Source organism: Typopeltis vanoorti, chromosome 6, assembly GCF_054136105.1.
Source record: "Typopeltis vanoorti isolate ZY-2024b chromosome 6, IOZ_Tvanoo_1.0, whole genome shotgun sequence".
In the NCBI taxonomy this organism is placed as follows: Eukaryota; Metazoa; Arthropoda; class Arachnida; order Uropygi; family Thelyphonidae; genus Typopeltis; species Typopeltis vanoorti.
Window position 1 is genome coordinate 45041319 of NC_143554.1, and position 288358 is coordinate 45329676.

The 288358-nt window shown below is 36.5% G+C and overlaps 3 protein-coding genes across 6 annotated transcripts; 1 reads left to right on the forward strand and 2 right to left on the reverse strand.

Moving 5' to 3' along the window:
• Window positions 1–325: 325 nt before the first annotated feature.
• LOC150105417 (sugar transporter SWEET1-like) lies at window positions 326–161586 on the forward strand. Of its 4 annotated transcripts, none has more exons than XM_090394790.1 (7): window positions 326–601; window positions 21069–21146; window positions 43121–43244; window positions 59546–59707; window positions 93406–93525; window positions 125840–125926; window positions 159726–161586. In XM_090394790.1, exons 1-7 carry the CDS (start codon window positions 534–536, stop codon window positions 159759–159761), a joined length of 675 nt encoding a protein of 224 aa, XP_090250916.1. In that variant the 5' UTR covers window positions 326–533; the 3' UTR covers window positions 159762–161586. The 4 variants fall into 4 exon arrangements, with proteins under 4 accessions (XP_090250916.1, XP_090250918.1, XP_090250919.1 ...); XM_090394792.1 differs by lacking the exon at window positions 159726–161586 and adding an exon at window positions 152210–152377 and having other exon boundaries at window positions 125840–125911; XM_090394793.1 differs by lacking the exon at window positions 159726–161586 and adding an exon at window positions 134029–134210 and having other exon boundaries at window positions 125840–125911.
• A 21131-nt stretch (window positions 161587–182717) lies between these two features.
• Window positions 182718–191671, reverse strand: LOC150105418 (uncharacterized protein F36G3.2-like). Its single transcript, XM_090394794.1, has 2 exons — window positions 191460–191671; window positions 182718–184138 (listed from the first exon to the last, which is right to left on the reverse strand). The coding sequence occupies exons 1-2, from the start codon at window positions 191629–191631 to the stop codon at window positions 183399–183401; spliced, it is 912 nt and encodes a 303-aa protein (XP_090250920.1). The 5' UTR covers window positions 191632–191671; the 3' UTR covers window positions 182718–183398.
• A 27795-nt stretch (window positions 191672–219466) lies between these two features.
• Window positions 219467–262061, reverse strand: LOC150105419 (BMP and activin membrane-bound inhibitor homolog). The gene is made up of 3 exons (XM_090394795.1): window positions 261654–262061; window positions 223705–224007; window positions 219467–223580 (listed from the first exon to the last, which is right to left on the reverse strand). The coding sequence occupies exons 1-3, from the start codon at window positions 261763–261765 to the stop codon at window positions 223120–223122; spliced, it is 876 nt and encodes a 291-aa protein (XP_090250921.1). The 5' UTR covers window positions 261766–262061; the 3' UTR covers window positions 219467–223119.
• Between the last annotated feature and the right edge of the window lie 26297 nt (window positions 262062–288358).

Here is a 288358-nt window from a genome sequence, read left to right on the forward strand (position 1 = left end):
GTGTTGTTTCTGACAATTACATGCCGTTTCAAACTTTCAGTAAATATAGGTATTATTTCTGGGAAATTCCCATGTTACTCCTCTTAAAAACTATTATCATTACGGCTATTTTTTTTTTTTTTTTTTTTTTTTTTTTTGCCTGTCTTCATTTAGGAGTGTCCCTTTTTCAGTAAATAGTTTTTCTTCGTTTGTAGATGCTTGTAAATGTCCTGATCTTTAACGTAATCGAACTCCTCTACACATGCGTAAGCTAAGAACATCATTCATGGGTTACTGCAAATCAAAATATTTATTTTATGTGTTGGTTGTGCGGGTTTTTGCTGATTGTGGGAGGTATTAAAAAACCCTGCTTTCTAATTTGCACGTCTGTTTGTTTCCGGGGAAATACTGAAGTATTATAAATGATGGATGGCAAACTTGCACACGTGGCTAAAATTTTAAAATAAAATAAAATAAAATAAAAAAGTGCAACATCAGTTCCTTTAGTGCCTTTTTTCTTGGGTGCAGCTTGAGTTTATTGTTTTGATTTGGATATGGAATTAAAAACCGTTGTTAGCAATGCAGCAGTATTCTTTACTGTGGGATTATTTTTAACTGGAATGTAAGTTTATGTTAATTTATTATAACAACCCTGAGGTATCTCGTAATAATAAATAATAATAACTTCCATGGAGTTATCGGACTCGTGGGAAGTCTAAGAATAAAAATTCAGTGACACTTTGTCATGCTCTAAGGTAGTCACGAAGATGTGTGTGCTTATTCACCATACAATAATATTTCTTTCGTGTGTATGTACTTGTCGCATTCTTGGAGAATTCGAGTAAGTGTGACACTGACATAGAAACGATATAGCTGGAAAAATATCACTTCACAAAACTGAAGTATTTTCTTCGAATGTTTTATATTAACACAGGAAATAGTCTACATCGATGTCGATAATTGAAAAATTCACCTGTCACAAAAGAAATAACATCCTGAAATACTGGTTCCTATTTTAAGCTTCTTAACCAATCTCGCCAAACTCCATGTCAATGTCAATAATCATCACCTCTTGTTTATCAAGTTCTGTAGTTCAAGTTTTTGCAGTGCAGCCTGACATTTTTTTGAAATTACTAATCGGGCATTTTTCATAATACTCTATGCAGACATTAACCTTAAACTCACCATTCATTCATGCAGATGTTATTCTTATATCTTTGTTACTAGTTCATGAGCAGTTTAACTGCTATTAAACAATTAACTTGTTAATAATAGCAAATGTATAATCAGCCGTAAATTAAAGATGCGAAGAAATTATATTCTTGGCATCTTAATTTATAGTATAACCAATTGGATAAAACTTTCGACATCTCTATTCCAGAGTATTTTAATAATGAGGTGTGACACCTTTTGACTAGTTATATATGGAAATATGACTTCTGCATTACTTCAACCTTTGGTATCACTCCCTGGTCGCTCCCACTGATGAGACCTCAATAAAGGTTGAAACTAGTCTGGGTAGTAGGCCCGATGTCCTTATGTGCATTGCATTGTGGGATACTAAGGCAATTGAAGAGAAGTCATCAGTTTGTGTATACAAGTAGCCCAGTTGTGAAGTTACTTCACATGCAAACTTTATTTGTTTGCACTTGAATAAAGGATGAAACCAAGACTATAATTTCTTGGCATCTTTAATTTATAGTATAACCAAGTGGAAAAAACTTTCAACAACAACAGTATTTTTTGTATGTAACATATTATACAGATGTCTTCATTGAGTCAGCAGAAAGACTCATTATGGGAGACCACACTAATCATTATTCGCACAATATGTCTTCATTGAGTCAGCAGAAAGACTCATTATGGGAGACCACACTAATCATTATTCGCACAATATGTCTTCATTGAGACAGCAGAAAGACTCATTATGGGAGACCACACTAATCATTATTCGCACAATATATCTTCATGGAGTCAGAAGAAAGACTCATTATGGAAGACCACACTAATCATTATTCGCACAATACCCACCTTACCTCTTTTTAAACTCATTCACTGTCAGAGCATGCACCTCTAGCAATCCATTCTGCTCATTCACTACTCTTCAATAAAAAAAAAAAATAAATAAAAAAAATTAGCCTGCACACCTTACAAAACTTGCTAGGATCATCCCTACTTCTTGTCACATATTGAAAATTTTTTTTGTGTGTGTCAATCTTATATAACCCTTTAAAGACAGAGCAGTTACAAGTGCCTCAAAAGATGTAAGATATAAGCAAGTCTGAGACAACAAATAATTGACCAGTTTCAAAGTTGTTGATTAGGAACTAGCCAAAAATTATGATCATCTTATAGATTATCATAATATCTCATATCCCTTTGAAGGTATATACCAAAAAATATCTTTAATCTTTCGACTGCTTTTCATAATAGGAATTCTGAGCATGGAGCATATATATGTTAGAAAATATATAAATGTGTGTGGGCATGTGTGGTAAATATTCATCAATCCATTCTTACACCCATATACTAACTGACCGCTCTCTAATCCATTGAACACCAGTCCTCATTTGCTGATTGATATTTCAACATCATTATTGTTATTATTATGCATATTTCCATGGAGTCAGAAGACTCATTTGTAGGAGACCTGCATCAACCATTATTCACACAATACCTGTCTTACTTCTTAAACTCATTCACTGTCAGGACATTCGTAACTACCTTTGGCCATCTATTTCACTCATTCACCACTCTCCAAGCAGAAAAATTGGGTTGCACCTTACTAACCACACTCTTACACAACTTCCAGGGATGACTCCTTGCTCTCTCCCTGCTTATCATGTATTGAAAAATTTCTTTTGAATCAATCCTATAAAACCACTTTATAACTAGATTCTATTCAATCATCTAATTTGCAACCCACATGCTTTACATCTGTACTCATGAAGAGCATTCCAGAACCATCTCATCATCTTGGTCACTTGTCTCTGGATTCTCTCCACCACAACCTCATCCTCCAAAAAACCCAGATGATCAAATTTCCATGGTAGTCATTTTTTTTTTTTTGTCTCCATTCCATGGTAGTCAAGGTGCAGCCATATCGCTGCCTTATTAAGAGGAATATTAATTCTTCTGTGTGTGTGTGTGTGCGTGCACGCACTTCAACATCAAAGTAATCCTTTGAGTTGTTTAAAGAACTTTTTGCAGTATGTTCTCTGTCTACCATCACAAATTCCTAGTGTCATCAGTTTCCTGCAATTCATTTCCATCAATGTAATACACAGTATATAATAATGTCATCTCAAAGTGCATAACCTTACTCTTTGCTACATTGAACTGATATCTTGGAGAATTTGCAACCCACATGCTTTACATTGAACTGATATCCATTACCTCACCCACACTGCCAGTTAATATAGATCATCCTCCAGAATCTCTGTATCACCGTTATCTATTTGCACCTCCCATAATTTTGCATCATTGACAAATAGCTGAATACATCTGAACTGAAATCATGCCCTGATCATTAATATACAAATTAAACAGTAGTTGCTGTAGTATAAAGCTTTAAGACAGTCCATTAGTCACCCTCATTCTCTGGGATTCCACTCCATCATATACTACTCTCTGGTGTGTCTGCCTGTCATCCTGCCACTACCATGTATGCCAACAGCTTCATATGTTTCCATTTGCTCCAATTTATGTGATAATTTTTTTCAGGGTATTTTGTTAAATGTCCAGCATCATCATCGTATCCACTTCCCTTATCCAATTCAGCTTTTATTCTGTTAGAAGGATAATGAGTAGAAGTGTTAGAAGTGAATAAAGAGGATGAATACTGAGTACACAAAATGTCAATAAGGCAGGGGGACTAGATGGAATTTCACCATGTGTTTTAAGGAAATGTGCCTAAACTTGACTGTTTAATTAAAGTCTTGTAATGACCAGGTTCCTGGAGAGTGGATGGAGGGTAAGATAGTACCATTGATGGAAGTTTTTTCACTTGGTTATACTATAAATTAGATACCAAGGAATTATACTTGGTTTAATCCTTTATCCAAGTGTAAGCAAACAAAGTTTGTGCCTGAAGTATTTTCAGGACAGGGGAAGCTCGTATAAGGAAGTTATTCACATCACTTGCCTTAGTATCCCATAATGCAAAGCACATCTCCTTGCGGAATGTATAATGCTGTGCATTATTGGAAAGGATCCAGACCGTTTCAACCTTTATTATTATTATTAATGTTTATTATTCACATCACATTTACAAATTATACATATTATACTATTCAACTTGTATAATTATGACAATATTTCACAATACAATTCAATGCACAGTACAAATGTTACATAATAAAATTCAAGTATTACTATCATATTCTGTGGGTACTAACACTTATTATGGCTATTATTTTATTATGGTTAATAAAAAGTTTTTATTGAGGTCTCTTCAGTGGAAGCCAGACCCAGAGGGATACTAAGGTTGAAGTAATGCAGCAGTCATATTTTCATAGACCTAAAAATATTTCAGGCACATACTTTGTTTGCTTACACTTGGATAAAGGATTAAACCAAGTATATAATTTCTTGGTATCTTTTATTTATAGTACCATTGCATAAGAGTAGTGGTAGAATGGAGATATCAAACTATAGGCCTGTTTTTATTTCTTCTGTAGTTATGATTTTGGAGAAATTTATAAGAACACATATACAGACTTGGGCAGATGAGGGTAATATTTTTTGTGCAGGCCAGCATGGATTTGTTAAAGGATAGTCTTGTTTTAGTAATTGGTTACCTTTTACAATAAAGTAACAAGAGCATTGGATGAAGGTAAGGCATACACTGTCATTTTTTGGATTTTTTCAAGGCATTTGACAGGGTGCTACATGACAAGTTGAGTTTTTAAGTTGCATCGTATGGATTTGGATATCAGGTCAGTGGATCAGATTGGTGATTGTCTCTCTGATAGACATTAGAGTTGTATATGGGAGGAGCAATATCAGAGAGTAGGAAGGTTACAAGTGGAGTTCCACAGGGTTCAGTCCTGGGACCAGTGCTGTTCAACTTTTATGTCAGTGATATTGTTGCAGGACTACAAGATGTTCAGTTGTTTGCAGATGACGATCTGAAGCTTGGGAGAGTTATTAGTAATAGTCCTGATGTTTTGGTTCTTCAAGAGGATTTGAATAAGCTGGAAGGGTGGGCAAAGGCATAGGATTCAGTTTAATGCAACTAAAAGTATGGTTTTAAAATTTGGGATCCACTGAAGGAATGCTTCATACTCACTTATTGGAGTTATACTGGAAGAAGTGCAGGAAGCAAGGGATCCTGGGATGATTTGGGGTGATTGTGAATAGAGATTTAAAGCTTTTGGGGACATATTGCAAAGGTTGTGGAGACATTTCAGAGAATTGTAGCAATGTCAAGGAAAACATTGACCATGAGAGATAAAATTTTGCTGGTCCCATTGTATAAAGCTTTGATCAGACCACATCTGGATTTCTGTGCTCAGATCTGGGATTTGAAGGGGGTGGAGTAATCTTGGAGAGGGTGCAGAGATGGATAACAAAAATTATGTCAGGACTGTACAACGTTGATTGTTAAAATAGACTGAGGACATGCAGAGTTTGGTGGATAGAAGGCAAACGGGGGGGAAGGGAATATGATTGGACATTTAAGCTGTTGAAGAGTTATCATATTAACACTGAGGGAAAGGAATAATGACAAGAGGAAAGGAATAATGAAAAGAGGCCATCCCTGGAAGTTGCAAAAAGAAATGGTGAGTAAAAGGGTAAGAAGTAAGTTTTTTGCATGGAGAGTAGTATGAGTATGGAATGCATTGCCTGAGAAGGTGATGAATGTGCAAACTGTGGATGATTTTAAGGAGTGGTATGATAGACTTTGTGTTGACTTCCTGTGATGAGTCTTGTGACTCCATGGGGGTCAGGAAAATAATAATAATAAAATATGAATAAATTATTAAGACAGGAGGTAAATTATTAAGGTGGATATAAGGTGAGCTTATATCTCATAAGATATAAGGTTCACTCATAAGGTGAGCAGCACCACTTAGAAAGTGGTGCTACTCACTTTATATCCACCTATTCCTGAAATCTATTGTTAAGCAACTTTTGCAATGCCTTAGTGACTACTTGTGAGATAGTAATTGGTCTGTAAATTGTTACTTGCATCTTGGAGCCTGTTTTAGGCAATGAAACTATCTTGTCTCTTTTCATGCTCTTCAAGCCTTGTCAGAGATTTAAATTAAAAACAGCTTTTGTCATTGGCACTAGTTCTCTTGTACATTCTCATAATACACAGACTGACATGCCAACAAAACCCACTACTATATTCATATTGATATTTCTCAATGTGTTGAGTACCTCTAGTTCATCTACCTTAGTTCTCATATCAGTCTGTCACATCAACTGTGTTATCTCACCTGGATGATACATCCTTGCAAAATGATCACTCACACAGTAACTCAACTGTTTCTTCTGTTTTGAGCACTATCCTGTCACTGGTAATTATTAAAGTTATCCTTCCATAATTATTCTTCCCTTTCTTGTTACATTGTGAAAAATGCCTTAAGATTTCCTTTGGTCTGCCAAACTAATGGATCAAACTCTCTTCACTGCTTGTCTTAGTATCTCCCATAATGCAAAAGACATCTCCTTGCAGACATGTATAATGCTATGCATTAAGGGAAGGGCCAATACCCAGACTGGTTTCGACCTTTATTGAATGTTCATGTACAGATCAAACTCCAAAAAGTCAGTGTTGTTCCCCTCAGTAACAGGCTAGCTCTGCCACTGAGAAGAATTCTCAGAACCGGTTGACTCTACACTGTGGCAGGCTCACCCCACCACCGAGCAGAGCCACTCATATCTCATATCTCATAACTCCTGGCATTATTATAAAGCATAAAAATGCCACTATTTCTATACCCAGCATTATCCCCTCTAGACCCCCACTGGGCTCAACGCTACCTGATGTTGTCTCTCTTCTCCCAAGTACCCTTTCCCACAAGAGTCCACCCTTGCTACCATCCACATTGGGCATTCTAGTTTCCCTGCATTGACACACTGACTCGTTCAGAACAGCAATCTCTCCAGATGCCTATGTCCTTCCTCATTCAAATGCAAGTGGCCTCTCGCATACAATTCCTCTCTGTCCTCAAATGCTATCCAAGCATCCACATATTCCAATCCTCTCTTCTGACACATTCTAGCTATTATGTTATTCAGTATGACTGCTCTTCTGCTCAGCTCGTCACAATCATACCTAGGCAACACGCATACCATCTTTCCTCTCTGCATCTTCTTTCGTACTACCTCAAGCAAGAATTTCATATCTCTCGCTGCCCAATTTACATTACCTCTCAAATCATTTGTTCCTACCATCATAATCATCTCATCTGCCCTTTCACCCCTCTTAATTGCCATCCACACTTTCTATTGCTCCTCCAGGCAAACACTCCTCATGCATCCACAGATCATTGAATCACCGTACATTACACCTCTTACCATTCCCTCTCTCCTACTGTTTTCCATTCTCTCCTCTTCTATCATTTCCATAACTGTCTCTCATTCTCTCTCTCTCTTCCACTTATCCTATTCTCTTCTCTTCCATCATTTCCATAACTCTCTTTCTCATTTCCTCTCTTCTACTGTTCCCATTCGCTCTTCTTCCCATACCTCTCTCTCATCCCCTGTCGTCTGCTGTTTCTATACTCTCCTATTCTATCATTCCCGAACCCCTCTCTCATTCTCTCTCTCCTACTGCTTCTCTACTCTCCTCTTCTATCATTCCCAAACCTCTCTCTCTCATTCCCTCTCTCCTACTTCTTCTATTCTCTCCTCTTCTATCATTCTCAAAACTTTCTCTCACTCCTACTTTGTTTGCCTTGCATACATCTCTTCCATTTCCTAATCTCATCTTTCATACTTCTCATATCGTTCACAAGATATTCCACCTCCTCTTTCAGCTCATCTATCCCTTTCTGCAAGTTAGTAGAAAGCTCTTACTCACCATTCTTTTACCCAATCAAAACCATCTCCGTAAGCTTCACAGTGATTCAAGCCCTCCACACTCTTGACTCTTATTTTCTCATTCATACTTCGCTCATCATTCTCTCCTATCACACTACTTGTCTCCTGTTTGTCATTCTCTCCTATCACACTATTCATCTCCCATTCGTCATTCTCTCCTATCACACTACTCATCTCCCGACATTCATTTCGCATCCCTGAAGCAACTAGGTCGGTTATCGACATATTCAATTCATTAATTTCCTCCCACTGTCTACATTTTGCACATATATATGCACTCCCCCTTCTCTCACCCACCACATATCCAACTCCCGGGAAGCATGCACAAAGTCCTTTATATTATCAAATCATTCAGACTTGAAACCTTGTAAAATGTACTTGGTATTCCATGATCATTTCTGCACTCATTTATCTTAGCAAATGCTTAGCTAGACATTATGCTTGACTGCATTCCTCTGACATTCCTAGTTTCTCTACTTCTGCTACTCAAACTTCTTACTGAACTTTCTCCAAATATCCAACTCTAAAACCATCCAAATACAATGTCAGGCATATACAAGTCATGTCCATCATATTCCCTCCATACAGATATAAACTGCATACACCATTTCTCCTATACAATCTTTTCATTGATGCATTCACAATCATAGCCTTTTCTCAATTCAGTTCTCTGAATTGGCTCTTATGGCTCACAAAAACTTTTCATGGATGGGAGCCACATTAAAAAAGTTACTGTAATATTTTTTGTATTCTTTATTTATTTATTTTGTGTTTGCAGAATTCTTTAATTTTGTGGAATGCATTAATTTTATTTCAGGCTCAACTGTGCCTTGTTAATCTTATATGTGCGACTACTCCTTATGCCTTACTTAACTTAGTTCTGTTTTATTCTTAATACAACCCTAATCTATTTAACAAATATCTCTCTCAGATAATCCTTCATAATCTTATCCTTTGTTCCTACTGCAAAGTAAACAGACCTTGGCTTTTAGTCAATCTACGAAAACAGGTCATCTAATTTCTTACACTTCTCAATCAGAAAAATTTATTTAATTTTACGTCTAATTGATTTTTATATAGTCTGAGAATTTAGGGAAGGAACACAGGCAAGTTGATATACATGAAGTTAATTGCGGCAGATCTGTATCTAATTGTCACATAGGTTTTGCTAAATTTTCCTTTTTTTTTTTTTTCTTTCTTTTTTTTTTTTTTTGAGATAGTGCATTGGCAATTGATCAGGCAAGGTTCACCACAGTGCTAAACTATCTACAGTAAACGGGCAGCTGTCCCTTGAGTTACAACTAAGTACCTCAGTTATATATACAATTATACAATCAATTCACCTATTGCATAACCATATCATGAGGTCTAACATTTCACTAACACTTTTCCGAAAGCACTTTCATTACACATACTAATTCTGATTGTACTTTTCTTAAACATTAACAAAATGAGCTCACTTACGTACTCTTTTACATTGTCAGTCCAGTCAATTGAATAAGCTTCAATATGGATGGTTTGACTCTTCATCTTCATCCTTAGTTACAAATGTCGCTTGGACATATGGTGGTTCCTGCTATGGAGACTGTCCGTTACAGTCCGGGTAATTTCCCGTTGACACTGCCGCTACAATTCCTCATCAGGTTACTGGGAAAGATCTGCCAAAATCTCCGTTATGTCTGCGGGTAGTTGCATTCTCCTGGCACATCCATACATCCTAGCAGGAGCTCCCCTGATTACATCCTTGTTTCTGCACACCTGGAACTGGGTCCTCAAAAGTAGGGAAAAACTAAGAGCCAAAAGTGCTGTTGTCCCGTCTTTGTCCTTTTAAGTATCTTTTCCCATCCTTTGTTCCAATGCTACAGTATCCAGGATTATCCGTCGGCAAGATGACATCACTTCGCCCCCTCTCCCTTCGGGATCTTGGACGCTTATTTACTATTCGCAAGACTTTGCGAACATTTGTTTTTGCTTACTCATCATACTAATCTCGGTTAATCCCCCTCTCTTTTGGTTTACATATACTTTCAATGGGACTTAATTAATGTATTTTACAATAAAATAAAATATTTATCCAATTACTACATAATTTCTATTATAAAATATCTGAAAACCTCTGTAGAATTTTACACTACCGTATAGGATTATATTGCTGTTTTTTCCCACCACATTGCATTTCTATCTCCAATTTTAATAACTTACAAGATTGTGTGTGATTAATAAATACATTTCATGGTTATCACAAAAGATTAGCCAGATAAAATTCAATATCTGCAAAATAGTGGTGTCAGTCACCATCTGATTTTAGTTTATATGAATCCCATGCACACACAAGTTTACAAAATCTCTAGCACATCAGTGCCATGTGTGGACAGGTGGTCAAGAAGGAATGCTTTCTGAACAACTGAAGTTTGTTCTTCAGAATGATGAGATGAAAAGAAGATGATGATGAGAAGCCGATTTTGTAAATTAAAGATACCAAGAAATTATGTACTTGGTTTAATCCTTTATCCAAGTGTAAGCAAACAAAGTTTGCACCTGAAGTATTTCCAGGACTGGGGCAACTCGTATAAGGAAGCTAAGACTTCACATCACTTGCCTTAGTATCCCATAATGCAAAGCATATCTCCTTGTGGATATGTATAATGCTATGCATTATGGGAAGGGTCACTACCCAGACCACTTTCGACATTTATTGAGGTCTCTTCAGTGGGAGCCAGACCCAAAGGGTGATACTAAGGTTGAAGTGATGCAGAAGTCATATTTTCATATATGAGTTGCCAAAAATTTAATAATAAGGTGTCACACCTTATTATTAAATTACTCTGGATTAGAGAAAGTTGTATATGCCAGAAAAGGTTGGTCGATTGGTAGAGCCTCTGCTACTAATGGCTCGCAAAAAGTTAAGGAAGTTTGAGCGTGGTTAATAGTTGGAAGGGGTTCGATGCTGTTGGCACACTCTCCCTCGATGAGTCTTTGGACTTGGAGGTGTCTAATAATAATAATAAAGGTCGAAACCAGTCTGGATAGTGATCCTTCCCATAATGCATAGCATTATAGATGTCTGCAAGGATATGTGCTTTGCATTATGGGATACTAAGGCAAGTGATGTGAAGTCTAATCTTCCTTATACGAGTTGCATCAGTCCTGAATATACTTCAGGTGCAAACTTTGTTTGCTTACATTTGGATTAATGATTAAACCAAGTATATAATTTCTTGGTATCTTTAATTTATAGTATAACCAAGTGAAAAAACTTCCAACAAGCTGATTTTGTATTTGAAGCTGGACAGTGAATGGATGTTGATCAGCAGCTGCTCATGTGTTTATGGACTTGAGGGATAGTGAAAGAATGGTGTCAATGAATTCAGTAAAACATCATCCACGAAATGCCTATGGAAGAAGTATAAGTGTAACAAAAGCAATATGTTACAACATTGAAACAATAAGAAGGAAACCAAGAACAACGTGAACATTGAGAAATAGAAAATCACTCATTCTAATCAAACCTTTAAATTTCTTTAAACCTTTGTGTAATAAACAAACAGAAAGTTGAAATTAATTAAGAGAAACCAGTTCATGGTAAATTTTATTTTTACATCATCCTCAGATGATAGTGCAAAACCTATAATGTTTGCACTGTTTGGATAATTAAACTATATGATTGAATTTCAGAGATAGTCAAATAGGTAGTGAAGTTGGAGGAGCTAGGAGAAGAGGCAGTAAATGAAGGCAAAAAAGTTGGGTAATGAGATCCTGGAAGGGGATTCAAGGGCTAGTAACCTTCAGCATGGGATATCAGACAAATGCAAGTCTTGCCCATCATACAAAAGGTATCATGGATGATGTAATGAGGAAAGTTGAGTTGAGGCTTTGCAGTGGACTCCAGTTGCAGTTCAGTTATGAATAAGATATCAGGTTTAAATGTCTGTAGGTTGTGGTATACATCATTGATATTAGTGTCAAGACCTCTAATGTTAGTAACTTGCATATATAGGAATAGGCGAGGCTTGTCATGAAAGAGCCTACAGATTGGCAGGAAGGTGAGAGTTATCTAGTATTCTGGTGGGTAGATGGACAGTTGGATTGTTGCTAATGGTATCAGACACTTTGGCATCACTGTCCTCTTGATCAGGAGAAGGGAATTTGGTTTGATTTATAGATGTTGAAGTTGTCAAGGATGACCTGATGACCTTGCTAGTTGGTTATTTTGGCTGTAGAAAATAGAGCTTAGAGAGAGAGAGCGAGACAGTCAGACAGGTCCAAATTTCAGAATGGTTTTCAGAATTTGGAGAGCAATAGAGACAGAAGCAAATGAATGCAACATAATTTGGTGAGGAAGTTTTGAGTCAACGCATTTCAAACAGCGGGGAATTCAGGGTTTGCATTCTTTGATGTGGGATGTCAATCAATGCACAAAGTGCTAACCTTATGGTGGACTGAATGCTAATGGTATCAGACACTTTGGCATCACTGTCCTCTTGATCAGGAGAAGGGAATTTGGTTTGATTTATAGATGTTGAAGTTGTCAAGGATGACCTGATGACCTTGCTAGTTGGTTATTTTGGCTGTAGAAAATAGAGCTTAGAGAGAGAGAGCGAGACAGTCAGACAGGTCCAAATTTCAGAATGGTTTTCAGAATTTGGAGAGCAATAGAGACAGAAGCAAATGAATGCAACATAATTTGGTGAGGAAGTTTTGAGTCAACGCATTTCAAACAGCGGGGAATTCAGGGTTTGCATTCTTTGATGTGGGATGTCAATCAATGCACAAAGTGCTAACCTTATGGTGGACTGAATGACTGGGTGCTAGTGGTGCATATTATTTATTGTTAAGCACAGACGGCTCGTGCATAGGCACTACGAAACTGCAGCCTTCCCAATTTTTCTTGATATATAAATATATTTATTAATTTATTTATATTTGCTTGTAATATTTAATTTTATCATCAACAATCCTATACAATTCTCTTATTTTGTATAAAAAATAATAAAAATCCATCTTGTGGCACTTAGGAGGGCAAAGGATACTAGCACCACAGTGTCATATTGCTATGTGTGCAAGCATGTGCACGTCATAGTGAGATGCGAGCTATTAGCATAATGTGGCACTGTCCGTTGTGCAGTTCCACTGTTGCTTATATGCAGTTTGCACCAGTCATGTTTACTCCATCTCTTTAAATATTTGGACATTACAATTAAAGGATTAAATTGTAATGTCAAAAAATTGTAAATCCATTCTTTAATTACAATCTAAGGAATGGATTTTATTCTTAACTAATTTTGAATTATACCAAACATTATAATTTTATCAGTAATCAGCAATATTTTTTCATGTTTAATTTTTTAAAAAAATTTTACCATAATTTTGATATTTTATCCAAACACGTATACACTGTTCTTAAGTGGGTATGTATATTTCGAAGGTTGCAGCCCCCCCCCCCCCCCATGATTTCAAGCCATGAGCCGCCACTGTTGTTAAGGTCATGAATGGTGGAACAGTGGATAGATACCTTTTTTATACGAGTTGCCAAAGTCCTGAAAATAGTTCAGGTGCAAACTTTTTTGCTTACACTTGAATAAAGGATTAAACCAAGTATATAATTTTTTGGTATCTTTAATTTACTTTTTTCTGGTCTCTTTCAACTGCAAATGAGTTTTAAATTAAAGGTACCAAGAAATTATATGCTTGGTTTAATCCTTTATCCAAGTGTATATTCCAAGTGTATATCCAAAATAATTCAACTTCTATATACAAGTTTGCCCCAGTCCTGAACTATTTTCAGGACTGGGGCAACTTGTATATAGAAGCTTATAACTTCACATTACTTACCTCAATATCCCATAATGCAAAGCCCATATCCTTATGGGTATATATAATGCTATGCATTATGCAAAGGGTCACTTCCCAGACTAGTTTATTGAGGTCTCGTCACTGGGAGCCAGACCCAGAGGTAATTGACATTTATGTCTTTAGGGGTGAGGCAAGATACTTTTCATATTCCACGCTATCTGTTGTGGTTACAGTGAGGGTAAAATTTATGAGCAGTTTGCTCGCCCTGATTGGGCATGGAGATTATGCATCGCTACAGGAAGTTAAAGTGACTTTTGGTATTTTATATTTGAATATGTCCGTTGCCTCGTATGCTGCAGCTTGCTAAACTAAATCGTTGGGGGTGTATAGACGTCTTTAGGAAGAACTTAGATGCTAAAGATTGTAGGAAAGAGAAAATATAGGGAATATTTGTATGTCTATGAAGTTGATTGTTTCTAACATACCATGGGGCGTTCAGAATCATTCTTGAGCACTTATTCTGTACTCGTATTTTGATAATGTTAGTATTAGAGGTGTGGCTCCAAGCTGTAGAGGCGTAGGTGATGATAGGACGAATCGTCATCTGGTATAGCTACAATTTAATTCTGTTACTTAGCTTGCTATTTCTATTAATTAGCGGATAGATCTGAGCGATGGATTTAGATGCCTTTGCGCACGCAGATTTATTGTGTTGGTTGAAAGTTAGCTTTTTTTGTCGAGAATTACACTCAGGTATTTTGTTTCTGTCTGCCAGGGAATTTTAGTATTGAATAATAATACATCTCCTGCAGGAGATATTAGCCTTTTCGAGAAAAGAATGGCTGAGCTTTTTGGGGGGTTGACTTCCAATCTCTATTTGGAGAACCAACCCTCCAACTTTATAAAGTTTTTCTTGAAACTTTCTGGTAATGAAATGTGGTCGGAGAGATCTGGTTAGTATTGCTGTATTGTCCACATACATGATGGAGGACATTTGATTGTACGGAATGTCAGACATGTATATAGAAAACAGATGGAGCTAGTAGGGATCCCTGTGGCACTCCAGTGAAGATATGGTACTGGGATGAGGTAGAACCAGTGGCGTAGCTAGAGGGGGGGGGGGCGGTCCGTCCCGGGCGGCACTTTGAATCTTTTTGAACTTTTGCAGTTAATTCTAAAATACAGTCTCGAAAACTCAGTTTCAAATATTGTAATAGTGCTGCAAATTTTCCTCATAATTGCAGTGTTGCTAGTTGAGAGGAGTTTTTCTAAATCAAATTAATTAAGAATTACCTACATTACTATGAAATAGACGTTGCCAATGTCATCGATGATTTTGCTACCAGCAAGCAAGAAATATAACATTTTAGAATGTGGAAATTAAAGTTTTACTTCAGAAATAAACATAGCGTTTTAATTTATTTCCCTATGCGTCGTTTTGACTTTTTTTAGTATTGTAGTATTTTTGGTGTGTATTGCGAGAGGCGGCAAACTCATGGACCGCCCCAGATGACAGTAGCTCTGGCTACACCACTGGGTAGAACCATTGATTTTGACTTGTATTGATCTATTCTGAAGATATGAACTGATTAGATGAACTATTTTTAGTGAGATACCGGCTGAGATAAGTTTATGTAGGAGTCCGAAATACCAAATTTTGTCAAATGCTTTGGATAGGTCTAGAACAGTGGTCTCCAAACTTTTCGCCATGAGGGCCACATTGGGTACTTCAGCACTGTTCAGCGGGCCGTAGTAATAAAAAACTCTAGAACTAGATATATGAGTTTTATTGAAAGCAGATAAAAACTGATTACAGAGTATGTGAGATTAAATTATCGTATATTAATGACAACGAACACTATCAGCAAATTCTCATATTTTTATCACAAATTATAATAAAATCATTAATGTGAATGATGTAACCGTGTTTGTATTTTTAAAATCTTATTAAACTCAGGTTCAAATTTTTAAGTGCTAATTACAAGTAGCGATTTCAAATGTTCATCAGATAAATTTACCCTGTATTTTGACTTGATATATTTCATTCGGGGAAAAAGTTTGTTCGCAAAGATACGTTGTCCCAAAAAATAGAGATAAATTTACAAGCAAATTTCTTCAAATTTGGGAACTGCTCAGAGTTCAAAAATTTATAAAAATCGATCAAGATTTCTTCCTTGTATTTATCTTTAATATGTTCATTTGCCTGAAGTTCAATAATTTCCATTTGAAGTTGACTTGGGACATCAGTAACAAGTCAACGGATTTTGAAACAATCTTATTTCCCTAGCATTGGCGTCCAAATCAGCAAATCGCTTCTGAAATTGTTGTTTAAGATCTGAAATAACTAAATTTGCGAACGAGAAAGGAAATTCTGCTTCACCCTTTTTATGCAATTCTGTACAGTATGGCATATGAGCAAAGTTACAATTTTTCACCTGGCCTCCCAGAAGTATCAACTTTGCTCTGAGTGCCTTGATATGAGATAATAAATCACAAATTAAGTTATTTTCACCCTGCAACTTTAAATTCAAATTGTTCATGTGGTTCACCAGATCTGCAAAAAATGCCAATTTCCAAACTCACTCGGTATCTGATAAAAGTGGTTCGTAACGGTATTTCTCGGTAAGAAATATATCAATTTCATTCCTGAGATGAAAGAAGCGTGAAAGAACCTTTCCACAGCGAACTGCAGTATAATATGTCAATTCAACATACTCAGAATCACATTCCTCGAGAAAAGACCTAAACTGGCGATGATTAAGTGCATGAGAGCGAATGAAATTTACCATAGAAATAACAGGTTTCAAGACACAGCTCATATCAACGTATTTTCCACAAAGTGATTGTTGGTGGATAACACAGTGAAGAAACATTGGTTTTGATATTTCTGCATCCTCACACGCTTTTGTGATTTGCCCAACCAATCCCATTTTTATACCAGACATGTTTTTTCCTCCATCAACTGTCACGCACTGCAGACGATTCCAGTCCAAATTATATTGTGTTAGTGTTTTTTGAATTTCTTTGAAGATATCTTCTCCTGTTGTAGTACCATGCATGCTGCGAAGTGACGCTAATTCCGGTGTGATATTAAGTTCATCGTCAATGCCACGTAAAAATACTTCGAGTTGCGAGGTATTACAAACATCATTTGATTCATCCAGCGCGAGAGAATACCGACTAAAACATTGTGCTTTGCCTACAGTTTGCTGGATAATGTTATTTCCCATATTTTCGACCCGACGAGCAATAGTATTTGGCGAAAGAGTTATTATTTTAAAAATAACTTTTTCTGGGCATAACTCGGCCACTGCTTCCATGATACATTCTTTGATGATATTGCCATCGATGAATGGTTTTCCTTTTTTAGCCAACACATAAGCAACTTTGTAGCTTACCAAGGTTAAGGCTTCCTTTTCTGAGTTTTCTTTCGTAAATAAGCCTTGCTGAGAACCAAAACAACGACATAATGATTGAAATTTATCTGAACGCTCATTTTCTCTAAATTGCGAAAATGTTGAAACGTGTTTTGTTTCATAGTGGCGGCGTGTATTGTATTCTTTCAACACAGCAACAGTGTTTTTACAAATGAGACATACAGCATTATCCTTTGAGTTCGATTGCACGAAGAAGTATTTTACGCCCCATTCTTCATTAAACACGCAACATTCATGATCAACTTTTCTTTCTTTTCTTTTTCCCATCCATGTTAACCCTATAAAAGAGAATAAGTTTATAAATAATTATAACTTTTTATTTATTTCAAAAAAACTCTTATCACGACAATTTCAACGCGCGAACTGATACTTTTTTTTTTTTTTTTGAAATAGCCGAAATCGTTTTTTTCCGTTCCGGAAACAATTTGTTTAAATTTTTGCTAGTCGTTAGTTTTTCAACCGAATATACACTGACAATTTACATGTAACTTTTTTTTAAATTTCGTATAACTTGGAGTTTTTTGTCAATGAATACAGATCGGAAATTTTGTTTTTATTTCATTTTTTGCTCGTTAATTCATTTTAACCGTGTTTTTACCGACTTTTTTAAGTGTTCTTATTTCGTGCGACATAAATTTTTTTTGTTGATAAAAAAGTTTATTCGGATGTAACTTTTTTTATTTCGTTTTGAATTCTTTAAAATTTTTTTTTTCTTCGTTAGTCCATTTTAACCGACCTTTTACAGTCAGAAAGACCTTAACTTGGATTACGGTTACTTTTTGCTATTCGGGAATATATTTTGAACACAATTTTAATGAATGCATTTGAAATCAATCAACACCCCGTTTTTTTTTTTTTTTTTGTGGATTCTTATTGAAAAATTAGTCCAATTGGCGGGCCAGATAAAATCATATCGCGGGCCGTATCTAACCCATGGGCCATAGTTTGGAGACCCCTGGTCTAGAAAAACAGCTCCTGTGCACTGGCGCCAGTTATAGCTGGTGGTGATGTATTCCACAATTCTGTGGATTTGCTGGGTAGTACTATGGCATTGCCAAAAACCAAACTGTTCTTTAGGGAGGATGTTCAGGTCATTTACTGAGATTTGGAGTCGTGAGAGGATGACCTTCTCTGCAACCTTGCCCAGGTTGGAGATAAGACTGATTGAACGAAAATTTTGCGGTAGGTGTGGGCCTTTGCCTGGCTTATGTATAGGGATTACATCAGCCAGTTTCTAGTTGGAAGGAAAATAGTGAAATCTTAAGATTGCATTTATTATAATGGTCAGGTGCACTACAGCTTTTCGAGGCAACAGCTTGATACCCTGTTTGAAATGCCATCTGGTCCAGGAGCTTTTTTTGTTCTTTAAATTTTTAATAATATTATATATTTCACCAGGTGATGTGGGTGCAATGTGGTCAGTACTGGTATCAGGAAGTTTGAGTGAGTGTCTGACCTGTCTGTGAATTTTGTATATGTGATTGAAGTCTAGATTTCCATATGCAGGTTTGCACTGCTCTTCTAAATTTCTTGCCATGGTCTCCGCCTTGTCCACATCAGTGTGTACAAGGCCCTGGCCAGAGAGTATTGGGGGAAGAGATTTGCCTTTGTTTTTGATATTTCTTAGTAATCCCCAGACATAGTGATCAGTAGGTGAGATAGAGGCTAACTTTTCTTCCCATAGATGGTCTCTGTGAGCCTTGAGTGCATCTCTCACAGTCCCAGTAAGTCTGTTTAGATTTATCTTGTGGCACACGAGTGTTACGAAATCTTTTCCTGGCTCTGTTTTTTCCCCTGATCAAGTTCATAATGTCTTCAGGCAAATGACCAGGCTTGTGGACAGATTTGTAGAAGGTGGCTACCATTATGGCAGAGTTAATTAGTTGGGAGAGGCTTGTAACTGCAAATTCTATGTCTTCTTTTGTGCGTATGTGAGGAACAGGGCCTATACTATCCCTGAGCACTTCCGACAATCTTTCCCATGATATATAGGAATGAGGGGGAGGATACAGGTATTCTTGTCTTCCCATCTGAAGTAGTATTGGGTTGTGATCAGATGACAACTCATTTAATGATCTTAGGCTGTATTGAAGATTAATATCCTGCAGGATAGCTATATCAGTGAATCACATCTAAGATCGCAGTCTTAGATGTGATCTGTCTGCAGTTCCAAACGTACTAAGATGAATTGGTTTGGTGGGGCCTGCCACAACAGCATTGTGTGATCCTATGAAGTTGGAAAGGATGCAACCATTCTTGTTGGTGGATCTGCAATTCTATGCAGGATGCTTGGAGTTCAGATCCCCTGCTATAATGGTGGGTTCTCTGGCGCATAAGATGGCATTCAGGTCAGAGTGTAATAGAGTTTTTAGGGGTGGATTGTAAGCAGAGTAAATTTTCAGTCTGCCAGCCGAGCTGGTGAACACCTCCACGCCCGTGATCTCAAGATTAGTGGTTGGAGGGTTGTTCACAGAATTGTGCTTGATGTAATTTTTAATGAAGATGGCAGTGCTGCCACCTCTGTAGACCAATCTGCCATTTCTGTATAACCGGTAACCCCTTATTTTAGGGTTATCTGAGGGGCTTAGATGTGATTCACCAGATTAATATAACATCTGGTTGATATCTGTTAGTGAAGTCTTGAAGCTCCAGAATTTTGTTTCTTAGGCCATTTGCATTCCATGCAATGATCTGCAAAGAGGCTGGAACGAGTTTGTTTCTACTCATCAATTAGCACTGTGAGGATGGCCTGTGTTTCACGGAGAAATCTTTTGGTGGAGGTTGCTGAAGGGTTTGACAAGCGTGTTGGCTGGAGAGGCTGTAATAACAGCTGTTAGGTTTGTAGGTGCTGATTTGTTTGTATGGGCCACGTCAGCATAACTTCTTGTTTGCTTTTGGTTCACTCTATCTTTGAAGGTCTCTGACTGTGGATGCTGAGCCTCTGGCTGTAGTGCAGGGGCCTCTAAGTGTTCTTGTACTAGAGGAAGAGGAAGAGGACTGGTTGGCTGATTCCATCCGTCTATTTTTTGGGTGCCGAATGCATCCCTTGTAGTTGGCAGGATGGGGGCCACCGCAGTTGGCACATTTAGCCGGGGTTGTTTTCGGCTTTGTGCAGATATTGGTTGGGTGGCTGTCCTTGCATTTCAAACATTTAAATTCAGGGCATGACCAAACTTTTGACATCTATGGGCACTGCCCAGAAGATGCTCTTTTTCGGAGTGGCTCTGGTGTGACAATGAGCCTGCAGATTGTTTTCAAGTTGTAGATACTTTTATATATGTTATGGATCTCTACGAGTACTAACAGCATGGGAGATTTATTGGATCTGTACATTCTGCTGACCTTAACTGGAGTTAGATCCTGTAAATTAAGATCAGCAACTATATCTTCTGTATCAATGTCTTCACAGATGCCACAGAGGACCACTTTTTAATTTTTCTCCGAGCTGAGCAAAAAGGTGTGATATTGTCCATTTCTTTTGTTAGTCGCCTGTAGTCTATCACCATTGTAGTATATATCTTTATTCCTTCATCCACATTTTTGGCCTTTACATAGCCAATGTTGTAGGTTGGACATTGTTGATCTTAAAGTTGCCCATCTCTGCTTCTTTTTAATAAAAGACAAAACATGAATTCTATTAATGTTCAGTATATTATGAATTTTGCAAAAAAAAAAAAAAAAAAGTATGTGCAATAGTTGCTCACATTGATGTACTTTAATGATGTATGTTCTGTAATTCATCAAAGGAAAATATATGTACAATTTAATTACAAGAAATTATATAATTTTTCCCTCTTTTTATAGACATACTTGTAGAAAGATATGGCAGAAGAAATCGACTGCTGATATACCACCTTTTCCTTTTATTTCTGGCTTTGTGAGGTAACTTAAATAGTATACAAATGGTTTTATTCATGTATATTTTATCATTTTAATTAGTATTATCATTCATATTTAAAAATATGATTTATAGCTAAAGCACAGGTCATTTAGATTAAAATTGTATGGTTGTTGATTACAATGGATATATATAATAGTAACTGTTTATGATAAACTTCAATTCCATTTAGATAAGAGGAGGTGATTTTAACATAATTGTATGTGTTGTACCAGTAGCATTCATATTGTTCCATCACCCTCAGTTTGCATAAAAAAATGTCTTATTCCTCAGAAGTCAGTGGCATCGAGTCACATCAAGTTAGTTTGATGTCAGTACACATTTCTGGGCATGTATGTGCACATGTGATTAGACAATTGCAAAGAGTGAGAGAGCAGTCAGATGCTGTGCTGATTTTGAATTTTTTATGTATATAATGAACCCCACACATGAAAGGTCACAGATCTACAACACAACAGTGCCATATGTGGGTAAGGGGGCTAGGGAGAAAGAAGTAATTTTTTGATGTTTTTTAAAGGAAAAAACAGTATGGAAGGGAGCGGAGATTTGTTCCAACGAAAAGAGGTGGATGGAATGTAGAAAGATGATAAGGTTGTTCATTATGTTTAAAGTCAACAGTATATGGGTAGGTGCTCTTTGGCTGTTCTAATTCTTACCTGATTAGAAAAAAGTAGAGGAATAATAGTGGAATGTGGAGTATGAGGACAGTTTGAGAGAATGTAAGTTGCAGAGCCTCATAAATAGGAGGAAGAGGGGGGGGGGATATGATTGAGACATATAAACTGGTCAAGAGTTGTTATCAGGTAGACATGGAAGAGATTTTTCATAGAGGGGAGTAGAACAAGAGGCCATTGCTGGAAACTGTATAAGGGAGGGTGTGAGCAAAGGAGTGAGAAGCAAGTTCTTTATGGATGGTGGTTGGTGAGTGGAATGCATTGCCTGAGTGTGTTTTGGATGTGGACACATTGAATCAGTTTAAGACATGGTTGGATGAGCATTGTATGCAATAGTGAGTACCTCCCACGATGAGTCACTGACTCCACGGAGGTCGGTTGTGATGATGATAATAATAATAACGTTTTATGACTGTGCTAAAGAACTGAACAACTCCATTGACCTGGCTGTTCAGTGGAAGTCTAGCTACTGGGAAAGTACCTAGTGAATGGAAGGAGAGTAAGATAGTGTCATTGGACAAAGGGTGATGTTAGAATGCTGGCATAAAGCTATAGACCAGTTGTGTTTCTCCTGTGGTTGTTAAGATTTTGGAGAAATTAGTGAGACTGTACACAAAATTGGATAGATGAGGGTAACATTATCTGTGAAGGTCAGCATGGATTTGTCAAAGCACACTCTTTTTTCAATAATTTCCTTCTCTTTTATAATAAGTTACAAGAGCAGTTGATGAGGGGAAAGATAAATACTGCCTTTTTTAGATCTTGCAAAGACATTTGATAGGGTATCACATAAGTTGATATTTAAGTTGCAATGCATGGGTGTAGATCAGGTTAGTGAAATGGGTTGGAAATTGGTTGGCTGATAGATATCAGAGAGTTGTGTGTGGGAAAGTGGTATCAAGTGAGAGGAAAATCACAAATGGGGCTCCAAATGGATCAGTACTGGGACTTTTGCTTTTTTAATCTTTATGTCAATGATATTGTTACTGAGTTGCAGGAGGATGCAATATTCCTTTATGCCCCATTGTATATGCCCAGAATTCACTTACTTCTAATCTTTTCAAATATCTATCATGGTTGCTTGTCTTACATATAGGCAAAACAATCCTATGTGAAAAATTCCTTGTATCTCCTTGAGAAAACAAAGTATTTTAACATTGGCACTATCAGACTTCATGACAGGCCTTGATATTGTTATCTTCATGAATGCTCCCATATAATTTAATATCCTTTATAGGGACTATTCCTTCCTGATAACATCAGACTGTTCAAACTTTGTCTGTATGGGATATTTTATCAATTTGCTGATGAATACCATGAACAAAAGCTGGGTTTAGCTGATGAGGTAGTTTCTTTCCCTACTGACACTTATTTACACAATACTTTAAGGACAAGTTTTATAGAACTGCCAGAAAAGATCAATAATCCTGCTTCAGTATGTTGACAACATTTTTATCATTTGGTCAGGATCTAAGGAACTACTGGAAGAATTTAGAGGCTACTTAATTGCTGGCCTGGTTGGGCCAAGTGGTTAGTGTATCCACTCTCCAACCTACAGGCTGCAGGTTTGAATTCCACTGTGGACATGGATGTTAGCGACTATCTTGAAGTGGCAGATGAATTTCTTTGTCTGGTGCCAGACTGTAAACTTTTGAAAACATTCTTATTATATGTTATATACATGTATATATTTGTAATGTTGCATAGAGCTAAAGTTTTTACCCTTTTTATCATTACTCAGTTGCTCTATATTAATTTCTGATATGTTCACGATCTATCCAATTTCTCACGCTATGCAATCTGGCAAAATTTATATATTTTTTCGACTATGCCAGCCAGACTGCACTTCCAAGAGTGAGGAATTGGAATGTAGATTAATTAAAATGCAGAGATTCAAAACCTTAACCGAAGTTTGCTCTTTATGTTATTGCAACTTGAAGTCAGTTGTGACAACCTATCCCTGGCACACAGGCTCTCAATTTTTTTTTGGAGATAATGCATTGACAGATATCAGATGAGCGTTTTGTTTACAAGTTATTTATTAAAACTGAGAAATGCATATACAGTCTAAACATCAAATAGATATATCTATACCTTCCTAGATTTTCTAAATCTTGACTCTAAGCCTTCATAGGGCTTGAACATTGCATTAATGTAAACTGAAGGCACTCTCAGACAGTATGAGGCTAACCTTCTGACACATTCTACATTACTAAAATAATAGCTCATTACATATATTCATACAGATACTCTATGCCACAAGAGTATTAATTTATCACAGTTACTTACAGATTGTCCTTCACAAACAGTTCTTTATACTCAGTGAAAGTTCTGTTAGGATGTCCTGTCCCTTTCTTCTGTCTTGTTAATAGCATTGTTCCTATTCTTCAGGATGTTGCGGCAAGTGAACTTCATCCCTTGTGGTGGCTCGATGCAGACTGCTGGTGATGTTCCTCTTTCTTTTCCTCGATCGTTAACGACTGGAGGTCTTCAGTCAGGATAATATCCTCGGAGTTATGGGACCACATCGGCGAGGCCTCTCTTTTGGTTTCTGGCTGGAGATGCTTATGGTCACAGGGAAGAGTAAGCGCTGTGAACCTGGAAACCCTCTTCCCACTCACAAGGTTCTTAAATATCCTTCAATCTTTGTCCTTACTTTCGCATGTTTTCTGCTCACCCTCAGGTATGTTGATGTCACTTTTGCATGCATTTTTTGAAGTCTTTGTTCTTGGTGTTCTCTGACCTTTGCAAGTCACTACGACTTTTCGCTTCAGGAATTTCCTTTTGTTCTTCATTAATCCCGACAACTTTTTTTTTTTCTGACTCATTATTTAACAAAGAAAGTTTTCATTATCTATATGGATCACATTATGAAGGAAAGTGGTATTAAACATGATATCAGAATTGCTTTATGCAGACGATGTTATACTTCTAAATAAATCCACTACAAGTTTGCAAGATTCCCTGACTAAATTGAATAACTGTTGTAATAAGGTCAGCATTAAAAAGACAAAGACAATGAAAATAGGTAGAATTGTTGAAAATGTCAACTGTGTTGTGAATGGGGAATCTGTGAAACAAGTAAAACATTTCAGCTACTTAGGCACAATTTTTAGTGAAGATAGTAAATTAAATATGGAAATAGACAACAGAATCAACAAAGCTGGTATGGTGGGAAGTCAATTGAATAAATTCATATGGAATTTGAATTGAATGAATTCAAATTCCATATGAATTTGAATTCATTTGGAATTTGTTTTAACTTATGGATCTGAGAGCTGGGGGCAGAAGTAAAACACTTGACCAAAGACTAGAGACCGCAGATATGAGAGTCCTGAGAAAGATTAGAAGCGTGAACAGATGGCATCAATGGCTATATCATATTAAAAATGAGGATATTAGGAAAGAACTTGACATTGTCGACATCCAGGAATTCGTTAGCAGAGCTAATCTCAGGTGGTATGGTCACTCAAACAGAATGGGCAAGGAAAGATTAGCAAAACAAGTGTTCTCTGCCAGGTTGGCAGGAAAACGACCCAGAGGAAGACCAAGATATAGGTGGATTGATACAGTACAATGTGCCTTAGACGACAGAAATATAAGATCTGATAATGATAATATTGGTGTCTTGACAAGTAATAGACCTGATTTTGAGGAAAATTGTAGATAGGAAGTTAGTAACGGTGTAAATTTTTCATGTAGTACTATCATATCCTGTACACCCCTTGAGGTTATATGTCATGAATTTGATGATGAGAGCTTTCTTTCTTTTGTGCTTGAGGCACAATTGATTACAAGCAATATCAAAACCTTACATATATTATGTATTATAACTTATTAGCACATATACACTGTACATCAATTTTTATATTACATCTTATGTATTATCTTGACTTAAGACTCTTGCAAAACCCTTGATAAGTTATAGAATTACTTTCATGTGAGATTTTGCAAGGCCACCAACCTGCTTATTGTACACTTGAAATGGTTTGAAAAACTTTCATGTTTGGTCTCTAGGGAAGGTTTTCTGGATTTATGCAAAAAAAAAAAATCCTTCATCCTTCCACTGTACAAATCTACCAGACTTTTACAAATAAATCTTTTGTAGTGGAAGCAATATTAAAAAAAAATTTAAAAAAAAAACCTTAAGCAATTTACATCCATGTAAATATTTCACTATAGAATTAAAGACAAGTCCCTTCCATTTCTGGATGTTCTTCTTGGGAGATGGTCCCTGACCAACAATCTTATGCATGCTGGGTGATACTTCCTTATTACATCCATGTCATCAACCTGTGGCATACAATATTCTGATCTATGATAAGAAGCATAATCAAGAGGTAAAGCTCCCCATCATAACCATATAGCAAAATGGCTGTAAATGCAGCACATAAAAATAGTCACTCTGGAAAGCCACAAGCATCCAGGACAACTGTGATTATAGAGAAGCTGTAACTCTTCAACATACGATGGACTGAACAGCAGCAACTGAACTAGCATGAAGTAAAGACAGCCTTCAACCTGTTGTCTATACATGGTCCCCATATTTGTACGTCCACTTCAACTACCATATCCTATCCAGAAAAACTGGCACTTGACAAAATCCACCTCCTTAATAAACTATCCTGTAAAATCCACCTCCTTAATAAACTATTCTGTAAAATCCACGTGGCAGAGCATGCCAGAGATGTGAAAAATCAATGATAACATAAATTAAATCTAGTTTTCTGCACAACAAATGTCACCATCAAATCCTCTGGCAATAAAATGAAATGGTTTATACTGCTTACAATTGTTTCATCTAGTTATTCATGGAGTCTTCAGAAATACATACACTAAAAATGAAGCAAAAAGGATCTAAAAATCAGGTGTAATTATAGCACATCCTTTTAGCTTTGATATATAGTGTCATTATATTGAGAGAAAAAAGATAAGACTTTCTTCTAGCTTAGATTGAATGGAAGACAGTTTATTATTATTATTTTGACACGTCTAGGGAGTCCAAAGACTCATCGAGGCAGGGCACCTGCTCTACAGCTCTGTCTCCACCACTCAATCCACAAACTGACCACAACTACACCAACGCCATCTATCACCAACCACCACCACTAGTATTTCCAGAGACATTCACAAACATCCATGCGCATGGCGGGATTTGAACCTGCAGCTTTTTGTTACTGTATCCACTCTGTGGATATGGTAGCCAATCGGCCAGCCAGGCTGGCTAGATTTAATAGTGAAGTGTGCTTTCAAAATTAATTTTACTTGCAATGTGATGAGGAATACTTTGAAGACCTTTATCATTGTTAAAAAATAAAATTCATTACTGAAACTCTTTTAGGAGAGACAGTATAATCCTGAATAATGCAGAAATCTAATTTGTTAAAGACTAGTTCGAGATGGTAACATTCATAAATGCATACCTGCTGCCATAAAAATGTCTTTCCTAGTTGGAGGAAATGCCAACCAGCTGGTGAATGACTTCAACTGTAACACAACTGCCTTGCTTATTGATGGCCTGAAGTGGCTTTGCTATGTTGGGTTTCCATGGCAAGATTTCTGGTTTCTGTCTACTCCACTTCTTTTTTTCTTGTAGTGTGGGTAATAGCCTCTTGGGACTGTCCCTCTGTAGGTCTTAAATCTCCCCATTCGAGATAACACCAGTAAAATGGTTCTACATTCAATCTTCTAGATAGTACACAGGACTATAAATTTTATGTAAAATGCCTATGTTACTTGCACACCACCTGAATGCAGTCTTCCCCAAGGCAGACAGCCCATGATGTATACGTGTGTCCCTTCCTCAGTTTTGCTTTGTTTATTATTGAACATGGACATGCTGTGTTTATGTATGCATGCACCTGGATAATTTTTAGTGTTTTGTGCTGTGGTAGAGTCCAATCATGATTGGAAAAAAGTGAAAACCCATACATAATTGTACAAAATTGATTTAGAAATGAAAAGAAAATTTATAAAGAAATATGAAAATGGACAAAGATGAGTGGCTGTAAGATGTGATCTTGGTCTCATGCCATCAATTGCAAAATAAAATTTTGCAAAGATCTAATGGTTAAGTGACCAGAAATGTTCATTCAAGACAGAACTGAGAAAAATTTTACCAAGGACAAGTCTGTGATAAAATGTGGAAATAAGAAAATAATTCTATGTAAAGTCTTCTAGGACTAAAGAAGGGCTTTTCAAAGAGAAGGAAGATAAGCTCCTGGTCATGGTGGGAAAAAAAAATGCAGCCTAAACTAGAAGAGAAGAGTAAGGAAGTTGAGTGCTTGATTGAGGAAATGTAAAATTCTTGCAGGCACATTGTAAAATTCCTAATAGATTTAAGTAGATAATCTGATTTGAAGGACCTGTTCAGGCCAAAAGATTTATCTACATACACAGGCTACTGAATTAGAAACCTTTATGCAGGTGTACGTAAACGGCACGCATTGTATATGCAAAATACTTGGTCATGTGCATCACCACTTTTCTTGGACAACTTTTTAAGAATACTGTTGGTAAGTAATCATCAATAGTATTGATCACAGTGGGAAAAACAAAGGATTTTTTGGAGTTCAATAAAGAGTTTATTGTGGGTGCCTGCTGCTGGAGACATGATTTTGAAAACAGCAGATCTGACTGGTTTCTTAAAAGTTGAGATATCCCAGGTATTTAATCAGTGAAAAAAAAAACCCACATTGCTTATTTAAGAGGCCTAACTGTGGCCATAAGACACTCTATCAGGAACAAGATCATGTTGTCTGAGAAGGATTGTACAGACAACAGAACTTCCTGTGTGCAGCAATTGACCGAAGCATTTAATGAAGGCTGTCCCAGATCCATATCTCACCAAACTATGTACTGGAAATTGAAGAGGATCAGCATTGGCAATCATATGCCTATATGGAAAGACTGATTTCTGCTAAAAACTGGAAAGTTTGTTGGCAAGTGGTGTCAGGAACACTGTGACTGGATGCTGGAAGGCTGGAAAAAAGTCATGTGGTTCGACGAGTCACAGTACACCTTATTCCATACCAATAACAGACAGAGAGTTTGACAGAGCCCCATGAAGCTGTAAACTCAGCTTGCCTTGCAAACACAAGTCATGGTCCTGGAGATGGTGTGAGGCATGTTCTGTTGGTATGGAACGGATCCCCTGATATTGTTGGAAGGTTGGATGTACTCCAAGGAATACCTGAACATTGTTGACAATCAAATCCATCCTGCTGTGTTGACTTTTTATCCAGCAGGTGGCAGTTGTTTTATGGATGACAATGCTACTGTCATTCATGCAAGAATTGTTCAGCAGTGGTTCAGCAAGCATGACAGTGACTTCCACCATCTTCCCTGCCAATCACAAAGGATCGATTTAAACCCCCATTGAGAATGTATGGGACATGTTAGAAAAACAGATCTTGAAGCAAAGTACTCTTCCATCAAATCTGAGCAAGGTAAAAGGACTTTTTGGTGAATGCTTGGTATGTTGTAGATGAAATCCAACACCTTGTTGAATCTATTCTAAATCATGTGCTATAATTCAAGCTAAAAGAGTTCAACATGGTGTTAAATAAAAGTTTCTAATTCAATGGCCAGTACGTGTACATACTTGTTTTCCTGAATGAGCCAACATAGCAACAGAAGCTGCAGCAGAGTGCTCAGCACATAACAGTAAACTCCTTGAAGGTCTTAACAGTGGTGAAAGGCTGCGAATACTCTGAACAGATGAATGTTGCAAAGACAGCGGAATCAGGTGCACTAGCATTCTGACAGGTTGTAGCTGATGTAATTTGTGTGACATTAGCTTGATGAGTATCAGTGAGACAGATGTGACAGCCACTACCTGAGTCCAGGGATGGTACAGATGAGAAGGCTCTCCCCTTTGTCATCTTCAGCTGCAGGGTTCCCACATTCCATCATGAGAGGATGCACCTACATTCCACACTCACTTGTTTGGCGCCTCAGACCCATCATGTCATGCAGTGAAGGTTACTAAATTTCAGGAAGAGAGAGTTGGTTACAATCATCAACCTCTCATGGAGTGCCAGGATTTCCTTCTGGAAACTCGGATTTTCATCCTGCAAACTGGCCAGAAGAATGAATAAATACATGCATGCTTGCACATACATACACACTCGCACCATTTTCCCCCACTTGATTGAATTTCTTCACTTTGATGTTAACAGAGCACTTGGCAGAAATCATATTGCATTCAACACCTTCCAATAGCTAATTCATTGCTTTGTTTTAATTATACAACAGAATTCCACTGTTCCCATTCTGAGTCAGCTGCTAGTTGCCAGCAAAAACGTTCACACCAGATGAGACATCTAGCATGCTGTGTAGATGAAACATTCCATGAGCAGGCCCAACACTGATCCAGGTCAACTGTTCCATCACAAGAATAGTTTCCTAGGACCCATTCTCAGTGCAGTGCCATCCTGCTTTTTTGGACTCCAGCCCAACTGCCCCAGTCCTCAGAGAGGCATGTTCTAGCATGAAAATCACTCACTTAGGTTTTCAAGGGCTGATAGAACTTGGTACATTGAAGGAAGTATCATGCTTTTTAGGCAAAATTTAATGATTTTGAAATTCCTATATGACCATATTGTTTTCCATTCCTTTTTCCAAATTTGTGTTCTGTGAGAATCCTGCCTACAATAGGTTCTGAACCTATAGTACTGTAACAAATGTCGATTGCTGCACCCTTGTAAACTAAAGTTATCTTTTCTGTTTAATAAACACCTTTTATTTATTTATATATCATTTAAATATATATATATATCTTTATCTCTTATCATATATATATTTCTTTAACTTAATATTCTTTTTGTATTTTCTTTTCTTATTGTTCTACCTTAAGTATATTTTTTCTTGGCTGGGATCTCCAGATATTTATTTGATTAAAGACTGTGCCTCTGAAATTCCCCTATAGGCAAAATAAAGTTTTTATACCCTAGTAGATCAAATAATCACTAATATCCTATTTTAGCCAAGGTTTTGCAGTCATGGCAAAATTTACTCTTAAACCACTCCTAATCATTTGGGTTTCTGCTATCAGGTCCGAATAGTGTTTTTAGGATCAGTGCATTGCAAAAAAGATTGAATCGGACAACTATTTTTATCAACAATAACAACAAGTTTAATTTCTGGTCATATAATTATACATATCAAATGAAATCACAAGATTCATTTATGAAAGGTAATTCTTAGTCTTTCTCAATCACTCAACTTGGTTTCTAGTATAATATTTCGCACTTTGTTAGACTTTCAAACAGCATACTTTATATTACAACTATCAGGAAGTTATACACATAACATGAATTCGTTAGGTGAGCTTGACATTCCTAATTTAGTCTCTATCAAAATACAACATACATGTATACAAATATATATCTCAGAATCTCATTCCTTTCAAGTACTTAATCATAATCTAGGCAATAATATTTATACAATCCACCTCATTGAGTTTCAAACATTCCAATAGTATGATATCAGGAACATACTCTATCATAAAATTAAATCATAAGTACACATATAATCAATCAAAGAAATTTCAATAGCTCAATATTTTCTTCCAGGGAAATTAACTGCGCTCATGTTTCACTCATTAGCGATTATACACTTTTATGAGAAATGTTAACACTCTAAATACTGTCTCCTTAAACTAGACAATTTAACAGTTCGATAGGGAATTCTTTCTTAAATCACAAACAAATTATGAATAAATAGACTCACATGGGTCTCTTCTTATCTTGCATGTGTCTTCCGTCCTTTTCCTTATTCCGGCGCTTGGGGGGGGGGGGTTCTCTCCTCCATTCGTGTTTTGGAAGTCTTCTCAAAGCGTTACAAGGCGCCAGTGAATAGTCACGGCAACTGGCGGGATATAGGGTAGGCTTTTCCAGCGCCTTGAACTGCCCGGCGAAGGATCTCTGCGTAGGTCAGGTCATGCACTGACTCGATTTCAGGACCAATACGGCAAGATTTCTCCTTAACTTATTGCCTCCGGATATCTTTGGCTGTGACTGGAACGACTATCAGTGGACAGGTCTCTCAGCCTACCCCACTGGAACTTACGGCACCTCGGGTCCTCGATCTCTCGTGGATGGATCACTCAGGATGAAGAAAAGGAAGCCCTTCTCATCTCCAAACCTGTGCGAGTCTTGTGAGTAGTTTTGCGAACCATGGATGATATTTCTTGAATATTCGCCGACAATCATGATTCGCACCATGCCCTTTCAATATTGACCTTGAAGGTCACCTGTGACAAATCTTGCGAACAATTTTCAAAAGACGTGCCGAATTTCGGGTGATGCTCTTGGTTTCAATACTTCTACTTTCCTTTTTAAACAATGAGTGAGTCAATTCCTTTTGGGCTTATTTTGCTCTTTATACAAATAGCTTTACATAGATGGTTAAAATATACATTTTTACAAGGAAATTTTGGTGAATTCCTACTGTAAAAAGTCAATGTTTTTAGATAATTTATTTTAGCAACATCAAATTTTTACAGTACATTGGTATGGTGGGCAGGCTGAATGTTAGATAAGCCAGGAGTCCTCCTCTGAAGAGTAACCATAGTGGTTATTCAAGCCCTTCAGACTGAATGAAGCAAGATGGCGGGCAGTTTCAAACTGGGCAGCAAAAACTGTCTACCATCTATCTAAAATACATAGACATCTTAGGAACTTAAATCAAAAGAGCTAGGCTAGCCTGGTTGACCAAGTGCATAGCAAATAAGTAATTAGTTTGCAAAATATCGGCATTTATGCTGATATTTTTCCGCTTTTCGATCTCTTTGACTGGTTGCCTTTTTAAGTATATTGGGATGTTTTTTTATTATTATTATTTTTTTTTAAATCACAGTATACTAGAACTGAAAAAAAATTAGTCCCAACATAGTTATTGACTTCAAAGCATACAGTCAAAAAATTAATATTCTTTTATGTGAGTGCAATACTTATGCACCAATATTATTGGCAGGAATTCCACCAAAAGACAAACTTAATAAATGCAATAAAATCCTTGATAATGTCACTTCATTTAATCAAAGAACTATTAATAATAATAATAAAAAAAACTCGGGACATGCTTTGCTGGACCACTTAGGATTTGTGGTCTAAGACTACTGATTGCTCTTTAAGACCAGTTGTCGATTCTCTCAGAAGCACTATTTAAAAATAGCCAAGTTTTTTTAATGTTCTTTTTTCTCGCAGATCATTCAGACTTATATCAAAAATGCTGCAGAATTTCTCTTTAAAATTGAAGATATAAAACCCGATGCTTCTGATATCATGGCAAGTTTTAATATCGTCCCCCTGTTCATAAGCGTATCTCTTACCAATACCATGGAATATTTATTTCTTGATTTTATTAGCTGAATTATAGATTTCTTCAAATTTGTTCTAAATTCAGGAAATTTCACCTAAAAAGAGGCTGTAAACAAATAGAAGGAACTTCCATAAGTCCCCCCCCCCTTTATCTCCAATTCTGGCTATCTATTATTTAGATCATTTGAAAGAAAAAGTATAAATTTCTGTAAATTCAAAACCACTGGATGTATTACATTGAGAACATTTTTACTGTTTGGAAATATGCAGAATTACAAGTTTTTCTTAGAAAAATAAATCTGTCGTCTGCATCCTATAATTAAATTTACTTTTGAAAAAGAACCACAAGGAGAATTACTTTTTCTCGACATTTCTTCAAACTTGAAATAGATTGGCTGTCTCAACATCATTATGCCACTAGCCAACTTTCTCTGGGTAGTATATACAGGGCTCCAGAAATAGCAATTAAATCTACTGGTCACAAAAAAAAAAAATTACTCACCCATAGTATGTATTGTGGTAAAAGGTGTGTGTGCACTTGTCCAATTCAATTTTAGCAGCAAAGAGAACATCTAATAACAGAATAAGCATATCACATGCTACTTTAGTTCCACTTGTCTGCTTACTAATTATAGTCTTCATGATACCTCCAAAGAGTCTTTGGACTCTTTGGAGGTATCATGTAATAATAATAATAATGTAACTTGTTCATTTCACTCATCTATCCAAGTACACTGCAGCTGAGTTTGAGAGAATTGTGTAAACAAATGCTTCTTCCAATTGTATGTATGCATCTTATATAATGGATGAGTTACTCCACATTTGAAATATCTGAAGGAACATCTAGAAAAAGACTTGCTACTGAAGTCTTTAATTTCCTTAATTAATTTTTATTTAATGATGTCAATAGTAATCGATGCAAATTCTTTACATTTCATATCATTTTGATGCTGTTCTACTACTTGGCATATAAGTTTTTGAAGTCAGTAAATTGGTTATTGAATTTGGCTTTTAATTTAATTTAACTTTATAAAGAAAAAGTATAATATGAGAGGAGAATGGCCAGTCAGGTCAAATATAATCCAAGGGAATTTTTCTGTTATGTGACAAGCAAGAGGGAAAAAATTATGGCAGGTTGACACTGGTGGATAGTTATGATAGCAGGGTAACCATAGCAAATGATGTAGTGGAATTATTTAATGAACACTACATCAATGTGTATCATAGTGGTGTGAATGATGCTATGCAATATGTAGAATCTAAGGAGGCAAGCTTATTAGGAGAATTAAAGGTGGAAGAATCTAAGATATATCAAGTGTTGTTTGGGTTAGATGTTAATAAGGCTGTGGGAATTTGAAAGAATGTGCAAAAGAGTTTACCATGCTCTTGACCTGGTTATTAAAAGTCTTGCAGTGGGGAAATTCCTAAGGAGTGGAAAGAAGGCAAAATAGTACCGCTCTACAAACATGGTTACTCTGTTCTAGAACTGTGTAACTGGCCTGTATATTGAAGTTGTGATCAGTGTTGAAAAAAGTGGTTAGAAATAGCAAAATACAGGATTCAGTTGATCGACATAAGATTCTCTATGATGGTCAGCATGGGTTTGTGAAGGGCAGGTCTTGTTTTAGCAATCTGCTTACATTTTATAAGGGAGATTCATCAGTGATTTTCTTGGATTTTTCAAAGGCATTTGATAAATTACCACATGACAGATTGGTGTATAAGTTGCTTCACAAGATGGGATTGGATAACAGATTGGTTGGTTGTTAGATTGAATATTGGCTTTCTGAATGATACCAGCAAGTTGTGTATGATGGAGCAGCATTCTCAGAAATGGAAGGTGACTAGTAGCATGCCTCAAGATTCTGTTCTTGGGACCCTGCTGTTTAGCTTATTTGTTAATGATATTTAAGGTGGATTGACTGAGGATCTTCAAATGTTTGCTAATGATGCAAAGTTCCTTACCTTCTCATCTGTTCTTTAGGATGGGTAAAGTCCCTTAATGCGAGGGGGGGGGAGTTACGATGAATTAATGCAACTGGCTCATCACTCCTCTGCTGCATCCCCGGAGGTCAAGTATTCATGACTGTAGATCCATGTCTTCACAGGGCTGGTTTGTCTGTTCTGAGGGATGAAAAACCCGAGTTTCTGGGTGAAAAAAACCTTCTACCACTGTATGAGACCAGCTAATTCACCTTTAGTTGAAAGAGACCAGATCAAGGTTCCTTACATCACAGATGGGAATTGAACCCAGGTCTTTCCAACCAAAGGGCTTTGTTTGTGCCGACTGATCTACAGAGGCTCTTGATGCAAAGTTAGGTAGAATTATCAGGAGTATTACTGATGTTAATTCTCTACAGGATGATTTGAATATACTTTTTTTTGCTCGGACAGATAAGTAGGGGTTGTAGTTTTAAAATTAATAAATGCAAGGTGTTACACTATGAAGTGCAGAGATATAAGGCTACATACTGTATTGGTGGAGCTGTACTTCAGGAAATACAGTGGTATCTCGCTAATCCAAACTAATGAAAACCGCGCTCGTTCAGATTAGCAAAAAGTTCGGGTTAGCGAATTTCCCCACAAGAGGCAACAATAACTAGCGTTTAAGACAAAAATAATCAGATTCTAATGGTACATCAATTTAATTTCGTAAATAAATGAATTAACTGATAGAAAAAATGCTACTGTACTGTAATATAAAACTTAAAAAAATAATACAGTATGCAAGTTTATTTTAGTAAAATATTTAGTTCGTATTTACCTGTATTGTTGAGGATTCTGATTTAATAAAATTGCATAGTTCAGTACATAACTTAATTTGCATAAAAATATCACTTTCTTGTATACAACACACACAAAAAGTTTCACAAAATAACACAAAAAAGTTTTTTTTTATTTCTTTTTAAAAAAGTCACTGATTTTCTTCTGCTTCTTGGAAGCTAAACTTTTTTTGAATGCTTCTTCTCTGGCTGCATTAGCAATAAAATTTTGTAGAATGGTGTATCATTCTGCTTAGCCCATTCTATACACATATTAAAACTGTCAACTGCTTCTTCGTGTTTTACTTTTTTTTTTCCTTCGAATTCTTTATTGTCATCATCGTCTGCTAATTCATTCTGTAGCGTCATATTTATAATTTAAGCATCTGATTTGATTTTGAATTCACTTTCGGTTCTACCCGTAATCCATTCCATAACATCTGTTTGTGAAATTTCAACATTTGGATTTATATTTTTAACCAAATTATGCCCGTTTTGAATATCCGCTTTTTGTGTATCACTGTAGTTATCTTCGTAAATTCTAGAAGGCCACATTTTTTTCCATGACGCTCGACAGCGGTGATTCATGCCGACAATACATTACGTACTGTACAGTGTAAAAAAGCAAATGTGAACACACAATAAATCAAAATAGGCCTGCAGTGTAACCATACAATCGACAGTATGAAAAAAATATATACTGTACTGTAATAATAATAAAATAAATAATAATAGTTAAAATAATAATTATTAAATAAAAATAATAGCACACAAAATAATAATACATAATAAATAAAACTTTTTTTTTTTTTTCAAACCACAGTTCGGATTACTGGAGGGTTCGGATTAGCGAGATTCTACTGTAAATGAGATTCAGGATTTTGGGGTGATGGTAGACTTTTCTCACACCCTATTCTAGCATATTCAGTTAGGTAAGGCAATGTGGCGAATTCATTGACACGTTCCTCCAACCACTCAGTAGTTGTACGAGCCCAATGACAAGGTGCACTATTTTGTTGAACGTTGCACTGTGGTCCAGGTATGGATGGAGATGGTAGGCTACAGGTTATTGAATGTTACAGGTCCCTGTAGCATTCACCAGTCAGTGTTTGTGGAATGATAACCAACAGACCTAAGGTGTATCAGGAAAAAGCTCCCCAGACCATAACACCACCTCCACTGGCCTGTTGAACCCTAACTGTGCAACCAGGGGATAGGACTTCATGCTGTTTATGCCAAATGTGAACCCAGTCATCAGCATAGTGCAATAGGAACAGGACTCATTACTCCAGATGACCTTCTTCCATATGTCGAGGGGTCCATTGCCGACATTCCTTGACCCATGCAAGGCATTTGCTATGCCATCATGGATACCCTCCTTGGGCTCCTGCTGCAGAATCCCAGGTGATGCAAGGTATGGCGCATGGTGCATATGGAAATGGGAATTGCTGAGATACCAGTCGTGACACCTGACACTCACCTCTAGGATCAACGATGAGTGGCTGACCAATGTGTGGTGATGGCATCCAGCAGAAGGGTTCACACCAATGTGAACCCTTCTGCTGGATGTCTGTTCATGGTTAATCCAGTCCTGATACACCCTTGATACAGTAGTATGGAAACAACCAACAAGTGTGGCAGTTTCTGAAATACTGGCACCTGCCCTCTGGGCCCCAACTATCCACCCACAGTCAAATTGGCTTACATCACCACTTTTCCCCATTACTGGCAAATGTTTACTGATTACATACAGAAGGATGAGTGTGCCCATTTATAGTAGCTGCATGTGATGTTGATGTCACGTGGTGCTTCATTATCAAACCAAATATGTAAATTGGTAGGGGAATCCTAAAATGAGTTGCCTCAGTCCTGAAGATACTTCAGGTTGAAACTTTGTTTGCTTACACTTGGATAAAGGATTAAACTAAATTTATTATAGTCTAACAAGTGGAAAAAACTTCCAACATCTTTCTCTAATCCAGAGTAATTTAATAATAAGGTGAGACACCTTTTGGCAACTCGTATAAGTAAATATGACTTCTCCATTACTTCCACCTTAGTATCACCACCTCTGGGTCTGGCTCCCACTGATGAGACCTCAATAAAGGTTAAAACAGGTCTAGTTAGTGGCCCTTCCCTTAATGCATAGCATTATACATGTCTGCATGGAGATGTGCTTTGCATTATGGGAGATACTAAGATGTGATGAGAGAGCTTAGTTCCTCAGTCCTGAAGATACTTCAGGTGCAAACTTTGTTTGCTTACACTTGGATAAAGGATTAAACTAAATTTATTATATTCTTGATTTTTAGTTGACTTATTATACTTGTATAGTGGGTAAAATAAAATCTTAGCCTGGATTAATTTTGAATAAAATACTTTGGCGAAGTGAAGCCTGTTGACTCTTATTTCAGTAACAGAAAGACATGTTAGAGAATAAGTTACTCTTGTCAAGGAATTGGGACAGAAGCTATCACAGAAAAAATAGCTTAAAAAAAAAAAGCATGTAATTGCATTGTCACTAATCAAAACAAATCAGTGCATTTATGGATTAGTTTATAGGAAATACTAATCCAAGCAAGAAAGAAGAGGTTCAACCAGAGAACATGTCAAAAGCCTGTTTTGTGGGTACACTCAAGACCATAATTTTAGCACTTAATTTTCTGGCCCATGTCTTCAAAAAAAGGTAAGCAACTGGATGTGCTATGAACACTTTGTAAAATAATGTCGGTTGCACTATTTTTAAATAACATTGTTATTTGTTATTTTCTTCAATATCTATGTCGGCTGCTGTGCCTTTGTATTATTTTTACTCTTCTTTTGTCGTTATCCTTCCTAAGTCTACTTTAACCTCAAACTCTCTGTTAAGTACTCTTTACCTTATTCTAATCTAATTCGATTAACTTAATCCCCGCTTACAATCCTTTATACTTTCTACAAGTGTTAGCACTGTTAGTGAGAACGCTCTGGAATAGGCAACTCACGGTTACAGTTAACTATCTCCCACACTAACTAAAGAAAAATTTATATTGTTTTTCAACTGCGCCATTCTGAATTAATTTTATAGCACAAGAAGATTAGTTATAACACTTATAGAGTAGATCACTTTCTAAAATAATTACTTAAATACTTAGTCGTAGCAATTTCTCTAATTTAAGCACACAGGTTCAGTTATTTTTATGAGACAGTGTATTGGTCAGAGATCAGGCGATAGTTTTAAGCAAACAAAACATGTTTATTTTATCTTAAGCAACTATATAATCTAATATACAATCGAACAATTTCACTCTGATGTCTATCTTAAGTTCAATTCGTAACCTTACTATACAGACCAGCTATTCACAATGCTTAAACAACTTGCTCTACAAAATATAGGCAATTACTGGCTGTTACAATCTATATTTTTGGCTAACATTCTTCTCAATATATACACTAGCTAATTCTCAGTCTCAATTATTTCTTATAGCGACTTATACAACTAATTTAATAAAATAACGTTCAGCGGACATACAATTCTTAATCACTACTGGGGGCAGCTCATGCATAGGCACTGCAGAGCTGCAGCACCCCCAATTTTTCTCGATACATGAATATATTTATTCAGTTATTTATATTTGCTTGTAATGTTTAATTTTATCATCAACAATCCTATACAATTCTCTTATTTTGTGTAAAAAATAATAAAAATCCATCTTTTAGCACTTAGGAGAGCGAAGGATGCTAACAGCACTGTGTTTACCACAGTGCCATATTGCTACGCATGCAAGCATATGCATGTCATAGTGAGATGCAAGCTTTTAGTGTAATGCGGCACTGTCCACCGTGCAGTTCCACTGTTGTTTATATGCAGTTTGTGCTAGTAGTAGAGTGTTTGTAGTGCTTATCGCGTTTACTCCATCTCTATAAATATTTGGACATTACAATTAAAGAGATAACATTTGTTATAGTTTTTATTTTAGAACATTATTGGGGTTATGATAATGGATTTTATTTTTAAGTAATTTTGAATTATACTAAACTGTATAATTTTATCAATAATAAACAATGTTTTTTCATGTTTAATTTTTTTTAAAATTTTTACCATAATTTTGATATTTTGTCCAAACACGTATATACTGTACTTACAGTGTGTATGCATATTTCAAAAGTTGCAGCACCCCCACGATTTCAAGCCACGAGATGCCACTAATCACTACCTTAACGTTGATACAATAGAATCTACTCACAAATTCGTAGAAACATATACAGTCCTAGTCCTACCAGCTTTGAAGATTTGTGGCGGTCCTGCTGACTGCTATCGTCCTGGTGTAGTCCTCTTCCAAGAATTGTGGCATAGCTCACCGTCGGTTTTGGATCTCCTGTAGGTGGCATGTATCTGGTTGCAAGTGGCATGTTCCGTTACTGAAGTTACATCTCCGTAGAATAATCTGCCTCTCCTGGTTTTCCCCGTGCCTAGGGGTCACATTCAACGAAATCGTGGAAGTCCGAGCAGGCCAATGAACTTTCCGTTTTAGAGGTTCTCAAGACCTCTTTTATATGATTCTGAAGTTCCTTGTTTTAGGGTTGGAGACCCACGAATCTTCTGTAAATAACTGACGTCACTGTTGTTTTGACCTTCAGTTTTGGTAGCAAAATCTCCACATCTGAGAGCTTGACCTTCCCTTTGTTCACTATCAAGTCGCTAACATAATCTTGTCTAATCCTCTTAACTTGAGGCAGAAATACTTTTAACAGTCTTAATATCAAATCAATGTAATGTACAATTTTAACCTTTATAATATTTTATAATTTATGAACAAATTCTGTCATTTATTTTGTTAGTTACCTTTACAAGTTTATAATCAGCATATATCCTTTAAAATACAGTAATGTACAATTTTGTTCTTTCTATATGATTTATGACCTCTGTAAAATCGATGTCGGAAAATTTTTTTTGTAATAAAATTTCACTGTGTCAAATTTTACAAAGGCCCACTCTTTCTCGAAAAAAAAAAAAAAAAAAAAAAAATGTGGATTTTTTTTTTCCCCGTTTCATTTAAATCATTCATCAGTGCTGAATGATTTAATCAAAACAACATTGGCTGTGCAATGTTTGACTTGACATCCGAGCATGGCAAAAGATATGTCTAACTGTGACAAAATTTTGAGTCTATTACCATGCTCTTCCAGGTGGTGGTCTCTTGTTTGCAAATGGCCAGTGAAAAATCATCTGAAACCAAGGTGAGCAAAGAAAGAATAACAGTCCTCATTGCCCTTAAACTGGAAAGAAACATAAGAGAAAACTACTCGTAGCCAATCTAGTATGTCGGCATATGAATATTGTCAGTACCAGTGAAATACACATCCAACTGCTGCAATTGGATGTGTATTTCACTTTTAAAACAGAGGTCATCTAGTTGCTGCACACCTGGATGACCTTTGTTTTAAAAGATCTTTTGTTTAAAGAGTGGCCACTTTGTATGCAATGTCTTTGTGTTGTTGGTATTCCCCCACTTAAGTAAATGAAAGGAATTTAAAATGTGAATAACCTTTTTGATTATTAATTTTCATTTTGTTTTTTTTTTTTGAGGTATTCTAAGGAACATTTAAGAAATTAATCATGGAAAAGTTTACAACCCAACAACGAACCAAAATCATGCAATTTTATTTTGAAAATTAACAACATTTTTGGCAAGTAAATAGTTTAGCGAAGATCTGCAATTAATTTGCCATCATGTTTTCCAGATCTGACAGCTCCTGACCACGGAGTTACTTGAAGGAAAAGGTATATGTGAATAAGCCCCAGACAGTCAAACAACTGAAGGAAAACATTCATGCAGAAATTAGAGCACTTCAGCCAGAAACATTAACAGCTGTCATGGAACATGGCATAGAAAGGGCCCCCTCTTTGGGAAGCCAAAAATGGAAGGCATTAACTTGATGTAGTTTATCATAACTAATTAAAAAAAAAAAAAAAAAAAAAAAAAAAAAAACATGTTCTGTGTTTCATTATAACAAAAAAAAAAATAATTAATTAATAAATAAAATATTTATTAAATGTTTAAATCCCTTTGTGACTTGTGGGCTACCCTGTATATGAATAATTTCTCCATAAATTTATTAATAGTTTTTTTATGTAATGATATATTATGTAAATATAAATGGAAGATATTTGTGCTGCCAATACAATACATACCTTTGATCCTGTATTCTCTCTCCCAACAATTGCTTTTAACAGATAATTTAATATTTTTCTTGGTAAAGATCATTGTGCATTTAAGTGGTGCACTCTGCATTTTCATGCATAAATATACCAAAGAAAATGCCTAACCTCTACCACATCACATGAATCTTAATTTGTAGTGACATCTATTCCCAAAATTTGAAAAATTGTGAATTTGCAACTGTATTAATTTTTTTTCCCCTCAGGTTTCCAGTAACATTATTGTTTTAGTTGTGACTGTATTTAAGAGATGCAGTTGCATGTACATTCTAAATGGTGGCATCTAAAGAGATGCAGCCATTGTTAGAGTATTTGGTTATAATCTGGTGCATTTAAAATTCCTCTGTCTTCTTAAAAGAATTGTGTAAAAATATATCTTCAGTATGTAAACACACCGAAGGTATTTTGGGATATACAAAGCAACTGTGTTTAGTTGAATATTATATCCTCAATTATGATTATAGGTTTTTTTTCTACCAATGTTAATAGCCTTCTTTCTTATCAATATCCTATAGTACTAAGGTGCTGTAGGTTGAACAATCTTCAAGTTTGTGATTACCATAAAGTCGATCATTGTGGGATTAAAAAACAAAACACTATTACCTAACAAACTGTCATTTTTTGCCTGTCACCTAGCTGGGAGATGCTTTTCGTTGCCCACTGTAAACACCACCACCACCACACTGCTTATGGATGCCTAAATTGAATTTAAAAAGTACCATTCTTGGTTTTAGAACAGAACAAAGTTTGAATTATCTAACTCTTGGCCTACCCATGGTAATAAGTGTCAAGTATTATAAGACTTTAGATTTAACCTAATACTTGTAATACAATTATTTCTTGTGTATTTTAATTATTTTATTTTTATCAGCATTATTTATACTTTCAACTCATATACACCTTCTTTGGTGATGTTCAAAAATTGCATGACATGTTTTTCAATTCATATGAACTGCTGGTAAAAACATATTCTGTCTTATATGTTTGGTCTTCTAGTGCAGGCTTTTGGTTACAGTATGGATTACTCGCCCAGGATAAAGCAGTGATCATTGTCAATTCAGTTGGTACTGTCCTACAAATTTCATACTGTATATGGTATTACATCTTTACATTTAATAAAGTAAGTTCTAAATCATCATTAGTGCTAAAATGTCATGTTTCCTTTAAAATTAAAAAAAAAAAAGTCTAATTAATGATTATTTTGCAATTCATTGATATAGTATGTAGTATAGTTTTATATACAATACTATTGTGTTAAATGTTAGTGTGCCATAACCCATCTGGAACATGTCTTTGATTAGTGAAAGGTTTCTTGGTTGAATCTCTTGTGTAACTCAGAAATTTATAAGTCAACTTGTAAGCTTTTCAGCTGGAGGTGATCTGGATCCTCGGGAATTTCATGAATTTTGTGGCAAACTGGCCACAGAATGCAGACTACAGAGAATTAAGCTTACTAAAGCCAAGTTTCTGAACATTCAGCCTGACACACAGAAGTTTCCTATCCTCCCTCTCCTCCTAATATGTGTGAAATGGATGAGATGGATATGTACAGTGTGGGAAAATTATTATTATTTGTTAACCACGCTACCGGCCAAGACATATATATACGTCCAGGTTATCATGGATGCGAAGTGCATATTAAAATTGTAATACCATTGATATTACATTGAAATATATGATGGATACGATGTGTACGAGGATGCGTATTTGATCCATAATGGGCGGTAAGGTGGTTAACCTCCATGTAATCAACAGACTCTTCATGGGAGGCCTACTTAACCAGCAACATGCCTATCGTAATGAGCTTTGAAGTTATTTACACTACGTGCACTAACAGTGCACGCAGGCAATGTATTCCACTCACCAACAACTCTCCACATAAAATATTCACTCCTCACTCCCTTCTTCATATCCCTATACAACTTTCAGTAATGGTCCCTCGTTCTTCCCATCTTAACATCCACTCTTTTTATGATTTCTTCTGTATCGATATGATAGAATTCTGTAACTAACTTGAAGGTCTCTAGCATATCTCCTCTTTTTCTCCTATCCACCAACCTCTGTAATCCACATTCTCTCAAACACTCTTCATAACCAACACTCCAGAGTCCTGATATCACTTTGGTTATTCGTCTCTGGACCCTCTCTAGTGTTTCCACATCATAATGAAAACTAGGTGACCAAACCTGAGCACAATAGTCCATATGTGGTCTGACTAATGCTTTATATAGATGCACCACAACCTCCTTATCCCTACATGTCAATGTACTTTTTATCATAGCAGCAATACAATGTGCAGTTTTTGCAACACATGGGATGTACCCCTAGAATTTCAGTCCACTGTCCACCATCTCTCCAAGATCCTGAAGTACAGCTCCACTAATACAGTATGTAGCATTATGTCTCTGTGTCCCAAAGTGTAACACCTTGCATTTATTAACATTAAAACTGCAACCCCCCCACTCATTTATCCAAGCTAAAAGCCTATTCAAATCTTCCTGTAGAGAATTAACATCAGCACTACTCCTGATAATTCTATCTAACTTTGCATTATTAGCAAACATTTGAAAATTCCCAGTCAATCCACAAGAAATATCATTAACAAACAAGTTAACCAGTAGGAGCCCAAAAACAGAACCCTGAGGCATGCCACTGGTCACCTTCCTTTTCTGAGACACAGCTCCATCATACACGACTTGCTGGTATCATTTAGAAAGCCAATCTACGATCCATCTCCAATATACTATTCATTATCCTCTGCAGCTTGTACATCAACCTATCATGTGGTAATCTATCGAATGCTTTTGCAGAGTTAAAGAATATCACTTGAATTGTATTACATGCTTATCATTTTTTTTTTTTTTTTAAAGACAAACTTTATAAACTCAGGGAGCTATAGAAGCTCATCCATAGCAGACTTGTTTTAGTAATCTTCTTATGTTTTATGATAAGGTGATGAATGTGTTGGATAAGGGGAGAATCATTAGTGAACAAGTCATGAGTTCAGGTCCTAATGTGGGTGGATATGGGTGTTGGTAAAAGCCTGCTATGGATAAACTTCTATAGTTCCTTGAGTTTATAATGACAAACTTTTAAAAAAAATTATAAGCATGTAATACAAATCTTTCCCTTTCATAAAATCTTGTGACAAAATTGATCTAACCTTTCCGAAAACTGTGACCTAAAAAAATTTCCAAAATGACTATTATTTGCATTTTTGCTAGTTAATATTTTCAGACTTTTTCAACCGCATGTTGGAAAAATCTGAAAATCACTGGTTCAGATATCCATTATTGAAAATATCTGTAAAACTGATTTGTTTCAGTGATGCTATTTCTGATTTTTATATGGACATTAGGCATATACCTAACATCAGAAAAGTCCAGAACTAAGAGTATATTGCCATTATATTAATTTGTGGACTTGCTATTATTTGAGATGGAGATAAAAAAATTAATAATGTTAAAATTCTGCATTTTGATCTTTACATTCCTGAAGACGATCTTAACACACATATATATATATATATATATAAAAACAACATTAAAGCAATTAGCACTGTATTATTGTAAGCTACATAATGTCTAAAACTAATTAACCTGCCCCAAGCTGTCTTTTTATGGTAAAAAAAAGTTAAAAAAATAAAAATAATAAACTAAAAAAAAATTGCATTAGCCATTCAGAAAATTCCTGTTTTTGGCATCCAGTTATTAAACTCCTATAGTTAGTCTTGCCACTTTATATTATTCTACTCATTTGCATCTTAGTTCTGTTAATTTTGTGCCTGACCTATTATACTTCTTAGCGCTTCTGTTGACCTTTTTTCATTGAAGTTATTTTGTTTACTTTCAAGTAACTAAGTAATTCACAAACATGTTTTGCAGGAGCTGCAAGTAGGTTAATGTCCCTCCAATTTTCACATTCGGTAAATTCTTTCTTTGGAATTATGGTTATCATTGCTTCTTTTCTGCTCTCTCTCTAGTACTTAAATTAAGAATTGCAATTTTTCAGCAGCAATTTCTTTAGCTGTCTTAAACATTTGTATTATCACTGCCACATTTGCATTCTTCATCTTTTCTGTTACATTTTAATATATCGATTTTAACATATTCAAAATCCATACTTATCAGGGATTCTTCCATTATTGTACTTATCATCAGTCACATTGTTTTTTTACATTTAAAATCTTAAAGTGCTTCCTGTCCATCTTCCACAACCTTAAGTTGTTCAATTAGCACAATAGTTCTTAACCTGGGTGGTAGCACCCCCCACCCTGGGGGGTGCTGTGAACTCTGGGGGGGGGTAAGCAGTTAGAGGATGCTGAGGGGGGGTGGTAAGCATTATAATACTACTAATACAATAAAAGCAAAACATTCTGTATTTAATCTAGCATCCCTATTTATATTGTCTGTCTGCCGATAGCGTTCAAATTTATTCGCTACTTATTTTTTGTAATTTTTACATTAAAAGTTAAATAATTGGGCTACTTTTTGGTCTGAATTTTCTACTTTGAAAATAATTAATTTGGGCTATTTTTAGCCGAATCCACTACTTTTATAAACTTTATCTGTTACTTTTCCTAATGCCCATCTGACAACCCTGGTTTACAGTTTACATCTAGCCCATGGTATCGTGTGGCACACTTCATTGATATTGTGTAGCACTTTGTAACCCATTAAAATGTGTGAAAAAGGTGTAGTCATTATTCAAATGAATATTTAAAATATGGACTCACTCCATCTATAAATAATGAGCAGTTACCAATGTGCTTAATATGTGAAAAAAACTTTCTCCAATGAAGGAATGACGCCTTCAAGAATGATTGATCATTTAAGAACAAAACATCCAAATAAAGCAAAAAAAATGTGGAGTACTTTTGCAAATTAAAAAATTAAAGACTAAATTTAAAAATCATCCTGGACTTAATTGCAAGACGAGATTTTCTGCAGTTCCCAAGTCTAAAATGATGATTTAATATTAGATACAGATTTGGATTGTTATTGTTTCCATCTTCTGACACCGAAAGAAGAACTTGATGATCAGATTCAAAGAGAGACTGAGCTTAAAATACTCGATTGGGTCATAAATCCATTTCTTTCTGATGCCATGTCTGTTCATCTAAATTTATGTGAAGAATTTATTGACTTAAAAAATTATTTTGAAGCTCAAGTACAATTTCAGCAGCATGGGTATGAAAGATTCTGGCCAAACATGCAATGAAATAAAATTACTGCTCTGGCAAGCTTTGGCAAGAAATAAAATTACTGCTCATTGCTTTTCTTTCTTCATACTTGGTCGAGAAAGGATTCAGTGTCATGTTGCAATTGTTATTATTATTATTATTCAGGGCCTCCATGGAGTCAAAAGACTCATCGTGGGAGGTCCTTTCTAAGAAACACAAGTCTATCAAGACTCATCGAGGGAGGTCCCTCCTAGGAAACACAAAGTCTATCATACCACTCCTTAAACGCATTGACTGTTCTCGCTCTCACCACTCTATCAGGCAATGCATTCCATGGTTCAACCACCCTCCATGCAAAGAAACCACTCCTCACCCTCTTTCTCGCAGTTTTTCGTAACTTTTAGGAATAGGCCCCTTGTCATGACTCCTTCCCACTGTTCAACTAAGCAAAAGAACTCCCCAATGTCAACCCTGTAACCACCTCTCAACAGTTTAAAAGTCTCAATCATATCACCTCTCCTTCTTCTATTCACCAAACTCTGCAGTCCACACTCCCTCAGCCGATCCTCATAACTAATATTGTACAGTCCGGACACCATCTTTGTTATCCGCCTTTGTACCCTTTCCACAGTTAATTTATCCCCTTCAAATCCTGGGGACCAGATCTGAGAACAATAGTCTAAGTGTGGTCTGATCAGAGTCTTATACAACAGAATGATAACTCTTTTATCTCTGCCGGTCAGTGTCCTTCTCATTATTGCAGCAATCCTCTGTATTATCTTCACTACCTTTGCAATGTGTCCCCTAAATTGTTAGCAAAGCATCGAAAAAAAACAAGTGAAAAAGGAGACTTGAGACTTCGTTTATCAAACATTGAACCTAATATTGAAAAATCAGCAGGATCTCTTTAATAATAATAATAATAATAATAATAATCTCATCAGGCTCAGAGTAGCCATTAATGATTGGCTTATTAAATACAGTAAGTTTACATCTTTTTTTGGAATAAAAATTAATTTGTATCAAAATCATTCATTTTTAATTAACTATCAGTTCAAATATGTTGATGGTAATTTAGGTTTGCCTAATAATATATTATAATTATCTTATTGAGTCATTAATCTCGTGTAAAATTGAGTAGAGGCCCCAGTCAAAAAAAACAGTTAAGAACCACTGAGTTAGCATGACCATTTTATTCCTTATTGCATTTTTCTTGTTTCTTTCTTACAAGTGTATATTTTCCTTATCATTTTATAAAATTTTCCAATACTTCATTTGGGTTTCTTTTCCCGTACTGTCCACATAATTTCTGTTCTCTTACCAGTCTTTTGCTCTGAATAATTTCTCTGAATTTCTTTAATTCTGATAAAATTTCAAAGATAACTTCAAATTTATGCCTTTCTTGATAATCCAGGTCTTGTTTGATAATCATTCTTTTTTTTTTCTCTTTGTTTCCTTAAATAGTTGATAGCCTGATAAAACTAAAATCCAACATAAGAGGTTTATTATTATTATTATTTATTTATTTTTATTTTATTTTATTTTTTTTGAAGGAAAGTATCTAAGCTCTTTTTGGTCTGCCTCTTGATCATCTTCCTCCAATGATTCCATTCAAGACTGTATTTGGTAATCTCTGAAAGGACATTCTCTGGAGAAGTCTAAACCATCTTAATTACTGTTTAAGAATTGTAGCTATGATATCTTATCTATATATTTAATTCATGTTTGACTTGCTGATTTGTTTTGTGTTCTGACTAGTGAGTCTTGTTTATTTTTCTTAAGCATTTCATTTTGAATGCTGTGATTTTCTGTATCTCGTTCTGATTTAGTCTCCATATCTCAGCTCCACATGTTTCTGTTGGTGTAGTAATGATTTTATAGAGTTTTAGTTGGAGGCTTTTTTGAAATGCTGCTATTTTTCCATATTTTGTTTAATTTATTCATATTAGACCATCCTTTATTAAGTCTGTATTTTACTGTTTCTGTGTTGTTGAGGTTGTGAGTAATGAAACTGCCAAAGTATGTAAATTGCTTTACTTGTTCAAGTATATGATTTTCTGAATTAGTAGTGCACAATACTTGGTGCACCAGTTTAAATTCTTGGTGCACAGTACTTTAAAAAATTCCTTTTATGGGAAACCACCAAGAAAAGGTTTAAACCTATCAGATATTCAGTATTGTGTAGGCTAGTTCTTTTGCTCTAGAGACCAAACATAGCACTTTTACAAGTCACTTTGGGCCCCAAGTTATGGTCTCACCATGAACAATTAAAATCACCTACCACTTAATAAACCTTCATAAATATTCATGCCTATAGTGGCATTTGAATCTATAACCTGTTTGCTGGAAAGTGATAAAACTATTCAACCAGCCTGCCAGATATATGCAATTTGAAAATAAATACCAGGGGAGTCTCTTCAGATTTACTCATAGTCGATAAGGATTTTATGGTATGTGTGGAGAGGTTAATAACACCAATCATTAACACTAATGATTAGTACTCTCAGCAGCCAGTGTTGTACACCTGCAGAAGTGTCAATATTTTTTAGTGTGTGTGTGTGTGTGTGTATTGTCAAATAAAACAATTCATATCATTACATAAGAATTGCTTTGCGGATCATTTCACATCACCTTTGATCATTTTTTTTTATGTTCGAATTTAAGGGGTTCAAATTCTGAATCACTTTTGTTGGCATGTTTAAAATCAGCTTAAAAATCGACATGAAAAAACAGCTTTTGTTACGCTCATACACAATGCAATCTATAGAACAATATTTGAAACAACTGTCTAAGAGGCACTGACTGTTGAAAGTGAATTTCTCTGTGAGGCCTACCTTTCACGGGTGGGCCTCACAGAGAAAGTCACTTTCAACAGTCAGTGTTATATAATCCAAAACGCACAGCCTCGGAGACCAAACTTGTTTCTAGCCATTTCAGGCTTGTAATAGTCACAGTTGTGATTTCACATCATGGGATCACATTTATTTACCACTTATAGGTTTCACAAATGCCCATGCCAGCAGTGGTATTCAAACCCGTGGCCTATTGACTTAACAACCATACTGGCCAATATACATTTACTAATCTACTGATGCCATTTGGGCTGTGGTAACAAAACTAAGACTGATGCTTCACAGCATGATTTGCAGTTAATAATAAACATTAAAGATGATTATTAGTATCTAAATACTTTTAACAGTATACTGTATGCTCTTGCTTTCAGTGTAATTAAATAGCACTCATTATGGAAGATTTATGGATTCAACTCCTACTTACATTTTAAAAAAATTGAATAACATTAATATTCTATGTTTTGACCTTTATATTATTATTATTATTCGGGCAACTCCATGGAATTTGAAGACTCATCACTGGAGGCCCAATCTATCCACACTAAGACTGATGTGACAAAAAATCTAGTCCTCACATCCCCTACTAACCACACCTTTATTCAACTTCCAGGGATGACCCCACATTCTGGTCCCTCTAGCCAAGTGCTGAAACATTTCCCCTGTATCTATCCTATAAAACCCTTTAAGCAACTTAAACGTTTCTATCATATCTCCTCTTTTTCTCCTATCAACAAACTTCTGCAATCCACACACCTTCAATCTATCTTCACAGGGAACATATCTTTGTCATGGGCACTGACCTCTGAATCCTCTCCACTGCTTCCTCATCCCCAAGAAACCTAGTACAGTAATCCAGATGGGCATATCAAAGCCTTATAAAGAGGAATAACAACTTCCTTATATCTATAGGTTAATGTATTCTTCAATAGCCAAGTAATCTTATATGCTACCTTAGCAACTTTAATTGCCCTCTAAACTTTCACTCTCTGTCTACACCACCTCTAAATCTCTTACTTCATCTATTTCCTGTAGTAGTGCCATCAATATGATACATGGATTGTAATCTATTTTTCCCAAAATGCATAACTTTACATTTCTCCACATTGATGTTAAATCGTCCTGCAAGCTCTCCATGAATGTTCCCTTGATTAACTATTACTCTACCTAATTTTGCATGATCAGCAAACAACTGATTTCCTTTCAGGTTATTTCCAATATCGGTTATGTACAAATTAAACAGCAAGGGTCCCAATACTGAACCTTGCAGCACACCACCAGTTATCTGCTTTTGCCTCGATTCTGCTCCTCCATATATACCACTTTCTGATATCTGTCCACTTAACCAGTGAATTATTCCTCCCCATTTGTTCTGATTTTCCTAACAGAGTTCCATGTGGTATTCTATCAAATGCCTTTCCAAAATCCAACAAAATCATCATGTAGCCATTTCCTTTATCCAGCTGAGCTCCTACTCTGTTATAAAAAGTTAGTAAATTACTAAGGCATGACCGACCCTTCACAAAGTCATGTTTGACCCTCATACAGCATCATATTTTTATCTACCCATTCTTCAATTCTCTTTTTTTACAATTTTTCTAGTACTTTTACCACCACACCCGAGCTACTGATTGGTCTATAATTTGCTACTGCAAATAGAATCTCCCTTAAGGTCATCTTCAGGGATGCATACATATCTAGACACACTACATTAAAGCAACTAGCACCATACTATTGGAAGTTACATAATGCCTAAAACTAATTAATCTGTGTAAACTGACCTCTTGTGTAAAAAAAAAAAAAAAAAAAAAAAAAAAAAAGTTGAAAATAAAAAATAAAGAAAAAATTAAATTAAAAAAATTAAAAGACAACATGAGCCAATCAAAAAATTCCTATTTTTGACATCCAATTATTAAACCATAGTCTTGCCATTTTACAGTAATGCATTCATTCACAGCTTACTCCTGTTAATTCTTTGCCTGACCTATAGCCCTTGTATTTAGCCTAGAATCCTTAATTGAATCTTCCTTATCTATTTTGATTAGCTCATAGCTGATATGATCTTCATTATTTCTGTTGGTAGATATTAGTGTTGCTCTGTGCACTTCGCAACCATATGACTGGGGAAGGAGTGTCCCAGGTTCGATTCCCGTCGGAGGCGTGAGGAATTTGAGGATCTTCCTCAGCCACAACCAAGTTAGCCGGTCTTGGGTGTGGGCAGTAGGGTTTTTTCGCCAGTTTATCTGGTGTTTTTCATCCCGCAAGCAGGCAAACTGGCCCTGTGAACACACACGAATCTACAGGCATAAATACTTAACCCCCCCATGAGGGGGGCTCAACTTACCCCAATAGGGATGGGGGAGAAAAAGGGAGGTAACTCCATATGAATTAATAAATAAAGTGTTGCTCTCATTTGGCACTATGGATAACATACCTGGTAACTGTTGAAAGTTTATTTTTCATACAGTTACCAGGTATGTTATCCAAACTTTAGTTTAATAAATTTAGTTTAATCCTTTATCCAAGTGTGAGCAAACAAGGTTTGCACCTGAAAATATCTTCAGGACTGGGGTAAGGTAGTACAACACTGGGCAACTCGTAGCAAAGGTGCGCCAAGCTAACATCATTCTTATCTCAGTATCTCCCATAATGCAAAACACATCTCCTTGCGGATATGTATAATGTTATGCATTAAGGGAAGGGCCACTACCCAGACTAGTTTCGACCTTTATTGAGGTCTCTTCAGTGGGAGCCAAGCCCAGAAGTGGAGATACCAGGCAGAAGCAATGGCAAGGTCATCTTTACCTATAGGAGTTGCCAAAAGGTGTGCCACCTTTTTATTAAATTACTCTGGATTTAGAGAAAGATGTTGAAAGTCCACCTTTGCTGCGAGTTTCCCAGTGTTGTACTACCTTACCCCAGTCCTGTAGATATTTTCAGGTGCAAATTTTGTTTGCTCACACTTGGATAAAGGATTAAACTAAATTTATTATACCTGGTAACTAATATTGGTACTTAAGGTGGAACTGATAGAGGATATAATACAAAGATTGACAAAAGCAATTACTGCTTTCAGAAGATTGAATAATAAATCCCAATTATCCAAATATATTATAATGAAACCAAAATGAAGCCCTTCAGTAGTAATATTGAAGACATTGAATATGGATATGAGACAGAAATTGATGACTGTTTGGCAAAAAAAAAACAGGTAGCCAAATGAAAGTATTTGCATAAAACACTTAAAATATTTTAGCCATGGTGCATAAGAAAGGATGAGTTGTATAAATAAAAAATATAAATTTAAAAAAAGGATTGCCAGTGAAATAGAAAAATGAAGAAGGAAAGGGATTGGTCATGCATTGTGAATGGACAGGGAAGAAATTCCAATGCCAGTAGCATTGGAATTCCTTCTGGGATCCATGCCAGTAGCATTGGCATGGATCCCAGAAGGAAAAAGAAAAAGAGGAAGGCCTAAACTAACATAGCATGATGGGGGGAGGAGCCAGATGGAGGAGAGGAGAAGCAGAATTAATGCAAACGACAGAGTTAAATTGTCAAATTTGCAAAGAAAATGGGTGGACAGGTAGTTATCAGCTCTGTTAGTGATAATTAATATTTGAGATATCTTTGCAATTTGGTAAATTCATCATGATGGCTTCCATATGCCTTACCAGTTAACATGGTGTTTGACTGGAAAGACAAGAGTTTAAATTCTATCTAGAATATGAAGAACCTTTACAGCACTTTTCAACGTGAAGTAGGCTGATCTTATATACAGAGATAGTAGGTTTCCCCTTCCCAAAAACTTTATTCCACAATAAAACCAGCATGAATACACAGTTGAGACATAGTACATTTATACAGATATATTGACCATGCTATTGCATCATTAATGAAGTTTCTGAAAACCAAGTTTGTTGCCTGTGATAGGCCATTGCTGTGTACTCCTTTGTTTTGATATAAAGTTCTTTTTTCAAAATTTTTGTTCAGTAATTACTCCATTAATAAAACTTATTTTCCCCTCTCTTCAAATTTCTCAAGATTAATAGTATACAGTTTTAGCCTTTAAAAGAATGCGGAGAACTGACCAAGGCTTCTGACCTAATGTCCAATCCTCACCTTCTCGTGGTGCACCCTGTTGGGTATCTACTTGGATACTGAACGAACGGGGATGGGCTGGCAATTTGGAATTTAGCCGACCAAATTGTATTCTTATTGGTTAAACCAAAATAAAAAATGATGGTACAACATGACAAATTTCGTGCCGGCTGGGGTATCGCCCTGTTAAACAAGACCCCCGTTGTTTTTGCCAGGGAACCAGGGTGAACAGCGAAAAGTCAGCTACTGGAACAAATCTGAAAACAAACCCCCATTCAACATCACCAGAGTTAAAGATCGGTACTATCAACATAAGAAGCCTGAATGGCAAAGAAATGGAGCTAGCTGAAGAATTAGATAAGTTCCAGATCGACATAATAGGGTAACTGAAACAAAAAAGACAAAAACTGGTGAGATCTTTCTGAGCAGTAAATACAAAATGTTATATTCAGGCAATGGCAATCAAGGAAAAGAAGGAGTAGCCATAGTATTCAACACAAAATATGAGGCTAATCTTCTTGAATGGCAGTCACTCTCAAGTAGAGTAATGTGGGAAAATATGAGAATGGGGAACTGGACAATGAGACTTATTTGTGCCTATGGTCCCACAGAAGGTTCTACTAAGGTAGAAGTGGACGAATTTTTTGAGACTTTAGAAAAAGCAACTGACACAATGAAAAAGGAAAAGTTGGTCCTTGTTGGGGATCTAAATAGCAGAGTAGGAAATGACTGTGAGACATACAAAAATATTTTGGGAAAATTTGGAGAAAAGAGCAAAGCTAATAATAATGGCAAATATCTGTTGGATTTCTGCTCAGGACATGGACTGGTTATTACTAACACTATGTTCCAACATTAAATATGCACAAATTCACATGGAGAGAAAAGGCAAGGAATAAGAAAAGTCTTATTGATTATGTTATTGTAGATAGTGATGTTTTCTCCCTGGTGCAGGACACCAGAGTGTACAGAGGATTTGAAATTGGAAGTGATCACTGTTTAGTCATGAGCAGGATAAAATTGAATTTCGTATTGAAAAGAATAACATGTAAGAAAGTTTTAAAGCGAATAAAAGTTGAGCAGCTCTCAGATGTGAACTGTAGACTGAAATACACAAAGATTATTGAAAAAAAATGAAAGAGTTTGAGAACAGGAATCAAACCTTGGAGATTCATGGCAGACTCTGAAAAAAACATTGATTGATTCTGTCAGAGAGGCATGTGGTGAAGTTGTCTGCAAGGATAAAAAAATCAGAACTCCCTGGTGGACACAGGAAGTTAAAGAGGCAGTGAAGGAAAAGAAGAAAGCATATCAAAAGTTCCTGTCAAATAAGTCAGCTTGTGCTCTTAGAGAATACAGGGACAAATGCAAGAATGCTAAATGCTGTGTAAAACTAGCTAAACAAAAGTCATGGGAGGACTTTGGCAAGAATATAGAAAATAAATATCAAGAAGGTGGCAAAATATTCTGGAGGTTGTTGAAGAAGCTTAGGAATGGAGGAAAGAGTGCTGTAAAAGGAATTAGAGATGATAAAGGTGACATGAAAACAGGAGAAAAGGATATCCTTGAAGTATGGAGTAATTACTTTGAAAAACTGCTAAATGAAATAAGCAGTGATGACCGCACAGTGGTTAAAAATACTGATCATACATGCAGTCGGGAATAAATATCCATACTTGAAGTAGAAAAAGCCATCAAAGGCTTGAAATGTGGAAAGGCAGCAGGAGTAGATGATATTCGACCAGAAATGCTGAAGTATGGTGGTATAAGAGTCTTACAGTGGCTGCACTGCATAGTTCAGAAAGCCTGGACAGAGGGATGAATTCCCGATGATTGGAGTAGAGCTCTCATAGTACCCATATATAAAAAAGGGAAATAAAACTGAATGTGAGAATTACAGAGGTATTTCCCTACTAAGCGTTCCTGGCAAGATCTATGCAAGTATACTTGAGAAACAGTTGAGAAGAATTGTGGAAGAAAAGATTGGTGAAGAACAAGCTGGATTCAGGCCAAATAGAGGCTGTCAGGATCAGATCTTCACTTTACGACAAATAGTCGAGAAAGCATGGGAATATAACAAAGATCTGTATTTAAGTTTTGTCGATTTGGAAAAGGCATATGACAAGGTGCCAAGAGAGAAGCTATTCAATACGCTGCAGTTATATGGTGTCAATGGGGCATTATATCAAGCAATACTTAGTCTTTATTTGAGTTATGAGTCAGCAGTTAGAATTGAAGGAAGTACAGGAAGATGGTTTAATGTTAAATCTGGTGTGAGACAAGGATGTACATTATCCCCTCTGTTATTCATTATCTATATGGATCACATTATGAAGGAATGTGGTATTAAGCCTGATATCAAAATTGGAGATGTTAATGTCAGCTCTTTGCTTTATGCGAATGATGTTATACTTCTAAATAAATCCGCTACAAGTCTGCAAGATTCTCTGACTAAATTGAATAGCTGTTGTAATAGATATGGTATGAAGGTCAGCAATAAAAAGACAAAGACGATGAAAATAGGCAGAATCATTGAAAATGTCAACTGTGTTCTGAATGGAGAACCTGTGTGAACAAGTAAAACATTTCAGCTACTTAGGCACGATTTTTAGTGAAGATGGTAAATTAAATATAGAAATAGACAACAGAATCAGCAAAGTTGGTATGGTGGGAAGTCAATTGAATAAATTCATATGGAATAAGAGAGAAATTAGTCGGAACACTAAATTAGCTGTATACAAGACAGCGTTCAAACCAGTTTTAACTTACGGATCTGAGAGCCGGGTCAGAAGTAAAACACTTGACCAAAGACTAGAGACCGCAGGTATGAGAGTCCTGAGAAAGATTATAGGCGTGAACAGATGGCATCAATGGCAATATCATATAAAAAACGAGGATATTAGGATAGAACTTGACATTGTCGGCATTGAGGAATGTGTTAGCAGAGCTAATCTCAGGTGGTATGGTCATTTAAACAGAATGGGCAAAGTAAGATTAGCAAAACAAGTGTTCTCTGCCAGGTTGGCAGCAAAACGACTCAGAGGAAGACCAAGATATAGGTGGATTGATACGGTACAAAGTGCCTTAGACGATAGCAATATGAGATCTGATAATGTTGGAGTCTTGACAAGTAACAGACTGATTTGGAGGAAAATTGTATATAGGAAGTTAGTAATGATGTAATTTTTTTCATGTAGTACTATCATATCCTCTACACCCCCTTGAGGGTACATGGCAGGAATTTGATGATGACGATGATGAGTTTTTTTTTTAATTTTGTTCCTTCAATTACATTTTGCTTCTGTATGCTTTACTTTCCCCCTTTTATGATTGATCATGCCCTTTTGCTGAAAAAATGTAAGTTTTAAAATCTAAGGTTTGAAGAATCTTTATAAAGGCTTTTCAGTCAAGGTTGAGTTAGCTGGTCTCTTATGGACTTATGGAGTTCTAGTATGTCCATAATATGACAGGTTGCAAGAACAGAGGACATTGTATATACTTGAAACAGAGATGGGAGTGGACCAGTATTCAGGTTTAATGGAATGAAATCAGTACAGTGAAGTCCGCGCGGTTAGCCTAGTGGCTTTGTGCTTCGCAACCATATGCCTGGGGAAGGAGTGTCCTAGGCATATGGTTGCAAAGCATATGCCTGGGGAAGGAGTGTCCTAGGCATATGGTTGCGAAGCATATGCCTGGGGAAGGAATGTCCTAGGTTCGATTCCTGTCAACAACGTGAGGAGCTCAAGGATCTACCTCAGCCATAGCCAAGTTAGCCAGTCTCGGGCGTGGACAGCAGGGTCTTTCCCCACCAGTTTATCTGGTGTTTTTCATCCCACAAGCAGGCATACCGGTCTGAGGACACACACGGATTAGTCAGGAATACTGACCCAGCCATAGGTCTGATTCATCAGCCTATGCCGGTTCCGGAGCCCGGATGAAATTTGGGGGGACTATATGGTACCATGAACTCCCGTACAAAAAAAAAAAAAAAAAAAAAGGGAACACTGTATCATCACACGGAATTTATTTATTTAGTACAGTGAAATAAACACGGGTTTAATATTTCCAGTATTCTTTCCCTTACACAGCAACATCATCTAAGGTCTGCTGCCATTTCAAAAAAATGTTTTAAGTTTATATTTGCTGTGGTGAAGCATAATAGTTTTCCGTTTGATTCAAATCATCAAAGGCATGGTCAGCTAGACCTGACTGATCATAGTTGCAGCAGCAAATATATTTCTTCCGTTCATCATCAGGAATATTGGCAGTTCTAGTACGTCTTTAATATGACAGGTTGCAAGAACAGAGGACATTGTATATACTTGAAACAGAGATATGCATGTGCCAGTATTCCTTTACAAAAAAGATTCCCTATAGGTCAGAGTGCAGAAGTTATAAAATTTGGAAAGATTGACATTGCAGTGATATCAAAGAGCAAGACCTGACTTAGCCTTGCACAAATGCAAGGCTAAGTCAAGTCTTGCTCTTTGTATCTTCTTGGATTAATTGATCATCTTCAATGCCTTATCTTCAAGATAAGGGAATGTCATATACTCACATGGCAGTCTAAACAAGAATTGAGGCCTCATTCATCATATTTGGTAGTCACTATTGCTCATGCATTATTACATCAGTTTTTTTTTTTTTTTTTCTTCCAGTCACCTGAAAGTCATACAGAACAAAATTACATTTAGCAAATGTACCAGGTATGTTATATGTATAACTTTGGTCTCAAATCTAGATTATTTTTTAAATTGACTGTTTTCTGTGAATCATCTGTTTATTTTTACACTGAATTCATAATGTTCTTTATCCTAATGATGCTTTATTTTAAGCTTACCTTTCCTTGTAATGTTATTATAAAAGATTTAATCGATAAAGACATGCTGAGGGGAAAAAAAGAATTAGTGTTTTGCAAAAGTTAGTATTTTTTTTTTCTTCTAGTGAAACCGTAGCATCATCATCATCTAAGCAACATTAAAGTTATGTAATAAACTTTATTCTTTTTGCCTTAACATGTCTTTTATCCATTAAATCATCTGCTGTCAGATAACTGACAGTAAAACATGTTTTTCTTTTTTAAATGCTTTATATGCTATCCTTGTGATCCTTCAAAAGAAGAAAACTATTTAATCATGTAAATACACAATAATCTAGGTATTATACCATGTCCCTTCTTTTTTGTTGTTGTTGAAGTTGCTATATAATTATGGATGATCCTTTCTCCTCATTTTTAATAATTTGTTGTATTTTCTCTTTTAATAAACTTAATTTTTTTAAAATTGGCAGGCACTTCTGCAGAAACAGCTACTAATTACAGGGATTATGCTTGGTTTAATCATCTTCTATGTGAATTATGGAATAAAAGATAAAGCAGAAGCAACCAGTTTATCTGGCTATGTAGCATCAGGAGCAGTTCTAATGTTTCTTGGATCACCATTGATAACTTTGGTAAGATTAATCATTATTACTATCATTATTTCCCAAGCATCTACATGGAGTCAGACTCATTGATGGAGATCCACTCTAACCATAATTCACACAATACTTATCATACTTGCTTGAACTCATTCATTAATGAAGCATTCACATTCATCATATCTGGTGCTCCATTCCACCCATTCAATGCCTTCCAAGCAAAAAATCTACTCCTAATAATCCTGACTGAAAAAAGTCTTCAGTGTTGTAAAACCTCTTTTGTAATTTATAAGCTTCTATCATGTCCCCTCTTTTTATGTCTATCAGCTGGTTTTGCCATGTGCTGGGGTAAAAAAAGTCTTTGATGTCTATCCTATAAAATCCCTTGAATAGCTTATTCCTATCACATCCCCTCTTTTTTGTCTATCAGTAATTTTTAAAGCTCACATAGGGTGCATTTCATACACCAACTACAATCTTAATGTCACTCACCTATGGATCTCTCAATACATCCTCATCCAGGCAACCAGATCTGTGCTACAGTAATTCAGATGTGGCCTTATTAAAGCCTTATAATGAGGAATAATAACATAATAATAACTTCCCTGTCCCTTCTTGTCAGTGTGTTCTTCAGCAACCAAATAATTTGATGTGATGTTTTGGCCATCTTTGTGATATGCCTTCCCTCTGAACTTCAACTTCCTGTCTACACTCACTCCCAGTTTCCTGCAATTCATTTCCATTGATATAATACACTGCTAGTGCATTCCAAAGGGCATGCCCTTACACCTGGCCCCATTAAACTGGCAGCTTTTGCTTTTACTTTTGCCCATACTACTACTCTGTTTAATTCATCCTGCATGATCCCATCATCATTGACACTTACTCTTCCTAACTTTGTATCATCAGAAAACAGCTGAATGTTTCCCATCAAATCATTTCCTATATCATTGATGTACAAATTGAACAGCAGAGGACCAAGTACTGAGCTCCCTGGCACACCATTCCCATTTGTTTCAGGTAATGTAACAGAATTCCATGTTGAATCCTGTCAAATACCTTTTGCAAAGTCCAGACTTTGCAATAGTATCGTTGAGTAGCCATTTCTTTTATCCAAATCAATTGTCATTTTATTTTAAAAAGTAAGCAGATTACAAAGACAAGATTTGCCCTTCATAAAACCATGATGCCCACTATGGAATATCATATTTCTGACCACCCAGTCCTGAATTATTTAGCAACTTCTCAAATACCTCAACCACCACTCCTGAGATGCTAATTAGGTTGTAATAACATCCCATAATAAGTCTGCTGACTCCATAGAAGGTGTGAGATTGATAATATAATAATACTTTTTAACTTCAGTCTTGGATCTTCCTGATATGCCATGGCTATATTCATATTAAGGTTCTCAAGTATTGTGAGCATCTCCAATTTGTCTGCCTCTGTTCACCCATTAGTCAATGTCACATCTCTAGTAGCAAGACTTATACGTTGGTTAGACATAACTGGTAATTAGTTTACGGAATTAACAACGCATATAAAGTATATTAATTAAAGGTAACTTTAATGAATAACATTACATTAAGCAGTGAACAACACACCATCACACAAAAAAACTCAGCCCACTTTAAAGCCAGTATAGAAAACCTCACACTCCAACACACTGACATAATGGTCAGTTTTGACGTCTCCTCCCTATTCACTAATGTCCCACTCAAAGAAACCCTTGAGCTCATCCAAGCCAAGTTTCCTCCCGATATCTCAGCCCTATTTCAGTTCACAATGAACTCAGGCTATTTTGTTTGGCAAGGAAAGTTCTACAAACAGATAGAGGGGACAGCCATGGGTTCACCACTTTCCCCACCCTTGGCCAATTTCTTTATGGAGACATTTGAAGAGAAAGCCTTAAACTCCGCCCCACAAAAACCCACTATCTGGCTTCGTTATGTGGATGATGTGTTTGCTATTTGGCCACATGGCTCAGACACACTCCACTCCTTCCTAACACACTTAAACAACCAACACCCCAGAGTCCAGTTCACCTTAGAAAAAGATGAAAACAACACTCTCCCCTTCCTAGACACTTTAATCACCCGCCAGCTTGACGGATCTTTGGTTTTCTCTGTTTACAGAAAACCCACCCACACTGGCAGATACATTCACCAGCAATCCCCCCCCCTCACAACAATATGGGGTGATAAAAACACTATATAACAGGGCCAAATTAATCTGCTCAGATGACAAGGCCCTGACTATTGAACTAAACCACATTCTCAACACTTTCTTAGCCAATGACTATAACCCCAAAAAAATCCAAAAAATACTAAAGCCTGTAAACCACAACCCCCCTCCCCCCTTCACAATAAAGATTACACCAAGTCTATCACCATCCCCTACATCCAGGTCACCTCTGAGAAAATAACCAATATCCTCAAAAAATATGACCTTACTTCCTGTTACAGACCATATAAAAAGTTGGCATCCCTTATCAGCTCTACCAAAGACCAACCACTTCCCCTAGACCTACCTGGTGTATACCAGGTCCCTTGCAGCTGCAAATTGTCCTACTTTGGCCAAACAGGCAGAACAACAAATATCAGGATTTCAGAACACCAAGACTACATCCGGTTTCACCAGTACAGCCGCTCTGGGCTGTTAGACCATGCCTTAGATACCCACCATAAAATTCGTTGGAAGAAAACAAAAATAATTCATCGCAGCAAGTTTAAATACGAAAGATTATTCAAAGAATCTTCAGCAGGCTCTAAAAAATGTTCCTAACTCCCCCAAATTTGGGAGACTTTCATTATAAGAACTTCAGCCCAACTGCCAAGACTACCAAATTAGCCCGCAAGAGGGCACCATTAGGACTTTAGGAACAATATTAGTTTCTTGCTTTCTTCCTCATTTGCTTTGTGTTAGTTCCTGAGTGCATATACCATATCTTGATGTTCCTGAAGATGGCAATGTGATGTTGCCAAAATATAGAAGTTATTCATTAAAGTTACCTTTAATTAATATACTTTATATGCGTTGTTAATTCCGTAAACTAATTACCAGTAATGTCACATCTATCTTTGAAAATTTCCACCTGGTTGGTAGAGAAATTGAAGTTAGTAAAATCTGTAGAGAGCTGTAAATTAATTTTTAATCTGATGTACTGATAATATTTCATATTATTAAAAATGAACACATACTATAGTATTAAGAATTAAGTACAGATATTCTGCTATAATTTCATATGGCATCATCAATAATATCATATAAACTTACAGTTGAAACTATGAGAGCAAATAATATAGCGATAATATCTACATACTAACAATAGTTATCATTCTTATACTAGTATCTGTATATCAGATTGAAATTCAAATACTATTAGGAATTCTGGGATTAAAAATACATCATAAAATAGTACAGTTCATTATATTTTTCCAAATTTTCAGTATAGAAGGTGTCTGTCATTGTAACTATGATTGGGCTGGTGTAGCAGAGCATCGAACTACTACACTAAGTATCTTCAAAGCCGAAGATACTTTAGTGTATAAATTAAAGATGCCAAGAAATTATATTCTTGGTTTTATCCTTTATCCAGTTGTAAGCAAACAAAGTTTGCACCTGATGTAATTTCATGACTTAGCTACTTGTATATAAAGACTAATGACTTCACATTAATTGCCTTAGTATCCCATAATGCAAAGTACATATCCTTACGGACATGTATAATGCTGTGCATTATGGGAACGGCCACTACTCAGATTAGTCTGACCTTTATGCAGTGTCATCAGTGGAGCTAGATTAAAATCAGTGGGACCCAAAAGTGATACCAAGGTTGAAGTACTTTAGAAGTCATATTTCCTCATACAGTTAGTCAAAAGGTGTCACACCTTATTACTAAAATACTCTGGATTAGAGATAAATGTTGATACTAAGGCAATTGATGTGAAGTCGTTAGCCTCTATATGAAAGTAGCCCAGTCATGAAATTGCTTTATACACAACCTTTGTTTTGTATGAAGGGAGTCCAAAGACTCATCAAGGGAGGGCACCTACTCTACAACTCTCAGTCTCCACCATTCAGTCCACCAACCACAGCTAACTGCAATGACACAAATGCCATCTACCTCCACCACCACTAATAATTCCACAGACAATCACAAACATCCATGCCCATGGTGGGATTCGAACCTGCAGCCTTTTGGCTGGAGAGTAGATATGCTAACCACTCAGCCAACCAGGCTGGAAATATGATGGTTTTATATACAAGAAGACCAGTTGTGAAATTACTTCATGTACAAACTTTGCTTGCTTGCACTTAGATAAAGGATCAAACCATGAATATAATTTCTTGGCATCTTTAATTTATAGTATAACCAAGTGAAAAAACTTTCAACATACTTTAGAGTAATCAATCCAAAGGATCCTGTGGTTAGTGTCAGTTCCTTGCTGAAATGCAACAGACCAGTAGTTTTATATGTGTGATATGGTCTTGATGGAGATCAGATTTGAATCGCCAAGTTGAGTAAAATTGCAGGAGCATGGAATTTGAAAATGTCAGACAGAGAGAAGGGGAGCAAATTTGTCTTTGTGAAATACAGCTAGAAAGTAATCATTAAATTTTGTTGATTGGTACTTCCTGAGTATTTTGACAAATCTATGAACAGTTTGTTGTCACCTATTCTTGGCAATTATTATCCAGAGCATTTAGATGAAGAAATGTTCTACTTATTTCATTTACAACCTTCTTTGTGTGCCATTTCATCTCCTTTTTGCCATCCTAAAATTTCATCTTACGATGGCAAAATTAACTTTTGCCATCCTAAGATGAAATTTACACCTGAAAAAAATCTTAAGTAGCATTATCCTTCTTAGATGCTTGCATCTCGCATGTACACATAATTAAAAGGACACTTTAGCTTATTTGGTATCAGCACTTTGTGTGAATCCTATCTAGGATCTGAAGAACTTTATAAGAACTATTAATTTGAAGGTGAATTTTAAGGCATCATATTGAAGACAAGGGTTTTTATTCCTAGAAACTTCTGTTTTTCATCTTGCAAGATAGACAAAATGGCCAGAGAATACATACAGCTGACAGACCTACTGTGTAGGTAGGATTAACTGCTTTTATTAATAGAATTAATAAGGTTACTTAAATATAAAGAGCCAACAGGCTTCATTTCGGCGATATGAACATTAATTAAATTAAGGGGATATTAGATCCCACATTGTTTTAAAACCGAATAAGAAACTCAAAGATTGGAATCAGAGAGTTTCATGCCGAATATAGTATATAAAAACTATAAAAGTATCGGCAAATACTAGCGTGAGCTGAATGCAACTATTCCTAGAACGTAGTACAAAAGTATAGCAGAGTAAATAAGTTCTTTTCGCTATACCCTTTGGTATTAATAATTTGGTCTAGCTACTCACTGATGAAGCCTCAATAAAGGCGGAAACTGGTCTGGGTAGTGACCTCCCTACCATAATGTAATAACAGCATACATTTCCTAGGAAATGTGTTTTTACAATATGGTAAATACCAAAGAATAGTGATCAGAACTTTCCCCACCTTTGCAATGAGTTGCCCGTGTTTGTACTATGTTCTAGGACTACTTGCATTCAGCTCACGCTAGTATTCGCTGATACTTTTATAGTTTTTATATACTATATTCGGCATGAAACTCTCTGATTCCAATCTTTGAGTTTCTTATTCGGTTTTAAAACAATGTAGGATCTAATATCCCCTTAAATTAATTAATAAGGTTAATTAATTAATTATAGAATTTCTAATTATTTAATTAGAATTAATTAATAAATGCAATAAAAATGCAGTCCATGGTCAAATTGACTTGAATTTTGTAGCACTGGTTGCATAAGCCACACAACAGTACATCCAACCAAAAATAGGCATGCGATGCCACTGCTGTTTGAACCTGACATGTAAGGAGATTATGATGAAGATGATTTAATAATAAGCTGGAGCCATGTGCATTGGAAGTACTTTCTGAAATGGCTAGCTTACCAAAACTTGGAAGATAAAATTCTGTATCTAATCAGTTCTATTGTAGAATTTTGGATTACTGTAATCCTTTCAACCTTTTAGTTTATTAATAGATAAAATATGAAGATAATTCTGTAAATATTAGAAACAAGCATGTATAAGGAAGCAGAAATTCTTTAGTTTTTGTGAGTTATGGTATTTTTTATGGGCAATAAAAAAAAACAATCTCTTCTTGACTTTTTCTTTGAATTGTAATATAAAAATTACAGAAATTCAACATCAAAAGCAGGAATTTGAAATGGAGTTACAAGTAAATAATTTTAGGTAACAGGTTAAGAACTTTTATCTCTAGTAAGGAAAAAATTTTTTGAAGTAAAGACTCATTTTTGAATTATCTCTCTCTTTTACATACATACGTACATAGCTCATCAAACCACACCTTAAACTCATTCACTGTTTCTACACTACATTTCCATGCTGTGCATTCTACTCACCAGCCACTCTCCATGCAAAAAACTACTCCACTCTCCCCTTGCTCACACCTACTTTCTTCCAGAGATAGTCTCTTTCTCTGTCTATCTCTCCATTCCTTTGAAAAAATCTCTTCCACATTAATCTGAAAATGACCCTTTACTAACTTACATGTTTCAGCCATATCCTGCGTCATGTACATAAGATGATGCAAACTGCTGTACATTGCCTGAATCTTTTTTTTTTTTCGTACCCATCATCCCAGAGACCAGAAATCACCTTAGTCAGTCAATACTGGATCTCTTCCAGTACATCGAAATGAGGTAATCAAAAATGTGCACAGTATTTGTATGAAACCTGATCAAAGCTTTGTATAAGGAAACTACACCTTCCTTCTTCTACATGATATCAGTGTCCCTGGCACCATTGCAGAGGACACTGACATATAGATTTCTTCAATTAACATGAAAAAACACAAGGGATAAATAATACTGTTTATTTAAGGCCATATGTTTCTGATTGAGTATTACAGGCCATCATCAGTGGCAACAATAGTTAATTACAAAGAAGAAATGCGAATAAGGTATTGATTTTAAAAAGTAAGAGCCGTGTGATGTTATACATAAAACAATGCAATGGTATAACTGAGGAAAGATTGCAATATTGATATTCATTAGTTATTGAAAAAAAATATTGATGTTCGATTAAAAATAAGACTTTCCCATATCTTAGATAGAGAGGGGCAGTCATGGATGGTGAAGTAAAGCCTCAGCGCTTTTTCTTTGAACAAACATTCAATTTTATACTGACACCAATGAAGTAAACATGTTTCAGACCATATGATGTTGTAGTCTGTATCTGTTCTGTACTGTGCCAAGCCAGATTTACTGTTACTAATGTAAGACTGGTGTGCTTGTATTCTGTTTTCTACAGAGCATCCAATTTGTCCAAAGTAAGAATGATGACAGTCACAAGAAACTTGGTTTAAACCAGGGAGAGCTAGAGGAGACCATTTATCTTTTTAAGGTGGATTTTTTTTTTTTTAATTTGATCTTTGAAAATGGAAACCATGCTAATAATTTGTTGATATGAAGAAAAGTAGCCACCTAAATTGTATTTCTTAAGAATTCTGGAAATGGGTTCTGAGATGCCAGAAATGTAAAGAATTGGAACTTGATTTACTGTTTCTTTATTTGAGCTCGGATTATAGGAAGTAAAAAACTGTTGCATTGTCCTTTCTGAGAAGCCATTGAGTATCATATATCCACGGTAGCCAAACTGCGGCTCGCGAGCCGCATGTGGCTCTTCTTAAGTTTTATTGTGGCTGAACTAACAAATAAAAAAATATTTATAATTTTTCATAATTTTCTAGCAGACATGGGGCAATCACATAATAAAGTTTTTCTGAATGATGATAATAATTTTAAAAAACTCGAGGCAAAGCCAAAAAAAAGGAAAAAAAGCGATATTTTTCTCTAAAAATCATTTATGTTTGTTTACCATCCCTAATAAGTTGTATTTTTCTGCTCAATTGGTCAATGTTTTTGAGTGGCTTGATGAAATTTGCTGTTCGGCAATGTAGTTATATTTATATTCCCTTGTCAGAAAATTTAAAAAGATTCATTACTGAATTTCGTACTTCTTATATTAATAAAAAAAAGTAATAATTTAAATTCCAAATGATTTAAATACTAATATTTTATTTTTAAAATTTTATTATAGAATATTTTGCAGCATGACTTGAGAAAATAAACAGAAGCGGAAGTATATCGACGAACATAGAAATTTTAAGGAAGAATGGGAAGAAGACTATGCTTTTATTGAGAAAAATGCTAAAGCTTTTTGCCTCATCTGTAGTTCAACAGTAAGCAATTTCAGAGTAAGGAATTTAAAACGCCATTATGAAAAATTGCATCGCGAGTTTTCATCTCAATATCCAGAAAAATCTGAAATATGAATTAAAAAGCTTAAATCATTGAAATCTTCAGTTAATAACCAAATTAACTTCATGACAAAATTTACTGAAGAATCTAAAACTGTAATAGAGACTAGTTTTAAAATATCATGGCACATCGCACGTGCAAAACAGCCTTATACCGGAGGGGGATTTATTAAACAAAACGTTCTTGATACATTTGAGTCACTGGACCCTAATAATTCAAAACTTTTAAAGTTAATTACTGACATTCCTACCTCACGACATGCAATTGAACGTCGAATTTCAGAAATAAATGTGGATTTATTATCAAAATTAGAAAACAATATAAAAAATTGTGTAGCATTTAGTTTGGCACTTGACGAATCAACTGACATTACAGACCAACCATAATTACCAATTTTTATTCGTTTCGTTCTTGAGGATAGAGTGACGCAAGAAGAATTATTAGATTTAATAGCATTAAAAGATAGTACTCGTGGCATTGATGTTAAGGAAGCGTTTGATGATGTCCTTAAAAATGTTCCAAAAAGTAAATTAGTAAGTGTGGCTGCTGATGGAGCAGCAGCAATGGTGGGTAAGAATGTAGAATTAATTGGACTTTTAAAAAAAGATGAAAGCATTCCTGATTTCATTCCAATTCATTGTATTTTGCATCAAGAACATCTTGTTGCAAAACACTTTAATTTTGAACATGTGTTTACACCACTCATAAAAATCATAAATTTCATTTGGACCAATGCAAAAAACCACCGTCAGTTTCGAAATTTTATTGATGAACTTGATTTGAATGAACAAATAAATGATTTATCATTGTACTGCATAGTGAGATGGTTATCTACGTACGATATATTGAACAAATTTGTAGCTTTATTGGAACCTATTATCGAATTCCTAGATATAAAAAAAGCAATCATATCTGCAATTAAAAAACAATGAATGGATCCAGGACTTAATGTTTTTTACCAATATAATGGAACATTTACAAAATTTCAATGTGCCGCTGCAAGGCAAGGACAAGAAGATTTCAGAATTGAGTCAGAGCATTTTTATTTTTAAAAAAAAATTACAACTTTTTCAAAAAAATATAAGTGAAAAGACATTCAATCACCTTTCCATGTTTGAAAAAAGCGACTTCAGGATGTGATATTCTTCCTACAGCCATCAGTAACTATCGAACAAAATTAAACAACCTGTCGGACGATTTTGAAGAACAATTTGTAGACTTACAAAAATTAAAACCATCTATCACATTTCTATTAAATCCATTTGAAATTGATGTCATTAACAACGGTTTCCCGCTTTTAAAAAGCTAACTTCCTGGAATGGCATCAGGAGAAATGGAGTTAATAGAAATGCAAGAAGACAAAGGTCTTAAAATATTACATAAATCAGTAAATTCAATCAATGAATTTTGGAAATGTGTACCTACCATAAAGTACAGCCATTTAAAAAAATGCAGCATATCGTTTTTGATCAATTTTTGGATCGACGTATGATGTTGAATCACTGTACTCAACGATGAAATTTGTAAAATCCAAGTATTGTTCTCAATTAACAAACCAACATTTGAAAGAATTAATAAAAAGTTCAATTACTAATTACAAACCAAATTATCAAAAATTAGTTGCTAACATATAAATCCATAAACCTTCTACTAGTAAAGAGTAAATAAAAAATGTAAATACACGTAAAAAAATATGTAATAATAAATATAATGTTTCAAGAACTTTGTTTCCTTATTCCTTATAAATGATATTGTATTTATATGTGTACGTATATGACTGACATAGACCTTTGGGATGTGGCTCTTAACAATTTCTGGTAGGTAACTAAGGCTCTTGCTGCAAAAACTCTGGCCTCCCCTGTCATATATCATTTGATGTTTAAGAGTTCCTGCTGTAATAGTCGTAGAACAAATAGTATGAGCATGCTGCCATAAAGTTTTTATAATTCCCTTCTTCTGTGATGCAATTTTTCATAATGAAGTTTTAAATTCCTTACTTTGAAATCGCTCACTGTTGAGCTAATTGCTATTGAATGTAGCATGCAGTGCAAATAGGCTTTCAATAAGCAGAAGTAATTAATTCACCTGATGGTGAAGGAAGGAGTAGAATATCTAAAAAGGACAATTTTTTTTTTTGCATATTCATAGTAAATGTAATTTGAGGGATGTAAGTTGTTTATATTCATTAAAAAAAAAAAAAAAGTAGGCAATGCATTTTCATTATGGGACCAGATAGAAAAAACGTTGTCTATATAATGAACCCAAAATTAAAGCTGAGGGTGTATGAGGGATGAGAAAAAGATGTCTTCTAAATGCTCTAAAATAAAAGTTAGCAAGTGTGCGGTAGAGTGGACTTCCTATTGAAGTTCCTTCAACTACACTATAAACTTTATGCTGACAAATAAAATATCCAGAGTGCATAATAAAGTCAAATAGTTTCACTGTATCTTGTGGAAATGCTTCTGAAAATAGATATTGTGTATCCTTGAGGAATATTTGCAAAGAGAGGGAGATTCTCTGTCAAAAGCTAACCATTATATCACTTTCTTTGTCTGAATAAATTTAAAGTCAAGTTGAAAGAACTGCAATGAGAAGTCCACTCTCCCTTGCACTTGCTGACTTTTATTTTGAGCATTTAGAAGACATCCTTTTTCTCGTCCTTATCCCCTCAGCCTTCATTTTGGGTTTGGTATATAGACAATGTTTTTGTTATCTGGGCCCCATAATGAAGACACATTGCCTGCTTTTTTTATTGAATATAAACAACCTACATCCACAAATTAAATTTATTATGGAAATGGAACAAAAAAAACAACAAATTGTTCTTTTTTTTTTCTTTTTTTTTAGATATTCTACTCCTTTGTTCACCATCAGGTGAATTTATTACCTCTGTGTATCGAAAGCCTACTTTCACTGGATGCTACATTCAACAGCAATCAGCTGGTTATTATTCTTAGCATTTAATTGAAGAGACATTGGCAAACAGGAACTGAGGGAGTAACTTTATTTTATGGTTAGATTTATTCCTTTTGGCTTTCATATTATTATCCAGGTATCTTTATGGAGTCAGAAGACTTGCAGGAGATCCATTAGTCACACAATACCTATCATTCCTCTCCTTAAATTCATTCACTAATGAAGTATTCACAACCATTTCTACCAACCCAATCCACCCATTCACCACCCTCCAAACAAAAAATCTTCTCCCTACACCCTTGCTAACCACACTTTTACACAATGTCCACTGGTGACCCCTTGTTCACTTCCTTCCTGCCATGTACTGAAAAGTCTTCAGTGTCAATCCTATAAAACCCCTTTAATAACTTATATGCTTTTATCATGTCTTCTCTTTTTTGCCTATCAGCTAATTTTTGAAGCCTATAGACCATCAGTATTCTCACAAGGAGCATTCCACAGACCTGCCACAATCTTTCACTTGCATCTGGATCCTTTCCACAACTTCATCCCCACAGAATCCAGGAGTCCAGATCTTTATGCAGTAGTCCAGATGTAGCCTTATTAAATCTTTATATGGGGGAACAGTGACCTCTCTATTCCTGCTTGTTATTTTGTTCTTCAATGACCATGTAATCTGATGTGCTGTTTTGATTACTTTTCAATATGCCCTCTTAAACTTCAACTCCACAATCACCCAAGTCCCTGGCCTTACCAGTCTCCACCAGTTCAGTTACATCAATATAGTGCACAGCTGCTGATCTCTTCTCAATGTGCACCACCTTACACTTGGCCACATTAAACTGGCAGCCACATTTACCTTTGCCCATACTGCTAGTCTTCCTGTAGAATCATCACCTTCATTTACCATTGCTCTTCCTAATTTAACATCATCAGCAAACAACTGAATATTTCCAGTGTCATTGATATACAAATTAATCAAGAAATGACTAAGTACCGAGCCTTGTGGTACACCACTGGTCACTTGCCTTCTACTAGACTCAACTCTTCCATAGACTACTCTTTGATATCTATTTGTCAGCCACCCTGTAATGCAGTCACCAGTTTGATATCCATTCCCATTTATGCAACAGAGTTCTGTGTGGAATCTTGTCAAAATGCTTTTGTAAAGTCTAGCAATATCATTAAGTAGCCATTTCATTTATCCAACTGAATTGTCACTTTATTATAAAACATAAGCAAATTACTAAGGCAAGATACCCTTCACAAAACCATGTTGTTCCTTATAGAGTATCATATTCCTATCCACCCTGTCCTGAATTCTGTCTTTCACCAGTTTTCCAATACCTTAACCACCACCACTCCTGGGATGCCGACTGGCCACCCTTCTTGGCTGTACCTTGTACTGCTCATGGGCATGCTGATCACCTTTTTCTTTAAATTCCCTCCACAACTTTTTCTGCAACTCTTGCTTAATGATGCTATTATCGGTCTCATTTCTACCTGATTTATCCTTCTGACTCTGGGTATATATTCTTATACTGTTTTCTTCAATTACCCCTTGAGACCATTGTCTCTCTCCTCCAAATTCTTATATCATTCCACAACTGAAAACCGACTGCTCAGCTTATGATATTATTATTTTTACACCCTCCATGGAGTCGACAGACTCATCATGGGAGGTTCATTCAACTGACAACATATTTATCATATAGAATTTTCAAGTCCTAACATTCCTTGCATTAACAACACATTCTGGTAATGTATTCCATTCAGTGACAATTTTCCATGTAAAAAAAATCTACTCCTTACAGCCTTCTTCACCACACTTTTACATAACTTCCAGGAATGACTTCTGGTTCTTGCCCTCTCACCTTCTACTCTTTTTATAATCCCCTCTGGATTAATCACTTAAACGTCTCTATCATATCACCTCTCTTCCTCCTATCCACCAAATTCTGCAATCTACATCTCTTCAACCTCTCTCCATAGCCAGCATTCCAAACTCCTGATATTGTCTTAGTCCATCTGTGGACCCTCTCCAATGTCTCCACATCACATTGTGAAAACTAGGTGACCCATGCCTTATACAGTGGCACAACTACTTCATTGCCCTTGCATGTTAGAGTACTTTATATCATAGCAGCACTATAATGTGCAATCTTTGCAACCCTAGCAATATGTCCTCTAAACTTCAGTCTATTGTCAATTATCACTCCCAAATCTCTAATCTCATCCACTTCCTGCAGTATGGCACCATCAATATAGTAAGCAGCCTTATATTTCTGCACTCCAAAATGCAAGACCTTGCACTTATTGATGTTAAAACTACAACCTCACTCTTTTGTCCAAGTAAAAAGTCCATTTAAATCTTCCTGAAGGGATTCAGCATCAGCAGTGCTACTTATAATTCTTCCCAACTTTGCATCATCAGCAAATAACTGAAGATCCCCAGTCAGTTCACATGATATATTGTTTACAAGCAAGTTAAACAGCAGGGCCCAAGAACAGAACCCCAAGGCTATGGGTGGCCACTGGTCACCTTTTTTTTTTTTGAGACACTGCTCCATCATACACAACTTGCTGGTATCATTCAGAGAGCCAATCTCTGATCCATCTAATATACCAATAATATACAGTAGGCCCCACGTATCCGCGGGGTTTAGGTTTGTCGTCTTCTGCGGATACCTGAAACCGTGGATAGTAGCGAACCACTAGTGAGACCCATATTTTTGCACATATATAGCAAAATTGAAGGAGGAAATTATTAGTAAATTAACTTAGTCTCACGTGCTAGGACTGTAGGGTTCTTTAGTGAATATGTTATGTAGTTAATATATAACTAATACACTAAATTGTGTGGCTAAATAAATAATAATAAAAATAGTTATTTTTTTATTAAATGGGGTAATTTCTAGACTGCCACTTCACCTGTAATATCCAGGGGTGCTATCTACTGCATTTGGGCACACATTCCATTGCTACTCGATAATAATATTACACATTTATTTAAAATTATCATAAAACAATTTTTACATCTTTAGAATCTACGACGACCAATAAATGTGTACCCAAATGCTGTAGAAAGCACCCCTGAGTAGTATGGGTGAAGTGGCAAACTAAAAAAATTGCCTCATTCAATAAAACTTCATCTTTAGACAAAATTTAACCACATAATAATTATGTAGAACGAAATCAGAAAATATGCTAATGAAAATGTAAATAATGAAAAATTTTAATAAAAATGCTAATGAAAAATGTTAATAAAATCTTAAAATTTTTATTCTTATTAGGAGTAATCAACTGAGATCAGAACACCTCATTATGTTCAGCTACATATTTATTCATCTTCCAAATCTTTGGCAGGTGGCTGCTTGCTTGCCTACTGAGCAAATGATGTGGATGGCTGAGGATCATCGATAGTAGAAGCTTTGTCGACTTTTTTAAAAAACATTATTATTGGAATCTGCCATTTTAGTCTCTTCAATTCAGTAAACAGGTTCTGCAAAAAGGTTTCAAAGCTTCTGTTATTGTGTGAGCAATTTTTATGCTGCACTCCATCATTGAATCATAATCCATTATCTGATCCTTTAATGTTTGAGCTGTTTGAAATATCGTGGCAAATTTTTTGAGTGTCCACTCTGGTGGTTCTTGTTCACTTTCATCCTCATCGTCATCTTCTTCCATAGAAGATTTGGCAAGATCTTTCAACTCCTCTTTAGTGAGCACCTCACGATGTCCCTCTATGTAATCATTCAATTCTTCTTCTGTCATATCATCAAATCCCTCTCCGCCTATTTTCCGTGCTGCATTAATTATTATTGTTATCTGCGAGTTAATATCAGGGCGTCTTGAGAATTATGAATGGTATCACTCCACAAATTCTTCCAGCATGCAGTTACCATTTCTGGTTTCAATTCGTCCATTGCTCCCTTGATGAATACAATTGCATCTGCAATTGTGAATGATATTTCCAGCATTCTATGACTCCAACATCAGCAGAATCCTCAATTGCATGAATCATATAAAAAACCTGCTGAGCATATGAGGCTTTGAGGCATCTGATGACACCTTGATCGAGTGGCTGAAGCAATGAGGTCATATTAGGTGTGAAGAAAACCACTTGAACATTTTCATCTTCGGTGACTAGTGACTCAGGGGGTGTCCTGGAGCATTGTCTATTATCAATAAAACTTTAAATGGTAATCCTTCCCTCTCCAAGTATTTTTTCACCTCAGGAATAAAACATCGATGAAACCATTCCATAAATAACATGACCATGACCCACGCTTTCGGATTTGATTGCCAAAAAACAGGCAGACAACTTTTATTTTTAAGGGCATGTGGATTCTGTGCTTGGTAAACAAGGCCAGGTTTAATTATATGACCAGCTGCATTGCTACAAAATACTGGCATCAATCTGTCCTTAAATGCTTTAAAGCCTGGTGCTTGTTTCACACTTTTATGGATGTAGATCCATTGGAGCATTTTATTCCAAATGAGGACGGTTTCATCACAATTAAAAACTTGCTGATGATAATCTTTCTCTGCAATAATTTTTTAAAATTCTGCTGGGAACAATGTAGTAGCTTTCTCATCAGCTGATGCAGATTCTCCTGTAATTTTTATGTTTTTTAGATTAAACCTAGTTTTGAATCTATGCAACCAGCCCTTGCTTGCTGTACATGACTTTTCTTCCTCTTCTGTTTCATCTTGCTGCCGCATGTCTTCATATAGGATCACTGCTTTTTGTCGTAATGTGTTACCGTCAGTAGGAATCCTTTTTCTTGTCATGTCTTCCACCCACAAATTCAAAGCTTTCTCTACCTTGAGTAACGCCTTATCACTCACTGTATCCATAACTTTTGCAGATTTGGACACAATGGAAAGACGAGCACGAATTTTTCTTTGTTCTTCAACACTTCACATATCAAAGATTCGTTTTTATTATAGATCTTGGCAATGGTTGCAATTTACTTTTTTTCTACTTCAATCATATTGATAATCTTTGATTTTTCACTAATACTGAGCACTCCATGTCTTCTCTTCAGTTTGGAAGCCATTTAAAAATTTTTCACCATTTATTTGCTTGAATTTAAACACAATTTTTAATTGCAATGACAGACAATTGACTGCTTTCTTTGACAATTCGAGTAAAACTAAACATGAACAAACACGCACGTTTAAGTCCACTTGCCTAGCAAAACAAGCATGTTTCGACAAGTTTTCAGCCTGTGCGTATGCATGCGTCAACCCGCTCGCACTTGGCCGTTTCGCGCGCTTTTTTTAGAACCGTGGATACAGGGGGGGGTCTACTGTACTGTCTATTCCTCTCCTCTGTATCTTGTACACCAACTTATCATGTGATAATCTATCAAACGCTTTTGCAAAGTCTAAGAATATCACTGTATATGATTCTCCCTTATTTAACACACTCGTCACCTTATCATAAAATGCAAGTAAATTACTGAAACAGGACCTACTCTTTACAAATCCATGTTGAACCTTCATAAAGAATGCCATGTCCATCAACCCAATTCTGTATTCTATTCCTTATCAATCTCTCCAACACCTTCACCACAACTGCAGTTATACAGACTGACCTATAGTTGGAGACTTGTCTTAGAACCATGCTCGTGTAGTGGTATTATTTTGCCCTCTTTCCACTCCTTAGGAACCTTACCCACTGCAAGACTTTCATTAAATAACCAGGTCAAGGGAATAACCAACTGTGGTGCACATTCCTTAAGCATACGTGGTGATATGTCATCCATTTCTACAGCCTTATTCACATCTAACCCAATCAACATCTGATACACCTCTTTTCACTGTCAATTCTCCTAATACTTGCCTCTCTTCTGTATATTGTACCGGTGTTGTATCGCTTCTTCTTATTCACACTTATTTTAAACCTTTGTTGCTTTATCTCTGTAATACACTATCGGGTAGCATGTGGTACCTCTGAGTGACAGTGGAATTTCCTCGAGATAGAGGCTGTACCAGAGTATCAGAGTGTCTAAGATTTACCTCTCGTAAAACGCCAAGAAATTTATTTGTTTCGCTGCGCCACTTAGTGCTATTAGATTATTAAACATTAACAACCAAGAGGTAATCTCTGGACAGTACTTAATGATACCTATCAACTCTGCAGACGTGGCCAAAATTTACTCTTTTCAAATATCCCTTTTAATATCCCGCATAGTTCGCATTAAGATTCCAGAAATCACAGAAAGTCTTTGTTAGAATCAAAAGCAAAGTTTATTAGACTCAAAGGTTGATACACATAATAACACTAAATCAAATCCCATCTTAAGGGAGTTTCAGACAAGGTATATAAAATTCAAACACTACTATTACACTTATAAAATATTATACAGTAGCTTCCTAAAGTAAGAATTATATTAACCTTCGCTAATGCATTAATCATGTACTATTATCACAATCAATTTAAGACTCCGTAGCTCTGTCAGACTACACAAGATAACATTCATATCTTTCACAATCTCTTAATATTATGCCAATTCTTTACTCTAAACATATCCTTGATTTCATTCAATATAATGGCGAACTTTAATACAACGACAGATAATAAACATAAATTCAATATCCTTCTAAAGTCCTAGCAATACAACCTTATCCTATATCATTAATGCTCTTTTTCCATAACATATTAACGTGACACAAATCTTTCATTCCTATTCAGTGAAACACAAACAAAGTCTACTTATCTTCCTTTATGGTTCTTTATGGCATCACAAGTTCACAGGAAACTGGCCTTCTCTGGACAGTCAGACTTTTCTGCGGAGATACTGTCGGCGAAACCCGCGACTGCTGGTACCGGGCACCGACACCCTTCCTCCACTACGAGAGGGGAACACACCAGAGATCCAGGAGAAAAAAGCCTTGCTACAGGGTCGCATGACCCTTATATTACCCTCCTTTTTCTCGGCGTTTCTCGCCCCTTTCGATGTCCAGCGAACTACTACGTCATGGTGTCCATTGTCTCTGCCACTAATCGCACGTACTATGACGTCATTGTTTACTCGGGGCGATCCGCTCTCTCACGTTACAACTCCATAACCTTTGGACTTGACTCCCCCCCCAACTGTTGAATATGTGCTTACATTCAATAATTCTTTTATACATGAACTTTTCTAATGCTCTGTTACTGTTTTATACCTTCAATATTAATTTAATCACATTCGTGAATGGCACAGAATACATACTTATTTAACCTTTTCATAACAGAACACACTTGATTTATATATACATAATACTTATTCTATACTTAGAGGCAATTTATTGTATTTATCTCATTCTCTTGTGTGGAAAAGCATGTTAGACTGTGATAAGATAGGAATACATAAATTTCCACTATATCACAATCTAACACCGGATAATTTATACCAGTATGATATATGCTGATAAAGTGTTCAATAATTGAACACTTTTTCTTGCCATGTAGTGGAAAAATTCCTTCGAGTTAACCTTGGCCTGACCAGCCAATCTCCTCTCATACTGCACCTTTTCTTTCTTTACCATACTCGTCACCTTTCTAGCCTGCACCTTATACTCTTCATGGATCTGATCACCAACTGTCTTGTACTTTCTCCATAACATTTTCTTTTCCAGCACTGCTTGCTTAATTTTGCTATTCATCCATTTAACTCCCACTCTATTTACTCACTTAACCCTTGGTATGCAGTCATACATTGTTTTTGTCAGATACTGCCTTATGAGTTTCCATGCATTTTCAACATCTATTCCGCTCAGCTCATCTACTGAACGTACTGATGCTAACTGACTACAGAGCTTCCTATAATCACCTGCTTTATACTTCCACATGTAGCCATTTTTGGCAGTGACCTTTTCTTGTTTCATCACTTCCCAAACAAGTACCTCATGATCACTCTCACCAACTGGTGACAGTGTCAACACCTCATTAACAACTACATCTTGTGAAGTTATCACCAAATCCAGAACATTCAAGCCTCTACTTGCTTCAATCACGTGCTGCTTAAGATACTTATCTCTCAGAAATTCCACAAACTCGCTCTCCTTGTTCCCATACACTATCTCCTCCTTCTAGTCTATATTCCTGTAATTACAGTCTCCCATCAGGATTACCTTCTTTTTACATGCCCAATTAATTTGCCTAAACATTTCACAATCAGTATTCTCTGCATCCTATCAGATATATTAACCTGTTTATTTCAACTTCGCACCACACAGATTCAAAATCTCTGCATGCACCATGAACTTCCACACTTTGTGGACACAATTCCTCTGCAATCATTAACAGCACCCCACCTCCTCTTTTCGCATCTATCCTTCCATAAAATTATATATCTTTCTAATTCTATTTCCGACATCACATCCTCCTCAAACAACCAAGTTTCACTTATTCCAATTACTTTTTTGGTCATACTGTCTCAATCAATCACAAACTCAGCTCTCTTGTTTCGAATGCCCCTTGTATTTGTGTATAAACATAACAATTGCTGTGTGTTTGAGGTCATCCTATTAGCACCAACATTCTCTATTCTAGCTGCTATACTACACTTCTCTCTTCGGTTTGACCACTCCCATTTACCTGATCCTGATTGTGATTTCCATTCTTACCTGTCTCATCCTCACCTTTATGCATTCCATTACCTTGTACTGCTGCAACCACATCTTCAACCTCAAAGCCATCTTCCTCCTGCTGTACAATCTGTTGATTTGTGCTATCCTGTTCCACAGGTAGACTCTGATCATTTGCTAGATTAACTTCTTGACTCTGTGCCTTCTCAGAAAACAGTAGCCTTTCTAAATGCCCAACACCAAACACATTCATGCTGCCTCAGGTAATTTTCTCTCAACAGCTGTATAAATTCCATTTCCTTCCTGCTTGTGACCATTCCTCCTCCCATTCTACATCCCCATATTTGAAATCCCCCCCCCCATAATAATTACTCGACCTGTACGCATGCTAATTTGCAAGTGCATGTCATCTGTACTGGTGTCCAAACCTAAGGACAAACACTGCTTCTGAAGATTACAACTGCAAATTCAAATGAATCAACTTGTGGCAATTTGTGGAACTGAAGATTTCAAATAGAAAGTGGATACATACATAGTTTATTCACAACATGATACAATGTGAAAAGGGAAAAGAGATTTATATTAAATCCTTTCTTTTAGGCTTGCACGGTGATCCGAATGCGTTTTTGGAAATTATGGAGACAACTACCGTGTTTGAATAAAAACTTTAGTTTAATATTACTAAAATCTTTTACAATTCGACGTTTCGACCTTTATGTCAAGGTCATCTTCTGGAGCGTACAAATATACACAGGACACAAGCTATGCTACAATCATACTGGTTCGTTAAAGACACTGACTAACCGCTACCACAATTGTTGGCCTGACCTCTGGTAAAAAAAAAATTATACATCAACGATAGAGTCCTATTATTTGTGTTGTCTACTATATACATATATTAACATCATTCCATCCAGTTGGAGTGGAATGGTTTCTAATACTAGCGGATTGGCTAGGGTCCTGACTTATGTTGAATCTTTCATATTAGGTTGGCTGAATGTGTGCCATCCAGATCCTTGGAATTTTCATACCATCTTTATTGTTGATATTTGGGTGGTTTATCAGGATTTCGCAGGATTCTTTAAATTTTCTTTCGTACCATGTTTTTGTGCGGTGTAAGGAGCAGGTGCTTTTCCAGTTCATTTGGTGTAAGGTGTTAAGTGCATGGTCTGAGAGGCCTGCTTCACCATAATGGTTATATTTAATGTGTCTGATGTGTTCTTTCTTGCGTATAGGGATTGTCCGTCCTGTTTCACCTTACCGTACATTGGTGAAACAGGACGGACAGTATTAGAAACCATTCCACTCCAACTGGATGGAATGATGTTAATATATGTATATAGTAGACAACACAAATAATAGGACTCTATCGTTGATGTATAATTTTTTTTTTACCAGAGGTCAGGCCAACAATTGTGGTAGCGGTTAGTCAGTGTCTTTAACGAACCAATATGATTGTAGTATAGCTTGTGTCCTGTGTATATTTGTACGCTACAGAAGATGACCTTGACATAAAGGTCGAAACGTCGAATTGTAAAAAATTTTAGTAATATTAAACTAAAGTTTTTATTCAAACACGGTAGTTGTCTCCATAATTTCCAAAAATGCAGATTTATATTAAAAATTAAATATTGCAAATTATGGTCTTCTAAGTCTCTCTATCTTGAGCTAACTGGTAGATGTCAGATGGAGTTTTGCAGTTCAGCCTACTGATAGTTTCACATATGTATTGCCAAAATTGTTTGCATAGTTTTCCTCTACTGCATTTACCATCTTCTGGTTTGTACAGGATGAGGGATTCCAAAAAAGGGTGAGACTTCAGGATGTCTGAGTTGATGTCCAAGCCATCTGAGTTGTAGTTTTTTGACTATACTGACAAGTTGGTTCTTGCTTAGCCAGATTTAGCACAGCAGAGTTAGTGACGCAGTCTGTCCAGTTGTATCCAAGGGTCAGTCTGAGACATGTAGTTCCAAAGGAGTTAATTAGATCTGTAGTTTTTTTGGTGCTTATTGTCCAGGTTTGAGAACCATACAAGAAGATGGATCTACTGGTTGCATGGTATAGTCTTTAATGATATCAATGATGATTTTCAGATGGGGCGTAGTTTGTTATGGAAGACTAGAGCCAGCTGTTTTCATTTTCTGTATTGCTGATGTACGATCCAAGGTATTTGAAGTCCTTTACTCTTTCTAAGGGTTTATTGTTGATATGAAATATAAAGTTTTCACAACCTATTGAGAATACTTTGGATGTTGATCTGCAGACCAATAAATTTAGCCTGTGCCTCTAGTAGACTGAGATGTTTTTGTGCATTTGTTGGTTCTATATCAATAAGTACAACATCGTCAGCAAAGCTAAGATCAGTTATTTGCATGGTGTGGGTGGATGTTTTAATGTTAAAACCAAGATCTTCTGTGTTGATAGTCCAGAAGATGTAGTCCAAGCATATTAAAAACAAATAAGGTTCTAGTATCCCTTGAAGGACTCCTCTTATCACTGGAAATGATTCAGATGTTTCTGTTTTAAAAATTACTGTAGCATTGTAATCTTTATAAGGCACTGAGATTACTTTTATGAGTTTTGAGGGTAGACCATAGAAGCTGAGTATTTTAAACATTGCTTGTCTATTAATGGAGTCAAAGACTTTTTTGAAGTCTATAAAGGTTGAAATGAGTGGTAAGTTTTTATCACGTGAACCTTCTATGATTCTTCTGATTCAATGTATCTGTTCTATTGTACATCATTTTTTTAGAAATCCAGCTTGGTTTTTTTCTTAAACGTGGTGTTAAGTAAGGTTCTATTCTATCGAGTATCATCCTATTGTAGATTTTAACTGTGGTTGATAGCAAAGTAATACCTATGTAGTTATCCATTCTATTAAGACTGCCCTTTTTGGGTATAGGTATTATTCCAGTGTTTAAAGCTTGATTCATTATGGCAAGGAGATTGGAATATGTATTATACCCAGCATTTTTGAAAGCTTCTGCTCTAATTCTGTCAACCCCTGGAGACTGTCCTGCTTTGGTTTAATCTATTGCTATTTTTAGTTCCTTTTCAGTGAAGTCTTCACAATTTATTGGTAGAGTGGTGGTTAGTTGCAGGCTTGAATGTTGGGGATTATCAACATTCAGTAATTCTTGAAAGTAGTTTCCCCATTCTTTCATCATTCCCCATTTTTTTTTGTTTTATGGTGACAGATATAATTTATAAAACACTATATAAAGTGTTTATTTCAAATAAACACTTTTCAAATGATTACATTTGAAACGTGTTTCTAGTATCCCCAGTTTTATTATAATTTTCAAGTTCCTCGTAGTATATTATTTGTTTATTTGATTTTCTTTGTTTCTGGTCACTAGTTCATTGACCTTGTTATTTAAAATGTCTACTTTATTTATTTCATTCCTGTTTAAGCGGTAGAGTTTCCTTGCTTTATTTCTTTCATCTATATATTTTTCAGTTTCAGGGGTGATCCATTTTTTCTTTTTTGTTGCTGTTTCCAAGAATTTTGTTGGATGCTATGTTTATTGCTTCAATGATATCCTTATACTTTTCATTAACTGGATCTTTAAGAATGTTTTCCATATTGTCTTCTAATGTGCTATGGAAAGATGATGCAATTTGTGGGTTATTTAGTTTTTCCCAGTTGTATTGTTTCTTTTTAGGCTTGCTATTTTTAGAGACTTTTAGTGAAAGTTTAATGTGGGCACTGATTATTCTGTGGTCAGTTTAGTTCAACCGTGCTATATGCTCGACAGTTCTATTCTTGATTGATCTGATCCACTTTCCATTGATTAGTATGTGGTCTATTTGGGAATGAGAACCATTTGGACATTCCCAGGTCCATATTCTTCCTTTTGGATAGGGAAATTTGATTTGGATGATTACTGCGTTATGGCTATTGCAGAAGTTCATAAGAGAATGTCCATTGTTATTTGTGGTTTCATGATAAGTGTATTTACCCACGTTTTTAGTAGTATTGGCAATGTCTTTACTAATTTGGGCATTAAAATCACCACCAATGAGTGTGACATTGTGAACTGAGATGTTCATGACAGTTTCAGAAAGATCTTTATAATAGGTGTTTTCTACTGGAGCACATTCTGTAGGAGCATATGTGGATATTATTGTCAGTTTTGGGTTGGTACTTATGGTTATGAGGAGAATTCTTTCAGACACTTTTTCAATTGATGTTACTTTTTCTGCTAGTTCCTTCTTGAGCATTAGTCCAACCCCTCCAGTACCATCATTTTTTGCTGAGTTATAAATAAATTTCCATTTTTTGTCAGCTGATGATGTTTCATGATTGTCAGTTCTCCATCTATGTTCTTGTATACATATAATGTCTATGTTGACGTTTTCTGCTCCTCTAAGTAGCTCAAAAAATTTTCCAGTTTTCTTGAGTGTCCGTATTATATGTTGAGAAGATGAGAGTAGATTTCCATAATTTAATTTGATCACACTTTCTTGTATCTTTATTCAACCAAGAACTTCCTGGAAGGCTTTGATCCTTGGTATGCATAGTAACTATATCAGAAGTTGAGGCACAAGTCTGAGCGGAAGTAGCTGATATTATCTCATTTCCTTTCGTAATCATTTAATATCAACATTGGGTGATTAGCCCTAATATGTTTTACCAGTCACATTAGCCTACTGGGAATTTATCCACGGTCTCCAGGGACACCACAAGGAGGTGTGACTTGGATTTTTATCCCCAGAGCATGATAGGTAAAAGGTTGTGCTAAGCGAATTGTGTCAAGGAAGCTCTTTTTTGTGAAGGGATAAAGTTGCAAACTTGGATGTCTTGTAATGTCTGAAAGACATTATCTAGGTGATTTCATGCAGAGAAGAATTATTGGAAAGCTTGAAAAAGGTAGTAGAATTACTTATATTGCCCGAGAGTTTGGAATCTCACATAGCATCGTATCTAGGCTTTGGACAGCATTTCAAACACAGTGGAATGTGTTCAAGATGTTTGCTAAGAGGTTGCCCTTGCTCTACCAACAAGCATGAAAGCAGAATTTTGATTATAACAGCAAAATGTAATCAATGCACCATGGCAGGTCAGCTTGCAATTTAGCTCCATTCAAGCACAGGTATGCAGATAGATATCTGTGACAAGACGTCTGCAACAAGTAAGCCTGTATACACCTGAAGTGAGATAGAGGCCAGTCTTGGTAAAGGTAGTCTTGCATCCCTTTATCCACAGCTCATCATAGAGCACATTTTAGTCTTTCCTCCAATTCTAAATGACACTTGATCTGGCATGAAAGTGGTACTGCTTACCATCGTAAGAATGTTCTTGAAAGGGAAAAATATGATGGGGCTATGGTCATGATGTATGGGAGGCATTATGATTAATGGCCATAGTTACAAATGTTGGACAAAGGGACTATAACTGGTAAACGATATTGCAACAGAGTTCTTCAATATCATGTTTGAATGTTCCGTGTAGGTGAAGAATTTATTTTTATGGATGATGCCACACCACATCGTACATGAGCAGTGTAGATACTTCCTGGAGATTGCAGATATTAATCAAATAAAGTAACCAGTGCACTCCCTGGATCTCAACCCCAGAACATGTTTGGGATGCAATAAGAAGACACATTACTGCTTGAAATTCCCTTCCAGAAAACAAACAAGGTCTTGTCCTTTTTCTGAAGGAGGAGTGGGTCAGTTCGCCTCAAGAACTCCTGAAGCACTTGGTGCAAAGCATGGTATAATGTCATGAAAGTTGCATTTCAGTTTGAAGTGGACATACATACTGAAATGTTTCTCCACATAGTTTTCTGTAAGCACTGTACATTAATTCCTTAACATCCTTAGGTAATTTTTAACATTACAAAAACATGTTGCGATTTAATTTGTATGAAATTTATAACACATTTTTTGTGTAATATAAATTATTAGTATGCTGGAAATAAATTTATGTCCACATTTGATTGTAGTAATGAAAATTTTTCATATACAGGTAAAAATGTAGCTTATCCTTAGCTTTTGGACACCAGTATACATTCTGACTTATATCTTCTGGATTGTAGCAGCATACAATTACATATTTCATCCTGCTGGCCCCTATCTCAGATCAGATAGCCTCAAGTGAACTGCATTCTGAATCCTTGTCCCTCTGATGTACTTCTACTCTTTTTGGCTTAGATTCCTCTGCTATAATTAGTAGAATTCCCCTCCCCCCCAATCCTGTTCCTTCTCTCCTCTCTGAAGATGCCATATTCCTTGCATTCTATTCCTATGACCACATCATCTTCGATTAACCAAGCCTCACTAATGCCTGTAACAATATTCCTTACGTTATTTTATAAGGAAAAATGCAGAGATTTTTCCTTTTGGGGGATATTCAGAAAGAAACGTATGAATTTGGGATTATTATTTTAATAGTATTTGGATATTGGGTGGGGGTATAGTGTGGTGGTTAGATTTTTCATTATTAATTGTTGTTCTGAGGACAGGTAAGTGAGTAGCTCTTTTTATAGTAGAGGTTGTAACTGGATAGGTGTCTGAGTAATCTAATTAACATTAGATTGCTCAAGAGTTTTGTATACTTCAGAGATCGATTTCTGAAAAAAATTTTTCCCTACTTTTATTGAATTGAGCAGTTCATAATTTGGGGATTTGATGGTATCAGGGGATAAGTTTTTTTTTTGTGGGAAAGGGCTATATGATAAACTAGTGAAGACAAGATTTGTTGGTGAGAGAATAAATTCTATAAAAATAATTTGATTCTAGATATTAGTGTTATATTTTTGTGGTTTTGTTTTACTTAGTTTATATAAAGCAGAACTTTGAAAAGTTCTTTGAAATTAAATTTTATTATGTGAGAAAGACTGATGCCGTCAAATATCGTTTCCATGCAAGAGGGCATGGCATTATGTATAATCTTCTAGTTAGCAGAAGGAGACTTGCTAATTTAAGGAGAAACATGCAACCAAAGTCTTCCTCCCATTTTAATCCATGGTTTGATGAAGCAAAAAAAAAAAGTATCTGAAAATGTAGGCTTGGGCATATTGCAACTGCGTGTGTTCTGAGGCTGGTTTGTTAGTCGAGGGATGAAAAACAAAAAACTTTTCTATGAGATCAGCTGAATCATGTTCAGTTGAAAGCCCTTGTGAATATTCCTCGCTTTCTAAATGGGATTCGAACCCTAGTATACAGTTAGTACCTATGACTGCAACTTATAATAATAAATGCTTAATGCTAAATCCACGTGTCTAAACTTGTCTTTAAAAGAATTGTGAAAGTTGAGCTTATGCGAATTGTCTTGGTATCCACTACTTTAAAGACACGTTCAAAACCTGAATATATACCGTATTTACTCGAATATAACTACCACTTTTTTCCCCAAAATTAAAGTTAAAAAATCATGATGCGAGATATATGCAGGGATTTTTGGAAACTAAAGTTTTTCAGGAAAAAATTAAATTGATGTTTATAATTGAATTCTCAGTATTCATTGGTATTTATAATTGCTCACATTATTTATAAAATGAATGCATTTAAATTTTAATTATCGACGTTATTTACACTATTGGCCACTAACCATCACGCAGCATATTTGAATCTTTAGGGACAATGCTTCTGTAAATAAATTAAAACAAACAGTTTCATTATTGCTTGTCCTTTTATCATTTAGGAATCATAAGATGACTTACCAAGAATCTACTATTCGCTATCACCAGTCTTGCACATGATTGGTGTGGTATTAACAAAAGATCACGTTACTCAACAACAAAGGCAAGCTGATGATTGTTGAAGTGAAATACCGATTCTTTTTCAACCGAATTCCAAAATATCTAAAACTTCTGTAATAACCTTCACTATCTATTTCTTAAAGTTTTAAACTTTTTTCATCTGCGAGGTATATGCAAAACATTTCAATTTCTTTTTTCGTAAAGTAAAATCAAGGGTAGCGAGAGCTATTTTTTGTACACTTTTGCAGTGTGCTCTCTCTCCAATTTTGGGGATAGTTGTGAACTTCAACCTGTTCACCATCATCTCCAAAATCCCTAACTTCAGCAGTTCATTTCCATTAATATGTTACATAGCTGGTAACTAATCTCATCCCAAAGTACATTTTATCACATTGAACTAGTTACCATTATCATTTACCCAAACTGTTTCTTTGTTTAAATCATCTAGTAGGATCTCTACAACTATTAACTCCCTACTTTTGTATCATCAGCTGAACAACTTTTTTTTTCTTCTTCTCTCAGATCATTTTCTACAGCATTAATGAGCAAATTGAATAGTAACAGTCCATGTACAGAACCTTTGCAGCAAACAATTGTTGAAATTATCTTCTTAATTTTATACTATACTACTATATACCTATTCTTGATGTGTCTATTCATCAGGTACCCTTTTATTTTGCCAGATTCATATCCATCCCTGCTGGCTTCGATTTATGTAATATGGTTCTGAGTAATATCCTGTCAAGGGCCTTTGCAAAGTCCAAGAGTGCCATGGTGTTGTTATTTCCTTTATCGATCTCAATTGTCACTTTAGTATGAAGATGAGTTAATTAATAAGACCCTTCACAAAGCTGTATTGTCCTCTATAGTTTCATATTCCTCTCCCTCCATTCTTGTATTCCACTCTTAACCAGCTTTTCCACTACCTTAACAGCCACTCAGGAAATGTTAATGAGATTACAGTTTGCTCCTTCAGTCTTTGAGATTTCTTTTTGTAACAGAACTATTTTGTCCTCTTTCCAGACAGTAAGGAGATGAATCTGCCAAATCAGAAAGACATGCTGATCAGAGGTACAGTTGCTTCTCTTACACTTTCTCATAATACATGGACCAATATCATAATACACAGGCCTATATCCCATCGAAATCCAGTCGAGATTTCATAATATCCTACACACTTCTGCTTAGTCTTATTATGTGAATCTCACACAGAAAGGACTGTTAGCCTATAGTATCTTTATGGTTATTAATGATGTATATGAACTGATGATTAAATCTTGAAATCCTACTCTAAAGACCAAATATGAAATATCGAGCCACCTCAGGCCTTTAGTAAGCAGGATAGAACTCGCAGCCAGTTAGTTGAGGAGCATATATGTTAACCATTCAGCCTTCCCACACTAGCAAATACTGTCTCAAAGTGATTCCCAAGTGAATTCAATTATTTCTTCTACTTCTGTCATGTGTTTAACATCTGTAGTTATAGTTTTGCTTTCATGACCATTCTCCTTTTACTTGCCACATAACCAAAGATGTTTTTGATGATTTCCTTTGGTATTTCCTGATTAGTTAATAACTTCTCATTTTACATTCTAGTTACCCTTCTTTGCTTGTGATTTGCACAGCTCATGAGTTTACTGAATTATCTGCCTCTCTCTTTTTTCTCTCCCTTTATATTTCTTCTGCACTCCCCCCCCCCAGCACCTGTTTAATGATACTACTTATCCTCCATTTAACTCCCTGATTTATATCCTTGATTGAGCGTGCAATTCATATTGCTTTCCCAAGCACATTTTTTGTGGACCTCACTCCATGGCTCCCTCCTTAATGTGTCATAAATAGCCTATCATAATTTTACATATATTCCTTAACTAAAAATTTCATATGCTCAGCCACCTTCAGTTCAAGTTGCATGATTATTTTCTCTCATCAGAGACAAAGTACCTTAGTTAATCCAGCACTATAAAATTCCCAAACTTATAGGAGCTGTATAATTACCATTTCCTTTCTGCCTTTCAGTCTGTCTACATAGTTGGAGCCCCATAATAATTGCTTTCTTTGTGCTTATTGAGCTAATTTTCCAGTGCATGTTATCTGCATCTCCCTATATATTTCCTTAGCCCAGGGTTTCCCAAACTTCTTGTTAAAGTGGAGCCCTAAAGCAAGCACAATTTTTTGCCAAGCCCTTAACTCAATCTTTAAAATAAACATGAAAAAAGGAAAAAATCAATAAATATTTACCATTCTACAATTTAGTGCTCCATAAATTTAAAAAATTTAAGTTTATTTTAATGACTACAGTGCAGTTATTGTTTGAACTGCAGAGTTTTTCAAAAGTCTGGTATAATGGACGTAACTTGTAGCATCATTTTATTGATTCATTAATTAAAAAAAAGAAAAAGAAAATGTGTGTGAACAAGATTCATGGAGCCCTGGAATTTCAGTTGTGGAGCCCGCTTTGGGGAACCCTGCCTTAGCCTCTATCACTAATCATGTTTTGTCCTGTTGATCTCCATCTTTCACTTCATATGCACTGCCTCCTGTGACCTGCTCTCTAGCTAAACTTTTACTTTTGTTGATTACAATTCTTCTACTGTAATCAAGTAAACCCACCCCAATCTTGTTCTCTTTATCCTCCCTGAAAATATGGCAAATGTTACATTGTATCTTTATATCATCCCTTGTTAACAAAATCTCACTAATGCTGATCATTTTTGGCCATTGTACTAACTGATGCCAAAGACTCCACTCTTGATGCTTCTGACATTGGTCTATACGAATTGCAATATTCCACTGGCTCTCAACTATCCTTGCACGTTTTTTTTTATGACTGTCCTATTCAGATTAAAGATCTGAGAAACTACATTCAGTTTTTTTTCTCCCACTTTACATAGCCATGTATAGACTGCTGTACTCAGATATGACTAACTAGGTCCCATGGAGATGGAGAGACTTTCAAAAAAGATCCAGCAGAAACAACAGATTAACCAAGATGATATCTGGTCTACAGAATTATGCATATAAGGACAAATTGAAGAAATATGGTTAATAAGAGGAGAACTTTACATTCCAGTTGGTAAGGATCTTATTGTATAGATGTATGTCAGAGGCTCTCCTCCAGCAGTACGTTAGCTGGAGGAGAGCCTTGGATCATCATCTGTGGAAGCTGAGTAAGGATGTAGCTAGGAAACGTGAGGTCCAAGTTCTCGCGTGCGTGTGTGTGGACTACCATTCAGTATCATAAATGCATCCTCAGTGCATGTGTTCATGGAGAGAAATAATAGGTATGTAGACACTGAGTGACATAAAGGGACCTTCCCACGATGAGTATAAACCCTTGGGAGCAACTTGCATAATAACCATAATTCATTCACCCTGCAAATACACTCATATCTATGTATTCTGACACAGTTTAAGTGGCCCTCCAAGCATGAAAGGCTATAAATGTATAGTGTGCTAGTATTGTGGATTTTTTTTTTCCAGTTTTTTTGCTCCTTTTCTCCATAATGTTTTTCTCCACTCTCTCATTTTGCATGAACCACACTTACTGCACTCTTTCCAACCTTTCTTTTAACTACAAACCTCTCAACCCATGCTAACAACTACAATTCACAAGATCATTGCATTTCACAAAATCCGTGATATTAGTCTCTAAACAGTCATGTCTACCACTGTTATATTACAAAGTTGTGACTTATAGCCCTTTCTGAAGACCCAGTATACCTAATCTAACATAAATTATATCACTAGTTTATAAATAAAATAATATTACTAAGATAAAGATCCAAAAAGGTTTCCTTTTGGCAATGCAAAATTATATAAATCAAGTGGATATTAAATCCAGCATTATTTCAAAGCTGAACGCAGAAACTATGAAAGTTTTGTACGAAATTTGACCAGAGAGCTTATGGGAATGTGCTCACTGGCATTTATGAGTTGCCCTAGCATGGACCTTATAGAAAACATGATCGCTTGCCCAAGCATCCATATATTCACTTTCTATTAGTCCATTTTGATAAGGTTTCGCTGGCCTGACAGCTGTTTCGAACTGGTTGGTTCTCCTCAGAGATTAGGCAGAAACCTTAAGAGAGCAAAAACTCTCATTTAGTACTAAGGAAACTCAAAGTGTCAGAGTGGTGTATTTTTCGTAAGCGAACTCTCAGTCGGTGTGTAAAGTATTTACTAAGATAAAGAGCCAAAAGGCTTCATTTCGGCGATGCAAAATTATCTTATCAAATTACCTTATCAAAATAGGATGCTTGGGCAAGCAATCATGTTTTCTATAAGGTCTGCTCTAGGGCAATTTGTAAATGCTGGTGAGTGTGAAATAATGCTGGATTTAGTATCCACTTGATTTATATAATTTTGCATTGCTGAAATGAAGCCTTTTGGCCTCTTTATCTTAGTAAATACTTTACGCAGTGACCAAGAGTTCATTTACGAAAAATACATAAAAAACTTAGAGTTCCTTAGTATTGAATGAGAGTCTTTGCTCTCTTAAGCTTTTTTCTGCCTGTTCTCTGAGGAGAACCAACCAGTTTGAATCAGCTGTCAGGCCAGTGAAACCTTATCAAAATGGACTAACAGAAGGCGAATATATGGACACTTGAGCAAGCGATCATGTTTTGTATAATGTCTGCACTAGGGCAACTCCTAAATGCTGGCGAGTGTATTTCCATAATCTCTCTGGTCAAATTTTGTACGAAACTTTCATAGTTTCTGCATTCAGCTTTGAAGTAATGCTGGATTGAATATCCACTTGATGCATATACAGTGGTATCTCGCTAATCCGAACTAATAAAAACTGAGCTCGTTTGGATTAGCGAATTTTCCCCCAAGAGGCAACAATAACTGCCATTTAAGACAAAAATAATCAGATTCTAATGATACATCAATTTAATTCAGTAAATAAATGAATTAATTGATAGAAAAAATGCTACTGTCCTGTAATATGAAACTTAAAAAATAATACAGTACACAAGTTTATTTTAATAAAAAATTTAGTTTGTACATAACTTAATTTGCGTAAAAAATATCACTTTCTTGTACATACAACACAAAAAAAAAAGTTTCCAAAATAACACAAAAAAAAATATTTTTTTTTATTTCTTTGTAAAAAAAGTTACTGATTTTCTTTTGCTTCTTGGAAGTTGAACTTTTTTCGAATGCTTCTTCTCGAGAGCTGCATTAGCAATAAAATTTTGTAGAATGGTGTATCATTCTGCTTAGTCCATTCTATACACATATTAAAAATGTCAACTGCTTCTTCATGTTTTACTTTTTTTTTCTTCGAATTCTTTATCGTCATCATTGTCTGCTAATTCATTCTGTAGCTTCATATTTATAATTTCAGCATCTGATTTGATTTCGAATTCACTTTTGGTTCTACCTCTGATCCATTCCATAACATCTGTTTGTGAAATTTCAACATTTGGATTTATAATTCTAACCAAATTATGCACTTTTTGAATTTCCACTTTTTGTGTATCACCGTAGTTATCTTCATAAATTCTAGAAGGCCACAGTTTTTTTCATGACGCTCGACAGCGGTGATTCATGCCGACAATACAGTACATACTGTATACAGTATAAAAAAAGCAAATGTGAACACACAATAAATCAAAATAGGCCTACAGTATGACTGTACAATCGACAGTATGAAAAAAATACTGTACTGTAATAATAATAAAATAAATAATAATAGTTAAAATAATAATTATTAAATAAAAAGAATTGTATACAAAATAATAATACTTAATAAATAAAACTTTTTTTCCCTTTCAAACCATAGTTCGGATTACTGGAGGGTTCGGATTAGCGAGATACTTCTGTAATAAAACAATATTATCTTTTCTACAGATCTCTAGCAATAATCTTCCACATGCCTCATCATATTCCTGAAATTTGATATTATGAGATCGAAATTACCAAAAGACTTTTTTTAAAAATGCATAATAATATATTGTTATGCATTATTCATTAAAATTAAAATTTAAATGAATTAACTCTTAATTAATTTGGAAAAAAAGGACTTATTTTTATATTTAATGTATAGAAGTTAAATATTTTTTTTTTTTTTAATCATACTTTTTTTTCCCTCCAGACTGAGGTCTTTAAATTGAAAAGTGTTGAAAATCTTCCCTTTCCACTTATTCTGTTTTCCTTTATAATGTCATCATTATGGGTTATGTATGGAGTATTGGTGCATGATTCTTTTATACAGGTATGTAGTGTTTGTTAATTTTTAACTCTTCTTGAATAACTTATGTTAAAGATATATTTCAAAAAGGTTCATTTCAATTGAATGATTAACTAGTTAGATCTACTGAGTCTTTGTTTTATGTTAAAATTGTATCTGCTGTAAATCCATCCCCCTATCTTCCAAAAAAAAATAATAAAGTATTAAGAAGAATATAAGTGCCAATCAGGATTTCAAACAATTTCATTAAAATGAAGATTTTTGAGTTTATCCAACTAGAATTTTTTCGATATATAAGGCTCTTCAGAAAAATTAAATTATTGCTGCCAAGCCCTGTAACTCAAAAATCTATACACCCGAAATTTTTCAAAACCCTTACTCGTGTACTTGGCACTTAAATTCATATCACAAACTTTGTGGATAGCTAATATTCTATTTTTTTTTTTATGGTATTATGCAAGTTGGGGGGGGGGTGATACAGTGTTTTATTATATTTGAATTTTGAGTACTATTTGAGATAGTGTTCCTCCAATCTTTTTTTTTTGGTTGAAAAAGAGGATGCTAGTGAATGGATAGCATCTCTTTCAGCCAACTGTCTGTGGATTCGTTTCCTGGTGTGTAACTGCTATCCTACTTATTTGAGGTTTGAAGTAGCTTCATCAAGGCCATGTTTCGTCTCTATAGTAGGATTCCTAATCTGATCATTAACTCATCCATAGCACTAATGTACTATAGGTTTCTAATCTTTCACAGATGGGATTATTATAGAAATAATTTTTGTCCCCCACCTCTCTACCCAAGTGACTGCTCATAAATTTGTTTTTTCCTATAATTTCAATAATTTGCAGCTACCATTAGGATTTGATATCATATTCGGTAATATTGGATATATCAAAGAATATAACCCATAAGGAAGTGCTTCAGGCTATTCCCATGTTCACCATTTTTTAAATGGTAAACATGGGAATAGCCTCACAAGGCACATCCAAATAGTAAAAGAAATTAAAGATCTTATTTCAGTTTTCAAGACTTTGTGAATCATTAAATAGAAGAAGTGAGTAACAGAAACTATCGTGAATTGCTTTAGGGATAAGATGTATATATAGTAACAATACAGAAGAAAGAGAAAAGTTTGATATTTGTAAAACAACAACAAAAAACACATTTCATTTAAAAAAAAATGGCGATGGATCCATTAAATCTAGCAAGCATAGATCTTGTTTACAAATATCCCCAGAAAATAACGTTGAACTGCATCAAAATCTTTTTCCATAGGACACCATTCTACTGTTCGAACATCTATCTCTGCTTCTAGCGAAATTTATTTATGGAGTCATTTGAAAAGAAAGCCTTAGAAAAACTACCATCAAAAACCCAAGTTATGGCTATATTATGTGGATGACATATCATGGCCAGGTTCAACAAAAACAACTAGAATTCAGACTATCTGAACAACTTTACATCCATGCATAACTTTCACTCTTGAACTTGAAAACAGAAATCTACCAGTTCTTAACATATCCTTAGGGTTCTCTGATTAGGAGGAAATGCAACTCATTTATTTGGTGTATAGAAAGCCTAACTATACTGGAAGATAGCTTTGTGCCACACAACCCCCTCACAAAAGATAGAATTAATTAAAATGCTAAGGGACATAGCATACAACATCTATAGTAACATAGACTAAAGGAATTAAGAACTTGTACTCAGTCATATGCTATCTAAAAATGGATATAACTACAAGATAATCAACAATACAAAATTAATAACGGAAAAAACTCACGTACAAAGATTATTTAATAGTATAATTTTCGCCTGTGTGTCACAGGCATCTTCAGTACGTTAAGCTCAAATTAAACAATAACTGACAATTCCAAAAAGCACCACCTAAATAGCTGTTGTAAGATAACTAAAAAGGTCAATAACTTTCCTAAAAATAAAAAATAAAATAAATAAATAAAAATTAAAAAAATCAATACAATAAAAAGTTATGAAAGATTAGCTGATTTGTAAAGTACTATCTCCCATAAAGGGGATAGACGTAAGTCGTCGGATCTGTTTAAGTTAGGAGAATGAAGTAGAATTTCACATGTTTGTTTATAAAGGCATTCCATGAGAAACTGACTTTTGTGAAGAACTCTTGTCTTTCTCCAATGAACTCTGTGTTTAGTGAAGATGGCATGTTCTGCAAGTTTAGACTTTTCAAGTTTAAAGCATTCAATATAAGATTGGTGTTCTTCTAGCCGAATAGAGACTATTCTTCCCGTTTGTCCGAAATAAGATAATCCACAAGAGCACGGAATCTGGTAGACACCTGGATGATTAAGATGTGGAAGCTTGTCCTTAGGAGAAGTGAGAAAGGTGGAGATTTTTCTAAGCGGTCGAAAGGCAACAAAAATATTCAGTGGTTTTAAAACTTTTGCTATACGTTCACTGATGCCTTGTACATAAGGGATAGTAATGCGCATTATTTCTTCTGCGTTTGAAGAGGAATTTACAAATCAGCTAATCTTTCCTAACTTTTTATTGTATTGATTTTTTTAATTTTAATTTTTATTTATTTTATTTATTTTTTTAATTTTATTTATTTTTTATTTTATTTTTTATTTTTAGGAAAGTTATTGACCTTTTTAATTATCTTACAACCGCTACTTAGGTGGCACTTTTTGGAATTGTCAGTTATTGTTTAATTTGAGCTTAATGTACTGAAGATGCCTGTGACACACATGTGAAAATTATACTATTAAATAATCTTTGTACGTGAGTTTTTTCCATTATTTTGTATCGATATGTCTACTCACGGTATACTTCTTTTAAACATAAGATAATCAACAGTGTCATGCAGGGCCGGTTTTATCATTAGGCGAACCTAGGCAATCACTTCGGGGCTCCAGATTTTGCTACATAGTTCAGGTAAAAATTACAACCTTAAAAAAAAAATTAGTAAAACCTTGATTAATAATAAAAAACTGAAATAAGTCAAGCTGTCCTGGTGCTCACTGATGATCCTACATTATTTTCGCCTTTCTCTATTTCTTCCACTTCCCTGCTCTTTGTATATTTAACCTCAAGTGCAGAGATTTTTCCTCCTTCTGGCATCTGTCCCAAGATGAGGGGGAATGATATTATTTTTATAAATATCCACATCTGTTGGTGTATGTGTGCTTGTGTGTGTGTGTGTGTATGACAAAATATATAGAGAGAGACAATGTATAGGGGTGCCTAAATTTTCTTTGCCTAGAGGCATCAGATACTCTCAGACCGGCCCTGGTGTCATGCAGTAACCCTTTGTTATATTCACATGTAACAGAAAAAATTTCTAAATAGGGAGATGGGATGAAGGCTACATAAAAATAGCCTTTACCCCACCCTTTGTTATTCAAGATTTTTACATCCTCCTAAACCACCTCACCCACCCATTAAAATACCACGGGTTTTATAAAATCCACTGTTCATGCAGCTTATGGCTTGTAGGATGAACAGAATGGTCTAGAGAGATCTATATATATATATATATCAGAACATGTGAAAGATGAAAGGAAGAGAAAATGCATATCTGGTATAGCCTGTCATATAGCCAATAAATGTCATTCTGTACTATGTGGAAAAAAAACAAATTCTCTATTTGGAGAATAGCTGCTTTCTCAGTAACTCCAAGGAAGCTACAGAAATGTTGCGCACATACACACCAGCTCAGTGTAATAAAAACCAAAACATCATCCTACATCGTCTTGTTATCAGCTATCCAAAATCTCACAGATAGAAACCTGGGATATGATGCACATCATGTTGTTAAATACAATTAGTTTTTGCCATCATATCATAATTCATTCATTGTTAAACTGCTCTCTCACCTGTTTTTTCCATTCTATCCATTGAGATTTGATATAGTAAAAATCTCTTGTTGTTTTAGCTCATCAGCACTTCACCATGCTTTATGCTTTTATTTTTCAGCAGTGATTAACAAAGTCCATTATTAATCCACCATTTTCCATGCTGATAAATCCCTAAAGACTGAGAGCTAGATAATCCAGAATGCCGCTTTAAATTTCAAATATGGAACTTTTTCAATCCTTGGATGTGGGGGTAGTGGTCTGACACCAAGTACTGGAACTCATCCACCAACCAAAATACTGATTCATTAATAAATAAGTAATACATGAATAAAACATTCTTTAAGACATACTTTATTACAGTAATTCCACCTTATTCATTGAATTTACATTCCTAAGAAATTTCACCGATATGAAAACTGAATAGCAAGATGAGGTTTGGTGCCCATAGTAAAATTAGAGTTGTCCAAAATGTTAAATTTCAGAGGTATAAAGGCCTAAATTGTATATTTTTTATGTATCATCCATTCAGAAATATATGTGTGGTTTTTAATGAAAATGCAAAAATTTTTTAAAATCAAGTGTGATATTTATTTGAATTGCTAAACATAAAATTAATCATTTAAAGTTTCTATTGGTTGTTTGTGTCTGGTATATGAACAACCATCAAGGAACTGTTTTATCTCTTCAGAGCTAAAATATCTCCTAGGTGGTTGTTTCTTTCTCCCCCCCCCAACAGTATCATGCAGGTGGGGAAATTTATTTATAAGATGTAAGCAGGTGCCCAAGTTTGCTTTTAAACTTGGTGATACCCTCAATATTATCATCATAGCACTTACAGAGGCATTTTGAATCACTCATGCCCATCGTCTCTCTCTCTCTCTGAATTTATTAATGTAAGATGCACGTACAATGTCTAATAGTAGCCCATTCAACACACATCACCAGGAGCAGCTGGAATTGCATGCATTGTGACTAACACTTAGTCATCTTCTACAGATAACTCTGGAGTTCTATTCACACCTTCCATAAGCTGCAAAAATGTCATCCATATCTATGTATTCCCCTTATTGACTTGTATATTTCTATTATATTTCTACTCTGAACACCACATTTCTTTGGTTTTTCCTCTTCTGTGCAATTTGATAAGCTAGTTATCGTCACCTGTTGCTGGATTTTTTTTTTTTTTTTTTTCCCCAACACTCTCCCCATTTCCTTGAAACTAAGGTGACCGTTACTATACATAGTGGTCCAGATGTTTTATGGAAGCCTTGTAAAGTGGGGGAAACTAAACTATTGAAGAACACTATTCTAGACCATTACTATAAATAGCAAACAACAATGGCCCAAGTACTGAACCTTACATAAAAAACACTTGGCACTTCTATACTTTCTGATGCTTGTCAGTCAGCCACTCTTCTGTTCATGTCACAGGTCTGTTTTGTATACCCTGTGAGTCTATAACCCTAAATGCGAAATTAATTCTATCAAATTATTATCATCATCACTAGACCTTTGTGAAGTCAAAATACTAATTGTGGGAGATGTACAATGTACAGTCACACACATAGCTCATTAAACTATGCCTTAAACACATTCACTATCTTTGCACTCACCACCTTCTCAGACAAGCGCATCCAATGACCCACTACTCTTCATACAAAGAAACAAACAAAAACTCACCTCCTGCTTACACATCCCTGTACAATTTCCAGAGATGGCCTTTTGTTCTTCATCTCTCTCTCTCTTCCTCCTTTATAATCCCTTCCATAAAAAAACTCTTCCACATTAATTTGGTAATAAACACTAACCAGCTTGTATATCTCAATCATATTCGCCTATTTGCTAGACGCTGCAGATTTGTATTTCCTCAATCTTTCTTTATTCTAGGTATAACAGAGACCAGAAACCACCTTAGTCAATCATCTCTTTACCTTTCCCAGTATCTCTTCATTCTTCTGAAAACCAGGTGGCCAAATTTGTGCAGAGTAATCTATGTGCAGCCTGATGAGGCCTTATACAATGGAGATAACGTACCAAGCCTTATATAAAGGTCTTATACATAGTCTTCTTACACCCATCAATATCGATTAAAGATACCAAGAATTGATATATACCTAAACCTCTTTTTATGCAATAGATACATTCCTAAAAATTACGTGTAAATAGAATTCGCGTAAAAAGAACTACTGACTCCATAGGAAAAGTGAAGATTGGTTCCAAACCTGAAATATAAGCAAAATAACGAAAAAACAAACATTAAATTTACTAGGGTCATAAGATTTTTATTTATATTTCATTAAAACACACATACATATAATGAATTTTAATAACTTTAAAAAAAAACATATTCATTTCAGTTGTTTGCTAAGAATTCTATAAAAAAATTGTTATTCGCTATCAGTTTCTGACAATAAACGCGAAAGCTTTTGTTTTCATGAGACTGTAATATCACTAAAACTACTAGATATGGTATTATCATCATTGATTTCTGCCTCAACTTGTGGAATTCTTCTTGAACAAAAGTACCACCGGTTGTTTCAGTAGTTTTAGGCATGAACTCAGTTATTAATCGCTGTTAGATAAGTCGCGATATAATTCTCTGTATGAAAACATTAACAACTTAAGCTCATGTGAAAACTTCCCAGCACGTTCTTCATTTGGATGATGTTGGGCAAAATAATTGCCTAAATTACTGGCTAGTTTAAGACCTTCTTTAATTATATCAGCAGTAAAAGTAGGATTATCTTGATCATTATCATTAACTTCTTCACTTTCAGGAGTCTCAGAAACAATCTCCACTATTTCATCTTCTTTAAGAGGTTTATCAATTAACAATTCTTCGATATCTGCCGATGCAAGATCATCGAATCCTTCTCTGCCAATTTCATGCCAAACTTATTATATTGGGGAATTCTGCAGTATGATTGAAGGGAACAGGAGCATTCTCTTTAACACATGCGGGCCAAATAGCTTTCCAGCATGCATTCATAGTTTCTGGTCTCAATTCAGATAACGATAATCGAACCTGATCAATACAATCCATAATTGAAAATTTTTTCCACACATCCATAACTGACAGTGTTTCATCATCATTTAACTTGTTCAAAACGTACTGAAATGTTCGTCTGACATAATATGTTTTAAAAGTCGCCATTATACCCTGATCTAGAGGTTGTAGCAATGATGTGGTATTGGGCGGCAGAAAAAAAATTGCACATTTGGGTGTTCTATGGCAGGATGACTGGGTGCATTATCAAGAATCAAAAGCCCTTTAAATTCGAGACCCTTGTCATTCAAATAGCATCTAACTTCTGCCACAAAATGTTTGTGGAACCACTCAGTGAAAATATCAATGGTCACCCAAGCTTTTTTGCTGGCCATCCAATGAACTGACAGTTTTTGAAAATCTACGTCTTTCATTGGCCGTGTTATGAGCAGTGATTTTAGCATCCGATCTCCTAAAGCATTCGAACAAAATAGGAGTGTTATGCAATCCTTTGCTGCTTTGAACCCACCAACAGTTTTTGGCATTTTTGATACGCAAGTTCTGTTTGGCATTTTTTTTCCAGAAAAGACCGATTTCATCCATATTCCAAGCTTGTTCACGAGTGTAACCTCCAACTTCAATTATTTTAGCAAGTTTTTGTGGAAATGCTTTAGCAGCTGTTTCATCAGCAGAAGCCGTTTCACCTTTAATTTTTATATTATGAAGAGCATGTCTTTTAATAAACTTAGCCAGCCAACCATCGCTTGCATGAAATTCATATGTTTTCCTCGATTGAATAAAGTATCTGGCTGCAGTTTTTTAATCTGTTCATAAAATCTCAATGCTGATTGCTTGATGGAATTTCCGTCATCTGGCATTCTTTTTTGTACATTATCTTCTATCCACATTACTAAAGCTTTTTCGGCCTTTTCTAGAACAACCTCTCTTGTGTATGATGATAATTTCGCACTTGATTTTGTACCAGAACATACCACTTTTCTAATAGCCTCTTCATTTTTCTTTATAGATCTGACAGTTGATTCACGGACTCCAAAATGCTTACCCACAGCCGTCGCACCTTCCCCAGTTTGAAGACGATCTAAAATTTGAATTTTTATATCCAAGGAAACGGCTTTCCTTTTTTTTTTTTTTTTTTGGTTATTGGCAACATCATGTGAGGGCTGGATTAAAATCTTCGGTTAATGAAATGAAAGTTGGAAAATTACATATAGCTTACCATTTATTATTTCTTGGCAAAATTATTAATTTTATAACATGATTTTTATTTTGATTTCACTTAAAAAATGTGGTAACTGTGTTGTGTACTCAAACACCAAATTCAAACCGCTAAAAACTGCTTTTTTATTCACAGTCAGTTATGTAATTTGGGGAATTCCCAATAAACGAAATTCGTAAGAATTTAGAATTTTCTTAATTGAAACAAGAATGCAATTCTACAAAATTCTCAGAATTTTCTAGAATTTAGAATTTTCTTAATTGAAACGAGAATGCAATTCTACAAAATTCTCAGAATTTTCTTGAATTACGGATTTTTTCCAAACTTAGACTTTAGGTTGGTCGTGTAAAAGTGAATAAAAATCGTGTTAAAAAAATTATTTTTGATATCCCAGTTCGCATAAAAAGAGGTTTAGGTGTACTTGGTTTAATCCTTTATCCAAGTGTAAGCAAAGAAAGTTTGTGCCTGAAGTATTTTCAGGACTGGGCAACTCGCATATAGAAACTGATGACTTCCCATCACTTGCTTTAGTATCCCGTAATGCAAAGCACTTAATCTTATGGGTATGTATAATGCTATGCATTATGAGAAGGGTCACTACCCAGACCGGTTTCAACTTTTAGTGAGGTCTCATCAGTGGGAGCTAGACCCAGAGGGTGATAATAAGGTTGAAATAATGCAGAAGTCATATTTTCATATATGAGTCGCCAAAAGGTGTCACACCTTATTATTAAAATACTCTGGATTAGAGATAGTTGTTGGAAGTTTTTCCACTTTGTTGTACTATAAAATAAAGATACCAAGAAATTATATACTTGGTTTAATCCTTTATCCAAGTGTAAGCAAACAAAGTTTGTGCCTGAAGGTTTATTTTTCACTTGGTTAGGCTATAATAAATTTAGTTTAATCTTTTATCCAAGTGTGAGCAAACAAAGTTTGCGCCTGAAAATATCTTCAGGAATGGGGTAAGGTAGTACAACACCGGGCAACTTGTAGCAAAGGTGGACAAAGCTAATATCACTGCTATCTCAGTATCTCCCATAATGCAAAACACATCTCCTTGCGGATATGTATAATGTTATGCATTAAGAGAAGGGCCACTACCCAGACTAGTTTCGACCTTTATTGAGGTCTCTTCAGTGGGAGCCAGGCCCAGAGGTGGAGATACCAGGCAGAAGCAATGGCGAGGTCATCTTTACCTATAGGAGTTGCCAAACGGTGTGGCAACCGTTTGGCACCTCATATATAGAATACCTAAACCAAGTATATAATTTCTTAGTAGCTTTAATTTTTCACATCACTTTACTTTTTTCATAATGCATAGCATTATACTTACCCATAAGGATATGTGCTCTGCATTATGGGATACTAAAGCAAGTGATGTGAAGTCATTAGCTTCTATATACGAGTTGCCCCAGTCCTAAAAATACTTCAGGTGCAAACTTTGTTTGCTTACACTTGGATAAAGAATAACCTCCCTACTGGCCGAGGTATAAGAAATTATATCTAACTTGTATAAGAAATTATAATATAACTTGTATAAGAAATTATGACTTCGGTATTACTTCAGCCTTAGTATCATCTGGTTAGGAAGAAGGCTATAGTCGACTGTGAGATGCGGTGATTAATACCCTTGGAGGGTAATACTGTAGCCAATGAAGTTCTAACTGATGCTCTGCTATTGCTGTTACCCTCCTGCCGTGATCAGAGCTTTAATAGCTCAATAACCTTATCCCTATACTGTCCTCTACAGATAATGGGGAAGATGAAAAGCATTCTTGCTTCATCCCTTTAAGCCAGTCCTTATAAGGACTTAGTATCAGCTCTGTGTGTGTCGAGAGTTCAAAAATTAGAAAGGTTGAATGACAGAGAGAATGTGACACGAAATTCACAAATTGAGTTGGGTTGGATGAGGCAAGAGATGAAATGGATGTGGAATGAAATTAAGTGAAAACGATTATAACAAATCATGTTGGTACGAAAGACGAGCAAGTAGCATTGTATGGTGACGCCATTATTAAAGGTGAGCTGGATGAGAGGATGCACAAGGTATGTTTTCCAGGCAGTAAAATGAGCAAAGTGATTGAGGCATTGGATATGAAGAGGAAGAGAGAGCAAAGGGGTTGATGGTTTTAATATTATAGGTATGAATGACTTGACAGAGGACAAAGAGCATGTCAGAATGGATATCAGGAGACTGCTTAGACGGATAAAAGAGAATAGTGTGATAGGAAGGATAGTAAGCATTTGCCTAGGTATGACAGTGGTGTGATGAGGCAGAGACCAAGGATTATGAATAATATGTTAGCTGAAATGTGTGAGGAGAAAGGAGTACAGTTTGTTAATGTGTGAAATGAGTTTCAAGGACGAAGTGAACTATATAAGAGAGATGGACTCCATTTGAGTGGTTATGGTGCGAGTTGCTTTGAGAGATTTCTGCTGAAATGTTGAGAAGTGAGAACAGAGAAGGAATCAGATCAAATGGGAAGTGATGTGGAAGTGTAAGACAGGAAAGATTGAAGAGGTGGTTATGAATGAGGAAGTAAGTGGCATGAGTATGGAAAATGAGAGAATGGGTGTGCGAGAGGAACAGGGAAACAAGGAGGATAGGGATACACAGCGTGAGAAAGGTGGATGCTCCAAGAGGATGTGAAAGCATGTGTAGACAGGAAAGGAATGGGATGACCTGGGATCAAGAGGAAACAGTTGGAATTGAAGAGGCTTTGAAAATGAATAGGCAGAAAGGGAAATGGCCCCAGTTGAGCATGGAGAGATCACATCAAATGAGTGGCAGTGAAACTAGCTGTAGATCCAGGAATGAGCTGTTGTGTTTGTATGGTGGTACTAATTGAGTCTGTTCACCCAAAAGTTGTTGGAATAATTGAGACATGGTTAGATGAGGACGACATCCCGACACGAATAGAGATGGAAGAGTATGATGTGTTTTGTGAGGATAGAAGGGATGAAAAGGGAGGGGGAGAGTGCTATTGATGATAGAAAGATTTTTGTCCATACAAAGTAGAGATGCAAGAGGGAAATAGTGCCAGTGGTTTTGAGGCAGTATGGTGTGAGATAGAAGTGAATGGAATAAAATACTCAGGCTTAGTATTGTTTCTCTTGTTCCCTTTCCTTTCCTGAATCCATATTAGTCTTCCTCTAGTTGTGAATTTATTCTTTTATATATTCAGTTTTGTATTATTTTTAATAGGATTTTGCTGATGTGTGTAATTAGGGCTATGGTTCTGTGTTGGTTACATTGGAGAGTGTTTGCTTTCTTGAAGATTGGTATTATCAGGGATTTTGTGAAGTCTTCTGGGAGATCTCCATTTTCATATATTTTAGCTATTAGTTCAAATATATCATTGTTTGTTTCCTCATCCCGATTTTGAAGGGCTTCACTTGGGATGTTATCGATTCTGGCTTAAGTCTTGAAGTGCTTTTTCAAACTCTTCTTTTATTATTGATGGTCCACTATTGTCTTCAACTTCTGTGTCATTTTCTTCCTGTTCTTCTCCTTGATAGAGGTGTTCAAGATATTTTTTCCATGCTTATAATATTTCTTCAAAATAAATAATTAGTTTACCATTCAGAGACAAAAAAGTTATTGTTCCTTTATATCGAGCCCTGATAAGACCCCATCTGGACTACTGTGCCCAGATATGGGTGCCAGGGTTTCTTCTTGATGGGGAGGAGGTGGAGAGGATCGAGACGAGTGACCGAGATGGTGGCAGGTCTGTGGAATGAACCTTATGAGAACAGATTGAAGATTTGTAGGTTGCAAAAATTGGTTGATAGGTGGAAAAGGGGTGATATGATTGAGACATTCAAATTACTGAAGGGTTTCTATAAGATCAATCCAGAAGATATTTTTTGAGAATAGGACTGGTGGTGGGAGGACTAGGGGCCATACATGGGCTGGGCAAGAATGTGGTTAACAAGGATGTTAGAGCTAGATTTTTTACTTGGAGAGTGGTAAATGAGTGGAATAAGCTGCCAGAGTCTGTTGTGGGTGCTATGACTGTGAATGATTTCAAGGCGAGGTATGATAGATACTGTGTGAATGTCGAATAGTTGTTCTTGACATGATGTTAGGGCCTCCCTCGATGAGTCTGTCAGCTCCTTGGAGTTGCCCGAAGTAATAATAATAATAATAAAATTCCCATCTATTAAGGCATTACTATGTGTGGTCTTTTTCAGTTTGTTGCTGATTTTTGTTATTTGGTTATAAGCTGTTTCTAGATTTCCTTTGTTAAACAGTTCTTCTGTTTTCTTACATTCTTTATGGAGGTATTCTTCTTCTGTTTTCTTACATTCTTCATGGAGGTATTCTTCTTTTGGTTGTTTAAATTTTCTTGTTATCAGATTTTTTCATTGTATTTTTCTTTTTGTTCTACTTTTTCTATATTCTTGTATTTCCTCCTTTCCTCCATTAAATCTAATATTTCTTCAGTTATCCATGGTTTTCTTATATTTTGCTTTTCTCTTCCTAGTATTTTGTTACTAGCTTTTAGGATATTATATTTTATATGATTCCACTTATCATTATTGTTTGTATTTTTCTTTGCATTTTTTGGTGGTTTCTGAAATTGTCTTTTGTTGTTTTCATTTTTTAGTTTAAATATGTTGATCTTTGTGTGTTGTTGTTTTTTGAATTTCAATTGTGTTTTCATTAATACAAGGGGTTGTGATGACTATCAATCAACATCTGCTCCTGAGAAGGCTTTACTAAATTTGACTTGGTTTTTAAATCTTGCTTTAACCATTATATAATCAATTTGATATCTATTTGTGTCTCTGGGCACCTTTCAGGTGTATCTTCTTCTTTTGTGTGTTTGGAATATTGTGTTTGTGATTATTAATTCCTTCTGTTTGCAGAAATCTACTAGATGTTGTCCTCTGTCCTAAGCCAAATTTTCCTACAGTATTATCCTCCTTTCATTCTCCTGTGATTGCATTCCAATCTCCCATGATTATTGTGTTGTCTCTTTGTTTGAATGTGTTCCATATATCTTCAATTTGCTCATACATCTTTGTGTCCAGTTGTAGGCATATAGACCATTATAATGTTCAGGTTTACTGGTTCAGATTGGATGCTAATTGCCATGATCCTGTCACTGTGTTTGATTGTTGTGGTTATTTTTTTGAAGTGTTTCTTGAGTATTATTGCTACCGCCTGCTTTACCTCTCTTTTCCTAAGAATATTATCCTGTAGTCATCGCTCCAGAAATCACCTCGATCTTGCCATCTTGTTTCATATACTCCCAGTATGTCTGTATTAAGCCTCTTCCATTCCTTTTTAATGTTTTCAAGTTTTCCTGTTTCCAATAGGGTTTTCATATTCCATGTTCCTATGTTTGTATAATTTTTCTGCTTCTTTCTGTCTGTATCAGGGTTTCGCTGATTTACGACCTGAGAAGCCTGATTTCTTCCCATGCTGGGCATGACTCCTCTCGTGGAGGCTCCATCGCCGATCTCATTTTGATTGTTTCTAGTTTCCATGCTGCTTTTTCTAGGGATATTAATATAGTAGTTTCCCCTTGCTTTCCACATTGCAGTGTTACAACACTTAGTCCTATAAATTGGTCTGGCTTGTAAGTTTCTGGTTATGAGCCTTTCTAACATCAATTATCTTCAGCCTCAGGCCAATACTGGTAGTTGCTGATGCCCACTACCAGGGTTTGTATCGGAGTTTCCCTCTCCTAGGTATCTCTCTTAGTCTGGCTCCTACCCCAAGAAGACTCTCCAGCTTGGGATGGCTCTTCTGGTAGTTGCACTACTGCTGGCATAGCTCTCGGAGTTGTAGTCCTGTTGTATGCTTTTCTGGAGGCTTCAACTCTCTGAAAATCAGTCACTCCACACACACGCACCATCTCATTGACAGTCTGCTCCTTCCTCTTTTTCCAGGAACTTTACCTTCTATTACTGTTTTGGGAAGTCCTCCTTCTATCCTTTTAATATGTCCAAAGTATTTAAACTTTTTTCTGTCAATATCCTGAAGGAGCCGTAAAGTTCTACTGAGTCTTTCTAGCACCCATCCATTTGTCCACCCTTCAGTATAAGATATCCTCAACAGCCCTCTGTAACACCACATCTCAAAAGCAACTAGCATTTTCCTATCAGACTTCTGTAGGTTCCAAGTCTCATATCCATAAGTCACTGTTGGAAAAACAACTGCATCCAAAATCCTCAGCTTTGTTCCTATGGAGATAGATCCATCCTTCCATATTTTAGATAGGTCTCTGACTGTTGTTTTAGCCATTCCTAATCTTCTTCTGAACAGCAATTCCTCACATTAATAATGGATCCCATGTACTCAAACTTCCTGACTTCCTCAATTGTTTCTCAAGAGCTTCCCTATTTGTATTTCCTTTGAGAATCATAATCTTTGTCTTGCTAGGATCGAGTTGAAGTCCTCTGTTATTACTGATCTTGTTAACTTTATCAAGAATTTGTCCTAGTTCTTTCTTGTCATTACAGAGGAGTACGGTATCATCAGCATACCTCAGATTACTGATCAATCTACCACCTATCCTAATTCCTGTCTTCAGCTCATCCAGTGCTTCACGCATGATGTCCTCAGCATATACGAGGTGTGACGATTTATTTCCCAGAATGCACCTGTAAAAAAACCTACCTTTAGAACTATATATTAGTGGCTACTGTCACGTTCGAAGTAGTACATTTATATGCTGGTTTAGACAGCATTCCCATTTTTGGAAACAGGTCTGGAACTCTTTTTAAATACTCTTAAGTTCCTTTATCATGTTATTCTGGCTATGAGCAATATCAGAAAATCTTTGTTCTTTTAGCGCTGTCTTTAATTTTGGAAACAACGAGAAATCACAGAGAGCTAAGTCAGGTGAATAAGCAGATGACGTAATTCGGTATATCGATTTTTTTGGACAGAACCCGACACTGCTTCTGTTCATCCGTCAAGATCCAAGGCACAAACTTCGCAGAAATCTTTTTGCATACCCAATTCTTCAGCTAAAATTACCCTGACAGTTTCTCAATTCATTTGCAATTCATCAGCCATTAATTGAACACTTAATCATCTGTCAGACCATACCAAATCTTGCATTCTGTTCACATTTGTGTCTGTCATTTTTGTTTTCGTCTACCCACTTCTGGGGTCCTTGTTCACATCTTCTCACCCACCTATGAATCTCTTATGCCACTCGAAGACACTCACCTTTTTCAGAGCATCCATACCATATGCCACTTTCACAGCTTCAATGTTTCAGTAGCAGTTTTTCTGATTTTCACACAAAATTTGATGTTAACATGCTGCTCCAAATTTCGATCACATATTTAATGCCAAAGTTTACATACATCTGTATTATTTTTGCAATAGCTAACTAGCAAATGGCTCTATCAGCTTGAGGTTTATGCGTGCATTAGTTAAAAGATGTACAAACATGATTACTCATGCGACTCCAACCAAATCACCACACTGGCGACACTACGCAGCTGTTCCAGGAATTAAATTGTCACACCTCGTATACTAAACAAGTGAGGAAAAATTAAACATCCTTTCCTAACTCCCTTTTCAACCTGAAGCCAATCAGTTAATCCAATACCTGTTCTTACTTTGGTTTCTCCCTGTACAAGTTGGCTATCAGTGTGAGTGTTGAGGAAAACTGATTCTTTTCATTACTTCCCACAGTTTTACATGCTGAATACACTCAAAAGCTTCAGAGTAGTCTAAGAAACACATTACCAGAGGGAGTCTAAATTATTTATATTTTTCTATGATCTGTCTAAGACAAAGGATCTGATCTCTGGTGACCTTACCTTTTCTAAAATCTTCTTGTTCCTCAAGCATCTCTGCCTCAATCCTATTTAACATGATCTTCAATAAAATCTTGCTTGCATGAGATATTAAACTAATAATTCTATAGTTCTTGCATTGCTTCATATCTCCCTTATGTAGTTGTAGGAAAACAGACTTCTTCCCGTCTCTAGGCCATGATCCTGTCTCCCATATCCTTATAATCAATCTATGAAACACTATCATCCCTCCATTCCCTGTGGCCTTAATTAACTCTGCTGGTATTCCATCTGCACCTGGGGCCTTATTGCTGTTAATCTGCTTAACTGCTCTTTCAACTTCATGTGTAAGTGGAGGAGGTTCCAAATTGGAATTTTCCTGGTGAGAGGGGCTCCTCTAAATTTTATTTATGCACTCTGTTGTCTAGTTCCTCACATTATTCTTTGTATTCTTTCCATCTGTTTTTGATTTCCAATTCTTCTGTTAGTAATGCTCCATTCCTGTCTTTTATGACCTTCAGTTTGGGCTTAAACTTGTGTTTTAGGTCACAAACTAAATAAAACATTCTTTTATAATTGTGCCTCCTCATCTGGAATTCGATCTCTTCACATTTATGTGAAGAAATATGCTTCATGTTATGGAGACTGAAATGTTTTATAAAATTTCCAAACCAACCTTTACTGACTAAAAAACAAAAAAACTTGTGCCATCACCACCTTCATTAGATTTGCTGAAGTGTTGGTAGTTTTTTTGCCTTTTCACTATGATAAATCAAGCTTATTGAAATTTGTTTCTATATATAACCTTCAATCCATGCATTCACTGTCTGTTCCATTATTCAGTTTTTATAATTTGTAAAATGTGACTGCAAATAAGCAAAACCATGAATATAATATTGCAGATAATGATGGATTACATTACTCTATGCTCTATCGTAAGTTTGGTACAGTATCATAAAAGCAATGCAGTACCAGGTTACGCTAATGGATTAGTCCTTAGATATAGAAGCATCATTATACATATGAGCTAGTGAGTGTCTGTATTGGGGAGGGGGGGGGAGGCAGGATCTTAATAAATTTTCTAGTTTTCCACATTGCTTTATGGATCTCACATTCCTAGTTCCTGTTTTGCAGTTATTTTGCTGGATTATCACGTGAGAGGCCCTGCAGTGATCTCCTCTCCCCAGCTCTACAATTCTCAGAAGAGCTGGTTTTCCTATATATAAGTGCTACTACTACTACTAACTTAATGATCCTTCAGTTCAATTTCCATGCTATGTAATCTTGGGAAAATATGGTAGTGTGTTTCTGATTCCTTCCATCTCACAGTGATGTAGCCATTAAAGACCTTCATAGTCCATGCCTTCATTTGGCTGGTCTCGAACCTTAACAAATTATTTTTCTTTGGCCTTAATCCAGTGCTGATAGTGCTGCTGCTCACTACCCAAACACAAATAAACAAATTTTGTATATGAAAATATCTTCATATTGTCATGATTAAAACAAGAAAATAATTTATTTTCTATTAATTCTATTATCATTGACTTCGGGTTCTTTTTATCTCACCTTCATTCACAGACACTTGAATTATATACTTAAAAAAAAAAAAAAAAAAAAAAAAAAGCAAGTTTGTGTGAAGGAACCCATTAGGGGAGTGAGTGCGAGAATAACCAAGTGTGAAATCTAGTCTTTCAAGCAAATATATTGAATAGGGTAGTCTATTCAGGAGTTAACTGCGGTTGAGAGACTAAATGGATGCTGCAGTTTCTAAATACTAATGCCAGAAGTATCAGGAACAAAAGGGAGGAGTTTTGGGCATTTGGTAGTGCAACCTCGCCAAAAGTTATAGCCATTAGTGAGATTTGGCTAACAGCAGATGATGTAGTTACAGGGATTGAATGTGAAGGATTTGGTATTTTCAGGGAAGATAGAGAAGATAGGATGGGGGAAGGAGTACTGATGATCATAGCAGATGAATTGTAGCCAGAAAGAATAGGAGACATGCAGAAGGATAGCTGTTTATTTGAAACAATCTGGTATGAGATTAGGGCCTGTAAGACAAAATATACAGTTGGTAAATGCTACTATAGGCCAGGGAGTTCCATAGATGATATGAAAGACATGCATCACCAAATTAGTACAGTGAGTACAGGTTGAGTGATTATTATAGGGGGACTTCAGCTATGGAGATATAGACTGGAAGGAAGAAAGATAGATCACATGGCAGGAAGGAAATAGAATTTATACACCTGCTAAGAGATAATTACTTAAGGCAACATGTGAGTAGACTAGGGAATGGGAGGATATTGGACCTGGTTCAGAAGAGCTATCCATAACCAAGGTGACCACACTGCCTCCAATTGGTGAAAGTGACCATACAGTCTTGACTTGGGAGATTGTAAAAACACGGGGAATATTCTATCAAGAAGGGGTATATGTGGAACAGTAAGGCAGGTGATTATGACAAGCTTAGGAAGAAGCTTAAATCTGTGCCATGGCATAAAACTCTGAAGTGTAAGGATGTTAGTAGTGCATGGGATATAGTTAAGGGCCATCTAGAGCAAGCAATATTATATTGTGTACCTAGGGTAAGGAGGATTAATCAGGTTGGAGTTAGATGGATGAGTAATATCATTAAGCATGAGCTGCAGAAGAAGAAAATGCTGTGGAGGGTATATAAAGAAAACTGTGACTAGTAAACTAATGAACAGTACAAGGAATGTGACCAGCTCAGGCAAGAAATGTGACCAGCATGGCAAGGAAGGCAAAATCAGATTGTGAGAAGAATCTAGCCAAGCAGGCCAAAGGAAATCCCAAAGATTTCTTAAATTTTTGATTAAATTAAATTAGATAAATGTGTCCAGTAAGAGTAAGAATGACTATATAAGATTAACCTTAATGAGTGATGATGTACACGAGGAGACAGAAGTGGATAAAATAGTTGAGTTACAGAGTGACCACTTTGCATGGGTATATCATCCTAGTGAGGTTACGGCTTTAACTTATATGACAGACACTGATGTGAAAACAGAGGTGGATGAATTGGAGGGTCTTAGGATATTGCAGAATATCAATGTAAACACAGCTGTGGAATTAGATGGGATTTCATTTCAAGTTTTGTGAGAAAATGAAGAGAACTGGCAATGCCTCTGACTAGGTTCTTTAAGTCTCAGCTCTGGTAGAGTCCCAAGGGAGTGGAAGATGGCAAAATAATTCCCTTTCATAAGGAAGGCTCTAAGAGACTGCAGTAGCAAATTATAGACCAATCAGTATCTCAGGAGTAGCAGTAACAGTATTTCAAAAATTTTTAAAAAGAGAATTCAAGAATGGATGGATAAAAATATGATACTGTATTAGGGTCAACATGGTTTTGTGAAGTGTCATCTTGCCTTAGTAATTTACTTAATTTTTATAATAGGCTAACAGCTAAGTTGGATGAAAGAAATGGCTACATGATGATTTTGCAAGGGCATTTGACAGAATACCACTTGGAACTCTTATGCAAATTAGAACAAATGGGAATAGATATGACACTGGTTAAGTGGACAAGAAGGTGGCTGCTGGACAGATATAAAAAAGTGGTATATGGAGGGAGATGAAAACAGGTGACTAGTAGTGTGCTGCAAGGTTTAGTGCTGGGACCATTGCTGTTTAATTTGTACATAAATGATATAGGAAATAACTTGATGATTCTTAATTAGGTAGAATAATAGATAACCAATGCAATGTGGAGCTTGCAAGATGATTTAAATAGGCTGTCAGTATGGGCAAAAGATAATGCATATCAGTTTAATGTTTGGAAATGTAAAGTTTGTATTTTGGATAGATTACAAGCTGTGTATCACATTGATGGCACTGTACTCCAGGAAATAGATGAAGCTATTTAGGATGTTGTTATTACTCTTTATAAGAACTTGATACATCCACATCTGGATTACTGTGTTCAAGTATGGTGCCCTGGGTTTCTTAGGGATGAGGAAACGGTGGAGAGGATTCAGAGGTGAGTGGCCTGTGGAATTTTCCCTATTAGGATAGATTGAGGGTGTGTGAATTGCAGAAGTTGGTAGATAGGAGAAAAAGAGGGGATATGATAGAAACATTTAAGTTGCTTAAAGGATTTTATAGGATAGATGCAGGGGAAATATTTCATGTTAGATTTTTTGCTTTGAGAGTTGTGAATGAGTAGAATGGGTTGCCAGAGTCAGTTGTGAGTACAGGTAAAAATATTAGTTCATTAAGTTTCACATAAAAAATATTTATCGTAATATGTATGCAGTTGAATGATAAAGAATGATATGACAGAATGTTGAATGATAAAGACAGAATGATTAAACATATTAATTTTAACACTTTTGCTGCTACGCCACTTCAGCATAGTGGTTCAATATGGGTAATCTCGTTGTCCGCGGTAAGCGTCATACAAGTATACTCATAGTTGGCTTGTGGGGCTCATATACCAACTAAGAGTATACACAGTTTTGCTGCTAGCTTTACACGCCAAGCTATTTTCACTTCAAGGTCAGTACCGGTAATCTCGTTGCTGGCGGTAAGCATCATACGAGTATACTCGTAGCTGGCTTGTGGGGGGCTCATATACCAATTACGAGTATACTCGTAGTTGGCAGCGAACGTGTTAATACCTTTTAATTTATTTATAATCATTATAATAAAGTATTTATGAAAATGTACAATTGGGTAAAATAAATAAATTCTGAAAAGCTTCCAGAACAAGAAACACTTTATTATCATTATTATAGACACCTCCATGGAGTATAAAGACTTATCGTGGGAGACCCAATCTATCATACCTCTCCTTTGTTTGGTGAGGTTGTGGTCAGTGTCAGAAGCTCCTCCATCTTCTTTCTGATATTTCTGGCATTGGTATATAGAAACTATAATATTCCTTTTCGCCTTCAACCATCTTTATTTCCTAAATTGACTACCCGATTCTGTATTGTTGCTTGAAAGACTAGATCCTGCATTTATTGATCATTCTCACACTCACTTGCCTCATGGGTGCCCTCACACACTCATCTGCATTCACCCTAATTACTTAAGTTTTCCCGACTTTGCGCTTTCACACTTGGTTCACAAACTCTCTCTCTAGCCTAAACCGAGACCATTTAAGTGCATTTTATCAGCATTATTCAAATCTGTCTATCCATCAAACTCAAATGTTCCTTCACAACCACAGCCTGCATATCGATTTGTTCGCTATCAATGTCCTCCTCGGTTCGCCTCTGGCAGGAGACTTACAATCTTCACTCTCTTGCTCTTTTTTTTCCTTCGTTCAACAACTTCACATCTTCCCTCATAGAATACTTCTCACTTCTCAGGTCATCAGTACCAACTAAGACAATTAATTCTTTCACCTTGCCTTTCTCATCCTGATTACATCACTTATATTATTAATTTTGCTCCAGGGAAACAAGATTTCGTTATGCTTTCAGTAAACACTCCTCTGTTCTTAGAATCTCTGTACAATATTTTCTTCTTACCTTGTTTCTCTCATTACATAATATATAATGATATTATTAATACTAATACTAATTAATACTTAATTATATAATAAACTAACTTGTTTCTCTCTTTTCCATGAATTCTTATCTTGAACCTTCTGCTTTTTCTTTTCTCAATCCTGCTAATCTCTTGACATTTCTGCAATTTTTCAGTTTTGCACTTTGTCCTGTGAAGGATACCATGTAATCATGCTATTTTCTTACTGAGGTCCTCTTCGTTCTCCTAAACTTACCACTGCACATTCGACATTAACATTTTCCAGTCTACCATCAATACTGTCTACTCTACTAACACCTGTTTCATTCTTTCCACCAAACTGGCGCACACACACACTCTCGAAACACTTGCTGCATATTCACTCATTAGTTTCACTCTCTCCTTCCACGAATCCTTCAACTTTTGTAACACTCGCTTGCCTCTGACTGACAAATACATCTCTCACACACCACATTGCATTGACACACAGTTCTACCATGCCAACAGTATCGAATTTAACCCAAAATACAAGATTTATTTAAAACTAATTAACTCGCTTTATCACACGCCCATATAAAACCAAAAGAAAACTACTGTGAATTAATTTATTAATTAAATTATGAAAAAATAACTGATCTTACAAGAGCACTAATAACCAACAACTTATACAGGCCACCTTGTAACTGTTTTCCATATCATATTCTTGTCCACTTCTTTCCAAATTCCATCTTTTACCAACTTTTCCAGTGCTTTGACCACCTTCCTGTTATAGCTGTTTAAGCAGTGGAACTATTTTTTCCCTCTTACCGCTTGTCACCTTCCCAGACCTGAAATGTGCAGCTTTGTCATTGTCAGAACTGGCTCATATGAGCCAGTTCCCTTGCACATTCCTGTAACTTATTTATTTAGCATATGGGTAAAAATAGAAGAAATTAATGAGCAAAACTACAATTCAGATTTCTACAAAGAAAATAGATAACCAATTGATGGCATTATCTGGGAGTAAATGCAAGTTCCTGTGGTCTCCAGGTAAGGAGTACATGTTGAACAGTCATCAGTGATATGATGCATAGTCTGCACAGCACCATACACATGCAAAAGAGTGACTATGAAATTCTCCACAGATGTAATAAGTGAGCACACTGGCTTTGACTGGCCCTAAATCTGTTTAGCTGTCTTCAGATTTGTTGAGTTAGATTGAATCCTGGAGATTTAATGGTTGGATCTGTAATCACGCTCTTGTTTGTAGTATGTTGTTCATTCCAGAGTATTCTCCACTAGTCCGGGGAACTTTCATCTGTTATTTTCACAAGGCAGATGGAAGATCTGGAGGTAAGATAGCGAACTGGAGGAGGAGAGATATCTTAATATATGGGAAGTTTCATATTATTTCTTATTTTATTTATTTCTTTAATTGTAGCTTCTTCTCTTCGGAAGATGGAGGAGTGATGAGGGAAAGAACAGTCAACCATGGGAGAGGAGTAGAACTTAAGGTACCAGAGTTCTGTGGTGACTTAGACTCCAAACTGGTGAACAATACTCTATCATGGGGAAGACCAGAGCCAGGACATTACAACCCTAAGTTGTGCCCATGAGCTTGTTTACAATGTTGTTCTTCCCAGATGATATCTTTAACTTAATTTTTTCCAAATATTTTTGGTATGTTAAACTACAATCAGGTGTGGTAGCAAGGCTTAATTTCATGGATTAAAGTCTTGTTGCAGAAGTTTATTATTGGTTTTCTACAAGCCTCGTGGTTATTTAGGTGGAAAGCAGAAACTACAGTTTTTTCCTAGTGTTAGGAGATAACCCCCAGTTTTGCTCAGTGTTTCCTCCAGGCCTTGAAATGGGTGATGACATACCATCAGCATAGATAACTTTTGACTAACTGTTGGAGGGATGTCGCTTGTTTACAAATTGAACAGAACTGGGGTGAGGACAGATCCTTGTGGCAATCCATACTGCAGGATAAATGTTCTGCTTTTTTTTGTGAATTCAGAAGAATCTTTAATTTCCTATTGGAGAGCATTTGATTATTTTGGCTGTTTTATACAGTAAACCTTTCTTTAATATGCTGTCATAAGCTATATAAAGGCAGTACCTCTGTTTTTAAACCCTTTTGGTGTCCAGCTTCTGTGTGGGTTGTAGCAGCTTTTGCCAGATCTAAACCCAGCCTGTGCAGTGGTAAGATGGATTCTATTTTTGGAGAAATCCTAGAGAGGATGATCCTCTTAAGGAGTTTGTAAGGAGTGCAGAGCAATGCTGTAGGGTGGTAGTTGTTAGGGTCATCAGTTGACTTATTGAATTTTGGCAATGGTATGATCTTTGATTCATGCCAAAGTTTTGGGAGTTGTTCATCATTTATTATTGAGAAGAAGAAATTAGATAGCCAGGATTTTGCTCTTAGGCCAAGCAAGTAAAGAAGTCTGGAGGGATACCATCAATGCCAGTAGTTTTACCTGTTTTAGTTAATTTGAGGGCTGCTTCAGTTTCAAGAGTTACTGGATTGGAGATTACTATAGATGTAGGATATGATAAAACTTTTGTAAAGACATTGGATCTCTTTTTTTGGTATATGTGCAAATTTTGGGTTTAGTTTTTTGTGCTGAGATTTTACAATACAGTCTTGTAATACATGAACTGATTTCCCATCTGATGATCCTTTGCCAAAATGTATTTGCATTAAGGTTCGGTGTCATATCTGGTACAGCAGTATTTCCATCTAGATGGGTAAATCCTTTCAAAATGATTACTTAGTAACTCAAATATTTCATTTGCTTCTGTTATTACCTCCTTAGCATTAGCACTCCTTAAAGTTATCTTTCTAGTCCTTTTACTTGCCATATAGTGAAAAAGCTCTATTCCTTGGGCCCTCTTGACTAGCTTCCTCTCATGGAGTTCCCAATCACCTTTATATACCCTCCACAGCGTTTTCTCTATTTTTGCAACTTCTACTTCATGAGGCTGCTCATTCATCTAACCCTTACCTGATCTGGTCTTTCTGAGTATGCACTGTAATATTGCATACCCAGAAAGAAATGTAATATTGCATATCCTTTCTTCAGACGCCTGACTGTCTCCCATACACTGCTAACATCATTCTCCCTCCAGATGGCTCTGGCCTCTCATCTTGTCACACTAGCTGTCATCAAATTGCTGATATGTACACTCATAAAGGATGCTGTGATAATATAGTGATTATACTTTATTATACAAGACAAGAAATTATAATCTTGTTTTAATCCTTTGCCCAAGCAACCAGTCTGTGCCTGAGTTATCTTCATGACTAAGCTACTTGCATATAGAAGCTATTGACCTCACATCAGTTGCCTTAGTATCCCATAATGCACAATATGCTTCCATATCTTTCAGGCATGTATACTGTTATGTAATGTGGGAAGGGTCACTACTCGAGTTTCTTTCCTGGGAATTCCCAGGATGAAATCCTCAGGAAATTTTCTGATCTTTCTTGTCCTGAGTCCTGGTAAAAACAACTTGAGATGTTTCATAAATTTAAATTTATAAACCTGAAACAGAAAAGTGTCTAATTTATTTTAATAAAATGAGTATTGTATCATATAGATTAATGATAATTAAACTTTTATTATGAATGAATGTAACTATTCAGTGACTTGAATAAATATGATGTTATTCATTAATTTTTACATTGATTTGTGTTTCCTGTAATTATACTGAATGCAGATGGTGTCAGAAGCTAATGAAATTGTTCAGTTAATGAGTGCTCACTTTCCTAAGATATATGAACCAGGTGCAGGTAACATGGTGTACAGTGCTACTACTACTACTATATTGTATGAAAAGTTAGAGATATGAGAATGACGTTGAAGAGCTATTGCATAACCTGGTTAAGAATTTGGCAGTAGGCTAAAAAGGCATGTTCAGCCAATTTGGCTAGGCCTTTGATATCTTTGTATAACTTGAGTCTCAGCTCAGGAAAGATTCCACAGGAATGGAAAGGATGTATGATAGTTCCATTGTACAAGGGTGATTCAAAAACAAATATGTCAACTACCGACCTATCGTTATTTTTGGTGCAGTGAGTGGTGAAGATTTTAGAGATTTTAGCTTTGTACATGTCTGCAAGGAGATGTGTTTTGCATTATGGGCGATACTGAGACAAGGAGTGATGAGAGCTTGGTCCACCTTTACTACGAGTTACCCCAGTCCTGAACTACTTCAGGTGCAAACTTTATTTGCCTACACTTGGGTAAAGGATTAAACTAAATTTATTACTGTCTAACCAAGTGGAAAATAAACTTCCAAGATATTAGAGAAGTTTTAAGAATTTTTGTATAGAAATGGGTAGACAGACAATTTATATTCTACAAGGAACAGCATGGGTTTACTAGCGGGAGGTCATGTTTTATTAATTTGCCCATATTTTATAACAATCTTATGTCTAAGTTGGATAAAGGCAGTGGACATACTATAATCTTGTTAAATTTTGCTATGGCATTTAATAGGATACCACATGAGAGGCTATTACGTGAACTGGAGAATATGGTTTTGGAATATAAACTCTAGACCTGGATAAGTGAATGGTTGATAGATAGATATCAAAAAGTGGTATATAGTGGATGGAAATCTGCCAGATTGAACAGTGGTGTACTCCAGGGTTCAGTCCTTGGACCACTGTTGTTCACTCTATACATTAACACGTTCGCTGCCAACTATGAGTATACTCGTAGTTGGTAAACCAGCCACACAAGCCAACTACGAGTATACTCGTATGATGCTTACCGCCGGCAATGAGATTACCGTACTGACCTTGAAGAAGTGAAAATGCTTGGCTTGTGCAGAGCATCTAGCATCAAAACTGTGTATTCTCATAGATGGTATATGCTCTGCATAAGCCAACTACGAGTATACTTGTATGACGCTTACCTCCAGCAACGAGATTACCGTACTGACCTTGAAGAAGTGAAATTGCTCGGCGTACGGGAACAGACTATGCTGAAGTAGCATGGCAGCGAACGTGTTAATGACATGAGGAAGGATCTAATGGGAGATGTTCAGTTCTTTGCATCATCAGCAAACAACTGTACATCTTCGAAATCAATCAGAGATATGTTACTCATATCCAGTTTACAGAATGATGAGGTAGGGATCTTGGCATAATAGTGGATAGGAATTTGAAGTTTAAAGGTCACATATAGCTCAGTTTCAAATTTTCAAATACAGCTCAGTGGATAATTGCGATGTTGAAGTGAACCTTGACATGTAAAGATAAGAAAGTCATTTTGCCTCTTGACAGGGTATTGATAAGATTTCATCTGGACTACTGTGTGTAGATTTAGTCTCCTGGATTCCAAGGGAATAAAGATGCTGTGCAAAGGATGCAAAGATGATTTACAAAGATTATATCAGGATTGTGGAATTTAGAAGATGAAGACAGATTGTGAGTATGTGGACTACAGACCCTAGTTAACAGGAGAAAGCAAGGTGATATGATAGAGGTCTATAAACTTCTGAATGCGTGTTACAGAATATCGTCTGATAAATTTTTCATTATATGGAAGGTGGGGAAAGAACATCGGAGCACCCATGGAAGTGAAGTTTGTTCACAATTAAGAAATAGGTAAGAGCTATATTTTTCTCTCACAGAGAAATGAACAGTGAATGGGTGGAATAGTTTGTTTACCTGTTAAAGTAGTGAGGGCATCTAGTGTGAATGAGTTTAAATTATGGTATGATAGCTTGTTCGAGTGGTTCAGCCTCCTTCAATGAGTCCTTGACTCCCTAGAGGTTTCATATAATAATAATAAGATAATATTGTATGACTAAAAATCAAGTGCAACAAAACAGCCACGTGTAATAGACTTTTGTTGCTTGGAATTGATTCATTCGCATTATTATTCCTGTTACTCCTCTTATCTGGTGGGTCATTAGTAAAATGAGGGGAAACGCTATAATGTATGGTGAAGTAAAATATTTTTCATTTTTATTTTTAAATTTGATAATTTGTTGATAAGATAAAACTTATTTTATAATTTAATTTTTCTTAATTTTATCATTTTAATATGTGAAAATATGGGATATTATTGATCCATGTATATTTTATAGCCAAGCATAAAAAATATAAAAAGAAACTTAGTTAAGATAAAAAGCCAAATGGCTAGTTTTCTGGCACCTTAATATAGAAAATAAGGGGATAAACATCCTTTGTTGTTTCACTAAGCTTTGATATCTTCCAGGTCTACCTACCCACTGATGAGACCTCAAAAAAGGTTGAAACCAGTCTGGGTAGTGACCTCTCCTCATAATGTAATGACAGTATTACATCTCCTAGGAGCTGTGTTTTACATTATGAGAAAATATCAAGAATAGTGAGGGAGCTTGCTCCATCTTTGCTTCAATAGTTTTTCGGCATGAAACTTATAGATCGTAGTTATCGATCTTTAGTTTCGCTTACTGGCTATAAAACAACAAAGGATGTTTATCCCCTTATTTTCTATAAAAAGAAACTTTAAAAATGTTTTGAAGATTTGCCAGAGAGTTATAAGAATATAACCATTGGCATCACTGTTCCCTTGGTTTGTGCTACTTTAAAAAAAATAAAAATAAAGACCACCCAAGAGTCCATGTATTTGCATTTTATTGCTTAATTAAGCTTCACTGACCTGACAGCTGTTTCGAACTGTTGCTTTCTAATCTGAAACTAGGCAAAGGCTAGAGATAGAGAAAGAGAGAGAGAGAGCAAAACTCCTCTCAATATGGTAGCATTTCAATGTTCTAAAGGTTAAATTCATCATAAGTGAACTATTAGTAGATGCATGAATAGTCGAAAAGCTTCGTTTTAATGTTATGACACAGAATTGCTACTGTATTGAGAAGTTTTTTGCTTTTTCTAGGTTTCTACCTAGTCTCTGATGAGAAGCAACAGCTTGAAAGAGCTGCCACGTCAGTGAAACTTAAATTAAGCACTAATAAAAGGAAAACATATGGACTACTGGACAGAACTTGTGTCTTTTAAGTAGTTCAAACCAAGGCAACTCCAGATTCAGGTGTAGCCATTAGCCTCTATATAAAAGTATCCTAATTGTGAAGATACTTCATGCACAAACTTTGCTTACACTTGGATAAAGGATTAAACAACGATGTAATTTCTTGACATTAATTTAGTGTCTTTATTGATATCTAATATTGTTTGATTTTATGTAATGTATCATTCATTACTTTCTTCCTTTATACCATAAATATTAGTAATGAATTTTGATGTTTTCTTATTTATTGCTTGTTACTTTGATGGAATGTATACTGTGTGGGAAAGGTAACCTAGAAGCATTCCCATGTATGTGAATTCAGTGGATACTTCTAAGAGTAAAGGATTCTTTGTATAAATTGTGGAAGTAAAGACATAGAGTTTTTTTTTTTTTTCATGTAAATATTTTGTTTTTATTCATTCATACTTCTGCAGCTCCACAGTGAGAGAAGTTATCTATTTAAATTTTCTTTTTTTTCACTTGGTTATACTATAAATTAAAGATACCAAGAAATTATATACTTGGTTTAATCCTTTATCCAAGTGTAAGAAAACAAAGTTTGCATCTGAAGTATTTTCAGGACTGAGGAAACTCGTGGTAAAGGTGGTATGACTTCACATCACTTGCCTTATTATCCCATAATGCAAAGCACATCTCCTTGCAGACATGTATAATGCTATGCATTATGGGAAGGGTCACTACCCAGACCGGTTTCGACCTTTATTGAGGTCTCTTCAGTGGGAGCCAGACCCAGAAATCTTCCCATAATGCATAGCATTTTACATGTCTGCAAGGAGATGTGTTTTGCATTATGGGATAATAAGGCAAGTGATGTGAAGTCATACCACCTTTACCATGAGTTGCCCCAATCCTGAAAATACTTCAGGTGCAAAGTTTGTTTGCTTACACTTGGATAAAGGATGAAAGCATGTATATAATTTCTTGGTATCTTTAATTTAAATTTTCTCTCTTACCTTGTAGTGTGCAATTTCAATGTGAAATGGTGAAAGTGATGCCCTTTGGTTGGAATCTGGGTTCAAATCCTGTCTAGGATGCAAAAGAACCTTTGTCCTAGCTTTTTCAACTGAAAGTGAGTTCACCAGTTTCATCAAGGTACCAGGATCTTGCAAAATTGGCAAATGAGCTAGAAGAATGCACACAATTTGCAGACAGGATTTAACCACTTTATCATAAGAAGTATCAGGTTTCTAATCAATCATTAGTTGGCCATGATAGGCCAATGAACCTAAGAAATGAGTCTGTTAGGTGCGAGTCTGTTACGGTAACTTTATCTGTATGCATATAACAATATTCATCGCTCATAGTTTTCATCCCTCATTTAGAAAGAGCAATGGACAAAATGAAGGAAAATGCAAAAAGAATATCAGTATATGGGATGAGAATTAACAATCTGAGATTTGCAGGTGACATTGTTATTATTGAAGATGTAAGAGAACAACAAAAAAAAAAATTGAAGGAAGTACAGGAAGATGGTTTAATGTTAAATATGGTGTCAGACAACGAGGTACATTATCTCCTCTGTTATTCGTTCACTGCATATATGCATCACATTATAAAGGAAAGTGGTATTAAACCTGATATCAAAATTGGAGATGTTAATCTCAGCTCTTTATTTTATGCAGATGATGTTATACTTCTAAATAAATCCGCTACAAGTCTGCAAGATTTCCTGATTAAATTGAATAACTCTTGTAATAGATTTGGTATGAAGGTCAGCATTAAAAGACAAAGACAATGAAAATAGGCAGAAACATTGAAAATATTAACAGCATTGTGAATGGAAAACCTATAGAACAAGTAAAACATTTCAGCTACTTAGGCACAATTTTTAGTGAAGATGGTAAATTAAATATGGAAATAGACAACAGAATCTACAAACCTGGTATGGTAGGAAGTAAATTGAATAAATTTATATGGAATAAGAGAGAAATTAGCCAAAACACTAAATTAGCTGTGTACAAGACAGTATTCAAGCCAATTTTAACTTATGGATCTGAGAGCTGGGTCATAAGTAAAACACTTGACGAAAGACTAGGGACTGCAAATATGAGAGTCCTGAGAAAGATTAGAGGCATGAACAGATGGCATCAATGACAATATCATATTAAAAACGAGGATATTAGGAAAGAACTTGACATTGTCAGCATCCAGGAATGCGTTAGCAGAGCTGATCTCAGGTGGTATAGTCATTTAAACAGAATGAGAGAGGAAAGATTAGCAAAACAAGTGTTCTCTGCCAGATTGGTAGGAAAAAGACCTAGAGGAAGACCAAGATATAGGTGGATTGATACAGTAAAAAGTGCCTTAGAAGATAGAAATATAAGATCTGATAATGTTGGAGGCTTGACAGGTAACAGACTGATTTCGAGGAAAATTGAAGATAGGAAGTTAGTAATTATGTAATTTTTCATGTAGTACTATCATATCCTGTACATCCCTTGAGGGTATATATGAGGAATTTGATGATGATGATGTTAAATATGTATGTTACCTAACAAATATTTATGTTACGTTACCAGTTACACCCATGACTAATGCCCTCTTTTGAGACAAAGTTGCATCAGTTTGAGAAGAGAAGATGTGGAATTAGAGTTTTCAAATACTTTTTCTCTTGAATCATTTCTATACTGTCTTGTCATTACAATTTAGTAATCATCCCCATCTCATTTTGCATGTTTCATTGTGAGTTGTATATGATCTAATTATATAGATTTTAATGAAAGTAAGAATTTTGAGTACTTATTGACACAGTTTGACAGAAATTTAAATTGGAAATTTTTTAGCATGTAAACATGTAAATATTTTGTGCAGAGCACAACAGTTGCATGCATACTCCACCTTAACTAGTTCATTTTCTGAAAGAAAGAAAGAAAGCCAATTTTGTAATATTACAAACAAATTTAAAATAGGTTCCTCATATCCAAGCTCATAACTGGTGATTATTATCATCTGTTATTATTCTGAATACTGCTTCTTGGAGCAGCTGACTTCTCACACATAAGCAGAAAATCTTAAACATGAAAATTTGGGAATGCCATAATTTCAAGAAAAAAGAATAATGCATATCCTATCCTTTAGTGTTACACAGTGATCAGCATTCATTTCCTACTAACTCTTCAGTGTTAAACCATGTAACCTACCAACTCCTTGAGATTGTGGAACCAAGATTCACAAGCAGAACATACCGCCCCAGCCAATAGCTGAAGGTATAGACATCCCCAATTATCATCTAGCTAAGAAATTCGCATCAACACTCCTTGAGTGTTGATGCTAGGTAGGACATTCCTCCTTCTATATTAAAAAAACTTTAAAAAAAAAACACTTTGTTAACAAAATTAAAGACATCGCACTGAAAAAAAGTGATTTATTAGTCAGTTTTGACATCTCTGTCCTTTTCACAAATGTCCCTATAATGACACAGTTCTTCTTTTACAGGACAAATTCCCATCTGATATCACAGCGCTCTTTGCACATGTACTACGTTCTGGCTATTCTGGCTTTCTACCTACGAAAAGAAGGTGCAGCCATCTCTGTATAAGACTAATTAACTCATCTTCAGTTGAGCACCTTGGTACAGTCTCTTTGCATCCTAGGTGGTATTAATGAAACCCAAGTCTTTCCAACCAGAGGGCTTTGTCTATAGTGACTGAGTTTGGAGGCCTTTTCAGATCAAATACAACATAGTATGGAAAATAGTATATGATTAAGAGGGATTTAAAATGGTAGAGTGTTTCATAACAGGAATTAAATATAGTGTGAAGTTAAGACATTAGTACAGTAAACTACATGGTATCCAGACACTCTTTAGTAACTAATGATTTGGCTTATACTCCAAAATAAACTTGTTTGGAGTATGAGCTTCAATACTCAGTTGCTAATGAGTATCCAGATGCTATATGTATTGAATTCAGCTAAATGCTGCATACTAATTTTCAATTTTACATTTCTAAAAATATTTTTGTACACATTGTTTTATTTTTTCTTTTAGGTTCCAAATTTTCTTGGTGCACTGATAGCAGGATTTCAATTATCCCTGTTTGCTGTCTATCCTTCAAGAAAAGTAATAGCACATGAGGTGACACGCACTTAATCTAAATATACATTTCATTCAAATTTATATTTCTAGGAATGCTCCGCATTTCTCACACTAAAAATAGATATTTGTATGGGCTTTCAACCAAGGGTATTTGCATTATGGTGCTACTCTATGTTGGTGATATTTGTGATAAGTTTTATGTGAGATGAAAACACTGGAAATCATCTGGGCATTATTCTATGAAACACTGCATAAATCATGACAGGGAAGTGACATTTGTATAATTAGCATCTATATTAATCTTGTGGTGCATTGTGAAATATGGTAAAGTACCAGAGAATATTTTGACATCAGAATTGGTTAAAGGACAGTTACTGTTTGAGTATTGTCAATTATAATTCATCTGAATTTGATTAATTTACAAACTGGACATCTTTATTACTGTATGTGAGGAAATAATACAAAATATATGATTTGTAGAGTTTTGGAATTTGCTCTGACAGTCATCTTTGAATAGGTACCTACAGTTAGCCATGTTATAAGTTATTATTATTTAACTAGTTATTATTATTTATTTAGCATTACATTTAGTTACAGTGAACTTATATCCTCACTTAATTTGATCATGTTGGAATGCATTGCAATGATGTGAACTAAAAGAATTTTTGTGAAACTAGTATAGTCAATGAAATATTCCATCCCATCTGTTTCTTTTATGTGAAAGAATATTGGCAAAAACATTTTTAATATGTCCTCTCTCCACAGAAGCATATGCAATGATTTACAAAGCCATTTCAAAGACTGTAATTTTGCAGGAAGATTTGAATGCTATTTGAGAACATTGTGCAAACACAGAACCTTGTATCATCCTACTTATTACTTTTCTTTCAGACTGCTTTCCTGTACACTAATATTTCATATCTTTTGCTCAGCCAATCTGTTCACTTCACTAATCTACTATTGATACTAATTGATCAATAGTAGATTAGTGAATTAGGCAGAATTTGCAAAATTGCAGTCTTTGAAAATGCCTTTGTAAATCATTGTATATGCTTCTGTGGAGAGAGGACATATTAAAAATGTTTTTGCTAATATTCTTTCACATGAAAGAAACAGATGAGAAGGAATATTTTATTGACTATACTAGTTTCACAAAAATTCTTTTTATTCACATCATCAAGAGAAATATGTCAATGAACTAACAAAACAGGTTATAACAGATAACATATAATGAAATATTTGAAAATGTTTGTTATGAGCATGATAATACCTGATATAGATAAATAGGTCTCAAGGCCTGTTTGGTATAAATGCAGCAACACTATTAAGATACTTAAGTAACATTATATCAGAAAGGACCTGGAATCTTGGTTAGTAAAATTGTGGTTATACGGTTTTTCTACTTCAGGCTTTTTCTACCTCAAGTATCGATATGTTTCCTGAGACAGTCTTCCAGGGATAATAATGCAATATGTCGCTAGGCCTGTACTATAAAGAATTGTTCAGATCATGCTTCTGTGAATAAAGGCATTACCCATCTAATGACCACAAATTCACTAGATCTCAACTCATTTGAACTCCATCAATCCATGGGATGCTTTGCAAACTTCATTGGTGCAGATCCACACTGACATCATCAGATATATAGTGAATCATTGCCATAGCAGATATAGTCCATAATTTATGAAAGAGTCCATCACAATATTAGACAGAAGTTGTCATTTCTATTAGTCTTAGGGGGAATTGGTAATAGCTTCACAGGCCTATGTAAATTTTTGGTCAAAGAAGAATTTGGACTAGCATTAGCTTAGAAGAGTTGACAGCATCACAGGCCTCTTTAAATTTTTGGTTATAGCAGAATATGGACTAACATAGAAATTGCATTTTCTTCCACATTGCCTGGTGACCATTTGTAGGAACATGGTCCAAGGGATCCAGCTACTGATGGTATATATATTTTGTTCACCTAATTTTTCATCGTTTCTAATTAGCATTCTTTAATCTCTTTCACCAGTGTAGGACAAGTTTCTGGAATGTGATTTTGTAGAACCTGGGTGGGCAAGAAGAGGAAGGAGATACTTGGAAGATTCAAACACATGTATGAGCTTTGAAGGGTTTCAAAGTAGTCCTTTCCATAGAATTGTGGAGCACTGTTGAAATTTTGCTGAAATATCTTTTACATATGATTATTTGAACTCATTTTATTTATTGTATCTATTATTTATAGTGTTCATTATAGTTTAAATTCCTACTTATTCACTGGAGCAAATAGTAATATCCCTGTTTTCAGTGTTAATAACATGAGTTTTGGGACACAGTGGTTGTGGTGGGCAAGAAGTAATAGTGTAAATATATATGTATATATAAAAGTAATATATATGTATATATATATTGTCCTATGTGTATAGGGGGATTGCAGTAAAAAAAAAAAAAAAAGAGTAATAACCCAAGAAGAAGATAGATAACTGGTTTACCAAGGAAAGGAAGTGACTGTTTTTGCACTTCAAACATGATGGACTATATTTTGTTGTTTAAATTGACCAAATAAAGAAAATATACTTTTCTTGACAGAAAAGGTTTGGTAGCCATAGGACCAAATTACATACATATCTATGTATCACAGCCAAAATTTAGGTTTTGAAGAGTGGGGGGGGGGGGGACAGTTGGTTTTTATATCAGCCTGCTCAAAAAACAGTTCTATTTAGAAAGTAGTGCGTGGTAAAGAATGATAACTACTGGTTAATACAACAGCCTTAAAAAGTAAAGCACTTTTATAAATTAATGATATCTAGTGATTATTATAAAAAAAACAAAGAAATAACGTATATTAAACACATTCACCTAAAAAATGGTTACAGCATAAAAACTATCAATAGCAGCTTAAATGAACCATCTCATGTTCCAAGACAACAACCATGCGACTACATATTACCTTACCTTACATCAGAAATGTTCGACAATTGTTATAGGATTTTGGATAAAAAAATCCTACAACAATATTATTATTATTACACAGGTATCTCCATGGAGTCCAGAGACTCATCGTGGGAGATCCATTATTCACATGCTAGCCACAATTCACACAATACCTATCATACTTTTCCTTAAACTCATTCACTGATGAAGCACCCACAACCACCTCCAGAAACCCATTCCACCAATTCAACACCCCCTCCTATCAAGAAAGTGTAGTCCTAACACTATTACTAATAACTCTCTTGCAAAACTTCCACTGGCAACCCCTTGTTCTCTCCCCTCTTGTCATATACTGAAAAAAAGCTTTCAGTGTCATTCCTATAAAACCCCTTAAATTCTTCTGTCAAGTCTTTATTGCCTGTCAGCTAATTTTTGAAACCTACAGACGATCAATCTAGTCTCATAGGGAGCATTCCACAGACCTGCCACAATCTTTGTCACCCATCTGTAGATCCTCTCCACCATCTTCATCCCCACCAAATCTGGGAATCCAGATCTGTATGCAATAGTCTGGCCTTATTTAAGCCTCATATATAGGAGAAAAGTAACCTCTCTATTCCTACTTTTAGTGTTCTTCAACAACCACATAATCTGATGTGCTATTTCATTTATCTTTGCAATTTGCCCTCTAAACTTCAACTCTCTGTCCACATTCACTCCCAAATCTCTGGCCTCATCAGTTTCCTATAGTTCATTTCTATCAGTATAGTGCACAGCTTCTGATCTCTTCCCAAAATGCATCACCTTACACTTGGCCACATTAAACTGGCATCCATTTACCTTTGTTCATACTGCTAGTCTAAGTCTTCCTGTAGGATCATCACCTTCATTTACCATTGCTCTTCCCAGTTTTGCATCATCAGCAAACAACTGGATATTTCTGTGTCATTAATATACAAAATAAACAACAGAGGACCAAGTACTGAGCCTTGTGGTACACCACTGGTCACTTGCTTTCTCCTGGACTCAATTTCTCCACAAGCGACTCTGATATATGTCCATCGGCCACCCTATAATCCAAATCACCAGATTCATATTCATCCTAATTTGCTCCAATTTATGCAATAGAGTTCTATGCGAATCTTGTCAAATGTTTTTTACAAAGTCCAGCAATCTTACTGAGTAGCCATTTCCCTTATCCAGTTCCACTGTCACTTTATTATAAAAAGTAAGTAAATTACTAAGGCAAAAACAAAACACAAAACCATGCTGTCTCTTACAGAGTATCATATTCCTATCCACCCAGTTCTGAATTCTGTCTTTCACCAATTTCTCTAATACCTTAACCATCATTCCTGAGATGCTGATTGCCTATAATTTGCTACTTCTGTCTTGGAGCCTCCTTTATGTAATGCGAGTATTTTGTCCTCTTTTCACTCCATTTGCATCTTCCAAGTACTGAGACTTTAAACAGATTGGTCAAAGGAGCTGATAATTCCCTTACACATTCTTGTAATACACAGGCCAACATGCCATCTAATCCCATGGCTGTGTTCGTATTGAGGTTCTGCAATATTTTAAACACCTCCATTTCTTCAATATCATCTCCTATCAGTCAATATCACATATGGCACTGCATTATTCTCACCTAGATAATACACCCCTGCAAAATGCTCATTCAGTGATTCAACTATTTGGTTTGGTTCTGTTACCTCCCCACCATCAACACAGTCATCCTTCCATAGTTATTCTTCCTTTTACTTGCCACATAGCAAAAGAACTCTTTACAGTTTCTTTTGGCCTTATCAGCTCATGAACATGCTGATCACCTTTTTCTTTATAATCCCTCCACAACCTTTTCTTTGTATGTAACTCCTGCTTAATAAACTATTCATCCATCCATCTAACTCATACCTGATTTATCCTTCTGATTCTAGGTATACATTCAAATACTGCTTTCTTCAAACACCCCTTGACCACATCCCATGCACCACCACCATCTTTCAACCTCGATATTCTTATGCCATTGCTCTGCTGAAAACCAACTCCTCAGCTTGTCGTAATCACTTGCTTTGTAGTTCCACATATGTCCCCCTTCTTAATTAATAGAAAATTCTGCATATCTGGCAATCTACTACATGATCACTTTCTCCAAGTGGAGGCAGTATAGTGAGATTGGTTAGTGTTAAGTTCTTTGATGTGATGATCAGATCGAACCTCATGTCCCCTCCATTATATGTTTCCTTGGGTAATTATTTCTTACCAGCTGCATAAATTCCATTTCCTTCCTGCCTGCAACCATTCCTCCTCCCAATCTCTGTCCCTATCATTGAAATTCCCCATGATAATTACTCGACCTATATTCATCATGTTAATTTGTGAGTGCATGTCATCTACATTCTCCCTTATACCATATCCTGTATTATAGCAGCAACCAATTACATATTTAATCTTAATCCTTTTGGCCTCTATCTTACACCAGAAAGTTTCAAATGAATGGTCCTCTGAATCTCTGTCCCCATGATGTACTTTTGCCTATTTTGGTTTTAATTCCTCTATTATCATTAGCAAAATCCCTCCCCACATCCTGAATCCCTGTCCCCATGATGTACTTTTGCTCATTTTGGTTTTAATTCCTCTATTATCATTAGTAAAATCCCTCCCCACATCCTGTTCCTTCTGTCCTCTCTGAAGACACTATATCCCCTGCATTCTATTCCTATGACCATATCATACTCGGTCAACCACATCGCACTAACACCTGTAACTTGGCCAAGTTGTGCTAACCAATTCCAAAAACTCCTCAACCTTATTTTGAATACTTCTGGCATGAGTATACATAAACTGCAATACCCCATTTCATCCCAGAACCTCCCTTAGAGAGTGATCACATGATGCTACGTTTTGCATCATGTGATCACTCTCTCACTTACTAACTTTAGGTTCACCTGCAACCCATCTCCCCTTCCAAACATTTTAGTTTCCCTGACTTTGTACTTCTGAACTTTCACTAAACAACACTTTCTCAAGACTCCTGACACCAAATCCATTTAGATGCAAGCCATCCACCTTATATAAATCCTTCCTTCCATCAAACTCATTCCATAAGTCAACAAACCCCACACCTTGCACAATCTACACACTGACTCATTTGTGATCATTGCTCGCTTTCTCAGCTTGCCTCTATCATATCATGGCAAGAGAATCACAACTTTTACTTTCTCACGCTTCTTTTTCACCTGCGCTAGTAACTCTTTCATCTCTTCTTGCATACCACACTTGTCACCTGCTAAATCATCTGTACCAGCCAAAATAAACATCTCTTTCACCTTAACTCTCTGTATCCTTACGGTATAACTGACGACATCCTTTATCTTATCCCCAAGAAAACATGATTTCATCACACTCTCTTCATATTAATGAATTTTCAGTGTTTATCTTTTTATTGCTGACTTTTATGCCATATTTTTTATAGCAGTTATTCAATTTAGTTAAGGAATCCTGCAAATTTGCAATAGATTGATTTAGTAATATAACATCTGTGTAAAGAGCTGAGAATAATATCTCTAATTTTGGCATCACTTTTGATACCACTTTGCTTCAAAACATGATTCATACAGATGATGAATAAGTGTGCACCCTTGGTTTCGCACCTGATTTTAAATCAAGCCATCCCTTTACCTCTAACCTAAATGTAGATTGAGTATTGTTTGATGTAATATTCCATTTATACCACATAATTGTAATGTTTTGAACAGCTTTTTTCTTCATACCTTGTCATATGCTTTTCCAGATTTACAAAACTTAAATATAGATCCTTGTTATGTTTTTATGATTTCTCAACCATCTGTCATAAAGTAAACATATGATTCTGACAACCACTGTTTGTTCGAGTTCTCTTCTAGAATTTTCTTAGCATCTTCTCAAGAATGCTTGCATAAACCTTACCTGGACCACTCAATAGGAAAATTCCTCCATAATTCTTGCATTCAGTTTTATTTCTCTTTTTTTTTTACAGATGGATACTATGAGAGCTCAACTCCAATCATCTGGAATTCGACCCTTTGACGAAGCCTTCTGAATTATGCAGTGCAGCTGCTGCAAAACTTTTATACATCTGTATTTTTGCATTTCTGTTAAAATATTATCTATTCTGGCTTGCTTCCCTTAATAAAAGTTTTTGATGGTTACAGCAGACATATATCAATACATATTGATACACATTGATATGTACTCCTGATTGCATTCCTCTTGAATTTTTTCTACCACCATTCTGCCACTTTCATTTCTTGTGGGACTTAGCAGTTTTCAAATTACTCTAAACATCTTGGTTATCATTAGTTTTCATGTCACCTTTATCATCTTGATTACTTTTACAGTACTCTTTTCCCATTTCTAAGCTTTTTCAGTACTTTCAATTGTTCTGGAGGCTTTGTCATTAGCCTCCAGCACATTTGCCACCTTTCTGATGTTTATCATCTGTATTCTTACGAGTCTTTCCAGGACTTTTGTTTAGCCACTTGTGTTCTCTTAAATTCCATGCCAACTTACTTGATAAGAACTTTCCATATGCTTTCTTATTTTCATGATTGCATTTTTAATTTCCACATTGGAGTTCTGATTTTTCTTTTCTTCATCACATCTCTCTCTGGCTGAATCAACAATATTTTCTCTTGAATCTGCTAGTAAGCCTCCAAGGTTTCGTTACTGTTTTCAAACTCCATTTTTTTCTCCAATCATCTTGAATCTACAATTCTCCTCTGAAAGGGGAATATATTGATTTTCTCTCCCCTTAGCAGTATTGCATTATCTGTTCCAGTGAGGTATCCTTCACAGCTGAACTTAATCCTACATGCCATACCTTATCTTTGGCTACAATTTCAACAGAATTAACAAAATACTTAATCTTGCCTCTAATAACACTTGACCTTTTCTACATACAGCAGATTATAGTAATGTGATCACTATTCCCTATGTCTGGAGTACCGTAATAAAAAATTAAAAAAAAGCTGGACTTGTGAAAAAATACAATCTCTGCACTGACTTCAAGCTCTGTTTGAAATAGCTACAAATATCTGTTCTCCTAAGGACTCCACTCCATTCTTTCTTAGTTCCTGGTATGTATTTCTTTCATTTCTTGTGGGACTTAGCAGTTTTCAAAGTAATTACTCTAAACATCTTGGTTATCATTAGTTTTCATGTTCTTGCATTCTTTGTTCTTGCAGGTTGGTTTACTGTAGGATGGACTAGATCAGCTAAAGTCTTCTTGGAAGAACATAAAGGATACCTATAATTAATTATTATTGAAGGCATCCTTCCTCTCCTAGGACTTTATTTATTCTACTTAGTTTTGATTTACTTTGCAATGCTTGTGTGTGTGTGTGTTATATTGTATCTCTTGAAGAAGTCTCTGTGATAGATGAAATACTGGAATCATTAAATTGTTACTTAATTCATGCTTGTGCTATTTTCATTCAACATGAGTTCAGAGCACAAGTTTAAACTCGACTTGCAAGGTATTTGTGTGTGTGTGTGTGTGTGTGTGTGTGTGGATGGGGGGGGATACCATCAGAACTTGAAGATGTGTTGGTATCCAAACTTGGAAATTTAATGTAAACGATGAAATGTCTCTTCTAGTCTTTCTGATGAAAGACTAGAAGAGACATAGTAAACAGTTCTCATTTAAGTTGGGGGGGGGGGGGTACTTTGCCTAGATCCTTATTGTAGGAGTTGGTTGAGAAGAATATGATGCCAGGAGGTTCGTCTTGTCTTTGGGTGATGTTAGAGTGGTATCATCTGGATGTGAGAGAAGCAGAAACAGGAATTGACCCAGTCTTGGTGAGGAACTTAGAACGTTCTGTTTTGTTACTTCCACCAATGAAAGATAGTAAATATATTTTAATTTGGTACCATTGGTAGAGGTTAATAAGTTTTCTTATATTTTTTTAAAACATATTTGACCCTTTCAAAGTCAGATTTAGTTTGGCCAGTCTTTTTGCAGTGGTTGCACACTGTAAGCTGAATGGAATATTAGCATTTTGGTTTCAAGCTACTCGGAATATACTAAATTCATTTCTTGGACTACCTTGGCATTTCCATCTTAAACTAAGATTTGAATAATGATCTAGACTTTGGAGTGCAATTGAGGATGGTCTTCATTCCAGTAAAACTTCTTCCATTTATTTGGTTTAATCAGGTGTTTGGATCAAAAGAATGAAAACAGTAGTTAGCCCTAGAAATCATACAGGTTATCCCATTTGCATGATTATAGTGCCAAAGGACATATCAAAAATAGCTAGTAGAAGGGTATTCTGCAGGAAAGGAGACTGGATAGGTTGTCTGATTATCAAGGAGAGAGCTGATATCCACAATATTTATTTAAAGAACTGGTTAAGAATAGATTGTATTTTGAAAGTGTAGAAAATTAGCAGGTATTCTTGTGTACAGATGAACAATTTGTGCAAGATCGTTAATGGGAGCTGATCTCTATCTCTTCCAACTCATTTGATGGAATTAGTGAATGGAAACTGTGAATGTTGCAGGCCCCAAGGAAGATGACTTCATTTTTTGGATAGTTGGACTATATATAATCAGGCTTCAGGGACAAACCGTGGAAAATATCAGGATGGTTATCAGAATTTATAAAGCAGTAGAGACAACAAATCAATGTAGCCAAATGCATGCAAGAAAATTTTGAACCCCACAGATCATAAACAGAGGATTCACAATTTGCCATTCTCTAGCATGTCAAACTTCAAAGTAATACCCTTGTGACAGAGGGAATTGTGCAGAGTATAGTTTAGAAAGTTAAGGTAGACATTAGTGGTTGAGGCCTGCAATTGAGGTGCTGTCAAAAATAGCAGATCAAGTTTAGATGTCTAAGTGATGGTACATGTAATTGGTTCTGAGACTACAAATGAAGAGAATATAGATCTGTTTTTTTTTTTGTTGTTGTTTTGTTTTGTTTTGTTTTTAAGTGTTTTTTTGGGCAAGAGTGTTTATATTTTTGGTATTGGATCAAAAAATTCCACAAAAATATGGGATGTATTTGAACCCTAGTGCTAACAAAATTTTTCTGTTGGCTTTGTGAGAAGTTTGCCCTGTGGGTCTTTCACTCAAAATACATGCTCTTACTTTAACACTAATCAACCCCTGAAAGTTAAGGCCATTGTTTGGCCTTCACTTTCATGGTAGGTTGGTTTCAAATACCTACCAGCGTGTTTATATGTTTAGTGCTGATTTTCATTGTCATTTTTAGTAGTGAAACATGCATTTCTATGCATAATAAGAAATTGCAAAGAGGTGTACTAAAAAAACTTAGTCTAGGTGCTGTTAGATATGGTAGTTGCCATCATGACTAAAGCTTGTTAATTAATTCACAAAACTTGAGTTTTTTTTAATTAAAAAAAAAAAATTTTTATGTTGGTGTTCTACTTAGTTAACAAAACATCCAGCGACCTGAAAAAAATTCTTTATTTCATCTCCAGTTTCTAGATTATTTTAGCCCACTCATGGTACTCCATGTACTATAGGGTTAACAACTTCTGTAAGCTGAGAATGATACACACACACATGCATGAAATTTTGAAGGAAACCATAGTAGTTCATTTTATTAGATTTTTCCTGGTCCAAGTTCTCATTGCATTAAAGAAATGCGAACACTTTTCAAAGAAGTGTTCTCTTTGTTATGACAGTCCTACCCATGAAAAGATGGAACCTGAAGTACATATTAGTGCTGTGGATGGGCTGAGCTGCTTTAGGCCATCCACACATACTGTACTAATGTGCTATTGATTCTGCAGCCTTTTGTGGCAAGTGATTGTGGGAATGATAAAAAAAAAATTTTTTTTAAATGCTGACTGTATTTTCTTATGATAAATTTGGTTGGAACAGTTAATACAAGATGTAAAGGTTATTGTGTGCATAAAGGAATAGTCATTTATCTATATTAATGCCAGAAGCATCATGACTAAGGGGAAGGAATTTTAACATTGGTTAATGCAACCTAGGGCAAAACGTTATAGGCATTAGTGAGACTTGATCAACAGAGGGTGATACAGTTACAGGAAAAGTATGTGAGAGGTATAATAGTTTCAAGAATAGAAAGATAGGGGTGGTGGAGAAGGGTACTGCTTCTAATTGCAGCCAAGAAGCGTAGTTGGTCAGCAGGAGGACAAAGATATGGAAGGCAGTGCATTTTAGGTTATCTGGTGTGAGACAAAGCCAACAGTTATATTCAAATTATATTCAGTAGCTGCTATTGGACCAGGAGGTGCAAAGGAAGATATAGATAACATACATACATGATCAGATTGGTGCAGTTGGTTCAGGCTGAGTATTATGGGGTACCAACTGTTTTGGACATAGATTAAATGTTTAATCTTATTGACAAGTTTAGGTAGTGGACATTATCATACTTATTTTAATGGTATTACAACACCAAACAAACTAAATTATAGAAAGATGTCCATTAATTGACTAGTTGGGAATAATTCTCATAATAAATTACCTGTTTCTTCTTTAAGCATATTTGTGAAAAGACTTCAGACATCCAAGTTGATCATGATTTTAGTATATTGTAAATCTGGACCATCGTTTTTTTCTAAATTTCTTGAGTTTTTTAATGTAAATGAAGTTGTTGCAGTTGATGATGCCAACATCTTGGATAAGTATCTGACTGGTTTCCTGTTCATCAAATTCCCTCTACCACAGTAACTTTCAGCCCCCACTTTTTTTAAGCTCTGTAAGCAGTCAAGAAATGTGTTATGCTTAGAATATAACCAATCCTTGATTTCCTTTAACCAGTCATAAAAAAAAAATCTTTGATTAATGTATGATTTTGTTATATATTTTTTACACAAATCTTCTTCTGGGATTTATAAATGTTTCTTAACTCCAATAATTGATGCACTTCCATCATATTTGCTTCTTTATCTATCACAACAAATCTTGCCTTTATTGGCCTTCAGTACTATAAAGTGCTGGCTGTTGACATATTACTTAAAGTTATGGCTTCAGTTTTTGCCGTGCTGTTAGATGCATTTTCATTGTTAAGTGAAGATGCACTAGCGAGAGAGTTGGGTATCCATAAAATTTGCTGTGTAGAACAGATTGTGAAAAATTCACAGCCATGCCATATCAAAGACATTGAGAAAAAAAAGTCATAATTAGTGTTTTATTTCCGACATAAGAGGTGACAAACTTTCAAACGAAACTCTAGATTTATTAAGAAAATGCAGAGAATTAAAATGATGCTACCACAAGAAATTCTATAGAATATTCAGAATTATACATAATAATACATAGAGTTAAAGAATATTATGAAGAACTTTACAGTGACAAAAAAAGAAATTTACAGTTGAAAGTATTACAGTATTAGTTGAAACAAGTGACTTAATATTGGGATTCTTTAAGAAATTGGAGTATTTTTCAAAAATCAATTTGGCTACAAATCAAGAGTGAATCATTTTTGTAAGTACTATACTTAAATTCAGTAAAAAAAGAACACATAACCAGTGCAGTGGTAGCAATTGGTTATTAAGTAAAATGTATTATGTGCCAAGCTTGACTGTGAATTCATTACCAAACAGCAGTTAGCTTTGTGAGACCAGCTGCTGTTGATATACATTAGAAATCTGGAGAAGAAATCAAAGGATAGTTGCTGTAAACATTACAATATAATTGCATACTAAAACTGACTGGACAAAGGAAAGAAGCAAGTAAAAAGCTAGCTAGGATTTGGGGGGTACTAGTAAATTGTCTTCAACATATGATTTGAGGGTTTCACATTTCTCTTCACTAAACAAGTATCTCTACACTTGGGCAGTAGTCACAGTATACAGGTACTTTTGTACATACAGTATATAGATAATGTTTAATAGATACAGTGTACAGGGCAATAGATATAGTATACAGATACAGTTGCTTTAGCTTGCACAGTAGTGCAAGCTAAAGCAACTCCAATACCAAGGATTGTATTCTCATAAGCTCTCTGGTGAAATGATGGAACTCATAGTTTCTACCATACATCCAGTTTTGAAATAATGTTGGATCTTTAATATCCCCTATTTCTATGTAATTTATGTTGCTGAAATGAAGCTGTTTGGTAGTTAATAGTAGTCATCATTTCCCTTCTGACGAGGGTAATTGTGCACTTACGAAAGCATATCAGAAGACACTCAGCAGCATTGGAATGAATATCAACAGACTTATCTTCTTGAAAAGATGTCAGTTTTCCTCAATTATTCCAAAGTTCCTACAATTTAAAGAAATCATTACTACAGAAAGAGCGCACCGAATTTACACTAAAGCTAAACTAGATCTTTTAACGGAGAGGATTTGCGATACAAAACGCAATTTATCTTTGCTTTTCACAGAAAAAACATCATTAGAAAACCAATTAGCAGCCTGCTTAGACTTTGATTCTTGGAATTACATTAAAGAATTAAGTACACACCGCGCATTACGATATCAAAACTTAACAAGCACAAGCTAATCAGAAAGTTCAACTTACTGAAGTCAAGACAAGAAAGTTCTACTCTAAATAATTGTCATAACAGACTTAAAAATTTGGTTATTAACAAATCGTCTTACGTGCTAAGTCCCGATGAAGAGAAAATTTTCGAAAAAGGTCTAAATTTTGTGTTGGCACCAAAATTCATTCCTAAAGAACTACTTTTAACTAAGATGGAGAAAGCAGCTTCGCTACTTCCTACCGCAGACACGAGTTTACTTCGCATAGAAGCAATTCTTGCAATCAACAATGCAAAATCTCCTTCTGATAATATATCCCCTGGTGAGAGATTTGCAATTAAAAATCTACGGATTAACAAGGATATCATCATCTTAAAAGCTGATAAAGGGAATGCAACTGTAGTTCTAGATAAAACAGACTACTGAGAAAAAATCTTAACATTGTTAGAATCAGACAGTTATTCGGAAATTGAGAGGGATCCAACAAGAGAAATACACAATAGAACCAATAATCTCCTAGAAAAGACCACAGAAATTTCACGAAATACACGGCTTTCCATCCGTTCTTTACACCCACTGATTCCAAGGCTTTAAGGTCTTCCTAAGGTACATAAAGAAAACTATCCAGTGAGACCTATAGTAGACAGCATTGACTCACCCACCTACAGATTATCTAAATATCTCGTGTCATCGTTAAAAGCTTATGCGGGAAAATCTTCTTCTTATATTAAAAACTCAACAGATTTTGTCTCTAAAATCAAGGACTTTAAACTCAAATCTTCTGACATCTTGGTGAGCTTTGACGTGGTAGCACTCTTTACCAACATTCCAACACAAGAAGTTCTCCATATTTTAAAGAACAAGATTTCAAAGGTAAACTATATAAACAGGTCAAAGGATAAGCTATGGGAAGCCCCCTTTCTCTCTCTCTCTCTCCTATATTAGCCAATATTTTTTTCGAGGATTTTGAACAAAAGGCAATCTCCTCTTTTAGTTTAAAACCAAGAATTTGGCTTAGATATGTGGACGATATATTCCTCATATGGGAGCATGGTATTGAGAATCTTCACAGGTTTTTTCAACCATTTAAACAACCTCCATCAGGATATAAAATTGACCATGGAGATAGAAGAAGATAGTTCCCTCTGTTTCCTTGATGTTAAACTCACCAAGACGCCTGAATCAATAAAAGTCTCTATATTTAGGAAGCCAACACACACGGACAGATATTTGCATGCGTCCTCACATCACCATCCAGTGCAAAAGTTGGGTATTATATCAACTCTTGCAAATCGTGCAAGATCTGTACTGTCAGATGAAGAAGAACTAAAAAAAGAACTACAACATCTTAAATGGACCTTTAAAAGCAATGACTACTCTTTAAAAAGTATCAACAAACAGTTATCCCACCGTCAACATAGCAACGTAGAGACACAGAATGACTCCAAAGGTTATATCTCCTTGCCATATCAGCACACTATCCAAAAATAAGATCAAGATTCAGCAACTATAAACAATCTCACAACCTTCTACAATTTCCAGGTGTATGGTAGTTAATTTCACATGTGAGTGCGGAATTGTTTGGCCATAGAAAACTTTACTATGGCCAAACGGAGAAATCTATTCTAATACGTCTCGAGGAGCACCAGAGAGACATTGCTTATAAGAGAACCAGAGCAACTGCCCTGTCAGGCCATGTACTGTTTTCAATAAACACGAACAACGAAAGCCACCAACATGAAGTAAATTGGACAACAACTTCAAACCTACACATTTGCCATGATGAGGTAGAACGCTGCATTGTGGAGTCAAAAGAAATCACCTTGGACCCTCTTCATATGAACAATAATCTCAGCTATAATTTGCCTGACTCTTTCAACTCTACTATCAGATACTGGAGATCGCGTGGTTCCACACATGCACAAGTGTACAACAATAGAACTTTAACACGGACTATAGCTCAAGGTCATAATAACTGTAATTTACAGTCGAATATCATAACTTTATAATTGTATAGCTTTAGAGTGTCTCAATGTTTATTTCAGTGTCTTTTAATATCTTTCTCTGTTCTTAACGCCGGATGAAGTCAATCTCGACGAAACATGTTGCGTTTTCAAATAAATCTCCATTTGTTATAATTCATGGGTTTATAGTCAGTTTATATTAAAAATGAACATATCCCAACCCCGAGTTAATAGTAGTAGTCATATATATATACACACACACACACACACACACACACTAAGTATATATATATATACTAAGCTACTAATATATATATATATATATGTATATATATATATATATATATATATATATATATATATATATATGTATGTATATATGTATGTATTGGTAGCTTAGTAAATAACTATAAGGAGAGCTTATCCAATGAATTAATAACATTGATTAGGTGATTCTTTTAGCATGGCAGGAATACACATGCTGATGGAACAGCAAATCATCTTGCAAAATTCATTGTGTTTGTTATATGTATCCATTTCTATTTTTCATTTATTTTTTGCTCTGTTTTTTAAGAATTTTCTTTTATTCACCAATGATTGCATACACTTTTTACATAGTTTTTATTTTAGTTGGTTAGAATGTTTCAGATTCATATGCATGATGTGCATTGACTTCAAAACCAGCATGTTGTATATTCTGATGAATGAAACTCAAATATAAAACAAAATAAACCATTTACTGTAAACATATTGGACTTGGTCATAGGATCAGAAGAACTATCCATAACCAAGATGACCACATTGCCTCTGATTGGCAAAAGTGACCATGCAGTCTTGACTTGGAAGATTGTAAAACATGAGGAATATTCTATCACGAAGAGGTGTATGTGGAACTACAAGGCAGGTGATTATGACAAGCTTTGGAAGAAGCTTAAATATGTGCCATGGCATAAAATGCTGCAGGGTAAGGATGTTAGTAGTGCATGGGATATAGTTAAGGGTCATCTAGAGGAAGCAGTATTAAATTGTATACCTAGGATAAGGAGGGTTAATTAGGTAGGAGTTAGACGGATGAATAATATCATTCAGCACAAGCTGCAGAGAAAATGCTGTGGAGAGTATATAAAGAGAAAGGTGATCACTAAACTCATGAGCAGTACAAAGTTCAAGCAAGAAAGGTGACCAGCATGGCAAGGAAGGCAAAATGAATGATGATGGTCATGAGGAGACAGAAACGGATAAAATAGTTGAGTTACTGAGTAACCACTTTGCAAGCTATATCATCCTAGTGAGGTTACTGCTTTAACCTATGTGACAAACACTAATGTGAGAACAGAGGTGGATGAATTGGAGTTCTTAGAATATTGCAGAATCTCAGTGTAAATACTGCTATGGGACTAGATGGGATATCAGCTAGGTTTTGCAAGAATGTGCAAGGGAACTTGCAATGCCTTTGACTATGCTCTTTAATTTAATTTTCAGCTCTGGTAGAATTCCAAGGGCAAAAAAGTTCCCTTGCATAAGGAGGTTCTAAGACTACAGTAGCAAATTATAGACCAATCAGTATATTGGGCATGGTGGTAAAAGTACTAGAAAAATTGGTAAAAAAGAGAATTCAAGAATGGGTAGATAGAAATATGATACTGTATGAGGGTCAACATGGCTTTATGCAGGGTCACTAATTTACTAACTTTTTATAATAGTGTAACAGCTTAGTTGGATAAAGGAGATGGCTATGCAATGATCCTGCTGGATTTTTTGACATTTTTGGCAGAATACCATATGGTACTCTGTTATACAAATTAGAAAAAATTAGGATGGATATACACTGGTTTTAAGTGGTTAAGAGGGTGGCTGCTGGACAGATATCGAAAAGTGGTATATATTAAATAACCTGAAAGGAAATATTCAGTTGTTTGCTGATGATGTGAAATTAGGTAGAGTAATAGTTAATGTGGAGAACTTGCAAGATAATTTAAATAGGCTGTCAGTATGGGCAAAAGATAATGTGTGTCAGTTTAATGTCGAGAAATGTAAAGTTTTGCGTTTTGGGATAAATAGATTACAAGCCGTGTATCATATTGATCTTACTGTACTCCAGGAAATAGATGAAGCTAGAAATTTTGGGGTGGTGATATGCAGAGAGTTAAAGTTTAGAGGACATATTGCTAATGTTATTAAGGTTGCTCATAAGATTACTTGGCTGTTGAAGAGCACATTAACAAATAGAGATAAGGAAGTTGTTATTCCTCTTTATAAGGCCTTGATACGATTTTCATGTAGTACTTTCATATCAGGAATTTGATGATGAATAAAACTAAACAGATTTAAAAAATTTGATATCTTAATGTCAGACAAAATATGAAAGATAAAACCTTATAATCAATGTTACATTGAAAAGACAGTTGTTAATAAATCCAAGCATGTCTTGTCTATAGTGGAACAAGTTGTTCTCAGCAAGGGCCTTAACTTTGCAGTCTACACCCAGAAAGTACCTGACTAGATTGAAATCAGCACTTGCCATAAATACAGCAAAACCTCCCATTGATAATCTTTCACCTTTAGAACGAGCTATTCTCAATAAGCTAAGAAACAATTCTGACTTAATGATCTTACCTGCAGACAAAGGAAATGTTATGTCATCCTTGACCCAGATGATTATGACTATAAAATTAGACAGCTTCTTAACACTGACACCTCATTACGGATCATGACACCACTAGAGAGCTTCAAAATTGCACCAATAACCTTTTAAAAATAACCTATGAATTTAACAGACAAACCAGACTAGCTCTCTGTTCTATTCATCCTGTTCCTCCACATCTATATGGGACACCCAAAATTCCTAAAGTAGACACAGTGCTGCATCCAGTAGTAGAAGGGATAGAGTCTCTGACATATCTTCTTGCCAAACTACTAAAGGACCTGAGAGGACAGTCACCATCCTTTGTTAAAAACTCTGAGCATTTTGTTTCAAGCATCAGAAATATTATCCTAAATGAATATGACATTTTAGCAAGCTTTGATGTAATCAGTTTATTTACCAATGTTCCTACTGATGATCTACTTGCAGTGCTTCAAAATAAATTCTCTAAGAAGGTTATGGCACTCCTCAAACACTCTCATCTGGATACTTCAAATATAAAAATACAATACACAAACAAAACTGTGGTCTAGCCATGGGCAGTCCTCTTTCACCAATTTTAGCAAATCTTTATATGGAAACATTTGAAAACAGGTCCGTAGAAGAATACCATCATAAACCAAAATTATGGAAATGGCCGAGTGGTTAGCATATCCACTCTCCTGTCAAGGGGCTGTGGGTTCAAATCCCATCGTGGGCATGGATGTTTGTGATTGTCTGTGAAAGTACTAGTGGTGGTCGGCGGTAGATGGCATTGGTGTAGATGATGAAGGTTGTTGAGGTTCGTTTTGGTGGATTGAGTGGTGGAGATTGAAAATTGTAGAGTAGGTGCCCTCCCTCGATGAGTCTTTGGACTCGCTGGAGGTTTCACATAATAATAATAATAATAATATTCCCACATCTGGATTAATGTGGTCAATCCCTGGGGATGAGGAAGCAGTGTAGAGGATTCAGAAGTGAGTGACCTGTGGAATGTTCCCTATAAGGATAGATTTGAGGGTATGTGGATTTCAGAATTGATAGGAGTTACAAGATACAAGATACAAGACTTACAAAATTTCCCTGACTCTAATATCTGTATTACTTCTTACATGTTCATTCTATAAGGAAAGCAAATTCTATATCTCTAGCCGATTCCTAATTTTACTCACGTGCTTACCCTGCCCGATAAAGATTATTCCTTGCTAAAAGAAATGAATCCTCTAATTTTCTTCTGGGGCCGTCTCCTCTTCAGATATTGACAAATTTATTTTTTAAAGCTGCGCCAGCCAGTATCTCAGAATAGAGGGGACGCTTATTCAGGGAGACTTTTCCAGACTTTTGGTGCACATAAGTGAATAAATTTAGTGCTTAAACTCATAAATTAAACTCTCTACTGTGGCTAAGTAAATTCTGGTTTGCAGTCGTAACCTCTATAACAACATGTTATACCTTTCTTTCAATTCCCCCCGCTATGGTTCAGATTAATGAGTGGTAGTTTTGAAGCAAAACTCAGGTATAAAAGAAAAAACATATTTACTGGAATCTAAAGACATATACACTTAGACCAATCTCACTTTCAATTAGTTCAATGACATGCTAAATTAAACTGTATCAAACTGATTAATACTCTAATGCATGAACAATAAATCCTTCTTTTGAGTTAGAGATTAAACACACATAATATATACATTTCTAATCATATTCTACCTACTATGTTAGTCTTGCACATTAAACTAGTCACAATCATCTGTGATCATTTCAGACAATTTGTCTTATGGACATAGCCACTGCTAAATAATCACTTAAAGTTCTTAAATACTGTCCATACTTGATTATTACACTACAATGATCTTTCCCTTTTACTGACTGGGTAATTATACAACAAAATCTGTACTTTACCATTTCTTGGGGCAGGATCTCCAGGTCAGTCTGAACTGTCCTTCTTTGTTTGAATTATTTCTTGATACTTCCATAAGCCTGCATCCATGTGGTGGATCACTATGGTCATCAGATTAAGCTATGCTCTGCACCTGACGTTTTTCCCTCATTTATTCTCGATCTGTTTTGGGCCATCCTAGTTTCTACTGCCGGTTCATAGGATACGTCCGCAATATTATTCCGTCAGAACTTTCAGCGAAGACAGCATATGCCGACAACTCGCGCTTTAGTACCGGCAGAAATTCAGACATCGAAGGGAAAGACGCACCGTCTGATATCGTTCTATCGCCAAGAAACACCATCAGGAACTTCTGGTCCACGGGAGAAGTCGAATCATCATCCAGCAAAATAGGTGAAAAAAAGCCTTGAGAAAGGGATGCAAACCCTGTTTATTCTCCCTTCACTTCCCCCCTTTTTAGTACCCTGTTACTAGCTGCGATAGCACCCTCTTACTTTCTGCGATCTTTTCCCGCTCGCTACTTTCTTTGTCCGTGGGGAACTTCGGCACATCGCAAGATCTCTAGCAGCATCTTCTGGGAAACGAATGTGCATTGCTTTCCAAGATTGCCAATGCTTCAGGCCTGCCCATGACCTTTGGACTATTGTTTACATCTAATTTACCCATTCATTGTATACATGATGCATTCATATAATACATTTATACACAAAGTTCTTTACATGGTCTTACAATTCTACTAAAAGGAGGTAATTCTATTTCTATTTAGAGTTAGTACTTTATTTCTTCTGCTCGAGTACAAGTTTTTTCTCTCAGCTGATTTTTCTGACTTGTTAAATCCTGAATGAATTGTTTCTTTTTTAAAGTTCTTTATTCAGGATGTAACACAGGGAAAATGTTTCAGCACTTGGCTAGAGGGATCAGAACAAGGTGATCATCCTTGAAAGTTCAATAAAGGTATGGTTTAGTAGGAGGTGTTAGGACTAGATTTTTTAATTGGAGAGTTGTGAATGAGTGGAATGGGTTACCAGGATCAGTTTTGAGTGCTTTGTCTGTTAATGGATTCAATGAGAGGTATGGTAGATTGTGTCTCCTGCATTGAATCTTTGGACTCCATGGAGGTGCCCGTATAATAATAATATAAATATATACAGCAGGTAGAGTTCTCTATAATAAGTAGTTCTGTCTAAGGAGATCTAACATTCCCTTTCTTTATAGAATCAAAATTAGTAAATTAATTTCTACTATTGTATATATATCTAATTTTTAATACATGCAAACAATTAAATGGCCATTCTAAGAATTGCTCAGTATAATCTTAGTAAAATATATTTATTTTGTTCTCTGACTCACAGTTAAATATAATTTTGAAAGATAACATCAAATACTTTACAAAAGAAAACTGAACATAGCATTCAGCTAAAAGTTCTGTAGTTTCACTTGGCCATACGAGAACTTCTTTTGCAGCATTTATTTTATTGTTTTTATTCATTCATTCATTCTGCCTTACCTCTCAAATTCCTTAGAATATAATAAGTTAAAAGTCCTCACTTAACCAATATACTTGCATATATCATCTATCAACAAGTTACCTTAAACACATCCTTCTTTCATTCTTTTGAAGTGGGCATGAAGAATAATCACTTTGGCAATAAAATACATTTAACTGAGCAGTTCTTGATGCACTTCCAATCAAAGAAACTTTACTGCAAATTTCATCTTACTCTTTAGAACATATATCACTTGTGTCTTGCTTACAAACACTTGATACATTATATTGTCCTTCAATTCCTCCTTGGAGAGTAGTTGAAGTTGCATATAAAAACCTTTTCCAGATTAGAGAGCTTAACTCTGCAGTTTATTAGAACTTTCTGGTTCTCCTTACCTGCTTGCCTAATCTTTGCTTACTTGCATCCAGCGAGCTGTTCTAAAAACAACTAATGTGCATGCCCATTACAGAGATTAAAAGCAAAACTCATGTGGCAAAATGGCTATTATTACTGTATGGCATACAAACACTATAAACAAACATAATAATATACATACAGCATTTCTGTTAAATTCATAATGATTACAATGTACAGTAAGCAAGTTTACTGCTTACAACTATGTTTAAGTCTCCTTTATTACACTACTGCTTAATCACATGGCAGTTCCAGTAATAATAAGCATACCACTGCATTACTAACTGCAAAAACATATATATATATATATATATATATATATATATATATATATATTTTAGAGTATCTTATAAATAACAAAAATATGTTCTTCATTATTGAAATTTTCCCTGAGCATATACAGTCAATCACAAAAATCAGTGTACAACCTTAAAAACAGCATTATTAGAAAAACTATAACAATTTGAGAAATTATACATTTATTACAGTAAAAGATGAAGTATATACAGATGTGTGTATCAAAGAAAAGGAGAAAATATCAAGCTAATATACAAGAAATATATTTTTAACGAAAATATGTATGTCACAAAAAAAGTCTGCATACAAATGAAAAAAGAAAATTAGAAATGTTCAAGATTCATATCTCTGGAAAATAAATTAATATCGTGTAGGCCATCCTTTGGAATCAGTCACCTCCTGTAATCTTATGAGCCTTGAGTCATGAGATTTTGTGGTATCCGGTGTAATTTCAGACCATGCCTGCATTAATGCTTCCTTCGAGGATCCCCGATTAGAGATAGTGTGTTTTTGAACTCTTCTCTCAAGTTCATCCCATAGATTTTCAATTGGATTTCAGTCCGGTGACTCGGGAGATGAATGGAGCTGTTAAAGTACCATATAAAGCAGCCACTCCTTGACAGTCTTGGCTGTGTACTTAGGATCATTATCCCGCTGAATCACCCATTGTCTTCCAAGTCTTAAGCTGTTGACAGATGTCTGTAAATTGGTATATTTTAGGTGGTCCATTGTACCCTCGATGTAAATTAATTTCCTAACCTCAGCTGCTTCCATAGATCCTCAAACCATTACATTGCCTCCACCATGCTTGACTGTCAGAACAAATTTTCAGGTTTCATTTCTTATTTTTCTCTCACCAAATCTTTCCATGACCGTTAGATCCAAAAATATTATATTTGCTTCTGTCGGTAAATAGGATTGTTTTCCAAAAATCAAACACTTTGTCGATATACACTTTTTGAAAAGTTAAGTCTTTTTGTCTGATTTGTGGAGGTTATTGGAGGCTTTCTTCTGCGAACTTTATCATTAAATCCTTTAGATCGAAGAATTCTTCATACAGTCTTGGCATGCACAGTCTTTCTAGTCATCGTTTCAATATATTCTGTTAATTTTGGAACAGATATTTTCGGATTTGACTTCACTTCTTTTAGAACAGCTCGAACATCTCAATCACTCAATACTTTTGGGCAACCACTTCGAGCTTTGTTGAACACATTTCCAGCTGACTTGTAATTTTTAATAACAGTTTGGATACTTGAACGGCTTTTTCCAACAATGTTTGAAATCTCGCTATAAGATTTATTTTCATTTTGCAACTGTATTATCACATTTCTTATCCCCAGAGAAATTTCTATTTGTGGAGTCATTTTAACTGAAACACTATAAAGAACTTGACTAACACACACAAGATTATCTTTTCAGCAGTGGGAAACAATAGCGTTTCCTGATTGCTTAAATAAGAATGAGTTCATATAATGAAACAGAAATACATGTACTATATGCAGATTTTTGTGACGTGATTTTTGAAGTTATTTGCTTTTCTTGTGAATTCACTTTATTTCAATCATCTATTATTTTACAATAACAGATGATTGAAATAAAATAAATATAAATAAAATATAAGGTTACTAAACGTGAGGTTTCTCAAACGGTCATAATTTCTTAAATGGTTACATTTTGAAGATATTGACCTTTGTGAATGACTGTATATTGCTATTATTACTATTACCTATCATTATTCCATTACACCTCCAGGGAATCAAAGGACTCATCATGGGACGGCACACTACTCTACTTTGCTAAAAGCATCCCATCCTCTCCACTACTACTTAATTCTCTGACTACGACACTACTACCCTCAATGCCATCTATCACCCATCATCACCAACAACAGTATTTTTTTGTCTGTAAATTGCGTGTCTTCTGAAGGCCAATTTGTCTGTACGTGGGACGAAAAACCCAAGTTTCTGGGAGAAAAAACCTTGCTACCACTGTATGAGATTGGCTAACTCACCTTCAACTGAAAAAGCCCATATAAGGATCCCCTTGTCACAATGAGAATCGAACCCAGTCTTTTCCAATTGAAGGGCACAATGTTCCGCTATTCTTCCAGTTGCGCTATGGTGGCTCTTTATAAGACTAAAAAATTATTATTATTATTATTGTTGTTCCGGGCAACTCCAAGGAGTCGACAGACTCATCGAGGGAGGCCCTAACATCATGTCAAGAACAACTATTTGACATTCACACAGTATCTATCATACCTTGCTTTGAACTCATTCACGGTCGTAGCACCCACAACACTCTGGAAGCTTATTCCACTCATTCACTACTCTCCAAGTAAAAAACTAGCTCTAACACCCTTGTCAACCACGCTCTTGCCCAGCTTCCATTCATGGCCCCTAGTCCTCCCACCACCAGTCATATTTTCAAAAATATCTTCTGGTTCAATCTTATAGAAACCCTTCAGTAATTTGAATGTCTCAATCATATCACCCCTCCTTCACCTATTGACCAATTTCTGCAACCCACAAATCTTCATCCTATTCTCATAAGGTTCATTCCACAGACCTGCTATCATCTTGGTCACTCGTCTCTGGATCCTCTCTACTTCCTCCCCATCACGAAGAAACCCTGGTGCCCATAACTGGGCACAGTAGTCCAGATGGGGGTCTTATCAAGGCTTGATACAGAGGAACAACAACTTGTTTGTCTCTGCATATTAAAGTATTTTTCAGAAGCCAAGTGATTTGGTGAGCTGTTTTAGTCACTTTTGCAATGTGCCCCCTAAACTTCAATTCCCTATCCACCAACACTCCCAAATCCCTGGCCTCATCAATCTCCTGGAGTATGGTTCCACCAATGCGATATACTGCTGCTATTCTTTTCACCCCGAAGTGCATAACCTTACACTTTGGCACATTAAATTGACATCCATTTTTCCTAGCCCAGTCCTCCAAACTATCCAAATCATCCTGTAAAATTTTGACATCCTGTGCACTCATAATTGCTCTACCCAACTTTGCATCATCAGCAAACAAGTGAACACTTCCTCTCAAATCCTTTCCTATATCATTGATGAACAAATTGAAAAGCAGTGGTCCAAGAACAGAGCCCTGTGGCACTCCACTAGTCACAAGCCATCTTTTAGACTCCACTCCTGAATAAACCACTCTCTGGTATCTCTCCTTCAACCACCCTCCTATCCATCTCACCAACCCTATATCTATCCCCATCTGCTCCAGTTTACTGATTATGGTTCTATGTGGTATCCTATCAAAAGCCTTGGCAAGGTCTAGTAGTATTACTGTAAACCCATTACCCCTATCCAGTTCAGCCGTCACTGTGTTATAAAACGTGAGCAAATTACTGAGGCATGATCTACCCTTCACAAAACCATGTTGTCCCCCATACAATATCCCATTTTCATCGATCCATTAAATTAATATAACAAGTAAGGCAATTATGTGAAATGTTTACACCACTATCGTGTTCCCTTGCCAAAGTACAGTTAATTAAAAGATGGTCCATTGTACAGAGATCATTTGACAAACTAAACCATTCAATGGTTGGTTTACTGAGAATTTGGTTATTTGAAGGTTGGATAATAGAGGTGACTATACTACACTTTGATATCAGCCAGTCAGTCATTATCTTTTCCATGTCACTAGATTCATATCCTTTTTTGATCTGCTCAAATTTTTGTAATAAATTTCTGTACTGAATGTTGTGAAATGCCTTTCCAGAGGTGTGGCTTTGTGTATCTAACTCAGTTGTCTCTATATCATGGAAAGTGAGTAAATTACTAAGCTAAGACTTACTTTTCACAAAATACTTTCTGTACTCCCATAGAGTATCATATTTCTATTGACCCATTCTTGTATTCTTGCTTCAACAAACTTTTGAAGCCAGAAGTTGGTTGAGAACTTAAAACTCAGTAGTTAAGGGTAGTGGTTAAGATATTCCAATACCTTAACTGCCATTCCTGAGATACTGATTTCTATAATTTTTCTACCTCTCTGTAGTAACCTCCTTTGTGTAGAGGAACTAACTTGTTCATAGGTATTCACCATATTTTAGAAGAAAATATTTCCTTTTAAAAGTGTGAATATATATATTGAGAGCAGATGATCACAAAGATTATCTGCATGGAGTAAATGATTCTTGTAAATTAAATAGGTATACAGCATATTACCATATGAAATATGTAAATTGATATAAAGCTAAATTAATTTTTCTTTATACTAGGAAATCTACAAAATGCATTAGTTCATGGATCACCTTTGATTTAAATTGCTGCTCAGTCAGTATTTCACTGTTTGTTGAAACTGCCAAGTCATCTATGGAAACTCCTGTTTGCATGCATATCTAGTTGTTATGGAGATGCTTTAACTATGAGAATGATAAAAGAAAAAATAATAATAAAATATTTATATAAACCTGTATCAGGTGACTTATTTAAGATGTTCTGCAACATTTATCTTTTTTTGGGTTGGACTAATATTCATTTATGAGAGATTATGTTAAGAAACATTTCTTTTCAGGATTTTTTTTTTTTTGCTAGCAATATAAATGTTAGCATGTTTAATGCTCCATATTACAAAATTAGTGACTTGCGTGATTGTAAAGGTTCCCACTTATTTTGTTTTGTTAACACAGTAAACTCTTAACAAAGTAAAGCCTCGCTTCAACAAACTCTTTCTCTCTTCAACAAACTTAATTCTTTCACTGAGTTTGTCATGGGCTACTTCTGAAGTCACTACACTCCAGATGAGATCTTGAAAAAAACCTCTTGCTGGTATATTTTAAGATTAGAATGCCTTTATTTAATTTAATTATCTCTTACTTTATATTTTAACTAAGTGATAATTTGTTAGAGGTTAACAGGCCTCTACAATCCCCATTCCAAAAAGTTTTGGTAAATTCTAATGTTTTAGTCTGGATAATAGTGAAAGAAAATAGCAGCAGGGGAAAAAAAAAATTTTAACAATAATTATTTCTTAATGTCAGTATCAAAACAGTTCATTAAAATCACATTAGTTGAATGACTATATACTTTACAGACCAGAAGATATACATTGGAATGTCACATTCATTAGAGATACCCACCTTCAGAGATAGCAGTCTTGTTACACCAATGTATCAGCTTCACAAAGTTCTGGAAACATTCCACCAATATCCCCTCTCGGTCATCTTGAATTCCTGTTGCCCATTATATTTGCTAGTGGTTACAGTTCCTATCACAAACATTTTTCTACCACATACTAAACATAATAGGATTGGGTATGGAATGATGACTGCAGAAACTTTTTCATTAAGGTAAAGTCACTATCATGTTCTTGTAAATATTACTGGACAACACATACCCTCTAACATGATTGATTATGAATCGGTACACTTGATTGGCAATAATTTTTATATGGGCCATTCATCTTCTTTATACCAAGAAGCCTAAGAAGTTTCATGAAAACATGCCCTAAGCCACCACTATCATGATTGCCTCACATTGTTGTGATTAAGTTATTAAATGTTAACAAAGGAGGACACAATTTAAAAAAAATAATAATAAAAATTTCTTAAACTAAAATTTTGATCATATTAATTACTTTATTAAAACATATTAATAACATATTTCCTTTAACATATAAAATGTATGTATGTTTAATTATTTTACTCTTATTCTAACTTTACATAACAAAACAAACTGAATTGTTAACATACTAATGAGAGTTGCTCTTTAAATTTTTTTTATAAAATCATATTTTTCTGATGTACCAACTCTCTTAAGCAGTTGCTTATTACTTAAGATTTCTTCATAAAATTGCAGACTATGTCTACTGCAAAAGTTGAATTTTACCTTTACCAAACTTTTTTTGCACTTTCGGTCAACATTCTGTTTCATTCATCTGACTATTGCAATTCCATTAAACTAAATACTCTCCCAGTGGTGGTATTGGGAGCAGGAATTGCAAACATATATTGACAAATTTTAAGAAATTCTTAATGTTGTTCCAGATTATCTGTTGCTTGAAAATACCTGAACCATTTCTCATATATTGATTTTTCATTGAAATTAGAATTCTGCTGCAGATCATTTTTTTAATTACCATATTGATTCACACACTTCGAATCACCAATTGTTATTTTCCTTTCAATAAGATATTCAATAGCTTTCATTATATCCTCCCAAAGAGGGATTTTTTGAAAGTGACATCCAATTAAAAACTTTGAATGGTAAAAACTGAACAGTCACAAGTTTAGGTAGTCCATTCCAGGTTGATATATAATCAAACAATTTCTTTCTTTTTTTAAAAAAATTTGCCAGTCTCTCTCTCTCTCTCTCTCTCCAGTTCAGAATATTTATTGAGAATATTATTCACTGTCAGTGGGAAAACTTTGTTTCTAATCTAACTTGTAAAATATCAGAAACTTCTCCCAAATAGACATTGTTTCTATAACACAATTATACTCTTTTTCCATATTTAAAAAGCTCTGGTGAAAACTGCAGGCTAATGAATGTACAAACATTAGGTATGCTTCATTTGATGGGTTTTCAAAGAATGATTTAAGCATGGCCAGAGGTTTACTCATTGCTTAAAAAATAATATTTTAATAGCTCATACATTTGTAATACTCTTGAGATTACTTGATATAAGGATAACTAATGACTCTTGGAGTGACTAAGAATTTGTTTATAATTGACTTTGACAAAAGAACAAAATTCTGTCAACTTTTCAACCTGGACACTGTAAATGGAAAAATGACTATAAATCTGTACAACAATGCTCTCTATATCAGTTGGCAAAGCATCTACAGCATGTTGGATACAATTATTTACAATATATGCTGTACATCTGCTACCTTCTAAATGTTTAATATTTTCTTATAGTAATGCAAATACATTATTTTTCCCCAACGTGTTCACAGAATCCAAAATTTGTTATAGCTATTGCCACCGAAAGCAACACACGTTTGTGTACAATTAATTTTTCTCAGTATATTTGTTAATAATTCCTTATTGGTAACTGCCTTTTTGTTTGACACTAATGTCATCTCGACAGGTTTGTTCAATCCCAAAATTTTTGCAGTTAAAATAATGAATTATAACCAGAAATAATTTCATGCCTTTATTGTTTGTTGCTACCATCTGTTGCAGAATGAAATGTTTCTTAAGTCTTCTAAAGTCTTTTCTAATGAGTAGGGTTCCAAAACGTCTTTATTTAAAACATGAGTGTCCAATCTTTTGGCTTGCCTGGGCCATATTGAGTAAAGAGGAATTATCTTGGGCTGCATATAAAATGTATAATATAATTAATGTATATAAGTAACAAAACTTCCTTTATTTTTTTTTAATTTTTTATTATAACATTAAAAAAAAAAAAAAAAAAGAGGGCAGCATACACACAAAATTAATGAGATATTTGGTCTTGTTTACGTGAAACCAATGCATCAGTGTCTTTATAAGTCCAGTCCTTTTTTACCAACAATCGCTGGGGTGCCATCAGTAGCTATACCAAATATGTTGGCAAAGGTTAATAAAAATCGTTTCAACGTAATTTTTACTACTTCATACAAATCAAGAGATTTAGTTGTGTCTTTTAATGGCACCAAAGAAGCCATTTCTTCATGTTATCAACACCTCTAATAAAAATGACAAGTTGAGCCATATCTGTAACATCAGTACTTTCATCTATTGCCAAGTCATAAAATTGAAATTGGCAGCTTTACTCTTCAAATTTCTTTCGATAGATTTCCCTGTTTCTTCAATTCACCTAGAGTTTGGTGATACAAACTGATTTTAGAAAAATCCGTTTTTTTTTTATCAGGACAAATTATGTCTGCGACACTTTCCATACATTGTTTAATAAACTCGCCATCAGTAAATGGTTTTGATTTTTTTTGCAATCAGACTTGCTACCACATAACTAGCCTTCATAATAGTCTGTTTGAGTTGTAACTTCCTTGAAAAAACTTTGATGAAATGACAGACTTTCTTTCAGTTCCTCTATTTTGTCTTTACGAAACATTCCTTGATATACGTCAAATTTGGCACTTTGCTTATAATGTCTTTTCAAATTATAATCTTTGACAAACTGACATGATTTCCAAACAAATCAAGCATAGTGCCTTGTTATTTTTCTCGACAAAAAAGTAGTCATTTGTCCATTTTTTATTGAACACTCTTCCTTCATTCATGATTTTTCTTTCTTTCTTTTTTTTTTTTTTTTTTGATTCTGTTTTCTTTTGAGATGACATTGAATGCTGGTGTAAAAAAAAAAAAATTAATAATTAAATACCCATTTATTTTTATAGTATTAGCAATGTTGTAAATGTGATTATAACAATATCATGAGCAAAAAACTATTTATAAATTTGTGTACTTCCTATATCACAGCTGCTAAAAAAATTTAACTTATTAAATTATTTTACAAAATAACACAAGAAGCTCGAGTTTAGTAATAAATCTGTTTAATGACAAAAATGCCTGTCTTCATAGGAACATGCACATGTAAATTGGTGAAAATATTTTATAGGTAATTGCTGCATCTTAGTAGGCAAGTTGCACAAGCACATGTAACATCGGATACGTGCAGGTTTCGATTTGATTGACTGTGTGTGTGACAGGCACAGGAGGAGGAGAAGTTAGCAATGCACTGTACTCCTTACACAGGGTTTGTTGTCACCCACACAGTCCACGCTTGAGCACTGCACAATAGAGTCATGAAAAATATTGCTAAAAATTACATAATAATGTTAAAATTTTAGGATCTTATGGGCTGCATTACTAAGAGTAGGGCGACATGTGGGCCACAAATTAGACACCCCTGATTTAAAACTTCTGTCTTTGTCCTTGCTAAGGAAATTTGCACAGCTGTGATTCATTGAAGATTTTTGAGTTCAATTTATTTGTACAATCTACAGATTTAAAGTTTGAATGATGCATGGCTGTGTGGTAAGCTAACATTACTTCAGCAGCTGCAACCTTATCATCTAATTTGAAATTGTGTGGTATAAATTTATTGTACCACACAATTCCAAATTAGACGTTAAGGTAATTCTCTTATGGCAGTCAGTTTTCAGATGTTGCTCTAAAGCTGTCTTGCCTTTATAAGCAATATTTACAGTTTGATTGCAAGTTGGACAAAATGCTTTATCGTCCTTTTTCATAGCTTTAAACATTTTGAAGGTGTTTTGAAGATTTTCATTAAATCTACATTTTTTTTACTCATTCTGATTCTACAAAAATAACTATTTTAGGTTAATTAAATTTTTATGAGTAACTAAATAATAATAATTCCAATTTTAATACCTGGTAGAACACTTTTAGCTGAATACAACCTTTTTTTGTGTTTCAATTCAATCAAATACAAACCTGAAATGAACATTTTACATGCAACACTAAACCATGTTGAAATTATTAATTTAGTCATTCACAAACATATGCAAAAATAAAAAGACTACTGCACATTTTACTTCACTTAAAAATGAAGCTAATGTGTCTGTCCTACATAAGCGCTATAATGAAATTGCTTTATTTTTGAAATGCGACATGCACATTAATGCCAAGCAAAAATTCAGCCATTCCATTGGAAGGTGACTTGCGTATGCCCACCACATTCATTTCATTATTGGCATTTCATTGAACAGACACTGTGTTCCTCTTCATACAAAACTGAAGGTTAAAATTCAAAACTGTAAAAGTAAGACATTTACTGTTTTTGTTCAAAGATGGGAGAACGAAGGACCACAGATCAAATTGTAGGACATCTTCTCTTAAAGTAGGATGTTTGGTAACCCTAGTTATGACCATTCACTATGGGCTCATAGTTTTGTTTTTTGTTAACATACCCTTTCCTTCTCCCTGCTAGACAAATCAGGAACCTAGATTCGTCACTCCATCAAACACCATTTCTAAAACATTTCATGATGTTTTAGAAGGGCAAACTACTAGCCTTTTCCATAATCATTTTCATCTGAGAATTAGTTCTTGATTTGTTGTAAGAAAGGCATCTTTGCACTTTTTGGGTACACCTAAATTGCAAAAATGCTGTCCACGCAGTAAACCCAAAAAGAAGGCTGAGATTGAGTGGAGGAGAACAAGAAATTTAAATTTTTCAAAGTGCAGTTAGCCAAGGTTATTGTAAGAAGTTCTCTATGATCAGACCTTCAATCTGCTTGTAAATTTTATTCTTCAAACCGCATCACAAAATCCAGAATTTTATTTATGCTAAGAATAAAAGCTGAAGAGTTTTGGCCAGCAAAATATTCAAAATTAACAAGTTCATGTGGAAAAAAAAATTTTATAATAATCTTATACACAAGAGGTTAGTCAGCCTATAGTATGTTGGTGCTGTGGATGGACAAGAAGGATCTTGTTCACATTTGATTGAAGAGCTGTGGATGATATTCCTTGGGAAACCCAAACTATAGGAGACTATTCTAGAGGATAGCAGAAGGAATGAATGAAGAGGAGAAATTGTTTTGTGGGTTTGAGATTGAACTGTGAAGGTGTGGTGTTGAATAGTTGGTGCATGTGTATCAGTGGATTTAGCAGTAATTAGAACAAAAAAAAAATGTATTTTTATTTTATGAAGTTTTTGCAGCAGAAGAGACTATGGTGATGTGTTTGTGCCAGTATAGGTATGAAACATAGATATGAAAGTTAACTCAAAAGAAAATGGGTATTGGTTGATAATTGGTATATTATCAAAAGTGAGGAAGAATGAAGTAAGATCTTATCTTCATCTCATTTAAAAATGGTAAGGAGATTGGTTTTTAAGGTTTTTCTATAACCAATAGTTATAGAATATTTTAAATCTTGATTCATTGAGTGTTGCATGGTTTCTTGAAGAATGGAGAATACTTCATCAGCAAAAACTATACATAGGATTTGTGATTATGTGAAGTCATTTTACTGTATTGAGAGTATCGATTGTTACAAAAGACTGGGGGCTGCACTACCAGACTCATTCAAATACCCTCGAAATATCAAGAGCAACATTAATTTCTCCAAACTTTTCCATGGCTTATGCCCAAAGTGGGTAAGGTTAGATAAGAGATATATGGTGAAATAAGTAGCAGAATGCACATTGCTGATCACTAATAGTCTCCATTTTTTTGAGGTGGTTGGTTATGACTTTTCCATTATTTTTGAGAGCATTGAAGTGAGTAAAGGGGACAAAAAAAAAGGGAGATAAATTTTTTTTTTTTTAGCACAAGCTTTTAGTATAACTGGGGGGGGGGGGGGGGCTAGAAAGTTCTGATAAACACTTAAAACAAAAATGATATTAAAGCAACTGATATAACTACAAGAAAGAACGTACTACTGAAGGTAACTTGTGTTCTTATGTTCTTTTTTGTGGTCATATTAGTTACTTCAATATCATTTTGTTCTAGGTGTTTATCAGAATGTTCCACCCCCCCCCCCCATATTGATGAAAGGAGACACTATACTAGACTTTCTAATATATTAATTGGAAGGAAAGACTGAGACCAGAGGTGTGTCCTATCTTTAAGTGATGTTACCATTGGACATATGTGAGAGGAGGGGCAGCATGGAAGGGCAGAAATTGAACTCCAAGCTAGAAACCAGAACGCCTGACTTCCATTTGAGTAGTAGACAGGTTTTTTGCATTTGGCATTCATGAAGTCTACTTTTAGATTTTATTTTATTTATTTATTTAATAAATATATGATATTTATTATTTATTTAATAAATATATGATATTTATTATTTATTTAATAAATATATTTATTTTTACAGTACTTAATAGGCTGGAATGAAAGCTTGAATTTGTGATTTGAGCCATTGAATGTGTCCTTAATTTTTGTCTTGAACTATTTTGGCTATTGGAGAAGTGGAGCTCGAATAGTGGTCAGAGGTATTGAGTGTAATGGGAAATAAAGGCCTTCATTCCATCAAAAATAATTTCTCTTCTTTGGCTAGAGCAGGCACTTGGATCAGGAGAGTAGAAACAATAATCAACACTATGTAAAGAGTCATAGAATTCCCAAGGAGTATCCCAATTGGCACTGTTATTGTACTAGGATACAAGGCTGAGATTGGCTAGGATAAGATCAATGTGTAGAAAATGATACACATACTTACTTCAGTTTTGTTTGTAGGCATCTTTTTCAAGATGGAGGGGAGTGGGGTATATATCCTGTTCAGTGGAGAAAGCATGTTAGGTGGCATACTTTTCAATTGTTGCTAAGCTAGAAGCATATATCTATATCTCTGCTTGCATCAGTTGCTCAGATACAATTGTTTCACAGTAAATTAAACATCCTGTTGTAATAAATTGGTTAATATCTCATAAAAACTATAATTTGATATTTCACTTGTAAGATACCTATGGGTGGTTATATCCTACTATTAATGTTGTAGGATCTACTGCCCTTTCCAAAATAAATTAATGTGCCATTCATTTCTCTTGGTAAAAACCAACAAACCTCGACCAAGTCATACAGAAAAAAAATAAGATAAAAATCTTCACGTAAGCTAAATATTACTTTCAAACTATATATCATGTATTATTAAAATGTATTGAACTCTGTGCACAATCTATGCATAAATGTAAATGCAATAGAAATGTTAAAATCTGAGAATTTAATGAAATGATGTTGACTGTGAACATCGTCTAATATATTAATATACCATTTTAAATTATATTTGTAAATACTCCTTAGAATTAATAAAGACTATATTATTTGTTAAAGCAGGATTGAAGTGAATAGTTTAAGGCATGTGAGGTTTTTTCATGCCTCAAACAAACCAGTGTAAGGATACATAGTTTTTTTTTTCCCTTATGAAGACAGTTTCTTCTTTGATTGAAAAGCTCTCCATAACAGCTGCATGTTGGAGTTTTGATATGAATAATGATGTTACTTTTACAGCCGAAAATAAATTTTGAACATGTGTATAAGTAAAATTATAATAAGCTGATATAATTATATTTTCTAATACAAAACCTTTCATATACTAAATTACTTCAAGAATTGTTTAATTAATTTTTTATGTGAACAATGTATTCTTCATAGAAGAAAGAAAAAAGTTTCATCTGATTGTTCAGGACTTTTCTTCCTGAGATTTTATTGTCATTCTCGTTTAAAAGTTTTTGCAGTCCCACTTGAGGAAAAATGTTTCTGCATAATGCAATCAAAAATGACTTGCGATCTCCCCCCCCACCAGAAGTATCATGATTTCATTCTTTGTTTAAAAAAAGAAACAAAGAGAAAGTGACTTTCCTAACATTGCTGGGTGATATTTTGTTGTTAATTATTATAACATCTTTAGTAGCTGAAAGATTATTAATGCTTCAAGTAGTCATTACTAAAATCGAATGAATAAATCTGAAAATAAGTTTGCCTTCCCAAAGATAGTAATTAAAAGCATTGTTCAGATATTTGAGAACATCTTTTGATATAAAGAATATATATTTGCTGCTGCAACACATGTAGCTGAAAGAATATTAATAGTCCAAGTAGCCATTACTAAAATCGTCAAATGAAAAATCTCTGAAAGTGAATCGAGGTGTGTCTGTACATTCTTTTTATTAAAAAAAAAGTTGGAATATATTTTCTCATGAAGAATAACATTTAAACATTTGGGATATATATATATATATATATATATATATATATATATATATATATATATATAGCAGTCTTAAATTGTATTGTCTAGTCAAGTTTTTATTTAAGAGTTACTGTTTCAAATGAATAGATTTAAATTGTTTGGTTTATTAATAAATATTCGGTATTAGGTAATACCAAATATTTCAGATACTAAGAAGTCGAATGTTTTTAGGAAAGGTCTATATTTGTCAGTAAGATCAGCACATATTTTTATTGAATTATTTACTAATTTATTGACAAAAACTTGAAAAGAAATGTTGCCAATTTATTGATAGCTTTCAGTATATTAAAAAGATCAATCCTAATAGAGTACTTTTGTTACAGGTAAATTAAATAAATTTTTAGCATGTTGTTGATAATGCACTTTATTTTATTTTATTATTATTTTTTTTGTCTTGTTATATTGTTTACAGTGATATTGTCAGAGTTAAAGGTGGTATTTTGATAATAAATTTGATTAAATAAAAGACATTTTTAATTTGGTTTTATTTGTTTTTTGTTATTCTCTCAGTGAGTATTGAGTTTATAGAACCACTCATTACAATGTTGATACAGAACACAAGTCATACTGTTAAATTAAAAATAAAGCTTTACTTAGTTGTGTAGCTGTTCTGTAAAAAACGAATTGTTTAGAAAAATTAAATATATCAGAGGATTATTGAGTTTTCAGACCCATGTTTCAGTCTCATTTTTCAAATACAGCCATCCCTCGATTAATACGCCTAATGCCTTCTTTTAAACAGGCGCATTAATCGAAAACGCACTATAATATGGGAAATGGGAAAAAGTATAATTCGTTCCTCAAATTTCTTTTTTGATCCTTAATTCTTTTTGTAAAAGAATTAGGGTATATCTCAGGTCTATAATAATATAAATTTATTATTCTACTTCTTAACAAAGAATTGAGCTAGCGTTTCGTTTTCTGTCTTCCGTTTCTTTTTTTCATACATCCTATTGCCTCTTCTACTACTTCTGCAAATTTTACTGCTTCTCTCTTCATCAGGGTCGGCCTTTAAGCATTGCTGCTTAAAAGCTTCGATTGTACGAAAAATATTTTCAAATTGGTTCTGTGAAATCTCTTTGAGCTTGTCAGGGATTAAATTTTCTTCATATTCTTCAAGATCTTTCCGCTGTGCTTCTAAATTTAGCAGTTCTAAATTCCGGAATCGCTCAATTTCTGAGAATGAGATTTAATTAACTTAGATTCATAAAAGCGAAAAGCCTCTAAAATCATTTGCAAAATGTGGAAGAATGTGCTTCCAAACGGCTTTATAACCAGGCTGAGATTTCTCTGATTTGGCCATAAAAGTTTTGGAAGGCATTCGCTTCCAAAAAAAAAAGGCTGGTTTCATTGACATTAAATATTTGTTGGTTACAATACTCCTTCCCCTCTTCCACAATTTTCTTTAAAATCCCTGGATAATTTGCGGCCACCTCCTTATCTGCACTTGCAGCTTAGCCTATGATCAGAACATTATGAAGGCTATTTCTCTTTTTGAAACGCTCAAACCACCCAGCATTAGCATGGAATTCTTATTCTTTTCCGTCATTGATAGCCCTTTCTTTCAAGGTTGCAAAGAGACAATGCTTTTGATTTAATAAGGTCAGTGCTTAGCAAGATCCGTTTTTGGTTACAATCTTCGATCCATGTAGAAAGAAGTCTCTGCAATTCAGTCATTATAATACTTTGATTTCGAGTGCATGCATGATGAACTTGAAGCAGCCTTACCTTTCTCTTTGTATTCAACAGCCTTGCTTAAAATTGCTTTCATAGTTGATTCACCCATTTTTATGTTCTTGTCCTATCTTTGCTCTGGACTCGCCTTGTTCATTTTTCTTTATTATTTCAAGTTTTTCTTCCAATGAGATTACTTTTCGAATCATTTTCACACTTCCACTTTTTTGCTCACTAATTCTTTTACTCATGATGAAAAGGTTGAGAAAATATTTAAAAAAAGTAAAGAAAACAATTTCAAAGGAGGCACGAGATATAATCAGCAATATACTATATAATTTGCAGACGATGTGAATTTTAGAAGTAATGGAACATAAATGTATATGGAAATAGTGTAGTATGCCATTAAAAAATAACTTTGTAAAATTTTTTTAAATCGGTAACTAAATTATTTCATCCTGGCGAGTGATTTTTTAAAATAGTTAGCCATAAAAAATGTATAGAGAGAAAATTTTTAAAATCTGTAACATTTCTTTTTAAGATAGGCGCACTAATCGAATTTGGGTATAGAAAACAAACGACGCATTAATCGAGGGATTGCTGTATTTGTGTATTCCTGGATGTCTTATTAGTGAAACATTTGTGTATGGTATGCTAGCTAGCAAACATTTTGCTAAACTGTTTCATAAATGAAAACAGTTTTCTTCTATTCAATCCTGTGTTGAATGGGGGTTGTCCACTGTGTGTTAATACAGCAATGTTTTAGTTGTTACTTGTCATAATTACATCATTAATAAAACTGATGTCCATCTTTGGTACAGCTGTTTAACACGAGTCTTGCAACAGGGAGAGAGTCCCAAAGAGAAGTTTGTGAGGGCTAGGATTCATAAATGGGTTGATAATAGCAGTATTCTGTATTGTGGGTTTGTTAGGGAGGGAGGTCATGCCTTAGCAATCTTCTTACATATTACAACAAGGTGACAAATTCATCGCATAAAGATGCATATACACTGGTGTACTTGGGTTTTTCAAAGGCTTTGATGGACTGCCACATGACAAGCAGGTAACTAAATTGAAACAGATGGAATTATATAATATACTAGTGAGCTGAATAGCTGATTGGTTGTCAGATAGGTATCAGCAGGTTATGTATGGAGAATGGTCTCAAAAGAGGAAGGGCACTAGTGAAGTGCCACAGGGATCTGTTTTGGATCATTATTGTTTAACTTGTATGTTAATGACATTGGGATCAGCTTAACTGGAGATAGGCAGCTATTGCCAATGATGAAAAGTTTGGAAGAAAACTGAGAAGAGCAGATGCTGTAGCATGCAGGAGGAGCTCAATATACTACATGAGTAGGCAAGTGAATGGAGCTATTAGTTCAATGTCGCAAAGTGCAAATATTGAAATTTGGTAGGCAAGGTTGGGATGTATAGCATACAATTAAGGAAGAAATATTAAAGGGAGTGGAAAAGATGGAGAGAGATCTAGGGGTGGATAATGGTGGATGAAGATTTGGAGTTTAGAAATCACATTGCTAAAACTGTAAGAACATCGTAACAGATTATGGCAATAATGAAAAGGATATTGACATGCAGAAGCAAAGGAACTGTGGTCCCTTGTATAAGGCTTTGATCAGTACACACATGGACTTCTGTTTGCAGATTTGGTTGCTTGGTTTTCAAAGGATGAGGATGTATTGGAAAGGGCCCAGTGAAGATTTACCAAGTCTGTCAGGTCTATAGAATGTTATATACGAGGAGGGATTGAGAGACTGCAACTTTCAGAGTCTTGTGGGTTATGATTGAAACATACAAGTTGGTGAGATATTAGCAGATTAATGTAGAGAATAATTTTCATGAGTAGAGGGAGGCAAGGGTAGAATTATAGGTCATCCCTGGAAGCTGTATAAGGATGGAGTAAGAAGAGGGCCTTTGGATGGAGGGTGATTAGCAAGTGCAGAAACTGTAAATAGGTTTAAGGCACGGCTCGATGATTTTTTTTGCATGATAGGGTGCCTTCAGCGATGAATCCTTTGACTCCGTGGAGGTCAGACGTTTCTGTTAAGAAACGTCTGATCTCCACAGTCCCCAGTTTTGTTAAGCCTAAAATATCCCAAGCATCACCTGCCAGGTGTCCATTTGCAGTTTCAATTAATAACTCAGAAACCTGTTTAAACCACTTCCTCTTTCCTGCTAACTCTGTTTTGCTAGAACAGTCTTAAGGAACGGAGAGGAAAAAATCGCGATAATTCGGGGGGGAGAGAGAAACCGCGGTATATGCGATACTTTCCCCATCGCGCCAAAAAAAAAAAAAAAAAAAAAACTTAAGTGACAATGGTTATTACTAACTGAGCTCATGGACAACATTATGAACAGTATGAAACATCGTGTATTGCTGTGACTACATTGCTTTCAAGACCCTTAATAGTCTCATTTTAACCATTGTCTTCATGTATCCATTTATTACTGAATTAAACTATTTATTTACAATTTTTGTGAATGTTTCTTTCACATCTCAATCATACTACTTTTCACCGAAATCAGAAATGTATAAAAATGAATCATAGTTTTTGAATTATCATGATTTTTCTTTTTTGTCCCTTAGTTCATGAAAACCAATGTAGATCCATAACATGTGCTAACGTGAATAAGCTAGTGGTGTTTAGTGTACCTAGGACATGAAGTGAATTGTTGGAAATGATGCGCCCATCCTTATATATATATATATTCATATAGAATTTATCTGCATAAAACAAATTGGGAATATATTACCAACTAACCTTAATCAAATTATACAATCAGTCTCTTCAACAGCCGTAGATGAATATTCTTCGTTTTGTTTCATTTTCATTTTTGTCATTAAAGATTGTCGGTCTCAGCCCTTACTTTAAATGTCGATTTGTCTATCTTTCTTTGAATTGCAGATGAAAAGAGTTTGCGTATCGTGATATATAAGTAAAAACTGATTTAAAAAAAATATTAATACGGTTGTGCATTTTTTATCGATGAAATAAAATTGATTTAAATCCCTTAAAAACAGTCTGTTACTTCACAAAGTAGACAGCATAGATAACCAGCGCATTATGCCACGTGCTAATATAGTTTTATATTAAAGTCGCAAAATGATTTTAGCTGTATAACGCTTAAGAATATAAATATGATGAATTCTCACAAAAGCCCTTTGAAAGTCGATTAGCACTGCCATAATATCACTGTTGACTCTGAAAAGAAAAAGCCTAACAAATTAATCCTTATATGACTTAAAAGTTATCAGAATGTGATAATACTCTATAATAAAATTAAGGCAACAGTTGTTTGTTGTATGAATGGTACATGAAAACATTTCTTGGAAATCGGATATTGAAAAATAGGACATATCGGCTTCCCGAATGCATTTCTAAAGAGGCTGAGACAAATTTTGCGAAAACAGGACTGTCCCATTCAAAACGGGACGGTGGGCACCAGTAGCGCACTCCGGATTTAATCTTGTGGGGGGGGGGGGAGTTGGGTAGACGATTTGAGAATACACACTACGCATCGCATACGACCTATGACTAAGCATCTGCAATGAACGCTGATTCATAAGTAGTATAGAAATAGAAGACACGACACAACATAAATTTAAAAAAAATGAATTTTAATTAGGAAAAGATTTTTGGAAAATGTTCTAGTGGATTTTTTGGGGGGACCTTCCCACCCTCTGGGTGCGCCACTGGTGGACACCCTCGTATAGGAGCATATCTGTCTTTCAGAGGTTGTAGCCGTTGGTTAAAAAAAAGAGGGGGGGGGGACAAGTATAGCATAAATAATTGAGTTCTGTTGCAAAAACTACCCTATTTTTCGGACGATAAGACGCATCCCAAATTTATGAGACGATTTTTAGAAAAAAATATTTTATTATATAAAGATATTTAAACCATTCAAAAATTTTATGCGGGAAGAGTGGAACAAATGGAGGGCAAAGCCAAATCACGTTACAGCAACAGGACGTATGAAACGACCAACAATTTCAGAAGTATGTACCTGGGTGAAAAATTCATGGGAAGCTGTGAAAGAAGAGACGATTATAAAGTCATTTAAGAAATGCGATGGATGGTACCGAAGATGGCGCAGTTTATGAAGGGAGTGACAACAATAGTTCAGACGAAAGTAATACGAACGGTGACATTAACGAGACGAGTGATAGTACCGAGAGTGAAGATGAACTGAATATTGCTAATACAAATGATTGTAACAATAAATAAAAATTAAGTAAGAATCTCGGTACTGTCACTCGTCTCGTTAATGTTACTGTTCGTATTACTTTCGTCTGAACTATTGTTGTCACTCCCTTCAAAAACTGCGTCATCTTCGGTGCCATCCATCGCATTTCTTAATGACTTTATAATCGTCTCTTCTTTCACAGCTTCCCATGAATGTTTCACCCAGGTACATTTAACACTTCTGAAATTGTTGGCCGTTTCATACGTCCTGTTGCTGTAACGTGATTTGGCTTTGCCCTCCATTTGTTCCACTCTTCCCGCATAAAATTTTTGAATGGTTTATTAATAGATCCATCCAAGGGTTGTAATTGACTTGTAAGGCCTCCAGGAATGACAGCTAATTCTGTATTCATTTCTTTTAGAAGTTTCTTGGTTGATTCTGTTTTATGCGTTCTGAATTGATCCCACACTAACAACGCACCTGGACGTTTTGCCTATATCTTTTGTATCCATAATTTCATTCCTGTTTCGTCCATCCAGCCTTTATCTTGAACGTGGATAATAATGCCACGAGGAATTTCATCTCTCGGTAACGTTTTTCTCTTGAAGATTAACATGGAGGGGGGGGGGGGGTAGTTCCGTCCGCGCAACAAGCTAAAACTACAGTGTAGTGAGTTTTTTCGTGACCTGTTGTTTTGATCACTATTGATTTGGTGCCTTTTGAATCTACTGTCCGATTTGAAGGAACATCAAAAGTTAGAGGCACTTCATCCATGTTCGCAATTTGATTAAGCTCAAAGTTGAATTTCCTTCTCGCTGATATGACAAATGTATGGAATTCTATAATTGCCACTAGGCATTTTTTGGGATAGAGTGGTTTTTGTACGCATGCATAACCTGTGTCTTTTCATAAATCTAAAGCACCAAGACGGTGATCCGGTAAAATCTAAAATTCCATTAGCAGTTGCCCATCGTTTCGCTCCAAAAATTATCATTTTCGTAGAAACAGATATTCCCATGTTTCGATGATATGTTACCCAATTTTTCATTTGTACTTCTAATTCTGGCAATTTTTCTAGGTGCGAACGAAATGTTTTCTTGTGTTTACATAGCAGTTTTAATTGTTCCTCTTTTTTTCTCCACCGAACCATTTTTTCTGTTGGTGGTGGAACCAAAATGTCTTTCTGCTGCTCTGTTTTCATATTGTTTTGCATAATTTATCACATTTAATTTATAACTCGCGTTATATGAAAGTCTTTTTTGTTTTACACTCATTTTTTCTAATTTTAAGATTGATTAATTTTAACGACTTATAAAAAATATTTCAAATGAACCGTACAAAAGCGCATATGTTTACACACTAATGACTTTTGATGCTCTAAATCGGTGATTCACCCACATGCAGCGAGATAACTTAGGTAGCTACCTTCAGTGGCGTACTTACTAATTTTATTAACATATTGCGCCAGTAATTGAACTTCGGTACAGTGTAAAGATTCGTATTTTAATGTTACCTTCGGACCATAAGACGCACCCCAATTTTCAGTCGATTTTTCTATGTAAAAAGGTGCATCTTATGGTCCGAAAAATAGGATGTATTATGAGAGTAAATAGCTCAAATCCTGACAGTATGGTGTGGTATATATTAAAGACATCATACTTTTGGGCTCGGTGATGGTGTGGCTATATGAGGAGAAAAAGAGGGCTGGCCGCCCATTTGAAAGACAAGTGAGTGATGTGTCTAGAAAGGAAGTCTTATAAACAAAAATTTATGAGGATCCCCCCCCCCCTTCCAAGGAGCTATACAGTTGTGTTTGTCCAGCGCAGGATTTTATAAACATCCATGCCCACAGCCATTTAGATGAAGAGCCAGTATGCTATCCACTTGACCAACCAGACCAGCTGTAATGCAGTGTATTTATTGGATGCCAGTTATTTAGATGCCTTGAAAGTGTAAAATGGTTGGGTAATGTGCCAAATAGCATCATTAGCTTAGTGTAGTCACACTAAAGGTTTGAGTGAGGATGTGTATATAGAGGCTTGGTTTCTAGCTATTTGATAGTCATTTCTTCGTCATTTGAAATCCCATCCACATAAAATAACCAATATTACAGTAAATTTCATGAATTCAAAAATGTCAGGAGACTGAGTTGAACTTAAAGTCACGGGACACTTATAGCACGTTAGTACACATGTAATATTAGAGCTGGTCATGATTTTGAAGATGAAGACTTTGAAGTAGTTTTGGGATAGATTTGTTGTACAGGAGAAAGAGGGAGCTGTCTGTGAGAAGGCAGAATGGTTTTAAATTAAGCTTGACAAGAAATATTCTTGTTGAATCCTTTATCCAAGTATAAGCAAAGAGTGCACGTGAAGTATATTCACCACTAAAGAATGATTTTGTTACATTTTGAAAAATTATGGAGACAACTACCGTATTATAGAATAAAAACTTCAGTTTAATATAAACCAAAATCAACACTCGACGTTTCGATCTTCATATGAAGGTCATCATCCGGAGCATACACAATATATACAGAGAAACAAGCTGCACTACAGTCTACATGGTTTGCTAAAGTTACTGACCAACCGTTATTACAATTATTGGCCACTAAAAGTATGCTAGATACTAAGAGGGCTGAATATGTGCTATCCAAATTCTTGGAATTTTTATGCTACCATTGTTGAGATTAAGATGGTTAATCAGAATTTCACAGGCTTCTTTAAATTTTCTTTCATACCAGGTTTTTGTATGATGTAAAGAGTACTTTTCCAATCAGTTTGGTGTAGGGTGTTGAGAGCTTGATCTGAGAGTCCTGCTTCACCAAAATTGTTATATTTAATGTGTCTTTTGTGTTCTTTTTTATGTATAGGGGTTGTACGTCCAGTTTCACCAATATAAGGTAAGTTACAGGTGCAGTAGATGCAATAAACTCCAGGATGTGCCAATGGGAGGAGAGGATCCTTAGAGGAGTTGAATATGTTTTTTAATTTTATAGGTGGTTTAAAAGTGGCATTGAGATAATAATGGTGTAGGATTCTATTGATTTTTTCTGGTAACCCTTTAATGTATGGGATGGCTACGGTTTTACTGTGATCTATATTCTTTTTTGATGAAGTTTTATGAAGAACTTTATTAATAGTATTTTTGTTATATCCATTATTTATAAATGTGTTGCAAATAATTTTTAATTCTTGTTTAAGAGCTTGTTGATTATAGCAATTGTTATATTTTGCAACCTAATAGATAATAATAATAATAATAATAATAATAATAGGACTCTAGCTTTGATGTAATAAAGTTTTTTTTTTTTTTTTTTCCACTAGAGATCAGGCCAATAATTGTAATAACGGTTGGTCAGTAACTTTAGCAAACCATGTAGATTGTAGTGCAGCTTATTTCTTTGTATATATATATATATATATATATATATTGTGTATGCTCCAGGTAATGATCTTAATATGAAGGTCGAAACGTCGAGTGTTGATTTTGGTTTATATTAAACTAAAGTTTTTACTCTATAACACGAAAGTTGTCTCCATAATTTTTCAAAATGTATTCTAATCACCGTGTAAGCATGAAGGAAAATGATTTTGCTAAATGGTAAGTTTGTAAGTAGGACAACGGAGGATGTTAAATTTGTGAAATGTTGAGTTCCATGTATTCATAGTTCGATATGTTAAGGATTTCTTTGCGCCAAGTAATTTTTCTTAAAAGTTATTTGTGAATATTTTGCTTTGGTGAGTTAGTTGGATCGTGATCTATAATCTTTTAAAAGATTGTACATTTCTTATTTCTGTTTCAGTCATTATGACAGTGGCGTTGTCCTTATCTCTGCTTTTATATAATTACCTTCTAAACTTTTAAGAGCAGCTATTTCCTTGTGTGTGTGTGACACTGCTTTGGGAGTAGGGAAAATTTATATTAAGTTAGGATTACAAACATTGTTAACAACTGTGAGAGATAATCATAGATCCCACATTCAAATGTTCATAATTTTTTAATTCATGGCACTTCACAGGCTGCAGTAGGAAAGTATCACCTAGACTGACTGAGTTGATGGCTTCTGTTAATGGTGGAGTTCACTTCACAACTATACGATTCTGACAGTTGTGGTTCATAGTTTTTTTTATGAGTCAATCAGGAAAGGCTGTAAACCTCTAGTACATTAGTACTACAAGTGAGTCGAAGTTTTATTATTTTTATATATTGTATATTTATTTTTTACATAATTCAGAAATCCTGCTCTAGGGATAAAACGTAAAACTTATTCAAGCCAGAAATGAGCAGATTGATCGTCTCACGCTAGTCGCCTAAAGACATGCATGAGACAGTCATGTTCGTAGCAAGATTCGGACCTGCAGCTGCTAATTGCTTGGAGAGCATATAAACAAACTGCTCAGCCAACATCCTTAGCTGAAAAGATATTCCACACAAGAAATAGCTTCTAAAAAGATATAATACAATGGAGAGCGACTCTGAGCCAAGTACTAGAGCATGTCACTGACAGTATTGCAATAACCTTTAGGGACAGAATTCAACCTGTTGTTTAATTCTAAGTTTCATATTATTGAACTGGCATTTTTATTCCGTAAAATTTATCTGGCTGTGTATCTCTTCTGTGCTCTTGTGTATCTGTCGTATCATTCGACGGATTTCAACAAAATGTGAAATATAATTTTGATTTATGTAGATCCGAGAAATTCTATTAGGACTAATCAAAGGAAGCTAGGACGAATCCTAGCGAATTAATAGTGGTCGAATTGAAATTGATTTGGTTTTGCTTAATGTAAAAAAAAAAAGTGATACATTTTAAACAAATGTAAAAAATCATCCAAGTAGGAGGAAACAGGAGATTAGCTGCAATAAGTTGCTAGTTGCTCGACATTATTTAAGGAGCTTATAAATTCCCCTCCAGCAATACCATAATAGCAACAACGACAATAGTATTAATTATTATAAACTGTCAGCAAAAGTACCCATTCTAAATTTTTATATCAACCAACCTCCAATTCCTTCAGTACTTGACTCACTTTCTTACATAACATGGTTGTTGTTTTTAATGAGATATTATCTGTTATTTTTAGGATAGCTGTACACCCACTTGTATGAATTAGCTAGCTTGAAAATGCTAGAGAGAACAAACGTACTTTTTCAAGCTATTTCAACCTTCTAAGAAGCAAGATGCATCAAATGTATTGCTAATTATGATTCTTTGCCAAAAATGCGACCAGAAAGTTGCTGACACACACACATACACACAGTGCAGTCAAAATACTATGACCACCCTACCAAGTGACATTCGTATTGTGATGAAAGTCAGTATACATAATACTAGAGGTGTGTGGCGTACAATTCATTTGAAGTTGATCTATCTATATAGGCAAGGAATGATCTGACAGACTTGAAAATTCGTGTTTATACGGCGCCAGTCGAAGGGTGACAGTATCCAGAAATCAATCAATATTGTAGCCCATTCATGGTATACTGTGGTTGAAGTATTCCAAGAGAGGAAGGATAGTGGGTAGAATAGCAGTTACTAGGCCAGTGGTAGGTACCCACTCCTCATCGATGCTCATAGTGAATACAAGTCCATGGACGAAAAAACGGGCACATGTAGCTAACCATGGAATTTAACTAGGGGACATATGGCAATCTTTCCCAAACTGCAATCCAACGTACCCTCTTCTATATCGGCCTTCTAAATAGGCGCTCAGTCAAGCTACCCACGCTTATGTCTACAGATTGCATCATGTGGACGTGAAATGGAGGATTAGATGAAAACGTAGGCAGATAAATCACCCCGATATTGGTCCAACAGGAAGTGGCAGTGATATGGGGAATGTTTTCTTGGGGATCGTTTAAAGTCCTGATAACCCTACACTGTGGTATGAATATTACAAAATACCTATGTAATAGGTATTTTGCCTATTATGCCAGATGTCCGCGCGGTTAGCCTAGTGGCTGTTCGCTTCGCAACCATATGCCTGGGGAAGGAGTTTTCCTAGGTTCGATTCCCATCGGTGACATGAGGAGCTAAAAGATCTTCCTCAGCCATAGCCAAGTTAGCCAGTCTTGGGCGTGGACAGCAGGGTTTTTCCTCAGTTTATCCTGGGGTTTTTCATCCCGCAAAGCAGGAAAACCGGCCTTGAGAACTCAACACTATAGGACATAGGATACACCGGGGTGTAGGGCTGACCACCTTATCCTGTGAACGGTTTGAGATCCGATGATTAATAAACCCTCGACACCACAAGGTAAAAGAGAGTATAAAGAAGATGAGATGAGATTATGCCTGATGAGGTATGTCTCCCACTTCGTAATGACTACCTTCCTGATTGACATATGCGTTCAAGCAGGATGATGCGTCATGCCAGCGCTGTTATCTTTCAAAGGTGCTTTGCCGAATGTGACTTCAAGGATAGCCGTCGAACTCATCGGACTTGAATTCCATAGAACATTCTGGGATTATGTGAAAAAATCAGTCTTTTGAATTCTCTCTCTCTCTCTCTCTATATGTATATATTATGTAAGATTGATGGATTTTTATCTGAAAATAAGATATTTCACAACTGATTTTGCATATTTTTATATGAGTAGAAAGGCTTAGTTGTTAGCTATTACACGTCTTAACTTTATCGTCATACTTACACAAAAACAAAACAAACACCATAATTTATTTAAAAAACCTATTTCTCTGGTTTTCACCTTCTTGAATTAGAGAAACAGCAAGTTAGAGATCATTAGGGCACTACAGCCAGGTAATTGTGAAAACAGTTACAATTGTAATGGGGGGGATGTTATTATGGCACCCTCTATAGTAGGGCCTATCTCCATCAACTGGAGTGATGATGGTCTTAACAGTGTCCCGAAATTTGGGTAAGTTAATGGGCCACTCCCGTTGAGTATTGGACATTGCTCGAGTGCTGATGCTAGCTGGTTTCTATATGTAGAAGTACAAAATGTTTAATGTTTGCTATCAGATACACATAAGAAATTTTTAAAATATACGCTTAATAAAACTGTGCAGCAATTTTGGAATTTGTGTGACATTAAATTTCTCTCACGAAATAGATCACTCTAATGACGTAAAAGAGTCAATTCATCTAAAACATTTTGTGTAAGATGTTCACTCCAGAGATCATTTGTGATTTATATGAGAATGGATGTTATCATATATAAATGATATTATTGAAAATTATTAAACAAGATGTGGGTGGGGTCCTCTGACACCTCTTTATCTCCAAAGGAAGTGAGTAGAACTATTTTAGCTCTGGCTTTAGTAAATCCCTAGGCAGTTGGCCTTTTAGTTTTATGGTCGTGTCACCTCCCCTCACTTCTGGAGTTTAAGGGGTGGGGCAGACGAAAAGCAAATATCCTTCGTCAAAGATTGGTTTACGTATTAGCTGGCTGGGAAGAAAAAAAAAGTTGCATTAGCCTGCGACCAGAATCTAACTAAAAAAAAAAAAAAAATTGCAGAAGAAAAGTCTAATTGCCTCCACCAAAAGGAACATTAACGCAGGAACCAATTGAAAAATAGCTTAGGAAAAAGCTGCTCTAGTTGGCGACTAGAATGCATAATGATATTGTGCCAATCTACTCGTAGCATCCTTGAAGTTACAAGAATCTACAGGCAGCCAGTACTAGCAAAACGGTATTCTAGAATTTCTGTTTTCAAGAATACCACACTCTGTTTTTAAGAACGGTATTCTTGAAAACAGAGATTCTGTTCGTCATAGTGTGATTTAAAAACTGCTATAACCAGTCATTTTGCAAATCATTACTGCCAATCAGTAATATTTCCTACACGAAACTCTCGTCTATTGGAGCGTTACCGAGATTACAACAACTTAAAAGAAACACAAACAAAAATTCACCGTATGATATCAACAAACATCCTGCTACTGAAATATCATCATACGCAATATAACACCTTGAAATTGCGAAAGATTATTAATGTCTAAGAAAACAAAACCAAGTTACTTTGGTTCTTATTGCAAGAGATTTGAAGCAATCGGACGCTAAACGTAAAAGCCGCATCTAATCCCTCCTCTTGGCAATTAAAATGAATTAGTCCTCATTAATCTCGAACTGCCCAAACTCCCCGTTACTCTGGACAAACTACTCGTAATGCATAATCTTCAACCACGCAGCAAGCTCACTTTTGAGCTGTTTCATTTAACGATTTCCACGAAACGGCCAACACACCATGTTGCTCATCATGTTTTGTATACTTTCTTAGTTTTTGTTCTTTAATTTTGAGTTTCAAATTTTGTTAACTTACATAATTCTTAACACTTCAAAATCTATGATCTGTTTGATATATCATCTGCTTTGTTTGCAAATTTTATTCACGATTCATTTTCGGCTATTGAACACGTATTTCATTTAACTGATCATTCTCCGCATTTTCCTCTCTTCTTATACGTTTCGACTCAAGTTTGGATCCGAATATCTTGTCACCCCTACCTTCTAAAAATACACAACCGGGTATATCTTTTAAATTGCTCTTTTAATATAAATTAAAATTTGGTATCAGATTTATTTTAGCCTTTGATTGGTAAGGTTTGGTAGCCCCATCACCCAGTAAACTTTATTTATTTATTTATTTTTTGGATAGTGCAAAATGGAATTGTTTCACTTCCTCATTGCCCTGCAGAAGGATTGTACACATTAATTTGAAAATAATGCAGTTTGTTTATATTATTATTATTATTATTATTGCATGAAACTTCCAATAATACCGACGACTCTTTGTGGGAGGGCACTCCATTCCACACAGTCCGCTGTCTCGACTAGTTAATCTCCCATCTACATACCATATACCGTCAACCAATAATATTTTTGTCTGTAAATAGCGTGTATTATCTTTTCCGATTTGCCTGTATGCGAATTAAAACTCCGAGTTTCCGGAGAGGGGAACGCTGCAACCCTCATATGAGATCGACTAGCATCTTGCACTCAGCATGACAGAAGCTGCAGATTCTGATTGTAATCAGTTTCTTTTGTGCTTGTTCAGCAGCCAGTCCGCTTGCTTTGTGGCCTTGATATCTGCTGACCATCCTTGTTTCATTTTGAATCATATTTCACCACAGTATAGTTATGTAAATATACTGTTTCTCTGTGGTAGGATAATATGGACTCTTTTTTTTTTCTTTTATACATGACTTAATTTCTAATTTTCAGGTAAAACGACCAGATATTATCATCTGTGAAACTGTGATATGCCAACCATACCATACCACCAGTCATGATAGTTTGCCTGTTGGAAACACCTCGGTTCCAATCCTCTAAGACGCAAGGAACCTGTATGAAGACTTTTCAAAGTAATGGTAAGTGAATGGGTTTCATATGAAGGTAGCAAGACTTTTTCATCCCGCTAATAGGCCAAAGAACAAATGCAATAAACGTACTCAATACTTCTGCCTCGTCGCTTTAGTCAAGTTGGCAGTAATTCCAAGAAAACGCTCTCGAATTCCTATAAACAGATACAGAAACGCAAGAAGTCGCGTACGTACAAACGTAACATATGCCATCACCGTATTAGTTTAATCGATTCTTGTTATTCACCGCTGTTCTTAACTTGCAACTACTATATCATTTGTCCCTAAAAATTAAAATGGATGAAATTTGAACATGGTGTTATCAACCAAACTACCACATTTGGACACTACATACCCAGTACTTATTAAAATGTTACTTCATACCCCATAGGCTAAAATATTGCAAGATCCTTTGGTCGGAAAGACTTGGGTTCGATTCCCGTCTATGACGCGAGGAACCTTTATCACGTCTTTTCGACTAAAGGTGAGTTAACTGGTCTCATACTGAGGGCAACCATAAGTTTGAGGACTAAAACAAACAACATTATATATATATATGTGGAGGAATGATAGTTACCAATCCAACAGGGCACTGTCCATGAATGTATCTGTAGAAGAGGCAGAAACTGAACGTTGTGAGAGAGGGATTGAAATGGTAATGTGTGAGGGGGATCGTTAATTAACTGGATTGCCCTCTTCTGGATAGAATTGGGCAATCTTAGAAAAGATTTTGGTGTACTACCACAATTACAGGAACAAAGCATGCGAAAAAGTAAGGTTTTTGTAAGCTGCAGAAACTATAGTTGAAATGTGTTTGGGCCAGGAAAGGTTGGGGGTATAGGTCAGCCCAAGAAGGGGAAATCTCATTATGTTTGGATATCTTGGTATTATTGAAGGTAAAGGGGGATACGAGCTCCTTCTTGTGAGAGATCAGACAAGACTGAATTTTGGTGGCATCGAAGCCTGCAAGGTTTTCCTGGCCCCTTTGGGATATAGCTAAGAGTTTCGAGTTCGGTCTGTTGGTCGTAGTGAATCTTCAGGATTCTAACACTTGAGTACTACAAGGTTTGTAAAATGAAAAGGAGGGGATGGACTGTACTCTTAACTGTGAAGCTATGGATAGGATTTGAAGTCTATGAGAGCAGGTCATTTATATACAAGAGAAAGAAAGGGCGAAAAAACGGAACCCTGGGGTACTCCTGCATAATTGGGGAAAATCAAACGAAAGGAAATTGTCCACCATGACCGGTGAGCAACCAGTGAGAAAGTTGGCAAGTGTGGAAAGCGGACCAAAGGATGGCAGTTTGCTCTTCTGTACCAAATCCAATCAAATGCCTTTCAAATGTCGACGAATTTCTCTGAATTTTTCCATGTCCAGAGATGGGTAGTGAAAGCTGGAAGATCAGCTGTTGATCTACTAGTAACACATTATTGGTCACATCGAACATTTTCTGTAAATAGGTCCTGCATTCAATTCAAGGATAAAGTGTGTCCTGAGTGCATTTGAATAGAGATGACAGCAGGAACCAGGTTGACATATCAGTTACTCAGGTTTCTGCTCTCATCTTCCATTGTCTTTGGATATGGCCACATGTTTTCTTGGTAAATTTAGAATGGCTTGATAAATAGAAAACATCGAGTCATTGCCAAGCATCTGGCCAGAAACAATTCATTGCAAAAGGAAGATGAAGGTTCATAAAGTCCAGTACGTGTGTTACTCAAACAGGTCAAGCAAATACAAGAAACTATATTTGCAAACGTAATAGGATAGGCATGGATATCATGCCTATCTTATGAAAGCAGACAGCTGCAACTTAGTTCATAAGAAGTGATGAATGCAGACGTATGGACAATGGTATAGCAACAACATGAATTCTTCGACTCAACATGCATGTTCACCAAAACACAAACTGGTGATATGGAGCATGTTCTCATGGAAATCCCTTGACATTTAGAGCAAAGAACCATCTGGGTTCGAATCCCACGAAGAAATCTTAAGACTTTTCAACAGAAAGTGACGTAATTGGTCTAATATTGGAATGGTAGGGTTTTTCCTCTGCGAAAATCGGATTTTTCGTCATGTAAAACAGGCTAAGAAATACGCAATTAACAAATATAATCTAGATACCTCATAGCCATTACTTCAGCGATAATTTCCAACAACAGCAAAAATGACTGAATGAACATCATTCATGTCGACCATTTACACTTTCAGCTGGATGACGCACTGTGACACAAAGTACGTGGTATCAAGAAATGGTTACAGGTGCACAGTGTGCGTTCCTCAGTCACTTGATGTTAATTCCAGAGAGCCTCTTTGGGATGTTGTGGAATGAGGTATTCAGATGTACAGGGACCTATGAACCTCCAGGAATTCTTATCTGCTCGATTTAAGACATCAGCTGAGTATTTTCAGATTCTCGCGTAGTCGCTGGCGAGAGTATCACGATGTTCTTAAAGCTCATATTGGTCCAGTATACTGTTACATAAGTGCAGAGAGCCCCAATTTTAATGTAATTAGTTCGTGTATAACGATAGACGATTGAACCCAAATTCCATAGGCTCAGTTGTCTTGCATCAAGTACGTTCTTGAAAATGAACTATACAGTATAATGCTACACCGAAGTGGCACCTACAGAATGAAATAATAAAGAAACACATTTATTTTTTTTATTATTTCACTTTTTTTCACCAAAAAAAGTGAAATTGTTGCGGGATTTATTGTTCATAGGTTGGTTCTTAAAACAATCTGCAAACAATCTCTCTCTCTCTCTCTCTCTCTCTCTCTCTATATATATATATATATATATATATATATATTATAAATAATTTATATATATATAAATTTTTCGATAAACGGAGCTCATGGCTAAGACGTTTCCGTTTTTATTCAAAACTTCATTATCGGTTTCCAGATTTTTCTGACGGGAATCAGAAAAATCGCAAAAGGCAGCAATAACAGATTTGTTATTGCTGCCTTTTTCAAAGAACATTCAAAACCTTCAAAAAGTCTTTAATTAACTGTGAACGAGTTTCTTTCAAGTTCTCTTTGGATTGTTTTCGGAGAGTTCCTTCTACTTTTCGAACGGTTTTATAAACATTCGAGTGCTGAATTTTCGTCAAGCCTTTTACTCATTGGACTATTTTCGTAATCGATGCCTTGATCCTGGAACAGCAATGATATAATAAAATAAATTAAAAAAAACCCTTCAAATATACAGGGTGTCCCAAAATTCACGCAAGATTTAAATTTAGCGCCATTTGTGCGGTAAAGTGTTGCCAACGAGAAAAAAAAAGACAACGTGACAGCTGACAGTTCAGGGTTATTAAAAATGGAGCGCTACACGAAAGAACAACGCATAACAACGATTATGGAACAACAACAAGTGGATGCTTATTTTTCGAATAAAATCATCTTCAGCGATGAGGCTCATTTTCATCTTGATGGCTTCGTTAATCGACAAAATTGTCGCATTTGGGGTTCAGAAAATCCACGAGTGATTGTTGAGAAACAAATGCATCCACAATGTGTCACTGTTTGGTGCGGATTTTGGGCTGGAGGCATCATCGGTCCATTCTTCTTCGAAAATGCGGCTGGTAAGCAATAACAGTTAATGGTGCTCGCTATCGCGACATGATAATGAAATGACATGTGGTTTCAACAAGACGGTGCCATATGCCATACAGCCCGAGAAACAATTCAATTACTGCATGAGTCATTTCCTGGTCGTGTAATTTCCCGTTTTGGTGATATAGAATTGGCCGCCCAGATCATGTGACTTAACGCCGTTGGACTTTTTTCTTTGGGGTTTTTTGAAGTCTAAGGTTTATGCCAACAAGCCCGCGACCACCCACGCCTTGAAGGAGGAAATTGAGCGCTGTATCAACGAAATTCAGCCACATTTATGCAAAACGGTCTTGGAAAATTTCGACAAAAGAGTGCGTATGTGCCAGCAAAGCCGTGGAGGCCATTTACCCGATATGCTATTCCATGCATAACCCTATACTGTATACTTTATGAATCAATAAGAAATTACAATTTTTAATTAAAAACCTGTGTTTTCTATCAAAATTACTTTTTGCGTGAATTTTGGGACACCCTATATAAACAATATTTTGTGGTATAAAACTCAGTTTCTTTGCCTGGCATTTCATGCACTCATAATATAATAGAAAATTTTACCGGTCGTAAAAGTGAAGGTATTTATACTAACCTAAATTGGCTGTTTACTATGGTTTTGCTGTAGTCAGGTGATACACATACCCACGCCACAGAATATTTGTTTTGTTTAAGAAAGTTCCGAATAATTGTTAACGTCATTTCTAGAAATGGTACAATGAACATATAAAAAAACGTAAGGTAAACATTAGCGATCCATCTTTGAATCTCTTGCGTGAAAAGAAACCACTAAAATACGTAAAGAAGCATGTCTTGTGCTAATTTTTAAACTGCTCTGAGAAGGCGTTCATTATGTCATTTTTGAATATTTTTTAAAGCCGTTTCTATCTTATAGTTAATTCAAGTTTTATTCCCATTTTTTAAAAATATCAATACCATAAATATTTTTTAAAAAACGTTTTCTTAAAAAATATAATAGATACTGCATAATAATGATAACGTAGTACAATTGCGACCACGATACAGCGTTAACATGAAACTGCGATCTGCCATCAAAGACAGTAATGAGCGTCTCGCGGCAAAAACTATGCGAACATTCTGAAAGCCTGGGATTAACGTCACTCACTGCAACTGCATTCTACGGCATGCTCGTTTGTGATCAGTCTCACAGTGTACTTCTAGGTGATGATCGATCGTAAAACTTTTCCAGGAGCCAAAGAATGGAAAGGTATTGCCCAGATATGAACGTCTGCCGTATAATGTCGCCATTTATCCAAAGAATGTTCGTGCGCCACGCAGAAACACGCTATTCCACTCCGAGCAGCGTGGAGTAACATGAACTCGGAGGATGAGGAGAAGGGGGGGGGTAGGAATGGAAAGACTTAGAGGCAGCAAATTAAAAATGCCTCGGTGGAAAAAATGCATAAAACAAATTGTGCAAGAGATTGAAACTGCGCAAGAATTGATGATGGGAGTTATAGGAACCGAAGTGAGGAGAAATTTTGTTATTACGTGAACATGTGTGGAGGAAATCAGGAAGAAAATCAGGGTGTTGACAGCTTTGGAGAAAAAACAAAGTGAAATTATGGAGTGAAAAAAAAAAGCGAACTCATGGAGAGAGAAAAAAATAAATTAAAACTGCTTTATCAACAACGATTCAGCAGAAATCTTTAATTTTTTAAACTACAATTTGGTTATTTTCATATGATTTTAATTCATTTTAAAATTGCATAATTTCATTAAAAATGACTCAGAAATCATCAGCATCCCGAGTCGTTTAATAAATGTTTCCTCTGGCAAGAATTTATCCTCCAATAAATGTGAAATTTCTGGTGCCTTTTTAATCTGCATGGCTTTCTGTGATTCCCAATACGAACAGTTTGTGCTTTTATATGATTTTCTATGTGACGAATATTTCAACTTATCCGCTTCTGCATTGTCATTAAATTTCTGTTTATAATTCTTTATCTGCAATTTCTGTTTGGAATAGAATTCTGAGTTAGCTTTAAAAATAAATCGATGGTGGCTGTTTGCACTGCCTTCCTTTTCGCAATTTATTGTTGTGCAGGTGCTTATCCTCGATTTTAACAGAAGCCGAAAACCTCCCTCAACTGCTAAAATATTCTATACAGGTCGTGTGGTTTGTTTAGTGAGAAACGGGTGAAAATTTCCAACAATAACAAATGAGCATTAAGGCAAACTAAATCATATTTTATTATATTATATATTGTGAAATACATTGTCATTTAACAATCACAAATCGCTGGAATGTTTTACGGGTAGTTTAGCTTTCATAAATGGTATTTATACATTTTATTATCAGACGACATCAGTTTGAAGGATTTGTAACATCACATGTGCAATGTTGGATGATGCGACTCATACACACGGGGATCGAAATTCTATCTGATGATGGGAGTTATAGGAACCGAAGTGAGGAGAAATTTTGTTATTACGTGAACATGTATGGAGGAAATCAGGAAGAAAATCAGGGTGTTGACAGCTTTGGAGAGTGTGTGCATTTAGAAATCTGTAAGATTGAGCTATAACGTCCTTAGCATGTGGAAAATGTTTAACAGTTATCAGTGATACAATTTACACTTTCATTGAGGCCAGTTGAATGGTGTCTGATGAAATTGCACCCACACACTGGAATTTTCTCCCGGTCAAAAGCCTGACTTAAAAGCAAAAATAAAGTGAAATAGCTTTGTCGAAAATACTTCAAGGGCTGCTTGGACTCACTGGATAACAAATGTAATAAGCAGATTTGATAAGTTCTAAAAATGTCTTCACCCCAGTTGTTTTATCTTTTTTTCCATTCCAGTTTCATATCACTTTTGTTTTTATTTTTCACGCTGAATTATCCGTCGTTATAAAAGCAGCCACAGGGATTATTGTAGAATGGCAAAGAAATATTTTAACGTTGCTTTCCCAACATTGCTTCAGTATTTATTCCACATTTTCGTTCCTTCGCGTTCAAAACAGAGAAAAGTTCAGAGCATGCTGACCATAAATTTTGTCGAATGCTACTGAAACCTCTTTTAGTCTGTAACAACGCGGCACAGCCATCAACTTTTCTAGGCCTAGCTTTTGAGCCACCTCAAGGGCATTTGGGTTTCGATTAATTACCATGGCGGTGAGTCCTCGTTGCTGCGCCAGTGGAAAAGTTTCGATTAGGTGCCTTAGGATCAGTTCGGCTACTTCTTTATTATCAGCATACAGTGGTCCAAGTAAGGCCGGCCCTTGAACATTAGGTTTAAGGCTTCCGTAACCGACGACTTCACCTTCTTGAAGTGCTACCATCGTTAAACTTTCCTTCTCTTTGACTGAAAGGCTGACAGTCTTAGAACGACAGTAACCGTGTATGCCGGCATCATAGTCAATAACATGCTGAAGCGTGTCATTATTTTCAATTAGACTAACCTCGAACCCGGAAAGTTCCTTAATTAGATTCTCTACCTGAAGTACAGGGGACTCGAACACGTAAGTTTCCCATTCCGTAACGACGGAGAATCCTGCCAGGTCTCGGTAAGTGTGTAGATGTTCGGGTACAGAGTTCAGTCCAGCGTTTCTAGAACCAACATGATTCATAGCAGCCTTCCAAATTTTAATTCCAATCCCACATCCTTGGTAATCGGATCGAACTGCATACAGGCCAAGTATCGCTATTTCTTCGTTGCTTTGGATGACGGCTGCACAGACTCCGTAGATATTTCCTAGAAAGAATAGAAACAATAATGATAGGTAGTTATAGGATAGGAATAAAAGCGTAAAACTATCTACAGTTTAACTTCGGTGTAATGTCTCTTAGAGTGAACCCATATTAAGTCGTATTTTCATTATAATCATGCTGTTATATTTTATATGAATCAAAATAATCCAACGATGGATTTTTTTGATTTTCGCAGCAATGGAGTTGCGATGTTAAAATACCCAATCGCCCGAGACAATGATCAGTTAACTAGGAAGCCACTGAGAGGCACTTCTTTATTTTCTATTCTTAATTTATTTTCATAGCTAAAAAATGAGTCTAATAAATATAAACTACTGTATTAGTTTTTCTTTTAACGATGCGCGGACGGAATTTATAACTCCATATCCATGATGAATACGGTAAAATGCATGTGAATATATTTTACGGTGGTCATTAAGTAAATGATTTGTGTAAAGTGATGAAGACAGCCCAGTCTGTACCGTTCGGTGTTAGCAAAACACAATTTTGCCTCTTTTTTTTTTCCTCACAAAAATGGAGCTTAGCCCTTTTTTAATAACCAGTTTTCGCTATATCTTCCCCCCACACACACACACACATCTGTTTCCGTTTCTTTCTGTTCACCATAATCTTCCTGCAAATCTAAAGATGTTATCTATTCACTTATTTTTGGTCTTCTGGGCAATTTTTGTCCCGAATCTGATACCTTCATTTCTTTTCTATTTCACAAATTAATGTTGAGCACGATTCTAAGATTTGTTTTTGTATTTCATTCATTATTCCTTCGCTAATTGGCTACGTTTCATATTTCAAATTTTACTCTGCTTTCCGGTTTTTTATTTATTATTATTTTTTTTTTTTTTTGTTATTCGAACGCATAAGTTTCCCATTCCATAACGACAGAGAATCCTGCCAGGTCTCGGTAAGTGTGTGTACGGGGGGGGGCTGAAAAGTCCTGATAAACGCCTATAACAAAAATGATATGGTTTGTTCAACAAGGGAAAAGACTTTTTTTTTTTCCCCTCAGAGGATTACAAATGATTCATAACAGCCTTCTAGATTTTACTTCCAATCACATGTCCTTAGTAATCGTGTTTTTTTTTTTTTTTAATTTCAATGTTAAGCTGAACTCTTGTACTTTTATTCTTTGAATTTTGTTTTGTTGGTCCAGCTTCCTTTGAAGATGCAACTTGTATCATTTCCCTCAGCTTTCTGCTGTTTCTTGCCATGATTACGATATCATCAGTGAATCGCTAGTTTAGTTTTATTCTGTCGATCCTTTTTTTTTTTTCGGTATCCACTGTTTCAATTTGTCCATTGAGAAATGCTTCGTACTATTTTCATGCTCTTCTATGCCATGCACTTTAAGTGCTTGTAAACGTATAATTTGGTTTGCTTTCTAGTTGCGCTGACATTTAGACTTTTCTTGCTATGCATGTTACATCTACATTTTCCTCAATCACCAAAAATTACGTGCATACACACAATTTACAGATATAATACATTGGGCTCATAGCCTAACTGCTTCGGCTAATATCAACCAACAGCTAGACCTCATACTATTATCGTTCTGGAATGATGCACTAAACTTCTTTTTTAAAAAAATGGAGAGGTGGGGAGAAATGTCTTGATACTGTTCAGAAGAAGGCGGGTCTGCTAACTGTAATTCCTCTTTCACAAATGCTTCAACCGTCCACAAATTCTATATTTCTGCCTTATTTCTAAAGGTGCTTCCATTGGTGCTATGTTATATACATATTGGCGTTTTTTAACTCCTTATTACTAAACTTTTCATTTTTGTTTCTGTTTAGATTATCAATATTCGTGTTTTTTTCCATTGCTAATTACTAATAAAAACTATTATGGTAATAAATGTTTTAAATAAATGAAATATCAGGCGCCTACAAATACTAACTCACCGTTGTCTAAACGTTGAATCGAAGAAGATATTATAATCACTTATTATTATTACAACACCATCTTGCCACCCACTGATTGTTCATTAGATAGTTGATTTCAAAAGAAAAAAAAATTTTTTAAATATATATTTAGAAAATATTATTTATATAAAAAACTTATTATACAAGATTATCCAAAATTCGCGCATATCATAAAATAAACTTAATTTTTTCAATATCAGTGACAAACTTTATGGAACTAAATGGCTACAAACAAAACCGATAACTGTATCTTTGCGAAAGTAAAATGAAATTACATTATAAGCAAATACTCAAAATGGTCGCCTCGTTCTTCGAAGAATGGAATTATTGACTGCTCTGGTTGTTTCAGTGATGTTCGTCTTCAGTTCATCAATTATGTGAGGATCATTCTTACATCTTATCTTTCAGGTAACAAGAAATCTAGAGGATAAATCTGGCGACCTTGGGGGAACAAGGTCCTTTAGAAATCAGTCTGGCACTAAAACACTCTGGCAAAAATTGAATCGTTTCATTTGGTGAACGGTAAGTGGCACCGTCCTACTGAAAACAGCAATGGCGATCTCAAGGGGAGCCACGAACTGGGTGATGATGTCTTGGTACAGGGCACTGTTCAATGTCGTCTCAAAGAAAATGGGTCCGACAATGCGGCGACGTGATATTGCACACCACATCTCCGATTTTTAGAGAATGCAAGGGCGTTACGTTTCATAGAAAACATGAGGATTTTCCGATGACCAAATTCCTTAACCAGCGGTTTCAATTCCTGAACTGAGTAAACACGGTATGGACGAAGCTTTAATTTTGGTAGCTCTCTAAGTATTGCCGTATGACATACCTGTCTGTACAGAGAGTTTTCTACGACTCTTCGAAGGTGGACGTTGCAACACGTCGTGTACCGCATTCACTTTAGCGTCAGTCAAAATGGAGGGTCTTCCATGCCTTTGTTTGTCTGCAACTCATCCAGTTTCCTGAAAGCGTTTGATTAATCTCGTAATTGTTGAATTTTGAGGAACAACACAGTCCTAGAGTGCCATCTATAGGCGAAACGAATAATTAAAATTGAAATTTAATGCAACTCAGCTTCAACTTTGATGCGCGCACCTTTTGGATCACCCTGTACAAAAGAATTACAAATATCAACAAGAAATATTTCGATGAAATTAAAATAAGTCATTTTTTTTATAAGAAGAAACATTCTTTCACAGCGTAAAAGTTTCTCAAGTTTTAGTATGAATAAAATTTGCTAATTTTCTTCACAAAAGACAGTCTGGGGAAGAAAAGGACATAAGCTTCATCATCTTCCTCTCTTTAAGGATTAGGCATTTGCCTGTCGCTGCTTCCTGATAAATCTGATAAATTATATATATATATATAAAATACGTGCATTGAAGAGACAATAATACGTTGGTCTTGCTGCTTGTAGTTGAAACTATATTCAGAAACTGTGGTACCTAGTTTTGGTAATAAGTCATTTTATATTCTTTTCCTTAATCTTTTTTTTTATTCAACTCTATTTAATATATATATATATATATTGAATAGAGTTGAATCTACACCCCATAAGCTTCATCTTACGAACTAAAGCTGAAAGTTAAAAAAGGGCCTCCATAGCACATTCGCGAGGATGACGCAATATTTATCTTACGATTGGAAAACGTTTTGGTTGAAATCCTTTCTAGAACTCGATAAACCTCTATAAGGACTTTTTTTCAGCTGATAGTCGTCTCATGCTGATATAGCAGGGTTTTTTCTCTCTCGAATATTTTATTTTACAAAACAGGTTGAAAAACAAAAAAAAATCTGCCAGAAAATACGTGCATTGAAGAGACAATAATACGTTGGTCTTGCTGCTTATAGTTGAAACTATATTCAGAAACTGTGGTACTTAGTTTTGGTAATAAGTCATTTTATATTCTTTTCCTTAATCTTTTTTTTATTGCAACTATTATGGCGTTTCGTCGTTAAAAATCAGATGCATATAAAACATATATATACGTATAACATAATCCTGCATTTAATTTGACTTTATCTTTGGTGTAACTAAATGCACTGTTTTACATTATAAAGAAAGGGGGGGGGGTCTTTCAAAACTGAGGGATCTTTCAAAATTAAATAGACTAGTTGTGATGCAAATACCTACAATTATTTGTTGATTTTTAATTAAAACCTCTTGAGAGATGCAATTTGAAAACCGTTTTCAGTTTATAAAGCATTACTTTATTCATTTATTATTTAATTTATATTTAATTAATTTATTAAATAAATAAATGATGACGTTCCCCATTTTCATAATCAAAGTGACATCATATTGAAATTATTATTCTGCACTCGCTACTTAACGCAGTAAATTAATCTTTCTGCTCAATAAGTCACGAGCATTCTCGTCTCGCTGATTTAATTTCAATGATTAATGAACCCTGTCTTCATTAAATAAATCCCAAAGTGAATAGCAATCTCTGCCGGAAGACCTATTGATTTACACGCGCCCTGGAGAACGAATACTACAGTGAACGTGTGGAACAACAACATTTAGAAAACTGGATAATTCAACAGCTTACTTCTGTTACAGCTAACTCGTATAATGTTGAAATGACAGTGGCAAGAACCCGCATTAAAATGCTATGCAAAAGAAAGCAAAGGGATTTAATGTTTTTCTATATTTTGAGAAAGTTCTCTCTCTCTCTCTCTCTCTCTCTGACGGTTGCTTGAGTTCCGCCTTGTCTTGTACTTTTAACTGTAGTGTATTCATTGTTTAACAACAACTCCAGTTTCGGTAACCTTTACGAGCTCTGCTTTAATCTTGTAAATGCGATTATTATCTGAGCCACCACGGATTGCTGAATAATGTCGTGTGTGCGATAGGGTGTCTGTACAGGGTCTCCTTTGCAATAAACAGACATCCTACTCTTCCCACGTCCTTCACTTTAGATCCAGATGAATATGACGAAAATACTTGGCATGCTGCCAACTGTCATTCGCCATCTAATAAGGAAGTCCGCGTGCTATCATTTCCTTGCAAAAAAAAAAAGTTTGGGACAGTTGACACTGTTATTTTGCATCTTGTGATTTTACGTAGTTATTTCTGTTCTTTGAGAGATGTAATGTCTTTCTGACTAATCTCAATATTGATTTAAATGCAAACTATTGTTGTTATTGATTCTATTTTCAGAGATTAACTTTTTTTTTTTTTAACGGTGTCACCTCAGTTTGAAACCTGCTAATGCACCTTGGTAAAAGGCGGCCCAATGTGCAAGAACATATCAGAGTTCTGACTCTTTCAATGCAAAATGTTCACACAATATGAACCATTCGCCGAATATCACTCAGAATTATCAGTAAGTTAGATGAGCTCATATAACCGGAATCATTTGTAAATATCGAAGTGGACATGAGAAAGATGGAAATTTGATGTCGTACTTTTTAAAAGAGGAACTTATTCTCTTATCCAACCAACAGGCTGTAATTCCGACTTCCAGCATGATTGGATGTTTGTGAATGTCTTTAGATGGTTTTCATTTTCAAACTTGCCGAACTGGAGACCTGGTGATTTGAAAACATTCTATATTAGAGCAAGGTTTCCAGACTAGCTAATCCTTAGCTCGCCCAGAGCACTTAAACGTGCTATAATTACCTTTCTAGATGTGGTTGACATAAAAAAGTGTCCATTTAAAGAAGTAACACATGCATTCAATGACTTTGTTGACAACAGTTATTTTGTTAGTATGTTTATCTATAACTGAATTTAAATTTTAAATTTACGTGTGCTATATATATATATATATAAATATATATACAGAGCCCGTCTAAAAATGTATACACACTTTAACAGATGTCATCTATGGACTTTTTCAAAGTTGGATCAAATTACGGTAGCAATGTGTAGTATGATGTTCTCTCAAAAGATATCGTTACTCACATGAATACTAGCATCAACACATGACCGGTAGGACAGTCAAAGAAAATGGCCGAGGCACGATTGTCGTTCGAGGAATGCAAGACCATCTTAAAGTGGTAGTTCAAATATGAGAATGTTGTTGTTGAAGTTCAACGACAGTGGAGGCTTGAGTTTGCAACACAACCTCCAACACACCTGACAATTGCACGTATCCGTGATAAGTCTGAGACCCATGGTACCGTGTGTGATGTGCACTGGAGACTTTGGCCAGCGTTGCCCAAGCAGTAATTCGCCGTAATAATAAGTGTCTTGACCCTAAGGGGAACCACTTTGAGCAGCTCGTGTAATTGTAGAAGTCAAAGGTAACTTGTAGTGATCCCTTGATGTCTGTATATGTATAAATTTAGTATTACAATTTTTATACAGGTGTTTTTTTTGCTGAAGTGTGTATACATTTTTTGACGGATTCTGTATATATATATATATATATATATATATATATACATATAAAGGTATACATTGAGCTGTTTATAATTTTTAACACTGTCGGCGTTGTGAGCTAAAGTATTTACTGAACACCAAACTCCCCTTCCAATGCAATTTTCCTTTTTAATTATTATATATATATATATATATATATATATATAGTTAATTTTCTTCAAATCTAATAATCAGTACTTTTTTTTTTAATTTGAAAAAAAGTATCCAAGTAAAATACGTACATTTCATGTTGTGCGGTGAAGGTACATTTCAAGGGGCACAATGTCATTTCAGATTAAATACATAACATATTTTTGTTGAGACCTGAGAAAAATTCTTTTTTTAATCTAATCTCCTTAATCTTTTAAATGAATTTATCTCTAATAGATAACTAGATAATACACATATGGTTAAAGTGTTATATTTGGAACAATTAACAATTTTAGAACTATAAATAATTTAAATTCATACTCGAATTGAGTATTTCTTATATAAATTTTCTCTTAATATGTAAATCAAAACTGGAAAAAAAAAATAATAAAGAATTAAAGAAATAAATAACTTGAAAGAATAATTTACAAGTCGGCCAAGTAAACTGAATTTTGAAACTGAAAAACTTTGTTCTATGTATAAATTACAAAGTATTCGAATTATTGATTTGTTTGCAGTTATCAGAAACACGATGTGATCAAAAGTCTGGGGCGAAAGTGTCCTTACTGACTACTTTTCAGTAAGAAATTAATTTTAAAAAGAATACAGTAAAACCTTAGTTAGGCAGTTCACTTATTCTGGATCATTAATAGTTAATACCTTACTAACTTGAGATATTTCTATAAATGACGCTAAAAATAAAGAAAGATATTAAAAAAAAAGGTTGCCACTAAGATGTCACAGCAGAGCCACCTATACATAAAATGTAACCAACAAGCAACACTTTCGAATCTACGCATTCCTATTTTCCCTCTAAATTTTTAGCCGATGTGACTCTGGCTTTCCCATGCGACACTTACCGTTCTCGCCAGCCGCAACAAAGAATCCATCTGGATCGACTTCATACCACGTGTCAACAGTGTGAGCCCCTTCGGCCAGTCCCGTTTCCGTCCAAATCTCTATAGCTTCTGGAATATCTTCTCTCGTCATCTTCCGTATGGTGTACGAAGGTACCTCCTTTTTCTCCGCCATGTTACTCTGCACCGTTCGTGTGCGGAAGGCGTTGGAGAAGCGAACCGATGATGACACACGCACCCGCTTGGCTTCCTCAGAGAGCCACAGATCTCGTGCTCATACTCAAGGCTGCTGCTGCTGCCAGGAGTGTGGACAAGCTGCGCGCTCTGCTAATCTCTTAGCTGTGCGCAGAGCATCCTGATTATGGTAATCTCTCTTTCTCTTTCTTTCTCTCGCTGTTAGCTCACCTTCCATGGAACCGAAAGGGATCGTAATGTATTAATTGCGAAGTACATAAAGATCGACCAGCCAATTAACAGTCAACTAAATATATGGACGTTGTCTACTAACAAGTTTTAGATGACATACTAAAAAATAAATTGCTTTAAATCCTGTGAATATCATAAAATGTATGAAAGGAGAAATAAAGTAATTAAAATAAAAATTAATTAACAGTAAAAAAAAGTTTCCGCACTTTCTACAAAATACTAAAGTGAAAAACAATTACAGATGTCTGTTGATATAACCAACAACGTGAAAAAGCGATTGAGCACTTTTGTTATCATGTTGATCGCCTTCACTTGGTGATACTGCACACATTCCGAAAGGTATTTGTGCTACTAATAAATCACCTGATAAATAACTTTATCATATTAAAAAAAAAATCTAAAGGTAAACATCTTCAAAATGATCAGTGGATTCAACTGGGTTCTTCTTCCGTGAATAACATTGGAAAGAATACAGTAGAATAGATAAGAATAGAGTATACGCCATAATATTAGCGAATTGCTATTATTACAATTGTACACCCTCTGTCCAAAAAGAAACCGAACTTTTCGAAAATAGAAGAAACTAGTGGCGCCACCTGTTGTATCCTTTTGTTGTCGAAAGCGGTAACCTCCATTAGTGTTGTGTCAACTGTTTGACATTTGTTTCATTAGAAGCCGAGTTATAGTGCCAAGAGTGACAGTGTGTTTTGACGAACGGTCGGTCGTCACGATATTCATGCCGTACGCGACAAATTCTCGCTATCAATCGCTTCAAAACTTCGAGATAAAACTCACCATTGACCGTTTGGCCAGGTGGAACGAATTCTTTGTGGATATTCCCCTTGGAATTGTAGAAACAAATCAGCATTGTCTTTACTTTTGACTTCTCCAAGCAACTTTTTTCCGGATGCCCCTCTTCTGATGGTCTCCACTTAGCACTCTGGCGCTTTGTTTCGGGCTCATGCTCAAAACACCACCTTTCGTCACCAGTAACGATCGTTTCAAGGAAGTTTGAGTCCTTACAAGCGGTTTTAATAGGTCTTTGCAGTGTTCAAGTCGATAAATTTTTTGGTCGTCGGTCATCTTGTGGGGAACAAATCGCGAATACAATTTACGAAGGCCCAAACTCTGGGTCAAAATGTTGTGCACAGTTGATTTTGGAATCCCCAATTCATCTTCAATCAATCTCACGGACGATTTCGGGTTTTCTTTCACGAAATCACGCACTTTTTGGATGTTAACTTCGCTCAGTCCAGTTTTTGGACGGTCCGGCTTTTCGTTGTCCTCAAGCCTCTCACGACCACTTAGAAATCGCTTAAACCACTCGTAAACTTGAGTACGGGATAAGCATTCATCACCGCATGCTTTTTGAAGCATTTGATGCGTTTCGGTAAAACTTTTACCAAGTTTAACACAAAAGTCAATCGTGGCAGTTCTCTGTTTGAAACTCATTTTCCGACCGTTCGTCAAAAGACACTGTCACTCTTGGCACTATAACTTGGCTTCTAATGAAACAAATGCCATAAACAGTTGACACAACGCTAATGAAGGTTGCCGCTTTCGACAGCCTTCATTAGTGTTGTGTTCATCCAAAGTGTAATGTTCATCCAAAAAGTGCGGTTTTTTTTTGGACTGAGGGTGTATATGACATGTAAGTAATCATAAATTATTCATAAGATTTAAAAAACATAAACTGTAATTCTAATCCTAATTTATCATCGCACTAAGTTAACTTGAGTTATCATCATTGCTCTTCTTCCTTTGACCTTGAACAGTTGGCTCCAACTGAGTCAGAGATTATGTTCTGCCAAATGAATTTTAAATCTAGAAGACAAATAATCTCGAAATCAAATAGTGGGTGATAAAAAAAAATCAATTGGTATATCCTTAAATAGTAAATTGCTGTGTTTCCATAGTGTGTTGTTATTTTTAGAGATAATTATCAAGAAAATCTTAGACTTTTGGAAATTGATAATATTGTTCAGGAGATTTCAAGAAATTCTTTCACAGAATTCTTCTTGTTCTTATTCGCATATTGCGAATAACTAGAAATGTCGCGCTTATCAGCAAATTTTGACCTCATAATGGAATTATTTATTCTTTTCATCGTGATTTCGAAGAATGAAAATAAACTCAAGGAAGTTAGTTATAAATTGAGTTTAGTTTCTTTACAAAAAACACTCCAGTTTCTGTCTGTGTGTGCGTCGCACGAGGCACTTAAATTTCATCTCCTGTTACGATACGCTACAAGAACTGCACTCCGCCATCGTAACAAATAGAATACATACGTGTGGGAGAGGAAAAGAGAAGAGAAAAGAGAATTAGCGTCTTCATGCACTTTCTTCAAGTATCGATGAATTCGTGCCAGTGCTGAACCATAACATGTAGAATTTGGATCAAACTGGATGTACGACCACGTTTGTAGTCGTCCTGCCATCTTGAACTGATGGTGTGGCCATACGACGCTCATGGACCAAAAAGGTGCAAACATTCTCTCGCAAGCAAGAATGTAAGATGTATTTGTGTATATATATACATACATACACTTAAAAATTAGTTAAAACTAAACAAATGTATTAAATGGCAAATTTAGGAGGGGGGGATACGCACTTTTAACCATGCAACTTAGAAAAACCATGCAACTTAGAAAAATTAAAAAATGATTAACAACATTAATCAGTTGCATAATAAAAAAATTTAAAAAATAATAATAATAAAAAAAATTCGTGATCCATCCAAGAATTAATGTACTGTACGCTTACAGCATTTCGGGGGTGGGAGCCATATTCAAAAAAAAAAAAAAAAAGTAAAGTACGCACCTCCGAAATGCTGTAAGCGTACAGTACATTAATTCGTGGATGGATCACGAATTTTTTTTTGTTTTTATTAATTTTTAATTTTTTTTTTATTTTACAAAGTCCGGAAACTCTGCTCTAGAGACGAAACATGGAACTTTTTTTCAAGCCACTTCAGGCCTCCAAAAAAAAGGGGGGGGGTTGTTTTACCTATGAAATTCATAATCAACGAATTCTTCACCACGATATACGCGAAGTGTCCATTTTACTAAACGCAGTACCCATCGTCTTATATGATCAGAATAGCCTCAAACACGCCGAGCATCAGCCTCGGGCGATTCAGAAAACATGAGAGTTCCTATTTAAACATCTTGTTTCGGCGCATAATTCCAGTGAATGAAAGACCAATCTGTAAAGGTCATTAAGTCACTATTATATTCCTGTGATCATTCCTGGATGAGACATCCTCTGTAACATGTCCCATTATTCTGTTGCAAATGTTCACCACGTGACGCACAAACGGTCAGTGTGAATGAATGTACTTCGCCTGTAATGATGTCCAGAACCACGCCATTAGAATTTTGTTTTACTTGTGTCAAGTACCTGAGGCTTACTAGAAAATTATGTCCCAGACCATGGCTTCACCGTTACCGCCTTGAATTTACCCTGTGACCAACCATAATGTCCATGGCTTCTTGTTTGCTGCAACTTTGCCTTTTGATCCTCATGAATTAACGTGAACCAGAATGCATCACTTGGCCAATACTAAGGCTTTTTTTATCCGTCTTAACTATAACTGTCAGTGAATGAATGTACTTCGTCGGCACATTCATGCGAAATCATTTGGTCAATACGCAAAGTCTCTTACAGTAGAATTTTTCGAGCCTTCAGTGCTTCTCGCAAAGGAACTGTTCATGTAATCATTACAGCAGGGCAGTGATTTCTGAGATGATCTCTGCGACCCGCCTGGCTTTTACTATCATTCAATCCCTATTCAAAGTTCGTTGTGCATCACATGCCTCCCCACAATTTTGATGCTCTTTCCTCGGGTAAATCTAGTTCTCAGTTATATAGTATGTGTGTGTGTGTGTGCCTACTGTGGTCATTTGTCTGATTATTGATAAATGGCATTTTTAAAGTTCCACACTTTCCTATTACAATTAGGATTTCAATTCTGATTTTGACTGGAACTGAAATTCTAAACTTTATCAAAATCGATCTAACTGAAATCTTGATATCTCGATGCATCCATGAGATGGGCTCGTATACTGTTTGCGAAACGCATTAAAAGAGACTGCGTCACTTTATCTATTATTCTTTCTTTTTTATATTTTCTTTCATTTTTTTTTTAAATTGCCATATGTATCAGTGTGAACCGCGGACACCACTTACAACAATAATTACCATGTAATGTTATTTGTTTATCTCCAGGAGTGTTGGTCTTCCCTCCTCTTTTTATTTTTTCCTGTTTATCTTTTTTGTTCCAACCCGTTTGAGGTTAACAATGTGTCGATGACAGCCGAGATTAAACTGAGTTCTTCAACTGCAATGAATTAGATGAAGGCGCTCAGTGTTTTGGCTTTGATAAATTAGCTCAGGTTGCTAGCTTCGCTAATGTAGTTGGTTACAAATTTTATGCCATCACCTGGCGAACTGAGGGTAGGAATTGTGTAGAATTAATGTCGAGGCATCTAAGACAACAACAAGACGAATATATTAGCTACTCCTACCAGCTGCGTATTCCGCTGTTTGTTCTGTGGAAGAAAAAATGTCCTGCAGCTGCTGTTTCAGAACGACTAACTACTTCTAGAGGAAAAGACAAAGATGGGACTCCACTGCCGTTGTTCCCGACCAAAGAGCTGTCAACTGTTATTTTTCAGACTGTATTCTATAGACGTAATATCTTTATAGTGCTTTCGAAGTTAGTCTAAAAGGCTGTATAAAGCTATCATTGAATTTGCCTAAAATAAGCGTCCGTATAGCAAGGACGAGGAACCTACGTTTAAATCTCGTGCTTGGTTGTTGTTTCGCTAGTAATTCTAATTAATTTGACTCTCCGAAAACACAGATTATTTTTTTACAGCATGCAGTAAACGTAGGAGAGTGTGTCACATCCAGAAGGCCTCCAATACACCCATTTTTATGGGTGTAATTAATTTCCCAGTTGATTCATTCATAAAGAATGTTGCATAGAATGAATCCAGTCATTTTTCAAGTCGGTGTGAGATTATACGCAAAAGAAGGATGTAGTTTTGTAGCAGGATGGACGAAAAAAATTCAGCTGATGCTGATGTTCGACTAAGGTCGAATGATCGGCCCATGAAGATGAAAGCCGTGATCTCATTAGTTTAGGCTCCATTTGTCAGATGGGAGCATTTATGATTTGTAAGAAATCCGAAGGAACAATGGATGCCCCTTCTTGCAGTGCATCGAGAACACGGGCCGATGGATGTGAAATAATTGCCACACGATTTATTCTCCTGAAGAATTTGTAGCTCAAACTTGACTGTCTAAAGATTTACTAGGACTTAGTTGCTAATAAGCCCATCTAACAGCGCTGCAAGTGCGACTTATTGACAAAAAAATAATTGCGGGATTAAAAATGCCACCGTCCACTTTGCCAAGAGGATAGGGATCTGGATCAGGACCAATGTTGGTCCAATACTTTATTATGACGTCATAGTAAGGATTTTTGTGACAGTATGTTAGAGATTGGTTTGAGAATCATGTAATAAATCGAAACATTTTTGATAATCCTATAGAAACAATTGTAACATTGTACGGATTCCGATAGTGCGTTCTCGATTTGTCCTAATGGTTACTGATTCTGAGCTATTTTTTCGTGAATAATTTATTCACCCCAATGCATGTCTTATAACTTCATTAGGACAGCGAAGTTATTATGAAGATTTCTCAATGCCTTGGAACAGACGGGCTTGAGAACACGCGCATTTAACACAAATGGCACACTGGTCTTATTGCTTGGTTGCGCTTCGACTGCAGTTCCGACCAACCCAACCTTGGTCCTTCTTTATGACCTTCGGCGTAATTCCAATCAATCCGTTGTGATGTTTCTGTATTTCCATGCCGGATTCAATATCTTTCGGTTATGTGGGGGGGGGGGGAGAAGAATTGCAGTACAATTCTACAGTTCCATAACACACCTCCATAATTATGCAAATTAAGAAGTTGTGTTATGGACAGCGGTAGAAATGCAGAGATTAAGAGTGGAACTGCGAACATGGTGGGCGGTAGATGGCGTTGGTGTAGTTGCTGTTAATTGTAGTTGGTGGAGACAGAGAGTTGTGGAGCAGGTTGGTGGAAACAGAGAGTTGTGGAGCCCTCCTTCGAGGAGTCTTTGGACACCCTGGAGGTGTCATATATTAATAATATTAATATTAATAATAATAATTAAACAAAACTCGCGAACTTTTCTTTAAATTTGTTTACTATAAACCCTTACATTTGGAGAAGTTGCTGCTTCCCAATATATCCAGTTGGTCGTTATTATGGATATTCGTTAGAGAATGGAATGAAAATTAAAGTAAAATTCACGCCAATAGCTTCTTAATTAGTTTAAATAAAGTTTGACAGAGGAGCGAGGAGGGCACTTCCTTTGAGCATGCGCGACACTTGCTTAGCTAAACTCACTAAACGTTTTCAAAGCAATACGTGAAAAACTGAATTAATAAAATAATTAAATCGCTGTTTGCTTCCATTAATAAAGTAATGAACACATCGAATATCTGCTGCTGAATATTAATTTTTAAAAAAATTGGAAAGTATTACTGATGTTGGAAGTTTTTCCGCTTGGTTATACTAAAATTAAAGATACCAAGAAATTATATACTTGGATTAATCCTTTAAGTTTTTATAGTTCAGGCGCAAACTCTATTTGCTTACACTTGGATAAAGGATTAAACCAAGTATATAATTTCTTGGCATCTTTAATTTATAATCTTACTGATGTGATCTCTTGTGATTTGCAACAACCAATAATAGAAAAATAAAAAAAAACAATAATAGAAAAGGGAACTTCAACTATTTCCTCATTCTCCAGAAATCAGCAATTTATCGCATTACCGATGTCACAGTGATGGTAGATAAGGTCTGAGTACTGATCGATCGATGGGACATCCTTTCACTTGCGACCATCTGTCAAAGTGATGTCCATTTCGCTTCCATCTGTCAGAAGGCGATTATGGCAGATGGAAGCGAAATGGACATCACTTCAAAATAAGTGCATCGCTGGTTCTATTAAAACACTTCCATGGCCATTTTTAGGTTTATTAACGCTGTCGTCTTCTTATATTTTCTGCCACATCTTTGACAGATCATCCATCATTCGGAATGAGAGAATGGAGGGAGGGGATTAACAGTGATCACAACGTGTTACCTGCGACTGAGTTTGGTGTCCCGAGAAGTCGTCTGGTGAGGAGGATTCGTTGCTACATTACAGCACTGCTAATCCCAATGAATAACGATCTAATCAGGGTAATTTTTCCTTTGGTTATGAAAGCACACACACATGCGGCTATGAGTCTATCGATGACTAAACCATTATGTCAAAACAATTTCTTCGGTTGCAATTACAAAGTAAATCAGAAAGACTGCTGCAAAATCATCGTACGTTCATCCTAATTTATTCATATGATGAATAGATTAGGATGAATAGTGAAAGCGTATTCAGAAATATTATTACAACAACTCTTGGCGATGATGTCTATTTAAAGTGAGCAAGACTCCTGTATTGGGTGTCAATGTCTGTTGATGTATGAGTCTCGTCTCCGTAAAGAACTATACTTATATATCTTGCGAAAACTTTCTTGGGCTTTCTCTGTTTCCATTTGTTGGGCTACAGCGAACAAAAACACTGACTGGAAATGAGGGGTCATCTCTAAGTTGGTGTCCCAAATATCTCAACTGATTTTTATGAATTGATTCTACTGGAGGAGGTCTTTGCTGACTTTTTTTTCTTTTTCAAGAATAACAATATTGTGGATACAAGCATGCTACGTATATCCCGATATATTGATCGGAGGTATGAGGGGAATGGGGATTTGGAAAGTTCTGATAAACATCTAGAACAAAAATTATATTAAACCAACTGATATAACCGCAAGAAAGAACATTTTGATACCATATTTTGTACGATGTACGAGGGTGGTCTGAAAAGTTCTCGGCCTAGCAATGAAAAAACGAATTTATAATTTCAAAATTACAGGTAACCTCCGTATAGCATGGCATTCCTACAACACGGTTCAAGAATTGGGAAAATTCCTGTACATCACGGGACGTGATGAGAATTTTTGAGGGCACGCACCATCTCATTCGAGGTGTATGTCGTGTCAGATTTGCGTGCAGAATTTTAGAATTTTAAATTCATTTTGTTTGTGGAATATTAAACATATTTTAAGACTTTCACTGTTTTCTTCTTTGTACTATATACATACATACATACATCTTCAAAGCCCACCTTTCCTAATTGGGTTGTGGGGGCAACAGCTTCAAGAGGAACTTCCAATGGTCACGATCCTCTGCCACCAAGCTCAGGTGTTCTGGTGGGATTCCCAAACGTGTCCACCCAAGGTTTTGGATATAATCTATCCAGCGAGTCTTTGTCCACGTGGCCTCCCACCCTCTGGCTTGGCAAAGAGGGCCTGCTGAGGGAGCCTCTCTTGTGGCATTCTGACCAGGTACCCATACCAACGTAACTGTGATCTCTCAACACGGAGAAGCAGCGGTTGAGTATTGAGGGTTTTCCGAATTGCAGAGCTTCTGACCCTATCGAGTCTTGTCAGCCCCGCAACCCCTCGAAGGAACCTCATTTCAGCCGCTTGGATTCGTGTCCGCATTCTTTCGGTCATTACCAAACTCTCATGACCATAGGTGATGGAGACATAGACTGTATTGAAGACAGCCAGCTTTGCCTTCTGGCTTAACTCCCGCTTCAATACTACCGAACGGCCAAGCTCTGCAATATTGAGCTTGCTAAGCCAATTCGAGTATCTAGCTCTACGTCCCATTTTCCATCATTCGTGAATATGGACCCAAGGTATTTAAACTTCTCCACGTGCCTCATTGGGACTCCACTTACATGTAGAGTACACTGGTATGGTTGTCTTGAGACCACAAATGTTTCAGTTTTTGGCCACACTGATTTTCATTCCGGCGTCTGCACAAACAGCTACAAACCTATCCAGGATCCGCTGGAGGTCATCTGTGGAAGAGCTAAGCAGAACTAGGTCATCTGCAAAAAGCAGACGTCTAATGCTACATCTTCCAATTCTGACACACTCACTTCCTCGGCTGTGCCTATCAATCCAGTCCATAAATATTATGAAAAGAAGGGGTGACAGAACACACCCTTGGCGGAGGCCAACGGAGCCTGTGAAAGGTTCAGACTTTGTGCTGTTTACCCTGACACAGAACTCTGGGCATTCATACAGGGACTTGAATGGCAGCTAATAGTTGGCCATCCACTCCATACTCCTGTACTACTTACCAAAGCTTATCCTGAGGAACCCGGTCATATGCCTTCTCCAAGTCCACAAAACATGAGTAGACATTCTTGGCATATTCCCAAGATTCTCAGAATTGCCTTAAAGTGAAGATTTGGTCAGTTGTGCTTCTACCAGGATGAAAGCCACATTGTTCTTCCTGGAACTTTGACTCAACTATGCTCCTGCACTGTCTTTCCAAGCACCTAGCATACACTTTCCCAGGCAGGCTGAGCAGAGAGATGTTACGATAGTTACTGCAATCCTTCTGGTCTCCCTTCTTGAAGACTGGTATTATTATTATTATGCCTGTCTGCTATTGCTTTGGTGCTCGCCCAGATATCCAAGCAGCCTCATGCACTCGAGTCAGCCAGAGAACACCGTCTCGATTGAAGGCTTTTAGCATTTCGGGCCGAATTTCATCATTGCCAGCAGCCTTGCCCGATTTTAACGATTTTATTGCTAAATGGACCTCTTCTGCTGTGAGACTAGTCATTGCCCGATCTGCACCTCTTGGATGTCCACAACTGCTGGGCCATCCGGGTTAAGAAGGCTCTCAAAGTATTCCCTACATCTGTGGAGGATATCCTTCTCGTTTGTTAAAGTGCACCATCACAGGCCTTAATTGCCCTTGCTGTGCACGATTTCCTCCCTTGAAGGCGGCGGATGGTCTGCCAGAATACTTTGTTTGCATTTGCATAGGATGAGTCTAATCTTTCTCCAAAGGATTCCCAAGCCTTCTGCTTTGCTGTCTTTACTGCCTCAGAAGCAGCTTTTCCTGCCTCAGCATACCACAAACGCATCTCAGGTGACCTGACCTTAAGCCATGTTAAGTAGGACTCCTTTTTTGCCCGAACAATTTTTTTTGGACTTCTTGGCTCCACCAAGGTGTCCTTTTCTCACTGCCCGTTGTCACGCCGAGCCGCTTTCTGCCACAGCATGAGAGTGCAGAGGCAGTGACAGCTGTTCTGAACAGCTTCCACTCCTCCTCAACATCTGCAGTATGCTTGGGAATCTCTTTGAACATACCTCCTATTTCATGCGGTATAGCTGCTTAGGCCTACCAGCGTTGATGGTAGCATCTGGTTTCTGAAGCCGTAGAGTGCACACAACGAGGTGGTGGTCAGTTGAGAGTTCTGCCCCTCTTCTCACACGAGCGTCCAACACTGAAGAAAATAGGTCTGCTGAGACTATAAAGAAGTCAATCAGAGACCTTTGTTCTAATGTATCCCTGTACCAGGTATACTTATGGACTTCTCGGTGCTGGAAGAAGGTATTCATTATGGACAAGCTGTTAGTACAACAGAAGTCCAATAATTTCAACCCATTCGCGTTAAGGTCAGGGGCGCCGTTCCTCCCAACCACACCCCTCCATGTCTGGTCATCTGTTCGAACAGGTGTATTGAAGTCACCCATTAGCAGGACTGATTCCATGTCTGCCACCCTGTCAAAAGCAGCGTCCACTTCCTCTCGGAAGGCAAAGTATTCTGACTCCAGATTAGGTGCATAGGCTTGCACCACAGCCAAATCATGGTTTTTTATCTGAAGCCTTAACACACATACCCGATCCCCAATGGGATCCACTCAACAACACAGTCTGACAGCTGGAGGATTGTGAGTATCCCCCTATCCGCCTGAGCAGACATTGTCGGGCTCACACCAGAGTAGTAAAGCTTCCACCCCCTTATCCAGGTCGACAGTTGCAGAGCCTCTCCTCTTGGTTGAAGAAAGCCCGACTAAGTCTAGCCGGTAGCGTTTGGCTTCCTCGACCAGTTCCAACTCCTTCCCTGTCAGAGAGATATTCCAGTTGCCTAAAGCCGTAGTCTGGTGCCGTTGTCGTTGCCATTTCCGTCCATTTGTAGAACCATTTCTTTGCGCTGCCCCTAAACACCTCCCCAAATGGGTAGCGGGCCCATTGATGGAGTTTCCTCTAGCAGAGTGCTGAGGAGTGGTGTCTAAGGGAGACGGTAACATATTTTTCGAACGGGTCCCTCTGCCTAAAACTCGAACGCGTCCCTTGGTAACCCTCGCGACGGACGATGCGGTATGAACATTTTTTGGTGGCCTGATCATGTTACAGTGTTTGATAATGTCCTGTTAGCACAAGACGGAATGACACAGCAAAATAGGAAAGATTCCCCTCGAATACTCTAATTGCATTCGGGGAAGGAGCAAGAAGAGAAGAAAGAAAGGGGGAGGAAGAGGAGGGACCAGTCTACAGATAATATAACAGATGTCTATTACATGAAGTAAGGCATGGTCCAGCATCAGGTGCCTCGGATTTGCCATGCCCGTACTCACTAAAGTGAGCTCCTGAGGCTCACTATATACATACATAGATTAAAAATTTTTCGGCTCTGTATTATTGAACCTTTTTTAAAGAAGTGTTAAATATTTCTTTTTTGTTGTAGCCCTGAACAATGTCTGCCGGAAGTAAAAAAGTACTTCTTAAAAGACATTTCATCCTCTAGAATTAAAAATACAGATTTTGGATCGTCTTAAAAAGGGGGGAAAGTATCACATGTTGCAAATTCCTTGGATTTAAATGAAGCAACAAGCCAGACCATACAGAAAAATGAAAGAAAATCAGAGCTTCCGTTGCTGCAGGCTGTTCTATCTCCGCAAATATGACAGCTCGTCCCAGAGCACCAATACTTGAAAAAATGGAAAACGCTCCTAATATTTGGATTGATGACTGCTCAAAAAAAAAAAAAAAAAAAAAAACGAATCCCACTGGACACCAATGTTAATAAACATAAAGCGTTAAAAATTTGCAACTACTTAAAAGAAAATGGAGAATCTGCTATTATCCCCGACTTTGTTGCTAGCAAAGGTAGGTTCAGGCGTTTTAGAAAACGCTTTTCATTACAAAACATAAAAATACAAGAGGAAAGCGTATCAACTGATAATGAAGCTGCCAAAACTTATCCAAAGGAATTGCAAAAAATTATTAAACAGGGTGGATATACCACACATTAGGTTTTTAATGCCTATGAGATGAGCCATTGGTGGGGGGGGGGATGCCCAAGAGAACATTTATTTCAAAAAATGAAAAAGTTGCATTTCACGCATTTTGATTCGCCGGTCATCCAATACCACATCGTGCACTTGATCAATGATTTCTGGTGTTGTTACACTTTTTGGACATCCTTCACGTGGGTCATCTTCAAGGCTGTTACGGCCGCGTTTAAACTCGGCAGCCCATTTCTTAATTGCCGAAAACGAAGGAGAAGAGTGCCCATAAAGTTTTCTTAACTTCGAATGAATTTCTTTTGGCGTTAAACCTTCTTTTACAGGAATTTTATAACAGCACGATTCTCAATTTTATCCATTTCAAGGGATACAGACAACACCTTTGCTTCAGACAGCTGAAAAAAACAAACTACTTGATAGAATGACTTGCAGTTTCACATGGAAGATTATGACAGATGTACCAACTTAGAAAAAAAATCTTGCCAATAATGTTGCCATAGATAGCAACACTATTGTCAAGTTACCTTCATAACTCTGCTACTAGTATGTTCTTTGGTTAGCCTGAATATCGGAGGTGATTAGTACACTATCTGCGAAACAGAGACTGCTTCTGTGTTAGTTGTGACATGTTATAATATTTTTCGGTTTAATGTCGAAATTCCTGCCTTGCGATTAAATGACAATTCGCAGAAATTTATGTTTTTTTTTCTGGAAAACTTTGAGGACAGCCTCTTATACTCAATACATTCAACATGCGCCTTTGTGTTGCTCTTCGGTAATCATCCTCATATTATTGAACTTCGATTTGGAATCGATCAGCAGAATAGTGTGTCGAGAGTAGATAGTGTGTTCAAAGCACCAAACACATCGTGATTTCACGTGCGAAAATAGTGGCGCCATCTATCAGTCATGAATAACACTAAACATAACTTTCCAATGAATAGATTGTGAAGAGCTTTGAAATCTGACGAGAGGTTGGTTGGAATACTCAGTTTGGTTATTGTTGCCTAAATTCGTATTTTCATGATAATTAATTTTACTTTTGCGAAGATTAAGTACATAATTTTATAAATACGCTTATTACATCACATTGTGAGCTGCAGGTGTGCTTTTTTTTAATTATTTTTTATTTCTGAAAGAGTAGCGGGGCATGTTTAATTGTCGTGTGTAATAGCATAAACTGACGCGAGTGGTAAGAGTAAACATCAAATAATTATCATAGCAAGGCGTTTTGTAAAGACAATAAGACTTAAGATGCAGAACTTCTCTAGGAGGTGAAGAAATGAAAGACGCTTTTATAGTAGTTAACATGAGATGATTGCAGTCAACGCCTTCTACGACAGGTAAGTGCATTTCATCTACTTTTGTAATTGTTTAAACATCTTTCGCTAATTAATGAATTCTTGGGGGGGGGAGAAACTTAGTGATGCAGTTGATATCAAACCAAAAGGGTAGAGGGCTAACTGGGAAATGCAGCACTCATCCGTGAGGAAGGGAATATGACATGAACTCTGTATCACCCTTCAAAAAAAAAAAAAAAAAATAATAATAATAAACGTGGGCCTACTACTACTACTAATAATAATAATAAACGTGGGCCTATAATACTATAAACCTAAAAATAATAATAATAATAATAAACGTGGGCCTACTAATCTCATAGTTCAAATAAGAGGGACTACAAAACGTTTTGTGGCAGAAAAACCAATTCTGGATCTTTGAGTTCCCAGACATGTGCTTACGATAACCGCGAGGAATAATTCTGGTTATAATGAGTAATTTCTGAATCGTATCAAAATCAAACGTGCAGAAAAATAATTAAAATGTCTTAATTTTATGATTTATTGGGAGTTTGGGGTTCAGATATCGCCAGCTATCTTTTTCTGATTCATGAAACCGAAAGGTCATAAGGTAAAACGGTGCAGATTTGTTTAACGGGTAAACAAATTTAGTTCCCCCCCCTACACCTTTTATGACATAAAGGTGGACGGGGGAGGAAGGGAGGGAGTGGTGTTATTTAACGATGAGCGTCAGACAATAGTAGATCTTCTATTTTTATACTTAGCAGTATTAATGAGAGAAAAGTGCAATAAAACGCCAGTTTTTCTTAAAAAAAAACAACAACAAACCTTTAATTGGTGACTTATAACTCGAATGCACAAGCGTTGGCTAATATTTTGTAGAGGAGGGAGGGGAAGAGAAGGTAATTGGAGGGGCGGAAATGAAAAATACTAATGACATTTTGCAGTCCAAAGTACCGATTTCTCGACTTGAGCGGTACGTTCCCTAGGGAAGGAGATTGGGAGGGAGAAATATAATGAACAGCAGTCTATTATTATCACAAGGATTCTGGTCTATCCGAGAAATCATTTACGATTTGATTGTTTTTTTCTTTTAACATTCAAAATGAAGTTTTTTCAGTTTTTTAATCAACGGAGAATAGAAAGTTGAAAAATCTCCTGGCACGGGGTAGTTTGTATCATGAAAGTGCTTTGAATTATTATTATTATTATATTTAAAAGGACCGCTACAGGTAGTTTTCAATTGGGGGGGGGGGGTAAATTTGTTTGAAAAATAAAATAGGAAAAACCATCGGTGACCTAAGCGGTCACTTAAGAGTCTTTGATATCGCCTCACTGTCGGCTTTTCTAAAATTAGGAAATTTATTTTTCTGTTTGTTTATATTGTAAAAAGATGTTTGCTTGAAAAGGGTGTGGAAATGACATCCAAAGAAATTTTCTTTTGTGATTCTGAAGTATTCCTTTATTGATAAATCTAAATATAGTATTCTTCATATATTTTCTTTTAAAAAGTTTTCGTATAAAGAGAGAACTTCCTTTATACTTCTTAAGAACTCCGTTGCTATCTTAATACAACACTTTATCTGCAACTAAATCTTAAATCGAAATGTTTGCGAACTAATATTAGCGGATGGGAAATGCAAACTGCAAGTATACACACGTATTATTTGACGGAACATTCCCCACGCCCACACAAGGGAGGAGAGTTTTGTGCAAGGAGTATTTTGATCTCACGACAAAGTGGCGTCGTGCCTTGCTAGTGCCTATCACCCATACAAGATTATGACCAGTATCTGGGACAAACGCATAATTTCCGGTTCACTAGCTGCGAGACGAACATGCGCGGAAAACTTCATTCGTCAAACCTAAAACCGACGGTTCATATTTCGTGTGCACGGCAAACACGTGAAATGCGAGTCAGAACTACAAAGTGTGAATGTCCATTTAAAACTAAGAGGTTAGGGAAACAAAACTGTTTCCGCATCCCTGAATTTAAAAGGAGATCCTCACAGTGAAAAATCAGGATGATGTCCGAAAAGTGTTGGATGATTTTCACCATTCGGTGTGACAATACCACCTGATGTTAGCGAGTTTGTATTTCGAGAGCAGCGAAACCGGATTACCTCCTCTACAATTCTCCTCTTCGACCAAAGTCGGAAATAGTTCGTTCTTTTACTTTTTATCTCCCTTGAGAATTTCGGTTCAGTTTGACTAAAATTAAAAGGAGGACGTGGGAGTCACTTCTTCCGCAGAGCCGACGTTTCCTGTCGGCGTACTGCATTTTTCGAATCATTTCTGAATTCGTCCTTTCTTACGCTGCTTAATGTGGTCCCCGAGAATTTCACTGCATTCGTAACGAAATGGGGAATCAGAGTCATAAAGGAGGGAGAAGAAAGTAGAATACTGCGCACATCAGTCGAATCGCTCAACGAATTTCGACCAGTTTGGACTGCTCTTTCTACTACTACTATTACACCTAAAAAAAAATTAGTACGTAAAAATAATACAAATAAGCCGATGAAAGTTGGCTACTTAGTTGACATGATTTTGTATTCGTTGAGAACATAAATCCCCGTCTGCAATGCAATTAGGGCAGAACACCAACAAAACACTAATAAAAGCAGTGCTCATCAAGCAGCCGTTTCTAATTTTGTAGGAAGCATAGAAACGGCCTGATTTGCTTATGACAATGCATTATTGTAAAGAATGTTTCGTTCTTTTAGTAGCAGAGGGCACCCAAATCTTGGTGATAGCATTGATTGTTGTCACCTTTTGGTAATATGGCTGTGGATTTAATATTGTTACTGCTCTCCAAGTGGCCCTACCAACAATACTTAATGCCGAAGTATTTAAGTGTTTTGTGGGATTATTAAAATTGCGACGTGTACTTTTTTTTTTCTTTGTGGATTGAGTTGTCTAAAAGTTTCCATTCTGATTTGAAAATAATTAAACTGAAGTAGTATAATTCTTTTGCAATAATTTAACGTAAGACTATTAACTACTATTAACTAATCGGTTCATTGATCTGTTGGGGGGTGGGGGTTACTTTTTTTGCCGAAGTTTTGTTGAGATTGCAATTCTGTTTGAAGTGCTTAACATGAAGTGGCAAGACAAGTCGGAGTAGGTAATGTTCTTATTTGGTACAATAAAAGTGTGTGTTTCTTTTTTTTTAAACCCCAAACAAGCAGAACTTTCTGACTTCAAATGAACAGCGGCTTTCGTAAGCCTTCCAATGATTGTACTTCGACATATTTATGTTCAAAACTTTCGGGCTCTATTTAAACAGTCATCTCACTTGAAACCTGCACGTGGCTGAGTGACATACCCCAAATGCCATTTTCATGATTTCACAAAGAAATCGTTGGCGTTTTTTCAAGATATTGCGACGGCCCTGTTTGACATTGCATACGGAAACTTCAATAGAGGCACAACATGGCATCTGGTAGTCACGCGATTTTTTTCTTTCTTTCCGAAGCGCTGTCGGATATTCAGATGAGTTGGAAATGATGCTACAAAATAGGGGATTTCGCGATCGATCCTGTTTATAGAATTCCTCGTGGCCTGAGTATTGTAAACCTTAATTAGTATAGTATTTATTACCCAAGTTATTAAAGGATTCAAATATACAAACTTAAGATATTTTAACTAAGTACAGTTTTGATTCTAATAAAGAAATAAATTCACATAATGCCTTTTATTTCTCTAAGGAAGTAAGGCTATTTAGTCTCAACATCTTTATTCTTAGTCAACTGACACCGGCCTAAGGCTATCAATGATTCTCATCAGCATTTGAGGAGGAGAGTACGTAGACAACTGCCGCCATCTTGTGGCCTCTTACACTGTATTATATTAACGTTTAAAATGTGAATTTTATAGCTAATTTTTCTTAGGTGTCGAGTTCGTTTTCAGGAGTAAAACCCTATCCTCCTGTGCCAAAGATCTACTAACTCAGGAACCACTAAAAGATCCCTAAGCAGAAAGCATTCTTTGCCTTTATAGCATGTTCGATCACCACTTTGCTTACATTCTTTGTCTGAAATCGTCGGAATAAGCTCCATTAACTCATCCACACTACTAATGTGTTCTGATAGGTTTTACGTTTCGTGGGTGGAGTGCACATAAAAAATGAATAAAATAAAGCTATTGTGATGGCGAATGACTCATTTTCATTAAAACTGCAGGTATAATGAGAGTCGCTCCAAATACGCAAAAATATTTCGGCCATTCGACTTGTCTTTTTCGCCTTATGTCATTGTATAAATCCGTAAAATAAGTTTATCTTCATCACTCCTACCAGATATCAGTACGGTCCTACCCCCCCCCGTGTCTTTTCTCCCACATGTCAATAACCTCCACAATATGAGAGAAGTTCTTACAAATCAGTGAAAGAATCCCGTTTTCAATTCCGACTGCTTCTTACAACATTTCTTAGAAAATTTCATGTTGGAGTAGAATGCTGTTCATTTTTATAGCTTTTTGAGTTTATTACTCGCAGTGTGCAGTAAGCTATCCCCTGTGATTTTAAGTGTTTGAACTTTTTAAGCAGTGAAACCCTCAATTGTCATTTTTCAGACCAAAGACATTTGAAATCTGCCTGAAGCGCTCAATGAAGCCCTCGTTCTTCATATTACAAAATTTAACTTTCTCGCTGTGCTATCATCAGCTGCTGGAGTCCAATCGGTGGAATGACTACTATTAATTCTATTCTCTACCTTTTCTCTCTCAACCAATATCAGAGATAATTGTGTGTGTGTGTGCAGTCAAATGTCATCAACTTCATTCTTTTGTCTTTGTGTGTCCCATCCACACTTATCTCTAAGTAGTTGTATGTATTCAAGAGCAAAGTTTGCTCTTTGACGAAAAGCCCAAGCGGGATAAAGATCACCCACCTTTAGTTTGTTATTTAAAAAAAAAAGCAAAGAAAAGAAACTTCCGAGTTTCTTTTTTTCATATTGCGACCGCAATCAGATCTTCCGAACCAAAAAAGTTACCGACTAAGCTACAAATCCAAATAAATGATGTCGATACGATTTTCAACTTCTGATTTCATGATAACAGAATCATAATTAAGTTTGATAAACAGGATTTGTACTTAAAGCGAATAAATCACAAGCGAAATCTAATTTCGCTTGTGATTTAATTGCCAATTTTTAATTTCTCTCCAAGTTGTCTAAAATCAAACGACTTGATCCTCTATGGACGTTAATCTTCTCTTTTTCCTTCTTGGTCTTCATTCTCCAGTCAACTGGAACTTCCTCTGAATCATTAAGCTATCGGTGTGAGTATTTTTATTCTGTACTTAATATAAACACGGTGGGGTGTGTGTCATCTAGCGCGGAGCCTCAATTAGCTGTAATTTTTTTTCATGCTCAGTTATTAAAATATCATTAAGTTCATTTTGTATAGAGAGCAGATTACTGGCTTCGTTTATCATCAGCTCTGTTCATGTAAATACACAAAGAAAAAACATAATGCGTTGGCATTTCACTTGATTTTGTTTATAATATTCCTTGCGCTCTCCGATATTTAAAAAAAAAAATAAAAGATGAATGCAATTTGCACTTTACTTTTGTGTTATATAAATTATTCCCAAAACTACGCACACGTATGACAATCTCTTTCTTTTTCTCCTTCCCTCCACACATACTCACACACTTCATTTGTTTCTTAAGTCAGTAAGTTCAGCGCTTTGGACAATAAAGCTATATTGTTGATTCTGTCTAAGCTTGCCATAACATTTCTTTCTCATTTTTTTCCTCCATCTGAAAAAGGGAATTGTTTGGTTTCGCAGAATATTTTCAGATTTTAAAGCGTTTGTTTTCGTTTCTCGTTCCTTGCATTACGAGAAACATTAGTCTACGTTTCACGATATTCTAATAATAATGGGAAGTACCTGCTGGATTCAGAACAATGACCCCGCGTGACAATATCACTATCAACAATAGACTATATTATTGTTGATAGTGATATCGTCACGCGGGATCATGACACAAGAGCCACGTGATTGAAGTAGGAAATGATCACCGTTTATTTTCAAGCAGATTGAAATTGAATGCGATATTAAAAAGTAAAATACGTAAGAAATCTTTAAAAAGAATCAGTTCGGAAGCTTTCACAATTATCCGTGAACTTAAATACGCAAGCATTATAACCAAACCTTGGAGAACTCAATGGAAGACTCCGAAATAAACATTGATTCAACCAGAAGGTATGTGACGAAGTTTTTTCAAGGATAGAAAAATGGAAACTCCACGATGGACTCAGAAAGTTAAAGAAGCGATTCTGGATAAGAAGAAAGTCTATCAAGTAAGTGAACATGCAACCTGAAAGAATATAGAAAAACATGTAAGAAAGCGAAGCAGCGTATCAAAGTGTGTGAAGAAAAGTTATGGGAAGACTTTGGTAAGAACGTAAAAAATAAATGTCAGGAAGGTGGGAAAATGTTCTGGAGGGCATTGAAAGGCTTAGAAATGGAAGAATTATTTAAAAGGAATCCGAGATTATAAAGGCGACACACAAAAACTGTAGATAATGGGATCTTAGATGTTTGGAGGAATTGCTTTGAAAGATTTTTTAAAGAAAAACAAGCAGTGGCACAACGGTGATGGGAAAATAGAACTCCAGATGATTGCAACAGAGCTGGAATGTTACCCTTCTATAAAAAGGGAAGTAAAACAACGTGAGAATTACAGACGAATTTCCCTACTGAGTTTTCCTGGTAAGATTTATGCATGTTTAGAAAAATGATGGAACAGTAACTTGAACTGCTGGGTAATAGCATTTTATTGACAAATAAAATGCTACTTGGGAGTGGGGGGGGGGTAAACGAAACATTATACAGAGTAATACATGGTCTATATTCAAATTGGAAGTCCGCAGTTAGAGTTGAAGGAATTACTTGGCTTGGTTAGTGAACACGACTTGTACTATTATTAATCATCTACGAGGATCAGATTACAATGGAAAGTGGCATTTAAACCTGATATCAAAACTAGAAACGTTAATCTACTCTCTCAGTTCTTTATCTTATACAGATGCTGTAGTTCTAAGTAAATACAGTGTCTGCAAGATTCCGCAAAACTGAAGAACTTCTGAACAAATTTTGGCATAAAAATCAGCAATAAAAGACCAAAACTATGAAAATAGGCAGGGACGTGGAAAACTTCACCTGCATCCCGAACCTACAGGACAAGGGAAATATCTCAGCTATTTAGGCATCACAGTTTTTAGTGAAGATGGTAAATTAAATATGGAAATCGCTTCCATGTCTATAAATAAAAAACCGATGTCTCCCTTAAATGTGTGCTTTCAGGGAAGAATATTCCGGCAGACTTATTAAAAAAGAGCTCCAGCGTGTAAGAGCCAATGACCCAAGTCATTCTTCGGAAAAACTTCATGACGTCATACAGCATTCTTGACTTTGCTGGGTCACGCTTGTCACGAAACATCCTGTCTTCCTTCCCTCTTCTTTCGTTTCTCATTTCTCTCTTTACGACCTCCTTAAAACTAACAAGAAGGTTTGTAAAGCCTTCAAATAAGTTAAATTCTTATCTCGTTAAAATGCAATACAAAAGCAGCGAATTCTTTGAGGAGAAAACAAAAGAGAGGAAAAACTCGCTGTGTCATCATCGCTGCTGAATACTAAAAACTTCTTAAAACAACAAAATACCAGCGTTATAGTAGAAAACTGGTTTTGAAAGATTACCCTGAGTAGCGAAATAAATCGCCCCACTGACAACCGAGAAATTGTTGTGTATTGTTTGGTAGATAAATCACTTCTTTAGGTTCCACCGGACTTGTCTGACTGGCTAAGTGAATTCCGATGGCTACGTACGCTGACTACTGCTGCCATCTCGTGGATGATACAAACAATCAGTCAGTGTCATGTTTTTGTAGTCAACAGCTTAATCATAGGCACAGTTACCTTCAGAGTTTTATTGATTATGGAAATTAGAGGATCCCTCGTTCTTTTCCTCCCACCTTGTATTGAAGAATCTGCTCGGTAACTGTTCTATAAACTTTGGGATTTTTCTAAAATGATGTCATGGGTTTTTGATCTCTAATTCACTCTTTAAAATACATAAGCCATTCAATACGCTACAGTTATATGGTGTCAATGGGGCATTATATCAAGCAATACTCAGTCTTTATTTGAGTTGTAAGTCAGCAGTTAGAATTGAAGGAAGTACAGGAAGGTGGTTTAATGTTAAATCTGGTACCAGACAGGGATGTACATTATCCCCTCTGTTATTCATTATCTATATGGATCACATTATGAAGGAAAGTGGTATTAAACATGATATCAGAATTGGAGATGTTAATGTCAGCTCTTTGCTTTATGCGGATGATGTTATACTTCTAAATAAATCCGCTACAAGTATGCAAGATACCCTGACTAAATTCAATTGCTGTTGTAATAGATATGGTATGAAGGTCAGCAATAAAAAGACAGAGACAATGAAAATAGACAAAATCATTGAAAATGTCAAGTGCGTTGTGAATGGAGAACCTGTGGAACAAGTAAAACATTTCAGATACTTAGGCACGATTTTTAGTAAAGATAGTAAATTTAATACGGAAATAGACAACAGAATCAGCAAAGCTGGTATCGTGGGAAGTCAATTGAATAAATTCAAGTGGAATAAGAGAGAAATTACTCGGAACACTAAATTAGCTGTATACAAGACAGTGTTCAAACCAGTTTTAACTTATGGATCTGAGAGCTGGGTCAGAAGTAAAACACTTGACCAAAGACTAAATACCGCAGACATGAGAGTTCTGAGAAAGATTAGAGGCGTGAACAGATGGTATCAATGGCAATATCATATTAAAAACGAGGATATTAGGAAAGAACTTGACATTGTCAGCATCCAGGAATGCGTTAGCAGAGCTAATCTCAGGTGGGATGGTCACTTAAGAAGAATGAGAGAGGAAAGATTAGCAAAACAAGTGTTCTCTGCCAGGTTGGCAGTAAAACGACCCAGAGGAAGACCAAGATATATGTGGATTGATACGGTACAAAGTGCCTTAGACGATAGAAATATAAGATCTGATAATGTTGGAGTCTTGACAAGTAACAGACTGATTTGGAGGAAAATTGTAGATAGGAAGTTAGTAATGATGTAATTTTTTTCATGTAGTACTATCATATCCTGTACACCCCTTGAGGGCTCATGGCAGGAATTTGATGATGATGAAATATAAGTAAATAAAAAATACCTTTTTTAAGGTTCGAAATATATTTATTATTAAAATAATTGATTTAGTCTGCTGTTCTTCTTAATCTGATTTTTAATCCACTGTTTTAATTAATGTTTTTTCCATAATTCAAGTCTTAGTTATTGATTCAAATAGTTATTGATTCAAATCTAAAAAAATTTGCTGGGCAGTGTGACGTCACCATATTCCTAAGATATTATATACGAGAGATGTTCCTAAACGATGCTACATCATTTAGGAACATCTCCCGAGAGTGTAGCCTCAATTAGGAATATCTCCCGTATATATTTCTAACCTCATTTGTTGGTTGTTCGAAGTAACTTACTTTTTTTTTGTATTTCTTTCATCTGCCTTTCTTGTCCTTTCGACTTTTCTCTGGGAACTACGCAGGATAATAAAAGAATGGACTCGGAATTCTTTTAATATCAAGTGGCCCATGACCAACACAAGCCAAATTTAAATGTTCCAGGCGTAAGAATGTCTTTATCTGGTCCTTCTGTTATAGGTGTGTCAGGAAAGATATTCTGCACGAGCTTGGCATCCGTGTAATCCACTTTATAAGTCTTCCTCTTACAGCGTTGGCAACATTCACTTTCATCACAGTTGACCCACCGATTTCCCAATGTCTTTTTAATATCTTCATAACAGAAGAAACATTCACGTGAGACTTTTTCACCAAGTTAATATATGATGTGACCTTTCGTCCTTCAAAAAGATTTTATGACGCTATCAGGAAAAAATAATTCTATTCAGCTAACTAACCTATTCAACTCTCCACATAATGCTAGCTGCCATAACTAATCTTTTTTTTTTTATACTTACGGAGTGGATATTATTAGAACACACACACGTACTCCGGTGTGTGCGTGCGTATGAAGCCACCATTCTTTTCATTGAAGATGTGAAGTGGTTCGAAAAAAAAGTTCCACGTCTAGTCTAGAACGGAGATTTCGGATTAGGTACCAAACGAAATAAAAAATCCTTTCGAATGTAATGTGTGATGTGCCTGGAACATTATAGAAAGATGAATTTCGCTTGTCTTAAATGGATTTATCTGGTATGTTATTACGTACCAAATTTCATCAAAATCGGTCCAGCTTTGAGCTGTTCTGTGATTTACGCGATGTTGTCTCTCCACCAGATTTTCTCAGCATTTACAGGTTTTGTAAACGAATCTTTGTATGCTATTCTGGTGCTTGGATATTCTACACGTCTTTCTCAAGTTGCAGACTTATTAGTGGCAGTCTTGTCACCGTGGGTCCTTTGTCTGTTGCTTGCGGGGTATTTCGCTTCCCTCTCTGGTGGGGAATTCCTCGACAGCGCGCAATCTTCAAGGGAGAGGTGACGTCACAGATTCCATCGGCCATTAGAAGTTCATTATCTCGTATAGTGACACCCCAGGGTGGTGAAATGTTGGCAGAGTCCCGACTCTCCTAACCCAAGTTCATCATTAGAATGACATATCAATCGTGCTATCTCCGCCACAAATATCGCGGCTCCGAGTTGATGAGAAGGGAAAAAAAGTTCTTCCATCGGTGAACGCAAGATGTTATCTTTTAAACTTGAGAATTATTTTGGGCAGAGAAAAAGAAATTCAATACGGTGCTTCGGGGATCGCTGACCCCAGCGTTCAGACGTCGGGTTTTCTTGGCAAGATGATCCAGAATGTTTTCCCCTGTGAGCTCTGATAGGTTTCTAGTGACGTTTCACTCTTAAGAACAAACAAACAAACTCCAATGTTTGTTTGGCTTTTAGGCTGACCATGTTGTTTGTCATCACGCTAAACGACCAAGCGAACTGTGTGTGTGTGCATGCGCAGAACTGTAGATTTCGCAGTTGTGATGTTTGAATTAGCTGTTATCATTGTGCGTTGTCTGAAATCTGTTTTTTCTATCCATGCATAAATAAACAGATATTATACTGTGTTGGTATCACTTTCATGAGGATTCGAATCCCCCCCCCCCCTTTACCGAAGTGCTATCTTTTATTCGAATAAATGCAGAAAAAGAATATAACCGGATATTTTCAGTTCTCTCTATTTTAATGACTTCAGAGGATCGGAAGAAGCGCGGATGTAGCCCGACTTAAAAACTCTGCCAGTTTTACAGTTAAAAAAAAGCCATCATAAAAAAACTTCGCATCTTAGGTGGTATTTCAACGCTGGTTTTTGTAACCGCAGGTCCTTTTTACTAATGCTTTCTCTCTGTAGGATGCAGTTTAGAGACTAGTGCCTCTGGTGGGCGTGTCTTCACGGTACAGTGACCAACATCACCGGAAGTTGTACGTATCACTTGATACGAGTTGTCTGCTGTAAGCAGTGTTTAAAATATGAAACTAATTTCATATTTTATGAAATTAGTTTCATAAAATCAACCCAACAGCAGGCTTTAAACTGCATTGAGCCAAGCCATTAAAAAAAATTATTTGAAGCATTTGCTTATCTAGTTTTATAAATTTTGTCTAGATCATGCGTGCTGTATGAATTATCACAACCATCGTCATCAGATTTCCATATCAACAGCTGTTTATTAATATCTCGCAACCCACGTGAGTCAGAAATATCCCAATTGTTTTGTGGTTCATTGTCAGCTCTTATGCTCTAAGCCTAATGAAATCGTAGCGACAAAACATAAATGAACGCACGTGCATCTTATTAATTTCGATCTTCTTCTCTATCTGGAATGTAAGATTTTTTAATAAGCTCTGTCTGATCGAAATGTTAATGGCCTTCTGGTTTTTTCCCTTTAAAATTTCCTTCAGCAGAATTATAATGCCGTTTATAGAGGGACCATACAACGAAAGCTTTTCCAGACAAAGGAAGAAAAATCCATCTTGGATACGCTAATGTAATTGTGATATTGCTTAAGATAATTCAAAGCACAATAAGATTTGAAATTCTCAATCGACTATTTTTTTCTTAAAATTTATTCAAGTTTCCGGAAAATGATTTAGTGTATTAAATCTTTTCAGAGCGGTCTCATTAGCAATGAATATTAAAAAATTTGGATTTCCTTTTATCAATAATTGTTGGGAAGTTAATATTGCATAGGACATATAATATTAACTGCCCAATAAAGTTTTAAAATCCAAAGATAAATTAGCAACTTAATTCCTATGTAAAGTTTTTTAAAATATTTTTTGAAATGTTAAAATGGTGCATTTCTAATAATAAATATTCCACATTGCACTTTAAATATGTTTTCTGTATTTCTCTCCTTGCTTCCACAAAATGCTACCCCCTCCTTTTAAGGATGAGACCCTAAAAGAAGCTTAGGGCCATCCTTAAATACGGAACTGCTAAATGTGACAAATTTTAGTGTTTGTGACTCATAGACAACCGCTGATCTAACATTAAGAAATCGGAACTATTTTTTGACTGGAATGGGGGCGAGGGTGGTTCGCCGAGGACCTCGTAGCGTTGAGTATTTTGATGCTGTGAGCCGCGATCCAAGTCCAAACCGCAACGTTGTTTGAAAAATTCAAAAAGTGATTTGGAAGGAGAGATCTGGAGGAGGACATTATATATCGTGCATTTAACTCCGTTTTGTGTTACAAACTTACGCGTGTTGTGTGAGAATTAAAAATTATAAATGAAGGTTTCCTAGAAGACACGATTTCTGGAATCGAACTCTGCCGCTTATAATGGCATTTGTACAGATCTCAATTTCAGAGGCACTTCCATTTGTAATATTCTGGATGCCTCGTGGGATCACGAGTTCAGCAATATTATCTTCTTGGTCTGTAGGTCTCATGGGATCAGCATCACAAATTAATTGTTGCGAATCGTTGGAATCCTGAATAACACCACGTTTATTCGGTATGAATCGTTTGATTCGGGTGATGAACAATGATACACTCATACACTCATTTACCAATTGTGACACGTGCGTCGATGAGTTTTGCAACAATACGATTAAATGAGGGAACTCAAAAGTGCCTTATTTATAATGCATTTCATCACCACCCATTGCAAACGTTAAATGTAAGAATTGTGTTTATTTTCTTAAGTTATAAATCCGTTGACAAGTTCTCTGGTCATCACCCACTTCTTGATAAAGTTCCGTTATTACTATTCGAAGAATCCCCATTTTGTCGGTATTTTCGGTCTGTGTAATACAGTTACATTATCAGCATTATAAGTAACCATTATTATGGGAGCCAAAGTAATTTATTTAAATACCTTACTGGTTATTCTGCGTGGTGCAGCATACCTGAATGACTCATTCAAGGTCGAATGCCGAGAAGTGACCTCGGCTATTTAGTAGAGTAATCCGGATTTGTACTGCAGGAATTTCGCCCATGTTAATGGGTTGAAGAGGCGACACGTTGCCGGCTTCTCCACCAACGGACAATCATTCGGTGGTATGAGATAAATTACAGTAAAGCCTAGTCATTTATGATTTGTATTCTATTTATCATTTTAGCTTGTAGAAACATATTTAAAAAAAACGTTATTAGAACCACATGATCTAGAACAGTTTCTTAAATTTTATAAGACTGCGAAAACCAAACCTTACATAATTATTTTTTTCACGGAACCCCTATGAACATTTTCGTAAAATAATTGACGGAATCATAACAATGACGTCGTGTGTATTCATCAAACCCATTAAAAGTGAATCTGCTGGTTGATGACAGTCCGCTTATTGTGTGGAGTGTCAATGATCAGCACATGTCAGGTGTAACGTACTGATCAGGAGATAAGTTTGTGTGACACGTGATGATCAAGGGATAACAGTTACGTGTGTGTGTGTAACTGTTATTCCTGAAATAATGAAGCCAAAACGAGCAAATAATTTCTTAATAAATAAATTTTACTTTCTCATAATAAAATATCTTACACCCCTCATATGATACATGAAAAAAAGCGCGCAAAACAAATCTTATTTACAGAAATCCTGAAGCATTTCTCACAGGCAATACGACACAAACAGTGCAAGTCTATAACCATATTAGGAAAAGTGTGTGCGCTCACTCGACGGTATTTACAGCATCGTACAATAATTCAAGGGACTATCACCAATCATTGTGTGTTGAAGCATCTTTCTCGCTGTGGATTCTTTAAATCGGACTTCAATTTCGACTTTTCTCCTTTCCCTTTTAAAGAGGGATAAACTTCATGCAAACATTAAGAAAAAAAAAAATTCTCTAAGAAGTTCTGTGCTGCTGCCAAGATGGGATTGCTAAGGAATGTTTGAAAGTCGAACTCCCACAATCTGCTGACTCTCCTTAACTCTTTAAAGTAGCCTTAATACATTCCACGCCTCTTAATCTTATCATACACCAATCATGTTTTCTTCTACAGGATTTTAGTAAGCAAATTTATTTGCCACATTTGGTTCTAGTTATAATTAATAGCACCGACTATCAGCATACGGCATTTTGAACACTTATTCAAAGTATACGTTATTTTATACTAAGTAAAATTATATTTACAATACATCTGTTTAGCTGTTTGTTCAGTAGAATAACTAACGAATCCGTTTTGGTAAATCTAACAATATTACAACACTGGTAAGCCTTTGAAATAAAATTCAGCTATTTTTTTGTCAACTAACAGAACTAATATGCAACACGAAAAAAATTGATATTATCTCAAAAAAAAAAAAAAAAGACTATGTATCTCAATTTCTTAAAAATAACTGTGCAATGATAAAGATTTTGAAGAATAAAAAATGTTTTATATTTTGGCATTTTGGAAGGAACAAATTGAATTAATTTGTGCATTCGTTATTTGCTAGCTCCATGGAAGAATTGGTGTCATGAGCGAAGGTCTTGTAATATGAAGTCCATTTTTTTTTTAAATAGGACTAAGTAAGGCACTGCTGATGTAAAGAGCAATTGGAATGATGTTAGAAGGAATCAGAAAATGAGTTGGCAGAGAGTTCTTTGTACATGTTTTCTGTAAGGATGAGGGAAAAGGTTTTCTGTATTTAAATAAGAACAAATTTCGGACTCTTTGGAAAAACGAAACCTTGACTGCACCTCATTTCCCTTTTTGACCTCTGTGTAGATTCAGTCACGCTAAGGTTTTCGTATATGACCAATGATGGCCCATTAAAAAAAGCAAGGAAAAAATCAAACTAATGGAGATTTGAAAAGATAGCTCATCCATCAAATATCAATACTGGATTGAGACCTGTTGGCACCTTAGTTCTCTCGCTATAAATGTGGGTTCCGCCCTCTATTTACCAATGACATAAATACTTCGTGTTTAAATTTGCAATCACACTTTAAGGGTTTTAAGCGTGATTTACAACCCTCTGTAGTCGCTACTGTTTCAGGAACTTCTTGATATCATCGCAGCTCTCGACAAATAAATGTCTCTTATTCTGTGTCGATGTATTCTACAATCATGTATTCTGTACTGTGTTTATTTCCATCTAGATATTCAAAATCGACAAAGATTCTCAGAATTTAATTAAATATTAACCAAATAAAGCGAAAAGATTCATTTACGTACAGCGTGGGCTTTGCGAAATTGTCCGTGAATATTAGGCTTAGTAATATTGTTTCAGCAACAATCAAAGAACTTCTGTTGTAGCTGGAACACTATTTTAAGCTCGTAAATCCAGTATGAGAGTCCAAAATTACAACTGTTAGATGCAATTTGTAAATAATATTCTTACTGGCCTACCTCGTGGAGTCGAAGAATTTTTAAGGTTATATTTAGCGTGTCACAGTACTAGGCCTAATATTTGCACGACAAATCGTAAAGAATCATTTGTAAATATCATGTTGTTTTCTTTCAATCTCTTCAAGAAGTGCTAGACTATCTCTCATTTCCATTTATTCTGCGTCAAAAGAAAGAAGCGGTAATATATGTATTGTACTATTGGAGAACAAATGAAAAAAATGTCGGATAAATCGGAATGGCACCAAATAGCGGGACCGAAGCCCATTTCCCCACTTCCCTAAGCTCGCAATTACGGAAGAAACTACCTTTTTTAAAAAAAAAAAAAAAAAATTCGGCTAATTACAAACTACGGACAAACCGTATGGAAAGAGCACGATACTGTGGCTCCCTCTAGAGAATATTTGACGAAGTAGAAGGCACATCAGTTTGATCTGCAGAATTCGAATCCCGTATGCGAGTGGCTGGGACAACTAACTGAAGGAAGATGGAAATTAAAACGCTCTCGAAGTAACGGAGAATTTCTCTGAGCGCATTTCTGTATAAAATTGAATAAAATGCAGTGGAAATGACAAAGGAAGACACGGATGTTATTTGTCAGAAAATTTGGCTGAGGATCACCGGCAATATCAAGAATAAGATACTTTGGGAAGGACCAAAATGCTAATAACAATGCCACCTGGCGGATTTTTTCAAGTCAACACTTACTCGATCTCTATTACAAAAGAGAATCCTTAGCTATATTTCAAGAAGAGGGGGATAGATTTGTAAAGATAAACTACCCCAAACTTTGCTGTTAAATATGGAGAAATTGTAATATTTCAAAGGCGAGAATCTATATATACAGTATAGTTCGAACATGATGCGAAATGGCGGCCTAATGCGCTGAAATCTTCAACAGCTGAAGAGCCTTAGTCTTGCTATGAATCATTGGAATCTAGCTTCGCGTATGAAATCATTTCTCATTGATCCGCACGTGTGTGGAACTTGATTGTTGTTTAATTGTAGTAAAAGTAATTTTAATCTCGCGCAGAATTGTTGTGGCAAATCATTGTTGAAATCCAAAACAGCGACACTGGCTTTGTCTAAAAGACTGGGGGAGGGTTATATTCATAGTATTTGAGGAAAGAAAAATCGGTAGAACATGAATAGCATAAGCTCGGCTGAAACATTGTTGCGTATGTGAACCACAACCATTCGTGTTGGGGGGTGAATAATTGCTCATATATACAAAGTTCGTGACTATTGTTGAAATAATTGAAGTCAACTTTGTGATATTAGGGTACTGACTATTCTCTGGCTGTAATGAAACGGTAAAAAAGAAAAGAAAATCTGAGAAATTAAATGCCTCATTATTATCATGGGGGTTCAAGAGCCAATAATTTCTCGTAGTTAGCAGCGAAGAAGGTCCTATTTAACTAGGATTTTCTTAGCTGTTTCAGACATCTCCGCTTTAAGCCGGAGAGGAAATGTATAGTCGAAATTCGCCGGTAAGAAGAAACGGACTAAAAAAAAAAAAAAAAATCACCCTCCCCTTTTTTTTTTTAGAATAGAATTTTGTAGGCTGGCCAAATTACTCGAGGCTTGAAGACCTACACACAAGTGTTCTCAGGCTTCAAGTACTGTCATTATTGGACATCACACATCTTCGCCGTTCTCGCCCCACCAGAGAGCAGTTCTTGGCTATCCTTGAACCCAGGGTATCCTCCCAAGCATAACGCACTATTCAATCTCCAGGCCTTCACATAAGAACGATAATTATAATGATTAAAGTCCTTCTAGTATCCTTAAGGCATTTTGGAAAGCTATACACAATCAGACGAGAGTCGCCGACTTCTGGGGATCCCATCTAGTCCACGGAAACACCGTCGCCGAGAACACGCCGTTTCCCCCTCCGCCGCTCTCCGCCTTGTCGTAAATGAACTGCCTCTCTGTGACCTCCGTGTAACAGCTGTCTTGTGAGAGAGTCAGACTTAAGTTGCTGTAGATGCCGTGTTGGTTCTTCGCTGGAAGGCTTTTCTTTTCGGGGTACATGCGGTGGTCGCTAAGCAACAGGTGTGCTTTGAACTGTCTCTGACGACGCAACTCCAACAGCTGACGCTGGCGTTTGCCGTCCTGTTTTAGCATGCGTGCAGCCAGTAGGATGAGCATGATCAGTATAAAACCACCAGCAATTGGAACTGCAATAACGGCAGCCTTGAACCACAGGTCTTGCTGCAGCGCCGCCTCGTGGCTGGAACCATAATACTGGCGATCGTCGTTGTAACCATACACGCCTAGGGAAAAAAAAAAAAAAAAAAAAGAAAAGAAAAAAAAATCAGTGTTGTTCTATGCTGGGTTAATTAATAACATAATTAGTAAGAATAAATGTTCAAATCGTTGACTTTTTTTTTTATTTACCTGATAAATGCGTATGGTTGGATTTGGTATGCACCTGAATGTTAATGTCCATCGTATTCACATAGTTACACATATCGTCGCTACAACACAGCACAGTGGGAAAACGTCCAGAAGCTATATTGGAATTATCATGGTTACACAGCTCCCTCTGGTGGCGATGAAGAATTTCTACACACCCATGTCTCGAATGGGATAGGTCGCTACTAAAACTGAATTGCTCCGTGAAACACAGATTAAGAGAAGATTTGCACATGTAGCCAGTGGCGACACATACTGGAAGATTGCAGTAACACCTGATTTCCGCTGGAAAATAAAATTAGAAAAATAAATAAACAGAAATTATTTAGTTTCTAAAACACTATCGAAATGTAAATACGTGAAATTAATAAATATTTTAAATGTAAACGGAATATTAAATTAAGAACTCAGAAACAAAAAAAAAAAAAATCTGTTTTTCTCCCCCATTCAGTATTTCTTCTTCTTTCTCTTGCTCTTGATCGACGTCAAATCTATTCATAGTAAACATTGTATTACAACGGTTTGAATACATCTTCGATTTCAGTCTACCGATTAGATAAAACGAAATTGAAGTGAGTTTTATCATATGTTTATAAATTGTGACCTTTGTCCTTCTAAGTTTAGGTAACAAACGGAAAGTAACTCGTTCGTTTGCTATCAGGATATTCGTTTTTTTACGCTACTACATCAATAAATCAATAAAGTGGAGATCCACTTCCGCTTTATAATTGGGATGCATTCCTGAAAATCGGAACATAAAATAAAACATGATTTCCCTTTAAAATTAATGGTACGAACGAATAAGCACCAAATACAAAATGAACCACGTTTATTTTGTAGCTTGCACCAGAACTAGGACAAAAAAATCCACACAGGATGTTTTTCACATCAAAGTTCTTAAGTTCTTAAAAGAACTGGGCGATGGACCGAGTCCTTGACTCTTTATCCCGTCATCTGAATGAAGAATATCTGTGTGGATGAGGTGTTATTGAGCTAAAAGCTCTAGTCATGGCTGGGTATCGGCAATAGCCGAGCCTCAGTTAAAACTTCATTGGCTACAGCATTGCCATTCGTTACCCTGGAAGTCCTGAAAAGGACTTTTTTCACATCAAAGAAATCATAGTCTTTTATATATTTAAATTTATATTAAAAAATAAAAGATGTATGATATTAATTATAATTAATTTCCTTATAAATTAGTTATAACAGAAAAATTTTAAATATTTTACCTGATATATAATTACTTTAATATTCTATACGTAATACACAGTTTCAGTGCTTAATGACACATTGAAATTGGATTCTCTATTTACATCGAGTCATCTCCTGATTATATAATACAGCAATATAATTCTTGTCAGTCTGTAAGCGCCCTCTAACAGCATGAACCACAATTTGAACGATGATGTGATAAATGTAGCATTTAGACCACATCGAGTTTGTTTTATAGCGCCGATGAGTGGCGCGGTGGCTCAGCGAAAATGGACGATTTTGTTACGGTGGATAAAGCGTTTGGGGATATTCTATGTAGTACTTCAGCACTGCTGATGGATTAGGATTCTATCGGTTTGGTTGCTATAGAGACTCGGGAATTACAAGAATTGTGATCTTGATATGATGCGACAATATCAACTATGTGCTATTTGCTCTTCTTTACTTCTAGATATAGTTCTTTCTCCTGGATATAGTCTGGTAGAAATTTGAATAAATAAGGCAGATGAAAGTGACAACAGTAATCCTTTTAATTGGGGTGTGCTTCATTTTAACGTTCTAAGGGTCAGCAACCACATCATTTTTGATCTACAATAGGAGGATGACACACAGACGTGCTCCGTTACATGAATTATGTATTTTAGATTATTTTCCCCTAATGGAAAGGGGGAGCCAGTCTGCACGCTTCACACAATAATGCTAAGAGGAATGCTACGTAAAGAGAACTGCAGTTCATTGCAGACATTCAAGACCGTGAGACTCCACTCACTTCACAGTATAGTCGCTAGATGGAGCCATCACACATTCATAAAAATAGTCGAAGGCTAGTCCGAAGAATTACAGAATGCAATGCTAGAATTTTAGACTGTCGGAAATTGCGTAACGAATGTAATAAGCAAACGTAAAAACCAAATATTAGTTAAATATAACAGTTTTACAGTATACATTAAATATTATAATATAAAATAACTAGATGTTGGACTGGATATCGCGCTGAAATATCTTTACTAATTTTTGAATATGTAAGCAAAACGTACTGTTGTCATAGAAATACGAATACAACGCCATATCCATGTTTTTTAGTGTATTTTTATCATCTTAACAACAAAAATTACTAAATTCTAAAATAAATTACGTTTCGACTGTTATCCACGATATGCAATATCATTATGAGACGATAACCCTTCACCGGCTATGAAACCGGCCAACTCATCATTTGACCGAAAAGATTTGATTCACGTCCTACCGGGGTTTTTACAACCAAAGGGGTCGTCTGTACCAACTAAGCTATGGAAGTTCCAACAGAATTTTAAAGGACGTTAATTATTTGCAGGTACAATATTTGTTTCTATTTATTGTTTATGAAATATGGACTCTTTAATTTATATTCCCATTTTTATTTGGTAACAGAATACAAAAAGTTTCGACTAAAAACATCAAACCAATAAATAGCATACTGTTGACCACGCTACCTTTTCCTTCAATCTGGGTTCAAATCATTTTAAAAAATTTAAAAAAATTGTTGTTCAGCGTATTTTTAGATCCTCCCTGTCACATCGTCATCCCCCCCCACCAAAAAAAAAAGTTCCATAATTTATGAAGCGACCCCAAACCCCGATGCTTAAGAAAATGAAGATTGATCACATGATGAGGAGGATCTTACGATCGCATTCCTCCTCAGAAAGAGGACCGCGAGTTCCTCCTCTTCCTTATCAAGCAAACGAGCTTCTAAAATGGAAGTCTTTGTATCACGACGCTACTCGTCAACATTTCCGCTCCACACGAAGTGCAGTTCAGGTTGAGGCACGCGCATAACGTATTCCGTACACCTTCGGCAAACAAGTTCTTAGGCGGCCCAATTGTTTAGTCAGGGAGTGTCACTCGTTTGAAGCACGAGTCTTGTTGCGGAGTGCTGTTACGGCCTGTTTATCATTAGCCGGCTAGTTTGCAGAAACTAACCCAGTAACCTTAGGAACTGACGGTAAGAGGCACGGGAATTTTTCCCTTCGTACCCCGTCACTAGCACGTGGAACAATGCGATGTTTGGAAGCATGAAATTTACATTAGCTTGCACTTCCTGTCTTTGAATGGAGCACTTCACTCGATGAGAAAGTTTTGCACGCATTTTCATTGTTACGTTGAAATGCGAGTTTACAGCCCATCAAAGTTTCTCATTTTTAACTCCAACAGTTGGCAAGTTGCCAAACATATAATTCACCTCGAAATGCGGCTAAATGCAATCATTTCATATTTCGCAGATAACTGAATTTATCATTTGATATATTTTTTTTAATTTGGTATCTTAACGTGGAAAAGTTATAACCCTATGATCCATTAGTATTGTGGTTGGACTAAGATATTCTTATTATGTTTTAAATTTTAATTTATTTTTTATATAATTTAGAAACTCCATCTATCGACCAAACATGGAACTATTTCAAGTCACTTCAAATCTTTGATGGTCTCATAACGAGCGATGAAATTCATCACTAACCTAAAAACAAGCACAAACATCCACGCCGATGATGGGGGGGGGGGGGTTAATAAGGCCGACTGATAAATGCTATTGTATCAGGCCGTTTTTTGATTCGAGTTGTTGCACGCAATATACATGAAACAATGTTTAGTTTCCTGCATCACGTGCATGTAGGTGCCATTTGATGGCAGATTACCGCATTCGAATAATACTTTCCCCCTTTTTTATCACACGAAATCTGCGGTGCACGCAGTTTTAGATTGTGTGGGAGTTCAGGGTCGATGACATTAGTATGATAACCACGAACTGGTCACGAAGACAGCCAGTAACGCTACTGGTTTGCCAAGGTGATTGTCTAACCGAACTTCTTTCTCATTTTCGGATTATCTGTAATAAGAAATTCACGAATGCGATAGCACTAATTTAAATTTATGGGCTTGGAAATTTAGGTACCTGTGGTAGGTGTAGGAAGAGATCAGTGGCGACATCTAGAGGAAATAAATGTCAGCACACTAGTTCTTACTGCAATGAACGTAAAAACAGTAACGATAAGTATGAGGGTGGGGATTCACATTAAAGAGACATTAACGCTATAAAATAGACGAGGAAAGATATTTTGAATGCGTAGTTTATGAACTAACACGTTTTTGCTTATTGAGCTTATATAATGAGGCTTGGGATTTAAAATCCATGATCACCGCACAATAATTGAAGAGCTAATTAGAAAAGCGATTGTCTGAAGCCTTGGAATTTTTCCGTCATTAATATGGAACCACTGACCAGAAGATAGGCAATCAAGAAAGCAAAACGACAATAATAATATACAATCGTCTGTGTGGCTGGCCGAATGGAAAAGCCTCAACATTCAATAATCGACTGCGAATTTGAATCACATTGTGGTGAAGATGTTTGGGAATGTCTTGACGTGGGAGATAAATTTCATCGACTGGTGCGAGACTATCACCTGACTTGTTGGAGGTCTGAAGCGGTTTGAAATAGTTCCACGTTTGATCTCTAAAGTAGGACGATTAATTTAAGTCCTAAGGCTGTTCGTAAGTCATGTTCTTAAACAGCCCTTGTTATTTTAAACGTTTTATTGATGCTCGTATGTTATGGAACATTCAGTTTTCCTTTCATTGGCACTTTCCAAACAGAATTTACACACGCGCTGAATACTTAGACCCCTCAACTTATCAGGACGCGAATTCTTGAAGGTGTTAAAATCATTCTACACAGGAATGATCGCGACCTGCTGGTCTATCGAGACATGAATTCATTTTATTGATGCTCATCTGAGACCCGTTGAATGAGCAAGTCGGTTAAGCACCGGCGAGATCACCATCATCTTCCGGAACCATTCCTAAACAGGCTGTGACCATCTTCTGCTGACAGTGACCATCAGCAGATGCATCAACTGCGGGCCAGAAGGGATGCAGCTGGCCCTCCGCAGCAATGTTCAAGCGAGCTGCGGAATTCAGAGGTTGATGCTTCGCTATCAGAGAATTTAACGGATGTCCGAAACGGATTGCCACGTGCTACGATGGGGCACGTTCATGCTAGTGACACTATTCCCTGTGATCGCAGAACAAGTGAAAACGGGATTCATCAAACAAGGTAACCTTTTTCTACTCCTCAAATCTGAGAAGTAGAAAAAGTGTTAGCATTTCAGCTTGTTTTTTGAAAAAAAAAAAAAAAAAAAACACTTAACAGAAAAGAGGATTAATTGTCTTATCTTTGAAGAGCGTCAGTTGCATCCAAGACATACAAAAAAGCGAATTTTCTTATATCGAATAAGCCACCATTCGAACGCATAGTTTTACTTTTAAAGTTTCTCTTAATGCGGTACTTAATGCTTTCTTTATCAGTTTCCCTTTGAAATATAAATTCCATATATAACTGTTTGATTGCTTGTTAATTAAGACAGTTGTGACGGTGGTTGCTTTCATGGTGACAATATATTCTGCTGAAGTACACCCGGTGGCAGAGTAGTCAGTATATGTTTCCAGTATCAGCAGTCGAAGATCGTACGTTATGCCTCCACATTCCTTTAGCTCCTACACCCTAAATACACGATGGACAAGCACTGGCAAGCATACAAATGTTAATAATTATCCTTAATTGTCTACTTATTATTATCGAAAAGCTGTCCACATTTCCAGTAAAGAATAACGGACGCAATCCAGAGAAATATGCACTGCGCATGACTGTTATCAAGCCATTTCCATCTACTGTTTATCCCAATTTCCATCATGTTTTTGAAAATAATTCGAACTTTACATCCTCACCCATTTGTTGCCACTCGTGTGCAGCAAGCAAGTGATGCATTCTTCTTTTTAATTAAAAAAAAATGCCAGTAACTTCATTATGGGGTTCTCTGAGCAAAAAAAGAAAAAGAAAACATCCCGAAGATAGCTCCTCCGACTCGGGTTACAGATCTTGTTGGCTGCTCGCGAGGTTCCAATCGATTAGAGATAAGCCTTTCTGCTAGATATCCAAGGTTTACATAAGACAACACACTCTTTGTATGCCTAACCTTCTGCAGCCCTGCTGAGAGCAGATTATACAAAGTGTAAGGGAAAAAACAGAGAAAGTCAAGCGTGCCTCAAACGGTCTGCTTTCGACTACGGGAGGGCGGAGGGACGTGGGGGGAGGGTCACTGGGTTAAATCGTGATGCCGGCTAGTTTATACAATGGACGTGGGGTCAACCGAGAGAGACAGAAGGCGGGAGAAAAGAACGACCTCGGCATCCTAGCTAAGGTTATCGCCGTTGACCCTCGCTGGCGTCTTGATTTGTGGTAGCCGTCATCGGTTAGCTCCCTAGCAAGACAAACTGTCTCCTTCCTGGGACGCTGGACTAACTGTTTATGGTGCAGTTAAGCTCCCCTCTCCTGAGTGATTTTCCCCCACCCTCACTTCCATCTTCCGTCTTGCTGTTCTTTATCTACCGCACGCACTGAGTGCGCGTGTAGCGTATGAAATACAAAAACACCCCGTCTGCCATATAATGCATTGCATGTAAGAGTTTCAGCAATTTGGCAGCTCAGAAACAGATTTCGCTCTTTTCAAGGAATTACCGAGAACGAAGTCTTAACTGCCAAATTTTACTGATGAGAAGTGTTCTGGAAAACATGTCGGTTCATTAAATCCCCGGATGCACGGAATCGTTAACAACTTCTGCCATTTTTACGAGACTAACCCTAACTAATAAACTTAGGTTGCAAGCTGTTAAACTTAAGGAAAGTAATGACTGTGCGTCTTAGTTCAGCCTTATTTAATGAGATGATTCATTAGCTGACGCTAATTATTGCAAGGCCGTAGCTAATTTCCGAGAGAAATGTAGAGGTCAGAGGTGTTAACGGCATTTAAAATATTAGTCACAGCGTGAGATCACTTAGGAAGAATATGATTGTAAGTGCTGTATTTGTGAGCCATATTATGCGAATGAAACGCATTTTTCGTTTGTCAGTATATGAGGGAAAAACAAAAATTACGATGTATCAATAACATCCATGTGCTGATGGCTAAATTAATGTTATTATTGTCGTCATAATAAAGTTGTTATACATCATAATTATGAGATCACTAACATTTGTTTTTTTCATCGTTGCTATGGAAATGCCTTAGCATTGTTACGTCACAATTGTCATACATCATTAATTATGCGACCACTTACATTTATTTTTTCTTGTTTTCCATTGTTGTAATATGGAAATTTCCTAGCGTTGTTACGTCACAATTATGTGCTCGCTTACCTTCGTTTATTTCTTATTATACATTTACTTTTTTGAAACTTCTCTAGCTGTTCAGTCATTATTTGCTTTGCAGTTAGTCGCATATCTGTTCTCCTTTGCAGCGCTTTGTTTTCAGATGCTTATCAGCATCTCGCCATCGTTTTCACAGCTTTTATTTGGTACTAAAAGTGGGTTGAGAACTAAGTAATCACTACTTCAACAATCTACAGATCTCAAATAGAGGGATAGTTATTCTTATTACCTACCGGGTATCTTTGAAGTCCGGATGATACAGATAATCTTTCGCTCTGCCACTCAACTTTCAAGGGGCCGAACTAAGAAAACAAATAATCCCACCAGGCTACTTAGTATTCCGTCCACGGACTTCCCAACCAGACTCCGCTAAAACAAATGGTGAAAAGACTAGTTTCCCCTTTGTCATTACAATTTCCGCAAGCACGTTTTTAAAAGTCCCCTAACCTTCTTCCCGCCGTGGAACTGTTTGCTTCCCCCCCCCCCCCCATTCTGCAAGACCGTCACGGCACCCAGTACAGATGGCTATCTCCAAACAGCGAGGTCCTCGAGGTCAGGGTGTGTGCACATGCCAATGCTGGAGAAGCTCATACGACGGAGGAAAAATGTTGAAAAGCGATCCATATTCATGATTAACGACGCAGTGTGCGCCTGGGATGGGCAGACGAGATAGCAGGATTCAGCGACACCTGCTGGCAATGTGTATAACGTGAGCTAAGCTAATTTCTCTGTATCTTAGCAGATTTGAAACGAATTTTCACAATTTGGAGTTAACCGACACCTTAACGTCGATAAAAAAAAAATAAATAATAATAAAATAATAATTTAATTAAAATAAATAAATTAAATAACACAAATAACTCGTATAAGTCAAAAATAAGTGCCTATGATAATTCTTAGAATATGTCGCTTCTGTTTATCTCATTAAGTCCCAATTCGTGTGTGTGTGTTAAATGCTACTTTCAACATTTTAGACGTGAGTGAGCCTGAGCTGCTATCGTCTGCTTTAGAATCATCTATTTGTGCGAGAAAGCATTAAAGCCAGAGACACGTGCTCAACAATTGAAATTAATTTCATATTAGAATCATGCTTCCAGTATATAATAAAGGCTTATAACATTTACCATTAAATAGAGAAATTCGTCTGAGAAGAGATGTTTTAAACAAACTATAAACCATTTTTATTTTTATATCAATTATAAAAGTGTCAGCATGTGAAGGTTACTTTATTTTGATTGTTTTCAAATTATTTCTAATTACAGTCGTAAAATCTTCTTTAATCATGTCTGAAGGTAAAAATAACTAAAATAATTAGACATGAGAAAATAAATTCTGATGTCCTTTTCTCTCGTGGCATCCGAATTCTTTCATTTTGCGTCTGGATATTAACGACTCATTTTTTATAGGGCAAGAAAAAACTCCGCGAGAGAGGGATCTTTCCGCTCCCTATTTTATACCTTTTCCACTAACTACCACCCTGCAATTTTTGTGTCATGGCAAGCCAGAAAGCCTCCCGTTTGTGTGTGTGTGTGTGTGTGTGTGCAGTAGAGTAACTGGTGGTTTCCGCGCCGTTACCTCCAGGAGAAAAAAAAAAAAAAAAAAGAGCGGGGATGGAGGGGTAACTTAATGAAAGGGTGTCTTGAGCGAAACCGGATTTCAAAGATGCAGGCCGTAGTAGAGCAGGTACGGGCGCGTAAACAATAATTTGGCGTCTGCAGCTTCGCCACTCTGCGATGCTCATCTTTCGCGAGTACAGGTGGTAGCCGCGGTTACACAACTACGCATGCGTGTTGTTTCGCAGCCATTTCCCACCATTCCGGCTCGTTGATTGTCATTTCCGTGAGCCGTAGTACATTATTAGGGAATGATTAAGGCTTATTTACTGCCACTTTTCCCAGAGGCTGCGTAGACGGTGAATTTTTGATGACGCCGACAGCGCACAATCCCATCCCACTGTCTAATTGAAGCAATCAAATGTCTCCCCCCCCCCCATCTCCACACACTTCTAGATTTTTTTTCTTTTTATCTTAGTCTTTCTTTATCGTTTGACTGTTGTGTGACTGCATTGGCCATACGAAAATCGGTTCTAGCGGTTTTCTGGCGGCTAAATGCACCCTGCTATCAGGCATCGATTTAATGGGCATTCTACCCTTCGTACCTCAAGGTGAATGGGAGCAATTATGAAGGAATTTTTACTGCAAGCAATAGTCTGGTGACTTAAAAGATCCTTCATCGAGCCACAGATTCCTTTGTCTCCTTTATCGGAGCTGTTCAAATCTTATTGTTCACTTTGAAATAGAAATGAAGATCTTTTCACGACTGACATAACAAATGTTTGCATTACATTCAAAGAATTGAAATTTCCATTTACTAACGTATACAGCCGAAAGGCTTTTCTGGTAACTTCGCCCTGCTAAATTTCGAAATGTTTTTGATGTTATTTTTATATTTAGCTATAAAATACTGATGGATCTATAATATCCTATATTTTAATATGAAATTTCCAGTCTTCTTCTTTTTCATTATCACAGTAATCGTCCTGACGAGGACGGTGATCCTATTAAGGACAATCAAATGAAGAAGACAATTTTATCTTTCTACAGGATATCTACGTGCATTGTTGGATATTCCAGTCACAATCGATGCATTAAACCCTCCTTTATTCTACAATATCCATACAGTGGATAGACTATTTCACCTTAGTACACAGGAAAATAAACTGATCGAATAACATTGAAGCAACAATACACGCATTGCAATGCAAGGAGATCTATTAAAACTTTGTTTGCAGAGAACGCTTTAAAAATGAAAGGGGGGAAGGGAGTGAACGTGCGGGAATTTTCGCCTCCCGTCACGGTGCCCTTGTTGTCGCCCACGCACGGGCTAAATGTTTACAACAGTGCCCCATGCGTCTGACTAATAACTAAATGTAGCAATGGCGCCATTTAATTTGGCAGCAGGTCAAATACGACTTTTTTTCAGGGATTGTTTTTATATTTTCTCTACGAAGCAAGTTTAATTTAACTCATAACACACTAGGCAAGTAAGCACACGATACGGGAGTCGCGTGGCTTTGAAGGCCAACAGGAAGTGCTGCATTTTGACTTCTCCTATCCTATTGTTTAGCGTAAAAGTAAACAATTACAGTGGTGAATGACATGGATTAATGCGTGCGCGGGTTATATTGTTGCGACAGCAGTTTAACTGGAAATAGTCCAAGACTTTGTATGTTTTAGGCGTGTTGCGATCTTCTGTTCATTGCAACTGTTAATAATAGTACAGCAGCGAAAAACAACCGAAAAATTATGAAACTGCGTGACATACTTGCATAATCTGAAAAGTTCAAGAAAGAGCAGACGACTTTATGGAAATTATACGTCACCTAACTTAACATTATTAGCCATAGCCTCGTGAGACTTGTCGTTAAATAATTTGGCGTTAGTATATATTTATTTTTAATAAAACTGAATTCATTTTGTATTTATTAATTTTTATTTCGGAGCCATATTGAGCACGCTGAAAATTTTATAAAATTATTACCATTTATCATAAACATTCTCACAGAGCTCGCTCAGGCGGTAACAAAGTTAATATCATCATCTGTTTGGTTCGTAGAGTTCCGCGCATGCGTATAAGCTTGGAGTGGTGCCGTTTACTAAAAGAAAAAATTTATATGACTTGGTTGTTCTGGATTTACGGCCGAAGCAACCCAGTCTGTGAGGAGAGTATATTCTGTGTGTTAAGTGCGTGTGTTCTTATGGCCGGTTTGTCTGTTTTGTCGGAATGAACCCCCCCAGATTTCTGGAAGGAAACTCGTTATACATAAAAATCCTTATACATAAAGATTCTTTGCGTCCTAGACTGGACTCGAACCAAAGGGCATCACCGACTGATCTACGGAGGTTTGTTTCTATGACATTTTCGTGATTGTTACTTATTTCTTGTGTTCGATACAATATCTTTATTGTAAGACGTATTCGAGAAGCCTCACTTTTTTTCCCGTACATTAAAAAACCCGAGGAAAAAACTAGCATCTTTCGAGACACTGGGACAAAAGATCCGAAATCCACCAAACCAGGACGTATGGTCACCTTGGTTATGACGGACTTGAATCCCATATCACGTATCTCAACATTAAGATACTCGTGTTAAAGTTGTTTAGCGCAGCTTAATATTAATCCCGTAATTTATGTTTATCAAGTAACTTAATGGCAGTTATTTGCCAAACGAAAAGCAATAAGTTAAGTACTGGACGCGATTCTGATCCCAAGGAAGGGCTAAAATTATCGGTACCCAGAAGTAACCGCACTGCGTGCATCGTCATTCGTGTTGAGATTACTAGCGAAGTGAACGTGTATTTTGTTCTTCATATAGTGTCTTTATCGCTGTACAATTTTAAAGAGAATTAAATACTACTCCGCAGTTTTTTTTAACTCAGAGTCTTATGTTATTAATTATCATCGAAATCTGGTGATTCCTCCTCGAGTTGCGACACGGCATTAAAATAGGGAGGATGTTTTTAAGCAGATGGAAAGGATGATCGCAACTGTCATGCGATATTCATGACGGTGGCGTGTGTTAAGCACTCCTCTTGAGTACTAAAATATCTTTCGAAATCATTCAGAATTCTTTTTAGTCAGACTGATAGTTATCTTAACCCCCCCCCCTGTGGACTGAATAGATTTTCCCCAAGTCATTCCTCCCCCGTGCCGAGGATTCTCTTAGCTGCTGTATCTCTTTACGTGCAGAAAACAGAATCCTTTCTTTAAAAATATGACGTTAGCCTTCCACAATCGGTACCGCATTTCTAAGATTCCATAAAAAAATAAAAAAAACAGGGAAAAAAAAAGAAGAAACAGCCAGTTACAGTTCCGTGTTGAGAAGGATCTAATATCAAATGAAAAATAATGCTTGACTTGCAGAGAAAACAAACGTATCCTTCCGCCAGAGCGCGAATATCACTTTTCACTGTTTGCATCCTGGAGCAAACAAGTTGTCATTCTTCTTCCTATCCAGAAAAAAAAAAAAAAAAAAAAACGCAGCCTATGACTGCGAATTCCTAATTTTTTTTTTAATTACATGGTGCTAATTTCTACACCGCTGACATGCCAACTAGCAATATCAAAAGAGGAATCCTCTTGTAATATTTTTGGATTTCTTTTGGCACCTGAAGTAAGTGAAATAATACAAAAGCACTTGTAATAATTATTTCAGTAACAAGTCACAAAAATATGAAATCAACTATTCATGTGAATAGTTGTCAATGTATTAAAACTTTTTATCCGGGGAAAAATACTTTGTCCATTGATGAAGATGGAGTGTTCTCTCCATCTAAAATTTAGCAGTAGATTTTATTTAAAAAAAAACAGCCTTTAATTATATCTTTGAAGATTTAAAAAAAAAAGGTTTACGGGTTTGTTTTTTTTTATCTTTCTGTAATTTACTTACCAATTCTGTTAACAGACTGGCAGATTAAACATTTTGTTATCTTATACCCTAATCGCATGTCTTGCTAGTCATCAACCCCCGATTGCCGTCTAATGCTGTACTAAAAGCAGGGGGGGGGGGGGAGAAAGGCGGTGATACAGTAAGTTCTAGCAGGACAACAGCAGCAAACAGTAATCATAAGCAGGACACTTTGTGTGTGGCAGAAATTGCTGCAGTTAATTGGGTGCATGTTGAACGAGACGGGCATCGCCAGAACCTGTGGCAAGAACAATCACGCGTGAAATGCATGCGTTGGAATGCACGTGAATTCAGACTGAAAGTGTCAACGTGTACATCTTGTACAACTTGACAGATCCAATATTAAACTGTCAATTTGTGTATCTATTCGCTTCAGAATTTCATTTGATCAATACAAATTAACCATCCTCACGCCAAACACGAAGAACCAGTTTCATAAATTGGCGATATTAAACATCAGTTTTCCTTGACGGCATTTGTCGGTAGATAAACAACAAAGCGATACGTCAAAAAGAAATATTTAAAAATAAAATTCTGATTATTACTAAACTGACAGCAATTAATATGCTTACGATAACAAAACCTTCACACTATAGAAAATTATAACACAAATTATTGAATACAAACGAAATTTCTCTATAGAATAAAATAGTTGTTCTTAATTGATAACATGATATCACACATCCCTGGGGCAAGAACAGTGCATTCTGCTTGTTTACAGCGCATTTTTTAGCTATGATATATATATAAACCTATACTACATTAGATAGACTACTGATTTTTTTAAATTAATTTTATGTAGATAGTATTTTTACATAAGCTGGAAACGCCCTCTGGAGTTTCAAACATAGAACTTTTTCACCTCCGATAAGAAGGCTGGAGGAAGTCTCAGACTACGATAATATTCATCTACCGCTTAATGGCATTCACAAATATCCATGCCGAAGTGCGGGATTCGAACTCGTAGGCTTTTGTGCAACTTTCGCGAGTGTCAGCGTTGTGCAAGTGCGTTCGGTGTGTGGATCGCATGTCGTTTTAAGTCTAGTATCTGTCGCTATGTAAACTTTTTTTTTTTTTGTTTCATGAAAACCAACGGATGTGACGTAGTTTTCCATGGCAATAAGTCTCGCATAAGATTTAAGTATAAGATGCACTCACTACTACTTGCAAACTTTCTACGTTTGAGTCCGTATTATATCGCGAATATTTTTCTGAACTATTATGAGGAAAAATAAGACATTAGCGTATGTTACGCGAGCCAATAAAGGTAATTAATTATAAAATAGTAACTCGGAATCTATAGTATATTGTGTGCCACTGTGGTGAACAATAGGCGTGTGTTATATGTCATCGCATAGCCCATGAAGAAATGGTTGCTTGGGTTTTCTTTTATTATTTATGGTTAGCGAAAAGGGCAATGATCAGTTAAAATTGAGCAAGGGTGAAGGTCTGCTTTCATTCATGCAGAAATGTTTGAAGGAGACTGCCAATCAATGTCTTACTTCGTACACCGGGTATAACTGGATCCCACATATAAACAAAATAATCGCGCATGCGCATCGCACACAGATTTACCAACAGCCACTTACGCTGTTTTTAAGTGTACATTGTGTGTGAAGGCTTCGCTTACAATGAATCACTATTAAGCACGCAAATCCTTGTACAAAGTCCGAGAGAGTTTTATGTTGCAGGTCCTGAACTTGTATAAGCATCCGCGGTATGTCCAGAAGGCTCGAGCAATATTTACACAATTCTTTGAAGGGTTGTTTATACTTTATCACAACGCTCACTTTTCTTACGTCTTAACACTAGCCGCCAGCAAGCGTCTCGAAGCGTTCACCTTCCTGCCCCATTCCAACCACGCAGCACTTAAAAGATCCTCAGAACGCGCAGTCACGTGGTCTCACAGGGGACAGATAGCAATCTCCGGAGCAAGGCCTCGGGTCAAAAACTCTACGGAACAGAGGTTAGCCAGGCTTCGTTTGCACGGCCTTTTTTGCATTCGACTCGGCTACCGATCGTTATCAAGTCGTTCAGGGTATAAACTAAGTCGACTGGTAGAAACTCGAGCTGTGGGGCCTCCCTCGACGATTGCCAGCCGTATCCGGCCCCTATCACAACATTTTTGCTTTGACTGCTCCGATAAGTCTCACTTCAACGAAAGGTCCTGCGAGCGATGGGGAGTCATTCCGAAGAACAACGTCCCCCTTTCAACCGTGTCACTTTGCTCTTATGATGGGTTTGTCTTGGGGGGATTCTCACAGAGATCGTTGCAGAGATAGTCCGTCGAGAGTTCACAAAAACGGGCTAATGGATGCCCGCAAATGAGCTCCATCCAGGGTTTTACCAGACCTTCAAGTGAGTTTAAAAGGAATCGTTCCCTGGAATTTAGATACAGAAAAACACGTGGATAGACAGAAAATACACATATGGAAGGAAATGAGGGGGGAAATGGGTGGGACATATAATTAGGAATATAGAAAATAAAGCTATTAAAATGAAAAGTCAAATATGTGATTCACGATACTCTGTCATGTCAAAGCTCTGTTAATTCAGCAGTTGCAAATTACCTTAATATTCGGCTAATATTCATACAAAAGCTAATGAGTGATTCTACATAGTCAGCTTATGAATTTTAAGGCGAAGCAAAAACAGTCATTAGTAACTAAAAAGAAAAATCACTATTGTTTGCATCTACAATTACAAACTGTAGGTTCAAAGTTGCATTTGGAATTTGCTTAAGTGCCTTCCACATGTTCCGATCAGTCATTAAGAGAAGTGGGAGGAAACAAAAGGGCGCGAGTGGCGTTTACTCTCTTGGTCATCCAACCCACACAGAAGTAATGGAGGGATCCGTACAGGGATGTAGACGCCTTTTCTAGCACTTGTTGATCTTGGTCATAATTATTGGGTGCAGCCCTAGCTAAGAACGGCATGGGTCCGGCCCTAGGCGGGCTTGTGGGAGGGTGACGCCACATCGTCTTCCTGGCTAGACACCGAGCCGTCATCTCCATTGGGAGAGGCTAGTGACTAAGGGTAAAGATGGCGCCGGAAATGAACGTTGTTAAGTTCATACAGAGAGACACCAATGACCGTGTGCATGCATGCAATCGTCCGATACCGATGGGTTGACGAACTGCGTGTCATGTGTGATGTCACTTATTTATTCCTGCAGCAAAGCAACACTAAAGCCATAAACGGGGGAAAATATTGGGGTGGGGGGGTAGGAAACGCGTGGTGTTCGGCGAAAATAATTTAAACTAACCGCTATCAATCAGACCAGATGGCATCGCCATAAAAATGCGACTTATTAACTTCCGCAAATGAATCAATAAATATATTCTGAATTAATTATTTTCTATGGCTTGTGGCTCGTTAGTGCACTTCATTTCAGATCTTTTATTCTTAACGGACTTTTTTTTTTTTTTAAATTTCCAACAATGGAGATGATGTAGAGTGGGAGGAAACAAATCATTGTTGACTCGCATGAGTAGCTTCAGTAGTAGGTAGATTGGAGGCGTTTGTTGCAGACAACAAATTAAAATGGCGCCGATTCATAAAAATATAATTAATGCACTATAATTTAAAAACTGTCGGTCATCACTATTTGGCTCTAAGCGTCAAAGTTTCGTTTGCTGTGGCAATGTCTCCAATGCGGTACGTTTTCATAAACGTATGAAAATCATTGGATTAAATATTGTCGTATTCGTCATCAAATACTTGTTATATAAGCATCTAAATATCCGTTTTCCTACTGGCTTCAGATATTTAAAGTGGGTATGGTCTGAGAAACGCACTAAATACGGAAATGGTAGCCAATAATTATCATCTGTTTATTAGTCGAATGTTGCAGGATGTCAACGGAGGACTCACCCCCCCCCCCCCTACACACGGAAATACGTTTCATTTTGAGCTGTTTCAAGTTCTTCAGAGAGCGGCTAGGTTTCTCTTTTCCTATCTCGGTAGTCATAAATTAACATTACTTAGACGCAAAAAGCAGTTGATGAAACTCAGGGTTAAAATACGTCATCCTCTACCAAAAGCGTCCGCACTAATTTTTTTTTCTTTTTTTTTAAATATAATATCCAGTTGTTCTGGGAGCCATTTGGTGTAAATGGCGACCCACCCACAGAAAACCTGCCAGAATCGAATACATGTTTAAAGCGGTTTGCGTACAGATATTTGGAACTACTAAACAAGAAACGCAGCCCCACACAGCCTTAGTTTCTTTTTAAGTGATTCAAACTCATATAAGTCTAACGAAATCATGAAACATAAGGAAAGTTCATTTTCTTGAAAACACAAAAGCAAATAGTAAAATCAAAATGAACAAGTATATTAAGTTTGCTTCAAACTAGGAGAAAAATCCAAAAAAATCTTTGGGAGAGTTAGTGAATTAGAAGTTAGAAGAATTGTGTATCAAATTTCATCCCATAGGTTCAACTTATAAACCAATGCAGACGTTTTGCGTTGAAAACAATGTGAGAAGAGGCACATTAGAGATTGGTCGTCCACGACAATGCTCCAGCTCATTCCGATTTTTCTGTAAAAAAATTTCTGGCTAAAAAAAAAGTGACAATAATTGTTGTTCAGTCGCATTTTTACGCCATATTTTTGGCATAGAATAATAATAGATATTAATTTGATTGATCAGCATATTAAAAACATATGGTATTCTGCCATATTTTGACCCCAATTTTATAGGTCTTCTACGTCTGAAAAATATCAGAACCCTTAATTTAAAACCTGAAAGGGATTTTATGTTTAATTAATTATCTTTTTGTATTCGCAAATTAATAAACCTGGACTATCACGAAGGTGTGAACCAGCGTTTGAAAGTATGAATGTCATCTTATGCCGCCCCTATTATTACTCATGGCATTAAAGAACATGGAACGACGTATTAGTGAACTAATAAAATAAAACAAAAAAATCAGTAAAAGGTTTTCTTTTAATCGTAACACTTATTCACTAATGAGGTTGTTCAATACCAAGAATAAAATATTTTTGCTACATTCTTACAAGTGTCTGTCCTAGTGGTGAATTTCTTTTTTCTTTAGTAATCTTGCCTTAACTGCATGAGTGGTTAATTGGAACAGAAGTTGTATTTTTGGGATGTCCAAAATGAGTATTTGTCTTGATAAAATTAAGACAAAAAAAAATCGTATTAAAGAGGTCAGTACGATAATTTGGCGGAGCTGAATGTTCTTAAGAACCAATCGCAGCTCCATTTTTCAGAAACAGATTTAGTTGAGTTTACCCAAAATACTTCATATTCGTGAAGCACGTGCATCCACTGTTTTCCCCTACTGCTCCAGATTGGAGAAACACTTAACTCGAAACCCAAACAGCTGTCATTAAATATACATAATGAGTGTGGTATAAATAGCGGCTGTTAAGACTAAATAATGAAGATGGCGGGCAGAGCAGTGTTGTGTGTATCTCCTCCCTACACACGGGTTTTAAATGAGCTCTCTGTGGTGTTATAAGCAGATTTTTGGCATAAATATGCGTCAACTTAAGACCTGCAAGAGTAGGTTTCAGTTTACTCTGTTCGACTACTGAAGATGTTTTTTTTCTTTCCCTCCAGCTTAGACTTCCTGTAGATGAAATTCAGTTGGTTAGGCGAATAGCTTTTAAAGGTAGTCTGTTGCTTGTTTAGATTAATGATCACGTGCCAAATGAAAGCAGTTAAACTTCACGCTTAGCCTAATTACATTTTGCTTGAAAATATTTTTTTCTTACCCTCAACGAGGATAGACCTCGGAATTATTTGATATTTAAATGATCCAGCTGATAGGTCATTAGTAAGTTTAAATTGGGGGGGGGGGGGTTAGTGATTGTGTCAAACGATGACACTCCACTGGTTCGGAGTCGTTCATTTTGACAAGGTCAGAGTTGAGCAGTATGTGTAATGCCAGCCGTCCCCCTAACTCAGCAGGTTAATAGCAAAATACGAGAATAAATTAATCACGGCATCTTCCGGATATCAATAATTCAGACGTGATTTTTTGACCCGAAACGTCACTGTGACCTCGTCGTAGCGTTCCGGTTAAAAATAAGTATCGCAAGGCATTTCCGTGTCTCTGATGAAAATACCCTTTCGTTATTATAAGTAACGTTTGCCGTAAGGGGATAAGATTTCATTTGCCTGACACAATAGCGAGAATATAACTCAAAGCCGTAAACATACTTGATCAAATCGTCTGTATTCGCGCAAGCAGTCAGTGCTAGATCCCTACTATGGCGAAGCGACGGTATTCTACACATCCAGGAACTGGTTTGTGTTTCCACAAGAGCTGCATTTTTTTTTTTTTTAACTTTATTTTTCTTTCTCTGAGATAGATGGAGGAGGCAATAAAATGACTATCTTTACCCTTTGTAACATCTATTTCTTGTCGGTATGTTTTTTTTTTTTTTTTTTTTTAAACTCTTGAGGATGGTAACTGCTTATCTGCACGTGTCCGATGAAATTCCCTAAAGTGCCTTCATTTATTTTCAAAGCAGTTTATGAAAATACCATACAGTTGACTAATTTTATTCCATTGTTTTACTAGTGTCCGCTAGAAGGCGGAAGTAACTTCTGCAAAAAACCAAACGGAAGCTTCTCTCTTAGAAATAAAGATAAAAGAAACGGATACGGGAAATTGGGTGTAGAGGTTGTTTAAGGTCAATAAACTAATGAACGTGTACAGAAATTAAATCGTATATGATTCCACTTAAATATAAGAAAATAAATTACTAATAAATAAATAAATAAAAATTTTTTTTTTTGATGCATGTGTCCGTAGTTATTTTCGCACCCTATTCAAATAGCTCAAGCATCGCCATTAATAAAATAGATCTTTGGAATAGCAGCGCAATTTTGGAGACCCATTTCGAAGTGGGAATAAATGAGAAAGCGGACGATCTCCGCATTGATTACAGTCAGGTCGGCAACTAACGCGAAGTCCAAGATCTTGGCAGTCAGCCTTTCTCCGATTCCAGATTACACCTTTTAACTTTCTCGTTCCCTGTCGGTCATTAACATTCAAGCACACATAAAGAGGGATTGTTTTCCTGCAAATGCGTTCTTATTAAGTCCCACATTTCTCTGCGAAAACGGTGTTGCACGAACGTCCACGTAATGATAGGGAAGAAAGATGTATTCCGACGATGCTGTAAAAAAAAAAATAACACTTGCTATCCTTTCCGTAATCCCGTATTCAAAGAGACACCTACGAAATCTGAGGAGTGGGGAGGCGAGAAGAACAACCTTCCCTTAATTGACGGTCGAAATTAGCATCTACGAAAGTAGGAAGGTAAAACCTACTTTGCCGGGATAAAGATATTCCTCTTGGCAATAACTTACATTCCAGTCCACCTCGGAAGGATGGCGCCACCGTAATTACCCAGTCATGTGATCCCCCAAGACCTGTTGCGCTGACGGGTTGACCACCTACACGAACGCACGTTTGAACCTCGTTGCGTGAGGTCAGGATATCTGAATATACTACGTTCTTTCGTAGCATAAAGATATGCAGAACTCGAAGTGTACAACACTCTCTCTCTCACAGTTATCTGCCGTACTTAATAAACATCGGTATCATCTAATGCAGTTAATAATGTTATTAGAGTTATCTGACGTGGTCAATTAAGTCGTTAACATTATCTCGGTTAATAAATCAGTGTAATAGACAACAATGTAAGTTATTTGCCATTGTTAAGCTATTGGCATTATTTGATTTTTTTATGAGTTGAGTGAGCATTGTTAATGAGGAATAACAGACGAAGACTGTAATAGTTACCGTAGCAAACAATTGCCATAACAATAGCAGATCCTCTCTTTTGTTTTTGTTCCCGATATTATTTTAACTGTTAAATAACATTTATTCTACTTGCTGCCCACCTTCATGATGAGGAAGTGGGAGAGCAAAGGAATTGAGAACATATTCTTGCGCTGGTCCGAGAGTAAGTGAGAACAAACCTCTGACACTGGGAATTTAAAGCCGCAACGGGGAAACAGAGAGAGAGAGAGAGAGAGAGAGAGAGAGGAAGATTAATGACGAGAAGAGAGGTTGACGTCTGGAGAGCGTCACGCATGGGAAACAGTTTCTCTTGACCCTGGCTGCCTTAAAATGAGTAACTTTGGTTTGTTTTATTTTTGCCCAGGGAAAAAGGGATGTGACATCGTGATAATACCCTGGCAGGGGTGGCAATCTGAGCATCAGTAGAAGGACGGAAATTGCTGCCCAAAAAAGTAGCTATGCGAGGTCCGACGGTTCTAAAAACTGGTGTGTTTCTGCCGAAATTTTTGTGCGTACCATGTTTTTTTTTTTTGTTTGTTTGTTTCGAGAATCGCAGCTAATTTTTGACTAACAAAGGGAAGTGAAAAAAAAAAAGTGTTGAAGTTTCAGATTAAATCTGAACTTCGCTTTATCTTCGGCAAAATTTGAACTTCACTCATCAGCAAAATACGAAACTTCAACGTTTTACAGCATCAATATTATCCGCTTTCATTTCTACTAAATCCGTCGAGGTCAAAAGTTATGTAGCCTTACTGTTCGGAAGTCGAGAGTGTCCTCAGCTTTCGAAATCGTCCGAACTTCCTTCAAGGAACAAAAGTGAGCAGTGCCTATAAAAGCATACAAACATCATCATTCATAAAAATGACGTAAACTGTTTTGCCACGATGTTTCTCTTAGATAATAACCCTTCAGTGCCTCCCTGCCGTTAAATATGGATGGATGAAACTATAAATACTTATGCATTACGTCTGGCAGTCTCCGGTTTTTTTAATGCGTTACAGACGAGCGTCGCCAAAGAAACTGTTAATATTCGTGGCCAGGCATCGGTGATGTTGTTTTACGACCATCAAGGTGCTTAGACAACTGTAATATGGCCTCTAAATAAAGATGGTGGACAATGAGGCGAAATTGTTAAAGACGTTTATGGGGAATAAGGTAAAAGGACGAGTTTCCAAATGCGATATGGTTGGAAACGAAGTTAAAGAAAGCCAACTGAAAATTAAAATGATGAATTAGCGTTGCCATGGTAACAGAACAAAATAATCATGACGGCTTCGATGCCGTTGCAGCTGTTTTCAAATCTTTTCACTAAGATTTGCAAGCAGCTGCAATAATTTATTTCCAGTTCGGGAGGAAGCGGCTACTGGAACGATAACGACTCAGACCTTAATTAGTCGACATTTTACTTCAAGATAACCGACGTAGAGCGTGCTCGAAAGCAGGGGGTCGGCTTCGATGCCCGCTACTGCCTCTGCTGGATATTTATTCAAGCGGTTTCGATTAATACGAACTCGGTTGGCAATAGGACTTAATGAGCATAATTTTTCATTGGAAATCTCCAGTTTCTGACTCGTAAAATTATGCGAAACTCCTTTAAAAAACGAGGGGGGGGGATATTTGAACTTGGAACGTAAATCCCAAGTTTTTTTTTTTAATAAAATTTTGAAAATGACAAAAGGTAGGGTCATATGGTTAGACGAGTTAGCTTGCTTACTCTTCAACCAATAGATCGTGGATTTGTGATCTTTAGGTAGGAGATGATTTTCATCACCCGCTGTGAGACCACCATCCTTCTTATTGAAAACCTGAAATAGCTTGAAAAAGTTCCTATTTGGTTCGAATAGGGTTGTCGGATTATCGACTTTCAGCCCACTCACAGTACTGTGGGTTTATAACCTGTCGTAGGCGAAGATTCATTTAAAAACATACAGCACTGTTTCCAAACGTTAGTTAGCCGAAGTCCGTTCAGGAACATTTTTTGTGGCGCTTTTATTATTTCGTTAAATATTTTTTTACAGATAGATGATACACAGAACTAGAATGGCAGTCGTTATTAAATTTTACAATATCAAATGCACCATCTCTGTATTTTCTAAAACCTTTAAATATTACTCTGCCTGCATGTCAGTGGTTCAAATTTTCAATGCAGTGGCTTGTCTCGGTTTTATTGTGTTAAAAACTGCGCATGTGTACCAGTTGCAGTTTATACTCATAATTTCGGAATAAAGGTTGTGGATTCATGCTTGTATTGTGCTCTGACAAGACCACAATATAAGCATTCAAGTCCTAACTTCAATATGTGTCGGATTTAAAAATATTCGTCAGAAGGTCGTTGAAAGTGATGTTAAAAAAAAAAAAAAACTTTACAACAAATGGGACAAACGGTTCTCGTAATAATAATAATAAAAAAAAAAATTGGGGTACAATCTTCCCGTAATCTGCAGTCACGTAAAAATTTAATGATGGTGGGTCCGAGGTACAAAATCGGTATGGCCGGACATAGAGAGACACATTTCTTCTTCATACATGAGAGTTAGGTGAGCGGATATTCTCTTGCTGTTGTCCTCGTCCAGTTGTGGCAGTTTGTCCCAGGAGAAGTGGCACCAGCAAAGGACAAAAGCACAAAGCTACACTGACATGCAGGAATCATCCGCGAACTACGATAATCTGGAACGCCACTGTCAATGAACGCACAACCGGCGCCTGGTCCTGTTCAAACAAAAGAAATACGAAATCGAAAGCTCGCAGACGAGACAATTAATTAAAGTAGGAGGCAAAGATAAAGAGCCGCCATCCTTTTCATGCTTCTGCTGCCAGCGAACATTTCAAAAACCTGCCCTACCCTTATCTCCTAGGCCATCGCCAGTGCTGGGCTTACACCCCGCTGCCGACCAGCGGAGGCTCCATGGTCGGATTACTTTGATGTCGGTTATCTGGCGATTTGGGGGATGGCGCGATACGGAAATTCATGCAGGTGGATGGTTCAGGTTCTGCTGGACGGCTGATGCTTATCTGGCAATGACGACACGAGGAAGAAACGGCGTAACTCGCAAAATGGGGGCTATCGTTTGCGCATGCTCAGAAGAGATGGTGTTTGCGGAAATGGATCGGTAGGATTTTTTATTTAGATTTTTTTTTTCTTGTAAATGTAAAGAAACAAGTTTTCGTTTCTGTGACAACCAGATTCATCTTTACCCATGCTTGTTTTTCCCATAACGTTCCGTATTCTGTGGTGTCGATTAATCTGTGTTGGATGTTTATTTTATTTTATTATTTTTTGACCATGAAACGAAATCAAATAAAATGCCTAAAATTATATAATCAAAAAGTTCCATGTTTATGTAATTATCTTTAAAGTTATAAATACCAGTATACATTTTATTGCGAAGTACTCGCCAATTCCCCGTTATTTATTATTTATCCATTAAATAGAGTGAGTCACACCACACCGGCTGTGAAAATCATTTACTGCCTAGTTCGCTGAGCAATCTTTGAAAAGTTTAAAAAGCCTAAAAGCATAGCCAGTTAATCTAATTTACCTTCTCCTCATTCTTATATTCAAGGTTCTCTTGTCTCTGCCCACACTAGAGTTGCAGTTTTTCTTACTTTATATTAGGAAATACGAAAATAAATTAATAATTATTGTTAGTAAGTTAGCTATCCTCACTGTGAGTAGTAAAATACTGATAGTTCGGAACTGGGCTCATAGATGGCGTAATTTTTATTATTTTATTTTTGTCCTAAACGATTTAGTTCTTTCAATAAATAATGCAGAATCATTGTTGGCTTTATTTCTTTCGTCTAAGACTACTTATATTACAGAATAGAATGTATTAACGATGCTTTTATCTGTCATGGATCGTGATTAGCGAGTAGTTAAGTCTCTCTCTCTCTCTCTCTCTCTCTGAACTATCATTTTTATTTGTGTTTATTTATAACGACTTCACTTCCAGTTTAAACCTTCAAAGATATGTAAGAACTAAAATAAAATTAGAAAAACCAGAAGACAGACTTAAACCATAAGAAGAAAAACTAAAATAAGGCGCTTCACGATGTGGTAGCATTTAAGAAGAAACGTTGGGTGAAAGAAAAGATCTTCGACTTACTGAAGGACGGCTGCCTTGAACTAATGCCACCTACTCATGAATTTAATCCGAGCTCATTAAGAATGTTATGATTAAAGATTAATCCTAGACAAACAACAAAAATAAACTTACTTTTTTTTTTAAAGGCAAGCGTGATAAATTGCAACAATGCGAGAGAACGAGGCACGCGCCTCTAGAGCTCCCAGCACTACATCAAACAGGCGTTGTTTGTTCGCATCTCTTGTTACCTATTCTTTACCATAACAGGGTTCCTTTAGTAGTTTAATGAGTAGGGCGGTCTGTCCCTGCCTGCATCTATAGCAGTAGGCGTATTGTCGAATACCTCGCTACTCTCTTCAGGGCGGATCGCAGCGCCCTCTGCAGAAATTACTTCTGAACTCGCTTACTTGTGGGAGTTACTCCTGCATTTTTATTTTATTTTATTATTTTATTTTATTTTATTTTTTTTGCACCTCCTTACAGATACTGGGTTCGTAACTGAGTCTCGTGCCGTCTCAAAGATTACGTGACTAGTATCACTTCATTCCGACCATCTCCCAGTTCAAAGTTGTTCGTAAGAAAAAAAATAAAAATGGACGGGGGTTACCTCCGCTCATTAACTGTTGCCCGTATAAATGTCCGGGTTTTAGAGAAGTAGGCAAATTACAGTATTATAAATAGCCTGCAGATTAGGAATTCTGCTCAGGCTAATGGACGCATGTGTGGAAGATTGTGTGCAGGAGCCTTCCCAACACCTATCATCAACGTCCACGTGTTCTGCATTGGCAAGTGTTTGTTTACGAAGCAGCCTATCCTCGGTAACTTTTTAAAGATTCATGGGAGTTTCCTAACTGATGATTTAATAAGGTGTGTGAGAGTATGTATGAGAGAGAGAGAGAGATATCAAAAAAAAAAAAAAAAAAAGTACACCAGCTTCAACTTAGATGAACTGATTACATTCTTTACGTGGGATGTTATGCTGTATTCTCAGACATTAGTTGGAAGTTATTTACACTTATCAGATCCATTTAGCACATAATATCTATTAATCATAACGTTGGCATTGCGTCTGGTTTACTTCTGCGAATTTCATTTCAGCTATACAAAATTACATTGGTATCTATTTCTGTTATAAAACCAACTCTTGCAATAATGAGATTAAAATCTGTTTATTTTGTGCATGTTGGATTAATATGGTGCTTATTGCACCAGTACGTAAGTAAATTTATTTGTTTTGTTTGTATTCTGACAATGGATTTTAATGTTATCTGTCACAAGACAAAAACTGCGCATGTTTCAATTGTTGCAAGAATAAACGAGTCAACAATGTTGAAATGTTACTGCTAAACATTTTTGTATTTTCACGATTGTTTGCAAACTTATGATTATTTTCTGTTTTCCATAACAACCTGAATGGTAATGTTGCCAGTAACTGTTGGCATCACTTCCTCACAATGACAATTAGCATTATTATTACAAACAATGTTAATATTTTAATCTAAAAATCAATGATCGTATGGAAACTTTTACGCAAACCACAGTAATTGCTGTTCGACATATGTGGAGGATCCTTGGGGGGGGGGGGGGAGAATCAGCACAAGGAATTTGGAATGCGAGTTTTGTAACTTTAACGTTGTAATTTCTAACACTTATCCGTCATTTAGATTTTCATCCTTATCGCAACTCAAAATAGAACGGACGTGGAGATCGGAGAGTTTGATTTCACGTTGAGGGACTGAGAAGAGATTAAAAAAAAATTTCAAAAAAAAACCCGAGGGTAGTTGGTGAGTCGATTAATTTACCATATGTTTATATTTAGGGGGCTTGCAAAGGGTGAATTTATTACTTTAAATATTTGAGAGCATGGAGATAAATACCACAGATGCTTTAAAGCTAGTTGGCGACATTCGTAGCTCATTATAGCTGAAAACGCTGGCGCCAACGGAGCTTAATTCTTGTGACTGTTTCCCATAGCAACGCCATCAGCCAGCCATTCCTCGTAGGATACGAGAGAGTTTATGTAACTATTTAGCTCAATTAAAAAAAGGATCACTCTTTGGAACGGGGGGGGGGGAAGTAACAGCTGTCATCTAATTACCTAAATAAAGCCGATAAAGAATAATAAACTGTACTCGCCAACTACAGGACGGAAAGGGAACTGCTTAGAGTAGAACTGTAATCAATGGAAAGTGTTTTATTGACGATTATCGATGTTATTATTCTTCCTATGTTTAAGACATTCTCCGAATTATTTGGAGAAGAGCAAAGAAAAAAATATAACGGCTATATATCTGAATTTCATCTCTGTGTTAATTAGAAAGTTCGTGGTTGTGGGATAATGATCATAGCAAGCAGCGCCGTCTGGTGAGAAGTTTCGACTTCACTTTCAGTTCATGAACTGCAACTATTAAGATATTAAACATAACTATTTATATATTTTTGGAATACAATATTTTTCTCGATATTACGGTGATGGAAACACATGATGAAGAGGTCATTTCCTTGACATGATTACTTGTATTTGAAGATGACATTAAAAGGTCACTGCTGAATAAATAAAAATCACCTTTTCACCGAAATCAAAACGGTTTCGATGTTATTCCTCTGAAAGCATTTCCGTCTTTTTTTCTTTTAAAGGCTTTCAACAGTCGTGATGTGCGTTCTCGTCATGCGACAGTTTGTGTGTGTCCAAGGTGAAAAAGACGTCTAATGTAAATACAATTTTCCAAAGAATAAAGAAAAAATGTATATATACTCGCGCGCGCGCTCTGCGAATAGCCACTTTAATGCAAAAAGGCCTCTCAGACCGCGGTTGGGTGTCGTGTAGCAGATACAAGGACGCCAGAATGGGGAGGCCTCCAGCCACGAGCTATACAAACGAAACCACTCGAGGATAACCCTTATACTAACAAAGCTGCATCACTGGCCTGGACGTCCCACCGCGCACACCGGGCGACTCTCCCTATGAAACGACTTAGTCGCGGGAATGATGAATGGTACGGCCACTGACAGCGTTCTTGCTAACTACGGAGGATTTTTCTGGCGGTGAAAACAAGACGAATTTGTGTTTAGTTGAGCACTCAGGTAGCAAAGTGTATTGGACTTGGGTTTACACGCGACATACCAGCGCTCAACACGCACGTGTACGTTCATTTGTAAGAGGTTCTTGCGTATCCCTTTGCAGTTATCCATTATGTGCACTTCCGATGATAGTTTTTAGTCAGGATTAGAGAAAACTTGAGAGCCTAACGGTATTATTAACATCCAATAAGACCCCGCATTTTTCCTCTTTGCAAGATTAAGGGGTGGGGGAACTTGTTCGTTAAGGCAGTGAATTAAAAACCCCGAGGGGGAAAAACAGTTGACTGAATCCGTATCTGATCCATAGTAGCCCACCCATGGTACTAAAAATGTATGATAGGTTTACGACCTTTCGTGGGTGGGATTCACGTAAAGAAAATAAAAAGTTGTACTTTCTGATGTAAAAAATGCTGTGTAGATGAGAACAACCAACAGAAATCTGCAAACAAAAACTGATTGTTGAATACTTATATTTTTAAATGCCTAACAATTTCATCGAAATTGTATTGTTGACTGTTTCCATTGTTATCTCATTACCAGACAGAGTGACTGCAATTTAATACTTGCATTAGCCTACATCCGGGTGTTTTAAATAGCTTATTAGAACACGGAATTTCCTCTTTAAAAATAACAATAATAATAAAAAATGACTATTCACCTCGCTGTGAAACTCGTTTCAAAGTGGATTTCCGGTTTTAATTATTTCTTGGAAATGCTTGACTTTTTATGCTTTCTATAGATCCGTAAAAAAAAAAATCTCTTAGTCTGTTTTCTGTCAGTTGAATCCCATTTTGGAAGAAAAAAAAAAAAATTACATTAGCGTACACACTAACAAACAAAAAAAAAGCAAAGCTCGTGTCATTCAGCTCAGTATCCAGACCCCAAAAGGGGTGGGTCAGTTACAGTGTTTTCTCTATAGAGTGGCTAATTTTTCTTCCAAACAAAATAAGTGATATACGATCTGAACAGCGAATTACTTGAGGGAGGAGAGGAGTGGTCCCACTGCGTCATCCCCTGCCTGAAAATACTGCCGGCCTCTGTAGCTTCCCGGCCGTAAACTACGTGCGGAGTACATTTATCGTGCGGAGGGCGTTTCTACCCCTCAGTGCTCGTTTACCCTCCTGATTTGCCTGCGAGCCTCTCTTCGCTCAAATCTTGACCTTTTATTCTCTCCGTACAGTCGGGGGGATACTACGTCCAGCCTTGTTAAGCTTTGACCTGTGGCCAACACTGCTTCTTTAATCATTCTTGCGTTGACTAACAAAATTGTTGCTGCAGACAAACAGTGGCGCTCCGCTTGATTTCAGTGAATTAAACGGAAATGTAAAGATGAGGTCTCGAGATCTCAACAATCAGTTTTTTTTTTTGTTGTTGTTGTTTATTGTTTTTTTTTTTTGTTCTAGTTGCATGCTATGTGATTTCAGAGATACTGATTAATCTGACACATATTATTATAATTCATGTTCGTCGAAAGAGCTTTTTTTTTTTCTCGCTGTATAACTATTTTGTTGAAAGACCATTCTGCCAAACGACACCATCTATCATATTTTGGCAGAAGAAATAGATATCTACATAACACTTTAAAAAAGTACAAGTGTTACCTACAGTATAGAATTAATTATTGCTAATTTTTACTGCTAAAATATGTATTCGTTTTTGTAAATAGCTAAAACATGTTTATCAAAAAAAAAAAAAAAACTGTTTACCAAGAAGTAGCTTAAATATTGACCTAAAATGGAGAAGGCGATTCAGATAAGCAGGTCGTATTTGTCATACGCATTATTTTAATGTACGGTCTGATCTCGAAAAAGACAAGCGAGTCCTTTGTCTGGTAAATAGAAGAAATACTAGATTGAGGTTATTTCACACGTGTGTTTTGGAAAGGGGCGGTGGGGTATGAAGAAAACCTGTCCCAGGTGAACTAACAAATAGTTCACCTGTTAGCATTCTAACAAAACACTTACCGCTGTTACGGTGTTAAACTGTAACGTTGGCACCGTAACAGAAGCATTCCAATATTGCTAGAATTGATAAACTGTAACTGAAAATGTTATTTAAATCCTTAAATGCACTGATAAGACGTGGAATCCATCCCATAGGATTGTTAATCACTTAATTTCAATGGAAAATACTTAAGTTAAAAACACTAAATCGGAGTTCGCCGTATATTTAATGATTTCTAAAATATTCCGAATGAAGTGCGCTAATACACACGCTCAGATCGTATGAAACAGGTGGTTTATCATTTGTTTGGCGCCGTTGTAGACTGAAACATCTCGTTAATATGCAATATGCTGCGTTCGTTTGTAGAATGTGTTGATTAACAGCCCTTCTTCATGGCAGCGGAGTTCTTTTTATTATTTTAAAACACAGACTACAAGTAAAATATTTTTGAAGCGTGGCTTGTTAAAATTGTACTGCAACAATAGACAATGGTCAACAATGATGACTAAAGAGCAGTTCTCATTGTTAATGAGTGCTACCAGCAACAATAAAAACTGAGAGAACGACTGACAATTGAAGTAGCAGCTGTCATTGTTTTATATCACTGGCTATAACAAAAGTTATCTTTGCAGGTGTTGTAATTAATTATGCTGAGAAATTACATATTTTGTAAAGATGACAGATAAGTCAATTAAGGAAAAACCTTTCGAGTTATGTTTTCTCATTTTCTTTCTTTTTCGTAATTCTTTCTCTCCTCCTATTTTTGGCTGGAATTCTTCTTCCTTATCACAGTACACGTCTCGGTCGAAATATTCCTCTGCTGCCTCGTTTCCTCTGACCTACCGACCGCAAACGAACCATTCAGTTTTAAATATAGTCTCTGCATTCAAATTGACAATGCGGATAGCGTGCTCGGCTTCTGGTATCTTCTGTTACGGAAATGAAGGCATTCAGAGCAGCTGTCAGCGTATTCTGAAGTCTGCAGTCTTGACGGAGCTGATCCCCCAGCAGCGCGATGCATACTTGGAATGCAGACCATGAAATTTCTACCCCTCGAAGTTTTTTTTATTTCTCTTCCAACAGAAGAATGAAGTGGGAGGGTGGCGAACGGATAGAGAAAATGACACGAGCGGATGTAGTCTTTGTTATACAGATGCGTATGTGTTTGTAATACATAAACAGCCTGTTTTCCATGTAAGTGTTATATTTTCTTTTAAATATGCATCCGTTCGTCCCTGAAGCTGGGTGTTGCTAAAAGGCCCGGATTCCGGGAAATGACTTGTACTCCGTAACATTCTTACTACCCCGTAGCGAAGGGATGCAGAGTAATATTGATGCAGGGGGGGGGTCAGAGGGTAAATATAGTGCAACAAATAAACATGAAACTGATAAGGGGGGAGCTAAGTCGCATAAGATCAGTGGCATGTCAGTGTCGGGTTGAGCTCATATCCATTACATTTTATTATGATAATATCCCAGCATTGTTCCAATCTTATGGGATGGGGGTAAGAGTCACGTGACTGCTGAACCATTATGCGAAGCGTGTCTTTCTTGCAAAATATCGCATTATTTCTCTATCAGGATGTATTGTTTGCAACGTAGGAATGATAGAGATCATTTAAACCCCTTAATTCATCGCCATACAAAGAGGGGATTCAAGGGAGTAAGGGGGTTGCAATATACATGTGGTCCGGCCACGAGCACACCAATCAGCCTGGTAGACAGCCGGCGCACGATCCACGTCCAACACATTTTCGCTAGCCTAATTGTTTGCCGGATAAAGCTCCTTGTCCGGTCAACAAGGGTCTCAGCAGTCGCCAGGTTGACTAGGGAAGAGGCGTGTTCATCCGCTCACACTGGCGCCGACGATTTCCTGGGGCTGTGTTTCCGGAAAAAAATTACCCCATCCAATATGTCTGGTCTACTTTAGGACGTAGAAAGACAGGTGTGATGATGCTATCCTCTTTGTTAACTGCCAAGCAGATGGAGAGAGAAAAAAAGGTCAGGTGTGTGTGTGTGTCCATGTCGAAGTGGTTTTCAACTAACAGGAATTGAGCTATTTTCTGTGTCCGGTATTATCAATTCATTATCAATGCATAAATGAATAAGTGAAACATTTTTAAAAATCGCATCTCTTTTGACATGATTTTCTCTCAAGTACATTTTAAAATGAAAAGTTAACGCATTTATTTAAAAAAAAAAACAAAACAAATAGCTTATAGTTGTGGCGGCCTGTGAAGCTTTAAGTGGGGGTGCTGCCTATACAAAATAATTTTTTTAAAATTCTTTTTTTCCTAATCAGTAACCAATTTATTAATTAAACTTGTAGATTTATTTATTAATAAATTGGTTACTGATTAGGAAAAAAATATTTTTTTAAAAATTATTTTGTATAGGCAGCATCCCCACTTAAAGCTTCACGGGCCGCCACCTGATTATAAATTAATTCGAAATATTTGAAATAAATTTTTGTAAAATTTAGTTCAAAAAGTTAAATTTTTTTTGTTTTTAATTCCTGCGGCGAAGTCCATATTGCTAACCCACGTCAGTCACTCACACAAGGCACATATTCGCGATTGTATTAAAAATCAAATGTCGAATCCAACGCACTGTTTGAAAACGATAGCGCTTCTAGCTACTAAAAGTGGAACCGGTCGTCATGGAAACGAAACTTTTTTGTTACATGGATGCATTTTTAAAATACTTCTTTCTCCCATTTATTGTCCAATCATCATAAACCCCTCACCTAAGAAAGTTAAGTAATTTATGGATGTCTTTTAGTGAATACACCCAGGTGGACTTACATAAAAGAAAAAAAAAATCACGTTTAGAGTGAAAGTTGCGCGTAAACAACTGGCAAAAATTCAACAATGAAGATAAAGGTCATGTACGAGATGCAATCTGTTAAGTCTGTAACAATGCCAACCTAACAATGGTGTTGATTCAGTCACCACGCCAACCAGAAAGTTTGCTAACAAAGAAATGTGCACTGTTACGTTATATAACATTCAGATCTGTCTTACTGGTATCCAAATAGTGTTCCAACAGCGTTCGTGTACGTATGTCAAACCATTCCTGGTTGCTCTGACTGACAAGTGAAAACAGGAATTAACGTAACAAAATCAGTGTTCTTATAGACCACACACACAACAAGCAGTCTTTATAATTTAATTGCATTTAATTTCCACGGTATTTGATCAAGCTTAGAGGGATTCAGGAAATAATAGGATAGGAATACTGATCGCCTCATCTTCAGAAGGTCCGAAATGCTGCTGTTCTTAATCCAGAACATGTGTAAACCTGAACCTTTCTAGCCTGGTCGGGTTGAGATGGCTTTAGTCGCCCACCGCCGGGCGGGGTGGGTCTTGAAGTGGCTCAAAAAGTTCCATATTCGGTCTATAGAGCAGAAAACAGAAACAAAAGAGCATTTTCGCGAAGTAATGGTTACCTGCAGAAGTCAGTGGCTGTCCAGAGAAATGTACTGAGAGCAGTCAAAGAAGCGTAGCAGAAAGCCTTCACGAGGGCTCCTACAAAAGTCAATACGTACACAACCCAAGCAAAATTGGCGTCAATGGAAAAACGAGCCCGAATAACTTATTGTTCAGGAAGAGATGAACCCAAGTAAACTGCAGTTCATCTCGTGCAAAAGCTATCACCATGACAATAGCTTAAAGAAAGGCCCTTCTCCATCCGGAGTTCTGTATTATTTAAATGCAATCTGCCGGAACAGTTTTCAGTTCGTTACGGATATGCAAGCATAGCATTGGCATTCCCCCCACCTTATCTTCCCACCAATCCCTCTACGTGGACCACATTATTACCCGGAGAGAACCGTAAAGCATGAACTGAGACCAAACAGATGAGCATAAATCGAGGACAACTAGGCAACTTTAGGACCAGTTTCCAACAAAATTCCAAACAATCATGGCGAGACAGCTCAACAGGAGAAGCCATCAGTAGCATCTGAGGGTGCATGCAGCCAATTTTGCGATCTGTTAGTTCCGACAATTATTATTAGGTTGTGCGGGTATTCGTAACCATTAAAAGAAAAGATAATACATATCGGATAGTATTTTATAACCAAGTAGAGAAAGGGGTTAACGTTTGTGAAACCGAATGACGAGCGGTTACAAGAATACGATCTTCGATGCGAGTTGCCTTGGTATTGCATTTTTGGATTAAAAATTTTTAAGACCTGGCAGCTGTGTGGTAAAAAAATGTTGGTTCTCAAAGGTACTGATAAAAGGCGAGTATACTAGCTCCTAGGTAGAGTCTGTCTTTTAAAAAATGCAATACCAAGGTTACATTCTCGTAAGCTTGAAATGGGTTTTCAAGTTCAAAAAGTTAAACACTGTCTTTAATTTTCAGTGCCAATTGGAAGCCTTTTTTCTTTTCTTCTTCTTGGACGCTTGAACTGCAGATATGTGAATGAACGCCCTTACAAACATTCGGTTTTGTTCTTTGGATAATAAATTGGACGCGTTTGAAGAGCAAAAACCTTCCTGGACAAGTTTTGTCGTCATTAATCACCAGCGATTAGATTCCCTGGACATCTTCCATGCAGAATGTTAAGAACGCTTTTCCAAATAACAGCCGGAAGATTTAAAGTGGAGGGGAGTTCAGTTTGCGTATGTTGGGTTAACGATGTCGTAAAAGGTGGGGAATGCACAAAGCTGGAACCATTAGTAAGGGTATCGTTAGTGATTGTGAACAGGCGAGGAAGTTTCTAAGTAAACAATAGTAAATCAGAGAGTTCCACGGGGATGCAAACACTGTTTATCTGCACTCGCGTGTCTATAATAATACGGGGTGGGGAGGGGAGTGAAGAGTTTAACGTAATTGAATGTGGACAGCGCTCGTTGATAAATCATTACTTCACGTAAGTCGAACGCTGGCACGAAGTCAATGGCACGCCAGGGAAAAGTTATAATCTCAAAGTTAATCTCCTGTCAGTTGTTTTTATTCTTTCCTTTTTGTATGCTCGCGGTTTTTTTTTTTTTTTTACCCAGTTATACTTGCCATATCTTAATACCGAAGGTGACGTTAATTCCCATTCTACGGACCAAATACGATTTTTTTTTTCAAAACATTTCTAATAAGCGGGATGGTAGTTCCACACCGAGCGATAAAAATCATCCGCCACCTATAATCTATTCGCGTGTCTAATAGTAAGCGATCTTTATCTTAAGCAGCAATACCGGAAGGGTCTTACGAGTAAACTGTGTCCATCTGCCGTGTATTTCATCTCTTGAAGAAAATTAAAACGGATGGTCCAACTTGATTCTGATCCCAGTCAAGCAGTTAGAATCTCGTCTAAGGAGGTATGCCGTTATATAGCTTTTCGTTTATCGGCACATTAGTGTCGTCCAGTCCCAAGACTTAGATTTTTCAGTAGAGTGGCCTATATTTTTTTTTTTTTTTTAATTTTGCAGTAGGATCACCAAATGCCTGATTTTGAAACATTTAACGTCCCCCACAACCACCACCATGGGGACTTACCTAAGCTACTGCTAAATTATATCATAGTAAATTTTAATACATATCTATATTAAAATTCAGATGTGTACATGAAATTGTAAGTTTAGAACTTATTAAAAAGATCTCTGGCCCACAATCTTAAATAGCAACAGTTGAATAAAGAAAAAATTCTCTTCTATTTCCAGAGAAAGTCGGAGAACCCAATTATTTCGTTTCACGTGCGGCATTGTTTTCGTCCCGAGAAATACAGCAACAATCTTGGATGAACAGCATTTCTGGGAAGTGGAAGATGAAAGACACAAATCACCGTCTGCTACATCAAAAAGGGTTGGACTATTCACAGACTCGCTAATTACTGCACGTCCAGGACGGACTTGGTGAAGTGGGAAACAAAAGGCTGCTGCTGCATTCTGTACGCTTGTGAAACAGGTGAAGAGACAGGGATAAGAATAAGAAGAAAGAAAAAAATCTCTGAACAGACAACTAGTGTGCGAGAGACGTCCCAGACAGAGCCGTCGGCTACTTTTGTCTACAGTGGAGCGAGGGCGCTGTTAAGAAATGCGCACGCAACGCTCTTCGAGACGTCAGGAGCGGTCAAAGGCTCACGTCAGTGAACGCTAACTTTCCTACTGTTATAACGAGGACAGAAGAATGCCTGCATTATGAAGATGGGACGTTGATGGCATGGCGAATAGACGTTACCCCTCGAAACAGCTTTATGGATCTTAAAAGTCAGCGCAGCCTGCTTACTGCTTTTGTTCGTAGCGGTTGGGTCCTAAATTACGGCGGGTAGCATCATGAGAGAATTAAAGATCTTTCAAGGTGCCCTGATCAGATTGGAGAGCGAAGGGGGAAGAAGGATACAAAAGGGGACGGCATCTCATCACGTCTTCAACACATATTTCTTTCTTTTTTTTTTTCAGCTTCCGAAAAATAGCTGCAAGAACTTTCGAGAAAGCGCCTGAGGTAACATTAAAACTTGACTCTATTGAGCCCGGAGCTGCATAGTCTGTGCATTATGTATAACGCAGGCATCCTCATAACTGCACGATTTCAATATACACACATTTTAGCGTCTCTCGATAAATGGTTGATATTTTGACAACAATAGGAAGTTACTGTTAGAATATCTGAAGATTATTTCTTCTGAAATGTCATAGCTTATTGTTAATACATCGAAGTTATCTTGGCAACAGTAAGAAGTTGCTGCCAAAATACCTGAAGATCATTTAAATTTGCCACCAGAAAATCATTTACGCTTTTGCTCCTGAGAAACACATTTCTCACAAAAATATTCAAATTTCTGCTCCTGAGAAACACATTTGTCACAAAAATTATTCACATTTTGCTTCTGAAGATTTTTCAGAAAATCATCCAAATTTTTGCTCCTGAGAAACACATTTCTTAGAAAAATGCGAATGATTTTGCTTCTGAAGATTTTTCAGAAAATCATTCACTTTGAATAACACAACTTGTGGTTAATGCATTTAAAATTCTCCTTGTTGTCTTCTGATGTTTATATTTATTCTCTAATCTTAGACCTGCCAAGTTTATACCTAAATACTAAGAACTGTTTTCAGATTCTTACAGCAAACTGCAATTTGACAACTCTCCAAAAATTCTTGAATGTTTCTCTCACCCAAGTGGACTTATCAGATTCCGCAGAAAACAGTAAAACTCGAGTCTTTTGGGAAAGTTGCCCGGAAGTCGACGTAAAATCGATCATTTCGCTTTTGGAGTAACAGACACAGCGGAGAAAAGATCTTTCACCAGCGTGTCTGTTTTCGAGAAATGTTTGGCTTGAGTTTCGATTTTAGGATGGCTTTTGCTTCAGGTGTTACTTTGTAGTTCGCTTAATGAGAGCACTTCAAAATAAAAGATGGTATTTGAAGTAAAAAACGCTTAATTTATAAGATTTTTTTACTGATGTCCGCTGAATATATCAGTAATCATAGACGAATCATAGACATCTTTCGTGGAATGTAAGCCGAGTCTTAAATGGCTTTATTTTTTGTTTCATATGACGTAAGATGAGATCACTGAATTGAAAAACGATTCATTTGTCATTAACACGAAACTTCAAAGGAAAAACAGTCATAATAATCAAATACTGAAATCTCCAAAACGCTATAAATATGAATTTCACTTACAGTAAATCGAAGTTGAGGCAAATCACTTAAAATTAATTTTAGAAGCGCTCAAAAAAAAAAAAAAAAAAAAATCTTGAACTCCTCCAGTTCACTTTAATTTTAAAGTTAAGGTAAAACAGTCCGTTCCTATAGGAACTCATGAGCTTATCCTGCTCAGGCATAGATTTGACTGTATCCATGCCTGAGCTGGATTCATTTTTTTTTTTTTTTTTATCCCGTTATCTTATGAAACTTGAGATGTCACATAAGTTTGACTGCAGTAGCTGATATGATTGCATGTTTTGAAAGTCATTAAATAGCACTAGTGCCGTGAGAGAGAGAGAGAGAGAGAGGGAGAATTTTTTTTTTTTTTCGCCATCTTCACCTGTCATAGAATATTCAATGGAAGAAAGTCTATTTGGGACTTTTCAGATACCGAAAATTTCTAACCTTTAACCCTAAGTTAAATATAAGTTGATACGATCTACTGACCAACACAAACACTTACCTTTCACGTGCGGAAGGCAGAAGAGAAAGGCCCACACCATCATTGGCACGTACCGCGCACACAAGGAGGAAGAAAGTCCTGCGTTGGGCACCGAGTGCTGTCCTACATGCATGATGGGGTTTCGCTGGAGCGGCGAGCACTACTTCCGGCCGCGTCTCGATGAACTGCTCTCGCTAGCAGTGACGGCGTCCAACGCCAAAGGATTTAGCTCATGAAGACGGATGAGGCGGATTGTTAAGTCCAATCAAGGCCAGGAAGAAAACGGAATTGGACTCAAGTGGTTCGTCCGATAAGTGACATACACTGGGAAAGGCACGGTTCACTCGCCGCTACAATGGCGGGCATTGTAGGTCGCTTAAAGACCTCCTCGCGCACGCACGCTCCCTACCCGGAACGCTGACGACTGTGGCGTGGCTGCCCACTAGACGTCGAACAACTCTGGCGCTGAGAGTTCGCTTCGCTCCCGACTTGCCAGAAACAGTGGCGTCACCTAGCTGCTAAAAGCGGGTGTGCTCGCGGAAGATCACTAGCAGGGAATGAACGCTGGACGGTTGTTGTCCTTCCACGTGAACGACGCTTTAAGGGAAAGAGGGGAGGGGGAAGAAAGGGAAAGACGGTTGACAGAAATACCAGCCGCGTCTGTGTGTAGTTCGGCCTGCTGGGAGTGGTTTCAAATCCTGGTAATGAAATAAAGAAGGCGGAGTCTCGGGCGGTCCTATTCAGATTTGCTTATTAGTTACTTCTTTAATGTCTTGGGCTCGTTAACCCTCTTTTTGCAGTCATTTCTTATCCTAAAGTAGACGCGTAGAAGTGAGGAACTGCATCTTGAGACCTGAAGTGAGGAGATCCGTAATTAAAGTAATCTGCCTGTCCCATCGCAAACGGCGAGGTCATGCTCACTTCGAGTTTTATAGTCTTTAAAGTTTTCCATCGTTCGCTGTAGAGAGCCGGTCAGTAGCATTCGCCACATTTTGGACGGATTACTGTTTTATTGCGAATAGCCAAGTAAAAGTATTCCCTGTCAAAACATTCTTCGCTGCTCGTGTAGGGCAGACTCGAACTTGTCGTGTACATACCGTCTTATCTTCACGTTACCATAAAGCTACAAGAGGTTTACTTAAAGAAAAAGATGGCTGCTGGTAGGATTCTGCTAACTTGGATGTCTTTGGAATGTGTGCATGAGTAGGAACTGAAGGAAAAATGGGCAGTTTTTGAATGAAATCATTTTTTTTAAAGATGTCTATCCAACCCCCCCCCCTCACGTTAAGTAATTTATGGATGAGTTCGTTCAAACTTTGTCACCAACATGCATTCCTTTCTTCGCGACTCTGCTGTGTTTGAGTGAGTAAAAGGTGGTTTATTAAGTAATTTATGGATGAGTTCGTTCAAACTTTGTCACCAACATGCATTCCTTTCTTCGCGACTCTGCTGTGTTTGAGTGAGTAAAAGGTGGGCCGAGACACTCCTCCAGGAACGAAGCGTCTGCCAGTGACATCGTGCCTCTCACTTGCCGTGCTAAATAAGTCTATTTGGACTTGTCAACCACTAGTTTCAGTGGAAGTAATCGATATTATTTAAAAATCGCATTACAGCCAGCTTGTCACCTTAAAGGGACAACGCAGCATGCGTGCTTCGGTTGGAAAGATTTGGGTTCGAATCCTCTCTGAGATGGCGAACATTTTTATAAGATTTTTCAACTAAAGATGAGTTACTTGATCTAATACAGTCGAAGATTTCCCTCCCACAAAAGAGACAGATGCAATATAATACGCTAGTAGGTCCTAGCGTATTATAACCTTAGTTACTTGCAGTGACCTATCGTGTCGTAGAAAGTCTATCCCCATTTCCAGCTGCAATTAAGTTCTTATAGCTAATTATCATATTAATTAATTAACTTCTACGAGATCATCCTTGCTTTCATTTGGTTGGTTGACCGAATGGATTATCCGCTCTCCAAACCAACAGGCTTCGGTTTCGATCCCTCTGCGAGTGCGGATGTTTGTGAAGACCAGGTGGCTGGCAATTTTTGTCTTCCACGTGACCATCCTCCTGCCACCACCTTGCTTATTGGAAAACTGAAATGGTTTGAAAAAAGTTCTGTGTTTGGTCTCTGGAGCGGAGTTTTCGGATTGTTGTGTCAAGTGTCGTCACCATGCGAAGGTTGTCTATTAGGGATCTCTACGTGAGATACACAATGTGCAGTAGAAATATGAGATGGTGAGGCTCTAATCTCTTCCATCTTGCAGTTAGTATCCTATGAGGTACGAAAAACCCGAGTTTCCGGCTGGTCTATACCAGTTTAGCTACGGAGGCGGTAACCCTTCGGATTATGTAACGCTTTTTTCCACCCACTGCACTATTACTAATTTACACCCTTTCATAGATGGACTCACATTAAAAGAAAAAAGTAGTAATGACCCCTTTCAACATACGAGAAGGACCTTTATTAATATGACGTGTCACCTCCAAGAGTCCAAAGACTCATCGTGGGAGGGCCCGCTACTTCGTTACAACTCATCGTCTCTCCTACTTAATCCTCCAACTACTACCATCAGCCCACAAGGTCATCTCCGCTCACCACTGCTATCAACAGCATTTTTTGTCTGCGTGAAATCCGGCTACCTCCGTATGAGATCGGATAACTCGCCTTCAATTGATGAAAAAGCCCATTTAAGGATTCCTCTCGTCACGACGAGAATCGAACCCAGGTCTTTTTCCGGTCGATGGGTGCAATGTCCAATTGTTGTTCGTCCAATTGCGCTACTTCAACAGCTCAATTGGACAAGGTGTTAACAGTGCTTTTATTTATATAAATAATAAAAAAAAAACCTGTCCGCACTCATTGTTTGCTGTCAGGAAAAATTGGAGATTTAAAGAATTCGTAAAATGGTTTACTTAACACGTTCGCTAGGGAACAAGACAACGACTCATGTTGCACTTGACCTTCAGGCAGGACACCAGAATTTGTCCAGTACGCATTCTGTACATATCAATACTTTAGTATCAGAATGAAAATGACTCTCTATAGTGAAACCGCACAGATGCATCACTATATAGGGTCATATATTCAATTTAAATTGAAAAATAGTCTTTAGTGTCATTTTAAACAACTGGAATGAACATCATACTGCATAGCGAGACAGCCTGGCGTGAACGTTAATATGTAAACACGAAAATAATTTATATAAAAATAGAATCGCAAATTTAATTGAATTTGCGATTCTATTTTTTAATTGTAATTTTAATTGCGATTAAAATTGCAAATTTAATTAAATAATTAAGCTTATCTAATACTAGATAAAAAAAAAACAAAAAAAAAAAATGGAGGTGCCGGAACGCCCTGTGGGTTATGATCCATCGAGTCGTTTCCGACTCCTGGCGACTCCACGAACATACACTCTCCAGTTCCGATCTGTCCCTGGCCATATCTTTCATAATTTCCAAGCTCATTCCAGTTGCTTCTTTAACTCCATCCACCCATCTAATTCTTGGTCTTCCTCTTCTCCTGTTCCACCAACTTTAGCAGACATCATTAGCAATCTTCTCCAGACTGTCATTTGCTCGCATAATATGTCCGAAGTTTGACAATTTTTGCTTGATGATCATAGCTTCGAGGAAGCAATCTGGCTTTATTCTGTCTCACTGATTTATTGGTTTGCTTTGCAGTCCATGGTATTCTTAGTAAGCGTCTCCAAACCTATAATTCAAATGCATCTATCTTCCTTCTTTCACTCTTTCTCAGGGTCCAACTTTCACATTCATACAGCATCACGGGAAATACCATCGCTTTCACGATTCTGATTTTTGTTATGAGGCTAATACCTTTATCTTTAAAGATCCTGCTTAAATTTGTCATTGCTTTCTTTCCGAGTAATAATCTTCTAACTTCTTCGGTACAATAACCATCTTTATCAATTCGGGATCCTAGGAACATAAAATTGTTAACTGCTTTCATTTTCTCCCCATCTACTTCAAAATCATTAAGTTCACGTGTTGCCATAACTTTTGTCTTTTTGAGGTTAAGTTTAAGACCATATTTAGCACTTTCTTCTTTAACTTTCATAATAAGTTCCTTCAAATCTTCTTTGCATTCTGCTAGCGGCATCGTCTGCATACGTCAAATTATTAATATTTCTTCCAGCAATCTTAATTCCAACTGAAAACTCCTCCAGCCCTGCCATTCTTAAAATGTATTTACTGTACAAGTTAAATAGGTACGGAGATAAAAACACATCCTTGTCGCACCCCTTTACCTATTGTCAAATACTCAATTTCTCCAAGATCTGTTCGGACAGTAGCTTCTTGTTCATAATAAAGATTCCTCAGAAGGATAATGAAATGCTCTGGGACTCCCATTGGTCTTAACACATTCAACGGTTTCACATGATCTACAGAATCAAAAGCCTTGCTGTAGTCAAGGAAACAAAGGTAGACATTCTTGTGATATTCCTGTGCTCTTTCTATTATCCATCTCACATTGGCGATTTGATCTCTTGTTCCTCTGCCTTTTCGAAATCCTGCCTGTTCATCTGGCATCTCTCTCTTCATGAATGGTTCCAGTCTTTTCTGAATGATCTTAAGTAAGACTTTACTTGTACGAGAAACCAGTGCTATAGTTCTGTAATTTTCGCACTCTCTTGCATCGCCTTTCTTTAATAAAGGTATATAAACTGATTTTTTTCCCATTCCCTAGACCATGTAGTGGTGATCCAAATTCGCAGACATAGCGCTGTAAAAATTTTAACTGCCTCTTCTCCCAGGGCTTTGAGCAGCTCAATGGGTATTCCATCTCCTCCTGGTGCTTTCTTACTGGATAGCTGTTGCAGTGCCCACCTCACTTCACTCTCCAGTGGTACTGGCTCCTGTGCATAATCCTACTCTTCAAATTTCTCAGTAATTTTGGAGTCCTTTCTGTAAAGGGCTTCTGTATACTCTTTCCATCTTTCTTTGATGTCTACAGCTTCTGTAAGATAGCCTTTGTGTTTAGATTTCAATATTGTCACCTTAGCACTAAACTTCCCTGTTAGTTTTGTGATCTTTTTGAAAAGATCTCTTGTTTTTCCTTGTTTGTTTTGGTCTTTTTTTTGTTGGCATTCCTGGTTAAAGCGTTTTTCCTTGTCTCTTCTGACTTGTCGTTGAAACTCTGCATTCAAATGCCGTACTTCCTGCAAATTTCCTGTGGCCTTTATTTTCCTCATTTTCTGAGCAGTTTTGATGGCATCTTCTGACAGCCATTTGGACTTCTTCTTACAAACTGTTGGAATATTGTTCTTGGCTTCTGTTTTAATTATATCTTTAATCTCTTCCCATAGTTCATCTGGTTCTCTTTCACACAAATTGAGTGTGTTGAATCTGTCCTCTATGCTAATATTGTATTCAGCTGGTATGTTTCCAAGATCATATCTGATAGACATTTGTGTTGTTTTCAGTTTCACATGTATCGTAGCCACTAATAACTCATGGTCTATTCCACAGTCTGCACCTGGAAAAGTCTTGACAGACTGAGTTGCACTTCTCCATCTTCTTTGTCCAAGTATATAGTCAATTTGATTTCTGTGTTGTCCATTAGGTGATACCCATCTGTACAATCTTCTTTTGTGCTGTTTAAAGCAGGTGTTAGCAACAAACAAAGAATTCTCGGAACGCCGCACTGTCCCATAAAAAACACTGCTTATTAATAATTAGAAATATCAAGTACGGAAACTATTTTATCCCGAGACCCATCCGAGCTATAAACATAATGTTTTAAAATGTTTTTTTTTTTTCGATTGTTGTACAACACGCAAAATGGTCCTTATAAGGACTGGCTTAAAGGGGCGAAGCAAGAATGCTTTTCATCACATCCGTTATCTGTAGGAGGACAGTGTAGGGATAAGGTGTTTATTGAGCTATTAAAGCTCTGATCATGGCAGGAGGGTAACAGCAATAGCCGAGCCTCAGTTAGAACTTCATTGGCTACAGCCATCCTTTACCATATTTAAAGGTAAAGCCGTCTCTAAAAATTCGGACGATCCTTAGGCCCACTCAATCGTGGGCGAATGACCGTCAATCTCAGCGTTGGCTCCACTCAGTGATGGCCTTTCACCCACACACCACCACCGAGCAGAACCGCTCATATTCCGAAGAAAAGCATTCACCGACAAAGCCCCTCAGCGGGCCATGCCGGAGAACACTTTCCCCGGAGACTCAAATTTCTCCCTTAAGGTAAAAACCTTAAGAGAGCGAACTCAAACTCTTGAATCTCTGCCCCCCCAAGGGGTAACAGCAATAGCCGAACCTCAGTTAAACTTCATTGGTACAGCATTGCCATCCATTACCCTCCAAAGGTATTAATCACCGCCAACCATCTCGTGAGTTGATCCAACACGCAAAATACTTTATTATTGATTTTTATGTACTTTATTGAAATGGAATCTTGATAGGTGTGTATATTATAATTAATAATAAGATGAATTCAGGAGAGTTTAGTGACAAAAGGTTAAATTATTTGTAAGGATAATAAATATACATGCTTATTTTATACCTGATAGGCAAAAATTCTGCTTTAAAAGTATAAGACTGAAAGAAGGTTTACTGTGAAGTTGAATCCTTTCGTCCCCCCCCCTTTTTTTTTTCATTGATTGTGATACACACATTTCAGAGAATAGTTTCTTTCACGGAATTTGACCTGCAGCAAACTTTTAATCTTGCTATAAAATACACAGTAAGACAACTTAAGCACATCGGAATGCTATAAAAAATAAAAACTGAAAAAAAAAAAAACGATTCTTTTTCTGTGTGCGCTTAGATTTATTCGTGCACGTATTTACTATAAGGAAATTACTGTATAAATGCTGTTACAACAAACACCGTATAAATAAAGCCTATTTGTCTTCGTATGATACAATTTTAAACAGTAATTTGAAGAAGGCGCCACCTAGAGCGTCTATATTAAGAGCCGACGTCGTTCCGTGCATGGATACTGCGAGGAAATCTTAGCTTCTGTTGATATCTGGACCGTTCGCTCGAAGGTCATGGGCCTTGTCATAAAAACACAGGAAACGAGTCAGCTTTTTACACGGTAGTCTTGACCGCAAACCAACTGTAATGAAAGTGAGGTTGAGGGGAGTTTTATGCGCTCCTGACATTAGTCATGACGCGTTTACTTCCTAGAAAAAAACTCTAGAAGTGTGTGAAAGCGCTAATGAGCTTCAAAAGTGTGAAAAGTACACAGTAACGTCTCTCAGTGTCCTGCAAACGAAGCCACACAATGATTCATCTCCACTTCCTTCATCCACTTGTCATCCACTTTTTTTTTTGCCTTTTTTTTAAAACATAGTTTAGGATAATTTGGTCTTTGAATGTTAAGTACGTTCTGTGATTTAACCATATGTGGAAATTTTTTTATTTATGTTTTAATTATCTCGATGTTATCTTTATTTTGTTTATGGAAAACAAACTATTTAACAAATAAACAAATAGTTTTATTTACATAAAAATATAAAATTGTATATTAAAAAAAGCCATGTAAAAAAAAAAAAAAATCTAAGGATCACCGGAATTCTTTTTTTTTCTCTCCTCTTGCAAGTATTTTTCAAGTTTGATTTTAATGCATTATGTGAGCAACAGAAACGATTTAAATGAATTTTCCCTTATTATTGAATGACTACAGTTTAATATCAGAAAGCAGAAACTTCGCACTTGTCAGTTATTTTTTCAACTTCGGCTTATTAGGGGAGAAATTATTTCGTTGTTGGATTAATAAATATGAATTTCTTATGCTTAATGAAAAAAAGCGGATTTTCATTAGATATTTTAATAATAATAATAATAATAATAATAATAATAATCGTATGATGACACACGCACGTGAGTCTCCTTTATGGGGAAGTACGGCACCATCTCAGTCCCCCTAAATTTTATCCGGGCTCCGGAACCTGCATAGCTGACGAATCAGACCTATAGCTGGGTCAGTATTCCTGACTGTAATCCGTGTGTGTCCTCGGACCGGTTTGCCTGCTTGCGGAATGAAAACCCCAGATAAACTGACGGAAAAAACCCTAATGCCAGCGCCCAAGACCGGCTAACTTGGCCATGGCTGAGGAAGATCCTTAAGCTCCTCGCATCGTCGACGGGAATCGAACCTAGGACACTCCCTCCACAGGCATATGGTTGCGAAGCGAATAGCCACTAGACCAGGGGTCGCCAAACCTCTTTGACCGTCGACCCCTTAAAGAGTTTCTTGACTTTTTATTGACCCCCCCTCTATTTTACTATTACATAATTATAATAGGATAAGCAAAAAAGACGCTTGTTGGAAAATACGTCATTTTGGCCTACTTGATTGGACTCCGTAACTATTTTAATGACCTTGCTCCATCTTACAGGTCCTATTCATGTCGCTGTTCCCACGATTCACTCTTAATTGCGTTGTCATTCAGGATGGAGATAATTCAAGTTAACCGAATTAAATATTACCCGTACAATGATGTCTTATATATTTCTATCGACCCCCTAACAATGTTATATCGACCACTTTGGCGACCACTGCACTAGACTAACTGCGCGGCAATATTTGTGAAATCCTAAATATTTTTTGCCAAAATTTATTTATAGCAAAAGCTCCCTTGTTATATTTGTGAAGTATGTATCTATATATACACTGCTCAAGCAGTGTATATATAGATACATACTGAAAGAATCCAATGGACACCATAGTGTGAGGAACACACATCCATGAAGTCCACCTCAATAAGATGTAGGATATTTTGCTGCATTGATTGCAGCAATCTTATGGGGCACGCTTTCCACAAGCCACGATAAATGGGAATTTTGGACCATCCTTTCTGTAGCCATGTGGAGGCTCTGTTCTTCCACAGGGCTCTTTGGAGGCCAATCAAGTATGATGACGTTCATGTCCATAAACCACGCAATTACAGAAGCAGCAGCAGCAGCCTTATGTGTGGCATAAGGCTGCTGGTGCATTGTCTTGCTGAAAGAATTAATGGTTTCTTCCGTAGAAACGCCACAAAGTAAGAAGCATTGAATTGTGCGGAATGTTCAGTTACCTCTCTTGGTTCAATGTTCGTGGCACCACAAACAAAGGGTCCCAGGCCAAACCAGGAAAAACAGGACCACACCATCACACCACCGCCTCCGAATTTCATAGCTGGGGTTACGCACTGTGGTAAGAGACGTTCACTAGGCATCTGCTACCCCCACACCCATCCTTCTGCTTGGTAGAGGTGTAGTGTGATTCGTCGCTCAACAACACATCTTTCAAGCTTCTTCGTCCACCGTACACGCTCTTTGCACCACTGAAGATGACATTGCATGTTGGTTGGGGTAAATTTGGGGTCTTACCATGGAAACCTATGTTGTGAGCCTCGGTTCTGAATGTTTTTGTGGAGATTTCTGTTCCAGTCGATGCCCGGAACTCCACATTCAACTTGTCGAGCGACGAATGGCGGTTTTTACATATTATTCTTCGTAGCACCCTACGGTCACTTTCGGTGAGTGTGATAAGTTGTACACTGAGGGTAGCATTTGCAGTAGACTTCCGTCGCTTTGATCTCAGTGTGGTATCACTGATTATTGACCTGGGATGCCCAACTTGTCAACAATTTGCCGAACAGATTGGTCTGCAACATGGCATCCTATCACAACGCCTCTTTCAAACTCCGTGAGTTCCCTTTCGCAGCCATTTCACACGACACACTGACTTGTTGGCATCGTATTCCTCCAGTTTATACCGATTACATCGTACCATGTAACGTGACTCGTTGCATTGCAGCATGCACCTTGCCCATGAGGGGTGCCCGTTAACTTCTTTCCAAGCAGTGTATAATAAGAACAGGAAATCACAAGACGTTGTTTGTGGCACTCCAATATAAGAACTCGAGTGCATGATTCCTCGAGCCGCTATCTTATTACAAAGAATTTTTTCATAATACTTAATCTACTCTATAATATAAAATGATGAGCCTTTTTTTGTAACGTTTTTGTGTCACGTTTTTTTGTCAAGTTATTTGAAACGTTTTGAAACTCAGGGGCTACCCTGAGTGTCGAGTCTTCAAAATTCGAGTCATCAGAATTCAAGGACAACCGGACTACCAGTCCGGAACTCGGGGGGGTTGGGCGCCGTATGCCCAAGGGGGGGGGGAGAGGAACCCCCTTTCGAGTCTTCAAAGTTCAACTCATCAGAATTCAAGGAGAACCGGACTACCAGTCCGGAACTCGGGGGGGGGGGGGCGCCGTAGGCGGATCCCCCCTAGAATGCTTTTCCATCATCCTTCTCGGTGTCCCTGCTGTAAAACAGAAGGATTCGGTAAACGGGCGCTATACAGAAAAGGACTTCATTAGGTTTTACGAGGGTGGTCTGAAAAGTGCTTTGCCTAACAATGAAAAAACGAATTTATAATATCAAAATTATTTTTATTTTTCAACATAATCTCCGATAAGACTAATACATTTATTCCAGCGATACTCCAGCCACATTATCCCTGTAGTGGTTCTCAGCAAGATCTGCAAATACCCCTCTACAGCCGCAATCATCTCTTGATTCGAAGAAAAATGCTGACCAGCGAGGAAGAGTTTTAGTTTTGGGAAGAGAGAAGTCAGAGGGAGCCAAATCTGGGGAATAGGGTGGATGTTCCAACAATTCATCGTGCAGATCTCTTAATTTTCCCATTGCCAAACACCTTTGTGGGCAAGTGCATTGTCCCAATGAAAGATGATTTGTTCCTTCTGCAAACCGGGTCTTTTCTTACGAATTTTTTCGTCTAGTTTCGTTAAAAGATCGAAATAAAATTTCCTGGTTATTGTTTAACCCTTTTCAAGATAATTAATAAACAAAATGCCTTTAGCATCCCAAAACACCGATGCCATGACCTTTCCTGCTGATGGAACCGACTTTGTCTTCTTTGGCGCTGAACAACCGGCTTCTGTCCACTGTTTTGACTGCTGATTGAATTCTGGTGTGTAATGGTGAATCCAAGTCTCATCCATAGTAATAAATTAACGCACAAAATCAGTTTTATTCTTGTTAAAACGATCCAATCACTGTTCAGAGATTTTCATGCGAGTGCGATTTTTATCTGCTGTGAGCAAGCGCGGCACCCATCTTGCGCAAAGCTTTTTCATTTGCAATTCTTCATGCAAATTTTATCCTACACGTTCTTTTGAAATGCCTATAGTCTCAGCAATTTCACGCACTTTGACTCGCCGGTCATCCAATACCATGTCGTACCCTTGATCAATGATTTCTGGTGTTGTTACACCTGTTGTACGTCCTTCACGTGGATCATCTTCAAGGATGGTACGGCCACGTTTAAACTCGGTAGCTCATTCCTTAATTGTCGAAAACGAAGGAGAAGAGTGCCCATAAACTTTTAAGAACTTCGAATGAATTTCTTTTGGCATTAAACCTTCTTTTACAAAGAATTTTATAATTCTTTGTAAAACACACGATACTCAATTTTATCCATTTCAAGGGATACAGACAACACTTTTGCTTCAGACAGCTGAATAAAACAAGCTACTTGATAGAATGACTTGCAATTTCACATGGATGCTTATGACAGATGTATCAACTTAGAAAAAAAAAAATCTCTTACGGACAGTGTTGCCATCTATGGTCGAGGCAGAGAAGTTTTCTAAACACCCTAGTAAATATCAGTAACTTTTTTTTTTTTTTTCAACCGTCATAGTGATTCATATTTACACGGTGGCTCTAGAGTGATCATTGACCTCAAATATTTTCTTTAAAAAAATGAATTTGGAGAATTTTCTTTCGCTTAAAGCTATTACACAGCTAATGTACATAATACATAGAGCAGTTTCAGCAATGAATTGATTTTTTTTTTTAATGAACTGAATTAGAAAACATTTCTAAAGAAATCAGCACCTTCCCCCTCCAATTTCTGAATTAGTCTGCTCCGCTAATTCAGAAATTGGAGGCCGCTCCGTCAACTGGGCTCAGCATGCAGTCGAAGCTGTAGGATTTACAAAGTGCACGAAACCCACTTTTGATTTTAAAGCGACCGATGATATCAAATGATGTTGATTCCTTTCTATTTAGGGTTGACTCTAAGATCTCCTTTTTCTCTATGATGTGTCATATTCTCATATAAAAATAAGAAATTGCACTGTTGGGTCTGCTCCACCAAATGTTTCATAGTCTCTCCATTACACTGTTGCATAGTCGCAGGCTGTTTTGACGTAATACCTCCAGGGATCGATTCTTTTGCTTGTAATGAGTGCTCTCTCTCTCTCTCTCTCTCTCTCTAGTTAACAATAGGTAGAAAGTTAATCAAAACCGTAATTTGCAATATTATTTCGTCATTTTAAAAATCTTATTCTGAAAAGAAAAAAAAATCACACTAATCGAATGTTGTAACATTTTGTGATTTTTTTTTTTTCTTTCTTTCTGCTCAACTGTTGTGTGACTGTTCAGTTCCTTCAATTGGTGCATTAACACGGGGATGTCGTGAGAGATATTCCGAATATGATCCCTCATTTTCTCCTCCATTTGAAAGGGTACTTAGAACTCAAATATCGTTACGGATCCCTTTAAGTGGCTTGCTATAAATAATCCAGATGGCAAAGCGAGCGATAGGACATGCGAAATATTACGCTAATCCTAGTGACATGACCTATATTAAAGCTGCATGTATCGGAGAGCAAGCTAGAGGTGATAAAAAGACGGGTGACCCTACATGCCCCGTGTATAAAGTTACACCTCGGCTGAGGAGAAGATATAGGTCAACCGAGTGATGATGGGGTATGCATCCGGAGCGGCTGGAATCGTGTTAATAACAGTTTTCGTTCATAGTTTATTCAAGTGTTCTCATCTGGATTGTGTCTGAGTGATTGCACGCATGCATTATATATATCCATTGGTATTCATTTCTGACAGCACCGGAGTTAAGCGTTTAATTATAATTAAGATTCTTCCATTCTAATTTCCTAAACCTTCACGGTTAACGCTGTTTAATGAGCATTGTGTGTTTAAGTGGAGCATCAACTATTCAACCTATCCCATGTTGCGGTTATGCCAGAAATTGTTCACTAGCGCCAATCTGTTCACTGAAATCAACAATGGTATTCATCCCGCCTGCGTCAACAAGAATGGTGTCTCTAACAGGACTAGAATACAGGGAAGTTATCGGAAGCTCCCCCCCCCCCTCCCAGCATAACCAGTCAGCGAGTTCGGGGATGTGTCAGAGGCATTTCCCACGTGAAAGTGACTAGCGTGACTTACGATCGTACATGTAAAGATTCGACCTACTCGAGACCATACAATAATTAGAGGGATGTGAATCGCAACTGTTATTTTAGCGAAATGGGTTTTGCAAACGACCCTATTAAACTTTTTTGTCACATCTTAAAGTCCATAACTAGTATAGGGGGCCCCCATCCCATACAGTGTATCCCAAGTGAAAAAAAAAAAAAAAACGAGATTGTGTGTTCAGTGTGAACACACACAATCTCGTTACTCTTATTCTGATGCAATCTGTACACCTCGAATTGATAGCGGAAGTTGTCTGGAGCACTTCCGTTCATTGGTGACTGGTAGAGGCTTAGAGAATCAGCAATATTATTCGTGTAATCAAACAGTTAAAATAATTGTGTTACCAACTGTAGGCAATAAGCATCTTATAAGCTGCTGTACTTCTCTATTATAATTAACCGAAGAATGGTTAAATGTATACGACTGTAGATGGGTAATGGAAGTGGATATAGAGTAGAACTGGTCTAAATAATTACAAAGTCTACACGTAAGGTGAAAGATGAAACGAATAAAGAAGGAAAAAAAACTGGAAATGTGTGTAGTTCGTCGCTTAATGTATAGATCTTTTTTTTTTCCTTCCCCGAAGTAAGTTTTTCCTTTTTAATTATATATAGAGTGAGATGTGAATTATAATTTCAACATCCTGCATCTACAAATGCAGTCTTCTTACAATTTTCATTTCTAGTAAATAGAGAGAGAGGTTGAGAGATGATTGCAACATTTGTGTGTTGTCACTGCAGACAGCGTCTAAGAGGTTTGGAAACGACAGAGCGCAATCTACAAATAAGAATAATGTGGTCAAAGGCCAATTCTGAATGGCAGAAACCATCAACGTCTAACGTAAATGTGTGCCGAAACCCCCCCCCCATCTCACTTAGACGTGTGAGATTTGGAGAATTCAACAGGAAATGCCTCTTACTGGGGTGTCAGAGGTGCACAGCTTTTCTATGGTTTTCCAATGCCATGAAGTTGTATGGAGTGACACATCAGAATGCATGGGAAGGCTACAGACCCTATTTATTTGAATCCAGTTTGAGTTGACTTTGCGATTCAAGCCTGTTGCTGAACTTTCTCATTCCATGTTCGGAGACCTTTCTTTGTTCATAAACATAGGCGGACATTGAGTTTCGGTGCGCACGTCGTAGTTGATTGTCCTGCAAACAATGCAACTACGTGCAACATAGTTGCATTGTTTCAATTATAAGGATAATAAGTCATACGTGCAACAAATATAACATATTTGTTGCACGCCAACAAATATTTCCTTATATTCCACAGAGGATTCGCTATCATTGGCCTATATAATCAACACTCCATCCCTAGAGGACTCCCGGAGACGGAGTCTTCCAGGATGACAACATCACTATCAGTTTAGCGAAATACTCCAACACGTGCTGTAACCAGCACGATCTGATACTGATACATGGGCGATGTTCTGGAGATGACAGCAAGAAGCAACCCACTACTGTAATTTCTTAGTTCAACAATACCGCGTTTCTATCTTGAAAAATACTCAATTGAGGGTTGTCCACATTCTGTCTACATAAACTGCCACAACTTCTCGAATGCTGCGTAATGGTTTTAATGACCAGAGTTACAACTCGTTGGTGACCCCCCCCCCTCCTTCCGCTGTTTATTTTATCTCCGCATGCATGCATGTGTGTGTGTGCGCGCGCGCGTTAAAGATATGAAGGGAATTGATTGTATAGAATTACGGCCGAAGGATGCGACAATTATTAATTGCACGTGTTTTTGCGACCGGTTTTCCTGTTTCTGTGGTAAAAAAGAAACGAATTTTCGTGGAGGTGAATTCCTCTGCCCCGCATGAGACCGGGAAACTCGCTGTCTTGCTAACCAAAGAGCATCAGTTGGTGTCAGTGATTGGTAGTTTAAGATTTACGGCCGAAGTAACGAAGGCTACGAAGCCATTGTACATTGTCTGTAAATTGCGTGTGTTCTTCTGGAAGATTTAGCTGTTTGCGAGATCAAAAATCCGACTTTCAGGAAGGGGAATCCCTTCCACCGTTGTATGAGACCGACTAAGTCACCTTCAGTTGAAAAGTCTTGGGGGGATGTGGAAGAAGTGAAGAAAGGAAATAAAATAATTTGGATTCACTTGACATACATACCGAAAAAAAAGCTTTTTCTATTTCTTTTCCCTAGTGCTTTCTTTTTCTTACAGCTGATATTCGTAACAGTCCATATCGCTTTTTCTTTCTTTCTTTCTTTCTTTTTTAAATTCTGCAATTCATTTCTTTCTAACAAGAGTTGCTATTCCTAATAAATTTTGATAAACCCGTCGGTCAACTTCTTTTCCTAGTAGGCGCGCCATGGATCAGAAACCATCAAGGATGCGAGGAGTGTTTTTTGGACATTTTTCAGCCCAAGTTCAGTCGATCTCAGAGGTAGACAACAATTTTTTTCTCTTCTAAATTTGAATTTTTCCTCTTACACCAATAGACAATTCAGTCGTTTAACACACACACACACACACACACACACACACACACACACACACACACACACACACACACACACACTAAAACTGTGCCCTTCGACGCCTATGTAGATTACATTGAAGGATAAAAAGATGCGGTCTTTCGTTGGAAAAGACCTGGCGACATTCTTTCACCTACGTGATGAACATTTCCAAGTGAAGATAAGATGGTCAGTCTCACATAGCCGAGGAAGTGTACTTCCTCACGGATAAGTGAAGTTTGTCCTCCCCTCAAATGTTAAATTTCATCTACGAACATCGGATGTACAATAGACTTCCAAGAGGATTAAGTATGAGCCCTGAATCATTAAGGATCAGAAACCTGAATTTGATGACGGTAAAATAATTACATCAAGCACCTCATCATAAGCAGCAATCAAATCACTCGGCCGTAAGAGGCCACCGAGCCTACAACCGAAAGAGAAGGTGGTAAAATATTTGATTCCTGAACCAAGAAAGGTGTCTGACGAGTGAAGTGGAACTAGAGCCAACCTAAGAGCTGCGTATCAGGACCCGTCTCCTCCCTCGTATAACAAACACGTACTTCTTGGCTTTCATGCTATCACTGCAATCTTCTCTCCGTAAACTCTTTTCTCCAGGGAACCCCGTAACCTTCGATACCTTCCTTCAACCTGTTGGGTTTTACGTTTTAAGCTCTGTACACAAATAGCATTGCTACTGTTTAAACCGTTATGATTATCAGCTATAAACCATGTTTGTCAGAAGCTGTATAAAATGTTCGCATGTTGCGTAAGACATGCTTCTAAGAGCAGTGCTATTCCCTTCCCCTATTCTCAGTAAGGATCCAATACTTTTTTCTTTCTTTTTTGCTACCCTTCAGTAGAGTTTCAACGATATGCGCCTGCAATGAAGTGAAACGAGTCCGCGTTATACATATCGAAACCTTTCCCCACCCCAGTTTCGTTCACTTAATTGACCTAATAATTCCGGAACGTGGGAAAAGGGTTTTATAATGGCGAGATGTGGAACACAGATTTGGACAGATTCTATGTGACAAGCTATAATTTTCCTTTTTCTTTTTCTTCTTCATCTCAAGACATGCGTTCTGGTTTAAACGCGTTGAAAGTGATAAAAGTTAAAGATCTGCCCAACTTTTATTTGTCGTACCTTCGGGGGGAAATTGCGATAAGGGTTAAATACTGTCCAGTGTGGAAATCGGGACTTTGGTATGAGCGCTATTGATCTTAATAAGGTGACGTGAGAACCGAGCAATGATGACCTTAATCGAACCGAGCATTCAAGTCCGGGAACAGGAAACGAAACTCGTCGTTCTCAGGTGAACGCCGAATATTAAGAAGACATGATTAAGTCATTCGGCCGCTCGTGAGGTGAGAAAGAGGACTACGTCAGTATATTTATTTGTGACGAAAACATCTAGAATTGACTATCCGCAGGGGCGGATTTACGCTAACAAGGCGATAGATTAGGGCCTCTCATTACAAGGGCCTTCTCCTTAGTAGGGGGAGGATTCTAAGGGTGTCACCACAAGCATAAATCCAGCCTTGACGATCCCGCTGCATAGTTAGGAACTTATTCTAAAAAATTGTATATCGATTTAGAGCTGTGTGTGTGTGTGTGTGTGCGCGCGCGCGCTCTCGCTCTTAAAAGTACCTTGAACTCTGTATATATGAAACCAAATCTTTGTTCCCACGATGACTGGAAAAACACAGTTGTTCGTGTCATTTTTTTTCTTTCTTTCATTCTATACAAACAACGTTTGTTTATTAACCTCCCAACTTCAAACGACAAGCCGTCGGTCTTTTCAGTATTCCCTTATTCTTGAGATAACATTTTAAGAAAATTAAAACGTCCCTTTTGAGATATCTCCAAAGTTAAGTGGACGAGAAAAAAAAAAAAAAAAAAATCTCGTGCCCCGGCACGTTTGTTTGACGTGATGTCGGCTTATCAAAGACCACTTCCTGTCCCAATAGCCGACAGCAACATTATGGAGAGGATGTAGATGGCCACTTCTAACTTTGTTATTTAATGAATGTTGTTCTCGTCACATATCTTGTCCTGACGTCAGACAGCTAGAATTAAATGAAAATAAAGAACGAAAAATGAGATACTCAAGAAAAGAAAAAACAAAACACTCCCCTTTCTTCCCCCACTACCATCATCTGCAAGAAAAATGACTGCTTAAGGGGATTAAAATCGGCCAATGAACGTTACTTAGTGTGGGTCAAAGCTTCCGATCTCGTAAGGAAGCGGTAGGGTTTCGTTACCTCTTAATGGCCATTCCCGACACACTTCTTTTGCCTCCAACCACGCGAAAGGGTTACGTTTAATGAAGAAATTGTACCAGCCACCGTGCTCCACTTGCGCGTGAATACTTCACAAGAATACCAACTTAAATTTTTCGGATATACAACGCACTTTCTCGTGCATTTTCATTACCCTTTTTGCAAAAATGCAAAAAGGGTAATGCAAAATTATGCAAAAAGGATAATTCGTTCCTTTATTCATTCGCACATAGTTGACAGACGTGTTTGTGATTGTTTTCCACCAAACGACAAACGTTTTTAATGTATTTCTGCTATCTATTGTTAGCTTTTTCTACAAACCTAAACAATGGGTGGTTGTGTTATTGTTGAGTCATTCACGCTTCTTGGCACGTAATTCTGTGGATTATATTACATATTTGACAACTAATATTAACTGCATAAAATATGATGTTCCATTGTTCGCGCAAGAAATTATTAAAATTGAAAGAAGGCTAATCAAAGGGGGGCTACGTGTTAGTGTAACACTGCCTTTTAAGAGCTATAAACTTAAATCGTTATTATATTCCCACGAACTATCTTGACAATCTATTTGGCTTATTCAAGTTTCTTTTCCACGATTTTCTTAGCCTTTTCTCAAGAATGCATGCATATATATCTTACCTGGAACGCTTTGTAGAGAAATTCCTCTGTAATTCTCACATTCAATTCTATTTTCATTTTTTATAGATGAGAGCTCAGCTCCAATCATCCGCCATTGTGAATTATGCAATCCTGCCTGGTTGGCCGAGTGGTTAGCGTAACCGCTCTCCAACCAGTTAGAAGTACCTAACTGTTAGATGTTAGCCAATCTTATAGGAAGGAAGCTTGGTTTTTAACTCCGAAACTCGGGTTTTTCATCCCGCATACAGGCAAATCAGCCTTCAGGACACACGCAATTTACAAACAAAAAATACTAGATGGCGGTGGTGGATGGTAAATGGCGTTGTGTTGATGGCAGTCGTAGTGTGTAACTGGAGGATTAAGTTGAGGAGATGGTGAGTTGTTGTGCAATGTGCCCTCCCACGATGAGTTCAAGGACCCCTTGGAAGTGTCTTGTAATTCTTATCAGTGTTGTATATTCTTGCCTTGTATTGTAATTACTTTTACACATTTCTTCGCTTTCTTGCATTTCCCTCGTATTGTTTTATTTCCCAGGAACTTTCGATATATGTATATATTTTTCTTTTTTGAACAGCAACTCACCATCTCACCAACTCAAATTCTTGAGCTCGCCATGATGTTCTGATTTTTCTATCTTTGCAGACAACTTCATGACAAGTCTCCTTCTTTGACCATTACAAAGACAATTTTTTGCATAAAAAGGTGAATCAAAATTGATCTAAATCCTTAGATTATTTTTAGCTAAAATTCCGGTGCAGAAATTTGGATTTAAAAAAAAAAAAAAGTACAGGAGAAGACTTATGTCCGCCTGGATTCAAAATTTATTTTCGATAATAAAATTAGTGGGAACCATAGTCAAAGGGAAAGCATTATTATTAATGATGTACGGGTACCTCCATTGAGTCCGCAGAAGACCCAATCTATCCACACATTCTATCCTTGAACCCATTAACAGACAAAGCACTCAACTCACCCTGGTAACCCATTCCACTCATTCACAACTCTCCAAGCAAAATATTTAGTTCTCACACCCCCAACTAACCACAACCTTATTAAACTTCCAGGGATCTGGTCCCCTCTAGCCAAGTGCTGAAACATTTCCCCTGCATCTATCTTATAAAACTTTTTAAGTAACTTAAATGTTTTCATAGGGAATATTCCTTTGTCTTGGCCTCTGAGTCCTCATCACCAAGAAACCAGGGGACCAGACTTGAGCACAGTAATTCAGATGTGGGAATATCAAGACCTTCTAAAGAGGAAAAACAACTTCCTTATCTGTTAGCAATATGTCCTCTAAACTTTAACTTTGTCTATCGCTACCCCAAATCCCTAGCTTCAATTATTTGCTGAAGTACAGTGCCATCAATGTGATACACAGTAATTTTTCTATCCCAAAATCCATAACTTTATATTTCTCGACATTATACTGACAGCCTATTTAAATCGTCTTGCAAGCTCTCCACATCGCCTTGATTAACTATTACTCTACCATCATCAGCAAACAACCGAATGTTTTCTTTCAGGTTATTTCCCATATCATTTATGTACAAAATAAACAGCAATTGTCGCAGCACTGGACCTTCTGGCACACCACTAGTCACCTGTTTTCGCCTTCGATTCTGCCCCTTTGATATCTGTCCATCAATGTGATACACGGTTTGTAATCTATTTATCCCCTGCTATGATTGGTGTCATATCCATCCCCATTTGTTCTAATTTGCATAACAGAGTTCCATGTTGTATTCTCAAATGCCTTTGCAAAATCCAGCAAATTCATCGTGTAGCCGTTTCCTTTATCCAACTCAGCTGTTACTCTATTATAAAAGGTTCGTAATTTACTAAGGCATGATCGACATTAAACGAAGTCGTGTTGACCCTCATACAGTATCATATCCGCCCATTCTTGAATTCTCTTTTTGATCAATTTTTCCAGTACTTTTACTGCTACTCCTGAAACATTGTTTAGTGTGTAATTTCCTACTGCACTCCTAGAACATCCCTTATGTAAGGGAATAATCTTGTCCTCTTTCCACTCCCTTGGAACTCTACCAGAGCTGAAACTTAAATTAAAGAGCCTAGTCAAAGACATGGCCAGTTCCCTTGCACATTCTTGCGAACCCTAGCTGATATCTCATCTAATTCCACAGCTGTATTTACATTGAGATTCTGCAATATCCTAAGAAGCTCCACAATTCATCCATCTCTGTTCCCACATTAGTGTCTGTCACATAAGTTAAAGCAGTAACCTCACTAGGATGATATACCCTTCCAAAGTGGTCATTCAGTGACTCAACTATTTTATCTGCTTCTGTCTCCTCGTGACCATCATCACTCATTAAAGTTAATCTTCCATAGTCATTCTTCCTCTTACTTGCCACATAATGAAAGAGCTCTTTGGGATTTCCTTTAGCCTGCTTGGCTAAATTCTTCTCATAATCTGATTTTGCCCTTCTTGCCATGCTGGTCACCTTTCTTGCCTGAGCCTTGTACTGTTCCTGAGTTTGCTGGTCACCTTTCTCCTTATATACCCTTTACAGCATTTTCTTCTTCTGCAGCACATACTTAGTGGTATTACTCATCCCTTAAATCTTAAATCAGAACTGTCCAAAGCACTGCGATTTTGTGCAGACCGCCTGTGGGTTTTGATTTTCAAGAGCGAAAAAAAATAAAAATTATTTGAATCGAATGCGTACTAGATATTTTAATTCTATTACTAATCGATAATCTCGATGTTGATAATTTTATTTGGTGTTTTTACATCTCCGCGTATTTTTCAAAAATTAGATATGTCAAAGAATAGTTCTTACACTGTTTTGTACCAACGCTCATGCTTTTGGAGCTCACGGGGAACGTGAGCGCGCGATTAATGCGCAATTAGTGTTGTTCGTTCAGCTTTCGCGGTTGTGTCGCTGCTGCTCACCAAATTACTAGAATGCATAGTGATGCAGGCCCACGGATAATTTTTTTTTAATGCGGGCCCTCGGATTACCTACGGTTGGACAGCCTGTCTTAAATGATTAACCCTCCTTACCTTAGCATACAATTTAATACTGCTTCCTATAGATAGATGACCCTAAACTACTTTCCATGCACTATTAACATCCTTACTAACCTGCAAGTGTTTTATGCCATAGTACAGATTTAAGCTTCTTCTTAAGTTTGTCATAATCACCTGCCTTGTAATTCCATATATACTCCTTTTTTCTTCTTCAACCTTTTGGTTCTGTCCACTGCTGGACGAAGGGCTCCCCCCATGATTTTCAGATCACTCGGTTTTTTGCCTTTCCCATCCATCTCACTCCTGCAATTTGTTCTAGTTCATCCCTCCACCTTCTTCTCGGTCTTCCTCTTTGTCTTGCTCCATCAATTGGTCTCCACTCTGTTGTTTTTCTAGTCCATCTCCCGTCATTGCATCTGGCAATATGGCTAGCCCATCTCCACTTAGCCTGTTTAATGTATTTTACAATATCCACGACACCTGTTTGAGATATTATCCAGGTATTTGTCTTCCTATCTCTTAATGTTACTTTTAGCAAACTTCTTTCCATGTGATGTTGTGTTGTTCTCAGCTTTTTGTTTAGGGATTCTGTTAAAATCCATGTTTCTCCTCCATATGTTAGGAGAGGAAGTATGCACTGGTCGAAAGCTTTCCTTTTTAGACTCATAAGGATGTCACTTCTGAATACGTCTTTCATTTTCCCATAAGCCATCCATCCAATGTGAATTCTTCGTTCAATCTCTTTTCTTTGGCACTCCTTAAAGGATAACAATTCGCCCAAATATACATATGAAGTAACTTGTTCTATTTCATGGTTTTCAACTTTGATAGTTCTATGGTTAATATATTTATTAATTTTATTTTTGTTTTTTCTCTATTTATTTTCAATCCAATTACTCTGGAGACTTCATTTAGCTGATTTAGCCTTTCTTCCAGATCTTCAAGATTATCTCCTCTTAGGACAATATCATCTACAAATTTCAGATGATGCAGTCTTTCTCCATGTATGTTTATTCCTTTTGTTTCCCAATCAAAGCTTCTAAAGACTTCCTCCAATGAAACTGTAAATAATTTAGAAGATATGGTGTAGCCTTGCCGGATGCCTTTTTTTTGTATTCGGAGCTTTTCATTGTTTTTCTATACTTTAACTACAGAAGTTGCATTATTGTAAATATGTTTTAGTGTTTCAATATATTCTTTCTCAGTTCCCTGGGTTTCAAGTGCTTTTAGCGTTGCAGATGTTTTAACTGAATCAAATGCTTTTTCGTAGTCTATATAGGCCAGACATAAAGGTTTATTGCATTCAATTGATTTTTCAATGAGCTGTCTTAATGTGTGAATATGGTTCAAAGTATTGTAATTCTTTCTAAATCCAGCTGGTTCACAGGACTGCATTCCCTCAAGTTTAGATTTTATTCTATTATTTATAATGTTTGTGAAAACTTTATATATGGTCGGGAGTAGGCTTATAGGTCTGTAGTTTTTAATTTCTTCCTTATTGCCCTTTTTAAAAATTAATATTAGAAGCCAACTGTTCCAATTTTTTGGAATTTTTCTCTGTTTTAGGCATTTATTAAAGAGTTTAGAAGGTCTTAAGATGGAATTATTATACCATAATTCCATCTTCTCCTGGGGCCTTTCCATTCTTCATTTCCCGCAGTGCCATTTCCACTTCAGCTTGTAAGATCTCAGGGGCATCATGTTCTTCCTCACTCGAGTTATCCATAGATGATTCTTGGATGTAATGGTCTTTGTCTTCATAGAGTTCAGTATAAAATTCCTGAATTCTTTTGATTATTGCATCTCTATTTTTTATAAGTTCATCATTTTTTCCTCTTACATTCAGCTATTTCCTTTGTTCCAACTGATAATGTTCGTCTTAGGACCTTCATATTACTATTGTTTTCTACTGTTTCTATAATTTTCCTAGTATTATGCGATCTAAGTTCATGTTTCATCCTTTTACGTATAGTTTTACAAATTTCCGTATATTCTCTTTTATTGGTGGCATTCAAATCTCTTTTCATATCTCTTCTTTTCTTCTTTCCTTCTTTACAGACTGAATATTCCCCTTACTGCACAATCTCCCAAGTCAAGACTGCATGATCACTTTCACTAATCAGAGGCAACGTGTTCGCCTTGGTTATGGATAGCTCTTCTGGTCCTATGACCAGGTCCAATACTCTCCTACCCCCTAGTTCCCTCAATCACATTATCCCTCAGTAGCTGTATAACTTCTATTTCCTTCCTGCCATGTGATCTTTCTTCCTTTTAGTCTATATCTCCATAGTTGAAGTCCCCACCCCCATAATAATCACTCGACCTGTACTCATTGCACTAATTTGGCGATGCATGTCTTCCAGATCATCTGTGAAACTCCCTGGTCTATAGCAACAACCAACTGTATATTTTGTCTTGCCAGCCTTAATCTCACACCAGATTGCTTCAAATGAACAGCCACCCTCCCGCCCATCTCTTATTCTTTTTGGCTTCATTTCATCCGCTATTATCAGCAGTACTCCCCCCCCCCATCCTATCTTCCCTGTAAATACCTAACCCATCACATTCAATCGCCGTAACTACATCGTTTTGCTGTTAGCCAAATCCCACTAATGCTTATAACTTTTGGCGAGGTTGCACTAACCAATGCCAAAAACTCCTCCCTTTTGTTTCTAATACTTCTAGCATTAGTATACAGAAACTCCAGCCAGGGCCGAGTCGTGCGGTTGTGCAGAATGTGCGACGCACAAGGGCGCTTGAAGATAGGGGCGCTATTTCACGACGGGAAATAATAATAATAAATATATATATATATATATATATATATATATATATATATATATATATAAATTTTATTCTTGAATTATATCGCACTATATAAATATCACAATTACAAATTATAGTTAATGCAATAAAAATGAAATTTTAAATCAGTCAAATTATTATGAATTCTAAATAATCTAACGACATTTTTAACTTAATACATCAACAGTTTTTTATAATTTGTTTGAAGTGAAATGTTATCAAGATTACCACAGATTTGCACAGAGTAAGCCTCGACTCAGCGAAAATTGTATAAATATTCTCGATTGTTTATTATATTTTTAGTGGAAATTGTTAGTTTAACACAGACAGTGAATTCATACCGTCGACAGGGTGTAGCATAGAGGCAGCCTGCCTAACGGCGCTGCTTAATAAGAGCGCTCGTTCAGCCGTATTACGGAAACAAGATATTTTACAAAAACACAGCGTTTAGTTTACCAAATAAAGGGGTACCATTTCCCATTGACAGTTAAATATGTGCTTATTATATTTTATTAATAAAAACATTATAGTCATACATACTAAAACTAAACATTTTAGAACCCCCTTATTAGATACTTAAGGAAACAATCCATAAAGTATCATACAATATGAATTTCATAAACTTTTATAGTCTATATATATTAAATTATATTATGCATGAATTCTCCTACTCGAATTGCAAATCACTATCGCCCCCGACTTTCATATTTTACTCCCTGCAGTAAACAATACGCCCTCCACAACAGCAACTATACTGCAGAAACACGAAAAACAATTCGTTTTATCATGTCACTGAATAAGGTTCACAGACATTTGCAGACTGTGTAATATATTTCTCAACAAACAGTGCAATTAGAGACAACTGGGAATATATGAACGCTAACTCATAATCCCGTCTCCTCTGCTGTATAGACTGGAGCAAACCACATGTTGCAGGTACAACATATGGTTTTGCTTGACACTACCCCGTCATGAACGTGTAAAAACTAAGAAATATATAGTGAATGCATTTCAAATATTATGGAAATCGGTTTAAGAGAATTAGCATTTCAATTCAATTGTCAGCTTGTTTTGTTTGGGTCGCGCGATCTTTTGTTCCAATCATATGCACCGTACCAACATACCGTTCCAATCATATGCACTTCTTAATAGTTGCTTTTTCTGTACTGGCCTACAATCGCGCACATCTTTCACTTCTCATTAGTAATTTGTCAAGGATTGTTCATTGCGTATATCAAGTCTTAAATGACTGGTAATTTTTGCTTGATATAATGGGAAATAAGATGACTCTGTTTTGGTAGATAACTTTGATTGCACACAAGGAAACTGCTCTCGAGGACAGAAGAAGTGACGGAGAACAGAAGCTTTTTGGTAAGTCATACCAATTTTCAGCTGTTGTTTTTTTCTGAAAACTTTAGTTTCCGAAAATCCCCACATATATCTCGCACCACGATTTTTCAGCTTTAATTTTGGTAAAAAAAGTGCGAGTTATAGTCGAGTAAATACGGTAATTTTTTTAGCTTTCAAATTCTTAAGTATGGATCATTGGTTAAAGACTGGATTTATAAAACGCACAAAAGAGAGCAATATAGCAGATATAGAAATAAGCAATTTCACTCCTCTCATTGATGATGAATTATTAATATTAAGTAAAAATGTATAGTATCTTTATAAATTTTGTTCTATTAAAACTAAATTACTTTATTGCAGGCGTAGACTTCTGTGGTTAATTGGTTCAAAAGATAGATTTCGGTATATAAGATATATAACTGAATAATAAAAAATGTGATTACACCACATTTTTTATTATTCAGTTATACAATATATTGAAATAATAGTTCCCGACAAGTTTCGTAAATCGTAGGATTTACACCTTCAGGGGGTAAATAGTTATAACTTAAAGTTGAAACAAGAGAATTAATAAATACAAATCATAACTGTCTGGCTATTCATAAACTCAAATAACAGAATGCAGATATAAAACGTTAATGACGTTGAACAATACTGGACGATGTCACGTGTTCGTGTTCTCGTTCATACACTCCGAGCTCAGACTGAGGTAGATTTTTTATTAGAGCTGACCACACTTGATGGAGAATTAAACCTTGATTTTTATTGCATTGGGTTGGGTTTTTTAGCATATTAGCAGCTTCTTTAAATTTTCTTATATAACTGTTGTTTTCTATGTATGACATCGTCGTTTTTTGCCAGAGTACATCGTGTCCAGTG

Excerpts from the sequence above, each read along its gene's own strand:
- LOC150105417 (XM_090394790.1), top strand. The coding sequence starts at position 534 with ATGGAATTAAAAACCGTTGTTAGCAATGCAGCAGTATTCTTTACTGTG. Across the intron at positions 21,147-43,120 it reads TTTATTTCTGGCTTTGTGAG|TGCAGGCTTTTGGTTACAGT; the intron begins GTAACTTAAATA and ends TTGGTCTTCTAG. Across the intron at positions 125,927-159,725 it reads GAAAAGTAATAGCACATGAG|TACTTAATAGGCTGGAATGA; the intron begins GTGACACGCACT and ends TTATTTTTACAG.
- LOC150105418 (XM_090394794.1), bottom strand. The coding sequence starts at position 191,631 with ATGGCGGAGAAAAAGGAGGTACCTTCGTACACCATACGGAAGATGACG. Across the intron at positions 184,139-191,459 it reads TGTTGCGGCTGGCGAGAACG|GAAATATCTACGGAGTCTGT; the intron begins GTAAGTGTCGCA and ends TATTCTTTCTAG.
- LOC150105419 (XM_090394795.1), bottom strand. The coding sequence starts at position 261,765 with ATGCATGTAGGACAGCACTCGGTGCCCAACGCAGGACTTTCTTCCTCC. Across the intron at positions 224,008-261,653 it reads CTGCCTTCCGCACGTGAAAG|CGGAAATCAGGTGTTACTGC; the intron begins GTAAGTGTTTGT and ends TTTATTTTCCAG. Across the intron at positions 223,581-223,704 it reads CAACCATACGCATTTATCAG|GCGTGTATGGTTACAACGAC; the intron begins GTAAATAAAAAA and ends TTTTTTCCCTAG.